Raw genomic sequence first — 284,823 nt, forward strand, 5'->3', positions numbered from 1 at the left:
CCAACCTGAGAGACCACCTTGTCAGGTCAAAGGTCAAGCCTCGTGAGGTGGACAAGTCTGTCTCTAAGAGCACCTATTTCAGACAGCAAACCTGGGTAAATAACACCCAAACACAAAAGGTTTTCAAGATTCCTCCACGGTAAAGTGTTTCCTCCAAAAATTGTGTTTATGTGATTGTGTGTAAGGTGTGTGGCATGAAATATGTGGGTGAAACAGGGAGAACAATTAATTTGAGGTTTCAGGGCCACAGACAAAACATTACGAAAAAACTTAATACTCACCGTCATGTGGTCCAGCATTTTGTCTCCCACGGCTGGGAATCGGTTCAAGCCTCCGTGCTTGAGTGCAACCCGCACTGGACTGAGACCCAGAGGAGGAGAGCTGAGAGGGACTGGATCAACAAGTTGGGTACAACTCACCCACAGGGCCTCAACGAAAGGATGTTCTTCCGCCCATGATCCAGTCCTTCCACTCTGCTACCTGGAATTAGTGTGTGGTTAATACCCTTCCCATGGTCTTTTCCCCAAACCTAACCTCAGTTATAACCCGGCCCCTACCCCTAAAGGAGTAATTATGGGTGCCCCATGCCATAGGCAGGGCACACATATTACTATTGCTCATACTTATTATTCTTCCGTTTCCGCCCGTTTTTCGGCGCGCTACTCGTCCCGCAGCGAAGGTCCGACTAAAATAAAAAATACATGGCTGCGTGCGCGCCGATCGGGAGAGGTGTGCTTGTATTTTTCTCTCTCATTACTCGACCGGAATAGCGGATAAATGGGAAAAAGCGGGCAAATTGTCAATGGGAAAATGAATGGAGAAGGCCTTAACGAGGCAGTTTTGGGCTCGAAGAGCCCAAAACTGCCTCCCCTTGGAGGCCTCTGAACTCAGCCATACAAGGTCACACACACATCATTCAAAGTTTGTGTGTGACAGGAAAGACTCAGCTTTAACTGGTGTAAAGGGCTTGTTAATAGCTTATACGGCTTTGACACAACGGCAGTTTACGTTTTAGGTGTCCAGAGGAGCAAATTTTGATCCTCTCCACTCTACCTCTCACTCTAAAAATCTTTAAAAAATTATTTTTCAAACAAATGCCTCTCACGTCCAAAATATCTGCCTGATCTGGATAAATTATACATCAAAACGTAGGTATTTTAGTTGTCTTTCACCCAATGTGACTGTCATTGAGCTGGGCCTCACAGATTTCTCACAAATCCCCTCTGAGCACAGAGAGGGAACATTAAATACCATTGTAAAATGGGCGAGGCCTGAAATCAGTCAGAAAAATCATTTTAAAACTGCCATAATAAAGGAGCCACGGGGGTTAGAAGACTAAAAATGACACCGCTGGCTTCCCCCGTCCCTTCTGGCGCTCACGGTGAAAGAATTATTCGGATACGACTTCTACTTTTCGAACAGCGACCGTTTGTTCCAGATTTCCTGCTCAAAATGAAAACCCCATGATTTTAAGGGGACAAAGTGAGGTGCAGATTTGGCAGTGGGCACGTGCAGCTGTTGCCCACAGCAACTAATTAGGAGGCCAGACTCAACGAGCCCCAAACTGTCCTATTTTAGAGGGCAGTAACTCAGCCATACGGTATCACAGAGACATCATTCAAACTTTAAAATGTTCACAAGACATTCGGCTATTATGTGATTATACAGCTTTTTTCAAATATTAAGCCAATTCTGAAATATGACAGTTTAAAAAACATGAACATTTTTGCTCCTTCCTGATTTTGATGAATGAGAAGATTAGAGTGGCAGACTGATCATTTTAACTTTTTCTGATATTCAAACAAATGGCTCTAACTTTCATGCTGTTTAACTCAGACAAACAAATTATACCTTAGAATGTAGGTACACTTGTCCTCTTTCAGCTGATGCAACTACTAAATAGCTCACATTTACAGAATTTCAGCTATGAGCCTTGAAGCGAGAGAAACCTTTCAATTTCTCTCACTAACTCCAATGTAAATTTGGTGGAACGCCAGAGACAGGTTCAACTGTGTTCAACCTGCTGCCGTTTAAATTTTTTTCACTCCATTGAAATAAAAACTACATTGCTGCGTTCCTCCAAGCCTTTTGCTTCTTACGGTCTTCAAATTATTTTCCTCGCTCTTCCGGTTTTCTCACAGGAGGTCATAGTATCCAAAATGCAATTTCTGCAGGTTATACAGGGAGAGAGCTGCAGCTGTTGACAAACATTGCTATCACTGATGACATCACTTTTCCACTCCCTGCTGTATATTACACTGATGCCATTTTAACTATTAATCACTTGATTTCTGATAAATTTCCACTAGATTCAGCTTTTTGAGCATGTTCAACTAATCCCATTCAGCTACTTTTCTTTCTTAAAGCTCCAGCTCCTTTCAAAAAGACATTTCAGGCCTTTTGAAACAACATGGCGGCCCTATTGTAAAAGCTTTATGCCAGCCTGTGTTCACTCATGTTTTCCATTATTCAGAACATATTAACAGGTTCATGGCAGCCCCTGATGAGACAAATGCGCGCGATAGCGCGCACTAACTCATAAATTTCCATTATTCACAACATATTAACAGGTTCATGCCAGCCCCTGATGAGACAAATGCGCGCGATAGCGCGCACTAACTCATAAATTTTCATTAATCTGAACAGATTAACAGGTTCATGGCAGCTGCTGACGAGACAAATACGCGCGACAGCGCGCACTAACTCATAAATTTTCATTAATCTGAACAGATTAACAGGTTCATGGCAGCTGCTGACGAGACAAATGCGCGCGACAGCGCGCACTAACTCATAAATTTTCATTAATCTGAACAGATTAACAGGTTCATGGCAGCTGCTGACGAGACAAATGCGCGCGACAGCGCGCACTAACTCATAAATTTTCATTAATCTGAACAGATTAACAGGTTCATGGCAGCTGCTGACGAGACAAATGCGCGCGACAGCGCGCACTAACTCATAAATTTTCATTAATCTGAACAGATTAACAGGTTCATGGCAGCTGCTGACGAGACAAATGCGCGCGACAGCGCGCACTAACTCATAAATTTTCATTAATCTGAACAGATTAACAGGTTCATGGCAGCTGCTGACGAGACAAATGCGCGCGACAGCGCGCACTAACTCATAAATTTTCATTAATCTGAACAGATTAACAGGTTCATGGCAGCTGCTGACGAGACAAATACGCGCGACAGCGCGCACTAACTCATAAATTTTCATTAATCTGAACAGATTAATAGGTTCATGGCAGCTGCTGACGAGACAAATACGCGCGACAGCGCGCACTAACTCATAAATTTTCATTAATCTGAACAGATTAACAGGTTCATGGCAGCTGCTGACGAGACAAATGCGCGCGACAGCGCGCACTAACTCATAAATTTTCATTAATCTGAACAGATTAACAGGTTCATGGCAGCTGCTGACGAGACAAATGCGCGCGACAGCGCGCACTAACTCATAAATTTTCATTAATCTGAACAGATTAACAGGTTCATGGCAGCTGCTGACGAGACAAATGCGCGCGATAGCGCGCACTAACTCATAAATTTTCATTAATCTGAACAGATTAACAGGTTCATGGCAGCTGCTGACGAGACAAATACGCGCGACAGCGCGCACTAACTCATAAATTTTCATTAATCTGAACAGATTAATAGGTTCATGGCAGCTGCTGACGAGACAAATACGCGCGACAGCGCGCACTAACTCATAAATTTTCATTAATCTGAACAGATTAACAGGTTCATGGCAGCTGCTGACGAGACAAATGCGTGCGATAGCACGCACTAACTCATGTTTCCATTACTTTCAACACATCAGTTGTGATAATAGGTTCATGCCAGCCGCTGACTCATATGTTTTCCATTATTCTGAACAGATCAACCGGGCCTTATGTGTCTAAAGCGGGCAGATTTCACCAGAACAACCCAAAATCTCATTTTTCAGACTGGATTTGAAATATCTGGCAACTAGCAGCTCTCAGCTCTAATCTGTGTGTGTGTGTGGACGGGCAGAAGACGGGCAGCAGCTGGGCACCCATCAAAATTTCTTCAGAAATTTTCTAGTTCTCCTTTTATAACCCTTCCCATGTCCCCTTTCCTAACCCTAACCCCAGTCACTACCCAGCCCTAACCCCTAAAGGACTATTTTTTCTTTTATAACCCTTCCCATGTCCACTTTCCTAACCCTAACCCTAACCCTAAAGGACTATTTGTTTCTTTATAACCCTTCCCATGTCCCTAACCCTAACCCTAACCCCAGTCACTACCCAGCCCTAACCCTAAAGGACTATTTATTTCTTTATAACCCTTCCCATGTCCCTAACCCTAACCCTAACCCCAGTCACTACCCAGCCCTAACCCCTAAAGGACTATTTTTCCTTTTACAACCCTTCCCATGTCCACTTTTCTAACCCTAACCCCAGTCACTACCCAGCCCTAACCCTAACCCTGTGTGTATTAAAGTATAATTATGTATATATGCATGTTTTTGTATGGGGCGGGCACTTGGGGACAGGTGGGTGTGAGGTATGGATGAGGGAGTGTTCTAATAAAAACTAAAATCATAATAAAATATATAAATTCGGACTGGGATACGTGTGGCGGTGCAAGTGGATATGTGGAATGATAGATGTATGTATGGGTGTGTGGGTGTGTGTGGGGGGGGCGGTGCGGGCCTGGGTTTTGGCGGGGGCTGGATGGAGTGTGCATTGACCCCGCTTCCATTTCGGATAGCGGGGTCCAAACATTTCAGTGTTCTAACCCCTAACCCTAACCCTAACCCTAACCCTAACCCTAACCCTAACCCTACCCTAACCCTAGCCCTAACCCTAAAGGACTCTGGACTAATGCCTAACCCTAAAACCCCTAACCCTAACCCTGGACGATTTGCAACCCTAATGGCTCTTTTGCTCTCTTTTCCTCTCACATACACCGATTGGCTATGGGACACACCCCGGGACCTGATCAATCTCGGCGGGGCCTTCCTTGGGTGAGGGTGTCTAGTGATAATGGCCGAAACGCCCTGTGATCCCAAGGTCCACTACTGACGATGTGTACCCCCAAAATCACAGTTCTCCTTTCACTCACCTTTGTTACAGGTCCACATAATATCACGTTTATATTTCACACGTTCACTCTATCTCCTCTCCTCCTTTTCACTTCCCTCCTGTCTTGGAGGGAGTGGAGGTGGCAGAGTGTACAGCCTGGTAAGGCGGGGGAGTGGGATACAGTCCGGTCCGACACCCTCTCCCTGACTCTGTCTCCTCCGGTTCCTGTTTCACATGTGGATTGATGTGCATGTATGACTGTGTACATGGACATTAATGCATATGTTCTTTCACCTTATTGGAGATGTCATGGTACTGGTCATTATAAGGCGACGAGGGCTGCGGATGACGTGCGACGGCCAGTGCCTTACCTTTGGCTCCCCATTTCAACTGGCTTGTCGTTGGATGAGTCAGGGGGGGTCATCGTGATAGAGTCTCTCACCTAACCCCTAACCCTAACCCTAACCCTAACCCTATCACAGCACACCACAATCCAAAAACATAACCCTCTCTCTCTCTCTCTCTCTCTCTTTCCCACCCCCCCCCCCTTCCACATACACAAACCAAAGGCCTCGAGCCTACTGCATACAGTACACACTCAAACACTTGCACCACTCACCTCAAGGGAAATTCAATTTCCTATCGCACCCGCAGCACACCACAATCCAAAAACATAACCCAACCTCTCTTTCTCTCTCTCTCCCCCCCCCCCCCCCCCCCCATCCTAGCAGCACATAACACACACCATAAGGACCCTGAGTCTATCGCACCCACATTGCTACACAACTCAAATTGCACGGAGTTTCCCAGGGTCTCCTGAGTTACTCCAAGACCATGGCACTACACGCAGCAGCTCCCAGCGAGATCACGAGTTGAGCGTGCACCCCCTTGGTTTCTACACCAAACTCCATGGTAACCAGCTGGTTGCGTAGGAGGGAGACCACTGAGTAAAAACTCTTGAGCCTAACCTTTGCCTGATCCTCGGTCGAACTGGGCCTGCTCAGGTATTTTGGCTTAAACCAGAATACTGCAAATGCACACTTATGAAATGCATCCAACGATACCTACACACAAACTACAAAACTCTCTCTCCATCTCCCCTCACTCTCTCTCCATCTCCCCTCACTCTCTCTCCATCTCCCCTCACTCTCTCTCCATCTGCCCTCACTCTCTCTCCATCTGCCCTCTCTTCTCCAGCTCCTCTCCATCTCCCCCCTCTCATCTCCCCCCTCTCTCCATCTCCCCAAAAAGAGACTGGGACACAAGAAAAAGATACAACCAACAAGTGAACTTTACTAGGAACAGAAGATCTCGAACCCCAAAAGCAAAGGAATACTAGTCCTCAGGAATGATCAACAGTCACACCCACCATAAAGATGGAAGGACCAGCAGACACCCAAGAAAAGGAAAACTCAGAAACTAATAGGAAATACAGGGAAACAATAACACCCAAACAAACGGAACAGACCGGACAAACTCAAACGGACCAATCAGCAACCTGACCACACCCACCCGAACAACCGCAAGGGATTGTGGGTAACATGCAAAAAAAAACGGCACCGTCCAACAAACCAACAGTGAGAAACAGCACCACCCCCCGAAAAAAACGGAACACCGCAAGGGATTGTGGGTAACATGCAAAAAAACCGCACCGTCCAGCAAACCAACAGTGAGAAACAGCACCACCCCCCGAAACAAACGGAACACCAACATCATCCTGGACTCACCTCCTGAATGACCAGACGCTTGGAACAGCACACCGCCTCCAATCAAGACCAGAACCCCTGAAAGACGGAACCAACTCTGCAAGACGACACAAGAACGCCAGAAGCAACCAACCACCAGGAAACCCCGGATCTGCAGGCTTCGCAAAGCAAAAAAGGCACTTTTCAGAGCTACCCCCCTTGGGGTTTGGGACAGCCAAGGAGGAGCACACCTGCAAGACCAACCAACTCGGACAAGCTCCAGTAACATCAGGACGCTACTCAATAAAGATTGTACTATATGCTCTCTAAAAAAATAGATGCTGACAAAACCAACTAACCCTCACTGTATAAAACTCTTGCAGCCCCGGATAACCCCGGACTCCTAACACACGGCGGACTAACCCCCAGGAAAGGGCTACTGGACATACTGGGGTAACCTTACGGTGACAACAAACAGTATTGTTCATTCCAGTAACCCTGGTAAGTAAGCAGCCGCCCATGTTCCGACTATAGGACAGCACTGTGGGGCCGGTGACTCAGGGCATCAGAGTCTTAAATGTTGCCCAGTCTTCTATGAGGACTAGCCTCAAAGCACAACAGAACACTTTGCACCACACACGTGGTTACTCCAGTAACCAGAGGCCAAATCAAACTTCCAATTGGATTCCTTCAAATTGCCATCTTCACAGGTTTACATCCGTTGACTTACTTAGAAGTCAATCCGTGGATGCAACGGGACCTAGACACCAGACCTCAAACCGAGTAAACAGACTTTAAATGAGCCTCGAGCAGCTTTAGAACCTCACTCACCCAAGTTTTAACAACAAGCAACCCTCGATCCTAGAAGGAAAACTCAGTAGAACCCCGGGACTATCCCGCCTGCTTTGAACCAACCAACAAGAGACCAATCCACCTCTTCAAACTACAAGTAACAAACCAAGGAGGACGGGACAAAGACAACCCTTTGTCCAGTGATAACAAAACGGCCATTTTGTAACAAAGCCGCCATTTTGAATCCCGGAGACGCACCATTGCGGACACAAACTTCAACAAAGGCAACCCTTTGTTCACCATAAATCAGAAACCCAATAAAATAAAAACCGAAACCAGGGCAAGTTAAAAGATAAAACTTTATCACCCAATCACCAAAACATTGGACACTGGACTAAACCCTGGAATTGATCAACCAGGGGGCCCCCACAAGGGAGAACGTATGGTGATAAACAGCTGAAACGTTCGCTGATCTTGTGGTACACCACTGATGAATTAGTCCTGAAATTGTACAAAAAGAAAATAGCCTAGCTTCCTGATAGTGTGGAAATACAACAGGCATCCCCACACTAACAGCGTTAAAAACACTCAAACCACAGGAAACAAAATAGAAAGCAAAACCAGACAGGGTCAGATCGAATTCCAAAGATAGTTAGAACAAAGAAACAACAATTGAGCCAAACGACGTAGCTATATGGGTTACAACACGGATCCGGAACTGAAACCAGAACACCACCAACAGAAGTCGGAATCAGTCTCAACACCTATGAGCACAATGGAAACAAAATGCAGAACTGGGACCTGCACCCAACCAAACCACACATAATTTGTGGAGACTCAAATCTGAAGAGGTTACCAACAATCCGGAACAGTGAAATCCGGATTGACAGCTACCCTGGCGGAAATCTGACCAGCAAATATTAATTTTATTATTTTTTCTATTTTATAGTTTACCACCTACCCACCATCTTTATGCCCTCCCCTCCCATTTACCTGTACCTTAAAGGTCACAGGACGCTAGCCCTAACCATAAGTCCTTCCCCTGGCCACGCCACGGGAAAATTAATTTTCATAAGCCTAACAATTTTGGCTAAAACTAACAGTCTCCGGCTATCTGACCACCTGATTCCTTGGTCTCAGGCCTTTCCCGGTCATTTATCCTTACCCTAAGGTCACAGGACGCTAGCCCTAACCATAAGTCCTTCCCCTGGCCACGCCACGGGAAAATTAATTTTCATAACAATTTTGGCTAAAACTAACGGTCTCCGGCTATCTGACCACCTGATTCCTTTGTCTCAGGCCTTTCCCGGTCATTTATCCTTACCCTAAAGGTCACAGGACGCTAGCCCTAACCCTAAGTCCTTCCCCTGGCCACGCCACGGGAAAATTAATTTTCATAACAATTTTGGCTAAAACTAACGGTCTCCGGCTATCTGACCACCTGATTCCTTTGTCTCAGGCCTTTCCCGGTCATTTATCCTTACCCTAAAGGTCACAGGACGCTAGCCCTAACCCTAAGTCCTTCCCCTGGCCACGCCACGGGAAAATTAATTTTCATAACAATTTTGGCTAAAACTAACGGTCTCCGGCTATCTGACCACCTGATTCCTTTGTCTCAGGCCTTTCCCGGTCATTTATCCTTACCCTAAAGGTCACAGGACGCTAGCCCTAACCCTAAGTCCTTCCCCTGGCCACGCCACGGGAAAATTAATTTTCATAACAATTTTGGCTAAAACTAACGGTCTCCGGCTATCTGACCACCTGATTCCTTTGTCTCAGGCCTTTCCCGGTCATTTATCCTTACCCTAAAGGTCACAGGACGCTAGCCCTAACCCTAAGTCCTCCCCATCCTCTCTCTCTCTCTCTCTCTCTCTCTCCCTCGCCCCCCCCCCCCCCCCCCCCCCCACATACACAAACCAAAGGCCTCGAGCCTACTGCATACAGTACACACTCAAACACTTGCACCACTCACCTCAAGGGAAATTCAATTTCCTATCGCACCCGCAGCACACCACAATCCAAAAACATAACCCTCTCTCTCTCTCTGTCTCTCTTTCCCAAAACCCCCCCCCACACATACACAAACCAAAGGCCTCGAGCCTACTGCATACAGTACACACTCAAACACTTGCACCACTCACCTCAAGGGAAATTCAACTTCCTACCGCACCCGCAGCACACCACAATCCAAAAACATAACCCATTCTCTCTCTCTCTCTCTACTCCTCCCCCCCCCCATCCTAGCAGCACATAACACACACCATAAGGACCCTGAGTCTATCGCACCCACATTGCTACACAACTCAAATTGCACGGAGTTTCCCAGGGTCTCCTGAGTTACTCCAAGACCATGGCACTACACGCAGCAGCTCCCAGCGAGATCACGAGTTGAGCGTGCACCCCCTTGGTTTCTACACCAAACTCCATGGTAACCAGCTGGTTGCGTAGGAGGGAGACCACTGAGTAAAAACTCTTGAGCCTAACCTTTGCCTGATCCTCGGTCGAACTGGGCCTGCTCAGGTATTTTGGCTTAAACCAGAATACTGCAAATGCACACTTATGAAATGCATCCAACGATACCTACACACAAACTCAAAAAACTCTCTCTCCATCTCCCCTCACTCTCTCTCTCCATCTCCCCTCACTCTCTCTCTCCATCTCCCCTCACTCTCTCTCTCCATCTCCCCTCACTCTCTCTCCATCTGCCCTCTCTTCTCCAGCTCCTCTCCATCTCCCCCCTCTCTCCATCTCCCCAAAAAGAGACTGGGACACAAGAAAAAGATACAACCAACAAGTGAACTTGACTAGGAACAGAAGATCTCGAACCCCAAAAGCAAAGTAATACTAGTCCTCAGGAATGATCAACAGTCACACCCACCATAAAGATGGAAGGACCAGCAGACACCCAAGAAAAGGAAAACTCAGAAACTAATAGGAAATACAGGGAAACAATAACACCCAAACAAACGGAACAGACCGGACAAACTCAAACGGACCAATCAGCAACATGACCACACCCACCCGAACAACCGCAAGGGATTGTGGGTAACATGCAAAAAAAACGGCACCGTCCAACAAACCAACAGTGAGAAACAGCACCACCCCCCGAAAAAAACAGAACACCGCAAGGGATTGTGGGTAACGAAAAAAAACCGCACCGTCCAGCAAACCAACAGTGAGAAACAGCACCACCCCCCGTAACAAACGGAACACCCACATCATCCTGGACTCACCTCCTGAATGACCAGACGCTTGGAACAGCACACCGCCTCCAATCAAGACCAGAACCCCTGAAAGACGGAACCAACTCTGCAAGACGACACAAGAACGCCAGAAGCAACCAACCACCAGAAGCAACAAACTACCAGGAAACCCCGGATCTGCAGGCTTCGCAAAGCAAAAAAGGCACTTTTCAGAGCTACCCCCCTTGGGGTTTGGGACAGCCAAGGAGGAGCACACCTGCAAGACCAACCAACCCGGACAAGCTCCAGAAACATCAGGACGCTACTCAACAAAGATTGTACTATATGCTCTCTAAAAAATAGATGCTGACAAAACCAACTAACCCTCACTGTATAAAACTCTTGCAGCCCCGGATAACCCCGGACTCCTAACACACGGCGGAGCAACCTCCAGGAAAGGGCTACTGGACATACTGGGGTAACCTTACGGTGACAACAAACAGTATTGTTCATTCCAGTAACCCTGGTAAGTAAGCAGCCGCCCATGTTCCGACTATAGGACAGCACTGTGGGGCCGGTGACTCAGGGCATCAGAGTCTTAAATGTTGCCCAGTCTTCTATGAGGACTAGCCTCAAAGCACAACAGAACACTTTGCACCACACACGTGGTTACTCCAGTAACCAGAGGCCAAATCAAACTTCCAATTGGATTCCTTCAAATTGCCACCTTCACAGGTTTACATCCGTTGACTTACTTAGAAGTCAATCCGTGGATGCAACGGGACCTAGACACCAGACCTCAAACCGAGTAAACAGACTTTAAATGAGCCTCGAGCAGCTTTAGAACCTCACTCACCCAAGTTTTAACAACAAGCAACCCTCGATCCTAGAAGGAAAACTCAGTAGAACCCCGGGACTATCCCGCCTGCTTTGAACCAACCAACAAGAGACCAATCCACCTCTTCAAACTACAAGTAACAAACCAAGGAGGACGGGACAAAGACAACCCTTTGTCCAGTGATAACAAAACGGCCATTTTGTAACAAAGCCGCCATTTTGAATCCCGGAGACGCACCATTGCGGACACAAACTTCAACAAAGGCAACCCTTTGTTCACCATAAATCAGAAACCCAATAAAATAAAAACCGAAACCAGGGCAAGTTAAAAGATAAAACTTTATCACCCAATCACCAAAACATTGGACACTGGACTAAACCCTGGAATTGATCAACCAGGGGGCCCCCACAAGGGAGAACGTATGGTGATAAACAGCTGAAACGTTCGCTGATCTTGTGGTACACCACTGATGAATTAGTCCTGAAATTGTACAAAAAGAAAATAGCCTAGCTTCCTGATAGTGTGGAAATACAACAGGCATCCCCACACTAACAGCGTTAAAAACACTCAAACCACAGGAAACAAAATAGAAAGCAAAACCAGACAGGGTCAGATCGAATTCCAAAGATAGTTAGAACAAAGAAACAACAATTGAGCCAAACGACGTAGCTATATGGGTTACAACACGGATCCGGAACTGAAACCAGAACACCACCAACAGAAGTCGGAATCAGTCTCAACACCTATGAGCACAATGGAAACAAAATGCAGAACTGGGACCTGCACCCAACCAAACCACACATAATTTGTGGAGACTCAAATCTGAAGAGGTTACCAACAATCCGGAACAGTGAAATCCGGATTGACAGCTACCCTGGCGGAAATCTGACCAGCAAATATTAATTTTATTATTTTTTCTATTTTATAGTTTACCACCTACCCACCATCTTTATGCCCTCCCCTCCCATTTACCTGTACCTTAAAGGTCACAGGACGCTAGCCCTAACCATAAGTCCTTCCCCTGGCCACGCCACGGGAAAATTAATTTTCATAAGCCTAACAATTTTGGCTAAAACTAACAGTCTCCGGCTATCTGACCACCTGATTCCTTGGTCTCAGGCCTTTCCCGGTCATTTATCCTTACCCTAAGGTCACAGGACGCTAGCCCTAACCATAAGTCCTTCCCCTGGCCACGCCACGGGAAAATTAATTTTCATAACAATTTTGGCTAAAACTAACGGTCTCCGGCTATCTGACCACCTGATTCCTTTGTCTCAGGCCTTTCCCGGTCATTTATCCTTACCCTAAAGGTCACAGGACGCTAGCCCTAACCCTAAGTCCTTCCCCTGGCCACGCCACGGGAAAATTAATTTTCATAACAATTTTGGCTAAAACTAACGGTCTCCGGCTATCTGACCACCTGATTCCTTTGTCTCAGGCCTTTCCCGGTCATTTATCCTTACCCTAAAGGTCACAGGACGCTAGCCCTAACCCTAAGTCCTTCCCCTGGCCACGCCACGGGAAAATTAATTTTCATAACAATTTTGGCTAAAACTAACGGTCTCCGGCTATCTGACCACCTGATTCCTTTGTCTCAGGCCTTTCCCGGTCATTTATCCTTACCCTAAAGGTCACAGGACGCTAGCCCTAACCCTAAGTCCTCCCCATCCTCTCTCTCTCTCTCTCTCTCCCTCGCCCCCCCCCCCCCCACATACACAAACCAAAGGCCTCGAGCCTACTGCATACAGTACACACTCAAACACTTGCACCACTCACCTCAAGGGAAATTCAATTTCCTATCGCACCCGCAGCACACCACAATCCAAAAACATAACCCTCTCTCTCTCTCTGTCTCTCTTTCCCAAACCCCCCCCCCACACATACACAAACCAAAGGCCTCGAGCCTACTGCATACAGTACACACTCAAACACTTGCACCACTCACCTCAAGGGAAATTCAACTTCCTACCGCACCCGCAGCACACCACAATCCAAAAACATAACCCTCTCTCTCTCTCTCTCTCTCTCTCTCTCTTTCTCACCCCCCCCCCCTTCCACATACACAAACCAAAGGCCTCGAGCCTACTGCATACAGTACACACTCAAACACTTGCACCACTCACCTCAAGGGAAATTCAATTTCCCATCGCACCCGCAGCACACCACAATCCAAAAACATAACCCATTCTCTCTCTCTCTCTCTACTCCTCCCCCCCCCCCATCCTAGCAGCACATAACACACACCATAAGGACCCTGAGTCTATCGCACCCACATTGCTACACAACTCAAATTGCACGGAGTTTCCCAGGGTCTCCTGAGTTACTCCAAGACCATGGCACTACACGCAGCAGCTCCCAGCGAGATCACGAGTTGAGCGTGCACCCCCTTGGTTTCTACACCAAACTCCATGGTAACCAGCTGGTTGCGTAGGAGGGAGACCACTGAGTAAAAACTCTTGAGCCTACCCTAACCCTAACCCTAACCCTTACCCTAAAGGTCACAGGACGCTAGCCCTAACCATAAGTCCTTCCCCTGGCCACGCCACGGGAAAAATAATTTTCATAAGCCTAACAATTTTGGCTAAAACTAACGGTCTCCGGCTATCTGACCACCTGATTCCTTGGTCTCAGGCCTTTCCCGGTCATTTATCCTTACCCTAAGGTCACAGGACGCTAGCCCTAACCCTAAGTCCTCCCCATCCTCTCTCTCTCTCTCTCTATCTCTCCCTCGCCCCCCCCCCTCCACATACACAAACCAAAGGCCTCGAGCCTACTGCATACAGTACACACTCAAACACTTGCACCACTCACCTCAAGGGAAATTCAATTTCCTATCGCACCCGCAGCACACCACAATCCAAAAACATAACCCAACCTCTCTTTCTCCCCACCCCCCCCCCCCCCCCCCCATCCTAGCAGCACATAACACACACCATAAGGACCCTGAGTCTATCACACCCACATTGCTACACAACTCAAATTGCACGGAGTTTCCCAGGGTCTCCTGAGTTACTCCAAGACCATGGCACTACACGCAGCAGCTCCCAGCGAGATCACGAGTTGAGCGTGCACCCCCTTGGTTTCTACACCAAACTCCATGGTAACCAGCTGGTTGCGTAGGAGGGAGACCACTGAGTAAAAACTCTTGAGCCTACCCTAACCCTAACCCTAACCCTTACCCTAAAGGTCACAGGACGCTAGCCCTAACCATAAGTCCTTCCCCTGGCCACGCCACGGGAAAATTAATTTTCATAAGCCTAACAATTTTGGCTAAAACTAACGGTCTCCGGCTATCTGACCACCTGATTCCTTGGTCTCAGGCCTTTCCCGGTCATTTATCCTTACCCTAAAGGTCACAGGACGCTAGCCCTAACCATAAGTCCTTCCCCTGGCCACGCCACGGGAAAATGAATTTTCATAAGCCTAACAATTTTGGCTAAAACTAACGGTCTCCGGCTATCTGACCACCTGATTCCTTTGTCTCAGGCCTTTCCCGGTCATTTATCCTTACCCTAAAGGTCACAGGACGCTAGCCCTAACCATAAGTCCTTCCCCTGGCCACGCCACGGGAAAATTAATTTTCATAAGCCTAACAATTTCGGCTAAAACTAACGGTCTCCGGCTATCTGACCACCTGATTCCTTGGTCTCAGGCCTTTCCCGGTCATTTATCCTTACCCTAAGTCCTCCCCATCCTCTCTCTCGCTCTCGCTCCCCCCCCCCCCCCCTCTCCACATACACAAACCAAAGGCCTCGAGCCTACTACATACAATACATACTCAAAACACTTGCACCACCCACCTCAAGGGAAATCCAATTTCCTATCGCACCCGCAGCACACCACAATCCAAAAACATAACCCAACCTCCCTCTTTCTCTCTCTCTCTCTCTACTTCTCTCCCCCCCCCCCCCCCCCCTCTCCACATACACAAACCAAAGGCCTCGAGCCTACTGCATACAGTACACACCCAAACACCTGCACCACTCACCTCAAGGGAAATTCCATTTCCTATCGCACCCGCAGCACACCACAATCCAAAAACATAACCCAACCTCTCTTTCTCTCCCCCCCCCCCCCCCCCCCCCCCCCCCCCATCCTAGCAGCACATAACACACACCATAAGGACCCTGAGTCTATCGCACCCACATTGCTACACAACTCAAATTGCACGGAGTTTCCCAGGGTCTCCTGAGTTACTCCAAGACCATGTCACTACACGCAGCAGCTCCCAGCGTGATCACGAGTTGAGTGTGCACCCCCTTGGTTTCTACACCAAACTCCATGGTAACCAGCTGGTTGCGTAGGAGGGAGACCACTGAGTAAAAACTCTTGAGCCTAACCCCTACTAATGCCTAACCCTATAACCCCTAACCCTAACCCTGGACGATTTGGAACCCTAATGGCTCTTTTGCTCTCTTTTCTCTCTCTCACATACACCGATTGGCTATGGGACACACCCCGGGACCTGATCAATCTCGGCGGGGCCTTCCTTGGGTGAGGGTGTCTAGTGATAATGGCCGAAACGCCCTGTGATCCCAATGGCCACTACTGACGATGTGTACCCCCAAAATCACAGTTCTCATTTCACTCACCTCTGTTACAGGTCCACATAATATCACGTTTATATTTCACACATTCACTCTATCTCCTCTCCTCCTTTTCACTTCCCTCCTGTCTTGGAGGGAGTGGAGGTGGCAGAGTGTACAGCCTGGTAAGGCGGGGGAGTGGGATACAGTCCGGTCCGACACCCTCTCCCTGACTCTGTCTCCTCCGGTTCCTGTTTCACATGTGGATTGATGTGCATGTATGACTGTGTACATGGGCATTAATGCATATGTTCTTTCACCTTATTGGAGATGTCATGGTACTGGTCATTATAAGGCGACGAGGGCTGCGGATGACGTGCGACGGCCAGTGCCTTACCTTTGGCTCCCCATTTCAACTGGCTTGTCGTTGGATGAGTCAGGGGGGGTCATCGTGATAGAGTCTCTCACCTAACCTTGCCAGAGCCTCGGAAGAACGGGCTCTCAAACACTCCAGGTATAATGCCATACCAGCATCTCCAGTTCTCCTTTTACATTTGCTTCGTTACTGTGGATTATTACATGTTTCTACAGATGGAACACAGCTGTGTGGATTCTTTAGGGCATGAGGTTGGAGGAGAAATTACATGAAACGGACAAGAGGTTCAATTCCTACTTTTTGTAATCAACTTTCTGATGGCCTGTGCTGTGTAACACACAGCTGACAGAGTGCCACTTTTTAGTCTGGCTCCTGGCCACAGTTGGTATTGCTCGTGTTCCATGTGCTATTTCTGGTTTCTACGGATTGAACACTGCTGTGTGGATTCTTTAGGGCATGAGGTTGGAGGAGAAATTACATGAAACGGATAAGAGGTTCAATTCCTACTTTTTGTAATCAACTTTCTGATGGCCTGTGCTGTGTAACACAGCCGACAGAGTGCCTCTGGCTCCATCTCCTGGCCACAGTTGGAATTGCTCAAGTTCCAGTCGAGAGTGATGCAGAGAGGAGGGGCTGCGCAGCCCTGCTCTATTACCTGGTGTCAGTCAGTCTGCATCATTTTTTGCGCTTGTTAACGCCGATGTGCGGACTTTTCCACTTCTCCTGGACTTTCTTTCTTCGGGACGACTTCGTGGAGGCTATTTCTGTGGACGAAGGAACTTCTCAGCTGTGGCTGGACTTTCTATGGTATGTTTTCACCCGGTTTTAGACTTCGTCATGGAACTCTTTGAGAGCCGTCTTTTAACAAGTGGGGCTCATTAAGTACACTGTTGTTTGCATAATGGCGTCGCGGCTTCTCCGCTCCCAGCTGACCTGCAGTTAAAGAGCGCAGTTTAAATGCCCATCTTCCGTTGTGCGTCGGACTTCGGTCTTAATTGCGGCCAACTTTGGAAAAGATAAACTGTTTAGCAAAGTTACTTCTCAGGACTACTTCAGCAAAACCTGTTCATAAGTTAATTAAACGGAATGCTTATAATTGCCTCACAGGACCTGTTGTGTGTCCAGCCTGCAACGGAGTCGGGTCGGTTTTCATTTCCTGAGATTCACGTGAGTCATTTTAAATTAAAAGGAATTATTATCCATGCTTTTAAGTCTCTTTGTCCTCAATTTGGGGTTATATATGTCTATGTAGGCATATATTTAATCGTACATATTATGCAATTAAAAGTAACTTAATATGGATAAATTTAGGACTATGGAAAGGTCATTTAATTTGGATTAGTTATATACACATATATATCAACATTTACAATTTCCTGTCAGTTAACCATTTTAGAATACTTACTCTAAATGCAGTAATAACCAGTTCATTACATAACTTACGGCCTAATTTTGGATAAACTTCACAAGGACTACACTGAACTGGCTTAATTTATGTGAATTTTATACTGTATTAGTGGATGTGAGTATTTGACTCTGGATTAATGCCTGAACCTAAGGCTTAGCTTTTTATTTCATTATTCCTTCCTGAATATGTCCTTTACCTGTGTGGACTCAGGATTAATGCCTAAACCTAAGGCTTGGCTTTTATGTGCAAGTCCTTTTAATATAACCCCTGCCCTGCATTCAGCCCTAACCCTAAAGGACTCTGGACTAATGCCTAAACCTAAGGCTTGGCTTTTATGTGCAAGCCCTTTTAATATAACCCCTGCCCTGCATTCAGCCCTAACCCTAAAGGACTCTGGACTAATGCCTAACCCTAAAACCCCTAACCCTAACCCTGGACGATTTGGAACCCTAATGGCTCTTTTGCTCTCTTTTCCTCTCACATACACCGATTGGCTATGGGACACACCCCGGGACCTGATCAATCTCGGCGGGGCCTTCCTTGGGTGAGGGTGTCTAGTGATAATGGCCGAAACGCCCTGTGATCCCAAGGTCCACTACTGACGATGTGTACCCCCAAAATCACAGTTCTCATTTCACTCACCTCTGTTACAGGTCCACATAATATCACGTTTATATTTCACACATTCACTCTATCTCCTCTCCTCCTTTTCACTTCCCTCCTGTCTTGGAGGGAGTGGAGGTGGCAGAGTGTACAGCCTGGTAAGGCGGGGGAGTGGGATACAGTCCGGTCCGACACCCTCTCCCTGACTCTGTCTCCTCCGGTTCCTGTTTCACATGTGGATTGATGTGCATGTATGACTGTGTACATGGGCATTAATGCATATGTTCTTTCACCTTATGCTATGGGTCTCTTACCTAATTGGAGATGTCATGGTACTGGTCATTATAAGGCGACGAGGGCTGCGGATGACGTGCGACGGCCAGTGCCTTCCCTTTGGCTCCCCATTTCAACTGGCTTGTCGTTGGATGAGTCAGGGGGGGTCATCGTGATAGAGTCTCTCACCTAACCTTGCCAGAGCCTCGGAAGAACGGGCTCTCAAACACTCCAGGTATAATGCCATACCAGCATCTCCAGTTCTCCTTTTACACTTGCTTCGGTACTGTGGATTATTACATGTTTCTACAGATGGAACACAGCTGTGTGGATTCTTTAGGGCACGAGGTTGGAGGAGAAATGACATGAAACAGACAAGAGGTTCAATTCCTACTTTTTGTAATCAACTTTCTAATGGCCTGTGCTGTGTAACACACAGCTGACAGAGTGCCACTTTTTAGTCTGGCTCCATCTCCTGGCCACAGTTGGAATTGCTCATGTTCCATGTGCTATTTCAGGTTTCCACGGATTGAACACTGCTGTGTGGATTCTTTAGGGCATGAGGTTGGAGGAGAAATTACATGAAACGGAAAAGAGGTTCAATTCCTACTTTTTGTAATCAACTTTCTGATGGCCTGTGCTGTGTAACACAGCCGACAGAGTGCCTCTTGCTCCATCTCCTGGCCACAGTTGGAATTGCTCAAGTTCCAGTCGAGAGTGATGCAGAGAGGAGGGGCTGCGCAGCCCTGCTCTATTACCTGGTGTCAGTCAGTCTGCATCATTATTTGCGCTTGTTAACGCCGATGTGCGGACTTTTCCACTTCTCCTGGATTTTCTTTCTTCGGGACGACTTCGTGGAGGCTATTTCTGTGGACGAAGGAACTTTTCAGTTGTGGCTGGACTTTCTATGGTATAATTTCGACCAGTTTTCAACTTCGTCATTGAACTGTTGGAGAGCCGTCTTTTAACGAGTGGGGCTCATTAAGTACACTGTTGTTTGCATAATGGCGTCGCGGCTTCTCCGCTCCCAGCTGACCTGTAGTTAAAGAGCGCAGTTTAAATGCCCATTTTCTGTTGTGCGTCGGACTTCGGTCTTTATTGCGGCCAATTTTGGAACAGATAATGGTTTTGCAAAGTTACTTCTCAGGTCTACTTCAGGAAAACCTGTTAATAAGTTAATTAAACGGAATACTCATAATTGCCTCACAGGACCTGTTGTGTGTCCAGCCCGCAACGGAGACGGGTCAGTTTTCATTTCCTGAGATTCACGTGAGTCATTTTAAATTAAAAGGAATTATTATCAATGCCTTTAAGTCTCTTTGTCCTCAATTTGGGGTTATATATGTCTATGTATGCATATATTTAATCGTACATATTATGCAATTAAAAGTAACTTAATATGGATAAATTTAGGACTATGGAAAGGTCATTTAATTTGAATTAGTTATATACACACTCATTCGCTCATTGGCTACGGTAGTCTTTTCAAATGACGACTGTATCTGTCCCATCGAAATTCCTCGTTAGTATAATGGTCAGTTTCTCCGCCTGTCACACGGAAGATTGGGGATCGATTCCCAGACGGGGAGAGCTAGGACTTTTATCACATGCCTCCCACCAAGTATAATCTAATTCACCCACCATCAGCCAAGTTCCCTCTCGCAAACAGTCACCTCCCTTACAAATCACTCAAGACCAGCAGCTCTTACACCAGCCTTCAATACATGCTGTCATCTCATATTCAACTATCTTACACTTGTTTGCTTTTATCAAAGCACTTTGGAAGGCATTTCACTTGGCGCCAAATGTATTGCCACCACGAGAAGCCTGGCCTGCAGGGACTATCTTCCCCCTAACCTCTCCTTCATACCACTCTTCCATAAAGCTCACTTCCAAGTACCTTGTCCAACAACAGAAGACCTGTTGTTTCATTCTTGTCTTGTCCAAAGCCAACAAGGACTTCCCCCTAACCTCTCCTTCATACCACTCTTCCATAAAGCTCACTTCCAAGTACTTTGTCCAACAACAGAAAACCTGTGGTTTCATTCTTGTCTTGTCCAAAGCCAAGAAGGACTTTGCATACCAGGGACGATCTGTCGAGGTCTTTTGTCACGACCAGTGTTTTGTTTTCAGACGATTTTTCCACAAAAATGACTGAAAAACAGGAGGTTTTACGGTGGTGTTGAGTACATGCCAAAATGTTAATATGTAACAATAACTTGAGTTGTGGACAAAGGATTCTCATGCACCAAGCCCCTTCCCTGCGATTCAGAGCGGTCATAAGACTTCAGAGTAACATGACGGCACAAAGAATGTTGCTGTAAACTAGATGATATAGCGCTAGCCAAGCAAGGAGTGAAGTTTGGTTGCCTTGCCAGTGAAAACCATTCTCTCAGAGAAGGTTGTTTTGTCAGAAGTGGGATTTGAACCCACGCCTCCAGGGGAGACTGCGACCTGAACGCAGCGCCTTAGACCGCTCGGCCATCCTGACCGCAAAAAAAAGACTTGCACTTATTGTCGGCGGGCCCAGGGATCATTGGAGTGAATATGTGGGTCTACGTGGTGTTCATGGGTCTTGGCTGTTGTTTAAGTTGTTTACTAACCACAATAATGTCACGTGTACATAAAATCATTTGAAAAATTAAACAGGGGGAAAAAGAGAGCAAAGTGAGGAAAGGTGTGACAGATGAGGTCCCCCAGCAGTCTAAGCCTATAGCAGCTTGGGCAACATGGGATGTTTCAGGATTACCTGAGCCATCCCTAACTATAAGCTTTATCAAAAAGCATTTGGAAGCAAGAACTCTTCAGATGTAAAACGGCCGCAATAATCTTTAAACTAGACGATACAGTGCCAGTTTAGCAATACAACGTAGCATAGCCAAGCGAGGAGTGAACTTGGGTTGCCTTGCCAGTGAAAATCATTCTGTTGGAGAAGTTTGCAATGTCAGAAGTGGAATTTGAACCCCGCCTCCAAGGGAAACTGCGGTCTTAACGCAGCACTTTAAAGGCCAAGCGTCGTTGCCGTGATGGCTCGAGCGAGCGGTGTTGATGACTTCACGCTGTCGTTCCGACCATATATTGTGGCTGGAGTCGATGCGCCAGTCGTTGCAGTCTTTTCAGTCACAGAGGTGTCGCTGCTACGGGAAGGTTACCGCTAACGACTCCACAACGAGGAAAATGGAGAAGAAAACAAGAGCAGGAAGAGTAGCACTGTCATCAATGATCAGCATTCTCACCTCTGCTTACATAATAGCTGATGAGCCTCCAGAATTTGAAATTTCAAGAGGCATGATGATGCCCATCTCACCTCCAAATTCCTAAGCATTCTCACCCATGACTTACATAATAGCTGATCAGCCTCCAGAAGTTGAAATTTCAATAGGCATGATGATGCCCATCTCACCTCCAAATTCCTGAGCATTCTCACCCATTACTTACATAATAGCTGAGACTGCAGAAGTTGAAATTTCAATAGGTGTGTTATCACCATTATAGTCTGATGTGGTACTTAGAATACTGTTTTGATATTCTCACCCATCTTAGGCCTAAATGTGAATAGCCCCCCTTCAAATAGCCTGATATGAATCCAGTCTGCTTCGGTCAAAAGCCCTGTCCTGTTGTCCTATGATACAGTACCGGGGGTTTGAAAAATCTGCATAAGGGTCCAAAGTAGAATCTATTTACAACTTATCAACACTGCAAAGGGGAAAAAAAAAGTCTAGCTTCTTCTGGAGCAAACATTCTACTTTTTATTGTTTTGATGATGCGGAGTGTCCTACATCTACCACAAGGCAGAATTTCTGGGTGTTGCCACCAAGATTCAAGCGTTTATTGTCATATATACAGTGCATGTTAGAAACACATTCCTGTACAATGAGATTCTTGTTGAGCCCTTTTCACCACTTGCATGCTGAAGATCATGCCTAGTTTCTTCTCAATTGCTTTGCGTGATTCAAAACATTCCTTTAAAAGGCACCTCAAATGGGACACAAAACTCTTATTTCGCTCATTGGCTACGGTAGTCTTTTCAAATGACGACTGTATCTGTCCCATCGAAATTCATCGTTAGTATAATGGTCAGTATCTCCACCTGTCACGCGGAAGATCGGGGTTCGATTCCCCGACGGGGAGAGCTAGGACTTTTATCACATGCCTCCCACCAAGTATAATCTAATTCACCCACCATCAGCCAAGTTCCCTCTTGCAAACAGTCACCTCCCTTACAAATCACTCAAGACCAGCAGCTCTTACACCAGCCTTCAATACATGCTGTCATCTCATATTCAACTATCTTACACTTGTTTGCTTTTATCAAAGCACTTTGGAAGGCATTTCACTTGGCACCACATGTATTGCCACCACGAGAAGCCTGGCCTGCAGGGACCTCTATCTTCCCCCTAACCTCTCCTTCATAAGACTCTTCCATAAAGCTCACTTCCAAGTACCTTGTCCAACAACAGAAGACCTGTTGTTTCATTCTTGTCTTGTCCAAAGCCAACAAGGACTACCCCCTAACCTCTCCTTCATACCACTCTTCCATAAAGCTCACTTCTAAGTACTTTGTCCAACAACAGAAAACCTGTGGTTTCATTCTTGTCTTGTCCAAAGCCAAGAAGGACTTTGCATACCAGGGACGATCTGTCGAGGTCTTTTGTCACGACCAGTTTTTTGTTTTGAGACGATTTTTCCACAAAAATGACTGAAAAACAGGAGGTTTTACGGTGGTGTTGAGTACATGCCAAAATGTTAATATGTAACAATAACTTGAGTTGTGGACAAAGGATTCTCATGCACAAAGCCCCTTCCCTGCGATTCAGAGCGGTCATAAGACTTCAGAGTAACATGACGGCACAACGAATGTTGCTGTAAACTAGATGATATAGCGCTAGCCAAGCAAGGAGTGAAGTTGCGTTGCCTTTGCCAGTGAAAACCATTCTCTTGGAGAAGGTTGCTTTGTCAGAAGTGGGATTTGAACCCACGCCTCCAGGGGAGACTGCGACCTGAACGCAGCGCCTTAGACCGCTCGGCCATCCTGACCGCAAAAAAAAGACTTGCACTTATTGTCGGCGGGCCCAGGGATCATTCGAGTGAATATGTGGGTCTATGTGGTGTTCATGTGTCTTGGCTGTTGTTTAAGTTGTTTAATAACCACAATAATGTCACGTGTACATAAAATCATTTGAAAAATTAAACAGGGGGAAAAAGAGAGCAAAGTGAGGAAAGGTGTGACAGATGAGGTCCCCCAGCAGTCTAAGCCTATAGCAGCTTGGGCAACATGAGATGTTTCAGGATTACCTGAGCCATCCCTAACTATAAGCTTTATCAAAAAGCATTTGGAAGCAAGAACTCTTCAGATGTAAAATGGCCGCAATAATCTTTAAACTAGACGATACAGTGCTAGTTTAGCAATACAACGTAGCATAGCCAAGCAAGGAGTGAACTTGGGTTGCCTTGCCAGTAAAAATAATTCTGGTAGAGAAGTTTGCAATGTCAGAAGTGGAATTTGAACCCCGCCTCCAAGGGAAACTGCAGTCTTAACGCAGCACTTTAAAGGCCAAGCGTCGTTGCCGTGATGGCTCGAGCGAGCGTTGTTGATGACTTCACGCTGTCGTTCCGACCATATATTGTGGCTGGAGTCGATGCGCCAGTCGTTGCAGTCTTTTCAGTCACAGAGGTGTCGCTGCTACGGGAAGGTTACCGCTAACGACTCCACAACGAGGAAAATGGAGAAGAAAACAAGAGCAGGAAGAGTAGCACTGTCATCAATGATCAGCATTCTCACCTCTGCTTACATAATAGCTGATGAGCCTCCAGAATTTGAAATTTCAAGAGGCATGATGATGCCCATCTCACCTCCAAATTCCTGAGCATTCTCACCCATTACTTACATAATAGCTGAGACTGCAGAAGTTGAAATTTCAATAGGTGTGTTATCACCATTATAGTCTGATGTGGTACTTAGAATACTGTTTTGATATTCTCACCCATCTTAGGCCTAAATGTGAATAGCCCCCCTTCAAATAGCCTGATATGAATCCAGTTTGCTTCGGTCAAAAGCCCTGTCCTGTTGTCCTATGATACGGTACCGGGGGTTTGAAAAATCTGCATAAGTGTCCAAAGTAGAATCTATTTACAACTTATCAACACTGCAAAGGGAAAAAAAAAAGTCTAGCTTCTTCTGGAGCAAACATTCTACTTTTTATTGTTTTGATGATGCGGAGTGTCCTACATCTACCACAAGGCAGAATTTCTGGGTGTTGCCACCAAGATTCAAGATTCAAGCGTTTATTGTCATATATACAGTGCATGTTAGAAACACATTCCTGTACAATGAGATTCTTGTTGAGCCCTTTTCACCACTTGCATGCTGAAGATCATGCCTAGTTTCTTCTCAATTGCTTTGCGTGATTCAAAACATTCCTTTAAAAGGCACCTCAAATGGGACACAAAACTCTTATTTCGCTCATTGGCTACGGTAGTCTTTTCAAATGACGACTGTATCTGTCCCATCGAAATTCCTCGTTAGTATAATGGTCAGTATCTCCGCCTGTCACGCGGAAGATCGGGGTTCGATTCCCCGACGGGGAGAGCTAGGACATTTATCACATGCCTCCCACCAAGTATAATCTAATTCACCCACCATCAGCCAAGTTCCCTCTTGCAAACAGTCACCTCCCTTACAAATCACTCAAGACCAGCAGCTCTTACACCAGCCTTCAATACATGCTGTCATCTCATATTCAACTATCTTACACTTGTTTGCTTTTATCAAAGCACTTTGGAAGGCATTTCACTTGGCACCACATGTATTGCCACCACGAGAAGCCTGGCCTGCAGGGACCTCTATCTTCCCCCTAACCTCTCCTTCATAAGACTCTTCCATAAAGCTCACTTCCAAGTACCTTGTCCAACAACAGAAGACCTGTGGTTTCATTCTTGTCTTGTCCAAAGCCAACAAGGACTACCCCCTAACCTCTCCTTCATACCACTCTTCCATAAAGCTCACTTCCAAGTACTTTGTCCAACAACAGAAAACCTGTGGTTTCATTCTTGTCTTGTCCAAAGCCAAGAAGGACTTTGCATACCAGGGACGATCTGTCGAGGTCTTTTGTCACGACCAGTGTTTTGTTTTCAGACGATTTTTCCACAAAAATGACTGAAAAACAGGAGGTTTTACGGTGGTGTTGAGTACATGCCAAAATGTTAATATGTAACAATAACTTGAGTTGTGGACAAAGGATTCTCATGCACAAAGCCCCTTCCCTGCGATTCAGAGCGGTCATAAGACTTCAGAGTAACATGACGGCACAAAGAATGTTGCTGTAAACTAGATGTTATAGCGCTAGCCAAGCAAGGTGTGAAGTTGGGTTGCCTTTGAAAACCATTCTCTTGGAGAAGGTTGCTTTGTCAGAAGTGGGATTTGAACCCACGCCTCCAGGGGAGACTGCGACCTGAACGCAGTGCCTTAGACCGCTCGGCCATCCTGACCGCAAAAAAAAGACTTGCACTTATTGTCGGCGGGCCCAGGGATCATTGGAGTGAATATGTGGGTCTACGTGGTGTTCATGGGTCTTGGCTGTTGTTTAAGTTGTTTAATAACCACAATAATGTCACGTGTACATAAAATCATTTGAAAAATTAAACAGGGGGAAAAAGAGAGCAAAGTGAGGAAAGGTGTGACAGATGAGGTCCCCCAGCAGTCTAAGCCTATAGCAGCTTGTGCAACATGGGATGTTTCAGGATTACCTGAGCCATCCCTAACTATAAGCTTTATCAAAAAGCATTTGGAAGCAAGAACTCTTCAGATGTAAAATGGCCGCAATAATCTTTAAACTAGACGATACAGTGCCGGTTTAGCAATACAACGTAGCATAGCCAAGCAAGGAGTGAACTTGGGTTGCCTTGCCAGTAAAAATCATTCTGTTGGAGAAGTTTGCAATGTCAGAAGTGGAATTTGAACCCCGCCTCCAAGGGAAACTGCAGTCTTAACGCAGCACTTTAAAGGCCAAGCGTCGTTGCCGTGATGGCTCGAGCGAGCGTTGTTGATGACTTCACGCTGTCGTTCCGACCATATATTGTGGCTGGAGTCGATGCGCCAGTCGTTGCAGTCTTTTCAGTCACAGAGGTGTCGCTGCTACGGGAAGGTTACCGCTAACGACTCCACAACGAGGAAAATGGAGAAGAAAACAAGAGCAGGAAGAGTAGCACTGTCATCAATGATCAGCATTCTCACCTCTGCTTACATAATAGCTGATGAGCCTCCAGAATTTGAAATTTCAAGAGGCATGATGATGCCCATCTCACCTCCAAATTCCTAAGCATTCTCACCCATTACTTACATAATAGCTGATCAGCCTCCAGAAGTTGAAATTTCAATAGGCATGATGATGCCCATCTCACCTCCAAATTGCTGAGCATTCTCACCCATTACTTACATAATAGCTGAGACTGCAGAAGTTGAAATTTCAATAGGTGTGTTATCACCATTATAGTCTGATGTGGTACTTAGAATACTGTTTTGATATTCTCACCCATCTTAGGCCTAAATGTGAATAGCCCCCCTTCAAATAGCCTGATATGAATCCAGTTTGCTTTGGTCAAAAGCCCTGTCCTGTTGTCCTATGATACGGTACCGGGGGTTTGAAAAATCTGCATAAGTGTCCAAAGTAGAATCTATTTACAACTTATCAACACTGCAAAGGGAAAAAAAAAAGTCTAGCTTCTTCTGGAGCAAACATTCTACTTTTTATTGTTTTGATGATGCGTAGTGTCCTACATCTACCACAAGGCAGAATTTCTGGGTGTTGCCACCAAGATTCAAGATTCAAGCGTTTATTGTCATATATACAGTGCATGTTAGAAACACATTCCTGTACAATGAGATTCTTGTTGAGCCCTTTTCACCACTTGCATGCTGAAGATCATGCCTAGTTTCTTCTCAATTGCTTTGCGTGATTCAAAACATTCCTTTAAAAGGCACCTCAAATGGGACACAAAACTCTTATTTCGCTCATTGGCTACGGTAGTCTTTTCAAATGACGACTGTATCTGTCCCATCGAAATTCCTCGTTAGTATAATGGTCAGTATCTCCGCCTGTCACGCGGAAGATCGGGGTTCGATTCCCCGACGGGGAGAGCTAGGACTTTTATCACATGCCTCCCACCAAGTATAATCTAATTCACCCACCATCAGCCAAGTTCCCTCTTGCAAACAGTCACCTCCCTTACAAATCACTCAAGACCAGCAGCTCTTACACCAGCCTTCAATACATGCTGTCATCTCATATTCAACTATCTTACACTTGTTTGCTTTTATCAAAGCACTTTGGAAGGCATTTCACTTGGCACCACATGTATTGCCACCACGAGAAGCCTGGCCTGCAGGGACCTCTATCTTCCCCCTAACCTCTCCTTCATAAGACTCTTCCATAAAGCTCACTTCCAAGTACCTTGTCCAACAACAGAAGACCTGTTGTTTCATTCTTGTCTTGTCCAAAGCCAACAAGGACTACCCCCTAACCTCTCCTTCATACCACTCTTCCATAAAGCTCACTTTCAAGTACTTTGTCCAACAACAGAAAACCTGTGGTTTCATTCTTGTCTTGTCCAAAGCCAACAAGGACTTTGCATACCAGGGACGATCTGTCGAGGTCTTTTGTCACGACCAGTGTTTTGTTTTCAGACGATTTTTCCACAAAAATGACTGAAAAACAGGAGGTTTTACGGTGGTGTTGAGTACATGCCAAAATGTTAATATGTAACAATAACTTGAGTTGTGGACAAAGGATTCTCATGCACAAAGCCCCTTCCCTGCGATTCAGAGCGGTCATAAGACTTCAGAGTAACATGACGGCACAACGAATGTTGCTGTAAACTAGATGATATAGCGCTAGCCAAGCAAGGAGGGAAGTTGGGTTGCCTTTGCCAGTGAAAACCATTCTCTTGGAGAAGGTTGCTTTGTCAGAAGTGGGATTTGAACCCACGCCTCCAGGGGAGACTGCAACCTGAACGCAGCGCCTTAGACCGCTCGGCCATCCTGACCGCAAAAAAAAGACTTGCACTTATTGTCGGCGGGCCCAGGGATCATTGGAGTGAATATGTGGGTCTACGTGGTGTTCATGGGTCTTGGCTGTTGTTTAAGTTGTTTAATAACCACAATAATGTCACGTGTACATAAAATCATTTGAAAAATTAAACAGGGGGAAAAAGAGAGCAAAGTGAGGAAAGGTGTGACAGATGAGGTCCCCCAGCAGTCTAAGCCTATAGCAGCTTGGGCAACATGGGATGTTTCAGGATTACCTGAGCCATCCCTAACTATAAGCTTTATCAAAAAGCATTTGGAAGCAAGAACTCTTCAGATGTAAAATGGCCGCAATAATCTTTAAACTAGACGATACAGTGCCAGTTTAGCAATACAACGTAGCATAGTCAAGCAAGGAGTGAACTTGGGTTGCCTTGCCAGTAAAAATCATTCTGTTGGAGAAGTTTGCAATGTCAGAAGTGGAATTTGAACCCCGCCTCCAAGGGAAACTGCGGTCTTAACGCAGCACTTTAAAGGCCAAGCGTCGTTGCCGTGATGGCTCGAGCGAGCGTTGTTGATGACTTCACGCTGTCGTTCCGACCATATATTGTGGCTGGAGTCGATGCGCCAGTCGTTGCAGTCTTTTCAGTCACAGAGGTGTCGCTGCTACGGGAAGGTTACCGCTAACGACTCCACAACGAGGAAAATGGAGAAGAAAACAAGAGCAGGAAGAGTAGCACTGTCATCAATGATCAGCATTCTCACCTCTGCTTACATAATAGCTGATGAGCCTCCAGAATTTGAAATTTCAAGAGGCATGATGATGCCCATCTCACCTCCAAATTCCTAAGCATTCTCACCCATTACTTACATAATAGCTGATCAGCCTCCAGAAGTTGAAATTTCAATAGGCATGATGATGCCCATCTCACCTCCAAATTGCTGAGCATTCTCACCCATTACTTACATAATAGCTGAGACTGCAGAAGTTGAAATTTCAATAGGTGTGTTATCACCATTATAGTCTGATGTGGTACTTAGAATACTGTTTTGATATTCTCACCCATCTTAGGCCTAAATGTGAATAGCCCCCCTTCAAATAGCCTGATATGAATCCAGTTTGCTTTGGTCAAAAGCCCTGTCCTGTTGTCCTATGATACGGTACCGGGGGTTTGAAAAATCTGCATAAGTGTCCAAAGTAGAATCTATTTACAACTTATCAACACTGCAAAGGGAAAAAAAAAAGTCTAGCTTCTTCTGGAGCAAACATTCTACTTTTTATTGTTTTGATGATGCGGAGTGTCCTACATCTACCACAAGGCAGAATTTCTGGGTGTTGCCACCAAGATTCAAGATTCAAGCGTTTATTGTCATATATACAGTGCATGTTAGAAACACATTCCTGTACAATGAGATTCTTGTTGAGCCCTTTTCACCACTTGCATGCTGAAGATCATGCCTAGTTTCTTCTCAATTGCTTTGCGTGATTCAAAACATTCCTTTAAAAGGCACCTCAAATGGGACACAAAACTCTTATTTCGCTCATTGGCTACGGTAGTCTTTTCAAATGACGACTGTATCTGTCCCATCGAAATTCCTCGTTAGTATAATGGTCAGTATCTCCGCCTGTCACGCGGAAGATCGGGGTTCGATTCCCCGACGGGGAGAGCTAGGACTTTTATCACATGCCTCCCACCAAGTATAATCTAATTCACCCACCATCAGCCAAGTTCCCTCTTGCAAACAGTCACCTCCCTTACAAATCACTCAAGACCAGCAGCTCTTACACCAGCCTTCAATACATGCTGTCATCTCATATTCAACTATCTTACACTTGTTTGCTTTTATCAAAGCACTTTGGAAGGCATTTCACTTGGCACCACATGTATTGCCACCACGAGAAGCCTGGCCTGCAGGGACCTCTATCTTCCCCCTAACCTCTCCTTCATAAGACTCTTCCATAAAGCTCACTTCCAAGTACCTTGTCCAACAACAGAAGACCTGTTGTTTCATTCTTGTCTTGTCCAAAGCCAACAAGGACTACCCCCTAACCTCTCCTTCATACCACTCTTCCATAAAGCTCACTTTCAAGTACTTTGTCCAACAACAGAAAACCTGTGGTTTCATTCTTGTCTTGTCCAAAGCCAACAAGGACTTTGCATACCAGGGACGATCTGTCGAGGTCTTTTGTCACGACCAGTGTTTTGTTTTCAGACGATTTTTCCACAAAAATGACTGAAAAACAGGAGGTTTTACGGTGGTGTTGAGTACATGCCAAAATGTTAATATGTAACAATAACTTGAGTTGTGGACAAAGGATTCTCATGCACAAAGCCCCTTCCCTGCGATTCAGAGCGGTCATAAGACTTCAGAGTAACATGACGGCACAACGAATGTTGCTGTAAACTAGATGATATAGCGCTAGCCAAGCAAGGAGGGAAGTTGGGTTGCCTTTGCCAGTGAAAACCATTCTCTTGGAGAAGGTTGCTTTGTCAGAAGTGGGATTTGAACCCACGCCTCCAGGGGAGACTGCAACCTGAACGCAGCGCCTTAGACCGCTCGGCCATCCTGACCGCAAAAAAAAGACTTGCACTTATTGTCGGCGGGCCCAGGGATCATTGGAGTGAATATGTGGGTCTACGTGGTGTTCATGGGTCTTGGCTGTTGTTTAAGTTGTTTAATAACCACAATAATGTCACGTGTACATAAAATCATTTGAAAAATTAAACAGGGGGAAAAAGAGAGCAAAGTGAGGAAAGGTGTGACAGATGAGGTCCCCCAGCAGTCTAAGCCTATAGCAGCTTGGGCAACATGAGATGTTTCAGGATTACCTGAGCCATCCCTAACTATAAGCTTTATCAAAAAGCATTTGAAAGCAAGAACTCTTCAGATGTAAAATGGCCGCAATAATCTTTAAACTAGACGATACAGTGCCAGTTTAGCAATACAACGTAGCATAGTCAAGCAAGGAGTGAACTTGGGTTGCCTTGCCAGTAAAAATCATTCTGTTGGAGAAGTTTGCAATGTCAGAAGTGGAATTTGAACCCCGCCTCCAAGGGAAACTGCGGTCTTAACGCAGCACTTTAAAGGCCAAGCGTCGTTGCCGTGATGGCTCGAGCGAGCGTTGTTGATGACTTCACGCTGTCGTTCCGACCATATATTGTGGCTGGAGTCGATGCGCCAGTCGTTGCAGTCTTTTCAGTCACAGAGGTGTCGCTGCTACGGGAAGGTTACCGCTAACGACTCCACAACGAGGAAAATGGAGAAGAAAACAAGAGCAGGAAGAGTAGCACTGTCATCAATGATCAGCATTCTCACCTCTGCTTACATAATAGCTGATGAGCCTCCAGAATTTGAAATTTCAAGAGGCATGATGATGCCCATCTCACCTCCAAATTCCTAAGCATTCTCACCCATTACTTACATAATAGCTGATCAGCCTCCAGAAGTTGAAATTTCAATAGGCATGATGATGCCCATCTCACCTCCAAATTGCTGAGCATTCTCACCCATTACTTACATAATAGCTGAGACTGCAGAAGTTGAAATTTCAATAGGTGTGTTATCACCATTATAGTCTGATGTGGTACTTAGAATACTGTTTTGATATTCTCACCCATCTTAGGCCTAAATGTGAATAGCCCCCCTTCAAATAGCCTGATATGAATCCAGTTTGCTTCGGTCAAAAGCCCTGTCCTGTTGTCCTATGATACGGTACCGGGGGTTTGAAAAATCTGCATAAGTGTCCAAAGTAGAATCTATTTACAACTTATCAACACTGCAAAGGGAAAAAAAAAAGTCTAGCTTCTTCTGGAGCAAACATTCTACTTTTTATTGTTTTGATGATGCGGAGTGTCCTACATCTACCACAAGGCAGAATTTCTTGGTGTTGCCACCAAGATTCAAGATTCAAGCGTTTATTGTCATATATACAGTGCATGTTAGAAACACATTCCTGTACAATGAGATTCTTGTTGAGCCCTTTTCACCACTTGCATGCTGAAGATCATGCCTAGTTTCTTCTCAATTGCTTTGCGTGATTCAAAACATTCCTTTAAAAGGCACCTCAAATGGGACACAAAACTCTTATTTCGCTCATTGGCTACGGTAGTCTTTTCAAATGACGACTGTATCTGTCCCATCGAAATTCCTCGTTAGTATAATGGTCAGTATCTCCGCCTGTCACGCGGAAGATCGGGGTTCGATTCCCCGACGGGGAGAGCTAGGACTTTTATCACATGCCTCCCACCAAGTATAATCTAATTCACCCACCATCAGCCAAGTTCCCTCTTGCAAACAGTCACCTCCCTTACAAATCACTCAAGACCAGCAGCTCTTACACCAGCCTTCAATACATGCTGTCATCTCATATTCAACTATCTTACACTTGTTTGCTTTTATCAAAGCACTTTGGAAGGCATTTCACTTGGCACCACATGTATTGCCACCACGAGAAGCCTGGCCTGCAGGGACCTCTATCTTCCCCCTAACCTCTCCTTCATAAGACTCTTCCATAAAGCTCACTTCCAAGTACCTTGTCCAACAACAGAAGACCTGTTGTTTCATTCTTGTCTTGTCCAAAGCCAACAAGGACTACCCCCTAACCTCTCCTTCATACCACTCTTCCATAAAGCTCACTTCCAAGTACTTTGTCCAACAACAGAAAACCTGTGGTTTCATTCTTGTCTTGTCCAAAGCCAACAAGGACTTTGCATACCAGGGACGATCTGCCGAGGTCTTTTGTCACGACCAGTGTTTTGTTTTCAGACGATTTTTCCACAAAAATGACAGAAAAACAGGAGGTTTTACGGTGGTGTTGAGTACATGCCAAAATGTTAATATGTAACAATAACTTGAGTTGTGGACAAAGGATTCTCATGCACCAAGCCCCTTCCCTGCGATTCAGAGCGGTCATAAGACTTCAGAGTAACATGACGGCACAACGAATGTTGCTGTAAACTAGATGATATAGCGCTAGCCAAGCAAGGAGGGAAGTTGGGTTGCCTTTGCCAGTGAAAACCATTCTCTTGGAGAAGGTTGCTTTGTCAGAAGTGGGATTTGAACCCACGCCTCCAGGGGAGACTGCGACCTGAACGCAGCGCCTTAGACCGCTCGGCCATCCTGACCGCAAAAAAAAGACTTGCACTTATTGTCGGCGGGCCCAGGGATCATTGGAGTGAATATGTGGGTCTATGTGGTGTTCATGTGTCTTGGCTGTTGTTTAAGTTGTTTAATAACCACAATAATGTCACGTGTACATAAAATCATTTGAAAAATTAAACAGGGGGAAAAAGAGAGCAAAGTGAGGAAAGGTGTGACAGATGAGGTCCCCCAGCAGTCTAAGCCTATAGCAGCTTGGGCAACATGAGATGTTTCAGGAAAACCTGAGCCATCCCTAACTATAAGCTTTATCAAAAAGCATTTGGAAGCAAGAACTCTTCAGATGTAAAATGGCCGCAATAATCTTTAAACTAGACGATACAGTGCCAGTTTAGCAATACAACGTAGCATAGTCAAGCAAGGAGTGAACTTGGGTTGCCTTGCCAGTAAAAATCATTCTGTTGGAGAAGTTTGCAATGTCAGAAGTGGAATTTGAACCCCGCCTCCAAGGGAAACTGCGGTCTTAACGCAGCACTTTAAAGGCCAAGCGTCGTTGCCGTGATGGCTCGAGCGAGCGTTGTTGATGACTTCACGCTGTCGTTCCGACCATATATTGTGGCTGGAGTCGATACGCCAGTCGTTGCAGTCTTTTCAGTCACAGAGGTGTCGCTGCTACGGGAAGGTTACCGCTAACGACTCCACAACGAGGAAAATGGAGAAGAAAACAAGAGCAGGAAGAGTAGCACTGTCATCAATGATCAGCATTCTCACCTTCTGCTTACATAATAGCTGATGAGCCTCCAGAATTTGAAATTTCAAGAGGCATGATGATGCCCATCTCACCTCCAAATTGCTGAGCATTCTCACCCATTACTTACATAATAGCTGAGACTGCAGAAGTTGAAATTTCAATAGGTGTGTTATCACCATTATAGTCTGATGTGGTACTTAGAATACTGTTTTGATATTCTCACCCATCTTAGGCCTAAATGTGAATAGCCCCCCTTCAAATAGCCTGATATGAATCCAGTTTGCTTCGGTCAAAAGCCCTGTCCTGTTGTCCTATGATACGGTACCGGGGGTTTGAAAAATCTGCATAAGTGTCCAAAGTAGAATCTATTTACAACTTATCAACACTGCAAAGGGAAAAAAAAAAGTCTAGCTTCTTCTGGAGCAAACATTCTACTTTTTATTGTTTTGATGATGCGGAGTGTCCTACATCTACCACAAGGCAGAATTTCTGGGTGTTGCCACCAAGATTCAAGATTCAAGCGTTTATTGTCATATATACAGTGCATGTTAGAAACACATTCCTGTACAATGAGATTCTTGTTGAGCCCTTTTCACCACTTGCATGCTGAAGATCATGCCTAGTTTCTTCTCAATTGCTTTGCGTGATTCAAAACATTCCTTTAAAAGGCACCTCAAATGGGACACAAAACTCTTATTTCGCTCATTGGCTACGGTAGTCTTTTCAAATGACGACTGTATCTGTCCCATCGAAATTCCTCGTTAGTATAATGGTCAGTATCTCCGCCTGTCACGCGGAAGATCGGGGTTCGATTCCCCGACGGGGAGAGCTAGGACTTTTATCACATGCCTCCCACCAAGTATAATCTAATTCACCCACCATCAGCCAAGTTCCCTCTTGCAAACAGTCACCTCCCTTACAAATCACTCAAGACCAGCAGCTCTTACACCAGCCTTCAATACATGCTGTCATCTCATATTCAACTATCTTACACTTGTTTGCTTTTATCAAAGCACTTTGGAAGGCATTTCACTTGGCACCACATGTATTGCCACCACGAGAAGCCTGGCCTGCAGGGACCTCTATCTTCCCCCTAACCTCTCCTTCATAAGACTCTTCCATAAAGCTCACTTCCAAGTACCTTGTCCAACAACAGAAGACCTGTTGTTTCATTCTTGTCTTGTCCAAAGCCAACAAGGACTTCCCCCTAACCTCTCCTTCATACCACTCTTCCATAAAGCTCACTTCCAAGTACTTTGTCCAACAACAGAAATCCTGTGGTTTCATTCTTGTCTTGTCCAAAGCCAACAATGACTTTGCATACCAGGGACGATCTGTCGAGGTCTTTTGTCACGACCAGTGTTTTGTTTTCAGACGATTTTTCCACAAAAATGACTGAAAAACAGGAGGTTTTACGGTGGTGTTGAGTACATGCCAAAATGTTAATATGTAACAATAACTTGAGTTGTGGACAAAGGATTCTCATGCACAAAGCCCCTTCCCTGCGATTCAGAGCGGTCATAAGACTTCAGAGTAACATGACGGCACAAAGAATGTTGCTGTAAACTAGATGATATAGCGCTAGCCAAGCAAGGAGGGAAGTTGGGTTGCCTTTGCCAGTGAAAACCATTCTCTTGGAGAAGGTTGCTTTGTCAGAAGTGGGATTTGAACGCACGCCTCCAGGGGAGACTGCGACCTGAACGCAGCGCCTTAGACCGCTCGGCCATCCTGACCGCAAAAAAAAGACTTGCACTTATTGTCGGCGGGCCCAGGGATCATTGGAGTGAATATGTGGGTCTATGTGGTGTTCATGTGTCTTGGCTGTTGTTTAAGTTGTTTAATAACCACAATAATGTCACGTGTACATAAAATCATTTGAAAAATTAAACAGGGGGAAAAAGAGAGCAAAGTGAGGAAAGGTGTGACAGATGAGGTCCCCCAGCAGTCTAAGCCTATAGCAGCTTGGGCAACATGAGATGTTTCAGGATTACCTGAGCCATCCCTAACTATAAGCTTTATCAAAAAGCATTTGGAAGCAAGAACTCTTCAGATGTAAAATGGCCGCAATAATCTTTAAACTAGACGATACAGTGCCAGTTTAGCAATACAACGTAGCATAGTCAAGCAAGGAGTGAACTTGGGTTGCCTTGCCAGTAAAAATCATTCTGTTGGAGAAGTTTGCAATGTCAGAAGTGGAATTTGAACCCCGCCTCCAAGGGAAACTGCGGTCTTAACGCAGCACTTTAAAGGCCAAGCGTCGTTGCCGTGATGGCTCGAGCGAGCGTTGTTGATGACTTCACGCTGTCGTTCCGACCATATATTGTGGCTGGAGTCGATGCGCCAGTCGTTGCAGTCTTTTCAGTCACAGAGGTGTCGCTGCTACGGGAAGGTTACCGCTAACGACTCCACAACGAGGAAAATGGAGAAGAAAACAAGAGCAGGAAGAGTAGCACTGTCATCAATGATCAGCATTCTCACCTCTGCTTACATAATAGCTGATGAGCCTCCAGAATTTGAAATTTCAAGAGGCATGATGATGCCCATCTCACCTCCAAATTCCTAAGCATTCTCACCCATTACTTACATAATAGCTGATCAGCCTCCAGAAGTTGAAATTTCAATAGGCATGATGATGCCCATCTCACCTCCAAATTGCTGAGCATTCTCACCCATTACTTACATAATAGCTGAGACTGCAGAAGTTGAAATTTCAATAGGTGTGTTATCACCATTATAGTCTGATGTGGTACTTAGAATACTGTTTTGATATTCTCACCCATCTTAGGCCTAAATGTGAATAGCCCCCCTTCAAATAGCCTGATATGAATCCAGTTTGCTTTGGTCAAAAGCCCTGTCCTGTTGTCCTATGATACGGTACCGGGGGTTTGAAAAATCTGCATAAGTGTCCAAAGTAGAATCTATTTACAACTTATCAACACTGCAAAGGGAAAAAAAAAAGTCTAGCTTCTTCTGGAGCAAACATTCTACTTTTTATTGTTTTGATGATGCGTAGTGTCCTACATCTACCACAAGGCAGAATTTCTGGGTGTTGCCACCAAGATTCAAGATTCAAGCGTTTATTGTCATATATACAGTGCATGTTAGAAACACATTCCTGTACAATGAGATTCTTGTTGAGCCCTTTTCACCACTTGCATGCTGAAGATCATGCCTAGTTTCTTCTCAATTGCTTTGCGTGATTCAAAACATTCCTTTAAAAGGCACCTCAAATGGGACACAAAACTCTTATTTCGCTCATTGGCTACGGTAGTCTTTTCAAATGACGACTGTATCTGTCCCATCGAAATTCCTCGTTAGTATAATGGTCAGTATCTCCGCCTGTCACGCGGAAGATCGGGGTTCGATTCCCCGACGGGGAGAGCTAGGACTTTTATCACATGCCTCCCACCAAGTATAATCTAATTCACCCACCATCAGCCAAGTTCCCTCTTGCAAACAGTCACCTCCCTTACAAATCACTCAAGACCAGCAGCTCTTACACCAGCCTTCAATACATGCTGTCATCTCATATTCAACTATCTTACACTTGTTTGCTTTTATCAAAGCACTTTGGAAGGCATTTCACTTGGCACCACATGTATTGCCACCACGAGAAGCCTGGCCTGCAGGGACCTCTATCTTCCCCCTAACCTCTCCTTCATAAGACTCTTCCATAAAGCTCACTTCCAAGTACCTTGTCCAACAACAGAAGACCTGTTGTTTCATTCTTGTCTTGTCCAAAGCCAACAAGGACTTCCCCCTAACCTCTCCTTCATACCACTCTTCCATAAAGCTCACTTCCAAGTACTTTGTCCAACAACAGAAATCCTGTGGTTTCATTCTTGTCTTGTCCAAAGCCAACAATGACTTTGCATACCAGGGACGATCTGTCGAGGTCTTTTGTCACGACCAGTGTTTTGTTTTCAGACGATTTTTCCACAAAAATGACTGAAAAACAGGAGGTTTTACGGTGGTGTTGAGTACATGCCAAAATGTTAATATGTAACAATAACTTGAGTTGTGGACAAAGGATTCTCATGCACAAAGCCCCTTCCCTGCGATTCAGAGCGGTCATAAGACTTCAGAGTAACATGACGGCACAAAGAATGTTGCTGTAAACTAGATGATATAGCGCTAGCCAAGCAAGGAGTGAAGTTGGGTTGCCTTTGCCAGTGAAAACCATTCTCTTGGAGAAGGTTGCTTTGTCAGAAGTGGGATTTGAATCCACGCCTCCAGGGGAGACTGCGACCTGAACGCAGCGCCTTAGACCGCTCGGCCATCCTGACCGCAAAAAAAAGACTTGCACTTATTGTCGGCGGGCCCAGGGATCATTGGAGTGAATATGTGGGTCTACGTGGTGTTCATGGGTCTTGGCTGTTGTTTAAGTTGTTTAATAACCACAATAATGTCACGTGTACATAAAATCATTTGAAAAATTAAACAGGGGGAAAAAGAGAGCAAAGTGAGGAAAGGTGTGACAGATGAGGTCCCCCAGCAGTCTAAGCCTATAGCAGCTTGGGCAACATGGAATGTTTCAGGATTACCTGAGCCATCCCTAACTATAAGCTTTATCAAAAAGCATTTGGAAGCAAGAACTCTTCAGATGTAAAATGGCCGCAATAATCTTTAAACTAGACGATACAGTGCCAGTTTAGCAATACAACGTAGCATAGCCAAGCAAGGAGTGAACTTGGGATGCCTTGCCAGTAAAAATCATTCTGTTGGAGAAGTTTGCAATGTCAGAAGTGGAATTTGAACCCCGCCTCCAAGGGAAACTGCAGTCTTAACGCAGCACTTTAAAGGCCAAGCGTCGTTGCCGTTATGGCTCGAGCGAGCGTTGTTGATGACTTCACGCTGTCGTTCCGACCATATATTGTGGCTGGAGTCGATGCGCCAGTCGTTGCAGTCTTTTCAGTCACAGAGGTGTCGCTGCTACGGGAAGGTTACCGCTAACGACTCCACAACGAGGAAAATGGAGAAGAAAACAAGAGCAGGAAGAGTAGCACTGTCATCAATGATCAGCATTCTCACCTCTGCTTACATAATAGCTGATGAGCCTCCAGAATTTGAAATTTCAAGAGGCATGATGATGCCGATCTCACCTCCAAATTCCTAAGCATTCTCACCCATTACTTACATAATAGCTGATCAGCCTCCAGAAGTTGAAATTTCAATAGGCATGATGATGCCCATCTCACCTCCAAATTGCTGAGCATTCTCACCCATTACTTACATAATAGCTGAGACTGCAGAAGTTGAAATTTCAATAGGTGTGTTATCACCATTATAGTCTGATGTGGTACTTAGAATACTGTTTTGATATTCTCACCCATCTTTGGCCTAAATGTGAATAGCCCCCCTTCAAATAGCCTGATATGAATCCAGTTTGCTTCGGTCAAAAGCCCTGTCCTGTTGTCCTATGATACGGTACCGGGGGTTTGAAAAATCTGCATAAGTGTCCAAAGTAGAATCTATTTACAACTTATCAACACTGCAAAGGGAAAAAAAAAAGTCTAGCTTCTTCTGGAGCAAACATTCTACTTTTTATTGTTTTGATGATGCGGAGTGTCCTACATCTACCACAAGGCAGAATTTCTGGGTGTTGCCACCAAGATTCAAGATTCAAGCGTTTATTGTCATATATACAGTGCATGTTAGAAACACATTCCTGTACAATGAGATTCTTGTTGAGCCCTTTTCACCACTTGCATGCTGAAGATCATGCCTAGTTTCTTCTCAATTGCTTTGCGTGATTCAAAACATTCCTTTAAAAGGCACCTCAAATGGGACACAAAACTCTTATTTCGCTCATTGGCTACGGTAGTCTTTTCAAATGACGACTGTATCTGTCCCATCAAAATTCCTCGTTAGTATAATGGTCAGTATCTCCGCCTGTCACGCGGAAGATCGGGGTTCGATTCCCCGACGGGGAGAGCTAGGACTTTTATCACATGCCTCCCACCAAGTATAATCTAATTCACCCACCATCAGCCAAGTTCCCTCTTGCAAACAGTCACCTCCCTTACAAATCACTCAAGACCAGCAGCTCTTACACCAGCCTTCAATACATGCTGTCATCTCATATTCAACTATCTTACACTTGTTTGCTTTTATCAAAGCACTTTGGAAGGCATTTCACTTGGCACCACATGTATTGCCACCACGAGAAGCCTGGCCTGCAGGGACCTCTATCTTCCCCCTAACCTCTCCTTCATAAGACTCTTCCATAAAGCTCACTTCCAAGTACCTTGTCCAACAACAGAAGACCTGTTGTTTCATTCTTGTCTTGTCCAAAGCCAACAAGGACTTCCCCCTAACCTCTCCTTCATACCACTCTTCCATAAAGCTCACTTCCAAGTACTTTGTCCAACAACAGAAAACCTGTGGTTTCATTCTTGTCTTGTCCAAAGCCAAGAAGGACTTTGCATACCAGGGACGATCTGTCGAGGTCTTTTGTCACGACCAGTGTTTTGTTTTCAGACGATTTTTCCACAAAAATGACTGAAAAACAGGAGGTTTTACGGTGGTGTTGAGTACATGCCAAAATGTTAATATGTAACAATAACTTGAGTTGTGGACAAAGGATTCTCATGCACAAAGCCCCTTCCCTGCGATTCAGAGCGGTCATAAGACTTCAGAGTAACATGACGGCACAACGAATGTTGCTGTAAACTAGATGATATAGCGCTAGCCAAGCAAGGAGTGAAGTTGCGTTGCCTTTGCCAGTGAAAACCATTCTCTTGGAGAAGGTTGCTTTGTCAGAAGTGGGATTTGAACCCACGCCTCCAGGTGAGACTGCGACCTGAACGCAGCGCCTTAGACCGCTCGGCCATCCTGACCGCAAAAAAAAGACTTGCACTTATTGTCGGCGGGCCCAGGGATCATTGGAGTGAATATGTGGGTCTACGTGGTGTTCATGGGTCTTGGCTGTTGTTTAAGTTGTTTAATAACCACAATAATGTCACGTGTACATAAAATCATTTGAAAAATTAAACAGGGGGAAAAAGAGAGCAAAGTGAGGAAAGGTGTGACAGATGAGGTCCCCCAGCAGTCTAAGCCTATAGCAGCTTGGGCAACATGGGATGTTTCAGGATTACCTGAGCCATCCCTAACTATAAGCTTTATCAAAAAGCATTTGGAAGCAAGAACTCTTCAGATGTAAAATGGCCGCAATAATCTTTAAACTAGACGATACAGTGCCAGTTTAGCAATACAACGTAGCATAGCCAAGCAAGGAGTGAACTTGGGTTGCCTTGCCAGTAAAAATCATTCTGTTGGAGAAGTTTGCAATGTCAGAAGTGGAATTTGAACCCCGCCTCCAAGGGAAACTGCAGTCTTAACGCAGCACTTTAAAGGCCAAGCGTCGTTGCCGTGATGGCTCGAGCGAGCGTTGTTGATGACTTCACGCTGTCGTTCCGACCATATATTGTGGCTGGAGTCGATGCGCCAGTCGTTGCAGTCTTTTCAGTCACAGAGGTGTCGCTGCTACGGGAAGGTTACCGCTAACGACTCCACAACGAGGAAAATGGAGAAGAAAACAAGAGCAGGAAGAGTAGCACTGTCATCAATGATCAGCATTCTCACCTCTGCTTACATAATAGCTGATGAGCCTCCAGAATTTGAAATTTCAAGAGGCATGATGATGCCCATCTCACCTCCAAATTCCTAAGCATTCTCACCCATTACTTACATAATAGCTGATCAGCCTCCAGAAGTTGAAATTTCAATAGGCATGATGATGCCCATCTCACCTCCAAATTGCTGAGCATTCTCACCCATTACTTACATAATAGCTGAGACTGCAGAAGTTGAAATTTCAATAGGTGTGTTATCACCATTATAGTCTGATGTGGTACTTAGAATACTGTTTTGATATTCTCACCCATCTTAGGCCTAAATGTGAATAGCCCCCCTTCAAATAGCCTGATATGAATCCAGTTTGCTTCGGTCAAAAGCCCTGTCCTGTTGTCCTATGATACGGTACCGGGGGTTTGAAAAATCTGCATAAGTGTCCAAAGTAGAATCTATTTACAACTTATCAACACTGCAAAGGGAAAAAAAAAAGTCTAGCTTCTTCTGGAGCAAACATTCTACTTTTTATTGTTTTGATGATGCGGAGTGTCCTACATCTACCACAAGGCAGAATTTCTGGGTGTTGCCACCAAGATTCAAGATTCAAGCGTTTATTGTCATATATACAGTGCATGTTAGAAACACATTCCTGTACAATGAGATTCTTGTTGAGCCCTTTTCACCACTTGCATGCTGAAGATCATGCCTAGTTTCTTCTCAATTGCTTTGCGTGATTCAAAACATTCCTTTAAAAGGCACCTCAAATGGGACACAAAACTCTTATTTCGCTCATTGGCTACGGTAGTCTTTTCAAATGACGACTGTATCTGTCCCATCGAAATTCCTCGTTAGTATAATGGTCAGTATCTCCGCCTGTCACGCGGAAGATCGGGGTTCGATTCCCCGACGGGGAGAGCTAGGACTTTTATCACATGCCTCCCACCAAGTATAATCTAATTCACCCACCATCAGCCAAGTTCCCTCTTGCAAACAGTCACCTCCCTTACAAATCACTCAAGACCAGCAGCTCTTACACCAGCCTTCAATACATGCTGTCATCTCATATTCAACTATCTTACACTTGTTTGCTTTTATCAAAGCACTTTGGAAGGCATTTCACTTGGCACCACATGTATTGCCACCACGAGAAGCCTGGCCTGCAGGGACCTCTATCTTCCCCCTAACCTCTCCTTCATAAGACTCTTCCATAAAGCTCACTTCCAAGTACCTTGTCCAACAACAGAAGACCTGTTGTTTCATTCTTGTCTTGTCCAAAGCCAACAAGGACTTCCCCCTAACCTCTCCTTCATACCACTCTTCCATAAAGCTCACTTCCAAGTACTTTGTCCAACAACAGAAATCCTGTGGTTTCATTCTTGTCTTGTCCAAAGCCAACAATGACTTTGCATACCAGGGACGATCTGTCGAGGTCTTTTGTCACGACCAGTGTTTTGTTTTCAGACGATTTTTCCACAAAAATGACTGAAAAACAGGAGGTTTTACGGTGGTGTTGAGTACATGCCAAAATGTTAATATGTAACAATAACTTGAGTTGTGGACAAAGGATTCTCATGCACAAAGCCCCTTCCCTGCGATTCAGAGCGGTCATAAGACTTCAGAGTAACATGACGGCACAAAGAATGTTGCTGTAAACTAGATGATATAGCGCTAGCCAAGCAAGGAGGGAAGTTGGGTTGCCTTTGCCAGTGAAAACCATTCTCTTGGAGAAGGTTGCTTTGTCAGAAGTGGGATTTGAACGCACGCCTCCAGGGGAGACTGCGACCTGAACGCAGCGCCTTAGACCGCTCGGCCATCCTGACCGCAAAAAAAAGACTTGCACTTATTGTCGGCGGGCCCAGGGATCATTGGAGTGAATATGTGGGTCTACGTGGTGTTCATGGGTCTTGGCTGTTGTTTAAGTTGTTTAATAACCACAATAATGTCACGTGTACATAAAATCATTTGAAAAATTAAACAGGGGGAAAAAGAGAGCAAAGTGAGGAAAGGTGTGACAGATGAGGTCCCCCAGCAGTCTAAGCCTATAGCAGCTTGGGCAACATGGAATGTTTCAGGATTACCTGAGCCATCCCTAACTATAAGCTTTATCAAAAAGCATTTGGAAGCAAGAACTCTTCAGATGTAAAATGGCCGCAATAATCTTTAAACTAGACGATACAGTGCCAGTTTAGCAATACAACGTAGCATAGCCAAGCAAGGAGTGAACTTGGGATGCCTTGCCAGTAAAAATCATTCTGTTGGAGAAGTTTGCAATGTCAGAAGTGGAATTTGAACCCCGCCTCCAAGGGAAACTGCAGTCTTAACGCAGCACTTTAAAGGCCAAGCGTCGTTGCCGTGATGGCTCGAGCGAGCGTTGTTGATGACTTCACGCTGTCGTTCCGACCATATATTGTGGCTGGAGTCGATGCGCCAGTCGTTGCAGTCTTTTCAGTCACAGAGGTGTCGCTGCTACGGGAAGGTTACCGCTAACGACTCCACAACGAGGAAAATGGAGAAGAAAACAAGAGCAGGAAGAGTAGCACTGTCATCAATGATCAGCATTCTCACCTCTGCTTACATAATAGCTGATGAGCCTCCAGAATTTGAAATTTCAAGAGGCATGATGATGCCGATCTCACCTCCAAATTCCTAAGCATTCTCACCCATTACTTACATAATAGCTGATCAGCCTCCAGAAGTTGAAATTTCAATAGGCATGATGATGCCCATCTCACCTCCAAATTGCTGAGCATTCTCACCCATTACTTACATAATAGCTGAGACTGCAGAAGTTGAAATTTCAATAGGTGTGTTATCACCATTATAGTCTGATGTGGTACTTAGAATACTGTTTTGATATTCTCACCCATCTTTGGCCTAAATGTGAATAGCCCCCCTTCAAATAGCCTGATATGAATCCAGTTTGCTTCGGTCAAAAGCCCTGTCCTGTTGTCCTATGATACGGTACCGGGGGTTTGAAAAATCTGCATAAGTGTCCAAAGTAGAATCTATTTACAACTTATCAACACTGCAAAGGGAAAAAAAAAAGTCTAGCTTCTTCTGGAGCAAACATTCTACTTTTTATTGTTTTGATGATGCGGAGTGTCCTACATCTACCACAAGGCAGAATTTCTGGGTGTTGCCACCAAGATTCAAGATTCAAGCGTTTATTGTCATATATACAGTGCATGTTAGAAACACATTCCTGTACAATGAGATTCTTGTTGAGCCCTTTTCACCACTTGCATGCTGAAGATCATGCCTAGTTTCTTCTCAATTGCTTTGCGTGATTCAAAACATTCCTTTAAAAGGCACCTCAAATGGGACACAAAACTCTTATTTCGCTCATTGGCTACGGTAGTCTTTTCAAATGACGACTGTATCTGTCCCATCAAAATTCCTCGTTAGTATAATGGTCAGTATCTCCGCCTGTCACGCGGAAGATCGGGGTTCGATTCCCCGACGGGGAGAGCTAGGACTTTTATCACATGCCTCCCACCAAGTATAATCTAATTCACCCACCATCAGCCAAGTTCCCTCTTGCAAACAGTCACCTCCCTTACAAATCACTCAAGACCAGCAGCTCTTACACCAGCCTTCAATACATGCTGTCATCTCATATTCAACTATCTTACACTTGTTTGCTTTTATCAAAGCACTTTGGAAGGCATTTCACTTGGCACCACATGTATTGCCACCACGAGAAGCCTGGCCTGCAGGGACCTCTATCTTCCCCCTAACCTCTCCTTCATAAGACTCTTCCATAAAGCTCACTTCCAAGTACCTTGTCCAACAACAGAAGACCTGTTGTTTCATTCTTGTCTTGTCCAAAGCCAACAAGGACTTCCCCCTAACCTCTCCTTCATACCACTCTTCCATAAAGCTCACTTCCAAGTACTTTGTCCAACAACAGAAAACCTGTGGTTTCATTCTTGTCTTGTCCAAAGCCAAGAAGGACTTTGCATACCAGGGACGATCTGTCGAGGTCTTTTGTCACGACCAGTGTTTTGTTTTCAGACGATTTTTCCACAAAAATGACTGAAAAACAGGAGGTTTTACGGTGGTGTTGAGTACATGCCAAAATGTTAATATGTAACAATAACTTGAGTTGTGGACAAAGGATTCTCATGCACAAAGCCCCTTCCCTGCGATTCAGAGCGGTCATAAGACTTCAGAGTAACATGACGGCACAACGAATGTTGCTGTAAACTAGATGATATAGCGCTAGCCAAGCAAGGAGTGAAGTTGCGTTGCCTTTGCCAGTGAAAACCATTCTCTTGGAGAAGGTTGCTTTGTCAGAAGTGGGATTTGAACCCACGCCTCCAGGTGAGACTGCGACCTGAACGCAGCGCCTTAGACCGCTCGGCCATCCTGACCGCAAAAAAAAGACTTGCACTTATTGTCGGCGGGCCCAGGGATCATTGGAGTGAATATGTGGGTCTACGTGGTGTTCATGGGTCTTGGCTGTTGTTTAAGTTGTTTAATAACCACAATAATGTCACGTGTACATAAAATCATTTGAAAAATTAAACAGGGGGAAAAAGAGAGCAAAGTGAGGAAAGGTGTGACAGATGAGGTCCCCCAGCAGTCTAAGCCTATAGCAGCTTGGGCAACATGGGATGTTTCAGGATTACCTGAGCCATCCCTAACTATAAGCTTTATCAAAAAGCATTTGGAAGCAAGAACTCTTCAGATGTAAAATGGCCGCAATAATCTTTAAACTAGACGATACAGTGCCAGTTTAGCAATACAACGTAGCATAGCCAAGCAAGGAGTGAACTTGGGTTGCCTTGCCAGTAAAAATCATTCTGTTGGAGAAGTTTGCAATGTCAGAAGTGGAATTTGAACCCCGCCTCCAAGGGAAACTGCAGTCTTAACGCAGCACTTTAAAGGCCAAGCGTCGTTGCCGTGATGGCTCGAGCGAGCGTTGTTGATGACTTCACGCTGTCGTTCCGACCATATATTGTGGCTGGAGTCGATGCGCCAGTCGTTGCAGTCTTTTCAGTCACAGAGGTGTCGCTGCTACGGGAAGGTTACCGCTAACGACTCCACAACGAGGAAAATGGAGAAGAAAACAAGAGCAGGAAGAGTAGCACTGTCATCAATGATCAGCATTCTCACCTCTGCTTACATAATAGCTGATGAGCCTCCAGAATTTGAAATTTCAAGAGGCATGATGATGCCCATCTCACCTCCAAATTCCTAAGCATTCTCACCCATTACTTACATAATAGCTGATCAGCCTCCAGAAGTTGAAATTTCAATAGGCATGATGATGCCCATCTCACCTCCAAATTGCTGAGCATTCTCACCCATTACTTACATAATAGCTGAGACTGCAGAAGTTGAAATTTCAATAGGTGTGTTATCACCATTATAGTCTGATGTGGTACTTAGAATACTGTTTTGATATTCTCACCCATCTTAGGCCTAAATGTGAATAGCCCCCCTTCAAATAGCCTGATATGAATCCAGTTTGCTTCGGTCAAAAGCCCTGTCCTGTTGTCCTATGATACGGTACCGGGGGTTTGAAAAATCTGCATAAGTGTCCAAAGTAGAATCTATTTACAACTTATCAACACTGCAAAGGGAAAAAAAAAAGTCTAGCTTCTTCTGGAGCAAACATTCTACTTTTTATTGTTTTGATGATGCGGAGTGTCCTACATCTACCACAAGGCAGAATTTCTGGGTGTTGCCACCAAGATTCAAGATTCAAGCGTTTATTGTCATATATACAGTGCATGTTAGAAACACATTCCTGTACAATGAGATTCTTGTTGAGCCCTTTTCACCACTTGCATGCTGAAGATCATGCCTAGTTTCTTCTCAATTGCTTTGCGTGATTCAAAACATTCCTTTAAAAGGCACCTCAAATGGGACACAAAACTCTTATTTCGCTCATTGGCTACGGTAGTCTTTTCAAATGACGACTGTATCTGTCCCATCGAAATTCCTCGTTAGTATAATGGTCAGTATCTCCGCCTGTCACGCGGAAGATCGGGGTTCAATTCCCCGACGGGGAAAGCTAGGACTTTTATCACATGCCTCCCACCAAGTATAATCTAATTCACCCACCATCAGCCAAGTTCCCTCTTGCAAACAGTCACCTCCCTTACAAATCACTCAAGACCAGCAGCTCTTACACCAGCCTTCAATACATGCTGTCATCTCATATTCAACTATCTTACACTTGTTTGCTTTTATCAAAGCACTTTGGAAGGCATTTCACTTGGCACCACATGTATTGCCACCACGAGAAGCCTGGCCTGCAGGGACCTCTATCTTCCCCCTAACCTCTCCTTCATAAGACTCTTCCATAAAGCTCACTTCCAAGTACCTTGTCCAACAACAGAAGACCTGTTGTTTCATTCTTGTCTTGTCCAAAGCCAACAAGGACTACCCCCTAACCTCTCCTTCATACCACTCTTCCATAAAGCTCACTTTCAAGTACTTTGTCCAACAACAGAAAACCTGTGGTTTCATTCTTGTCTTGTCCAAAGCCAACAAGGACTTTGCATACCAGGGACGATCTGTCGAGGTCTTTTGTCACGACCAGTGTTTTGTTTTCAGACGATTTTTCCACAAAAATGACTGAAAAACAGGAGGTTTTACGGTGGTGTTGAGTACATGCCAAAATGTTAATATGTAACAATAACTTGAGTTGTGGACAAAGGATTCTCATGCACAAAGCCCCTTCCCTGCGATTCAGAGCGGTCATAAGACTTCAGAGTAACATGACGGCACAACGAATGTTGCTGTAAACTAGATGATATAGCGCTAGCCAAGCAAGGAGGGAAGTTGGGTTGCCTTTGCCAGTGAAAACCATTCTCTTGGAGAAGGTTGCTTTGTCAGAAGTGGGATTTGAACCCACGCCTCCAGGGGAGACTGCAACCTGAACGCAGCGCCTTAGACCGCTCGGCCATCCTGACCGCAAAAAAAAGACTTGCACTTATTGTCGGCGGGCCCAGGGATCATTGGAGTGAATATGTGGGTCTACGTGGTGTTCATGGGTCTTGGCTGTTGTTTAAGTTGTTTAATAACCACAATAATGTCACGTGTACATAAAATCATTTGAAAAATTAAACAGGGGGAAAAAGAGAGCAAAGTGAGGAAAGGTGTGACAGATGAGGTCCCCCAGCAGTCTAAGCCTATAGCAGCTTGGGCAACATGAGATGTTTCAGGATTACCTGAGCCATCCCTAACTATAAGCTTTATCAAAAAGCATTTGAAAGCAAGAACTCTTCAGATGTAAAATGGCCGCAATAATCTTTAAACTAGACGATACAGTGCCAGTTTAGCAATACAACGTAGCATAGTCAAGCAAGGAGTGAACTTGGGTTGCCTTGCCAGTAAAAATCATTCTGTTGGAGAAGTTTGCAATGTCAGAAGTGGAATTTGAACCCCGCCTCCAAGGGAAACTGCGGTCTTAACGCAGCACTTTAAAGGCCAAGCGTCGTTGCCGTGATGGCTCGAGCGAGCGTTGTTGATGACTTCACGCTGTCGTTCCGACCATATATTGTGGCTGGAGTCGATGCGCCAGTCGTTGCAGTCTTTTCAGTCACAGAGGTGTCGCTGCTACGGGAAGGTTACCGCTAACGACTCCACAACGAGGAAAATGGAGAAGAAAACAAGAGCAGGAAGAGTAGCACTGTCATCAATGATCAGCATTCTCACCTCTGCTTACATAATAGCTGATGAGCCTCCAGAATTTGAAATTTCAAGAGGCATGATGATGCCCATCTCACCTCCAAATTCCTAAGCATTCTCACCCATTACTTACATAATAGCTGATCAGCCTCCAGAAGTTGAAATTTCAATAGGCATGATGATGCCCATCTCACCTCCAAATTGCTGAGCATTCTCACCCATTACTTACATAATAGCTGAGACTGCAGAAGTTGAAATTTCAATAGGTGTGTTATCACCATTATAGTCTGATGTGGTACTTAGAATACTGTTTTGATATTCTCACCCATCTTAGGCCTAAATGTGAATAGCCCCCCTTCAAATAGCCTGATATGAATCCAGTTTGCTTCGGTCAAAAGCCCTGTCCTGTTGTCCTATGATACGGTACCGGGGGTTTGAAAAATCTGCATAAGTGTCCAAAGTAGAATCTATTTACAACTTATCAACACTGCAAAGGGAAAAAAAAAAGTCTAGCTTCTTCTGGAGCAAACATTCTACTTTTTATTGTTTTGATGATGCGGAGTGTCCTACATCTACCACAAGGCAGAATTTCTGGGTGTTGCCACCAAGATTCAAGATTCAAGCGTTTATTGTCATATATACAGTGCATGTTAGAAACACATTCCTGTACAATGAGATTCTTGTTAAGCCCTTTTCACCACTTGCATGCTGAAGATCATGCCTAGTTTCTTCTCAATTGCTTTGCGTGATTCAAAACATTCCTTTAAAAGGCACCTCAAATGGGACACAAAACTCTTATTTCGCTCATTGGCTACGGTAGTCTTTTCAAATGACGACTGTATCTGTCCCATCGAAATTCCTCGTTAGTATAATGGTCAGTATCTCCGCCTGTCACGCGGAAGATCGGGGTTCGATTCCCCGACGGGGAGAGCTAGGACTTTTATCACATGCCTCCCACCAAGTATAATCTAATTCACCCACCATCAGCCAAGTTCCCTCTTGCAAACAGTCACCTCCCTTACAAATCACTCAAGACCAGCAGCTCTTACACCAGCCTTCAATACATGCTGTCATCTCATATTCAACTATCTTACACTTGTTTGCTTTTATCAAAGCACTTTGGAAGGCATTTCACTTGGCACCACATGTATTGCCACCACGAGAAGCCTGGCCTGCAGGGACCTCTATCTTCCCCCTAACCTCTCCTTCATAAGACTCTTCCATAAAGCTCACTTCCAAGTACCTTGTCCAACAACAGAAGACCTGTTGTTTCATTCTTGTCTTGTCCAAAGCCAACAAGGACTACCCCCTAACCTCTCCTTCATACCACTCTTCCATAAAGCTCACTTCCAAGTACTTTGTCCAACAACAGAAAACCTGTGGTTTCATTCTTGTCTTGTCCAAAGCCAACAAGGACTTTGCATACCAGGGACGATCTGCCGAGGTCTTTTGTCACGACCAGTGTTTTGTTTTCAGACGATTTTTCCACAAAAATGACAGAAAAACAGGAGGTTTTACGGTGGTGTTGAGTACATGCCAAAATGTTAATATGTAACAATAACTTGAGTTGTGGACAAAGGATTCTCATGCACCAAGCCCCTTCCCTGCGATTCAGAGCGGTCATAAGACTTCAGAGTAACATGACGGCACAACGAATGTTGCTGTAAACTAGATGATATAGCGCTAGCCAAGCAAGGAGGGAAGTTGGGTTGCCTTTGCCAGTGAAAACCATTCTCTTGGAGAAGGTTGCTTTGTCAGAAGTGGGATTTGAACCCACGCCTCCAGGGGAGACTGCGACCTGAACGCAGCGCCTTAGACCGCTCGGCCATCCTGACCGCAAAAAAAAGACTTGCACTTATTGTCGGCGGGCCCAGGGATCATTGGAGTGAATATGTGGGTCTATGTGGTGTTCATGTGTCTTGGCTGTTGTTTAAGTTGTTTAATAACCACAATAATGTCACGTGTACATAAAATCATTTGAAAAATTAAACAGGGGGAAAAAGAGAGCAAAGTGAGGAAAGGTGTGACAGATGAGGTCCCCCAGCAGTCTAAGCCTATAGCAGCTTGGGCAACATGAGATGTTTCAGGAAAACCTGAGCCATCCCTAACTATAAGCTTTATCAAAAAGCATTTGGAAGCAAGAACTCTTCAGATGTAAAATGGCCGCAATAATCTTTAAACTAGACGATACAGTGCCAGTTTAGCAATACAACGTAGCATAGTCAAGCAAGGAGTGAACTTGGGTTGCCTTGCCAGTAAAAATCATTCTGTTGGAGAAGTTTGCAATGTCAGAAGTGGAATTTGAACCCCGCCTCCAAGGGAAACTGCGGTCTTAACGCAGCACTTTAAAGGCCAAGCGTCGTTGCCGTGATGGCTCGAGCGAGCGTTGTTGATGACTTCACGCTGTCGTTCCGACCATATATTGTGGCTGGAGTCGATACGCCAGTCGTTGCAGTCTTTTCAGTCACAGAGGTGTCGCTGCTACGGGAAGGTTACCGCTAACGACTCCACAACGAGGAAAATGGAGAAGAAAACAAGAGCAGGAAGAGTAGCACTGTCATCAATGATCAGCATTCTCACCTTCTGCTTACATAATAGCTGATGAGCCTCCAGAATTTGAAATTTCAAGAGGCATGATGATGCCCATCTCACCTCCAAATTCCTAAGCATTCTCACCCATTACTTACATAATAGCTGATCAGCCTCCAGAAGTTGAAATTTCAATAGGCATGATGATGCCCATCTCACCTCCAAATTGCTGAGCATTCTCACCCATTACTTACATAATAGCTGAGACTGCAGAAGTTGAAATTTCAATAGGTGTGTTATCACCATTATAGTCTGATGTGGTACTTAGAATACTGTTTTGATATTCTCACCCATCTTAGGCCTTAATGTGAATAGCCCCCCTTCAAATAGCCTGATATGAATCCAGTTTGCTTCGGTCAAAAGCCCTGTCCTGTTGTCCTATGATACGGTACCGGGGGTTTGAAAAATCTGCATAAGTGTCCAAAGTAGAATCTATTTACAACTTATCAACACTGCAAAGGGAAAAAAAAAAGTCTAGCTTCTTCTGGAGCAAACATTCTACTTTTTATTGTTTTGATGATGCGGAGTGTCCTACATCTACCACAAGGCAGAATTTCTGGGTGTTGCCACCAAGATTCAAGATTCAAGCGTTTATTGTCATATATACAGTGCATGTTAGAAACACATTCCTGTACAATGAGATTCTTGTTGAGCCCTTTTCACCACTTGCATGCTGAAGATCATGCCTAGTTTCTTCTCAATTGCTTTGCGTGATTCAAAACATTCCTTTAAAAGGCACCTCAAATGGGACACAAAACTCTTATTTCGCTCATTGGCTACGGTAGTCTTTTCAAATGACGACTGTATCTGTCCCATCGAAATTCCTCGTTAGTATAATGGTCAGTATCTCCGCCTGTCACGCGGAAGATCGGGGTTCGATTCCCCGACGGGGAGAGCTAGGACTTTTATCACATGCCTCCCACCAAGTATAATCTAATTCACCCACCATCAGCCAAGTTCCCTCTTGCAAACAGTCACCTCCCTTACAAATCACTCAAGACCAGCAGCTCTTACACCAGCCTTCAATACATGCTGTCATCTCATATTCAACTATCTTACACTTGTTTGCTTTTATCAAAGCACTTTGGAAGGCATTTCACTTGGCACCACATGTATTGCCACCACGAGAAGCCTGGCCTGCAGGGACTATCTTCCCCCTAACCTTTCCTTCATACCACTCTTCCATAAAGCTCACTTCCAAGTACCTTGTCCAACAACAGAAGACCTGTTGTTTCATTCTTGTCTTGTCCAAAGCCAACAAGGACTTCCCCCTAACCTCTCCTTCATACCACTCTTCCATAAAGCTCACTTCCAAGTACTTTGTCCAACAACAGAAATCCTGTGGTTTCATTCTTGTCTTGTCCAAAGCCAACAATGACTTTGCATACCAGGGACGATCTGTCGAGGTCTTTTGTCACGACCAGTGTTTTGTTTTCAGACGATTTTTCCACAAAAATGACTGAAAAACAGGAGGTTTTACGGTGGTGTTGAGTACATGCCAAAATGTTAATATGTAACAATAACTTGAGTTGTGGACAAAGGATTCTCATGCACAAAGCCCCTTCCCTGCGATTCAGAGCGGTCATAAGACTTCAGAGTAACATGACGGCACAAAGAATGTTGCTGTAAACTAGATGATATAGCGCTAGCCAAGCAAGGAGGGAAGTTGGGTTGCCTTTGCCAGTGAAAACCATTCTCTTGGAGAAGGTTGCTTTGTCAGAAGTGGGATTTGAACGCACGCCTCCAGGGGAGACTGCGACCTGAACGCAGCGCCTTAGACCGCTCGGCCATCCTGACCGCAAAAAAAAGACTTGCACTTATTGTCGGCGGGCCCAGGGATCATTGGAGTGAATATGTGGGTCTATGTGGTGTTCATGTGTCTTGGCTGTTGTTTAAGTTGTTTAATAACCACAATAATGTCACGTGTACATAAAATCATTTGAAAAATTAAACAGGGGGAAAAAGAGAGCAAAGTGAGGAAAGGTGTGACAGATGAGGTCCCCCAGCAGTCTAAGCCTATAGCAGCTTGGGCAACATGAGATGTTTCAGGATTACCTGAGCCATCCCTAACTATAAGCTTTATCAAAAAGCATTTGGAAGCAAGAACTCTTCAGATGTAAAATGGCCGCAATAATCTTTAAACTAGACGATACAGTGCCAGTTTAGCAATACAACGTAGCATAGTCAAGCAAGGAGTGAACTTGGGTTGCCTTGCCAGTAAAAATCATTCTGTTGGAGAAGTTTGCAATGTCAGAAGTGGAATTTGAACCCCGCCTCCAAGGGAAACTGCGGTCTTAACGCAGCACTTTAAAGGCCAAGCGTCGTTGCCGTGATGGCTCGAGCGAGCGTTGTTGATGACTTCACGCTGTCGTTCCGACCATATATTGTGGCTGGAGTCGATGCGCCAGTCGTTGCAGTCTTTTCAGTCACAGAGGTGTCGCTGCTACGGGAAGGTTACCGCTAACGACTCCACAACGAGGAAAATGGAGAAGAAAACAAGAGCAGGAAGAGTAGCACTGTCATCAATGATCAGCATTCTCACCTCTGCTTACATAATAGCTGATGAGCCTCCAGAATTTGAAATTTCAAGAGGCATGATGATGCCCATCTCACCTCCAAATTCCTAAGCATTCTCACCCATTACTTACATAATAGCTGATCAGCCTCCAGAAGTTGAAATTTCAATAGGCATGATGATGCCCATCTCACCTCCAAATTGCTGAGCATTCTCACCCATTACTTACATAATAGCTGAGACTGCAGAAGTTGAAATTTCAATAGGTGTGTTATCACCATTATAGTCTGATGTGGTACTTAGAATACTGTTTTGATATTCTCACCCATCTTAGGCCTAAATGTGAATAGCCCCCCTTCAAATAGCCTGATATGAATCCAGTTTGCTTCGGTCAAAAGCCCTGTCCTGTTGTCCTATGATACGGTACCGGGGGTTTGAAAAATCTGCATAATTGTCCAAAGTAGAATCTATTTACAACTTATCAACACTGCAAAGGGAAAAAAAAAGTCTAGCTTCTTCTGGAGCAAACATTCTACTTTTTATTGTTTTGATGATGCGGAGTGTCCTACATCTACCACAAGGCAGAATTTCTGGGTGTTGCCACCAAGATTCAAGATTCAAGCGTTTATTGTCATATATACAGTGCATGTTAGAAACACATTCCTGTACAATGAGATTCTTGTTGAGCCCTTTTCACCACTTGCATGCTGAAGATCATGCCTAGTTTCTTCTCAATTGCTTTGTGTGATTCAAAACATTCCTTTAAAAGGCACCTCAAATGGGACACAAAACTCTTATTTCGCTCATTGGCTACGGTAGTCTTTTCAAATGACGACTGTATCTGTCCCATCGAAATTCATCGTTAGTATAATGGTCAGTATCTCCGCCTGTCACGCGGAAGATCGGGGTTCGATTCCCCGACGGGGAGACCTAGGACTTTTATCACATGCCTCCCACCAAGTATAATCTAATTCACCCACCATCAGCCAAGTTCCCTCTTGCAAACAGTCACCTCCCTTACAAATCACTCAAGACCAGCAGCTCTTACACCAGCCTTCAATACATGCTGTCATCTCATATTCAACTATCTTACACTTGTTTGCTTTTATCAAAGCACTTTGGAAGGCATTTCACTTGGCACCACATGTATTGCCACCACGAGAAGCCTGGCCTGCAGGGACCTCTATCTTCCCCCTAACCTCTCCTTCATAAGACTCTTCCATAAAGCTCACTTCCAAGTACCTTGTCCAACAACAGAAGACCTGTTGTTTCATTCTTGTCTTGTCCAAAGCCAACAAGGACTTCCCCCTAACCTCTCCTTCATACCACTCTTCCATAAAGCTCACTTCCAAGTACTTTGTCCAACAACAGAAATCCTGTGGTTTCATTCTTGTCTTGTCCAAAGCCAACAATGACTTTGCATACCAGGGACGATCTGTCGAGGTCTTTTGTCACGACCAGTGTTTTGTTTTCAGACGATTTTTCCACAAAAATGACTGAAAAACAGGAGGTTTTACGGTGGTGTTGAGTACATGCCAAAATGTTAATATGTAACAATAACTTGAGTTGTGGACAAAGGATTCTCATGCACAAAGCCCCTTCCCTGCGATTCAGAGCGGTCATAAGACTTCAGAGTAACATGACGGCACAAAGAATGTTGCTGTAAACTAGATGATATAGCGCTAGCCAAGCAAGGAGTGAAGTTGGGTTGCCTTTGCCAGTGAAAACCATTCTCTTGGAGAAGGTTGCTTTGTCAGAAGTGGGATTTGAACCCACGCCTCCAGGGGAGACTGCGACCTGAACGCAGCGCCTTAGACCGCTCTGCCATCCTGACCGCAAAAAAAAGACTTGCACTTATTGTCGGCGGGCCCAGGGATCATTGGAGTGAATATGTGGGTCTACGTGGTGTTCATGGGTCTTGGCTGTTGTTTAAGTTGTTTAATAACCACAATAATGTCACGTGTACATAAAATCATTTGAAAAATTAAACAGGGGGAAAAAGAGAGCAAAGTGAGGAAAGGTGTGACAGATGAGGTCCCCCAGCAGTCTAAGCCTATAGCAGCTTGGGCAACATGAGATGTTTCAGGATTACCTGAGCCATCCCTAACTATAAGCTTTATCAAAAAGCATTTGGAAGCAAGAACTCTTCAGATGTAAAATGGCCGCAATAATCTTTAAACTAGACGATACAGTGCCAGTTTAGCAATACAACGTAGCATAGCCAAGCAAGGAGTGAACTTGGGTTGCCTTGCCAGTAAAAATCATTCTGTTGGAGAAGTTTGCAATGTCAGAAGTGGAATTTGAACCCCGCCTCCAAGGGAAACTGCAGTCTTAACGCAGCACTTTAAAGGCCAAGCGTCGTTGCCGTGATGGCTCGAGCGAGCGTTGTTGATGACTTCACGCTGTCGTTCCGACCATATATTGTGGCTGGAGTCGATGCGCCAGTCGTTGCAGTCTTTTCAGTCACAGAGGTGTCGCTGCTACGGGAAGGTTACCGCTAACGACTCCACAACGAGGAAAATGGAGAAGAAAACAAGAGCAGGAAGAGTAGCACTGTCATCAATGATCAGCATTCTCACCTCTGCTTACATAATAGCTGATGAGCCTCCAGAATTTGAAATTTCAAGAGGCATGATGATGCCCATCTCACCTCCAAATTCCTAAGCATTCTCACCCATTACTTACATAATAGCTGATCAGCCTCCAGAAGTTGAAATTTCAATAGGCATGATGATGCCCATCTCACCTCCAAATTGCTGAGCATTCTCACCCATTACTTACATAATAGCTGAGACTGCAGAAGTTGAAATTTCAATAGGTGTGTTATCACCATTATAGTCTGATGTGGTACTTAGAATACTGTTTTGATATTCTCACCCATCTTAGGCCTAAATGTGAATAGCCCCCCTTCAAATAGCCTGATATGAATCCAGTTTGCTTCGGTCAAAAGCCCTGTCCTGTTGTCCTATGATACGGTACCGGGGGTTTGAAAAATCTGCATAAGTGTCCAAAGTAGAATCTATTTACAACTTATCAACACTGCAAAGGGAAAAAAAAAAGTCTAGCTTCTTCTGGAGCAAACATTCTACTTTTTATTGTTTTGATGATGCGGAGTGTCCTACATCTACCACAAGGCAGAATTTCTGGGTGTTGCCACCAAGATTCAAGATTCAAGCGTTTATTGTCATATATACAGTGCATGTTAGAAACACATTCCTGTACAATGAGATTCTTGTTGAGCCCTTTTCACCACTTGCATGCTGAAGATCATGCCTAGTTTCTTCTCAATTGCTTTGCGTGATTCAAAACATTCCTTTAAAAGGCACCTCAAATGGGACACAAAACTCTTATTTCGCTCATTGGCTACGGTAGTCTTTTCAAATGACGACTGTATCTGTCCCATCGAAATTCCTCGTTAGTATAATGATCAGTATCTCCGCCTGTCACGCGGAAGATCGGGGTTCGATTCCCCGACGGGGAGAGCTAGGACTTTTATCACATGCCTCCCACCAAGTATAATCTAATTCACCCACCATCAGCCAAGTTCCCTCTTGCAAACAGTCACCTCCCTTACAAATCACTCAAGACCAGCAGCTCTTACACCAGCCTTCAATACATGCTGTCATCTCATATTCAACTATCTTACACTTGTTTGCTTTTATCAAAGCACTTTGGAAGGCATTTCACTTGGCACCACATGTATTGCCACCACGAGAAGCCTGGCCTGCAGGGACCTCTATCTTCCCCCTAACCTCTCCTTCATAAGACTCTTCCATAAAGCTCACTTCCAAGTACTTTGTCCAACAACAGAAATCCTGTGGTTTCATTCTTGTCTTGTCCAAAGCCAACAATGACTTTGCATACCAGGGACGATCTGTCGAGGTCTTTTGTCACGACCAGTGTTTTGTTTTCAGACGATTTTTCCACAAAAATGACTGAAAAACAGGAGGTTTTACGGTGGTGTTGAGTACATGCCAAAATGTTAATATGTAACAATAACTTGAGTTGTGGACAAAGGATTCTCATGCACAAAGCCCCTTCCCTGCGATTCAGAGCGGTCATAAGACTTCAGAGTAACATGACGGCACAAAGAATGTTGCTGTAAACTAGATGATATAGCGCTAGCCAAGCAAGGAGTGAAGTTGGGTTGCCTTTGCCAGTGAAAACCATTCTCTTGGAGAAGGTTGCTTTGTCAGAAGTGGGATTTGAACCCACGCCTCCAGGGGAGACTGCGACCTGAACGCAGCGCCTTAGACCGCTCGGCCATCCTGACCGCAACAAAGAGACTTGCACTTATTGTCGGCGGGCCCAGGGATCATTCGAGTGACTATGTGGGTCTACGTGGTGTTCATGGGTCTTGGCTGTTGTTTAAGTTGTTTAATAACCACAATAATGTCACGTGTACATAAAATCATTTGAAAAATTAAACAGGGGGAAAAAGAGAGCAAAGTGAGGAAAGGTGTGACAGATGAGGTCCCCCAGCAGTCTAAGCCTATAGCAGCTTGGGCAACATGGGATGTTTCAGGATTACCTGAGCCATCCCTAACTATAAGCTTTATCAAAAAGCATTTGGAAGCAAGAACTCTTCAGATGTAAAATGGCCGCAATAATCTTTAAACTAGACGATACAGTGCCAGTTTAGCAATACAACGTAGCATAGCCAAGCAAGGAGTGAACTTGGGTTGCCTTGCCAGTAAAAATCATTCTGTTGGAGAAGTTTGCAATGTCAGAAGTGGAATTTGAACCCCGCCTCCAAGGGAAACTGCAGTCTTAACGCAGCACTTTAAAGGCCAAGCGTCGTTGCCGTGATGGCTCGAGCGAGCGTTGTTGATGACTTCACGCTGTCGTTCCGACCATATATTGTGGCTGGAGTCGATGCGCCAGTCGTTGCAGTCTTTTCAGTCACAGAGGTGTCGCTGCTACGGGAAGGTTACCGCTAACGACTCCACAACGAGGAAAATGGAGAAGAAAACAAGAGCAGGAAGAGTAGCACTGTCATCAATGATCAGCATTCTCACCTCTGCTTACATAATAGCTGATGAGCCTCCAGAATTTGAAATTTCAAGAGGCATGATGATGCCCATCTCACCTCCAAATTCCTAAGCATTCTCACCCATTACTTACATAATAGCTGATCAGCCTCCAGAAGTTGAAATTTCAATAGGCATGATGATGCCCATCTCACCTCCAAATTGCTGAGCATTCTCACCCATTACTTACATAATAGCTGAGACTGCAGAAGTTGAAATTTCAATAGGTGTGTTATCACCATTATAGTCTGATGTGGTACTTAGAATACTGTTTTGATATTCTCACCCATCTTAGGCCTAAATGTGAATAGCCCCCCTTCAAATAGCCTGATATGAATCCAGTTTGCTTCGGTCAAAAGCCCTGTCCTGTTGTCCTATGATACGGTACCGGGGGTTTGAAAAATCTGCATAAGTGTCCAAAGTAGAATCTATTTACAACTTATCAACACTGCAAAGGGAAAAAAAAAGTCTAGCTTCTTCTGGAGCAAACATTCTACTTTTTATTGTTTTGATGATGCGGAGTGTCCTACATCTACCACAAGGCAGAATTTCTGGGTGTTGCCACCAAGATTCAAGATTCAAGCGTTTATTGTCATATATACAGTGCATGTTAGAAACACATTCCTGTACAATGAGATTCTTGTTGAGCCCTTTTCACCACTTGCATGCTGAAGATCATGCCTAGTTTCTTCTCAATTGCTTTGCGTGATTCAAAACATTCCTTTAAAAGGCACCTCAAATGGGACACAAAACTCTTATTTCGCTCATTGGCTACGGTAGTCTTTTCAAATGACGACTGTATCTGTCCCATCGAAATTCCTCGTTAGTATAATGGTCAGTATCTCCGCCTGTCACGCGGAAGATCGGGGTTCGATTCCCTGACGGGGAGAGCTAGGACATTTATCACATGCCTCCCACCAAGTATAATCTAATTCACCCACCATCAGCCAAGTTCCCTCTTGCAAACAGTCACCTCCCTTACAAATCACTCAAGACCAGCAGCTCTTACACCAGCCTTCAATACATGCTGTCATCTCATATTCAACTATCTTACACTTGTTTGCTTTTATCAAAGCACTTTGGAAGGCATTTCACTTGGCACCACATGTATTGCCACCACGAGAAGCCTGGCCTGCAGGGACCTCTATCTTCCCCCTAACCTCTCCTTCATAAGACTCTTCCATAAAGCTCACTTCCAAGTACCTTGTCCAACAACAGAAGACCTGTTGTTTCATTCTTGTCTTGTCCAAAGCCAACAAGGACTTCCCCCTAACCTCTCCTTCATACCACTCTTCCATAAAGCTCACTTCCAAGTACTTTGTCCAACAAGAGAAATCCTGTGGTTTCATTCTTGTCTTGTCCAAAGCCAACAATGACTTTGCATACCAGGGACGATCTGTCGAGGTCTTTTGTCACAACCAGTGTTTTGTTTTCAGACGATTTTTCCACAAAAATGACTGAAAAACAGGAGGTTTTACGGTGGTGTTGAGTACATGCCAAAATGTTAATATGTAACAATAACTTGAGTTGTGGACAAAGGATTCTCATGCACAAAGGCCCTTCCCTGCGATTCAGAGCGGTCATAAGACTTCAGAGTAACATGACGGCACAAAGAATGTTGCTGTAAACTAGATGATATAGCGCTAGCCAAGCAAGGAGTGAAGTTGGGTTGCCTTTGCCAGTGAAAACCATTCTCTTGGAGAAGGTTGCTTTGTCAGAAGTGGGATTTGAACCCACGCCTCCAGGGGAGACTGCGACCTGAACGCAGCGCCTTAGACCGCTCGGCCATCCTGACCTCAAAAAAAAGACTTGCACTTATTGTCGGCGGGCCCAGGGATCATTGGAGTGAATATGTGGGTCTACGTGGTGTTCATGGGTCTTGGCTGTTGTTTAAGTTGTTTAATAACCACAATAATGTCACGTGTACATAAAATCATTTGAAAAATTAAACAGGGGGAAAAAGAGAGCAAAGTGAGGAAAGGTGTGACAGATGAGGTCCCCCAGCAGTCTAAGCCTATAGCAGCTTGGGCAACATGGGATGTTTCAGGATTACCTGAGCCATCCCTAACTATAAGCTTTATCAAAAAGCATTTGGAAGCAAGAACTCTTCAGATGTAAAATGGCCGCAATAATCTTTAAACTAGACGATACAGTGCCAGTTTAGCAATACAACGTAGCATAGCCAAGCAAGGAGTGAACTTGGGTTGCCTTGCCAGTAAAAATCATTCTGTTGGAGAAGTTTGCAATGTCAGAAGTGGAATTTGAACCCCGCCTCCAAGGGAAACTGCAGTCTTAACGCAGCACTTTAAAGGCCAAGCGTCGTTGCCGTGATGGCTCGAGCGAGCGTTGTTGATGACTTCACGCTGTCGTTCCGACCATATATTGTGGCTGGAGTCGATGCGCCAGTCGTTGCAGTCTTTTCAGTCACAGAGGTGTCGCTGCTACGGGAAGGTTACCGCTAACGACTCCACAACGAGGAAAATGGAGAAGAAAACAAGAGCAGGAAGAGTAGCACTGTCATCAATGATCAGCATTCTCACCTCTGCTTACATAATAGCTGATGAGCCTCCAGAATTTGAAATTTCAAGAGGCATGATGATGCCCATCTCACCTCCAAATTCCTAAGCATTCTCACCCATTACTTACATAATAGCTGATCAGCCTCCAGAAGTTGAAATTTCAATAGGCATGATGATGCCCATCTCACCTCCAAATTGCTGAGCATTCTCACCCATTACTTACATAATAGCTGAGACTGCAGAAGTTGAAATTTCAATAGGTGTGTTATCACCATTATAGTCTGATGTGGTACTTAGAATACTGTTTTGATATTCTCACCCATCTTAGGCCTAAATGTGAATAGCCCCCCTTCAAATAGCCTGATATGAATCCAGTTTGCTTTGGTCAAAAGCCCTGTCCTGTTGTCCTATGATACGGTACCGGGGGTTTGAAAAATCTGCATAAGTGTCCAAAGTAGAATCTATTTACAACTTATCAACACTGCAAAGGGAAAAAAAAAAGTCTAGCTTCTTCTGGAGCAAACATTCTACTTTTTATTGTTTTGATGATGCGGAGTGTCCTACATCTACCACAAGGCAGAATTTCTGGGTGTTGCCACCAAGATTCAAGATTCAAGCGTTTATTGTCATATATACAGTGCATGTTAGAAACACATTCCTGTACAATGAGATTCTTGTTGAGCCCTTTTCACCACTTGCATGCTGAAGATCATGCCTAGTTTCTTCTCAATTGCTTTGCGTGATTCAAAACATTCCTTTAAAAGGCACCTCAAATGGGACACAAAACTCTTATTTCGCTCATTGGCTACGGTAGTCTTTTCAAATGACGACTGTATCTGTCCCATCGAAATTCCTCGTTAGTATAATGGTCAGTATCTCCGCCTGTCACGCGGAAGATCGGGGTTCGATTCCCCGACGGGGAGAGCTAGGACTTTTATCACATGCCTCCCACCAAGTATAATCTAATTCACCCACCATCAGCCAAGTTCCCTCTTGCAAACAGTCACCTCCCTTACAAATCACTCAAGACCAGCAGCTCTTACACCAGCCTTCAATACATGCTGTCATCTCATATTCAACTATCTTACACTTGTTTGCTTTTATCAAAGCACTTTGGAAGGCATTTCACTTGGCACCACATGTATTGCCACCACGAGAAGCCTGGCCTGCAGGGACCTCTATCTTCCCCCTAACCTCTCCTTCATAAGACTCTTCCATAAAGCTCACTTCCAAGTACCTTGTCCAACAACAGAAGACCTGTTGTTTCATTCTTGTCTTGTCCAAAGCCAACAAGGACTTCCCCCTAACCTCTCCTTCATACCACTCTTCCATAAAGCTCACTTCCAAGTACTTTGTCCAACAACAGAAATCCTGTGGTTTCATTCTTGTCTTGTCCAAAGCCAACAATGACTTTGCATACCAGGGACGATCTGTCGAGGTCTTTTGTCACGACCAGTGTTTTGTTTTCAGACGATTTTTCCACAAAAATGACTGAAAAACAGGAGGTTTTACGGTGGTGTTGAGTACATGCCAAAATGTTAATATGTAACAATAACTTGAGTTGTGGACAAAGGATTCTCATGAACAAAGCCCCTTCCCTGCGATTCAGAGCGGTCATAAGACTTCAGAGTAACATGACGGCACAAAGAATGTTGCTGTAAACTAGATGATATAGCGCTAGCCAAGCAAGGAGTGAAGTTGGGTTGCCTTTGCCAGTGAAAACCATTCTCTTGGAGAAGGTTGCTTTGTCAGAAGTGGGATTTGAACCCACGCCTCCAGGGGAGACTGCGACCTGAACGCAGCGCCTTAGACCGCTCGGCCATCCTGACCGCAAAAAAAAGACTTGCACTTATTGTCGGCGGGCCCAGGGATCATTGGAGTGAATATGTGGGTCTACCTGGTGTTCATGGGTCTTGGCTGTTGTTTAAGTTGTTTAATAACCACAATAATGTCACGTGTACATAAAATCATTTGAAAAATTAAACAGGGGGAAAAAGAGAGCAAAGTGAGGAAAGGTGTGACAGATGAGGTCCCCCAGCAGTCTAAGCCTATAGCAGCTTGGGCAACATGGGATGTTTCAGGATTACCTGAGCCATCCCTAACTATAAGCTTTATCAAAAAGCATTTGGAAGCCAGAACTCTTCAGATGTAAAATGGCCGCAATAATCTTTAAACTAGACGATACAGTGCCAGTTTAGCAATACAACGTAGCATAGCCAAGCAAGGAGTGAACTTGGGTTGCCTTGCCAGTAAAAATCATTCTGTTGGAGAAGTTTGCAATGTCAGAAGTGGAATTTGAACCCCGCCTCCAAGGGAAACTGCAGTCTTAACGCAGCACTTTAAAGGCCAAGCGTCGTTGCCGTGATGGCTCGAGCGAGCGTTGTTGATGACTTCACGCTGTCGTTCCGACCATATATTGTGGCTGGAGTCGATGCGCCAGTCGTTGCAGTCTTTTCAGTCACAGAGGTGTCGCTGCTACGGGAAGGTTACCGCTAACGACTCCACAACGAGGAAAATGGAGAAGAAAACAAGAGCAGGAAGAGTAGCACTGTCATCAATGATCAGCATTCTCACCTCTGCTTACATAATAGCTGATGAGCCTCCAGAATTTGAAATTTCAAGAGGCATGATGATGCCCAGCTCACCTCCAAATTCCTAAGCATTCTCACCCATTACTTACATAATAGCTGATCAGCCTCCAGAATTTGAAATTTCAATAGGCATGATGATGCCCATCTCACCTCCAAATTGCTGAGCATTCTCACCCATTACTTACATAATAGCTGAGACTGCAGAAGTTGAAATTTCAATAGGTGTGTTATCACCATTATAGTCTGATGTGGTACTTAGAATACTGTTTTGATATTCTCACCCATCTTAGGTCTAAATGTGAATAGCCCCCCTTCAAATAGCCTGATATGAATCCAGTTTGCTTCGGTCAAAAGCCCTGTCCTGTTGTCCTATGATACGGTACCGGGGGTTTGAAAAATCTGCATAAGTGTCCAAAGTAGAATCTATTTACAACTTATCAACACTGCAAAGGGAAAAAAAAAAGTCTAGCTTCTTCTGGAGCAAACATTCTACTTTTTATTGTTTTGATGATGCGGAGTGTCCTACATCTACCACAAGGCAGAATTTCTGGGTGTTGCCACCAAGATTCAAGATTCAAGCGTTTATTGTCATATATACAGTGCATGTTAGAAACACATTCCTGTACAATGAGATTCTTGTTGAGCCCTTTTCACCACTTGCATGCTGAAGATCATGCCTAGTTTCTTCTCAATTGCTTTGCGTGATTCAAAACATTCCTTTAAAAGGCACCTCAAATGGGACACAAAACTCTTATTTCGCTCATTGGCTACGGTAGTCTTTTCAAATGACGACTGTATCTGTCCCATCAAAATTCCTCGTTAGTATAATGGTCAGTATCTCCGCCTGTCACGCGGAAGATCGGGGTTCGATTCCCCGACGGGGAGAGCTAGGACTTTTATCACATGCCTCCCACCAAGTATAATCTAATTCACCCACCATCAGCCAAGTTCCCTCTTGCAAACAGTCACCTCCCTTACAAATCACTCAAGACCAGCAGCTCTTACACCAGCCTTCAATACATGCTGTCATCTCATATTCAACTATCTTACACTTGTTTGCTTTTATCAAAGCACTTTGGAAGGCATTTCACTTGGCACCACATGTATTGCCACCACGAGAAGCCTGGCCTGCAGGGACCTCTATCTTCCCCCTAACCTCTCCTTCATAAGACTCTTCCATAAAGCTCACTTCCAAGTACCTTGTCCAACAACAGAAGACCTGTTGTTTCATTCTTGTCTTGTCCAAAGCCAACAAGGACTTCCCCCTAACCTCTCCTTCATACCACTCTTCCATAAAGCTCACTTCCAAGTACTTTGTCCAACAACAGAAATCCTGTGGTTTCATTCTTGTCTTGTCCAAAGCCAACAATGACTTTGCATACCAGGGACGATCTGTCGAGGTCTTTTGTCACGACCAGTGTTTTGTTTTCAGACGATTTTTCCACAAAAATGACTGAAAAACAGGAGGTTTTACGGTGGTGTTGAGTACATGCCAAAATGTTAATATGTAACAATAACTTGAGTTGTGGACAAAGGATTCTCATGAACAAAGCCCCTTCCCTGCGATTCAGAGCGGTCATAAGACTTCAGAGTAACATGACGGCACAAAGAATGTTGCTGTAAACTAGATGATATAGCGCTAGCCAAGCAAGGAGTGAAGTTGGGTTGCCTTTGCCAGTGAAAACCATTCTCTTGGAGAAGGTTGCTTTGTCAGAAGTGGGATTTGAACCCACGCCTCCAGGGGAGACTGCGACCTGAACGCAGCGCCTTAGACCGCTCGGCCATCCTGACCGCAAAAAAAAGACTAGCACTTATTGTCGGCGGGCCCAGGGATCATTGGAGTGAATATGTGGGTCTACGTGGTGTTCATGGGTCTTGGCTGTTGTTTAAGTTGTTTAATAACCACAATAATGTCACGTGTACATAAAATCATTTGAAAAATTAAACAGGGGGAAAAAGAGAGCAAAGTGAGGAAAGGTGTGACAGATGAGGTCCCCCAGCAGTCTAAGCCTATAGCAGCTTGGGCAACATGGGATGTTTCAGGATTACCTGAGCCATCCCTAACTATAAGCTTTATCAAAAAGCATTTGGAAGCAAGAACTCTTCAGATGTAAAATGGCCGCAATAATCTTTAAACTAGACGATACAGTGCCAGTTTAGCAATACAACGTAGCATAGCCAAGCAAGGAGTGAACTTGGGTTGCCTTGCCAGTAAAAATCATTCTGTTGGAGAAGTTTGCAATGTCAGAAGTGGAATTTGAACCCCGCCTCCAAGGGAAACTGCAGTCTTAACGCAGCACTTTAAAGGCCAAGCGTCGTTGCCGTGATGGCTCGAGCGAGCGTTGTTGATGACTTCACGCTGTCGTTCCGACCATATATTGTGGCTGGAGTCGATGCGCCAGTCGTTGCAGTCTTTTCAGTCACAGAGGTGTCGCTGCTACGGGAAGGTTACCGCTAACGACTCCACAACGAGGAAAATGGAGAAGAAAACAAGAGCAGGAAGAGTAGCACTGTCATCAATGATCAGCATTCTCACCTCTGCTTACATAATAGCTGATGAGCCTCCAGAATTTGAAATTTCAAGAGGCATGATGATGCCCATCTCACCTCCAAATTCCTAAGCATTCTCACCCATTACTTACATAATAGCTGATCAGCCTCCAGAAGTTGAAATTTCAATAGGCATGATGATGCCCATCTCACCTCCAAATTGCTGAGCATTCTCACCCATTACTTACATAATAGCTGAGACTGCAGAAGTTGAAATTTCAATAGGTGTGTTATCACCATTATAGTCTGATGTGGTACTTAGAATACTGTTTTGATATTCTCACCCATCTTAGGCCTAAATGTGAATAGCCCCCCTTCAAATAGCCTGATATGAATCCAGTTTGCTTTGGTCAAAAGCCCTGTCCTGTTGTCCTATGATACGGTACCGGGGGTTTGAAAAATCTGCATAAGTGTCCAAAGTAGAATCTATTTACAACTTATCAACACTGCAAAGGGAAAAAAAAAGTCTAGCTTCTTCTGGAGCAAACATTCTACTTTTTATTGTTTTGATGATGCGGAGTGTCCTACATCTACCACAAGGCAGAATTTCTGGGTGTTGCCACCAAGATTCAAGATTCAAGCGTTTATTGTCATATATACAGTGCATGTTAGAAACACATTCCTGTACAATGAGATTCTTGTTGAGCCCTTTTCACCACTTGCATGCTGAAGATCATGCCTAGTTTCTTCTCAATTGCTTTGCGTGATTCAAAACATTCCTTTAAAAGGCACCTCAAATGGGACACAAAACTCTTATTTCGCTCATTGGCTACGGTAGTCTTTTCAAATGACGACTGTATCTGTCCCATCGAAATTCCTCGTTAGTATAATGGTCAGTATCTCCGCCTGTCACGCGGAAGATCGGGGTTCGATTCCCCGACGGGGAGAGCTAGGACTTTTATCACATGCCTCCCACCAAGTATAATCTAATTCACCCACCATCAGCCAAGTTCCCTCTTGCAAACAGTCACCTCCCTTACAAATCACTCAAGACCAGCAGCTCTTACACCAGCCTTCAATACATGCTGTCATCTCATATTCAACTATCTTACACTTGTTTGCTTTTATCAAAGCACTTTGGAAGGCATTTCACTTGGCACCACATGTATTGCCACCACGAGAAGCCTGGCCTGCAGGGACCTCTATCTTCCCCCTAACCTCTCCTTCATAAGACTCTTCCATAAAGCTCACTTCCAAGTACCTTGTCCAACAACAGAAGACCTGTTGTTTCATTCTTGTCTTGTCCAAAGCCAACAAGGACTTCCCCCTAACCTCTCCTTCATACCACTCTTCCATAAAGCTCACTTCCAAGTACTTTGTCCAACAACAGAAATCCTGTGGTTTCATTCTTGTCTTGTCCAAAGCCAACAATGACTTTGCATACCAGGGACGATCTGTCGAGGTCTTTTGTCACGACCAGTGTTTTGTTTTCAGACGATTTTTCCACAAAAATGACTGAAAAACAGGAGGTTTTACGGTGGTGTTGAGTACATGCCAAAATGTTAATATGTAACAATAACTTGAGTTGTGGACAAAGGATTCTCATGCACAAAGCCCCTTCCCTGCGATTCAGAGCGGTCATAAGACTTCAGAGTAACATGACGGCACAAAGAATGTTGCTGTAAACTAGATGATATAGCGCTAGCCAAGCAAGGTGTGAAGTTGGGTTGCCTTTGCCAGTGAAAACCATTCTCTTGGAGAAGGTTGCTTTGTCAGAAGTGGGATTTGAACCCACGCCTCCAGGGGAGACTGCGACCTGAACGCAGCGCCTTAGACCGCTCGGCCATCCTGACCGCAAAAAAAAGACTTGCACTTATTGTCGGCGGGCCCAGGGATCATTGGAGTGAATATGTGGGTCTACGTGGTGTTCATGGGTCTTGGCTGTTGTTTAAGTTGTTTAATAACCACAATAATGTCACGTGTACATAAAATCATTTGAAAAATTAAACAGGGGGAAAAAAAGAGCAAAGTGAGGAAAGGTGTGACAGATGAGGTCCCCCAGCAGTCTAAGCCTATAGCAGCTTGGGCAACATGGGATGTTTCAGGATTACCTGAGCCATCCCTAACTATAAGCTTTATCAAAAAGCATTTGGAAGCAAGAACTCTTCAGATGTAAAATGGCCGCAATAATCTTTAAACTAGACGATACAGTGCCAGTTTAGCAATACAACGTAGCATAGCCAAGCAAGGAGTGAACTTGGGTTGCCTTGCCAGTAAAAATCATTCTGTTGGAGAAGTTTGCAATGTCAGAAGTGGAATTTGAACCCCGCCTCCAAGGGAAACTGCAGTCTTAACGCAGCACTTTAAAGGCCAAGCGTCGTTGCCGTGATGGCTCGAGCGAGCGTTGTTGATGACTTCACGCTGTCGTTCCGACCATATATTGTGGCTGGAGTCGATGCGCCAGTCGTTGCAGTCTTTTCAGTCACAGAGGTGTCGCTGCTACGGGAAGGTTACCGCTAACGACTCCACAACGAGGAAAATGGAGAAGAAAACAAGAGCAGGAAGAGTAGCACTGTCATCAATGATCAGCATTCTCACCTCTGCTTACATAATAGCTGATGAGCCTCCAGAATTTGAAATTTCAAGAGGCATGATGATGCCCATCTCACCTCCAAATTCCTAAGCATTCTCACCCATTACTTACATAATAGCTGATCAGCCTCCAGAAGTTGAAATTTCAATAGGCATGATGATGCCCATCTCACCTCCAAATTGCTGAGCATTCTCACCCATTACTTACATAATAGCTGAGACTGCAGAAGTTGAAATTTCAATAGGTGTGTTATCACCATTATAGTCTGATGTGGTACTTAGAATACTGTTTTGATATTCTCACCCATCTTAGGCCTAAATGTGAATAGCCCCCCTTCAAATAGCCTGATATGAATCCAGTTTGCTTTGGTCAAAAGCCCTGTCCTGTTGTCCTATGATACGGTACCGGGGGTTTGAAAAATCTGCATAAGTGTCCAAAGTAGAATCTATTTACAACTTATCAACACTGCAAAGGGAAAAAAAAAAGTCTAGCTTCTTCTGGAGCAAACATTCTACTTTTTATTGTTTTGATGATGCGGAGTGTCCTACATCTACCACAAGGCAGAATTTCTGGGTGTTGCCACCAAGATTCAAGATTCAAGCGTTTATTGTCATATATACAGTGCATGTTAGAAACACATTCCTGTACAATGAGATTCTTGTTGAGCCCTTTTCACCACTTGCATGCTGAAGATCATGCCTAGTTTCTTCTCAATTGCTTTGCGTGATTCAAAACATTCCTTTAAAAGGCACCTCAAATGGGACACAAAACTCTTATTTCGCTCATTGGCTACGGTAGTCTTTTCAAATGACGACTGTATCTGTCCCATCGAAATTCCTCGTTAGTATAATGGTCAGTATCTCCGCCTGTCACGCGGAAGATCGGGGTTCGATTCCCCGACGGGGAGAGCTAGGACTTTTATCACATGCCTCCCACCAAGTATAATCTAATTCACCCACCATCAGCCAAGTTCCCTCTTGCAAACAGTCACCTCCCTTACAAATCACTCAAGACCAGCAGCTCTTACACCAGCCTTCAATACATGCTGTCATCTCATATTCAACTATCTTACACTTGTTTGCTTTTATCAAAGCACTTTGGAAGGCATTTCACTTGGCACCACATGTATTGCCACCACGAGAAGCCTGGCCTGCAGGGACCTCTATCTTCCCCCTAACCTCTCCTTCATAAGACTCTTCCATAAAGCTCACTTCCAAGTACCTTGTCCAACAACAGAAGACCTGTTGTTTCATTCTTGTCTTGTCCAAAGCCAACAAGGACTTCCCCCTAACCTCTCCTTCATACCACTCTTCCATAAAGCTCACTTCCAAGTACTTTGTCCAACAACAGAAATCCTGTGGTTTCATTCTTGTCTTGTCCAAAGCCAACAATGACTTTGCATACCAGGGACGATCTGTCGAGGTCTTTTGTCACGACCAGTGTTTTGTTTTCAGACGATTTTTCCACAAAAATGACTGAAAAACAGGAGGTTTTACGGTGGTGTTGAGTACATGCCAAAATGTTAATATGTAACAATAACTTGAGTTGTGGACAAAGGATTCTCATGCACAAAGCCCCTTCCCTGCGATTCAGAGCGGTCATAAGACTTCAGAGTAACATGACGGCACAAAGAATGTTGCTGTAAACTAGATGATATAGCGCTAGCCAAGCAAGGTGTGAAGTTGGGTTGCCTTTGCCAGTGAAAACCATTCTCTTGGAGAAGGTTGCTTTGTCAGAAGTGGGATTTGAACCCACGCCTCCAGGGGAGACTGCGACCTGAACGCAGCGCCTTAGACCGCTCGGCCATCCTGACCGCAAAAAAAAGACTTGCACTTATTGTCGGCGGGCCCAGGGATCATTGGAGTGAATATGTGGGTCTACGTGGTGTTCATGGGTCTTGGCTGTTGTTTAAGTTGTTTAATAACCACAATAATGTCACGTGTACATAAAATCATTTGAAAAATTAAACAGGGGGAAAAAAAGAGCAAAGTGAGGAAAGGTGTGACAGATGAGGTCCCCCAGCAGTCTAAGCCTATAGCAGCTTGGGCAACATGGGATGTTTCAGGATTACCTGAGCCATCCCTAACTATAAGCTTTATCAAAAAGCATTTGGAAGCAAGAACTCTTCAGATGTAAAATGGCCGCAATAATCTTTAAACTAGACGATACAGTGCCAGTTTAGCAATACAACGTAGCATAGCCAAGCAAGGAGTGAACTTGGGTTGCCTTGCCAGTAAAAATCATTCTGTTGGAGAAGTTTGCAATGTCAGAAGTGGAATTTGAACCCCGCCTCCAAGGGAAACTGCAGTCTTAACGCAGCACTTTAAAGGCCAAGCGTCGTTGCCGTGATGGCTCGAGCGAGCGTTGTTGATGACTTCACGCTGTCGTTCCGACCATATATTGTGGCTGGAGTCGATGCGCCAGTCGTTGCAGTCTTTTCAGTCACAGAGGTGTCGCTGCTACGGGAAGGTTACCGCTAACGACTCCACAACGAGGAAAATGGAGAAGAAAACAAGAGCAGGAAGAGTAGCACTGTCATCAATGATCAGCATTCTCACCTCTGCTTACATAATAGCTGATGAGCCTCCAGAATTTGAAATTTCAAGAGGCATGATGATGCCCATCTCACCTCCAAATTCCTAAGCATTCTCACCCATTACTTACATAATAGCTGATCAGCCTCCAGAAGTTGAAATTTCAATAGGCATGATGATGCCCATCTCACCTCCAAATTGCTGAGCATTCTCACCCATTACTTACATAATAGCTGAGACTGCAGAAGTTGAAATTTCAATAGGTGTGTTATCACCATTATAGTCTGATGTGGTACTTAGAATACTGTTTTGAATATCTCACCCATCTTAGGCCTAAATGTGAATAGCCCCCCTTCAAATAGCCTGATATGAATCCAGTTTGCTTTGGTCAAAAGCCCTGTCCTGTTGTCCTATGATACGGTACCGGGGGTTTGAAAAATCTGCATAAGTGTCCAAAGTAGAATCTATTTACAACTTATCAACACTGCAAAGGGAAAAAAAAAAGTCTAGCTTCTTCTGGAGCAAACATTCTACTTTTTATTGTTTTGATGATGCGGAGTGTCCTACATCTACCACAAGGCAGAATTTCTGGGTGTTGCCACCAAGATTCAAGATTCAAGCGTTTATTGTCATATATACAGTGCATGTTAGAAACACATTCCTGTACAATGAGATTCTTGTTGAGCCCTTTTCACCACTTGCATGCTGAAGATCATGCCTAGTTTCTTCTCAATTGCTTTGCGTGATTCAAAACATTCCTTTAAAAGGCACCTCAAATGGGACACAAAACTCTTATTTCGCTCATTGGCTACGGTAGTCTTTTCAAATGACGACTGTATCTGTCCCATCGAAATTCCTCGTTAGTATAATGGTCAGTATCTCCGCCTGTCACGCGGAAGATCGGGGTTCGATTCCCCGACGGGGAGAGCTAGGACTTTTATCACATGCCTCCCACCAAGTATAATCTAATTCACCCACCATCAGCCAAGTTCCCTCTTGCAAACAGTCACCTCCCTTACAAATCACTCAAGACCAGCAGCTCTTACACCAGCCTTCAATACATGCTGTCATCTCATATTCAACTATCTTACACTTGTTTGCTTTTATCAAAGCACTTTGGAAGGCATTTCACTTGGCACCACATGTATTGCCACCACGAGAAGCCTGGCCTGCAGGGACCTCTATCTTCCCCCTAACCTCTCCTTCATAAGACTCTTCCATAAAGCTCACTTCCAAGTACCTTGTCCAACAACAGAAGACCTGTTGTTTCATTCTTGTCTTGTCCAAAGCCAACAAGGACTTCCCCCTAACCTCTCCTTCATACCACTCTTCCATAAAGCTCACTTCCAAGTACTTTGTCCAACAACAGAAATCCTGTGGTTTCATTCTTGTCTTGTCCAAAGCCAACAATGACTTTGCATACCAGGGACGATCTGTCGAGGTCTTTTGTCACGACCAGTGTTTTGTTTTCAGACGATTTTTCCACAAAAATGACTGAAAAACAGGAGGTTTTACGGTGGTGTTGAGTACATGCCAAAATGTTAATATGTAACAATAACTTGAGTTGTGGACAAAGGATTCTCATGCACAAAGCCCCTTCCCTGCGATTCAGAGCGGTCATAAGACTTCAGAGTAACATGACGGCACAAAGAATGTTGCTGTAAACTAGATGATATAGCGCTAGCCAAGCAAGGTGTGAAGTTGGGTTGCCTTTGCCAGTGAAAACCATTCTCTTGGAGAAGGTTGCTTTGTCAGAAGTGGGATTTGAACCCACACCTCCAGGGGAGACTGCGACCTGAACGCAGCGCCTTAGACCGCTCGGCCATCCTGACCGCAAAAAAAAGACTTGCACTTATTGTCGGCGGGCCCAGGGATCATTGGAGTGAATATGTGGGTCTACGTGGTGTTCATGGGTCTTGGCTGTTGTTTAAGTTGTTTAATAACCACAATAATGTCACGTGTACATAAAATCATTTGAAAAATTAAACAGGGGGAAAAAAAGAGCAAAGTGAGGAAAGGTGTGACAGATGAGGTCCCCCAGCAGTCTAAGCCTATAGCAGCTTGGGCAACATGGGATGTTTCAGGATTACCTGAGCCATCCCTAACTATAAGCTTTATCAAAAAGCATTTGGAAGCAAGAACTCTTCAGATGTAAAATGGCCGCAATAATCTTTAAACTAGACGATACAGTGCCAGTTTAGCAATACAACGTAGCATAGTCAAGCAAGGAGTGAACTTGGGTTGCCTTGCCAGTAAAAATCATTCTGTTGGAGAAGTTTGCAATGTCAGAAGTGGAATTTGAACCCCGCCTCCAAGGGAAACTGCGGTCTTAATGCAGCACTTTAAAGGCCAAGCGTCGTTGCCGTGATGGCTCGAGCGAGCGGTGTTGATGACTTCACGCTGTCGTTCCGACCATATATTGTGGCTGGAGTCGATGCGCCAGTCGTTGCAGTCTTTTCAGTCACAGAGGTGTCGCTGCTACGGGAAGGTTACCGCTAACGACTCCACAACGAGGAAAATGGAGAAGAAAACAAGAGCAGGAAGAGTAGCACTGTCATCAATGATCAGCATTCTCACCTCTGCTTACATAATAGCTGATGAGCCTCCAGAATTTGAAATTTCAAGAGGCATGATGATGCCCATCTCACCTCCAAATTCCTAAGCATTCTCACCCATTACTTACATAATAGCTGATCAGCCTCCAGAAGTTGAAATTTCAAAAGGCATGATGATGCCCATCTCACCTCCAAATTGCTGAGCATTCTCACCCATTACTTACATAATAGCTGAGACTGCAGAAGTTGAAATTTCAATAGGTGTGTTATCACCATTATAGTCTGATGTGGTACTTAGAATACTGTTTTGATATTCTCACCCATCTTAGGCCTAAATGTGAATAGCCCCCCTTCAAATAGCCTGATATGAATCCAGTTTGCTTCGGTCAAAAGCCCTGTCCTGTTGTCCTATGATACGGTACCGGGGGTTTGAAAAATCTGCATAAGTGTCCAAAGTAGAATCTATTTACAACTTATCAACACTGCAAAGGGAAAAAAAAAAGTCTAGCTTCTTCTGGAGCAAACATTCTACTTTTTATTGTTTTGATGATGCGGAGTGTCCTACATCTACCACAAGGCAGAATTTCTGGGTGTTGCCACCAAGATTCAAGATTCAAGCGTTTATTGTCATATATACAGTGCATGTTAGAAACACATTCCTGTACAATGAGATTCTTGTTGAGCCCTTTTCACCACTTGCATGCTGAAGATCATGCCTAGTTTCTTCTCAATTGCTTTGCGTGATTCAAAACATTCCTTTAAAAGGCACCTCAAATGGGACACAAAACTCTTATTTCGCTCATTGGCTACGGTAGTCTTTTCAAATGACGACTGTATCTGTCCCATCAAAATTCCTCGTTAGTATAATGGTCAGTATCTCCGCCTGTCACGCGGAAGATCGGGGTTCGATTCCCCGACGGGGAGAGCTAGGACTTTTATCACATGCCTCCCACCAAGTATAATCTAATTCACCCACCATCAGCCAAGTTCCCTCTTGCAAACAGTCACCTCCCTTACAAATCACTCAAGACCAGCAGCTCTTACACCAGCCTTCAATACATGCTGTCATCTCATATTCAACTATCTTACACTTGTTTGCTTTTATCAAAGCACTTTGGAAGGCATTTCACTTGGCACCACATGTATTGCCACCACGAGAAGCCTGGCCTGCAGGGACCTCTATCTTCCCCCTAACCTCTCCTTCATAAGACTCTTCCATAAAGCTCACTTCCAAGTACCTTGTCCAACAACAGAAGACCTGTTGTTTCATTCTTGTCTTGTCCAAAGCCAACAAGGACTTCCCCCTAACCTCTCCTTCATACCACTCTTCCATAAAGCTCACTTCCAAGTACTTTGTCCAACAACAGAAATCCTGTGGTTTCATTCTTGTCTTGTCCAAAGCCAACAATGACTTTGCATACCAGGGACGATCTGTCGAGGTCTTTTGTCACGACCAGTGTTTTGTTTTCAGACGATTTTTCCACAAAAATGACTGAAAAACAGGAGGTTTTACGGTGGTGTTGAGTACATGCCAAAATGTTAATATGTAACAATAACTTGAGTTGTGGACAAAGGATTCTCATGCACAAAGCCCCTTCCCTGCGATTCAGAGCGGTCATAAGACTTCAGAGTAACATGACGGCACAAAGAATGTTGCTGTAAACTAGATGATATAGCGCTAGCCAAGCAAGGAGTGAAGTTGGGTTGCCTTTGCCAGTGAAAACCATTCTCTTGGAGAAGGTTGCTTTGTCAGAAGTGGGATTTGAATCCACGCCTCCAGGGGAGACTGCGACCTGAACGCAGCGCCTTAGACCGCTCGGCCATCCTGACCGCAAAAAAAAGACTTGCACTTAGTGTCGGCGGGCCCAGGGATCATTGGAGTGAATATGTGGGTCTACGTGGTGTTCATGGGTCTTGGCTGTTGTTTAAGTTGTTTAATAACCACAATAATGTCACGTGTACATAAAATCATTTGAAAAATTAAACAGGGGGAAAAAAAGAGCAAAGTGAGGAAAGGTGTGACAGATGAGGTCCCCCAGCAGTCTAAGCCTATAGCAGCTTGGGCAACATGGGATGTTTCAGGATTACCTGAGCCATCCCTAACTATAAGCTTTATCAAAAAGCATTTGGAAGCAAGAACTCTTCAGATGTAAAATGGCCGCAATAATCTTTAAACTAGACGATACAGTGCCAGTTTAGCAATACAACGTAGCATAGCCAAGCAAGGAGTGAACTTGGGTTGCCTTGCCAGTAAAAATCATTCTGTTGGAGAAGTTTGCAATGTCAGAAGTGGAATTTGAACCCCGCCTCCAAGGGAAACTGCAGTCTTAACGCAGCACTTTAAAGGCCAAGCGTCGTTGCCGTGATGGCTCGAGCGAGCGTTGTTGATGACTTCACGCTGTCGTTCCGACCATATATTGTGGCTGGAGTCGATGCGCCAGTCGTTGCAGTCTTTTCAGTCACAGAGGTGTCGCTGCTACGGGAAGGTTACCGCTAACGACTCCACAACGAGGAAAATGGAGAAGAAAACAAGAGCAGGAAGAGTAGCACTGTCATCAATGATCAGCATTCTCACCTCTGCTTACATAATAGCTGATGAGCCTCCAGAATTTGAAATTTCAAGAGGCATGATGATGCCCATCTCACCTCCAAATTCCTAAGCATTCTCACCCATTACTTACATAATAGCTGATCAGCCTCCAGAAGTTGAAATTTCAATAGGCATGATGATGCCCATCTCACCTCCAAATTGCTGAGCATTCTCACCCATTACTTACATAATAGCTGAGACTGCAGAAGTTGAAATTTCAATAGGTGTGTTATCACCATTATAGTCTGATGTGGTACTTAGAATACTGTTTTGATATTCTCACCCATCTTAGGCCTAAATGTGAATAGCCCCCCTTCAAATAGCCTGATATGAATCCAGTTTGCTTTGGTCAAAAGCCCTGTCCTGTTGTCCTATGATACGGTACCGGGGGTTTGAAAAATCTGCATAAGTGTCCAAAGTAGAATCTATTTACAACTTATCAACACTGCAAAGGGAAAAAAAAAAGTCTAGCTTCTTCTGGAGCAAACATTCTACTTTTTATTGTTTTGATGATGCGGAGTGTCCTACATCTACCACAAGGCAGAATTTCTGGGTGTTGCCACCAAGATTCAAGATTCAAGCGTTTATTGTCATATATACAGTGCATGTTAGAAACACATTCCTGTACAATGAGATTCTTGTTGAGCCCTTTTCACCACTTGCATGCTGAAGATCATGCCTAGTTTCTTCTCAATTGCTTTGCGTGATTCAAAACATTCCTTTAAAAGGCACCTCAAATGGGACACAAAACTCTTATTTCGCTCATTGGCTACGGTAGTCTTTTCAAATGACGACTGTATCTGTCCCATCGAAATTCCTCGTTAGTATAATGGTCAGTATCTCCGCCTGTCACGCGGAAGATCGGGGTTCGATTCCCCGACGGGGAGAGCTAGGACTTTTATCACATGCCTCCCACCAAGTATAATCTAATTCACCCACCATCAGCCAAGTTCCCTCTTGCAAACAGTCACCTCCCTTACAAATCACTCAAGACCAGCAGCTCTTACACCAGCCTTCAATACATGCTGTCATCTCATATTCAACTATCTTACACTTGTTTGCTTTTATCAAAGCACTTTGGAAGGCATTTCACTTGGCACCACATGTATTGCCACCACGAGAAGCCTGGCCTGCAGGGACCTCTATCTTCCCCCTAACCTCTCCTTCATAAGACTCTTCCATAAAGCTCACTTCCAAGTACCTTGTCCAACAACAGAAATCCTGTGGTTTCATTCTTGTCTTGTCCAAAGCCAACAATGACTTTGCATACCAGGGACGATCTGTCGAGGTCTTTTGTCACGACCAGTGTTTTGTTTTCAGACGATTTTTCCACAAAAATGACTGAAAAACAGGAGGTTTTACGGTGGTGTTGAGTACATGCCAAAATGTTAATATGTAACAATAACTTGAGTTGTGGACAAAGGATTCTCATGCACAAAGCCCCTTCCCTGCGATTCAGAGCGGTCATAAGACTTCAGAGTAACATGACGGCACAAAGAATGTTGCTGTAAACTAGATGATATAGCGCTAGCCAAGCAAGGAGTGAAGTTGGGTTGCCTTTGCCAGTGAAAACCATTCTCTTGGAGAAGGTTGCTTTGTCAGAAGTGGGATTTGAACCCACGCCTCCAGGGGAGACTGCGACCTGAACGCAGCGCCTTAGACCGCTCGGCCATCCTGACCGCAAAAAAAAGACTTGCACTTATTGTCGGCGGGCCCAGGGATCATTGGAGTGAATATGTGGGTCTACGTGGTGTTCATGGGTCTTGGCTGTTGTTTAAGTTGTTTAATAACCACAATAATGTCACGTGTACATAAAATCATTTGAAAAATTAAACAGGGGGAAAAAGAGAGCAAAGTGAGGAAAGGTGTGACAGATGAGGTCCCCCAGCAGTCTAAGCCTATAGCAGCTTGGGCAACATGGGATGTTTCAGGATTACCTGAGCCATCCCTAACTATAAGCTTTATCAAAAAGCATTTGGAAGCAAGAACTCTTCAGATGTAAAATGGCCGCAATAATCTTTAAACTAGACGATACAGTGCCAGTTTAGCAATACAACGTAGCATAGCCAAGCAAGGAGTGAACTTGGGTTGCCTTGCCAGTAAAAATCATTCTGTTGGAGAAGTTTGCAATGTCAGAAGTGGAATTTGAACCCCGCCTCCAAGGGAAACTGCAGTCTTAACGCAGCACTTTAAAGGCCAAGCGTCGTTGCCGTGATGGCTCGAGCGAGCGTTGTTGATGACTTCACGCTGTCGTTCCGACCATATATTGTGGCTGGAGTCGATGCGCCAGTCGTTGCAGTCTTTTCAGTCACAGAGGTGTCGCTGCTACGGGAAGGTTACCGCTAACGACTCCACAACGAGGAAAATGGAGAAGAAAACAAGAGCAGGAAGAGTAGCACTGTCATCAATGATCAGCATTCTCACCTCTGCTTACATAATAGCTGATGAGCCTCCAGAATTTGAAATTTCAAGAGGCATGATGATGCCCATCTCACCTCCAAATTCCTAAGCATTCTCACCCATTACTTACATAATAGCTGATCAGCCTCCAGAAGTTGAAATTTCAATAGGCATGATGATGCCCATCTCACCTCCAAATTGCTGAGCATTCTCACCCATTACTTACATAATAGCTGAGACTGCAGAAGTTGAAATTTCAATAGGTGTGTTATCACCATTATAGTCTGATGTGGTACTTAGAATACTGTTTTGATATTCTCACCCATCTTAGGCCTAAATGTGAATAGCCCCCCTTCAAATAGCCTGATATGAATCCAGTTTGCTTTGGTCAAAAGCCCTGTCCTGTTGTCCTATGATACGGTACCGGGGGTTTGAAAAATCTGCATAAGTGTCCAAAGTAGAATCTATTTACAACTTATCAACACTGCAAAGGGAAAAAAAAAAGTCTAGCTTCTTCTGGAGCAAACATTCTACTTTTTATTGTTTTGATGATGCGGAGTGTCCTACATCTACCACAAGGCAGAATTTCTGGGTGTTGCCACCAAGATTCAAGATTCAAGCGTTTATTGTCATATATACAGTGCATGTTAGAAACACATTCCTGTACAATGAGATTCTTGTTGAGCCCTTTTCACCACTTGCATGCTGAAGATCATGCCTAGTTTCTTCTCAATTGCTTTGCGTGATTCAAAACATTCCTTTAAAAGGCACCTCAAATGGGACACAAAACTCTTATTTCGCTCATTGGCTACGGTAGTCTTTTCAAATGACGACTGTATCTGTCCCATCAAAATTCCTCGTTAGTATAATGGTCAGTATCTCCGCCTGTCACGCGGAAGATCGGGGTTCGATTCCCCGACGGGGAGAGCTAGGACTTTTATCACATGCCTCCCACCAAGTATAATCTAATTCACCCACCATCAGCCAAGTTCCCTCTTGCAAACAGTCACCTCCCTTACAAATCACTCAAGACCAGCAGCTCTTACACCAGCCTTCAATACATGCTGTCATCTCATATTCAACTATCTTACACTTGTTTGCTTTTATCAAAGCACTTTGGAAGGCATTTCACTTGGCACCACATGTATTGCCACCACGAGAAGCCTGGCCTGCAGGGACCTCTATCTTCCCCCTAACCTCTCCTTCATAAGACTCTTCCATAAAGCTCACTTCCAAGTACCTTGTCCAACAACAGAAATCCTGTGGTTTCATTCTTGTCTTGTCCAAAGCCAACAATGACTTTGCATACCAGGGACGATCTGTCGAGGTCTTTTGTCACGACCAGTGTTTTGTTTTCAGACGATTTTTCCACAAAAATGACTGAAAAACAGGAGGTTTTACGGTGGTGTTGAGTACATGCCAAAATGTTAATATGTAACAATAACTTGAGTTGTGGACAAAGGATTCTCATGCACAAAGCCCCTTCCCTGCGATTCAGAGCGGTCATAAGACTTCAGAGTAACATGACGGCACAAAGAATGTTGCTGTAAACTAGATGATATAGCGCTAGCCAAGCAAGGAGTGAAGTTGGGTTGCCTTTGCCAGTGAAAACCATTCTCTTGGAGAAGGTTGCTTTGTCAGAAGTGGGATTTGAACCCACGCCTCCAGGGGAGACTGCGACCTGAACGCAGCGCCTTAGACCGCTCGGCCATCCTGACCACAAAAAAAAGACTTGCACTTATTGTCGGCGGGCCCAGGGATCATTGGAGTGAATATGTGGGTCTACGTGGTGTTCATGGGTCTTGGCTGTTGTTTAAGTTGTTTAATAACCACAATAATGTCACGTGTACATAAAATCATTTGAAAAATTAAACAGGGGGAAAAAGAGAGCAAAGTGAGGAAAGGTGTGACAGATGAGGTCCCCCAGCAGTCTAAGCCTATAGCAGCTTGGGCAACATGGGATGTTTCAGGATTACCTGAGCCATCCCTAACTATAAGCTTTATCAAAAAGCATTTGGAAGCAAGAACTCTTCAGATGTAAAATGGCCGCAATAATCTTTAAACTAGACGATACAGTGCCAGTTTAGCAATACAACGTAGCATAGCCAAGCAAGGAGTGAACTTGGGTTGCCTTGCCAGTAAAAATCATTCTGCTGGAGAAGTTTGCAATGTCAGAAGTGGAATTTGAACCCCGCCTCCAAGGGAAACTGCAGTCTTAACGCAGCACTTTAAAGGCCAAGCGTCGTTGCCGTGATGGCTCGAGCGAGCGTTGTTGATGACTTCACGCTGTCGTTCCGACCATATATTGTGGCTGGAGTCGATGCGCCAGTCGTTGCAGTCTTTTCAGTCACAGAGGTGTCGCTGCTACGGGAAGGTTACCGCTAACGACTCCACAACGAGGAAAATGGAGAAGAAAACAAGAGCAGGAAGAGTAGCACTGTCATCAATGATCAGCATTCTCACCTCTGCTTACATAATAGCTGATGAGCCTCCAGAATTTGAAATTTCAAGAGGCATGATGATGCCCATCTCACCTCCAAATTCCTAAGCATTCTCACCCATTACTTACATAATAGCTGATCAGCCTCCAGAAGTTGAAATTTCAATAGGCATGATGATGCCCATCTCACCTCCAAATTGCTGAGCATTCTCACCCATTACTTACATAATAGCTGAGACTGCAGAAGTTGAAATTTCAATAGGTGTGTTATCACCATTATAGTCTGATGTGGTACTTAGAATACTGTTTTGATATTCTCACCCATCTTAGGCCTAAATGTGAATAGCCCCCCTTCAAATAGCCTGATATGAATCCAGTTTGCTTTGGTCAAAAGCCCTGTCCTGTTGTCCTATGATACGGTACCGGGGGTTTGAAAAATCTGCATAAGTGTCCAAAGTAGAATCTATTTACAACTTATCAACACTGCAAAGGGAAAAAAAAAAGTCTAGCTTCTTCTGGAGCAAACATTCTACTTTTTATTGTTTTGATGATGCGGAGTGTCCTACATCTACCACAAGGCAGAATTTCTGGGTGTTGCCACCAAGATTCAAGATTCAAGCGTTTATTGTCATATATACAGTGCATGTTAGAAACACATTCCTGTACAATGAGATTCTTGTTGAGCCCTTTTCACCACTTGCATGCTGAAGATCATGCCTAGTTTCTTCTCAATTGCTTTGCGTGATTCAAAACATTCCTTTAAAAGGCACCTCAAATGGGACACAAAACTCTTATTTCGCTCATTGGCTACGGTAGTCTTTTCAAATGACGACTGTATCTGTCCCATCAAAATTCCTCGTTAGTATAATGGTCAGTATCTCCGCCTGTCACGCGGAAGATCGGGGTTCGATTCCCCGACGGGGAGAGCTAGGACTTTTATCACATGCCTCCCACCAAGTATAATCTAATTCACCCACCATCAGCCAAGTTCCCTCTTGCAAACAGTCACCTCCCTTACAAATCACTCAAGACCAGCAGCTCTTACACCAGCCTTCAATACATGCTGTCATCTCATATTCAACTATCTTACACTTGTTTGCTTTTATCAAAGCACTTTGGAAGGCATTTCACTTGGCACCACATGTATTGCCACCACGAGAAGCCTGGCCTGCAGGGACCTCTATCTTCCCCCTAACCTCTCCTTCATAAGACTCTTCCATAAAGCTCACTTCCAAGTACCTTGTCCAACAACAGAAGACCTGTTGTTTCATTCTTGTCTTGTCCAAAGCCAACAAGGACTTCCCCCTAACCTCTCCTTCATACCACTCTTCCATAAAGCTCACTTCCAAGTACTTTGTCCAACAACAGAAATCCTGTGGTTTCATTCTTGTCTTGTCCAAAGCCAACAATGACTTTGCATACCAGGGACGATCTGTCGAGGTCTTTTGTCACGACCAGTGTTTTGTTTTCAGACGATTTTTCCACAAAAATGACTGAAAAACAGGAGGTTTTACGGTGGTGTTGAGTACATGCCAAAATGTTAATATGTAACAATAACTTGAGTTGTGGACAAAGGATTCTCATGCACAAAGCCCCTTCCCTGCGATTCAGAGCGGTCATAAGACTTCAGAGTAACATGACGGCACAAAGAATGTTGCTGTAAACTAGATGATATAGCGCTAGCCAAGCAAGGAGTGAAGTTGGGTTGCCTTTGCCAGTGAAAACCATTCTCTTGGAGAAGGTTGCTTTGTCAGAAGTGGGATTTGAACCCACGCCTCCAGGGGAGACTGCGACCTGAACGCAGCGCCTTAGACCGCTCGGCCATCCTGACCGCATAAAAAAGACTTGCACTTATTGTCGGCGGGCCCAGGGATCATTGGAGTGAATATGTGGGTCTACGTGGTGTTCATGGGTCTTGGCTGTTGTTTAAGTTGTTTAATAACCACAATAATGTCACGTGTACATAAAATCATTTGAAAAATTAAACAGGGGGAAAAAGAGAGCAAAGTGAGGAAAGGTGTGACAGATGAGGTCCCCCAGCAGTCTAAGCCTATAGCAGCTTGGGCAACATGGGATGTTTCAGGATTACCTGAGCCATCCCTAACTATAAGCTTTATCAAAAAGCATTTGGAAGCAAGAACTCTTCAGATGTAAAATGGCCGCAATAATCTTTAAACTAGACGATACAGTGCCAGTTTAGCAATACAACGTAGCATAGCCAAGCAAGGAGTGAACTTGGGTTGCCTTGCCAGTAAAAATCATTCTGCTGGAGAAGTTTGCAATGTCAGAAGTGGAATTTGAACCCCGCCTCCAAGGGAAACTGCAGTCTTAACGCAGCACTTTAAAGGCCAAGCGTCGTTGCCGTGATGGCTCGAGCGAGCGTTGTTGATGACTTCACGCTGTCGTTCCGACCATATATTGTGGCTGGAGTCGATGCGCCAGTCGTTGCAGTCTTTTCAGTCACAGAGGTGTCGCTGCTACGGGAAGGTTACCGCTAACGACTCCACAACGAGGAAAATGGAGAAGAAAACAAGAGCAGGAAGAGTAGCACTGTCATCAATGATCAGCATTCTCACCTCTGCTTACATAATAGCTGATGAGCCTCCAGAATTTGAAATTTCAAGAGGCATGATGATGCCCATCTCACCTCCAAATTCCTAAGCATTCTCACCCATTACTTACATAATAGCTGATCAGCCTCCAGAAGTTGAAATTTCAATAGGCATGATGATGCCCATCTCACCTCCAAATTGCTGAGCATTCTCACCCATTACTTACATAATAGCTGAGACTGCAGAAGTTGAAATTTCAATAGGTGTGTTATCACCATTATAGTCTGATGTGGTACTTAGAATACTGTTTTGATATTCTCACCCATCTTAGGCCTAAATGTGAATAGCCCCCCTTCAAATAGCCTGATATGAATCCAGTTTGCTTTGGTCAAAAGCCCTGTCCTGTTGTCCTATGATACGGTACCGGGGGTTTGAAAAATCTGCATAAGTGTCCAAAGTAGAATCTATTTACAACTTATCAACACTGCAAAGGGAAAAAAAAAAGTCTAGCTTCTTCTGGAGCAAACATTCTACTTTTTATTGTTTTGATGATGCGGAGTGTCCTACATCTACCACAAGGCAGAATTTCTGGGTGTTGCCACCAAGATTCAAGATTCAAGCGTTTATTGTCATATATACAGTGCATGTTAGAAACACATTCCTGTACAATGAGATTCTTGTTGAGCCCTTTTCACCACTTGCATGCTGAAGATCATGCCTAGTTTCTTCTCAATTGCTTTGCGTGATTCAAAACATTCCTTTAAAAGGCACCTCAAATGGGACACAAAACTCTTATTTCGCTCATTGGCTACGGTAGTCTTTTCAAATGACGACTGTATCTGTCCCATCAAAATTCCTCGTTAGTATAATGGTCAGTATCTCCGCCTGTCACGCGGAAGATCGGGGTTCGATTCCCCGACGGGGAGAGCTAGGACTTTTATCACATGCCTCCCACCAAGTATAATCTAATTCACCCACCATCAGCCAAGTTCCCTCTTGCAAACAGTCACCTCCCTTACAAATCACTCAAGACCAGCAGCTCTTACACCAGCCTTCAATACATGCTGTCATCTCATATTCAACTATCTTACACTTGTTTGCTTTTATCAAAGCACTTTGGAAGGCATTTCACTTGGCACCACATGTATTGCCACCACGAGAAGCCTGGCCTGCAGGGACCTCTATCTTCCCCCTAACCTCTCCTTCATAAGACTCTTCCATAAAGCTCACTTCCAAGTACCTTGTCCAACAACAGAAGACCTGTTGTTTCATTCTTGTCTTGTCCAAAGCCAACAAGGACTTCCCCCTAACCTCTCCTTCATACCACTCTTCCATAAAGCTCACTTCCAAGTACTTTGTCCAACAACAGAAATCCTGTGGTTTCATTCTTGTCTTGTCCAAAGCCAACAATGACTTTGCATACCAGGGACGATCTGTCGAGGTCTTTTGTCACGACCAGTGTTTTGTTTTCAGACGATTTTTCCACAAAAATGACTGAAAAACAGGAGGTTTTACGGTGGTGTTGAGTACATGCCAAAATGTTAATATGTAACAATAACTTGAGTTGTGGACAAAGGATTCTCATGCACAAAGCCCCTTCCCTGCGATTCAGAGCGGTCATAAGACTTCAGAGTAACATGACGGCACAAAGAATGTTGCTGTAAACTAGATGATATAGCGCTAGCCAAGCAAGGAGTGAAGTTGGGTTGCCTTTGCCAGTGAAAACCATTCTCTTGGAGAAGGTTGCTTTGTCAGAAGTGGGATTTGAACCCACGCCTCCAGGGGAGACTGCGACCTGAACGCAGCGCCTTAGACCGCTCGGCCATCCTGACCGCATAAAAAAGACTTGCACTTATTGTCGGCGGGCCCAGGGATCATTGGAGTGAATATGTGGGTCTACGTGGTGTTCATGGGTCTTGGCTGTTGTTTAAGTTGTTTAATAACCACAATAATGTCACGTGTACATAAAATCATTTGAAAAATTAAACAGGGGGAAAAAGAGAGCAAAGTGAGGAAAGGTGTGACAGATGAGGTCCCCCAGCAGTCTAAGCCTATAGCAGCTTGGGCAACATGGGATGTTTCAGGATTACCTGAGCCATCCCTAACTATAAGCTTTATCAAAAAGCATTTGGAAGCAAGAACTCTTCAGATGTAAAATGGCCGCAATAATCTTTAAACTAGACGATACAGTGCCAGTTTAGCAATACAACGTAGCATAGCCAAGCAAGGAGTGAACTTGGGTTGCCTTGCCAGTAAAAATCATTCTGTTGGAGAAGTTTGCAATGTCAGAAGTGGAATTTGAACCCCGCCTCCAAGGGAAACTGCAGTCTTAACGCAGCACTTTAAAGGCCAAGCGTCGTTGCCGTGATGGCTCGAGCGAGCGTTGTTGATGACTTCACGCTGTCGTTCCGACCATATATTGTGGCTGGAGTCGATGCGCCAGTCGTTCCCCCTAACCTCTCCTTCATACCACTCTTCCATAAAGCTCACTTCCAAGTACCTTGTCCAACAACAGAAGACCTGTTGTTTCATTCTTGTCTTGTCCAAAGCCAACAAGGACTTCCCCCTAACCTCTCCTTCATACCACTCTTCCATAAAGCTCACTTCCAAGTACTTTGTCCAACAACAGAAATCCTGTGGTTTCATTCTTGTCTTGTCCAAAGCCAACAATGACTTTGCATACCAGGGACGATCTGTCGAGGTCTTTTGTCACGACCAGTGTTTTGTTTTCAGACGATTTTTCCACAAAAATGACTGAAAAACAGGAGGTTTTACGGTGGTGTTGAGTACATGCCAAAATGTTAATATGTAACAATAACTTGAGTTGTGGACAAAGGATTCTCATGCACAAAGCCCCTTCCCTGCGATTCAGAGCGGTCATAAGACTTCAGAGTAACATGACGGCACAAAGAATGTTGCTGTAAACTAGATGATATAGCGCTAGCCAAGCAAGGAGTGAAGTTGGGTTGCCTTTGCCAGTGAAAACCATTCTCTTGGAGAAGGTTGCTTTGTCAGAAGTGGGATTTGAACCCACGCCTCCAGGGGAGACTGCGACCTGAACGCAGCGCCTTAGACCGCTCGGCCATCCTGACCGCATAAAAAAGACTTGCACTTATTGTCGGCGGGCCCAGGGATCATTGGAGTGAATATGTGGGTCTACGTGGTGTTCATGGGTCTTGGCTGTTGTTTAAGTTGTTTAATAACCACAATAATGTCACGTGTACATAAAATCATTTGAAAAATTAAACAGGGGGAAAAAGAGAGCAAAGTGAGGAAAGGTGTGACAGATGAGGTCCCCCAGCAGTCTAAGCCTATAGCAGCTTGGGCAACATGGGATGTTTCAGGATTACCTGAGCCATCCCTAACTATAAGCTTTATCAAAAAGCATTTGGAAGCAAGAACTCTTCAGATGTAAAATGGCCGCAATAATCTTTAAACTAGACGATACAGTGCCAGTTTAGCAATACAACGTAGCATAGCCAAGCAAGGAGTGAACTTGGGTTGCCTTGCCAGTAAAAATCATTCTGTTGGAGAAGTTTGCAATGTCAGAAGTGGAATTTGAACCCCGCCTCCAAGGGAAACTGCAGTCTTAACGCAGCACTTTAAAGGCCAAGCGTCGTTGCCATGATGGCTCGAGCGAGCGTTGTTGATGACTTCACGCTGTCGTTCCGACCATATATTGTGGCTGGAGTCGATGCGCCAGTCGTTGCAGTCTTTTCAGTCACAGAGGTGTCGCTGCTACGGGAAGGTTACCGCTAACGACTCCACAACGAGGAAAATGGAGAAGAAAACAAGAGCAGGAAGAGTAGCACTGTCATCAATGATCAGCATTCTCACCTCTGCTTACATAATAGCTGATGAGCCTCCAGAATTTGAAATTTCAAGAGGCATGATGATGCCCATCTCACCTCCAAATTCCTAAGCATTCTCACCCATTACTTACATAATAGCTGATCAGCCTCCAGAAGTTGAAATTTCAATAGGCATGATGATGCCCATCTCACCTCCAAATTCCTGAGCATTCTCACCCATTACTTACATAATAGCTGAGACTGCAGAAGTTGAAATTTCAATAGGTGTGTTATCACCATTATAGTCTGATGTGGTACTTAGAATACTGTTTTGATATTCTCACCCATCTTAGGCCTAAATGTGAATAGCCCCCCTTCAAATAGCCTGATATGAATCCAGTTTGCTTTGGTCAAAAGCCCTGTCCTGTTGTCCTATGATACGGTACCGGGGGTTTGAAAAATCTGCATAAGTGTCCAAAGTAGAATCTATTTACAACTTATCAACACTGCAAAGGGAAAAAAAAAGTCTAGCTTCTTCTGGAGCAAACATTCTACTTTTTATTGTTTTGATGATGCGGAGTGTCCTACATCTACCACAAGGCAGAATTTCTGGGTGTTGCCACCAAGATTCAAGATTCAAGCGTTTATTGTCATATATACAGTGCATGTTAGAAACACATTCCTGTACAATGAGATTCTTGTTGAGCCCTTTTCACCACTTGCATGCTGAAGATCATGCCTAGTTTCTTCTCAATTGCTTTGCGTGATTCAAAACATTCCTTTAAAAGGCACCTCAAATGGGACACAAAACTCTTATTTCGCTCATTGGCTACGGTAGTCTTTTCAAATGACGACTGTATCTGTCCCATCGAAATTCCTCGTTAGTATAATGGTCAGTATCTCTGCCTGTCACGCGGAAGATCGGGGTTCGATTCCCCGACGGGGAGAGCTAGGACTTTTATCACATGCCTCCCACCAAGTATAATCTAATTCACCCACCATCAGCCAAGTTCCCTCTTGCAAACAGTCACCTCCCTTACAAATCACTCAAGACCAGCAGCTCTTACACCAGCCTTCAATACATGCTGTCATCTCATATTCAACTATCTTACACTTGTTTGCTTTTATCAAAGCACTTTGGAAGGCATTTCACTTGGCACCACATGTATTGCCACCACGAGAAGCCTGGCCTGCAGGGACCTCTATCTTCCCCCTAACCTCTCCTTCATAAGACTCTTCCATAAAGCTCACTTCCAAGTACCTTGTCCAACAACAGAAGACCTGTTGTTTCATTCTTGTCTTGTCCAAAGCCAACAAGGACTTCCCCCTAACCTCTCCTTCATACCACTCTTCCATAAAGCTCACTTCCAAGTACTTTGTCCAACAACAGAAATCCTGTGGTTTCATTCTTGTCTTGTCCAAAGCCAACAATGACTTTGCATACCAGGGACGATCTGTCGAGGTCTTTTGTCACGACCAGTGTTTTGTTTTCAGACGATTTTTCCACAAAAATGACTGAAAAACAGGAGGTTTTACGGTGGTGTTGAGTACATGCCAAAATGTTAATATGTAACAATAACTTGAGTTGTGGACAAAGGATTCTCATGCACAAAGCCCCTTCCCTGCGATTCAGAGCGGTCATAAGACTTCAGAGTAACATGACGGCACAAAGAATGTTGCTGTAAACTAGATGATATAGCGCTAGCCACGCAAGGAGTGAAGTTGGGTTGCCTTTGCCAGTGAAAACCATTCTCTTGGAGAAGGTTGCTTTGTCAGAAGTGGAATTTGAACCCCGCCTCCAAGGGAAACTGCAGTCTTAACGCAGCACTTTAAAGGCCAAGCGTCGTTGCCGTGATGGCTCGAGCGAGCGTTGTTGATGACTTCACGCTGTCGTTCCGACCATATATTGTGGCTGGAGTCGATGCGCCAGTCGTTGCAGTCTTTTCAGTCACAGAGGGGTCGCTGCTACGGGAAGGTTACCGCTAACGACTCCACAACGAGGAAAATGGAGAAGAAAACAAGAGCAGGAAGAGTAGCACTGTCATCAATGATCAGCATTCTCACCTCTGCTTACATAATAGCTGATGAGCCTCCAGAATTTGAAATTTCAAGAGGCATGATGATGCCCATCTCACCTCCAAATTCCTAAGCATTCTCACCCATTACTTACATAATAGCTGATCAGCCTCCAGAAGTTGAAATTTCAAAAGGCATGATGATGCCCATCTCACCTCCAAATTGCTGAGCATTCTCACCCATTACTTACATAATAGCTGAGACTGCAGAAGTTGAAATTTCAATAGGTGTGTTATCACCATTATAGTCTGATGTGGTACTTAGAATACTGTTTTGATATTCTCACCCATCTTAGGCCTAAATGTGAATAGCCCCCCTTCAAATAGCCTGATATGAATCCAGTTTGCTTCGGTCAAAAGCCCTGTCCTGTTGTCCTATGATACGGTACCGGGGGTTTGAAAAATCTGCATAAGTGTCCAAAGTAGAATCTATTTACAACTTATCAACACTGCAAAGGGAAAAAAAAAGTCTAGCTTCTTCTGGAGCAAACATTCTACTTTTTATTGTTTTGATGATGCGGAGTGTCCTACATCTACCACAAGGCAGAATTTCTGGGTGTTGCCACCAAGATTCAAGATTCAAGCGTTTATTGTCATATATACAGTGCATGTTAGAAACACATTCCTGTACAATGAGATTCTTGTTGAGCCCTTTTCACCACTTGCATGCTGAAGATCATGCCTAGTTTCTTCTCAATTGCTTTGCGTGATTCAAAACATTCCTTTAAAAGGCACCTCAAATGGGACACAAAACTCTTATTTCGCTCATTGGCTACGGTAGTCTTTTCAAATGACGACTGTATCTGTCCCATCAAAATTCCTCGTTAGTATAATGGTCAGTATCTCCGCCTGTCACGCGGAAGATCGGGGTTCGATTCCCCGACGGGGAGAGCTAGGACTTTTATCACATGCCTCCCACCAAGTATAATCTAATTCACCCACCATCAGCCAAGTTCCCTCTTGCAAACAGTCACCTCCCTTACAAATCACTCAAGACCAGCAGCTCTTACACCAGCCTTCAATACATGCTGTCATCTCATATTCAACTATCTTACACTTGTTTGCTTTTATCAAAGCACTTTGGAAGGCATTTCACTTGGCACCACATGTATTGCCACCACGAGAAGCCTGGCCTGCAGGGACCTCTATCTTCCCCCTAACCTCTCCTTCATAAGACTCTTCCATAAAGCTCACTTCCAAGTACCTTGTCCAACAACAGAAGACCTGTTGTTTCATTCTTGTCTTGTCCAAAGCCAACAAGGACTTCCCCCTAACCTCTCCTTCATACCACTCTTCCATAAAGCTCACTTCCAAGTACTTTGTCCAACAACAGAAATCCTGTGGTTTCATTCTTGTCTTGTCCAAAGCCAACAATGACTTTGCATACCAGGGACGATCTGTCGAGGTCTTTTGTCACGACCAGTGTTTTGTTTTCAGACGATTTTTCCACAAAAATGACTGAAAAACAGGAGGTTTTACGGTGGTGTTGAGTACATGCCAAAATGTTAATATGTAACAATAACTTGAGTTGTGGACAAAGGATTCTCATGCACAAAGCCCCTTCCCTGCGATTCAGAGCGGTCATAAGACTTCAGAGTAACATGACGGCACAAAGAATGTTGCTGTAAACTAGATGATATAGCGCTAGCCAAGCAAGGAGTGAAGTTGGGTTGCCTTTGCCAGTGAAAACCATTCTCTTGGAGAAGGTTGCTTTGTCAGAAGTGGGATTTGAACCCACGCCTCCAGGGGAGACTGCGACCTGAACGCAGCGCCTTAGACCGCTCGGCCATCCTGACCGCATAAAAAAGACTTGCACTTATTGTCGGCGGGCCCAGGGATCATTGGAGTGAATATGTGGGTCTACGTGGTGTTCATGGGTCTTGGCTGTTGTTTAAGTTGTTTAATAACCACAATAATGTCACGTGTACATAAAATCATTTGAAAAATTAAACAGGGGGAAAAAGAGAGCAAAGTGAGGAAAGGTGTGACAGATGAGGTCCCCCAGCAGTCTAAGCCTATAGCAGCTTGGGCAACATGGGATGTTTCAGGATTACCTGAGCCATCCCTAACTATAAGCTTTATCAAAAAGCATTTGGAAGCAAGAACTCTTCAGATGTAAAATGGCCGCAATAATCTTTAAACTAGACGATACAGTGCCAGTTTAGCAATACAACATAGCATAGCCAAGCAAGGAGTGAACTTGGGTTGCCTTGCCAGTAAAAATCATTCTGTTGGAGAAGTTTGCAATGTCAGAAGTGGAATTTGAACCCCGCCTCCAAGGGAAACTGCAGTCTTAACGCAGCACTTTAAAGGCCAAGCGTCGTTGCCGTGATGGCTCGAGCGAGCGTTGTTGATGACTTCACGCTGTCGTTCCGACCATATATTGTGGCTGGAGTCGATGCGCCAGTCGTTGCAGTCTTTTCAGTCACAGAGGTGTCGCTGCTACGGGAAGGTTACCGCTAACGACTCCACAACGAGGAAAATGGAGAAGAAAACAAGAGCAGGAAGAGTAGCACTGTCATCAATGATCAGCATTCTCACCTCTGCTTACATAATAGCTGATGAGCCTCCAGAATTTGAAATTTCAAGAGGCATGATGATGCCCATCTCACCTCCAAATTCCTAAGCATTCTCACCCATTACTTACATAATAGCTGATCAGCCTCCAGAAGTTGAAATTTCAATAGGCATGATGATGCCCATCTCACCTCCAAATTCCTGAGCATTCTCACCCATTACTTACATAATAGCTGAGACTGCAGAAGTTGAAATTTCAATAGGTGTGTTATCACCATTATAGTCTGATGTGGTACTTAGAATACTGTTTTGATATTCTCACCCATCTTAGGCCTAAATGTGAATAGCCCCCCTTCAAATAGCCTGATATGAATCCAGTTTGCTTTGGTCAAAAGCCCTGTCCTGTTGTCCTATGATACGGTACCGGGGGTTTGAAAAATCTGCATAAGTGTCCAAAGTAGAATCTATTTACAACTTATCAACACTGCAAAGGGAAAAAAAAAGTCTAGCTTCTTCTGGAGCAAACATTCTACTTTTTATTGTTTTGATGATGCGGAGTGTCCTACATCTACCACAAGGCAGAATTTCTGGGTGTTGCCACCAAGATTCAAGATTCAAGCGTTTATTGTCATATATACAGTGCATGTTAGAAACACATTCCTGTACAATGAGATTCTTGTTGAGCCCTTTTCACCACTTGCATGCTGAAGATCATGCCTAGTTTCTTCTCAATTGCTTTGCGTGATTCAAAACATTCCTTTAAAAGGCACCTCAAATGGGACACAAAACTCTTATTTCGCTCATTGGCTACGGTAGTCTTTTCAAATGACGACTGTATCTGTCCCATCGAAATTCCTCGTTAGTATAATGGTCAGTATCTCTGCCTGTCACGCGGAAGATCGGGGTTCGATTCCCCGACGGGGAGAGCTAGGACTTTTATCACATGCCTCCCACCAAGTATAATCTAATTCACCCACCATCAGCCAAGTTCCCTCTTGCAAACAGTCACCTCCCTTACAAATCACTCAAGACCAGCAGCTCTTACACCAGCCTTCAATACATGCTGTCATCTCATATTCAACTATCTTACACTTGTTTGCTTTTATCAAAGCACTTTGGAAGGCATTTCACTTGGCACCACATGTATTGCCACCACGAGAAGCCTGGCCTGCAGGGACCTCTATCTTCCCCCTAACCTCTCCTTCATAAGACTCTTCCATAAAGCTCACTTCCAAGTACCTTGTCCAACAACAGAAGACCTGTTGTTTCATTCTTGTCTTGTCCAAAGCCAACAAGGACTTCCCCCCTAACCTCTCCTTCATACCACTCTTCCATAAAGCTCACTTCCAAGTACTTTGTCCAACAACAGAAATCCTGTGGTTTAATTCTTGTCTTGTCCAAAGCCAACAATGACTTTGCATACCAGGGACGATCTGTCGAGGTCTTTTGTCACGACCAGTGTTTTGTTTTCAGACGATTTTTCCACAAAAATGACTGAAAAACAGGAGGTTTTACGGTGGTGTTGAGTACATGCCAAAATGTTAATATGTAACAATAACTTGAGTTGTGGACAAAGGATTCTCATGCACAAAGCCCCTTCCCTGCGATTCAGAGCGGTCATAAGACTTCAGAGTAACATGACGGCACAAAGAATGTTGCTGTAAACTAGATGATATAGCGCTAGCCAAGCAAGGAGTGAAGTTGGGTTGCCTTTGCCAGTGAAAACCATTCTCTTGGAGAAGGTTGCTTTGTCAGAAGTGGGATTTGAACCCACGCCTCCAGGGGAGACTGCGACCTGAACGCAGCGCCTTAGACCGCTCGGCCATCCTGACCGCAAAAAAAAGACTTGCACTTAGTGTCGGCGGGCCCAGGGATCATTGGAGTGAATATGTGGGTCTACGTGGTGTTCATGGGTCTTGGCTGTTGTTTAAGTTGTTTAATAACCACAATAATGTCACGTGTACATAAAATCATTTGAAAAATTAAACAGGGGGAAAAAAAGAGCAAAGTGAGGAAAGGTGTGACAGATGAGGTCCCCCAGCAGTCTAAGCCTATAGCAGCTTGGGCAACATGGGATGTTTCAGGATTACCTGAGCCATCCCTAACTATAAGCTTTATCAAAAAGCATTTGGAAGCAAGAACTCTTCAGATGTAAAATGGCCGCAATAATCTTTAAACTAGACGATACAGTGCCAGTTTAGCAATACAACGTAGCATAGCCAAGCAAGGAGTGAACTTGGGTTGCCTTGCCAGTAAAAATCATTCTGTTGGAGAAGTTTGCAATGTCAGAAGTGGAATTTGAACCCCGCCTCCAAGGGAAACTGCAGTCTTAACGCAGCACTTTAAAGGCCAAGCGTCGTTGCCGTGATGGCTCGAGCGAGCGTTGTTGATGACTTCACGCTGTCGTTCCGACCATATATTGTGGCTGGAGTCGATGCGCCAGTCGTTGCAGTCTTTTCAGTCACAGAGGTGTCGCTGCTACGGGAAGGTTACCGCTAACGACTCCACAACGAGGAAAATGGAGAAGAAAACAAGAGCAGGAAGAGTAGCACTGTCATCAATGATCAGCATTCTCACCTCTGCTTACATAATAGCTGATGAGCCTCCAGAATTTGAAATTTCAAGAGGCATGATGATGCCCATCTCACCTCCAAATTCCTAAGCATTCTCACCCATTACTTACATAATAGCTGATCAGCCTCCAGAAGTTGAAATTTCAAAAGGCATGATGATGCCCATCTCACCTCCAAATTGCTGAGCATTCTCACCCATTACTTACATAATAGCTGAGACTGCAGAAGTTGAAATTTCAATAGGTGTGTTATCACCATTATAGTCTGATGTGGTACTTAGAATACTGTTTTGATATTCTCACCCATCTTAGGCCTAAATGTGAATAGCCCCCCTTCAAATAGCCTGATATGAATCCAGTTTGCTTCGGTCAAAAGCCCTGTCCTGTTGTCCTATGATACGGTACCGGGGGTTTGAAAAATCTGCATAAGTGTCCAAAGTAGAATCTATTTACAACTTATCAACACTGCAAAGGGAAAAAAAAAAGTCTAGCTTCTTCTGGAGCAAACATTCTACTTTTTATTGTTTTGATGATGCGGAGTGTCCTACATCTACCACAAGGCAGAATTTCTGGGTGTTGCCACCAAGATTCAAGATTCAAGCGTTTATTGTCATATATACAGTGCATGTTAGAAACACATTCCTGTACAATGAGATTCTTGTTGAGCCCTTTTCACCACTTGCATGCTGAAGATCATGCCTAGTTTCTTCTCAATTGCTTTGCGTGATTCAAAACATTCCTTTAAAAGGCACCTCAAATGGGACACAAAACTCTTATTTCGCTCATTGGCTACGGTAGTCTTTTCAAATGACGACTGTATCTGTCCCATCAAAATTCCTCGTTAGTATAATGGTCAGTATCTCCGCCTGTCACGCGGAAGATCGGGGTTCGATTCCCCGACGGGGAGAGCTAGGACTTTTATCACATGCCTCCCACCAAGTATAATCTAATTCACCCACCATCAGCCAAGTTCCCTCTTGCAAACAGTCACCTCCCTTACAAATCACTCAAGACCAGCAGCTCTTACACCAGCCTTCAATACATGCTGTCATCTCATATTCAACTATCTTACACTTGTTTGCTTTTATCAAAGCACTTTGGAAGGCATTTCACTTGGCACCACATGTATTGCCACCACGAGAAGCCTGGCCTGCAGGGACCTCTATCTTCCCCCTAACCTCTCCTTCATAAGACTCTTCCATAAAGCTCACTTCCAAGTACCTTGTCCAACAACAGAAGACCTGTTGTTTCATTCTTGTCTTGTCCAAAGCCAACAAGGACTTCCCCCCTAACCTCTCCTTCATACCACTCTTCCATAAAGCTCACTTCCAAGTACTTTGTCCAACAACAGAAATCCTGTGGTTTCATTCTTGTCTTGTCCAAAGCCAACAATGACTTTGCATACCAGGGACGATCTGTCGAGGTCTTTTGTCACGACCAGTGTTTTGTTTTCAGACGATTTTTCCACAAAAATGACTGAAAAACAGGAGGTTTTACGGTGGTGTTGAGTACATGCCAAAATGTTAATATGTAACAATAACTTGAGTTGTGGACAAAGGATTCTCATGCACAAAGCCCCTTCCCTGCGATTCAGAGCGGTCCTAAGACATCAGAGTAACATGACGGCACAAAGAATGTTGCTGTAAACTAGATGATATAGCGCTAGCCAAGCAAGGAGTGAAGTTGGGTTGCCTTTGCCAGTGAAAACCATTCTCTTGGAGAAGGTTGCTTTGTCAGAAGTGGGATTTGAACCCACGCCTCCAGGGGAGACTGCGACCTGAACGCAGCGCCTTAGACTGCTCGGCCATCCTGACCGCAAAAAAAAGACTTGCACTTATTGTCGGCGGGCCCAGGGATCATTGGAGTGAATATGTGGGTCTACGTGGTGTTCATGGGTCTTGGCTGTTGTTTAAGTTGTTTAATAACCACAATAATGTCACGTGTACATAAAATCATTTGAAAAATTAAACAGGAGGAAAAAGAGAGCAAAGTGAGGAAAGGTGTGACAGATGAGGTCCCCCAGCAGTCTAAGCCTATAGCAGCTTGGGCAACATGAGATGTTTCAGGATTACCTGAGCCATCCCTAACTATAAGCTTTATCAAAAAGCATTTGGAAGCAAGAACTCTTCAGATGTAAAATGGCCGCAATAATCTTTAAACTAGACGATACAGTGCCAGTTTAGCAATACAACGTAGCATAGCCAAGCAAGGAGTGAACTTGGGTTGCCTTGCCAGTAAAAATAATTCTGGTAGAGAAGTTTGCAATGTCAGAAGTGGAATTTGAACCCCGCCTCCAAGGGAAACTGCAGTCTTAACGCAGCACTTTAAAGGCCAAGCGTCGTTGCCGTGATGGCTCGAGCGAGCGTTGTTGATGACTTCACGCTGTCGTTCCGACCATATATTGTGGCTGGAGTCGATGCGCCAGTCGTTGCAGTCTTTTCAGTCACAGAGGTGTCGCTGCTACGGGAAGGTTACCGCTAACGACTCCACAACGAGGAAAATGGAGAAGAAAACAAGAGCAGGAAGAGTAGCACTGTCATCAATGATCAGCATTCTCACCTCTGCTTACATAATAGCTGATGAGCCTCCAGAATTTGAAATTTCAAGAGGCATGATGATGCCCATCTCACCTCCAAATTCCTAAGCATTCTCACCCATTACTTACATAATAGCTGATCAGCCTCCAGAAGTTGAAATTTCAATAGGCATGATGATGCCCATCTCACCTCCAAATTGCTGAGCATTCTCACCCATTACTTACATAATAGCTGAGACTGCAGAAGTTGAAATTTCAATAGGTGTGTTATCACCATTATAGTCTGATGTGGTACTTAGAATACTGTTTTGATATTCTCACCCATCTTAGGCCTAAATGTGAATAGCCCCCCTTCAAATAGCCTGATATGAATCCAGTTTGCTTCGGTCAAAAGCCCTGTCCTGTTGTCCTATGATACGGTACCGGGGGTTTGAAAAATCTGCATAAGTGTCCAAAGTAGAATCTATTTACAACTTATCAACACTGCAAAGGGAAAAAAAAAAGTCTAGCTTCTTCTGGAGCAAACATTCTACTTTTTATTGTTTTGATGATGCGGAGTGTCCTACATCTACCACAAGGCAGAATTTCTGGGTGTTGCCACCAAGATTCAAGATTCAAGCGTTTATTGTCATATATACAGTGCATGTTAGAAACACATTCCTGTACAATGAGATTCTTGTTGAGCCCTTTTCACCACTTGCATGCTGCAGATCATGCCTAGTTTCTTCTCAATTGCTTTGCGTGATTCAAAACATTCCTTTAAAAGGCACCTCAAATGGGACACAAAACTCTTATTTCGCTCATTGGCTACGGTAGTCTTTTCAAATGACGACTGTATCTGTCCCATCGAAATTCCTCGTTAGTATAATGGTCAGTATCTCCGCCTGTCACGCGGAAGATCGGGGTTTGATTCCCCGACGGGGAGAGCTAGGACTTTTATCACATGCCTCCCACCAAGTATAATCTAATTCACCCACCATCAGCCAAGTTCCCTCTTGCAAACAGTCACCTCCCTTACAAATCACTCAAGACCAGCAGCTCTTACACCAGCCTTCAATACATGCTGTCATCTCATATTCAACTATCTTACACTTGTTTGCTTTTATCAAAGCACTTTGGAAGGCATTTCACTTGGCACCACATGTATTGCCACCACGAGAAGCCTGGCCTGCAGGGACCTCTATCTTCCCCCTAACCTCTCCTTCATAAGACTCTTCCATAAAGCTCACTTCCAAGTACCTTGTCCAACAACAGAAGACCTGTTGTTTCATTCTTGTCTTGTCCAAAGCCAACAAGGACTTCCCCCATAACCTCTCCTTCATACCACTCTTCCATAAAGCTCACTTCCAAGTACTTTGTCCAACAACAGAAATCCTGTGGTTTCATTCTTGTCTTGTCCAAAGCCAACAATGACTTTGCATACCAGGGACGATCTGTCGAGGTCTTTTGTCACGACCAGTGTTTTGTTTTCAGACGATTTTTCCACAAAAATGACTGAAAAACAGGAGGTTTTACGGTGGTGTTGAGTACATGCCAAAATGTTAATATGTAACAATAACTTGAGTTGTGGACAAAGGATTCTCATGCACAAAGCCCCTTCCCTGCGATTCAGAGCGGTCATAAGACTTCAGAGTAACATGACGGCACAAAGAATGTTGCTGTAAACTAGATGATATAGCGCTAGCCAAGCAAGGAGTGAAGTTGGGTTGCCTTTGCCAGTGAAAACCATTCTCTTGGAGAAGGTTGCTTTGTCAGAAGTGGGATTTGAACCCACGCCTCCAGGGGAGACTGCGACCTGAACTCAGCACCTTAGACCGCTCGGCCATCCTGACCGCAAAAAAAAGACTTGCACTTATTGTCGGCGGGCCCAGGGATCATTGGAGTGAAAATGTGGGTCTACGTGGTGTTCATGTGTCTTGGCTGTTGTTTAAGTTGTTTAATAACCACAATAATGTCACGTGTACATAAAATCATTTGAAAAATTAAACAGGGGGAAAAAGAGAGCAAAGTGAGGAAAGGTGTGACAGATGAGGTCCCCCAGCAGTCTAAGCCTATAGCAGCTTGGGCAACATGGGATGTTTCAGGATTACCTGAGCCATCCCTAACTATAAGCTTTATCAAAAAGCATTTGGAAGCAAGAACTCTTCAGATGTAAAATGGCCGCAATAATCTTTAAACTAGACGATACAGTGCCAGTTTAGCAATACAACGTAGCATAGCCAAGCAAGGAGTGAACTTGGGTTGCCTTGCCAGTAAAAATAATTCTGGTAGAGAAGTTTGCAATGTCAGAAGTGGAATTTGAACCCCGCCTCCAAGGGAAACTGCAGTCTTAACGCAGCACTTTAAAGGCCAAGCGTCGTTGCCGTGATGGCTCGAGCGAGCGTTGTTGATGACTTCACGCTGTCGTTCCGACCATATATTGTGGCTGGAGTCGATGCGCCAGTCGTTGCAGTCTTTTCAGTCACAGAGGTGTCGCTGCTACGGGAAGGTTACCGCTAACGACTCCACAACGAGGAAAATGGAGAAGAAAACAAGAGCAGGAAGAGTAGCACTGTCATCAATGATCAGCATTCTCACCTCTGCTTACATAATAGCTGATGAGCCTCCAGAATTTGAAATTTCAAGAGGCATGATGATGCCCATCTCACCTCCAAATTCCTAAGCATTCTCACCCATTACTTACATAATAGCTGATCAGCCTCCAGAAGTTGAAATTTCAATAGGCATGATGATGCCCATCTCACCTCCAAATTGCTGAGCATTCTCACCCATTACTTACATAATAGCTGAGACTGCAGAAGTTGAAATTTCAATAGGTGTGTTATCACCATTATAGTCTGATGTGGTACTTAGAATACTGTTTTGATATTCTCACCCATCTTAGGCCTAAATGTGAATAGCCCCCCTTCAAATAGCCTGATATGAATCCAGTTTGCTTCGGTCAAAAGCCCTGTCCTGTTGTCCTATGATACGGTACCGGGGGTTTGAAAAATCTGCATAAGTGTCCAAAGTAGAATCTATTTACAACTTATCAACACTGCAAAGGGAAAAAAAAAAGTCTAGCTTCTTCTGGAGCAAACATTCTACTTTTTATTGTTTTGATGATGCGGAGTGTCCTACATCTACCACAAGGCAGAATTTCTGGGTGTTGCCACCAAGATTCAAGATTCAAGCGTTTATTGTCATATATACAGTGCATGTTAGAAACACATTCCTGTACAATGAGATTCTTGTTGAGCCCTTTTCACCACTTGCATGCTGCAGATCATGCCTAGTTTCTTCTCAATTGCTTTGCGTGATTCAAAACATTCCTTTAAAAGGCACCTCAAATGGGACACAAAACTCTTATTTCGCTCATTGGCTACGGTAGTCTTTTCAAATGACGACTGTATCTGTCCCATCGAAATTCCTCGTTAGTATAATGGTCAGTATCTCCGCCTGTCACGCGGAAGATCGGGGTTCGACTCCCCGACGGGGAGAGCTAGGACTTTTATCACATGCCTCCCACCAAGTATAATCTAATTCACCCACCATCAGCCAAGTTCCCTCTTGCAAACAGTCACCTCCCTTACAAATCACTCAAGACCAGCAGCTCTTACACCAGCCTTCAATACATGCTGTCATCTCATATTCAACTATCTTACACTTGTTTGCTTTTATCAAAGCACTTTGGAAGGCATTTCACTTGGCACCACATGTATTGCCACCACGAGAAGCCTGGCCTGCAGGGACCTCTATCTTCCCCCTAACCTCTCCTTCATAAGACTCTTCCATAAAGCTCACTTCCAAGTACTTTGTCCAACAACAGAAATCCTGTGGTTTCATTCTTGTCTTGTCCAAAGCCAACAATGACTTTGCATACCAGGGACGATCTGTCGAGGTCTTTTGTCACGACCAGTGTTTTGTTTTCAGACGATTTTTCCACAAAAATGACTGAAAAACAGGAGGTTTTACGGTGGTGTTGAGTACATGCCAAAATGTTAATATGTAACAATAACTTGAGTTGTGGACAAAGGATTCTCATGCACCAAGCCCCTTTCCCTGCGATTCAGAGCGGTCCTAAGACATCAGAGTAACATGACGGCACAAAGAATGTTGCTGTAAACTAGATGATATAGCACTAGCCACGCATGGAGTGAAAACCATTCTCCAGGAGAAGTGTGAAATGTCAGAAGTGGGATTTGAACCCACGCCTCCAGGGGAGACTGCGACCTTAACGCAGCGCCTTAGACCGCTCGGCCATCCTGACCATGAAAGGGATTCTTGCACAATATTGTCGGCGGGCCCAGGGATCATTCGAGTGAATATGTGGATCTGCATGGTGTTCAAGTGTATTGGCTGTTGTTTAAGAGGACTCCTGAGGCAAACAAATAGTAGGCATAGCATTTGGAAGCAAGAACTCTTCAGATGTAAAATGGCTGCCACAATCTTTAAACTAGACGACACAGTGACAGAATAGCAATACAACATCGCATAGCCAAGCAAGGAGTGAAGTTGGGTTGCCTTGCCAGTGAAAACCATTCTCTTGGAGAAGGTTGCTTTGTCAGAAGTGGAATTTGAACCCCGCCTCCAAGGGAAACTGCGGTCTTAACGCAGCACTTTAAAGGCCAAGCGTCGCTGCCGTGATGGCTCGAGCGAGCGGTGTTGATGACTTCACGCGGTCGTCCCGACCATATATTGTGGCTGGAGTCAATGCGACAGTCGTTGCAGTCTTTTCAGTCACAGAGGTGTCGCTGCTACGGGAAGGTTACCGCTAACGACTCCACAACGAGGAAAATGGAGAAGAAAACAAGAGCAGGAAGAGTAGCACTGTCATCAATGATCAGCATTCTCACCTCTGCTTACATAATAGCTGATGAGCCTCCAGAATTTGGAATTTCAAGAGGCATGATGATGCCCATCTCACCTCCAAATTCCTGAGCATTCTCACCCATTACTTACATAATAGCTGAGACTGCTGAAGTTGAAATTTCAATAGGTGTGTTATCACCATTATAGTCTGATGTGGTACTTAGAATACTGTTTTGATATTCTCACCCATCTTAGGCCTAAATGTGAATAGCCCCCCTTCAAATAGCCTGATATGAATCCAGTTTGCTTCGGTCAAAAGCCCTGTCCTGTAATCCTATGATACGGTACCGGGGGTTTGAAAAATCTGCATAAAGGTCCAAAGTAGAATCTATTTACAACCTATCAACACTGCAAAGGGAAAAAAAAGTCTAGCTTCTTCTGGAGCAAACATTCTATTTTTTATTGTTTTGATGATGCGGAGTGTCCTACATCTACCACAAGGCAGAATTTCTGGGTGTTGCCACCAAGATTCAAGCGTTTATTGTCATATATACAGTGCATGTTAGAAACACATTCCTGTACAATGAGATTCTTGTGTAAACGATGACAATAACCTCCAATGATCATGTCAAAGCTTCCTGGAGAAGGCATGAATGGATCACAAGATGCTCAACGAGCTCTTCGATTCGAACACCATCCCCTATGGTTGTAGGGCTCACGATGCAGATATCGCAAAACCCTAAGCCAACTTCAGCTGTACCACCGCAGCTGTTGATGATTTCCTCCACTGCAATGTGAAGCTAAGGAAGGATTCCTGGAGAATGCAGGTATAGATCCCGCTACCTCTCACATGCAAAGCGAGCGCTCTACCACTTGAGCAAATTCCCCTTTTTTTCCTTTTGTGAAGGAAGGGAGAATTGATTTCCTCCTTTCACAGCCCTGCGTTACTAATGATGCTGCAATGTGAGACTGAAATTTTAGCAGCTGTTGTTGAGGACGCGAATTTTTAGCATCAAAACAACAGATGAGGGGACGAGGTGGCCGTACCCGCCGGTTTTTGGACTGCCTCAGAGGTCCTAACACTTCCGAACACATTCTGTCAGGTCCGAACACTTTCCTAACCAGGTCCGAACACTTTCCTAACGACATCAAAGAGTTCCTAACGAGGTCCGAACAAGGTCCGAACAAGGTCCGAACACAGGTCCGAACACAGCCAAAAATGGGGCAAAAGGGACACGTGACCTGACGTCGGAGGGGGCGCGGTTAACGCTTTAGAGTGTCGGCCATATTTTCCTTCGCATACACTTGTGACAAGCACGGGAACAAGGTTTGTAAACTTGATTAATACTCATAAAAGTAACGCCATATATAAGCCGAATGTTAAACCGTGGGACAAACAATATGCAATTTAATCTTCCGTCCTCTCGGCACTTTATCCAAGTTGTATTTCAACTTCCTTGTAACGTAACCATTTTGCCAATGGAAGTTCTGCCTGTAATAGCGTCGCTGTTCATACCGGCATTGTGTGGTGACGGTGGGGATTTTAGTGATACGACAGAATCAGAAGACAAATAGTAACTTATTTTTTTGTTTATTTGCCGTATAAACTCTGCCGATTCCTCTGGGAAAGCCTTAAGATGTGAACTATCTTTTTTGCATTTATTGTCCGTCAGTGCAATAGTAATTCGTCGGCTATCTGTGGCGTTTTCTCCACTCTGGTAACGGAGCCTGGTTATGTGTTTGAGCAGAGCAGACAGATGTGTCCAGATGTATTAACCCTTGTGTTCTGGTCATATTTTTGTTACTCAGGCAATGTTTGTTGGTCTGGTGGACCCGCTGCATTTTTGGGGTTTTTAATTCAACACAATCAAACAATTTTATGTTAAATTACTTTACAGATATGTACTTCATCCCAATTACAATCAATATAAACAACATACATGATTAACATGTAATATGATCACATTTATGTATTAAAGTGCAATTCGTTTTTTTCAATAAAATGTGATTAAAAAAATAAAAAGGATAGAAAACATTCAAGAAATGTGCAAATGAAGCAAGGTTTTTTGGTATAACTATCATGTATTATTCATTTGAACTTTTTTAGAACTTTGAACATTTACAAAACATAAGTAAGATCTCAATCTCAGCTCGGCTGCTGACCACTTGGTCCTGGGGCCTGCTGCTGTCTAGCTGTGGTTCATTCTCATTTAGGAGATAGCTGATGATTAATGTCATCCTCCTCTAAAAGTCACTGTCAGACTTGATCTTCATATTCTGAAACCTCCTCCCCCACATTGTCATCAAAAGTGTCTGTCTTGACCAAAATCAATTTCAAGGCCTTGTGTGCGATGAATCTTTTGGTTGTTGCGGAGAATCGGTTGTATTAGTAGTTATCACTGGGAAAGCTATATTTATTGCCCCCCCCCCCCTCCAAACAAAAAAGAGGAATATGATAACAGGTACAAGTGCGTGAATGTCGGTTTGACACACGCACACGTGTATAATTACAACAAACAGCTTGAAAGTAGTGTTTGTTTTACAGATCACCAAGAAGCTGGCTGGCGCTATTGGGGACAGCGCTGCATGGATGACAAACATCGGCAACGAGTTTGGCCAGGTTCTGAACTCTTTTTTGACGACGGGTGAAGGTGCAGGGTTGGAAGAGTTGTGCCATGGCATCGTCACTCGATATAAGAATGTGGGCCAAGCTGAACCTGAGGTCATCTATGTTGACCGGGACTGCTGCAGCCAGTCAGGTGGGTAAAAATGATAAAATTCTTTATCAAATATACGTTTGAAAAACGCCACGCACACACACTGTTACCACTCCACTTGTGGGAGGAGGGGTACTGGCAATTGGGCAGCGGCTGACTTTGTTTTTCACAGGTGTGTCTTCAGTGGTCAAACTCTTCCACCCATGGAGGTCTGCAGTGCGCTTGGACAGCTTCCATTTCATGCGACGTTTTAACTGCGGCGTTAAGTTTACATTAAGTGTCTGCCTGTCTGTCTGTCTGTTCGCAGATGATTGCTCGTCTGTTACTGTGTGATTATTGTTACAATGTTAATAAAGTTTGATCATTTTACTTGAACCAAGAACAGCCTTCACATTTTTATTTAATTTCCATTTGCAAAACAGGACGACAGTGAGTGTGAGTGACATCCATTTAATGCAATTGTCAAAAGTGAAGCCAGAATTACTTGGAGAATTATTTTACATTTATTAATAAAACCCAACACTCTTTGTCTCAACCAAAGATTTTTTAAAAATACTTTCTTTGCTCAATTTGGAATTTGTTTCATTCACTTGTGTTGCACAAATAGTGATACAGATAGATAGCTAGTGTTAGCCCGGTTTTTTCATTGGAAGCCCAAGAACAAGCTGGAGAAATCGTTTATTAAAAAAGTATTTATCAGTGGTCACATAGTAAAGTATATTGCAGCGCTGGACTCGGAGTGCCAGAGCTCCCGCAGGAAATCCGTCAGGCCGAGCGCCGATATCCGGAAACATGTCATATTTATATTCAGCTTTATCTCACAGAAGTTGTTTTCACACTTGTCAGAGTATAATTGGCCAGTTTTGGGTGACATGCTCAGGCCAGCTGCTGTCCTTGTTGTGTTCTTTGGATGTGAGAAACAATGTGTGTGTATGTGTGAGTGCTGTTTTAGGCGTGGATCTAATGTACCAGACCTATCTACTCTACTAGAGATGTTTTGTCTGACCCAGTTGTTTATGTCCTTCTAAAGTCTTGGACCCTTTTAAGGTCATCGATTGTGCAGTATGAGCAGAGTGGAAAAGTACCAGCTAGGAACAGAGGTTATTTAGGAAAATAAAGAATATGAATTTATAATGTCTAAGATCAAAGCCAATTATAACACTAGTCTCTCAAATAATTGAGTGTACCAAAAAAAGAGGGGAAAAATGATGGGAGACTTATTTACATTTACAGTTATACACATTTTGTGTGCTGCCCCCTACATTAGGCTTTAGTAACGTCCAAAGCACTGTGGTATGTTGGGGTGTTGCCACAATACAGGTTCGAATCCCACAAGAAACATGAAAATTAAACGGATGATAAACCTTGCAATAAGTGCAGAGGTGTGTGTAAACAATGTTGAGAAGATAAGAGAATAGAGAAAAGTGGATATAGTGTACGTTTTTTCTCCTTTTCTTTTTCTCTCTTCCCCCCCCCTCCTTCCTCTTTTTTTCCTTTTCACCCCTTTCGGGCAGTCCCTTTTGCCCCATTTTTGGCCGAATGGTCAGCACTTTGGACTCTGAATCCAGCGATCCGAGTTCAAATCTCGGTGGAACCTGATCTTTGCTTTCAACAACCAATTCTTCCCTTTGTCATGTTTGACGAGAACGCTGAATCTGTCATATATGAATACCTCACTTACAGTTACTCATTTAATACTTGTTTTGATACACAACATCCACTACACTAAATTTTGATGAGACAGAGGAGCATCATCAGCAGCAGGCTGCTGTCTCTGAGCTGCTCCACAAACAGACTCAACAACACTTTTGTCCCCTGGTCATAAGACTGGACAACTCTTCATTGGGTGGCCAGGGATAATCATGATTAAACCCATATTCACATGCATATCAGAACTGTTTGCACATGAGCACATCACACAATTTCATATTCATTTTTTCATACTTATATCCTATTACACTTTACAGTAATGCGCTGCATTATCATGTTATTATGTTGTTACTAGGGCTGTCAAACGATTATTTTTTAATCGCGATTAATCACACTTTTTCCATAGTTAACTCACGATTATTCTCTATTTTGAAAATTTAGTTAGAATCAAATAAACACAAAGAAAAAATGTCTTTTATCTTTATATCTATAAATTATATAGCCTGTATATATCCTGTAAACCTTTCTTTCTTTGCCTCTGTCACAACTTCGCGATTAATCACACTTTTTCCATAGTTAACTCACGATTATTCTCTATTTTGTAAATTTAGTTAGAATCAAATAAACACAAAGAAAAATAGGCTTTTCTCTTTATATCTATACATTATATACCCTGTATATATACCCTGTAAACCTTTCTTTCTTTGCCTCTGTCACAACTTCATTTAAGAGTGCTTCAAACTCATATTATCTAAATGCTTTGACGTAAGTCTTAAGATTAAGAAATAAGACTGAAATAACTCATTTGTGCTTTTCTCTGTTAGATAATGGTTCAAACGAATTAATCAACAATGGTTAATATTTTGTATTAATGGTCATATTCTCCGTTATAATATAAAAAAGGCCCATTTTTTATGTAAATTAGTTCATTTTGGGTTACTGAACCAGTCCAGATTTTTATTTTGAACTATTTACCTGAACATTTCCAAGCTTACGGTGAAGACTTTCTGTTTTATTTTAGAATATTCACATTTGAACTGGAAGAAGGGTTTAAAAGTGAAAGCACTTTTATATTTAGATTCTTCTTTTCCAGGAGTTCAGATGTAACTGGGCAAATCGACTTCATTTGGTCAGACCTTTGGCAAAGTGCATAGAGAGGAAGAATTTTTTTTTTTTTGAAGTTATGATACTGTATGTAGGGTTCCATGGTGTAATGGTCAGCACTTTGGACTCTGAATCCAGCGATCCGAGTTCAAATCTCGGTGGAACCTGATCTTTGCTTTCAACAACCAGTTCTTCCCTTTGTCATGTTTGATGATAACACTGAATCTGTCATATATCAATACCTCACTTACGGTTACTCATTTAATGCTAGTTTTCATACACAGCTGCTGCACAAACAGACTCAACAACACTTTTATCCCCCTGGCCGTAAGACTGTACAACTCTTCTCTGGGTGGCCAGGGATAGTCATGATTTAACCCATATTCACATGCATATCAGAACTGTTTGCACATGAGCACATCACACAATTTCATATTCATTTTTTCATACTTATATCCTATTACACTTTTACAGTAATGCGCTGCATTATTATGTTATTATGTTGTGACTAGGGCTGTCAAACGATTATTTTTTAATCGCGATTAATCACACTTTTTCCATAGTTAACTCACGATTATTCTCTATTTTGAAAATTTAGTTAGAATCAAATAAACAAAGAAAAAATGGCTTTTATCTTTATATCTATAAATTATATAGCCTGTATATACCCTGTAAACCTTTCTTTCTTTGCCTCTGTCACAACTTCGCGATTAATCACACTTTTTCCATAGTTAACTCACGATTATTCTCTATTTTGTAAATTTAGTTAGAATCAAATAAACACAAAGAAAAAATGTCTTTTATCTTTATATCTATAAATTATATAGCCTGTATATATCCTGTAAACCTTTCTTTCTTTGCCTCTGTCACAACTTCGCGATTAATCACACTTTTTCCATAGTTAACTCACGATTATTCTCTATTTTGAAACTTTAGTTAGAATCAAATAAACACAAAGAAAAAATGTATTTTATCTTTATATCTATAAATTATATAGCCTGTATATATCCTGTAAACCTTTCTTTCTTTGCCTCTGTCACAACTTCGCGATTAATCACACTTTTTCCATAGTTAACTCACGATTATTCTCTATTTTGTAAATTTAGTTAGAATCAAATAAACAAAGAAAAATTGGCTTTTCTCTTTATATCTATACATTATATACCCTGTATATATACCCTGTAAACCTTTCTTTCTTTGCCTCTGTCACAACTTCATTTAAGAGTGCTTCAAACTCAAATTATCTAAATGCTTTGAAGTAAGTCTTAAGATTAAGAAATAAGACTGAAATAACTCATTTGTGCTTTTCTCTGTTAGATAATGGTTCAAACGAATTAATCAACAATGGTTGATATTTTGTATTAATGGTCATATTCTCCGTTATAATATACAAAAGGCCCATTTTTTATGTAAATGAGTTCATTTTGGGTTACTGAACCAGTCCAGATTTTTATTTTGAACTATTTACCTGAACATTTCCAAGCTTACGGTGAAGACTTTCTGTTTGATTTTAGAATATTCACATTTGAACTGGAAGAAGGGTTTAAGAGTGAAAGCACTTTTATATTTAGATTCTTCTTTTCCAGGAGTTCAGATGTAACTGGGCAAATCGACTTCATTTGGTCAGACCTTTGGCAAAGTGCATAGAGAGGAAGAATTTTTTTTTTTTTGAAGTTATGATACTGTATGTAGGGTTCCATGGTGTAATGGTCAGCACTTTGGACTCTGAATCCAGCGATCCGAGTTCAAATCTCGGTGGAACCTGATCTTTGCTTTCAACAACCAGTTCTTCCCTTTGTCATGTTTGATGATAACACTGAATCTGTCATATATCAATACCTCACTTACGGTTACTCATTTAATGCTAGTTTTCATACACAGCTGCTGCACAAACAGACTCAACAACACTTTTATCCCCCTGGCCGTAAGACTGTACAACTCTTCTCTGGGTGGCCAGGGATAGTCATGATTTAACCCATATTCACATGCATATCAGAACTGTTTGCACATGAGCACATCACACAATTTCATATTCATTTTTTCATACTTATATCCTATTACACTTTTACAGTAATGCGCTGCATTATTATGTTATTATGTTGTGACTAGGGCTGTCAAACGATTATTTTTTAATCGCGATTAATCACACTTTTTCCATAGTTAACTCACGATTATTCTCTATTTTGAAAATTTAGTTAGAATCAAATAAACAAAGAAAAAATGGCTTTTATCTTTATATCTATAAATTATATAGCCTGTATATACCCTGTAAACCTTTCTTTCTTTGCCTCTGTCACAACTTCGCGATTAATCACACTTTTTCCATAGTTAACTCACGATTATTCTCTATTTTGTAAATTTAGTTAGAATCAAATAAACACAAAGAAAAATAGGCTTTTCTCTTTATATCTATACATTATATACCCTGTATATATACCCTGTAAACCTTTCTTTCTTTGCCTCTGTCACAACTTCATTTAAGAGTGCTTCAAACTCAAATTATCTAAATGCTTTGAAGTAAGTCTTAAGATTAAGAAATAAGACTGAAATAACTCATTTGTGCTTTTCTCTGTTAGATAATGGTTCAAACGAATTAATCAACAATGGTTGATATTTTGTATTAATGGTCATATTCTCCGTTATAATATACAAAAGGCCCATTTTTTATGTAAATTAGTTCATTTTGGGTTACTGAACCAGTCCAGATTTTTATTTTGAACTATTTACCTGAACATTTCCAAGCTTACGGTGAAGACTTTCTGTTTTATTTTAGAATATTCACATTTGAACTGGAAGAAGGGTTTAAAAGTGAAAGCACTTTTATATTTAGATTCTTCTTTTCCAGGAGTTCAGATGTAACTGGGCAAATCGACTTCATTTGGTCAGACCTTTGGCAAAGTGCATAGAGAGGAAGAATTTTTTTTTTTTTGAAGTTATGATACTGTATGTAGGGTTCCATGGTGTAATGGTCAGCACTTTGGACTCTGAATCCAGTGATCCGAGTTCAAATCTCGGTGGAACCTGATCTTTGCTTTCAACAACCAGTTCTTCCCTTTGTCATGTTTGATGATAACACTGAATCTGTCATATATCAATACCTCACTTACGGTTACTCATTTAATGCTAGTTTTCATACACAGCTGCTGCACAAACAGACTCAACAACACTTTTATCCCCCTGGCCGTAAGACTGTACAACTCTTCTCTGGGTGGCCAGGGATAGTCATGATTTAACCCATATTCACATGCATATCAGAACTGTTTGCACATGAGCACATCACACAATTTCATATTCATTTTTTCATACTTATATCCTATTACACTTTTACAGTAATGCGCTGCATTATTATGTTATTATGTTGTGACTAGGGCTGTCAAACGATTATTTTTTAATCGCGATTAATCACACTTTTTCCATAGTTAACTCACGATTATTCTCTATTTTGAAAATTTAGTTAGAATCAAATAAACAAAGAAAAAATGGCTTTTATCTTTATATCTATAAATTATATAGCCTGTATATACCCTGTAAACCTTTCTTTCTTTGCCTCTGTCACAACTTCGCGATTAATCACACTTTTTCCATAGTTAACTCACGATTATTCTCTATTTTGTAAATTTAGTTAGAATCAAATAAACACAAAGAAAAAATGTCTTTTATCTTTATATCTATAAATTATATAGCCTGTATATATCCTGTAAACCTTTCTTTCTTTGCCTCTGTCACAACTTCGCGATTAATCACACTTTTTCCATAGTTAACTCACGATTATTCTCTATTTTGAAACTTTAGTTAGAATCAAATAAACACAAAGAAAAAATGTCTTTTATCTTTATATCTATAAATTATATAGCCTGTATATATCCTGTAAACCTTTCTTTCTTTGCCTCTGTCACAACTTCGCGATTAATCACACTTTTTCCATAGTTAACTCACGATTATTCTCTATTTTGTAAATTTAGTTAGAATCAAATAAACAAAGAAAAATTGGCTTTTCTCTTTATATCTATACATTATATACCCTGTATATATACCCTGTAAACCTTTCTTTCTTTGCCTCTGTCACAACTTCATTTAAGAGTGCTTCAAACTCAAATTATCTAAATGCTTTGAAGTAAGTCTTAAGATTAAGAAATAAGACTGAAATAACTCATTTGTGCTTTTCTCTGTTAGATAATGGTTCAAACGAATTAATCAACAATGGTTGATATTTTGTATTAATGGTCATATTCTCCGTTATAATATACAAAAGGCCCATTTTTTATGTAAATGAGTTCATTTTGGGTTACTGAACCAGTCCAGATTTTTATTTTGAACTATTTACCTGAACATTTCCAAGCTTACGGTGAAGACTTTCTGTTTGATTTTAGAATATTCACATTTGAACTGGAAGAAGGGTTTAAGAGTGAAAGCACTTTTATATTTAGATTCTTCTTTTCCAGGAGTTCAGATGTAACTGGGCAAATCGACTTCATTTGGTCAGACCTTTGGCAAAGTGCATAGAGAGGAAGAATTTTTTTTTATTTGAAGTTATGATACTGTATGTAGGGTTCCATGGTGTAATGGTCAGCACTTTGGACTCTGAATCCAGCGATCCGAGTTCAAATCTCGGTGGAACCTGATCTTTGCTTTCAACAACCAGTTCTTCCCTTTGTCATGTTTGATGATAACACTGAATCTGTCATATATCAATACCTCACTTACGGTTACTCATTTAATGCTAGTTTTCATACACAGCTGCTGCACAAACAGACTCAACAACACTTTTATCCCCCTGGCCGTAAGACTGTACAACTCTTCTCTGGGTGGCCAGGGATAGTCATGATTTAACCCATATTCACATGCATATCAGAACTGTTTGCACATGAGCACATCACACAATTTCATATTCATTTTTTCATACTTATATCCTATTACACTTTTACAGTAATGCGCTGCATTATTATGTTATTATGTTGTGACTAGGGCTGTCAAACGATTATTTTTTAATCGCGATTAATCACACTTTTTCCATAGTTAACTCACGATTATTCTCTATTTTGAAAATTTAGTTAGAATCAAATAAACAAAGAAAAAATGGCTTTTATCTTTATATCTATAAATTATATAGCCTGTATATACCCTGTAAACCTTTCTTTCTTTGCCTCTGTCACAACTTCGCGATTAATCACACTTTTTCCATAGTTAACTCACGATTATTCTCTATTTTGTAAATTTAGTTAGAATCAAATAAACACAAAGAAAAATAGGCTTTTCTCTTTATATCTATACATTATATACCCTGTATATATACCCTGTAAACCTTTCTTTCTTTGCCTCTGTCACAACTTCATTTAAGAGTGCTTCAAACTCAAATTATCTAAATGCTTTGAAGTAAGTCTTAAGATTAAGAAATAAGACTGAAATAACTCATTTGTGCTTTTCTCTGTTAGATAATGGTTCAAACGAATTAATCAACAATGGTTGATATTTTGTATTAATGGTCATATTCTCCGTTATAATATACAAAAGGCCCATTTTTTATGTAAATTAGTTCATTTTGGGTTACTGAACCAGTCCAGATTTTTATTTTGAACTATTTACCTGAACATTTCCAAGCTTACGGTGAAGACTTTCTGTTTGATTTTAGAATATTCACATTTGAACTGGAAGAAGGGTTTAAGAGTGAAAGCACTTTTATATTTAGATTCTTCTTTTCCAGGAGTTCAGATGTAACTGGGCAAATCGACTTCATTTGGTCAGACCTTTGGCAAAGTGCATAGAGAGGAAGAATTTTTTTTTTTTTGAAGTTATGATACTGTATGTAGGGTTCCATGGTGTAATGGTCAGCACTTTGGACTCTGAATCCAGTGATCCGAGTTCAAATCTCGGTGGAACCTGATCTTTGCTTTCAACAACCAGTTCTTCCCTTTGTCATGTTTGATGATAACACTGAATCTGTCATATATCAATACCTCACTTACGGTTACTCATTTAATGCTAGTTTTCATACACAGCTGCTGCACAAACAGACTCAACAACACTTTTATCCCCCTGGCCGTAAGACTGTACAACTCTTCTCTGGGTGGCCAGGGATAGTCATGATTTAACCCATATTCACATGCATATCAGAACTGTTTGCACATGAGCACATCACACAATTTCATATTCATTTTTTCATACTTATATCCTATTACACTTTTACAGTAATGCGCTGCATTATTATGTTATTATGTTGTGACTAGGGCTGTCAAACGATTATTTTTTAATCGCGATTAATCACACTTTTTCCATAGTTAACTCACGATTATTCTCTATTTTGAAAATTTAGTTAGAATCAAATAAACAAAGAAAAAATGGCTTTTATCTTTATATCTATAAATTATATAGCCTGTATATACCCTGTAAACCTTTCTTTCTTTGCCTCTGTCACAACTTCGCGATTAATCACACTTTTTCCATAGTTAACTCACGATTATTCTCTATTTTGTAAATTTAGTTAGAATCAAATAAACACAAAGAAAAATAGGCTTTTCTCTTTATATCTATACATTATATACCCTGTATATATACCCTGTAAACCTTTCTTTCTTTGCCTCTGTCACAACTTCATTTAAGAGTGCTTCAAACTCAAATTATCTAAATGCTTTGAAGTAAGTCTTAAGATTAAGAAATAAGACTGAAATAACTCATTTGTGCTTTTCTCTGTTAGATAATGGTTCAAACGAATTAATCAACAATGGTTGATATTTTGTATTAATGGTCATATTCTCCGTTATAATATACAAAAGGCCCATTTTTTATGTAAATGAGTTCATTTTGGGTTACTGAACCAGTCCAGATTTTTATTTTGAACTATTTACCTGAACATTTCCAAGCTTACGGTGAAGACTTTCTGTTTGATTTTAGAATATTCACATTTGAACTGGAAGAAGGGTTTAAGAGTGAAAGCACTTTTATATTTAGATTCTTCTTTTCCAGGAGTTCAGATGTAACTGGGCAAATCGACTTCATTTGATCAGACCTTTGGCAAAGTGCATAGAGAGGAAGAATTTTTTTTTTTTTGAAGTTATGATACTGTATGTAGGGTTCCATGGTGTAATGGTCAGCACTTTGGACTCTGAATCCAGTGATCCGAGTTCAAATCTCGGTGGAACCTGATCTTTGCTTTCAACAACCAGTTCTTCCCTTTGTCATGTTTGATGATAACACTGAATCTGTCATATATCAATACCTCACTTACGGTTACTCATTTAATGCTAGTTTTCATACACAGCTGCTGCACAAACAGACTCAACAACACTTTTATCCCCCTGGCCGTAAGACTGTACAACTCTTCTCTGGGTGGCCAGGGATAGTCATGATTTAACCCATATTCACATGCATATCAGAACTGTTTGCACATGAGCACATCACACAATTTCATATTCATTTTTTCATACTTATATCCTATTACACTTTTACAGTAATGCGCTGCATTATTATGTTATTATGTTGTGACTAGGGCTGTCAAACGATTATTTTTTAATCGCGATTAATCACACTTTTTCCATAGTTAACTCACGATTATTCTCTATTTTGAAAATTTAGTTAGAATCAAATAAACAAAGAAAAAATGGCTTTTATCTTTATATCTATAAATTATATAGCCTGTATATACCCTGTAAACCTTTCTTTCTTTGCCTCTGTCACAACTTCGCGATTAATCACACTTTTTCCATAGTTAACTCACGATTATTCTCTATTTTGTAAATTTAGTTAGAATCAAATAAACACAAAGAAAAAATGTCTTTTATCTTTATATCTATAAATTATATAGCCTGTATATATCCTGTAAACCTTTCTTTCTTTGCCTCTGTCACAACTTCGCGATTAATCACACTTTTTCCATAGTTAACTCACGATTATTCTCTATTTTGAAACTTTAGTTAGAATCAAATAAACACAAAGAAAAAATGTCTTTTATCTTTATATCTATAAATTATATAGCCTGTATATATCCTGTAAACCTTTCTTTCTTTGCCTCTGTCACAACTTCGCGATTAATCACACTTTTTCCATAGTTAACTCACGATTATTCTCTATTTTGTAAATTTAGTTAGAATCAAATAAACAAAGAAAAATTGGCTTTTCTCTTTATATCTATACATTATATACCCTGTATATATACCCTGTAAACCTTTCTTTCTTTGCCTCTGTCACAACTTCATTTAAGAGTGCTTCAAACTCAAATTATCTAAATGCTTTGAAGTAAGTCTTAAGATTAAGAAATAAGACTGAAATAACTCATTTGTGCTTTTCTCTGTTAGATAATGGTTCAAACGAATTAATCAACAATGGTTGATATTTTGTATTAATGGTCATATTCTCCGTTATAATATACAAAAGGCCCATTTTTTATGTAAATGAGTTCATTTTGGGTTACTGAACCAGTCCAGATTTTTATTTTGAACTATTTACCTGAACATTTCCAAGCTTACGGTGAAGACTTTCTGTTTGATTTTAGAATATTCACATTTGAACTGGAAGAAGGGTTTAAGAGTGAAAGCACTTTTATATTTAGATTCTTCTTTTCCAGGAGTTCAGATGTAACTGGGCAAATCGACTTCATTTGGTCAGACCTTTGGCAAAGTGCATAGAGAGGAAGAATTTTTTATTTTTTGAAGTTATGATACTGTATGTAGGGTTCCATGGTGTAATGGTCAGCACTTTGGACTCTGAATCCAGCGATCCGAGTTCAAATCTCGGTGGAACCTGATCTTTGCTTTCAACAACCAGTTCTTCCCTTTGTCATGTTTGATGATAACACTGAATCTGTCATATATCAATACCTCACTTACGGTTACTCATTTAATGCTAGTTTTCATACACAGCTGCTGCACAAACAGACTCAACAACACTTTTATCCCCCTGGCCGTAAGACTGTACAACTCTTCTCTGGGTGGCCAGGGATAGTCATGATTTAACCCATATTCACATGCATATCAGAACTGTTTGCACATGAGCACATCACACAATTTCATATTCATTTTTTCATACTTATATCCTATTACACTTTTACAGTAATGCGCTGCATTATTATGTTATTATGTTGTGACTAGGGCTGTCAAACGATTATTTTTTAATCGCGATTAATCACACTTTTTCCATAGTTAACTCATGATTATTCTCTATTTTGAAAATTTAGTTAGAATCAAATAAACAAAGAAAAAATGGCTTTTATCTTTATATCTATAAATTATATAGCCTGTATATACCCTGTAAACCTTTCTTTCTTTGCCTCTGTCACAACTTCGCGATTAATCACACTTTTTCCATAGTTAACTCACGATTATTCTCTATTTTGTAAATTTAGTTAGAATCAAATAAACACAAAGAAAAATAGGCTTTTCTCTTTATATCTATACATTATATACCCTGTATATATACCCTGTAAACCTTTCTTTCTTTGCCTCTGTCACAACTTCATTTAAGAGTGCTTCAAACTCAAATTATCTAAATGCTTTGAAGTAAGTCTTAAGATTAAGAAATAAGACTGAAATAACTCATTTGTGCTTTTCTCTGTTAGATAATGGTTCAAACGAATTAATCAACAATGGTTGATATTTTGTATTAATGGTCATATTCTCCGTTATAATATACAAAAGGCCCATTTTTTATGTAAATTAGTTCATTTTGGGTTACTGAACCAGTCCAGATTTTTATTTTGAACTATTTACCTGAACATTTCCAAGCTTACGGTGAAGACTTTCTGTTTGATTTTAGAATATTCACATTTGAACTGGAAGAAGGGTTTAAGAGTGAAAGCACTTTTATATTTAGATTCTTCTTTTCCAGGAGTTCAGATGTAACTGGGCAAATCGACTTCATTTGGTCAGACCTTTGGCAAAGTGCATAGAGAGGAAGAATTTTTTTTTTTTTGAAGTTATGATACTGTATGTAGGGTTCCATGGTGTAATGGTCAGCACTTTGGACTCTGAATCCAGTGATCCGAGTTCAAATCTCGGTGGAACCTGATCTTTGCTTTCAACAACCAGTTCTTCCCTTTGTCATGTTTGATGATAACACTGAATCTGTCATATATCAATACCTCACTTACGGTTACTCATTTAATGCTAGTTTTCATACACAGCTGCTGCACAAACAGACTCAACAACACTTTTATCCCCCTGGCCGTAAGACTGTACAACTCTTCTCTGGGTGGCCAGGGATAGTCATGATTTAACCCATATTCACATGCATATCAGAACTGTTTGCACATGAGCACATCACACAATTTCATATTCATTTTTTCATACTTATATCCTATTACACTTTTACAGTAATGCGCTGCATTATTATGTTATTATGTTGTGACTAGGGCTGTCAAACGATTATTTTTTAATCGCGATTAATCACACTTTTTCCATAGTTAACTCACGATTATTCTCTATTTTGAAAATTTAGTTAGAATCAAATAAACAAAGAAAAAATGGCTTTTATCTTTATATCTATAAATTATATAGCCTGTATATACCCTGTAAACCTTTCTTTCTTTGCCTCTGTCACAACTTCGCGATTAATCACACTTTTTCCATAGTTAACTCACGATTATTCTCTATTTTGTAAATTTAGTTAGAATCAAATAAACACAAAGAAAAATAGGCTTTTCTCTTTATATCTATACATTATATACCCTGTATATATACCCTGTAAACCTTTCTTTCTTTGCCTCTGTCACAACTTCATTTAAGAGTGCTTCAAACTCATATTATCTAAATGCTTTGATGTAAGTCTTAAGATTAAGAAATAAGACTGAAATAACTCATTTGTGCTTTTCTCTGTTAGATAATGGTTCAAACGAATTAATCAACAATGGTTAATATTTTGTATTAATGGTCATATTCTCCGTTATAATATAAAAAAGGCCCATTTTTTATGTAAATTAGTTCATTTTGGGTTACTGAACCAGTCCAGATTTTTATTTTGAAGTATTTACCTGAACATTTCCAAGCTTACGGTGAAGACTTTCTGTTTTATTTTAGAATATTCACATTTGAACTGGAAGAAGGGTTTAAAAGTGAAAGCACTTTTATATTTAGATTCTTCTTTTCCAGGAGTTCAGATGTAACTGGGCAAATCGACTTCATTTGGTCAGACCTTTGGCAAAGTGCATAGAGAGGAAGAATTTTTTTTTTTTTGAAGTTATGATACTGTATGTAGGGTTCCATGGTGTAATGGTCAGCACTTTGGACTCTGAATCCAGCGATCCGAGTTCAAATCTCGGTGGAACCTGATCTTTGCTTTCAACAACCAATTCTTCCCTTTGTCATGTTTGATGAGAACGCTGAATCTGTCATATATGAATACCTCACTTACAGTTACTCATTTAATACTTGTTTTGATACACAAAATCCACTACACTAAATTTTGATGAGACAGAGGAGCATCATCAGCAGCAGGCTGCTGTCTCTGAGCTGCTCCACAAACAGACTCAACAACACTTTTGTCCCCCTGGTCATAAGACTGTACAACTCTTCTCTGGGTGGCCAGGGATAGTCATGATTTAACCCATATTCACATGCATATCAGAACTGTTTGCACATGAGCACATCACACAATTTCATATTCATTTTTTCATACTTATATCCTATTACACTTTTACAGTAATGCGCTGCATTATTATGTTATTATGTTGTGACTAGGGCTGTCAAACGATTATTTTTTAATCGCGATTAATCACACTTTTTCCATAGTTAACTCACGATTATTCTCTATTTTGAAAATTTAGTTAGAATCAAATAAACAAAGAAAAAATGGCTTTTATCTTTATATCTATAAATTATATAGCCTGTATATACCCTGTAAACCTTTCTTTCTTTGCCTCTGTCACAACTTCGCGATTAATCACACTTTTTCCATAGTTAACTCACGATTATTCTCTATTTTGTAAATTTAGTTAGAATCAAATAAACACAAAGAAAAATAGGCTTTTCTCTTTATATCTATACATTATATACCCTGTATATATACCCTGTAAACCTTTCTTTCTTTGCCTCTGTCACAACTTCATTTAAGAGTGCTTCAAACTCATATTATCTAAATGCTTTGACGTAAGTCTTAAGATTAAGAAATAAGACTGAAATAACTCATTTGTGCTTTTCTCTGTTAGATAATGGTTCAAACGAATTAATCAACAATGGTTAATATTTTGTATTAATGGTCATATTCTCCGTTATAATATAAAAAAGGCCCATTTTTTATGTAAATTAGTTCATTTTGGGTTACTGAACCAGTCCAGATTTTTATTTTGAAGTATTTACCTGAACATTTCCAAGCTTACGGTGAAGACTTTCTGTTTTATTTTAGAATATTCACATTTGAACTGGAAGAAGGGTTTAAAAGTGAAAGCACTTTTATATTTAGATTCTTCTTTTCCAGGAGTTCAGATGTAACTGGGCAAATCGACTTCATTTGGTCAGACCTTTGGCAAAGTGCATAGAGAGGAAGAATTCTTTTTTTTTGAAGTTATGATACTGTATGTAGGGTTCCATGGTGTAATGGTCAGCACTTTGGACTCTGAATCCAGTGATCCGAGTTCAAATCTCGGTGGAACCTGATCTTTGCTTTCAACAACCAGTTCTTCCCTTTGTCATGTTTGATGATAACACTGAATCTGTCATATATCAATACCTCACTTACGGTTACTCATTTAATGCTAGTTTTCATACACAGCTGCTGCACAAACAGACTCAACAACACTTTTATCCCCCTGGCCGTAAGACTGTACAACTCTTCTCTGGGTGGCCAGGGATAGTCATGATTTAACCCATATTCACATGCATATCAGAACTGTTTGCACATGAGCACATCACACAATTTCATATTCATTTTTTCATACTTATATCCTATTACACTTTTACAGTAATGCGCTGCATTATTATGTTATTATGTTGTGACTAGGGCTGTCAAACGATTATTTTTTAATCGCGATTAATCACACTTTTTCCATAGTTAACTCACGATTATTCTCTATTTTGAAAATTTAGTTAGAATCAAATAAACAAAGAAAAAATGGCTTTTATCTTTATATCTATAAATTATATAGCCTGTATATACCCTGTAAACCTTTCTTTCTTTGCCTCTGTCACAACTTCGCGATTAATCACACTTTTTCCATAGTTAACTCACGATTATTCTCTATTTTGTAAATTTAGTTAGAATCAAATAAACACAAAGAAAAATAGGCTTTTCTCTTTATATCTATACATTATATACCCTGTATATATACCCTGTAAACCTTTCTTTCTTTGCCTCTGTCACAACTTCATTTAAGAGTGCTTCAAACTCATATTATCTAAATGCTTTGACGTAAGTCTTAAGATTAAGAAATAAGACTGAAATAACTCATTTGTGCTTTTCTCTGTTAGATAATGGTTCAAACGAATTAATCAACAATGGTTAATATTTTGTATTAATGGTCATATTCTCCGTTATAATATAAAAAAGGCCCATTTTTTATGTAAATTAGTTCATTTTGGGTTACTGAACCAGTCCAGATTTTTATTTTGAAGTATTTACCTGAACATTTCCAAGCTTACGGTGAAGACTTTCTGTTTTATTTTAGAATATTCACATTTGAACTGGAAGAAGGGTTTAAAAGTGAAAGCACTTTTATATTTAGATTCTTCTTTTCCAGGAGTTCAGATGTAACTGGGCAAATCGACTTCATTTGGTCAGACCTTTGGCAAAGTGCATAGAGAGGAAGAATTTTTTTTTTTTTGAAGTTATGATACTGTATGTAGGGTTCCATGGTGTAATGGTCAGCACTTTGAACTCTGAATCCAGTGATCCGAGTTCAAATCTCGGTGGAACCTGATCTTTGCTTTCAACAACCAGTTCTTCCCTTTGTCATGTTTGATGATAACACTGAATCTGTCATATATCAATACCTCACTTACGGTTACTCATTTAATGCTAGTTTTCATACACAGCTGCTGCACAAACAGACTCAACAACACTTTTATCCCCCTGGCCGTAAGACTGTACAACTCTTCTCTGGGTGGCCAGGGATAGTCATGATTTAACCCATATTCACATGCATATCAGAACTGTTTGCACATGAGCACATCACACAATTTCATATTCATTTTTTCATACTTATATCCTATTACACTTTTACAGTAATGCGCTGCATTATTATGTTATTATGTTGTGACTAGGGCTGTCAAACGATTATTTTTTAATCGCGATTAATCACACTTTTTCCATAGTTAACTCACGATTATTCTCTATTTTGAAAATTTAGTTAGAATCAAATAAACAAAGAAAAAATGGCTTTTATCTTTATATCTATAAATTATATAGCCTGTATATACCCTGTAAACCTTTCTTTCTTTGCCTCTGTCACAACTTCGCGATTAATCACACTTTTTCCATAGTTAACTCACGATTATTCTCTATTTTGTAAATTTAGTTAGAATCAAATAAACACAAAGAAAAATAGGCTTTTCTCTTTATATCTATACATTATATACCCTGTATATATACCCTGTAAACCTTTCTTTCTTTGCCTCTGTCACAACTTCATTTAAGAGTGCTTCAAACTCAAATTATCTAAATGCTTTGAAGTAAGTCTTAAGATTAAGAAATAAGACTGAAATAACTCATTTGTGCTTTTCTCTGTTAGATAATGGTTCAAACGAATTAATCAACAATGGTTGATATTTTGTATTAATGGTCATATTCTCCGTTATAATATACAAAAGGCCCATTTTTTATGTAAATTAGTTCATTTTGGGTTACTGAACCAGTCCAGATTTTTATTTTGAACTATTTACCTGAACATTTCCAAGCTTACGGTGAAGACTTTCTGTTTGATTTTAGAATATTCACATTTGAACTGGAAGAAGGGTTTAAGAGTGAAAGCACTTTTATATTTAGATTATTCTTTTCCAGGAGTTCAGATGTAACTGGGCAAATCGACTTCATTTGGTCAGACCTTTGGCAAAGTGCATAGAGAGGAAGAATTTTTTTTTTTTTGAAGTTATGATACTGTATGTAGGGTTCCATGGTGTAATGGTCAGCACTTTGGACTCTGAATCCAGTGATCCGAGTTCAAATCTCGGTGGAACCTGATCTTTGCTTTCAACAACCAGTTCTTCCCTTTGTCATGTTTGATGATAACACTGAATCTGTCATATATCAATACCTCACTTACGGTTACTCATTTAATGCTAGTTTTCATACACAGCTGCTGCACAAACAGACTCAACAACACTTTTATCCCCCTGGCCGTAAGACTGTACAACTCTTCTCTGGGTGGCCAGGGATAGTCATGATTTAACCCATATTCACATGCATATCAGAACTGTTTGCACATGAGCACATCACACAATTTCATATTCATTTTTTCATACTTATATCCTATTACACTTTTACAGTAATGCGCTGCATTATTATGTTATTATGTTGTGACTAGGGCTGTCAAACGATTATTTTTTAATCGCGATTAATCACACTTTTTCCATAGTTAACTCACGATTATTCTCTATTTTGAAAATTTAGTTAGAATCAAATAAACAAAGAAAAAATGGCTTTTATCTTTATATCTATAAATTATATAGCCTGTATATACCCTGTAAACCTTTCTTTCTTTGCCTCTGTCACAACTTCGCGATTAATCACACTTTTTCCATAGTTAACTCACGATTATTCTCTATTTTGTAAATTTAGTTAGAATCAAATAAACACAAAGAAAAATAGGCTTTTCTCTTTATATCTATACATTATATACCCTGTATATATACCCTGTAAACCTTTCTTTCTTTGCCTCTGTCACAACTTCATTTAAGAGTGCTTCAAACTCATATTATCTAAATGCTTTGATGTAAGTCTTAAGATTAAGAAATAAGACTGAAATAACTCATTTGTGCTTTTCTCTGTTAGATAATGGTTCAAACGAATTAATCAACAATGGTTAATATTTTGTATTAATGGTCATATTCTCCGTTATAATATAAAAAAGGCCCATTTTTTATGTAAATTAGTTCATTTTGGGTTACTGAACCAGTCCAGATTTTTATTTTGAAGTATTTACCTGAACATTTCCAAGCTTACGGTGAAGACTTTCTGTTTTATTTTAGAATATTCACATTTGAACTGGAAGAAGGGTTTAAAAGTGAAAGCACTTTTATATTTAGATTCTTCTTTTCCAGGAGTTCAGATGTAACTGGGCAAATCGACTTCATTTGGTCAGACCTTTGGCAAAGTGCATAGAGAGGAAGAATTTTTTTTTTTTTGAAGTTATGATACTGTATGTAGGGTTCCATGGTGTAATGGTCAGCACTTTGGACTCTGAATCCAGCGATCCGAGTTCAAATCTCGGTGGAACCTGATCTTTGCTTTCAACAACCAATTCTTCCCTTTGTCATGTTTGATGAGAACGCTGAATCTGTCATATATGAATACCTCACTTACAGTTACTCATTTAATACTTGTTTTGATACACAAAATCCACTACACTAAATTTTGATGAGACAGAGGAGCATCATCAGCAGCAGGCTGCTGTCTCTGAGCTGCTCCACAAACAGACTCAACAACACTTTTGTCCCCCTGGTCATAAGACTGTACAACTCTTCTCTGGGTGGCCAGGGATAGTCATGATTTAACCCATATTCACATGCATATCAGAACTGTTTGCACATGAGCACATCACACAATTTCATATTCATTTTTTCATACTTATATCCTATTACACTTTTACAGTAATGCGCTGCATTATTATGTTATTATGTTGTGACTAGGGCTGTCAAACGATTATTTTTTAATCGCGATTAATCACACTTTTTCCATAGTTAACTCACGATTATTCTCTATTTTGAAAATTTAGTTAGAATCAAATAAACAAAGAAAAAATGGCTTTTATCTTTATATCTATAAATTATATAGCCTGTATATACCCTGTAAACCTTTCTTTCTTTGCCTCTGTCACAACTTCGCGATTAATCACACTTTTTCCATAGTTAACTCACGATTATTCTCTATTTTGTAAATTTAGTTAGAATCAAATAAACACAAAGAAAAATAGGCTTTTCTCTTTATATCTATACATTATATACCCTGTATATATACCCTGTAAACCTTTCTTTCTTTGCCTCTGTCACAACTTCATTTAAGAGTGCTTCAAACTCATATTATCTAAATGCTTTGACGTAAGTCTTAAGATTAAGAAATAAGACTGAAATAACTCATTTGTGCTTTTCTCTGTTAGATAATGGTTCAAACGAATTAATCAACAATGGTTAATATTTTGTATTAATGGTCATATTCTCCGTTATAATATAAAAAAGGCCCATTTTTTATGTAAATTAGTTCATTTTGGGTTACTGAACCAGTCCAGATTTTTATTTTGAAGTATTTACCTGAACATTTCCAAGCTTACGGTGAAGACTTTCTGTTTTATTTTAGAATATTCACATTTGAACTGGAAGAAGGGTTTAAAAGTGAAAGCACTTTTATATTTAGATTCTTCTTTTCCAGGAGTTCAGATGTAACTGGGCAAATCGACTTCATTTGGTCAGACCTTTGGCAAAGTGCATAGAGAGGAAGAATTCTTTTTTTTTGAAGTTATGATACTGTATGTAGGGTTCCATGGTGTAATGGTCAGCACTTTGGACTCTGAATCCAGTGATCCGAGTTCAAATCTCGGTGGAACCTGATCTTTGCTTTCAACAACCAGTTCTTCCCTTTGTCATGTTTGATGATAACACTGAATCTGTCATATATCAATACCTCACTTACGGTTACTCATTTAATGCTAGTTTTCATACACAGCTGCTGCACAAACAGACTCAACAACACTTTTATCCCCCTGGCCGTAAGACTGTACAACTCTTCTCTGGGTGGCCAGGGATAGTCATGATTTAACCCATATTCACATGCATATCAGAACTGTTTGCACATGAGCACATCACACAATTTCATATTCATTTTTTCATACTTATATCCTATTACACTTTTACAGTAATGCGCTGCATTATTATGTTATTATGTTGTGACTAGGGCTGTCAAACGATTATTTTTTAATCGCGATTAATCACACTTTTTCCATAGTTAACTCACGATTATTCTCTATTTTGAAAATTTAGTTAGAATCAAATAAACAAAGAAAAAATGGCTTTTATCTTTATATCTATAAATTATATAGCCTGTATATACCCTGTAAACCTTTCTTTCTTTGCCTCTGTCACAACTTCGCGATTAATCACACTTTTTCCATAGTTAACTCACGATTATTCTCTATTTTGTAAATTTAGTTAGAATCAAATAAACACAAAGAAAAATAGGCTTTTCTCTTTATATCTATACATTATATACCCTGTATATATACCCTGTAAACCTTTCTTTCTTTGCCTCTGTCACAACTTCATTTAAGAGTGCTTCAAACTCATATTATCTAAATGCTTTGACGTAAGTCTTAAGATTAAGAAATAAGACTGAAATAACTCATTTGTGCTTTTCTCTGTTAGATAATGGTTCAAACGAATTAATCAACAATGGTTAATATTTTGTATTAATGGTCATATTCTCCGTTATAATATAAAAAAGGCCCATTTTTTATGTAAATTAGTTCATTTTGGGTTACTGAACCAGTCCAGATTTTTATTTTGAAGTATTTACCTGAACATTTCCAAGCTTACGGTGAAGACTTTCTGTTTTATTTTAGAATATTCACATTTGAACTGGAAGAAGGGTTTAAAAGTGAAAGCACTTTTATATTTAGATTCTTCTTTTCCAGGAGTTCAGATGTAACTGGGCAAATCGACTTCATTTGGTCAGACCTTTGGCAAAGTGCATAGAGAGGAAGAATTTTTTTTTTTTTGAAGTTATGATACTGTATGTAGGGTTCCATGGTGTAATGGTCAGCACTTTGAACTCTGAATCCAGTGATCCGAGTTCAAATCTCGGTGGAACCTGATCTTTGCTTTCAACAACCAGTTCTTCCCTTTGTCATGTTTGATGATAACACTGAATCTGTCATATATCAATACCTCACTTACGGTTACTCATTTAATGCTAGTTTTCATACACAGCTGCTGCACAAACAGACTCAACAACACTTTTATCCCCCTGGCCGTAAGACTGTACAACTCTTCTCTGGGTGGCCAGGGATAGTCATGATTTAACCCATATTCACATGCATATCAGAACTGTTTGCACATGAGCACATCACACAATTTCATATTCATTTTTTCATACTTATATCCTATTACACTTTTACAGTAATGCGCTGCATTATTATGTTATTATGTTGTGACTAGGGCTGTCAAACGATTATTTTTTAATCGCGATTAATCACACTTTTTCCATAGTTAACTCACGATTATTCTCTATTTTGAAAATTTAGTTAGAATCAAATAAACAAAGAAAAAATGGCTTTTATCTTTATATCTATAAATTATATAGCCTGTATATACCCTGTAAACCTTTCTTTCTTTGCCTCTGTCACAACTTCGCGATTAATCACACTTTTTCCATAGTTAACTCACGATTATTCTCTATTTTGTAAATTTAGTTAGAATCAAATAAACACAAAGAAAAATAGGCTTTTCTCTTTATATCTATACATTATATACCCTGTATATATACCCTGTAAACCTTTCTTTCTTTGCCTCTGTCACAACTTCATTTAAGAGTGCTTCAAACTCAAATTATCTAAATGCTTTGAAGTAAGTCTTAAGATTAAGAAATAAGACTGAAATAACTCATTTGTGCTTTTCTCTGTTAGATAATGGTTCAAACGAATTAATCAACAATGGTTGATATTTTGTATTAATGGTCATATTCTCCGTTATAATATACAAAAGGCCCATTTTTTATGTAAATTAGTTCATTTTGGGTTACTGAACCAGTCCAGATTTTTATTTTGAACTATTTACCTGAACATTTCCAAGCTTACGGTGAAGACTTTCTGTTTGATTTTAGAATATTCACATTTGAACTGGAAGAAGGGTTTAAGAGTGAAAGCACTTTTATATTTAGATTATTCTTTTCCAGGAGTTCAGATGTAACTGGGCAAATCGACTTCATTTGGTCAGACCTTTGGCAAAGTGCATAGAGAGGAAGAATTTTTTTTTTTTTGAAGTTATGATACTGTATGTAGGGTTCCATGGTGTAATGGTCAGCACTTTGGACTCTGAATCCAGTGATCCGAGTTCAAATCTCGGTGGAACCTGATCTTTGCTTTCAACAACCAGTTCTTCCCTTTGTCATGTTTGATGATAACACTGAATCTGTCATATATCAATACCTCACTTACGGTTACTCATTTAATGCTAGTTTTCATACACAGCTGCTGCACAAACAGACTCAACAACACTTTTATCCCCCTGGCCGTAAGACTGTACAACTCTTCTCTGGGTGGCCAGGGATAGTCATGATTTAACCCATATTCACATGCATATCAGAACTGTTTGCACATGAGCACATCACACAATTTCATATTCATTTTTTCATACTTATATCCTATTACACTTTTACAGTAATGCGCTGCATTATTATGTTATTATGTTGTGACTAGGGCTGTCAAACGATTATTTTTTAATCGCGATTAATCACACTTTTTCCATAGTTAACTCACGATTATTCTCTATTTTGAAAATTTAGTTAGAATCAAATAAACAAAGAAAAAATGGCTTTTATCTTTATATCTATAAATTATATAGCCTGTATATACCCTGTAAACCTTTCTTTCTTTGCCTCTGTCACAACTTCGCGATTAATCACACTTTTTCCATAGTTAACTCACGATTATTCTCTATTTTGTAAATTTAGTTAGAATCAAATAAACACAAAGAAAAATAGGCTTTTCTCTTTATATCTATACATTATATACCCTGTATATATACCCTGTAAACCTTTCTTTCTTTGCCTCTGTCACAACTTCATTTAAGAGTGCTTCAAACTCAAATTATCTAAATGCTTTGAAGTAAGTCTTAAGATTAAGAAATAAGACTGAAATAACTCATTTGTGCTTTTCTCTGTTAGATAATGGTTCAAACGAATTAATCAACAATGGTTGATATTTTGTATTAATGGTCATATTCTCCGTTATAATATACAAAAGGCCCATTTTTTATGTAAATTAGTTCATTTTGGGTTACTGAACCAGTCCAGATTTTTATTTTGAACTATTTACCTGAACATTTCCAAGCTTACGGTGAAGACTTTCTGTTTGATTTTAGAATATTCACATTTGAACTGGAAGAAGGGTTTAAGAGTGAAAGCACTTTTATATTTAGATTATTCTTTTCCAGGAGTTCAGATGTAACTGGGCAAATCGACTTCATTTGGTCAGACCTTTGGCAAAGTGCATAGAGAGGAAGAATTTTTTTTTTTTTGAAGTTATGATACTGTATGTAGGGTTCCATGGTGTAATGGTCAGCACTTTGGACTCTGAATCCAGTGATCCGAGTTCAAATCTCGGTGGAACCTGATCTTTGCTTTCAACAACCAGTTCTTCCCTTTGTCATGTTTGATGATAACACTGAATCTGTCATATATCAATACCTCACTTACGGTTACTCATTTAATGCTAGTTTTCATACACAGCTGCTGCACAAACAGACTCAACAACACTTTTATCCCCCTGGCCGTAAGACTGTACAACTCTTCTCTGGGTGGCCAGGGATAGTCATGATTTAACCCATATTCACATGCATATCAGAACTGTTTGCACATGAGCACATCACATAATTTCATATTCATTTTTTCATACTTATATCCTATTACACTTTTACAGTAATGCGCTGCATTATTATGTTATTATGTTGTGACTAGGGCTGTCAAACGATTATTTTTTAATCGCGATTAATCACACTTTTTCCATAGTTAACTCACGATTATTCTCTATTTTGAAAATTTAGTTAGAATCAAATAAACAAAGAAAAAATGGCTTTTATCTTTATATCTATAAATTATATAGCCTGTATATACCCTGTAAACCTTTCTTTCTTTGCCTCTGTCACAACTTCGCGATTAATCACACTTTTTCCATAGTTAACTCACGATTATTCTCTATTTTGTAAATTTAGTTAGAATCAAATAAACACAAAGAAAAATAGGCTTTTCTCTTTATATCTATACATTATATACCCTGTATATATACCCTGTAAACCTTTCTTTCTTTGCCTCTGTCACAACTTCATTTAAGAGTGCTTCAAACTCATATTATCTAAATGCTTTGACGTAAGTCTTAAGATTAAGAAATAAGACTGAAATAACTCATTTGTGCTTTTCTCTGTTAGATAATGGTTCAAACGAATTAATCAACAATGGTTAATATTTTGTATTAATGGTCATATTCTCCGTTATAATATAAAAAAGGCCCATTTTTTATGTAAATTAGTTCATTTTGGGTTACTGAACCAGTCCAGATTTTTATTTTGAAGTATTTACCTGAACATTTCCAAGCTTACGGTGAAGACTTTCTGTTTTATTTTAGAATATTCACATTTGAACTGGAAGAAGGGTTTAAAAGTGAAAGCACTTTTATATTTAGATTCTTCTTTTCCAGGAGTTCAGATGTAACTGGGCAAATCGACTTCATTTGTTCAGACCTTTGGCAAAGTGCATAGAGAGGAAGAATTTTTTTTTTTTGAAGTTATGATACTGTATGTAGGGTTCCATGGTGTAATGGTCAGCACTTTGGACTCTGAATCCAGCGATCCGAGTTCAAATCTCGGTGGAACCTGATCTTTGCTTTCAACAACCAATTCTTCCCTTTGTCATGTTTGATGAGAACGCTGAATCTGTCATATATGAATACCTCACTTACAGTTACTCATTTAATACTTGTTTTGATACACAAAATCCACTACACTAAATTTTGATGAGACAGAGGAGCATCATCAGCAGCAGGCTGCTGTCTCTGAGCTGCTCCACAAACAGACTCAACAACACTTTTGTCCCCCTGGTCATAAGACTGTACAACTCTTCTCTGGGTGGCCAGGGATAGTCATGATTTAACCCATATTCACATGCATATCAGAACTGTTTGCACATGAGCACATCACACAATTTCATATTCATTTTTTCATACTTATATCCTATTACACTTTTACAGTAATGCGCTGCATTATTATGTTATTATGTTGTGACTAGGGCTGTCAAACGATTATTTTTTAATCGCGATTAATCACACTTTTTCCATAGTTAACTCACGATTATTCTCTATTTTGTAAATTTAGTTAGAATCAAATAAACAAAGAAAAAATGGCTTTTATCTTTATATCTATAAATTATATAGCCTGTATATACCCTGTAAACCTTTCTTTCTTTGCCTCTGTCACAACTTCACGATTAATCACACTTTTTCCATAGTTAACTCACGATTATTCTCTATTTTGTAAATTTAGTTAGAATCAAATAAACACAAAGAAAAAATGTCTTTTATCTTTATATCTATAAATTATATAGCCTGTATATATCCTGTAAACCTTTCTTTCTTTGCCTCTGTCACAACTTCGCGATTAATCACACTTTTTCCATAGTTAACTCACGATTATTCTCTATTTTGAAACTTTAGTTAGAATCAAATAAACACAAAGAAAAAATGTCTTTTATCTTTATATCTATAAATTATATAGCCTGTATATATCCTGTAAACCTTTCTTTCTTTGCCTCTGTCACAACTTCGCGATTAATCACACTTTTTCCATAGTTAACTCACGATTATTCTCTATTTTGTAAATTTAGTTAGAATCAAATAAACACAAAGAAAAATTGGCTTTTCTCTTTATATCTATACATTATATACCCTGTATATATACCCTGTAAACCTTTCTTTCTTTGCCTCTGTCACAACTTCATTTAAGAGTGCTTCAAACTCATATTATCTAAATGCTTTGACGTAAGTCTTAAGATTAAGAAATAAGACTGAAATAACTCATTTGTGCTTTTCTCTGTTAGATAATGGTTCAAACGAATTAATCAACAATGGTTAATATTTTGTATTAATGGTCATATTCTCCGTTATAATATAAAAAAGGCCCATTTTTTATGTAAATTAGTTCATTTTGGGTTACTGAACCAGTCCAGATTTTTATTTTGAACTATTTACCTGAACATTTCCAAGCTTACGGTGAAGACTTTCTGTTTGATTTTAGAATATTCACATTTGAACTGGAAGAAGGGTTTAAGAGTGAAAGCACTTTTATATTTAGATTATTCTTTTCCAGGAGTTCAGATGTAACTGGGCAAATCGACTTAATTTGGTCAGACCTTTGGCAAAGTGCATAGAGAGGAAGAATTTTTTTTTTTTTGAAGTTATGATACTGTATGTAGGGTTCCATGGTGTAATGGTCAGCACTTTGAACTCTGAATCCAGTGATCCGAGTTCAAATCTCGGTGGAACCTGATCTTTGCTTTCAACAACCAATTCTTCCCTTTGTCATGTTTGATGAGAACGCTGAATCTGTCATATATGAATACCTCACTTACAGTTACTCATTTAATACTTGTTTTGATACACAAAATCCACTACACTAAATTTTGATGAGACAGAGGAGCATCATCAGCAGCAGGCTGCTGTCTCTGAGCTGCTCCACAAACAGACTCAACAACACTTTTGTCCCCCTGGTCATAAGACTGTACAACTCTTCTCTGGGTGGCCAGGGATAGTCATGATTTAACCCATATTCACATGCATATCAGAACTGTTTGCACATGAGCACATCACACAATTTCATATTCATTTTTTCATACTTATATCCTATTACACTTTTACAGTAATGCGCTGCATTATTATGTTATTATGTTGTGACTAGGGCTGTCAAACGATTATTTTTTAATCGCGATTAATCACACTTTTTCCATAGTTAACTCACGATTATTCTCTATTTTGTAAATTTAGTTAGAATCAAATAAACAAAGAAAAAATGGCTTTTATCTTTATATCTATAAATTATATAGCCTGTATATACCCTGTAAACCTTTCTTTCTTTGCCTCTGTCACAACTTCACGATTAATCACACTTTTTCCATAGTTAACTCACGATTATTCTCTATTTTGTAAATTTAGTTAGAATCAAATAAACACAAAGAAAAAATGTCTTTTATCTTTATATCTATAAATTATATAGCCTGTATATATCCTGTAAACCTTTCTTTCTTTGCCTCTGTCACAACTTCGCGATTAATCACACTTTTTCCATAGTTAACTCACGATTATTCTCTATTTTGAAACTTTAGTTAGAATCAAATAAACACAAAGAAAAAATGTCTTTTATCTTTATATCTATAAATTATATAGCCTGTATATATCCTGTAAACCTTTCTTTCTTTGCCTCTGTCACAACTTCGCGATTAATCACACTTTTTCCATAGTTAACTCACGATTATTCTCTATTTTGTAAATTTAGTTAGAATCAAATAAACACAAAGAAAAATTGGCTTTTCTCTTTATATCTATACATTATATACCCTGTATATATACCCTGTAAACCTTTCTTTCTTTGCCTCTGTCACAACTTCATTTAAGAGTGCTTCAAACTCATATTATCTAAATGCTTTGACGTAAGTCTTAAGATTAAGAAATAAGACTGAAATAACTCATTTGTGCTTTTCTCTGTTAGATAATGGTTCAAACGAATTAATCAACAATGGTTAATATTTTGTATTAATGGTCATATTCTCCGTTATAATATAAAAAAGGCCCATTTTTTATGTAAATTAGTTCATTTTGGGTTACTGAACCAGTCCAGATTTTTATTTTGAACTATTTACCTGAACATTTCCAAGCTTACGGTGAAGACTTTCTGTTTGATTTTAGAATATTCACATTTGAACTGGAAGAAGGGTTTAAGAGTGAAAGCACTTTTATATTTAGATTCTTCTTTTCCAGGAGTTCAGATGTAACTGGGCAAATCGACTTCATTTGGTCAGACCTTTGGCAAAGTGCATAGAGAGGAAGAATTTTTTTTTTTTGAAGTTATGATACTGTATGTAGGGTTCCATGGTGTAATGGTCAGCGCTTTGGACTCTGAATCCAGCGATCCGAGTTCAAATCTCGGTGGAACCTGATCTTTGCTTTCAACAACCAGTTCTTCCCTTTGTCATGTTTGATGATAACACTGAATCTGTCATATATCAATACCTCACTTACAGTTACTCATTTAATGCTAGTTTTCATACACAGCTGCTGCACAAACAGACTCAACAACACTTTTATCCCCCTGGCCGTAAGACTGTACAACTCTTCTCTGGGTGGCCAGGGATAGTCATGATTTAACCCATATTCACATGCATATCAGAACTGTTTGCACATGAGCACATCACACAATTTCATATTCATTTTTTCATACTTATATCCTATTACACTTTTACAGTAATGCGCTGCATTATTATGTTATTATGTTGTGACTAGGGCTGTCAAACGATTATTTTTTAATCGCGATTAATCACACTTTTTCCATAGTTAACTCACGATTATTCTCTATTTTGAAAATTTAGTTAGAATCAAATAAACAAAGAAAAAATGGCTTTTATCTTTATATCTATAAATTATATAGCCTGTATATACCCTGTAAACCTTTCTTTCTTTGCCTCTGTCACAACTTCGCGATTAATCACACTTTTTCCATAGTTAACTCACGATTATTCTCTATTTTGTAAATTTAGTTAGAATCAAATAAACACAAAGAAAAATAGGCTTTTCTCTTTATATCTATACATTATATACCCTGTATATATACCCTGTAAACCTTTCTTTCTTTGCCTCTGTCACAACTTCATTTAAGAGTGCTTCAAACTCATATTATCTAAATGCTTTGACGTAAGTCTTAAGATTAAGAAATAAGACTGAAATAACTCATTTGTGCTTTTCTCTGTTAGATAATGGTTCAAACGAATTAATCAACAATGGTTAATATTTTGTATTAATGGTCATATTCTCCGTTATAATATAAAAAAGGCCCATTTTTTATGTAAATTAGTTCATTTTGGGTTACTGAACCAGTCCAGATTTTTATTTTGAAGTATTTACCTGAACATTTCCAAGCTTACGGTGAAGACTTTCTGTTTTATTTTAGAATATTCACATTTGAACTGGAAGAAGGGTTTAAAAGTGAAAGCACTTTTATATTTAGATTCTTCTTTTCCAGGAGTTCAGATGTAACTGGGCAAATCGACTTCATTTGGTCAGACCTTTGGCAAAGTGCATAGAGAGGAAGAATTTTTTTTTTTTTGAAGTTATGATACTGTATGTAGGGTTCCATGGTGTAATGGTCAGCACTTTGGACTCTGAATCCAGTGATCCGAGTTCAAATCTCGGTGGAACCTGATCTTTGCTTTCAACAACCAGTTCTTCCCTTTGTCATGTTTGATGATAACACTGAATCTGTCATATATCAATACCTCACTTACGGTTACTCATTTAATACTTGTTTTTATACACAAAATCCACTACACTAAATTTTGATGAGACAGAGGAGCATCATCAGCAGCAGGCTGCTGTCTCTGAGCTGCTCCACAAACAGACTCAACAACACTTTTGTCCCCCTGGTCATAAAACTGTACAACTCTTCTCTGGGTGGCCAGGGATAGTCATGATTTAACCCATTTTCACATGCATATCAGAACTGTTTGCACATGAGCACATCACACAATTTCATATTCATTTTTTCATACTTATATCCTATTACACTTTACAGTAATGCGCTGCATTATTATGTTATTATGTTGTGACTAGGGCTGTCAAACGATTATTTTTTAATCGCGATTAATCACACTTTTTCCATAGTTAACTCACGATTATTCTCTATTTTGAAAATTTAGTTAGAATCAAATAAACAAAGAAAAAATGGCTTTTATCTTTATATCTATAAATTATATAGCCTGTATATACCCTGTAAACCTTTCTATCTTTGCCTCTGTCACAACTTCGCGATTAATCACACTTTTTCCATAGTTAACTCACGATTATTCTCTATTTTGTAAATTTAGTTAGAATCAAATAAACACAAAGAAAAAATGTCTTTTATCTTTATATCTATAAATTATATAGCCTGTATATATCCTGTAAACCTTTCTTTCTTTGCCTCTGTCACAACTTCGCGATTAATCACACTTTTTCCATAGTTAACTCACGATTATTCTCTATTTTGTAAATTTAGTTAGAATCAAATAAACACAAAGAAAAATTGGCTTTTCTCTTTATATCTATACATTATATACCCTGTATATATACCCTGTAAACCTTGCTTTCTTTGCCTCTGTCACAACTTCATTTAAGAGTGCTTCAAACTCATATTATCTAAATGCTTTGACGTAAGTCTTAAGATTAAGAAATAAGACTGAAATAACTCATTTGTGCTTTTCTCTGTTAGATAATGGTTCAAACGAATTAATCAACAATGGTTAATATTTTGTATTAATGGTCATATTCTCCGTTATAATATAAAAAAGGCCCATTTTTTATGTAAATTAGTTCATTTTGGGTTACTGAACCAGTCCAGATTTTTATTTTGAACTATTTACCTGAACATTTCCAAGCTTACGGTGAGGACTTTCTGTTTTATTTTAGAATATTCACATTTGAACTGGAAGAAGGGTTTAAAAGTGAAAGCACTTTTATATTTAGATTATTCTTTTCCAGGAGTTCAGATGTAACTGGGCAAATCGACTTCATTTGGTCAGACCTTTGGCAAAGTGCATAGAGAGGAAGAATTTTTTTTTTTTTGAAGTTATGATACTGTATGTAGGGTTCCATGGTGTAATGGTCAGCACTTTGGACTCTGAATCCAGCGATCCGAGTTCAAATCTCGGTGGAACCTGATCTTTGCTTTCAACAACCAGCTCTTCCCTTTGTCATGTTTGATGATAACACTGAATCTGTCATATATCAATACCTCACTTACGGTTACTCATTTAATGCTAGTTTTCATACACAGCTGCTGCACAAACAGACTCAACAACACTTTTATCCCCCTGGCCGTAAGACTGTACAACTCTTCTCTGGGTGGCCAGGGATAGTCATGATTTAACCCATATTCACATGCATATCAGAACTGTTTGCACATGAGCACATCACACAATTTCATATTCATTTTTTCATACTTATATCCTATTACACTTTTACAGTAATGCGCTGCATTATTATGTTATTATGTTGTGACTAGGGCTGTCAAACGATTATTTTTTAATCGCGATTAATCACACTTTTTCCATAGTTAACTCACGATTATTCTCTATTTTGAAAATTTTGTTAGAATCAAATAAACAAAGAAAAAATGGCTTTTATCTTTATATCTATAAATTATATAGCCTGTATATACCCTGTAAACCTTTCTTTCTTTGCCTCTGTCACAACTTCGCGATTAATCACACTTTTTCCATAGTTAACTCACGATTATTCTCTATTTTGTAAATTTAGTTAGAATCAAATAAACACAAAGAAAAAATGTCTTTTATCTTTATATCTATAAATTATATAGCCTGTATATATCCTGTAAACCTTTCTTTCTTTGCCTCTGTCACAACTTCGCGATTAATCACACTTTTTCCATAGTTAACTCACGATTATTCTCTATTTTGAAACTTTAGTTAGAATCAAATAAACAAAGAAAAAATGGCTTTTATCTTTATATCTATAAATTATATAGCCTGTATATACCCTGTAAACCTTTCTTTCTTTGCCTCTGTCACAACTTCGCGATTAATCACACTTTTTCCATAGTTAACTCACGATTATTCTCTATTTTGTAAATTTAGTTAGAATCAAATAAACACAAAGAAAAATAGGCTTTTCTCTTTATATCTATACATTATATAGCCTGTATATATACCCTGTAAACCTTTCTTTCTTTGCCTCTGTCACAACTTCATTTAAGAGTGCTTCAAACTCAAATTATCTAAATGCTTTGAAGTAAGTCTTAAGATTAAGAAATAAGACTGAAATAACTAATTTGTGCTTTTCTCTGTTAGATAATGGTTCAAACGAATTAATCAACAATGGTTGATATTTTGTATTAATGGTCATATTCTCCGTTATAATATACAAAAGGCCCATTTTTTATGTAAATTAGTTCATTTTGGGTTACTGAACCAGTCCAGATTTTTATTTTGAACTATTTACCTGAACATTTCCAAGCTTACGGTGAAGACTTTCTGTTTGATTTTAGAATATTCACATTTGAACTGGAAGAAGGGTTTAAGAGTGAAAGCACTTTTATATTTAGATTCTTCTTTTCCAGGAGTTCAGATGTAACTGGGCAAATGGACTTCATTTGGTCAGACCTTTGGCAAAGTGCATAGAGAGGAAGAATTTTTTTTTTTTTTAAGTTATGATACTGTATGTAGGGTTCCATGGTGTAATGGTCAGCACTTTGGACTCTGAATCCAGCGATCCGAGTTCAAATCTCGGTGGAACCTGATCTTTGCTTTCAACAACCAGTTCTTCCCTTTGTCATGTTTGATGATAACACTGAATCTGTCATATATCAATACCTCACTTAGAGTTACTCATTTAATACTTGTTTTGATACACAACATCCACTACACTAAATTCTGATGAGACAGAGGAGCATCATCATCAGCAGGCTGCTGTCTCTGAGCTGCTCCACAAACAGACTCAACAACACTTTTGTCCCCCTTTTCATAAGACTGTACAACTCTTCTCTGGGTGGCCAGGGATAATCATGATTAAACCCATATTCACATGCATATCAGAACTGTTTGCACATGAGCACATCACACAATTTCATATTCATTTTTTCATACTTATACCCTATTACACTTTTACAGTAATGCGCTGCATTATCATGTTATTATGTTGTTACTAGGGCTGTCAAACGATTATTTTTTAATGGCGATTAATCACACTTTTTCCATAGTTAACTCACGATTATTCTATTCTTGATTTTAGAATATTCGCATTTGAACTGGAAGAAGGGTTTAAGAGTGAAAGCACTTTGATATTTAGTTTCTTCTTTTCCAGGAGTTCAGATGTAACTGGGCAAATCGACTTCATTTGGTCAGACCTTTGGCAAAGTGCATATAGAGGAAGAATTATTATTTTTTTAGAGTTATGATACTGTATGTAGGGTTCCATGGCCGTACTCGCCGGTTTTCGGACTGCCTCAGAGGTCCTAACACTTCCGAACACATTCTGTCAGGTCCGAACACTTTCCTAACGACATCAAAGAGTTCCTAACGAGGTCCGAACACAGCCAAAAATGGGGCAAAAGGGACACGTGACGTGACGTCGGAGGGGGCGCGGTTAACGCTTTAGAGTGTCGGCCATATTTTTCTTCGCATACACTTGTGACAAGCACGGGAACAAGGTTTGTAAACTTGATTAATACACATAAAAGTAACGCCATGTATAAGCCGAATGTTAAACCGTGGGACAAACAATATGCAATTTAATCTTCCGTCCTCTCGGCACTTTATCCAAGTTGTATTTCAACTTCCTTGTAACGTAACCATTTTGCCAATGGAAGTTCTGCCTGTAATAGCGTCGCTGTTCATACCAGCATTGTGTGGCGACGATGGGGATGTTAGTGATATGACAGAATCAGAAGACAAATAGTAACTTATTCTTTTGTTTATTTGCCGTATAAACTCTGCCGATTCCTCGGGGAAAGCCTTAAGATGTGAACTATTCTTTTTGCATTTATTGTCCGTCAGTGCAATAGTAATTCGTCGGCTATCTGTGGCGTTTTCTCCACTCTGGTAACGGAGCCTGGTTATGTGTTTGAGCAGAGCAGACAGATGTGTCCAGATGTATTAACCCTTGTGTTCTGGTCATATTTTTGTTACTCAGGCAATGTTTGTTGGTCTGGTGGACCCGCTGCATTTTTGGGGTTTTTCATTCAACACAATCAAACAATTTTATGTTAAAATACTTTACAGATATGTACTTCATCCCAATTACAATCAATATAAACAACATACATAATTAACATGTAATATGATCACATTTATGTATTAAAGTGCTATTAGTTTTTTTCAGTAAAATGTGATTAAAAAATAAAAAGGATGGAAAACATTCAAGAAATGTGCAAATGAAGCAAGGTTTTTTGGTATAACTATTATGTATTATTCATTTGAACTTTTTTAGAACTTTGAACATTTACAAAACATAAGTAAGATCTCAATCTCAGCTTGGCTGCTGACCACTTGGTCCTGGGGCCTGCTGCTGTCTAGCTGTGGTTCATTCTCGTTTAGGAGATAGCTGATGATTAATGTCATCCTCCTCTAAAAGTCACTGTCAGACTTGATCTTCATATTCTGAAACCTCCTCCCCCACATTGTCATCAAAAGTGTCTGTCTTGACCAAAATCAATTTCAAGGCCTTGTGTGCAATGAATCTTTTGGTTGTTGCAGAGAATTGGTTGTATTAGTAGTTATCACTGGGATAGCTATATTTATTGCCCCCCCCCCCCCCCAAAAAAAAGAGGGAAAATGAAAAATGTGCGGGAATATGATAACAGGTGCAGGTGCGTGAATGTCGGTTTGACACACGCACGCGTGCGCTCACACACACACTATCAGCTGGCCAAGAGAGGAGGAGGACAGAGTTTAGGGACACAGGGCCTACAAGTTCCACACATTTATTAGACCTGGGTCCGATATAATATAAAAAAATAATTGTCATCACTGTGATCACAATTGTCATCACACGTTTTGATTTTTTTATCACAAGAAAGACGTTTTCTTGTGATTAAAAAAATCAAAACGGGTCCCACAGACCTAAACCACACACAATTAAACATGCTTAATTGTGCCAAGTTTAAGTTTTACATCTGTCTGTGTAATAATAGTTATGATGATAATAATAATAACTTTATTCATATATAATATTTTAAAACATACATTTACAAAGTATTTCAGCAATAATAAAACAGTAATGCAAAACATAACTAGATATATATATACATAAATTATGTACCTACCTACATACATACATACCTGTATAATAGCCAAGACAGGAAAACCGGACACATACTGGAAGGACATCTGTACAAAATATGCCCAGGGCCAATACCATTTCTCCACTGGCAAACGACCAGGGGCCAAGAAATGGAAAAAGGCCTTGGAGCAAATAGATGCTTGCCCCCTGCAGAGCCACACAAAGGATCTGTTTGGGAGAAGGCTTCGGTGCTCCTGTGGGTTTCATAAGGTAGGTGAAATTATTTATTAAGTCATGATGATTCACTGTAGCATGTGCATTCATTTATTGAACAATATATATCTACACAATTAGAGAAAACTACTAGTGTTCTTAGTGTGGCCCTCTTTTTGTACCCCCCCCCCCCCCCCCCCCCCCCCCCAGCCAGCAGATCTGTCATCAGGCGCTGGCTCTAGTGAGGCAGGAGCAGTTGAGATGGAGGCAGGGCAAGTCCGAGTCTGCGCGGAGTTAGGCAGAGGAGGCATGGAGACAGGGAAAGGAGACACGGAGGCAGGGAGTATTGGAGACAACACAGAGGCAGGGAGAGGAGACGCAGTGGCAGGACCATCAGTGGCAGGACCATCAGTGGCAGGACAGGGAGTGCAATGTTACAAGTGCAACGAGTTTGTGGAAGGAGAAAAATTCTCTGAACACCTGTCTGACCACCATACAGAGGAGATGTGTGACACCTGTGGGGCCAAGGTGCAGGGTACTGTTGGTCTTTTGAACCATATACAAGCAGCTCACTATTCAGCATTAATCTCACCGCAAAAGCCACCACTATTACCACCTAAGCAAGTGTCATCTCTGCTCCCCCCTTCAAGTAGCTCTGCAACACCACATCACACTGCAACTCCACTGAGACCAACCTTTGTTAATTGGAAAGGTTTTCTTCCTGAACAATTTCGTAAGGTTATCCAGGAAGCAGATCAGGTGTGGATTGCAAAATGCCTATATGAGCCCACAGGCCAGCTGAAAAGGAACATAAAAGCATGTTGGTTTCACCCACCACTGGAGCCCAAACCATCTCCTCCTGAGCCTGGGTGGTACTACCGGCAGAGGATGTTCATCTGGGCTCCAATGAGGATGTGGGGGATGCCACTGAAATGCCCACAATGTTCCCGAAAAATGAACAGCTCTGGGATTTACAGAAAGGTCAGAGAGGTGATTGATGTGGACAGCCGCTACTACCTAGTGGGAGGGGACTATCCACGTTGCAGCAAGTGCTCTCAGCCTGTCTGCCCATGGAGCCAGGATATGCTCTCCCAGCTGGATGTGGCACACAGGAGCCTGTTCCCTGCTGTCCTCACAACACAGCTGGCTCTGGACCGGAAATGCATGACTTTCCTGAAGCCGAGGACCAGTGGTAACAGTTCCTCCTACCTCCAGTCTGCGATAGAGGAAGCGCACAGCGAGGAGTGGGCACGTTAGACCATCCGCTACCTCTCAGACTGTGAGCGCCATACAAAGATGGCTACCTTCGTCCCCTCCGCAGCTGTCCATAGTCCTCCACCACCCTTCAGGCCCCTTCCACTTGCCCGATGGTTTGAGACGGTCCACTCCAACGACATCCTCAGCCATCTGGATGAGATGAAGGGAGTGATCACCTCTACCTATGGTAGAATTCTTAAGATGGATTCAACAAAGAAGGTTAGGGTTTCAACAGTAAAAAAATATGGAAAATGGAACGTGTATAATTACAACAAACAGTTTGAAAGTAGTGTTTGTTTTACAGATCACCAAGAAGCTGGCTGGCGCTATTGGGGACAGCGCTGCATGGATGACAAACATCGGCAACGAGTTTGGCCAGGTTCTGAACTCTGTTCTGACGACGGGTGAAGGTGCAGGGTTGGAAGAGTTGTGCCATGGCATCGTCACTCGATATAAGAATGCGGGCCAAGCTGAACCTGAGGTCATCTATGTTGACCGGGACTGCTGCAGCCAGTCAGGTGGGTAAAAATGATAAAATTCTTTATCAAATATACGTTTGAAAAACTGTGTGCCACACACACACACACACTGTTACCACTCCACTTGTGGGAGGAGGGGTACTGGCAATTGGGCAGCGGCTGACTTTGTTTTTCACAGGTGTGTCTTCAGTGGTGAAACTCTTCCACCCATGGAAGTCTGCAGTGCGCTTGGACAGCTTCCATTTTATGCGACGTTTTAACTGCGGCCTCACTACAGAACACCACCCTCTGTATGGCATCTTTTGCACCAAGCTTTCCTCCTGTCTCTTCGAATGGGACCAGGAGGATGTGCATCGCCTGAAGGAGGCCAAGAGAGCAGAGTGGAAGAGCAGCCACAGTGGACATGCTCCCACCGAGGAACAGCTCATGGCCACCATCAGCCCAGGGGAACTGAAGAGGCACTGCAGGAGAAGGACGCGTGGAGTGGAAGAAATGAGGAGCATGATTTCAGGGCTGCTGGAATCAGTGTGGGAGCTGACAGACACCACAGGGCTGCATCTGGTGAACCATGAAAGCATGCGCCACGTTTGGGAGGTGCAGCAGAAGCACCTGGAGTGCCTCCAAGACCCTGCAGGTGTTGCTCTGTACACAAAGGTGGGGACTATCCAGAAGGGCGGCAAAGAGCTGGACATCCTTAGGTGTGGTAGAGGATCCTCCTCCCTGGAGAGTTTTCACCGACACCAGTGTGCTTTCATTCCAGGTACATTCACATCTGTATTGTGCCTTTTTTTTATGTTCTTTTCTATTTATGACAGAGAATGTGTTGTAATTATTCGAAATGACACAATTATCACTGTCGGGTATTCATGTGTCTTCACTTTACAATAATGGTTGAGTATTTTGTTTCTTAGGCTGGCGGTGCAATGCAGTGCACATGCAGATGTACATGCTGGAGGGCGCATCAAGGTGGAACATGGGCCGGGCCAAGGAGGCAGTAGCTGTGGAGGGGGCCTCAACCCTCCGAACCTTTGATGTCCGGTTGATGTCTCACCTCAACAACATGAGCCAGCGGGTCCATGGTTGTGCTCTGGTTCCCGAGTTCACCCCACCCGGGAAACCTACTGGTAAGAAAGATCTCAGAGCAACACTGGTAGACCAAATTATTACATCCTCTCCTGTTTTTCTTAAGATTGTGCTATACATGTAGGAGATAGATGTGTGTATGTAGGTCCGTTCTTGATCTTTGTATTTATACTGGTTACAGGGGAGCGCATTGCTGTGGAGTATCTATTGGCCCAGACCAACAGAGGTGACCTGCTTGCTCCACAGCACATGCCTGAAATCCCCTCCCAGGTGCTTGAGGAGGACGAGGATGAGCCAGATGCCACAGTAAACATGCCAGGTGATCTTGGGTCTGGTGATCCCTGGGATGAGGGTGAGCCTGACGCTGCTCTCTGCCAGTCAGCTGAGCTTGGGGCTGGTGATCCCAATCCTTCAAGTCCTGTGGAAGACCAGGTGTTGTCGGAGGGTGACACTGAACCCGGACCCCTCAACACAGAGGTCAATAACACTTTCTGTAACACCTTACTCAAAAACACAATATTTAACCGAAGAAAATCTGGTTAGATTTTAATAAGATAAATTAATTTAAAATCAACATTGCTGACATAATTAGAAACAAGAGTGTACATTTATTTGCTTGTTTTTTTTCTTTTTATCACTTTTCAGACCAGCCAATGTGACTCCAGAGGTGTTGTGGGATGGGAGGCAGTTGATGCACTGGCAGCCTACCTAGTTGGTTTGAACCGGACAATCACTGCCTTGTCAGCCAAGGAGGAGGCAGACATAGTGCACCTGTACACTGCTCTCCATGCCATGGACAAGGCGCCTTCAAGGTACAAATAGTAATTATTTTGTACACCATGATGGAATGAATAAAGCATATGGAGGTCTCTTTCACCGTTTAGGTACACGCAGAAGGCTAAAAAGAAAGGATGCGCATCAGGAGGACCATGGAGAGCATCCAGGAAGCCGAGTGGCTCTGCTCCTGGACAGCAGGCGGCAGAGAGGTGTTTGAGCACAATTTGCTCTCATTTTGGTTCAATACAAGTCATTGAATTAGACAGCACTCATCATTGTGACAAGTATTTATTAAGTGTAAATTATTTTATTGCAGTCCCTGTTCTTTATGACTTTACATCCTTGTTCACAGTCCAGTTCATATCATCTTTCTCTCCCACAGACTATACATGACTCATGGCCAAGCAGCCCAGGACCCTGAAGCACACAGGGTCAGTGAGTGTGTTTGCCTCAGACTCTTTAAAGAATTTGAGCAAGCACGCAACCGGCCACGGGACGCAAAGGGGAAAACAATGCCCATCCCTCAGTCCATTGTTAGTGCCTACAGCCATGTCAAACAGCTGCTGGAGGACAGCAGGGTTGTCCTGGGTCAGAGCAACTTGGTTTTGGTGCCAGTTAATAACACCACTGTCTCTCTATGGTGTGTGCTATTTCGTTTACCTTTCCCATACAATCAAGATAAACAGTATATAAAGATTTCACCTCAAGAAAAACCGCCAACTGCATGCTTGTATATGGTATAACCTTAGGGGGATATGCTCACATGTTTAAAATAATGAATGTTTGTCTTGTAGGCTGCTTAGGAGGGATAAAAGGAAGGACAGGGACATGCTGCTGCAAGGCACTTCACTTCCTAAACATGTGCACCTGGCCAAGGAGTCTCTCCCTCCAGCAAATGCACTTCCGGCTGCCCCTGTGCCCCAGCATGAAGTGATAACTTTTGCAGAGCCTGAAAACCACGAGGGGGAAGCTTTCCCCCGCAAGCGCACTCTGACAGCAAACAGGCCTGTGTTTTATCCACCATTTCCTCCTCCCCCATTCCCTCCACAATTTGGGCCATTCCACCAAGCTCCTCCATTCCACCAAGCTCCTCCATTCCACCAAGCTTCTCCATTCCACCAAGCTTCTCCTTACCAGCAAGCTCCTCCATTCCACCAAGCTCCTCCATTCCACCAAGCTTCTCCATTCCACCAAGCTTCTCCTTACCAGCAAGCTCCTCCATTCCACCAAGCTTCTCCATTCCACCAAGCTCCTCCGTTCCTGCAAGGTCCTCCTCACCAGCAACCTCCTGCTCACCAGCAAGCTCCTGCTCACCAGCAAGCTCCTGCTCACCAGCAAGCTCCTGCTCACCAGCAAACGTGCCTTCCATCTGAGCCAAGGCAACGTGCCTGGAGACTACATAAAGCTGCCCAGGAAGATGAGGAGCTAGCGACGAGGGGGGAGCCACCACGGAAACGGCTGGCAAAGGAAAAGTATCATTACACCTGCAAGGAGTGTGGCCTGGAAAAAAATAAAGGGACTGGACACACCCAGCTGAAGGGGCGGTGGTACTGTCCAGCCTCAGGACTGACCCTGGATCAGTGGAAGGACAGTTTACGTTAAGTGTCTGTCTGTCTGCCTGTCTGTCTGTCTGTTCACAGATGATTGCTCGTCTGTTACTGTGTTATTGTTGTTAGTAATAAAGTTTGATAATTTTACTTGAATCAAGAACAGCCTTCACATTTTTATTTAATTTCCCTTTGCAAAACAGGGCGACAGTGAGTGTGAGTGACATCCATTTAATGCAATTGTCAAAAGTGAAGCCGGAATTACTTGGAGAATTATTTTACATTTATTAATAAAACCCAACACTCTTTGTCTCAACCAAAGATTTTTTTAAAATACTTTCTTTGCTCAATTTGAAATTTGTTTCATTCACTTGTGTTGCACAAATAGTGATACAGATAGATAGCTAGTCTCTCAAATAATTGAGTGTACCAAAAAAAGAGGGGAAAAATTATGGGAGACTTATTTACATTTACAGTTATACACATTTTGTGTGCTGCCCCCTACAGTAGGCTTTAGTAACGTCCAAAGCACTGTGGTATGTTGGGGTGTTGCCACAATACAGGTTCGAATCCCTTACAAATCACTCAAGACCAGCAGCTCTTACACCAGCCTTCAATACATGCTGTCATCTCATATTCAACTATCTTACACTTGTTTGCTTTTATCAAAGCACTTTGGAAGGCATTTCACTTGGCACCAAATGTATTGCCACCACGAGAAGCCTGGCCTGCAGGGACCTCTATCTTCCCCCTAACCTCTCCTTCATACCACTCTTCCATAAAGCTCACTTCCAAGTACTTTGTCCAACAACAGAAAACCTGTGGTTTCATTCTTGTCTTGTCCAAAGCCAACAAGGACTTTGCATACCAGGGACGATCTGTCGAGGTCTTTTGTCACAACCAGTGTTTTGTTTTCAGACGATTTTTCCACAAAAATGACAGAAAAACAGGAGGTTTTACGGTGGTGTTGAGTACATGCCAAAATGTTAATATGTAACAATAACTTGAGTTGTGGACAAAGGATTCTCATGCACCAAGCCCCTTCCCTGCGATTCAGAGCGGTCCTAAGACATCAGAGTAACATGACGGCACAAAGAATGTTGCTGTAAACTAGATGATATAGCGCTAGCCAAGCAAGGAGTGAAGTTGGGTTGCCTTTCCAGTGAAAACCATTCTCTTGGAGAAGGTTGCTTTGTCAGAAGTGGGATTTGAACCCACGCCTCCAGGTGAAGGAGGAGTGTTGGCGGGCCCAGGGATCATTCGAGTGAATATGTGGGTCTACGTGCTGTTCATGTGTCTTGGCTGTTGTTTAAGTTGTTTAATAACCACAATAATGTCACGTGTACATAAAATCATTTAAGAAATTAAAAAGGGGGAAAAGGAGAGCAAAGTGAGGAAAGGTGTGACAGATGAGGTCCCCCAGCAGTCTAAGCCTATAGCAGCTTGGGCAACATGGGATGTTTCAGGATTACCTGAGCCATCCCTAACTATAAGCTTTATCAAAAATCATTTGGAAGCAAGAACTCTTCAGATGTAAAACGGCCGCAATAATCTTTAAACTAGACGATACAGTGCCAGTTTAGCAATACAACGTAGCATAGCCAAGCAAGGAGTGAACTTGGGTTGCCTTGCCAGTAAAAATAATTCTGGTAGAGAAGTTTGCATTGTCAGAAGTGGAATTTGAACCCCGCCTCCAAGGGAAACTGCGGTCTTAACGCAGCACTTTAAAGGCCAAGCGTCGTTGCCGTGATGGCTCGAGCGAGCGGTGTTGATGACTTCACGCTGTCGTTCCGATCATATATTGTGGCTGGAGTCGATGCGCCAGTCGTTGCAGTCTTTTCAGTCACAGAGGTGTCGCTGCTACGGGAAGGTTACCGCTAACGACTCCACAACGAGGAAAATGGAGAAGAAAACAATGCCCCCGTCAAGAGCAGGAAGAGTAGCACTGTCATCAATGATCAGCATTCTCACCTCTGCTTACATAATAGCTGATGAGCCTCCAGAAGTTGAAATTTCAAGAGGCATGATGATGCCCATCTCACCTCCAAATTCCTGAGCATTCTCACCTATTACTTACATAATAGCTGATCAGCCTCCAGAAGTTGAAATTTCAAGAGGCATGATGATGCCCATCTCACCTCCAAATTGCTGAGCATTCTCACCTATTACTTACATAATAGCTGAGACTGCAGAAGTTGAAATTTCAATAGGTGTGTTATCACCATTATAGTCTGATGTGGTACTTAGAATACTGTTTTGATATTCTCACCCATCTTAGGCCTAAATGTGAATAGCCCCCCTTCAAATAGCCTCATATGAATCCAGTTTGCTTCGGTCAAAAGCCCTGTCCTGTAATCCTATGATACGGTACCGGGGGTTTGAAAAATCTGCATAAGGGTCCAAAGTAGAATCTATTTACAACTTATCAACACTGCAAAGGGAAAAAAAAAGTCTAGCTTCTTCTGGAGCAAACATTCTACTTTTTATTGTTTTGATGATGCGGAGTGTCCTACATCTACCACAAGGCAGAATTTCTGGGTGTTGCCACCAAGATTCAAGCGTTTATTGTCATATATACAGTGCATGTTAGAAACACATTCCTGTACAATGAGATTCTTGTTGAGCCCTTTTCACCACTTGCATGCTGCAGATCATGCCTAGTTTCTTCTCAATTGCTTTGCGTGATTCAAAACATTCCTTTAAAAGGCACCTCAAATGGGACACAAAACTCTTATTTCGCTCCTTGGCTACTGTAGTCTTTTCAAATGACGACTGTATCTGTGCTATCGAAATTCCTCGTTAGTATAATGGTCAGTATCTCCGCCTGTCACGCGGAAGATCGGGGTTCGATTCCCCGACGGGGAGAGCTAGGACTTTTATCACATGCCTCCCACCAAGTATAATCTAATTCACCCACCATCAGCCAAGTTCCCTCTTGCAAACAGTCACCTCCCTTACAAATCACTCAAGACCAGCAGCTCTTACACCAGCCTTCAATACATGCTGTCATCTCATATTCAACTATCTTACACTTGTTTGCTTTTATCAAAGCACTTTGGAAGGCATTTCACTTGGCACCAAATGTATTGCCACCACGAGAAGCCTGGCCTGCAGGGACTATCTTCCCCCTAACCTCTCCTTCATACCACTTTTCCATAAAGCTCACTTCCAAGTACTTTGTCCAACAACAGAAATCCTGTGGTTTCATTCTTGTCTTGTCCAAAGCCAAGAAGGACTTTGCATACCAGGGACGATCTATCGAGGTCTTTTGTCACGACCAGTGTTTTGTTTTCAGACGATTTTTCCACAACAATGACAGAAAAACAGGAGGTTTTACGGATTAGGTTTTTCCTACCTCATTTCTTTCCAACCCCCCCCCCACACACACACACACACACACACACAAACCTAACCTCTAACCCTTCAAAAGAACACACAGACCATCTTCATCAGTGGGACAAATGTATGTATTAAGTGTAAGCACAGTTTTGAAATGTACATATTGTATTCTTATTATTCATTAATGTAAATCACAAAATAAAAATGTACAAGACTCTTCATCCTGATAAAGTGTGTGTTGTGCAGACTTCACACACAAAGATACTTCTTCAAAGAGGGTCTGCTGCAAAATTTTGACCGATCTAATTTAAATGTCAGTTCAATTCACAAAGTACTGCTTTTCTTTCAAAGGATACCTTAATTCAACAATAGATCATAGAGGACTACATCAATTAAAGTAAGTTCAATAAAGCATGAAAAGTCAAAATTACAGATTAGTTCATAGTCCATCATAAACCATGTCATGCACTATTATTCAGTGCAAGCTTCCTCATTCTTACTGAGAATTAATGACCTGGAAAATAAATAAAGTTTCCTGTGTTCAGAACAGACTCAGATAGTTAAAACATGATTGTTTAAAGATATTTGACTCAGAAATGAGATTTTTTTTAGCTACAAAAATTACATTAAATCAAAACAGCAGAGCTTTTTGTCAAGGTTTAGAAAGTGAGTGTGAGACGGCACGGTTGGCTATGTGATGGACTGATGACCCATACGGGGTGAACCCTACATCTCACCTGCTGACAGCTAGGATCGACTACAGCCCACTCATGACCCTGATTTGGAACAAAGTGGGTATAGAAAATGGATGTATATATAAATATATATATATATTTACAAATATGTGAAATAAATTAGAATTTTGTATGGAACCTTATTTCAGGGTTAAATTTAACCGCAGTCAACTCTTGTGGTTTTCCATCAGGCTGGATCATGATGCAAAAAGTAATATCAGAAATGGACATTAGGTTATTTAAATGTTTTATTTTTATAAGTACTTTATATCATCATGGCAGTAGGCCCACAATAATCATTTTTACCTGCCTCCAGTAACATAAATCTGTTTATCGATGGTTAATTGATGAGGAAAGTGTTGTTCCTAAAATATCTTTATGACTTGGTCATGAAGTCTAACTCGACTGTTTCTGTTGAGCCTGAATCTATGTCGGTGGCTGTCGCTGTCATTTCTGTGAAACCAAACTTGATTTTCAGTTTGATTTCACGTTTTGTTCCACGTGTCGTGTCAGGTGAGTTAACGACAAAAGAGCTGATTTTTTCAACTTCTCCCTCATCCACATACTGTGGAGCTTTACTCTCTGTGTGATAAAAACTAAATGTTAACGCTGTCTGATCTGCTTCTAATGGATATAAGATGTGTTCTCTGTGTTCATTCCACCCTACATCTTCATCAATTTCCGCCAGTTTCATGAAAATATCCTGACACCAGTCTCCCTCTTTGTTAGTGTATTTCTTGTCTGCTCTGTGCTTTGATGCATCAAATCTCTCAGTGATACCAACCCCGTATGTAAAGGCACTTTTACGAGATGCGACCACTGCTGGGTTTCTTCCAAACTCTACAGCTCCCTTAAGGATGGCTTCCTGAGGCCTAAAAGGACACAGAACTTTATATATTTTACCAAACTGTTCAGTAATGTGTTGACGCAGTATTTGGCTTCCAGCATAGCCTCCCACCAACAGAATGTACTCGATTCTAAGATCTTTTTTAAAGATTTCTTTGAGGCTCTTAGTGATGCCCTGCAGACTCTCAGCAAAGAAAGACCTAATTTTTTCTCTTGAGATTTTGATTGAACCCTCATCCCAGGTTGCACCACGCACTGGCTCAAAGAACGTTTCTATAGCTTTCTTTTTCTGAGCCAGCTGTCCCAGGTTATATGGGCAGCTGAACTCAACATCATCATCATTTCTTTTGAAAATTGTAAAATCATACATAATTTTCTGGACCTCACTTGGATGGTTCTTTTCATATTCATCCCAGACACCATCACAGAATATTTCTTTGAGAAACTCTTTGAATTTCCTGTCGACATTTTGTCCACCCTGATCATTTCCAGAGGCCTTATCCAGCTCCTTCAGGGCTCCTCCTTCCTGGACTTCATGCACTGTGATGTCAATAGTTCCACCTGCAACAGACAGATGAAGTGATTTCAACTGACTGATGACAGCAAGGCCACTAAACATAAATTAATGACAAGCATTCTCCTTCCAGACTGGTCTCATCTGTAGTTCCATGACGGTGAATCCAGCTACCAAAAACCCTCAGAACAGGGGCGTCCATCTCTGCCTTCAAGAACCTCTGAAGAATCATCTCTTCAAAGAGCAACTCCTCATCAAACACAGCTAACACCCTAACACACCTAACTTACACTGACACTGGACCTCTGGACCGGTTCTGAATGGATTCTGTCCTTCAAATGGATTCAAACTGATTTAGTCTTCAGTTCTTCCAGTAGAGTTTGTTTTTGTGCTGAAACTCTAACATGCGTGGAAGTTGCTAAATGACTAAATGTAAAATATGAACGCTCGTGGGTTCAATAGTATACTTGAAAATCTTACAGTTAATTAAACGTACCTCCACAGTCAACAACAATGTACTGTGTTCCAGGAGACTGATCCAGTTTGTCTCCTCCCTGATTTTCTGCTATAAAGCCATCAGCTGGAAGCTTCTTACACCAGATTGAGGCTGCCTCTGGTTCCAGTGCAATGATCAGTTTGTCTTCATTTCCTTTGGTCACGATACCTGCCTGGAAGCAAAGAGAAATTATTTTCACTATTTCTGATAATAACAAAGTCAATACATTGCAGATGTATTATTTCTAAGTATCTGTAGTTTTACCTCAGTTGCAGCCTCTCTCATGAACTGCTTTGATGAAGGATCCCAGATGGCAGGTACAGTCAGCACCCAGGTGAAGTCTGAGGCAAGGAACTTCCTACCTGCTGTGTTGTCACTGATGGTTTTCAGCGCATCGTCCTTCAGGAATCTCAGAGCTTCTATAAATACTTTCAGGGCTGTCATTGACTTCCCATTGGCAGCTTTAATCGTCATATTATTGTTGAGTTTCTGGATATTAATGACAAATATAATATTTCAATCATGTTCGACAATAAGGATTTTTAACGTCATGTGAAAGAAGTCTTGGAATGAAAAAGTTAATGTTGGAGACAACTATGTTTCTCTTAATGTTAGTTTTCCTCAGTCAGAACTTTGTTCAATCGTGTATTTAAAGCTGAACAGTTTGTTGTATCATGAATATATGAAATAGTTTTAACAAAAACACGTTTAATAATCCACATTTTTACTCACTTTTCCATAGAGGGACATCTTGAAGCTTTCAAAGAAGAACTTTTTTCTTGCTTCGTCACCCCTCATTTTAACATAATCTGTTTTGGCTTCATAACCAAAGCTGATAAATTCTTCATGTTCATCAAACAGAATGCAGGTTGGAGTTTTTGGGGTCTCCAGTCCAACCTCTTCGCCCCAGATCTTCAAATGGGGGGCAATTTCTTCTTCTCTGGATGTCAAATTGAAGGCGTATCCACTGTAAGCTGTGCCAAAGTCTATTGCTATGATGTAAGAGTCACCCATTGTGGGAACAGGACCGGCTTGTTGACTTGAGGAAAAGAATGAAGACACTAAACGTTGGAGCATATTTATCACCTGGGGAGGCATGGCTCACTGAAAGTCCACCCCCTGCTGAAGAGACGGTTGCATAAGTGATAGTATAACACTGCTGAACAATTTCAGTTTGGATAAGAGCAACAACGGAGAGAGACAACACACACTGAGCTGCAGGTAAATACGTTACATCCTTAAAAAAAATAACTTTGATCTATCAGTACTCCCACAGTACAGCTTATTATCATACATTATTATTTCAGTTCAGACAAGGAAGCACTTTCATGATTTAGATTATATGTGAAAAAAAATACTAATATTTCTACAGCAAAAAAGTGATTTTGTCTGGAGATTTTAAGGATTATGAACGACACAGAGTTTATAAATCAACCTTCCAATAAGTCCAAACTTTGAACAGAATCAGTGTTTTTAAGAATGAATGTTTGATCTGATATGACTTATTCAGACTGATGTTTCTCTGTTTATGTCAAAAGAATCGGAGCAATGGCAACCTCTCAAAAACAGCAACATGATAATATGAGGTAAACACCTGTTTTATTTGAACTTTTTATCCAGATATCAGAGTTTTTAAAGTGTTGGTCCAACAATATCTGGATAATATAATGTAATCTTAAAGTTCTGTGGTAAATTAAACAGGAATAATCCAGGTGACCCACTGTCTGATCTGACTGAGCTCAGTGTTTGTTCAGTCAATATGTCTTATTCATGTTCCTTATTTTACTTCACAGATATGATCTGGGACTAAATGAAGATCTCCTGAAATCACTAAGAGAAAGGTACAGAACATTCACTGAGCTGAAATATTATATTTAATTGTTTTAATGTACAGATTGAGACAGAGCTCTGTGTTTCTATACATCAAAAAGGCCCTTTAAACTCATCCATATACTTTAAATATTTCCGTTTTCAGAATATCATCTGTTTGATTATGGACTACACAAATTTAGAAATCAACCTTCCAATAAGTCCAAACTTTGAACAGAATCAGTGTTTTTAATAATGAATGTTTGATCTGATATGACTTATTAAGACTGATGTTTCTCTGTTTATGTCAAAAGAATCAGAGCAATGGAAACCTTTTTACAACAGCATCATCCTGATATGAGGTAAACACCTGTTTTATTTGAACTTTTTAACCAGATATCAGAGTTTTAAAGTGTTGGTCCAACAATATCTGGATAATATAATGTAATCTTAAAGTTCTGTGGTAAATTAAACAGGAATAATCCAGGTGATCCACTGTCTGATCTGACTGAGCTCAGTGTTTGTTCAGTCAATATGTCTTATTCATGTTCCTTATTTTACTTCACAGATATGCTCTGGGACTAAATGAAGATCTCCTGAAATCCCTGACAGAAGGGTACAGAACATACAATGAGCTGAATTATTACATTTAATTGTTTTAATATACAGATTCAGACAGAGCTCTCTGTTTCCATACATCAAAGAAGGACCTTTAAACTCATCCTTATATTTTTCAGTTATCAGAATATCATCTGTTTGATTATGAACCACAGAGTTTAGAAATCAACCTTCAAATAAGTCCAAACTTTGAACAGAATCAGTGTTTTTAAGAATGAATGTTTGATCTGATATGACTTATTCAGACTGATGTTTCTCTGTTTATGTCAAAAGAATCAGAGCAATGGAAACCTTTCAACAAAGGCATCATCCTGATATGAGGTAAACACCTGTTTTATTTGAACTTTTTAATCAAATATCAGAGTTTTAAAGTGTTGGTCCAACAATACCTGGATAATATAATGTAATCTTAAAGTTCTGTGGTAAATTAAACAGGAATAATCCAGGTGATCCACTGTCTGATCTGACTGAGCTCAGTGTTTGTTCAGTCAATATGTCTTATTCATGTTCCTTATTTTACTTCACAGATATGCTCTGGGACAAGAAAAACAGGAATTATTAAATCTAAGGTACAGAACATACAATGAGCTGAAATACTAAAGTTGTATTTACAGTCAGAAAGACTTAAGGGTTCCTTAAATAAAAGACAAAGCTGTTAAACCATCCCATAATTTATTCCTCTGAATAATCACATTAGCAGTGTTTATCAATCTTTTAAATAACTCACACTTTTCTGTAGTTGAGAAAGAAATAAAATTATCTATTGTCAGCACATTAAACTAAACCCGTTATTTTTCCTAACAACTGAAAGATTAAGAGCTGAACAGAATATTTAGACATCAACCATCCGACATGTTCAAAAGTTCTACCAAATCACTGGTTGAAGATAGAATGTGTGATCCAATGTGATTCATCCTGAACTAACATTTCTTTTGTGATTTGATAAAGATTTCAACAGAAAGAATCTGGTCACCAACAGCAATTCAGTTGAATGACATAAACACCTGTTTGATTTGAACTATTTAACAGATATCCGAGTTTTAAAGTGTTGGTCCAACAATACCTGGATAATATAATGTAATCTTAAAGTTCTGTGGTAAATTAAACAGGAATAATCCAAGTGATCCACTGTCTGATCTGACTGAGCTCAGTGTTTGTTCAGTCAATATGTCTTATTCATGTTCCTTATTTTACTTCACAGATATGCTCTGGAACAAAAGGAAGAACACTTGGTATCACTGATAGAAAGGTACAGAACATTCACTGAGCTGAAATATTACATTTAATTGTTTTAATCTACATATTGAGACAGATCTCTGTTTCTATACATCTAAGAAGGACCTTTAAACTCATCCTTATATTTTTCAGTTATCAGAATATCATCTGTTTGGTTATGAACCCCACAAATTTAGAAATGAGCCTTCCACTAAGTCCAACCTTTGAACAGAATCAGTGTTTTTAAGAATGAATGTTTGATCTGATATGACTTATTCAGACTGATGTTTCTCTGTTTATGTCAAAAGAATCATAAGAATGGAAACCTTTCAACAACAGCATCATCGTGATATGAGGTAAACACCTGTTTGATTTGAACTTTTTTCCAGATATCAGAGTTTTAAAGTGTTGGTCCAACAATACCTGGATAATATAATGTAATCTTAAAGTTCTGTGGTAAATTAAACAGGAATAATCCAGGTGACCCACTGTCTGATCTGACTGAGCTCAGTGTTTGTTCAGTCAATGTCTTATTCATGTTCCTTATTTTACTTCACAGATATGATCTGGGACTAAATGAAGATCTCCTGAAATCCCTGACAGAAGGGTACAGAATATACAATGAGCTGAAATATTACATTTAATTGTTTTAATATACAGATTAAGACAGATCTCTGTGTTTCCAGACATCTAAGAAGGCCCTTTAAACTCATCCTTGTATTTTTCAGTTATCAGAATATCATCTGTTTGATTATGAACCACAGAGTTTAGAAATCAACCTTCCAATAAGTCCAAACTTTGAACAGAATCAGTGTTTTTGATAATGAATGTTTGATCTGATATGACTTATTCAGACTGATGTTTCTCTGTTTATGTCAAAAGAATCAGAGCAATGGAAACCTTTCAACAGCATCATCGTGATATGAGGTAAACACCTGTTTGATTTTAACTTTTTAACAGATATCAGAGTTTTAAAATGTTGGTCCAACAATATCTGGATAATATAATGTAAACTTAAAGTTATGTGGTAAATTAAACAGGAATAATCCAGGTGACCCACTGTCTGATCTGACTGAGCTCAGTGTTTGTTCAGTCAATGTGTCTTATTCATGTTCCTTATTTTACTTCACAGATATGTTCTGGGACTAAAGGAAGATCTCCTGAAATCACTGAAAGAAGGGTACAGAACATTCACTGAGCTGAAATATTATATTTAATTGTTTTAATCTACATATTGAGACAGATCTCTGTTTCTTTACATCAAAGAAGGCCCTTTAAACTCATCCTTATATTTTTCAGTTATCATAATATCATTTGTTTGATTATGAACCACAGAGTTTATAAATCAACCTTCCAATAAGTCCAACATTTTAACAGAATCAGTGTTTTTAAGAATGAATGTTTGATCTGATATAATTTATTCAGACTGATGTTTCTCTGTTTATGTCAAAAGAATCAGAGCAATGGAAACCTTTCAACAAAGGCATCATCCTGATATGAGGTAAACACCTGTTTGATTTGAACTTTTTAACAGATATCAGAGTTTTTAAAGTGTTGGTCCAACAATATCTGGATAATATAATGTAAACTTAAAGTTATGTGATAAATTACACAGGAATAATCCAGGTGATCCACTGTCTGATCTGACTGAGCTCAGTGTTTGTTCAGTCAATATGTCTTATTCATGTTCCTTATTTTACTTCACAGATATGATCTGGGACTAAATGAAGAACTCCTGAAATCACTGAAAGAAGGGTACAGAATATACAATGAGCTGAAATATTATATTTAATTGTTTTAATCTACATATTGAGACAGATCTCTGTTTCTTTACATCTAAGAAGGACCTTTAAACTCATCCTTGTATTTTTCAGTTATCAGAATATCATCTGTTTGATTATGAACCACAGAGTTTAGAAATGAGCCTTCAAATAAGTCCAAACTTTGAACAGAATCAGTGTTTTTAAGAATGAATGTTTGATCTGATATGACTTATTCAGACTGACGTTTCTCTGTTTATGTCAAAAGAATCAGAGCAATGGAAACCTTTCAACAAAGGCATCATCCTGATATGAGGTAAACACCTGTTTGATTTGAACTTTTTTCCAGATATCAGAGTTTTTAAAGTGTTGGTCCAACAATACCTGGATAATATAATGTAATCTTAAAGTTCTGTGGTAAATTAAACTGGAATAATCCAGGTGATCCACTGTCTGATCTGACTGAGCTCAGTGTTTGTTCAGTCAATGTCTTATTCATGTTCCTTATTTTACTTCACAGATATGCTCTGGGACAAGAAAAGGAAGATCTCCTGAAATCACTGAGGGAAAGGTACAGAACATACAATGAGCTGAAATATTACATTTAATTGTTTTAATATACAGATTAAGACAGAGCTCTGTGTTTCCATACATCTAAGAAAGACCTTTAAACTCATCCTTATATTTTTCAGTTATCAGAATATCATCTGTTTGATTATGAACCACAGAGTTTAGAAATCAACCTTCCAATAAGTCCAAACTTTGAACAGAATCAGTGTTTTTGATAATGAATGTTTGATCTGATATGACTTATTCAGACTGACGTTTCTCTGTTTATGTCAAAAGAATCAAAGCAATGGAAACCTCTCAAAAACAGCAACATGATAATATGAGGTAAACACCTGTTTGATTTGAACTTTTTTCCAGATATCAGAGTTTTTAAAGTGTTGGTTCAACAATACCTGGATAATATAATGTAATCTTAAAGTTCTGTGGTAAATTAAACTGGAATAATCCAGGTGATCCACTGTCTGATCTGACTGAGCTCAGTGTTTGTTCAGTCAATATGTCTTATTCATGTTCCTTATTTTACTTCACAGATATGATATGACACAAAAGGAAGATCTCCTGAAATCACTGAAAGAAGGGTACAGAACATTCACTGAGCTGAAATATTATATTTAATTGTTTTAATCTACATATTGAGACAGATCTCTGTTTCTTTACATCAAAGAAGGCCCTTTAAACTCATCCTTATATTTTTCAGTTATCAGCATATCATCTGTTTGATTATGAACCACAGAGTTTATAAATCAACCTTCCAATAAGTCCAACCTTTGAACAGAATCAGTGTTTTTAAGAATGAATGTTTGATCTGATATGACTTATTCAGACTGATGTTTCTCTGTTTATGTCAAAAGAATCAGAGCAATGGAAACCTTTCAACAGCAGCATCATCCTGATATGAGGTAAACACCTGTTTGATTTGAACTTTTTAATCAAATATCAGAGTTTTTAAAGTGTTGGTCCAACAATACCTGGATAATATAATGTAATCTTAAAGTTCTGTGGTAAATTAAACTGGAATAATCCAGGTGACCCACTGTCTGATCTGACTGAGCTCAGTGTTTGTTCAGTCAATGTCTTATTCATGTTCCTTATTTTACTTCACAGATATGCTCTGGGACTAAATGAGGAACTCCTGAAATCCCTGACAGAAGGGTACAGAATATACAATGAGCTGAATTATTACATTTAATTGTTTTAATCTACAGATTCAGACAGATCTCTGTTTCCATACATCAAAGAAGGACCTTTAAACTCATCCTTATACTTTTCATTTTTCAGTTATCAGAATATCATCTGTTTGATTATGAACCACTCAGAGTTTAGAAATGAGCCTTCCTCTCACGGCTTGAGCACATGCCATCAAGTATTCGGACTCAAATGCAGAAAGAATATGATCAAATGTAAAAGGTTTAGTAATTGTGATGATATGGCTTAGTCGGAGTTGGATCCAGGTACTAGAGGATTCTGCAGGGGAACGAAGAGGGTTAGAACGATCATCCGCAACGGTAGATGAATAATCCAAAAAGGAGTAAATAATCCTTACTTATGTGAGGGAGGAAGTCCGTAAATGAGAGGAGAGCACTGGCTGTGTCAGCTTTGGATACGGGTCAGCAGTGAGGCGAGCAGGCAAGTTGTTGAGAATGGACAGCTGATATCCAGGGTACGGGGAGGCAAGTACTTGGAAACCAGGACGAGGGAAGAGCAGATGAGGCAGGTAGGTACTAGAAGAACAGGCAATAGTCAGAGACACTTGGAGAACTATATGAGGAATCCTATGAACAGCTGATTTAACACTAAAGATAGTGTGACAATCTGGTGAAGAGCGGTTGCTCTTGCACCTCCTTTAATTACGTCTTAATGAGTTCCTATGAGGAACAGGTGGGGCTGCATGGTGGCGTGGTGGAACGCACCATCACCTTACAGCAAGAGGGTCCCAGGTTCAACTCTCAGCTGGGGCCTTTCTGTGTGGAGTTTGCATGTTCTCCCCATGTATGCTTGGGTTCCCTCCAGTTACTCCAGCTTCCTCCACCATCCAAAAACATGCATGTTAGGTTAATTGGTGACTCTAAATTGACCTAAGAAGTGAGTGTGAGCATGTGGCTGTTTGTCACATTTGTCTCCGTGTGGTACTGTGATAGACTGGCGACCGTGTCCAGGTTGTACCTGCCTCTCACCCGATAACCGCTGGGATAGGCTCCAGTTGGCTCCAGTTGAAAAATGGCAATCCAGGCTCCGCCCAAGGTTCTCAGGAAAACATTCTCAGCCCACCCAAGACTCAGATCCCAAACACAACAACAGCCAAGCATGATTGTGATATGACTTATGCAGACTGATGTTTCTCTGTTTATGTCAAAAGAATCATAAGAATGGAAACCTTTCAACAGCAGCATCATCGTGATATGAGGTAAACACCTGTTTTATTTGAACTTTTTAACCAGATATCAGAGTTTTAAAGTGTTGGTCCAACAATACCTGGATAATATAATGTAATCTTAAAGTTCTGTGGTAAATTAAACAGGAATAATCCAAGTGATCCACTGTCTGATCTGACTGAGCTCAGTGTTTGTTCAGTCAATATGTCTTATTCATGTTCCTTATTTTACTTCACAGATATGCTCTGGAACAAAAGGAAGAACACTTGGTATCACTGATAGAAAGGTACAGAACATTCACTGAGCTGAAATATTACATTTAATTGTTTTAATATACAGATTCAGACAGATCTCTGTGTTTCCATACATCTAAGAAGGACCTTTAAACTAATCGTTAGATTTTTCTTTTTTCAGTTACCATAATATCATTTGTTTGATTATGAACCACACAGTTTATAAATCAACCTTCCAATAAGTCCAAACTTTGAACAGAATCAGTGTTTTTAATAATGAATGTTTGATCTGATATGACTTATTCAGACTGATGTTTCTCTGTTTATGTCAAAAGAATCAGAGCAATGGAAACCTTTCAACAAAGGCATCATCCTGATATGAGGTAAACACCTGTTTTATTTGAACTTTTTAACAGATATCAGAGTTTTTAAAGTGTTGGTCCAACAATACTCCAATGTTGGTCCAACAATACTCCTACAATGATCCACTGTCTGATCTGACTGAGCTCACTGGTCAATGTTTTTAATAATGAATGTTTGACCTGATATGACTTAATCAGACTGATGTTTCTCTGTTTACGTTGCACTTCTTTTTTAAAACCATGCTTTCTATGATTTATTGCAAGCTAAATGTATGTTTCTGAAATTTGTAAATGATTGTATTTTTTTTGGTCACACCTTATAGAATATCCCCTTTTTTCAATTATTGGTTAAATATCTATATTTTGAGCACGGAAGTTGCCGGTCAGACCATAGGAAAAGTTTCATGATAAACAGTGTGATCCTTCTTCATTCAGAGCACTATGAAAGCACTGCAGACTCCTTTAGCCCTTCAGGTGTCCACTCTCACCTTCAGGAGTCACAGGAGCATCAAGCACCAACCAATTTACAGCTGCAGTTCTGTACAGCTACATCAGCAAAAACCCAGAGTACAGACCATTTGAAGACAATGGACCTCATGCAAGAACATTTTTGTATTCTTATTCTAAATTTGTATTCTAAATCGGAAGGTCTCATATGAACACGCTTCATTAGATTCAACAAACACTCTTAACTTCGGGAAAGGTGTGTAAACGACCTGCGTAAATGATGAATGCCACCCGTGCGTATTTTAGTGCACGTGCACGGGGATAGTAAATTTGCATATATATAATACAATATAAGGCTACGCTTCCTCTCTCCTGTGCCAGGAATGGAAGCCTTGCTGCCCCTACAGCCTCATGGAATGGGCTCTCATCTCCATTTTCCACTCTAATTGGTATGATCTATTAGAGACCTGTATATGAGTCACTAAGAAATTGCTATTTTCATACTCCATGAATCATCATCTTACACTTATCTGAAGTCTAGTCAAATGTCTTTGGGAAACCCAAACATCCCTCTCCCCAGCAACACTCTCCAGCTCCTCCTGGGGGATGCCGAGGCGTTCCCAGGTCAGATGGGACATATAATCCCTGCAGTGAGTTCTGGTTCTTCCCGGGTTCTGCTCCCATGAGGCATCCTTACCAGATGAACAATCTCAGCTGACTTCTTTCTATTTGGAGGAGCAGCAGCTCTACAAGCCCCCCGGGGGTATGGTGGAGCTCCTCCCCCTATCTCTAAGGCTGAGCCTAATCCCCCTCTGAAGGAAACTCATTTCATCAACGTGTATCCACGACTTCATTTTTTGGGTCACTACCCAGATCTGTGACGATAGGTGAGGGTTGGAACAAAGATGGAGCAGTAAACTGAAAGCTTCTACTTCCGGCTCAGCTCCCTCTTCACCACAACAGGCCAGAGCGGTGCCCTCATTACTGCTGGCAAAGCCCCAATCCGTCTTTCCATCTCTAACTCCAACTCACCATCACTGAGAACAAGATCCAGAGATACACCTAAGGCAGAGACTACCTTAAGGAAGATAACTTATTAGTCTATTTCCAGTACAGTAAATTAATTTAGCCAGTTGTCTCTAACAATGCGGCCTTAAGTATCTGACAGAGTTTAGAAATCATGTTTCAATAATCATTGGTTTGATATATGAATTTGTGGTCTGATGTGATTTATCCATTCCTGTGATCTATTTAAACAGAATGACAGAGGTGAATGAGAAACTTCAAAAGACATGGTAAATATTTTTTTTCATTAATTTAATTCAATATTTTATTACAGACTTGAGATCCAATGTAAAAAATTGGATGTTACATGACCTAAAGAACAAATTTAATGACCTATGCTCAGTGCCAGGAAAAGTCCATGTGGAGTTCGGCACAAACTTCATAATTGGCGCACCATAAATTAAAAACTGATATTAAAGTATACAGTACTGATAAACTGCAGAAAAGACTATCACCAAGAAACTGATAGCACAAGCTATTTATATGAAATCTCTAAAAGGAAGTGAAAGAAGAGAACATTTAAAATGATGATACACCTTATGATCTTAGTCATAGTGTAAAAAATGGAAAAACTTTATACCATTAGAATATAGAATTATGTATTTAGGTGGCACATTTCATTTCACGTCAATGAATTTATACTCAAGTTCTAAATGAAAGAGGAGTTTGCTGCCTCTTCATCATCTATACATCCATCCATTATCGGAATAGTGTTCAGGAACATCCCTGCCGAGTGTGGGTTAAAAGTCCATCAATCATCTGCCGCTTCTCCAGTGATCGGGTCGCAGGGGCAGCAGCTTCAGCAGAGAAGCCCACATGTCCCTGTCCCCGGCCACTTCCTCCAGCTCTTCCAGGGGGACCCCGAGGCATTCCCAGGCCAGCCAAGAGATATAGTCTCTCCAACGTGTCCTGGGTCTTCCCCCAGGTCTCCTCCCAGTGTGATGTGCCCAGAACACCTCACCAGTGAGGCATCCAAGGAGGCATCCTAACCAGATGCCCTAGCCACCTCATCTGATTCCTTTTGATGCGGAGGAGCAGCGGATCAACTCCAAGCCCCTCCTGGATGACTGAGCTTCTCACCCTATCTCTAAGGGAGGGCCCAGACACCCTGCAGAGGAAGCCCATTTCGGCCGCTTGTATTCATGATCTTGTTCTTTTGGTCACTACCCACAAATTGTGACCATAGGTGAGGGTAGGAACGTAGATTGACCGGTCAATCGAAAGCTTCGCCTTCTGGCTCAGCTCCTTCTTCACCACGACGGGCCGGTAAAGAGCCCGCATTATTGCGGACACGGTACCGATCCGCCTGTCAATCTCATGCTCCATTCGTCCCTCACTCCTGAACAAGACCTCAAGATACTTGACCTCCTCCATTTGGGGGAGGATTTCATTCCCAACCAGGAGAGGGCATTCCACCCTTTTCCGGCTGAGGACCATAGTCTCGGATTTGGAGGTGTGGATTCTCATCCCAGCACTTCACACTCGGCTGCGAACCTCTCCAGTGAGAGCTGAAGGTCACGGCCTCATGACGCTAACAGAACTACATCATCCGCAAATAGCAGAGACCCGAATCTGAGGTCGCCAAATCGGACCCCTCAATGCCCTGGCTGCACCTAGAAATTCTGTCCATAAAAATTATGAAAAGAATCGTTGACAAAGGGCAGCCCTATCAAGGGGTCCCTGCACCTCCTGAATCCGAGATTCGACTATCCGATGGATCCTCCTCTTCAGTACCCCCGACTAGACCTTACCATGGAGGCTGAGGAGTGTGATCCCCCTGTAGTTGGAACACACCCTCATGTCTGCCTTTTCAAAGAGGGGGACTACCACCCTGATCTGCCAGTCCAAAGGCACTGTCCCTGATGTCCATGCGATGTTGCAGAGGCGTGTCAACCAAGACAACCCTACAACATCCAGAGCCTTGAGGAACTCTGGACGGACCTCATCTACCCCTAGGCAACCTCAGCCCCAGAAATGGGAGGCTCCATCTCCGAGCTGTCTGACTCTGCTTCCTCATCTGAAGGCATGTCGGTAGGATTGAGGAGGTCCTCGAAAGTATACTCCCCACCGACTAACAACGTCCCTAGTTGAGGTCAGCAGAGCCTCGTCCCCACCATACACGGTGTTGACGGTGCACCACAACCCCTCCCCCCGAGCCGTCGAATGGTGGACCAGAATCTCTTTGAGGCTGTCCAGAAGTCGCTCTCCATGGCCTCACCGAACTCCTCCCAAACCCAAATTTTTGCCTCAGCAAACGCAGAGGCTGCACTCCGCACTCTGCATTCCGATAGGACTCCTTCTTCAGCTTGACGTCTTCACTCACGGGGGTTCGGGGTTTGCCGCCACGACAGGCACCAACCATCTTACGGCCACAGCTCTGGCCAGCCGCCTCAACAATGGAGGCACAGAACATGGCCCATTCTGACTCAATGTCCCCCACCTCCCCCGGAACATGGTTGAAGCTCTGCTGGAGGTGGGACTTTAAGCTCCTTCTAACAGGGGATTCCGCCAGACGTTCCCAGCAGCCCCTCACAATATGTTTGGGCCTGCCAGGTCTGATCGGCATCCTCCCCCACCAGCGGAGCCAACTCACCACCAGGTCGTTATCAGTTGAGAGAAGTCCAACAACAGAACAGCACTCTGATTTAGATTGAGGGGGGCCGTTCCTGGGATAAACCCCAATGTACAGGCACACAGCCAGGAGGCAATGAGTATGCCCACACCTGCTCTGCGCCTCTCACCACAACCAACTCCAGAGTGAAAGAGAGTCCAACCCCTCTCAAGGAGATTGATTCCATAGCCTAATTTGTGCATCGAGCTGAGTCCGACTATACCTAGCCAGAACCGCTCAACTAGCTCAGGCTCCTTCCCCAACAATGAGATGACGTTCCACATCCTAAGAGTCAGCTTCAGCAGCCGAGGATCAGCTCAGGATCAGGATCAGGTCTCCGCCTTCAGCTGCTCAGAGTCAAAGTGGAAGATACCTCCAAAGGCGATGGAGAATAAAAGAGCTAAGATCCTATGGGACTTTCAGATCCAGACTGATAAACAGGCTATATTTAATCAGCAGTAGTACCAGTGGTAGGGTTAGGGAAAAGTCGAGGCTTAACCTGAAATTGAGTGTATAAAAGTTGTATAATGCTCTCTATCTATCTCTGTTGCAGCCTTTAATTGAATTTCAGTTATGTGTGCAAAAAATGCACAGCCATATAATACCTAATATGTAACTGTAGAACATTAAAGCTGTCTTGTGTGGTTAATTCAGCTGTCTGAGGTTGTATAACTGCAGTGATATTTTATTTATTTAGTTTACAAAATTTACAAAAACTTCCTACATTGGTGTCGTGTTTGGATCTAGCATAAAATTAACCATTTAACATTTCTTTTATTTTTATCCTCTCAAATGATAAAGTTGGTAGCTAATAGTACAATGGATAGAATACGTTATTCAAATGTGTCATGTTTTACTTCACAGCCTCGCTCTACAAGACAAAGAAGAAGAACTGAGATCATTCAAAGACAGGTACTGTACAGAAACTTCAGATAGTACTGCTTCAGATAATTGATCAGTTTTGTAATGACTTATAGATCACTTAACCTCTAATTATTCTATTATATATTATTTATAATTAGCACCGTCACCTCACAGCAGAGGGTTCCATGTTCTACTCCCAGCTGGTTCTTTCTGTGGCGGTTGCATGTTCTCCCCTTGTATGCCTGGGTTCTCTCTGGGTACTCCGGCTTCCTCCCACCATCCAAAAACATCCATGTTAGGTTGATTGGTGTCTCTAAATTATCCCTAGGAGCGTGTGTGTGGTTGTTTGTCTTGTTTGTCTCTGAGTGACTCTGTGATGGACTGGCGACGTGTCCAGGGTGTACCGACCTCTGGCCCAATGACCGCTGCCCAGCTGACCAGCCCGCCAGGACCTGACAGTTGAATTAAGCGGTTATGGGAAATGGATGTATGGATGGATAATTTATAATATTATTTATGATATTCTTTTTCTTTTTTACAGAATGGCAAAGGACGTCACGCTTTCATTACAAACAGGAAAAATTATGAACATGAACAACCCCGTTAGTAAAGCCAGACTACAAGAAATGTATGATGAGCTGCGAACTTCCTGGCCAAAGATTAAACAAGTTCTGAAATCAAATAATGAAAACCCAGAGTATTTCAAAATGATGATTCAGGTACAATACTTTCTGATGAGGCCTAGATAGTTTTGTAGTTCATACTTATCTCATATTCAAACTCTGATTAAACCTTTGTTGCTTTTCCCTTTTTGTTTTTGGCTAAATTTTAAACTCATAATTCCAGACAGAATTTGAAAATGCAACAGATGACATGGAGAAGAAGAAGCAGCAGCTGGATAAAGTGTTTGAAATGAAACATGGTGACAGTGAAACAGCACCTCAGAAGGTACTGGATTTAAAAATTGGAATAAAGTTGGATCATTTAGGTTTCTTATGATCATCTGAAAGTGTTTTTATAAATCTTTTTCTTAGGTGAATGAATACATACAGTCAACAACTCACAATCTTCAGATGACTCTTTACACCAGGAAATATGCTGGTTCAAAGGTTAGTTTGAAATTTCAAGACAACTCAATATATATAATATATTCTGGAAGTAGATTGTTAACTTTTAATTGGAATGACTCATTATCCCACTTTGAATGAATAATTAAACTAAGAGGATACATTAACTCTGACGTTATTCAACAGCACAGTATGAAACAATGATATATCATGTTCTGCGTTAGTAGCTTCATTTGATTTTTTTTCCAATTTTACTGCAGACTGTGACACATAAAAAAGCATCAGGACAGAGAATCTTTTCCCACTTTTTCTTTTCCCATGTTTCCTTCTCCCAACACTTAAAGACGTTCTGACACTGAGGATACCAAGTGATGAAGAGTTTTAGCTGTTATTTTGTCCCATTTTTCCTGCAAACAGATTTCAGATTCTTTGAATGCTTTAATGATATTCTGCACTGTAGAGGCCGAAATATGCAAATCCCTTCCAATCTTTCTTTGATGAACATTGTTTTAAACACATTTGTGGACAGACTGGAGATCCTCTGAACATCTTTGCTCCTCACAAACTCAGCCTGTCATGGAGGCTGCTTTAGGACCAGATCATGGTTATAGTCACATGTTTGAAATAACATCAGTATAATTTTTTCAACCTCATTAATAGTTATTAAATTAATATTTTCTTTTTTTATGTGTTGCAGATCTAAAATATAAATTAATGTAAATTAACAAATCAAATTAAACTGACAAGACAAAACATGAAACATCTTGACTTTTAACTGTCTGTCATACACCATCCCAATTTTTTCTGATAAAGCGTTTTTATTTCTAATCCATAGAACCCTTTCTCTGGACACAAAGATGTGAAACCTGAGGATATGAAGCGTTATTTGAGCTCTGAATGCTACAGTTTGGGGTGCCTTATGGCCTTGAACAGCCCTCCTCTTCAGCCTGACTGGGAGAATCACCCTTCTTCTATGGATAAATGGGACATTCTCCCTCATAAAATCAAAGCTGCTGCTTTTAAAAAAGACTCGGCAATAAATTAGTCTTTCTCTGATTGCCTTAGATATTCTTACAGATCACATAATATTGTCTGTGTTAATTTAGAATTAGATTTTCTTCTTTAATTTCTATAAGAAAAGTTGTGTGTAAAATGTTTATAAATCATTATAGCAGAATATAATTGAAGTTAGACATTGAAGCTCCAAACCAGTTACTTTATGTGAACATGTTTTCTTAATATGATATTAGGGTGACACCCTCCTCTCCCCGACTACACCTCTTGATCCTGTCCCTGAAAACCAAACAGGATCAGTAACGGGGGACAGCCCTGGTGGAGTCCAACACGCACCGTAAACGACTTTGTAACAACAATGTGGGCACAGCTCTAACTCTGGTTATAGAAGGACTGAAAACCCTGTTCTCCCTCAGCACCCCCACAAAATCCCTCAAAGGAATATGGTTGTCAGCCTTCTCCAAGTTTTATTTGTAACATTTTATTTGTATTGCACTTTATATTTAATCCCAAAGTGTTATATAAAAGATATTTTAACAGTAAGCTTTATTGAAAAGTTTTTAGGTCACGTTTAACAGCCTCTGCAATCTGTGGGGCCCTCAGACGGTCGGGGTGTTCCACAACCTTGGAGCTGCAGAGGAAATCCAGTAACTCTGTGAGGGTAAAGATCTGGTCCTCTGTTCCACGAGCTGGGAGTAAACCACTCTGCTCCTCCTGAATCTGAGGGTCGATAATCAGTTGGCACCACCTCTCCAACACCCTGGAATAAACTTTCCCGGGGAGGCTGAGTAGTGTGAATATTGATAATCCAATGATTCTTTACAAAAAAATTGCAGAATCTGATCAGTTTTAAGGTCTCTGACATCTTACGTCACCTGAACTCTTCTTGCTGTTTAGACATCCTGCCAACAGGTTTTTTCAAAGGGGTCTCAAAGACTTTGGAGTCAAACCTGTTACTGATTGTGAACTTGTCCTTAACTTCAGGTGTGTTTCCAGAGCCACTAAAAACAGCTGTAATTAAACCTCTGCTGAAAAAGAACAATCTTGACAAGACGCAAATGAACAACTACAGGCCCATCTCAAATCTCCCATTTTTAAGTAAGATCATTGAAAAAGCGGTTTTTCAACAGCTTAATTTTTAACCTTCCAGTCAGGCTTTAGACAGCACCACAGCACTGAGACTGCTCTGACCAAAGTGTTTAATGACATATGTCTGAATACAGACAGTGGAAAAATGTCAGTCTTACTTTTACTGGATCTCAGTGCTGCCTTTGATACAGTTGACCACAATGTTTTACTCAAACGACTGGAGAACTGGGCGGGTCTTTCCGGAACTGTACTAAACTGGTTCAAAACATACTTAGAGAACAGGAAGTACTTTGTGTCAATAGGTAACTTTACATCTGATCAGACAAGAATCCCATGTGGAGTTCCCCAAGGTTCCATTCTGGGACCTCTTCTGTTTAACATCTACATGCTCCCACTGGCACGGATTATAAAAAACAACAAAATAAACTACCATAGCTATGCAGATGACACACAGATATATATAACAATGTCACCAGGAGACCGAGGGCCTGTACAGGCCCTTGGAAAATGCATTGAGGAGATTAATGACTGGCTGTGCCACAACTTCCTCCAGCTAAACAAAAAGAAAACTGAGGTAATTGTCTTTGGAGCCAAAAATAAACGATTGAAAGTCACCACAGAGCTTCAATCTATGAATCTAAAAGCTACCAACCAGACCAGAAATCTGGGTGTAGTGATGGACTCAGACCTAAATTTGGACAAACACATTAAGGCAATAACAAAGTCAGCCTACTATCACCTTAAGAATATATCAAGGCTAAAAGATCTGATGTCTCAGCAGGACCTGGAAAAACTAGTCCATGCATTCATCTTTAGTAGGCTTGATTATTGTAACAGCATCTTTACAGGTCTGCCTAAAAAGTCAGTCAGACACCTGCAGCTCATCCAGAACTCAGCTGCTCGAGTCCTCACTAAGACCAAAAAAGTGGAGCACATCAGTCCAGCTCTGAAGTCTTTACACTGGCTGCCGGTCCATCAGAGGATAGACTTTAAAGTTCTGATGCCGGTCCATCAGAGGATAGACTTTAAAGTTCTGATGCCGGTCCATCAGAGGATAGACTTTAAAGTTCTGATGCCGGTCCATCAGAGGATAGACTTTAAAGTTCTGATGCTGGTCTATAAAGCTCTGAATGGACCAAAATACATCAGTGACCTCCTGACCCACTATGAACCTCCCAGACCCCTCAGGTCATCTGGATCCGGTTTCTTATCAGTTCCCAGAGTCAGAACCAGACCTGGAGAAGCTGCATTCAGCTTCTATGCTCCACATGTCTGGAACAAACTCCCAGAAAGCCTCAGATCAGCTGAAACACTCAGTATTTAAGTCCAGGTTGAAGACACATCTATTTTCAGCTGCATTTGAATAAGCTTGAGTTTCAAAACGGAATCATATTTCAACTATTGATTTCATCTTTCATATATATAATTTTTTCTGATTTTATCTATTGTTCTTATTTCTTTCTTTTGTTTAAATTTTAAATCATGCTTTTTATTTCTTCTGTTTTAATGTCTCTGTAAAGCACTTTGAATCACCTTGTTGTTGAATTGTGCTGTACAAATAAACTTGCCTTGCCTTGCCTTTGCAGAGCTTTAAATGTAGATCTGTGATATCTACTGAAGTCATCATCTGAACCTTCATCTCATTCAATAATACATGGTCAACCCATTACCCCTTTTCTTGCTTTTGTTTTGCTTTTAATGACTTTGTTGTTTAATTGACTTAATATACTGTGTTTATATAATATGCTGTTCTTTATTGTATTTTGACACTATACAAATGTAGCACTGTCTCTTTTTTCTATTTGATAAAATTCAATAAAGGCCAAGTAAATGATAGTGTATGTTCAGGCAAAACTGAGTTCACTCTTTCCAGGGTCACAGCAACTAATGAAATAATTATCATGTAGTACTTTACTCCATGTTGCTCTTGGAGGTGTTGTTAGCACCATGAAAATCTCATCCTGTCACAATTCATGAGAGGAGAACCCATACAAAGGTCCACTAGGGGAAGGAGGCGAGGACAGGTGATAAAGATGAACAATGTTTTAAAAAATAAACAAAATCCACTGCTGAGGCAGGATGGAAAACCAACAACAGGAAGTCCCTCCATCCATTTTCCATACACACTTAATCAAGCTCAGGTTCGACGGGGGGCTGAAAACTACAATCATACTCAGTTAAAGTTAGGGGTCAGCTGGTTAAGCTGGTGCCCCATGTACAGAGGCTGTAGTTCCTCAGTGCAGCTGGCCTGTGGTCGAGCCCCAACCTGGGACCCTTTGCTGCATGACTTCCCTCACTTTCTCTGACACTTTTCCTGTCTATCAACTTTTGACTAAAAAATGGGAATTATTCAACAATACATTAGACAATAACTGGAATGCAGTCCAAAAAAATTTATGATTGACCTGGGCTAATCCTCGAATACTGAAGGACTGAACTGTGTCTGGAAAACCTTAAAAACATAAAACATCTGAATCAGTGAAGACCAGAACGATAACAGATTTACCCCTGTGTGATTGCACAAGATGGAAATATCTGAATCAGATAGTTGTTGGCACTGCAAGCAAGAACACTTTTTATCATATGGTATGGTCACGCAGTAAGATAAAGATATCTTGGGGAAGCATTTTACAATTCTAGGGCACAATTACTGGATATATATGGCATTGAGCCTTTGGAACTGTAGTGTTCTGTCCAAGGTTCATGAGACATGTTTAATAAGTGATATATGACAGCTAAAGGACCGATAGCAATGAACTGGCAGGATGTAGATCAACTAAAAGAGGGACTGTGGCTTCAGACATTCTGAGGAAGGGGCCGCACTCTATCCATCCACCCATCTATTTTTTTATAACCACTTACTCCAAATCAGGGTTGTGGGGAGGCTTTAGGTCATCCCAGCTGCAATTGGGTGAGAGGTGGGTAAATCATGGACACCACAGGGCCATTCAGAGACAAATGAGACAAACAAAAACAGTAACCGATATATATATATATATATAGGGAGCTTTAAATGTAGATCTGTGATATCTGCTGAAGTCATCATCTGAACCTTCATCTCATTCAGTAATACATGGTCAACCCATTACCCCTTTTCTTGCTTTTGTTTTGCTTTTAATTACTTTGTTGTTTAATTGACTTAATATACTGTGCATTGTGTTTATATAATATGCTGTTCTTTATTGTATTTTGACACTATACAAATGTAGCACTGTGTCTCTTTTTTATATTTGATAAAATTCAATAAAGCAACTAATGAAATCTTCTCACATATAACCCTAACCCTAACTAACAGGAGATATCATGTTTCTCCAGGTTTAGCTTCTCTTCATTGGCTCCCTGTTAAATTCAGAATAGAATTTAAGATTCTTCTCCTCACATATAACAGAGCACTTTACTCCCAAACTGCAGGTTTACTTTTTGTTCCCAGAGTTTCTAAAAGTAGAATGGGAGGCAGAGCCTTCAGTTATCAGGCCCCTAAAAGCAGAATGGGAGGCAGAGCCTTCAGTTATCAGGCCCCTAAAAGCAGAATGGGAGGCAGAGCCTTCAGTTATCAGGCCCCTAAAAGCAGAATGGGAGGCAGAGCCTTCAGTTATCAGGCCCCTAAAAGCAGAATGGGAGGCAGAGCCTTCAGTTATCAGGCCCCTCTCTTGTGAAATAAGCTGCCAGTAAATGTCCGGGAAGCAGACACCCTTTCCACTTTTAAGATTAGGCTTAAAACTTTCCTTTTTGATAAAGCTTATAGTTAGGGATGGCTCAGGTAATCCTGAAACATCCCATAGTTAAGCTGCTATAGGCTTAGACTGCTGGGGGACCTCATCTGTCACACCTTTCCTCACTTTGCTCTCTTTTTCCCCTGTTTAATTTCTCAAATGATTTTATGTCCATGTGACATTATTGTGGTTATTAACGTATGTTTCCCTGTTCCAACAGATATCCTTTGAATGGTGTTATGGTGTTTTTTCCCCCTATTTTCTGTCTTCTCAAACCCCAGCTGGTCGAGGCGGATGACCACCCTTCCTGAGTCTGGTTCTGCCAGAGGTTTCTTCCTGGTTCTGGTTCTGCCAGAGGTTTCTTCCTGGTTCTGGTTCTGCCAGAGGTTTCTTCCTGTTAAAGGGAGTCGTTCCTTTCCACAGTCCCTCAGGCTCAGGACGGGAGATTGGACTGAAGACAAGTTTCGGTGCAATCTGTTGGTTTCCTTAGCTAGGATATTATTTTTGAATTGGCTCCATATGAATTAATTGGATTATGATTACAATGAATTGAATTCCAATTGGCTTGAATTGGGCTATATTACTTAAGTGCCTTGAGATGACATTTGTTGTAATCTGGCGCTATATAAATAAAATTGAATTGAATTGAATTGAAATAATTATCATGTAGTACTTTACTCCATGTTGCTCTTGGAGGTGTTGTTAGCACCATGAAAATCTCATCCTGTCACAATTCATGAGAGAAGAACCCATACAAAGGTCCACTAGGGGAAGGAGGCGAGGACAGGTGATAAAGATGAACAATGTTTTAAAAAATAAACAAAAGTCACTGCTGAGAAAGGATGGAAAACCAACAACAGGAAGTCACTCCATCCATTTTCTATACCTACTTAATCCAGCTGAGGGTCGCGGGGGGGCTGGAGCCTATCCCAGCTGTCATTGGGCGAGAGGTTGTCATGTTTGTTCATTTTCTTAGTTTAAGTTTCTGGTTAGTCTTTAGTTTTACCATGTTTTTTTTCCCTCTGTCACTCTTGCCTTGGTCATCAGCTTCACCTACATCACCTGTGTTCTGTCTCAGCTTCACTCACTCATCAATCACCTCCCCTCAGTATTTTGTCTCCAGGTTTTTCCATGTTGATTGTCAGATCCTGACCGTCATCCATGCTCTGTTTCAGGTTTGTTATTCTCTAATATCAGTTTTTTTCAGGTTCGGTTTATTTATTCATTTATTTTTTGGGTATACCGGCTCAGCAGCGCCTTTTTGGTTCATTGTTTGGAATAAATTAAGTCTTTGTTTTTGAATATCGGCATCCGGGTCCTAACTTCCACCACGCATCGCACACCACCCTACGTGACAGAGGCAAGGTACACCTGAATGGGTCGTCAGTCCATCACAGGACCACACAGAGACAGACGAGACACACAACCATGTACACTCACACTCCTTCCTATGAACAATTTAGAGTGACCAGTTGACCTGACATGTATGTTTTTGAATGGTAGGAGGAAGCTGGAGTACCCGGAGAGAACCCACGCATACATGGGGAGAATATGCAAACTCCACACAGAAAGAACCAGCTGGGATTAGAACCTGGAACCATCTGCTGTGAGGGTGCTGACCACTACACCAGTGTGCAGCCCATGAAAGTAAAATAACTAATTAACAGAACAAAGAGGACTGACTGTTTGGATGAAAGGAACAACAGTTACCAACAGAAGACAACAAACTGGCAGCAAGCAAAGGAAAACAATGACATCGCAAACTGAGGGTTAATTAGGAAAATGATCAGGTGAGAGCAATCACTGAGAATCAGGTTTGAACATGAAGTAAAATAAATGGAAACTCTTAAAAGTAAAAGAGGATACAGGACACTAAAGAGCAAGAATAAAAGAGATAGTAAACAAAGAAAAACCAACAAGCAAAGAAAACAAAGTGGGAATAAAACCACAAAAATCTTTATGTTATGACACATGCAGCAATGTGGTGTGTTGGTAGCAACTCATGTACGTCAGACAACAATAAAAGACTAAAAGGGAAAACCTTTGCTCTCCGACAGATTCTTTTCCCTAAATATAACGGTGAACAACGTCAGAACGTTAAGGACAATCTCTCTGCTGATTCCTACTGGTTTGGTTGATTGGTGGTTCAAATATGTCAATGCATTTAAACGACGAGTGAACATATTTCATAGGTTTTATTACTGCTGTATCTGTCTAAGCTTCTTCTCTGGCTGTCTGTTAATCTCTGTCATGGCCACACTGAACTATTAGCCTCACTTTCCTGTCCTGTGTAAGGAAAAAAAACAGCCAAAGTCATGTTGCGTGTTATTACAGTACATAAAGTGTACTGTGCCAAGAACTTAATAAGTTTGATCTGCAGACGTCAGTGTTATGCATTCTGCTGCTTACTTTCATCTGAAAGGTTAACAGGCTGCCAGCAGGTCTTATCTGTGTATCTATCAATGATTGGACCCATATCATGATGGTGGAAAGTTTGTTTTGTTTTATGGATCACTTATTGTTCCATCAAAATGTGTTTCAGTCAACACGACCTCACTAGCAAAGTCCAAGTCTGACGAGCACCAAGATAATAAAGAAATAAATTTTTTTAAAACTCACAGTATCCATTCATCACTCTTGATATTGCTGTTTGACTATCAGTCAGTTAAAAGTTGAGGTTAATCAGAGTCTTTTATGGGAAGAAAATCTGTGGCTTTATTGAGCAACAGTCTTGATTATGGGTGAGAAACAAGTAAAACAAATAAAATAAAAAAGTTCTGTTGAAGATACATAAGCATGTTTTTCACCAACAGCAGTTTAATATCAGTCCTTACAAGCTGCTGGTCTTATCAGTTGTAGTTATAATGAGCAATTATCTGAATTTGGTGTAAAAAAAAATCTGTTAAAGAATTTTGATTTTGATCAGTGACCTTCAGCAAATATTAAATGACATTAATTCTGCAAGAGGTCAGATTTTCAAAGAGAATGGTTTCAAAACATGGCTATAACTGATAAGTGTGTCGACTGCAGTTCTGTGATCTGGATGAAAGAAAACTGTTTGAGTTGGTTTTTAACTGCAGAGGAATAGATAATATGTGGACTGATAGTAAACCTGAAGCTCACAGGATATGGCTGTTTTACTGCCCAGTATAATCATTATTATTCTTTTATTTTAGTTCTTTGTGGTTTTTTGTTGGTTCTCTTCAGATGTTTGGGTTTCGGCATTTTAACATCTGTTGACTCAACAAGTCATTCAAGGAGAAAAATTAGGTCCAGCGTCAGATATACTTCTGTTCATGTTTGTTATTGCTATGAATTAAACTGAAATAAGATTAATAATGTGAAATCATTCAATAACCCTCATTTTTTTCAAATGTATTCAATAGGATTGAAAATACAGTTAATTTATTCAGTGGAAGCCCTCAATGTTTCCACAGTGCTGTTCTGTCCCTTTTGGACTCTCAGAATTATTTTTAAAAAAACTATTCAATATGAATATATTTACTCTATAACAACAATATAATAACATAGATAACAAAGAAGTATAGACAGTTATCAGAGCTTATGGTTAAGAAAAAATAAAATAATTTCATTTAAACAAAGTTAACACATCACACAGTGATTTTGATACCAAAGTATCTATTCTTAATTATTGGTGCATTTAGTGCTGCAACAAGCAGTTATTTAATCATTATCTAATCGTCAGTAATTTACTAGAATTACTTCTTTGTAAATACAAAAGTGAAAAGTGTACTTTGCTTCAATTTTTGTTCACACTTGATTAGTCATGAATATAATGATCAGATAAATCAGTGCACAAACAAACATTTTAGTAGTACTGCATCATTTACAGACAATGTCTGTGTAATTTTTGGCTTCTTCATTTCGTCAAAGATTATATGCTCAGTTTCTAAAAATGTGCCACATTTGGACAATTCAAAGATGATATTCAACAAAACATGTTAACAGGAAACATGATTCACATTCCCTATTTGGAATTATTTTCATATAAACAAACAGTCATGCTAGTTACACTATATTGCGAAAAGTATTCACTCATCTGCCTTTACACACATATGAATTTAAGTTCATCCCATTTTTAATCCATAGGGTTTAATATGACGTCGGCCCACCCTTTGCAGCTATAACAGCTTCAGCTCTTCTGTGAAAGCTTTCCACAAGGTTTAGGAGTGTGTTTATTGGAATTTTTGACTATTCTTTCAGAAGCGCATTTGTGAGGTCAGACACTGATGTTGGACAGAAGGCTCTCAGTCTCTGCTCTAATTCATCCCAAAGCTGTTCTATCGGGTTGAGATCAGGACTCTGTGCAGGCCAGTGAGGTTCTTCCACACCAAATTGGCTCATCCATGTTTTTAATGGACCTTGTGCACATTGGTGCGCAGTCATGTTTCTACAGAGTTGGGAGCATGAAATGGTCCAAAATCTCTTGGTGAAGCATTCAGAGTTCCTTTCACTGGAACTAAGGGGCCATGCTCAGCTCCTGAAAACCAACCCCACACCATAATCCCCCCTCCACCAAACTTTACACTTGGCACAATGCAGTCAGACAATTACCATTCTACTGGCAACCTCCAAACCCAGGGTTGTCCATAAGATTGCCAGATGGAGACGCGTGATTCGTCACTCCAGAGAACGCGTCTCCACTACTCCAGAGTCCAGTGGCGGCGTGCTTTACACCACTGCATACAACGCTTTACATTGCACTTGGTCATGTATGTTTTGGATGCAGCTGCTCGGCTATGGAAACCCATTCCATGAGGCTCTCTACGCACTGTTCTTGAGCTGATCTGAAGGCCACAGGAAGTTTTGAGGTCTGTAGCGATTGACGACTCTAAAGAAAGTTGGTGACCACTGCGCTCTGTGCACCTCAAGGCAAGGCAAGGCAATTTTATTTGTATAGCGCAATTCATACACAAGTGCAACTCAATGTGCTTTACATAGCAGGAATATAAATAACAGAATAAAAGGATGAAAGAAGAATTAAGACATATAAAACAAAGCAAGACAATAAAACCTTATGTAAAATCTACTCAGCCGGAACCAGAAGTATTGCAGGATAAAATTAATAAAATGCTTTGATAAAAAAGGATAAGACAAGTAAAAAGGAGATAATAAACACTCAAGAGTATCTGTAATTCTAACCATTGGCACCCATCATCACATTTCATAGGCCTGACAAAACAAGAAAGTTTTGAGCCTTGATTTAAAAGTAGCAACATTTGGGGCACATCTATGTGTTTCAGGGAGTTTGTACCAGAAATAAGCAGCACAATATCTGAATGATGCTTTACCATGTTTTGTTTTAGGATTATAAACCGTTAGCAGTCCCTTTCCAGATGACCTAAGGGTTCTTGATGGTTGATAGGGAATAAGAAGATTTAGCAGGTATTTTGGGCCCAAACCATTTAGGGATTTGTAGATCAGCAAATTAATTTAAATTCAACTCTCTCACACAGAGGAAGCCAGTGCAAAGATCTGAGAACTGGTGTGATGTGGTCGTATTTTTTGGTTTTTGTGAGTACCTGTGCAGCTGCATTTTGAACACGCTGCAATTTTTGGATGGTTTTCTTTGGAAGGCCGGTATAAAGCCCATTGCAGTAGTCTAGTCTACTCGAGATAAAAGCACAGACAAGTTTTAGATAGAAGGCCTCTAATCCTTGCTATATTTTTTAGGTGGTAAAATGTCGACTTGGTTAGTGAATTAATCTGGTTTTCAAAGTATAAACCAGCATCTATTATAACACCCAAGTTTCTGACATGGTTTGTAGTCTGTAGTGATAGGTTTTTCAGATAAGCAATGACCTTGATTCTCTCATTTTTGTTAGGACCAACAACAATAACTTCTGTTTTGTTCTTGTTTAGCTGCAGGAAATTGAGGAATATCCAGTCATTTATCAGTGAGATACAGTGATAAAGGGAATCAATTGGGCTGTAGTCATCAGGAGAGAGGGCAATGTAAATTAGTAGTTGGTAGTTGACATTGTTGTCTCGCAAATGTTTTCCTAAGGGAAGCATGTAAAGGTTAAATAAGTCCTCTCTTATTTAACCTTTACATGCTTCCCTTAGGAAAACAAGGACTGAACCTTGAGGAACTCCACACCTCATGTCAACCTTCTGGGAGACAAAGTTGCCAATGGAAACAAAATAGTCTCTGTCTTGTAGGCATTATCTAAACCAGTAAGGACTGTATTAGACAGTCCAACCCATTTTTCTAGTCTTTCTAATAGTATAGAATGGTCTACGGTCAATGCAGCCCTAAGATCCAGTAAAACCAAAACTGACATATTACCAATGTCAGAGTTTAGGCAAATGCCATTTACCACCTTAATTAGCGCTATCTAAGTACTGTGGTTTGGGCGAAATCCAGATTGAAAGATATCAAATAGATCATTACTATTCAGGAAGCTACTAAGTTGCTGATAGACAACCTTCTCAATGACCATACCTATAAATGGTAGGTTTGATATTGGTCTGAAATTATTTAGTACAGTCGGATCTAGAGTGCTCTTTTTTAGTAGGGGTTTAATAACAGCAGTTTTTAGGCCCTGTGGGAAAATATCAGATGAGATTGAGCAGTTGACAATCTGTAGCAAGTATTTGGACAGATGATTAAGGCACTGTTTGAGAAAATTGGTAGGCAAATGATCTAAACACCAGGTGGATATGTTTAATCGTGAGACAATCTTTTCAAGGGTAAGTAGGTCAATGGTTTTAAATTCAGACATTATTACTACAATAACTTCAATGGGATAGGAAGGTAATATGTTTTGTGCAGGCTGATTTATAGAACTGATTGTTTCGATTTTGTCTCTAAAAAACTCAGCAAACTCATTGCATTTACTGGAGGATAAATGTTCAGGGGGAGCTGACACTGGGAGCTTAATCATCCTATCTACAACTGTAAATAAAGCACAGGCTTTGTTAGAATTATTTTTTATCATATCAGAGAAGTGAGATTGTCTTTCGTTTTTTAATGCTAGGTTGTAATTGCGCAAGGATTCTTTATAGATATCATGGTGGATGTGGAGGCCTGATTTTCGCCATTTGCGGTCTGCTTTCCTACATTCACTTTTTTGGGCTCTTACAGGAGCTGCATTTCTCCATGGTGCTGCCGGCTTGGGGGACATCAGCTTTTCCTTGACTGGAGCAATTTTATTAATGATATCCATGATGTTTGGGTTAAAGTCATTTAAAAGTTGGTCCACACAGGTTGACATAGAGGAAGGGCTCAGCGAGACAGCCTTAATAAACATTTCAGTAGACTTTTCATCAAAGTGCCGTTTTTTATATTGCACCATTAGCAGGAGTCTGAGGAGCAGTCGAGATATGAAAGAACACAGAGAAATTATCAGAAAGTGCAGCATCAACTACAGATACACTAGAAATATCAACACCCTTTGCGATAACTAAGTCTAGAGTATGACCTGGATTGTGAGTTGGTCCCTGCACATGCTGAGACAGCCCAAAAAGTTTCCAGTAAAACAAGTTATTTTGCATATTTGTCCAGTGTGTCATCAATGTGGACATTAAAGTCATATTCAGTCGAAGTGAGAGGCAGTAGAACAGTGAAATCATCTATGAAACTGCTGCAGTATTTTGGTGGCCTGTAAACTGTTATAAATAAAATTTATTGAGAATGCTTTAAGGTGACAGCTCCCCCCTGAGTTGTCACCTTATCGTGGTGGGGGAGTTTGCGTGCCCCAATGAGTCTGGGAGCTATGTTGCCCGGGGCTTCAAGCCCCTGGTAGGGTCACCCAAGGCAAACAGATCATAGATGAGGGACCAGACAAAGAACAGCTCAAAAGACTCCTTATGATGAAAAAGAAATTTGGACCGCGTCATCCCTTGCCTGGATATGGGACACCGAGGCACAAACAACAGTCAGGACCCGTCCCCCCACCCGAAGGCGGAGGGAGGCTACCCTCTCGTTCACTGGGGTAAACCCCAATGTATAGGCACACAGCCGGGGGGGTAATAAGTATGCCCACACCTGCTCTGCGCCTCTCACCAGGGGCAACTCCAGAGTGGAAGAGAGTCCAAGCCCTCTCAAGAGGACTGGTTCCAGAGCCCAAGCCGGCACCAGCTCTGGCTCCTTCCCCAACAGAGAGGTGACATTCCACGTCCCAAGAGCTAGCTTCAGTAGCCCAGGATCAGACCGCCAAGGCCTCCGCCTTCGACTGCTACCCATCTCACAGACCCCCTTGGCCCCTCCCACGGGTGGTGAGCCCGTCGGAAGGGGGACCAACGTCATGTTTTCGGGCTATGCCCGATCGACCCCATGGGCACAGGCCCGGCCACCAGGTGCTCGCTGCCGGGCCCACATCCAGGCAAGGGATGACGTCATCCAAATTTATTTTTCATCATAAGGGGTCTTTTGAGCTGTTCTTTGTCTGGTCCCTCATCTATGATCTGTTTGCCTTGGGTGACCCTACCAGGGGCTTGAAGCCCCGGGCAACATAGCTCCAAGACTCATTGGGGCATGCAAACTCCCCCACCACGATAAGGTGACAGCTCATGGGAGAGAATCTGTCCAATTATATAAAATCTTTATTTTTTACCTTTACTGGTAGAGTCTGGAATAAATACAGTAACCTTCAGAGAACATTTGATTAATTTTTAGCCTGATAATAGACCAAAGTCCTCAAGTGTTGATATGAGTGCTGGAAGAGACTCAGTGGGTTGTGTTAAGTACATTAATACATCATCCGTGAATAAGGCTATCTTCTGTTTATCCCCCTCTATGTCTATATCTTTAATATATACATTTTGTTTTGGCTCAGAGGTTCCAAATAAGTTGCAAAGAGGAGATGGCTAATTTAGCATCCTTGACGACATCCACGTTCTATTATGAAAGAGTTTGAAAGATTTCCATTGATCTTGATCCTAGATGTGGGGTTATCATACAGAGATTGTATAGTTTTGACAAATATTTCATGAAAACCAAATCGTTCCAGCACCATATACAAAAAATCCCATCTGACAAAGTCAAATGCCTTTTCTGCATCTAATCCCACTATTATTACTTTTAATCTTTTTTTGGTGATGTTTTGCATTACATGCAATGTGCGCCGGATATTGTTCTGTGTCTGTCTATGTTTTATAAATCCAGTCTGGTATTTAAGAATTATATCTGGCAGAATTGTTCCTAAACGTCTGGCTAGGATGGCATTAAAAACCCTGTAGTCTTTAGTCTGTAGTTAAGAATACTCCCTGGTCTATAGTTAGAACATTCCAATTAGTCTTTTCCTTCTTTTGGAATAACCAAAATGAAAGGTTCCCTCCAGGAGTTTGGGATTTCTCCCTTTTTTAGCACCCAATTAAAAGCATTTTTTAGCAGGTGGATCAGTGGTTCCCGAAGCACTTTGTAAAACTCAGACATGTACCCATCTGTGCCCGGTACCTTATTTGCCTTCAGCTTTGAAATTGCTGAGTTGATTTCTTCAGTCGAGATTTCCTTGGTCAGAGCTGAGTTATGATCATCAGTTGCCCTTGGCAAATTTAAAGAATCTAACAAAGAGAGTATCTGATTCTTATAATCTATGTCTGGTTGAGAATAGAGATTTTTGTAATACAATGGTGGTGGTGTGGTGGTTAGCACAATCACCTTACAGTGAGAGGGTTCGCAGTTCAATCCCCACCTGGGGCTTTTCAGTGTAGAGTTTACATGTTCTCCCCATGTATGCGTAGATTCTCTCTGTGTACTTTGGCTTCCTCCCACTGTCCAAAAACATGCATGTTAGGTTAATTGGTGACTCTAAAATTGTCCTGAGGAGTGTCCTGTTTGTCTCATTTGTCTCTGTGTGGCCCTGTGATGCACTGGCGACCTGCCTCTCGCCTGATGACCGCTGGGATATGCTCCAGCCCCCTTGCGACCTGACTGACAGATAAAGCAGTATAGAAAATGGATGGAATCCCTAATATTATTAATTGCCATTTGCTTTTTTAACCTATAGGCCAGAAGCTTTGTAGATTTACTTCCTGCTTGATAATACCTCTGTTTGAAGTACATCAGCTTTTTTTGAATCTCCTGTATGTCATTGGCTAGTATGTCATTTATCTCTGTTTTAACCCTTTTGATTTCTTGGCTTAATTTCTTATCCGCTTCATTTTTTGTTGTTCTTCTAGTTTCTCAAGCTCTGATTCTAGTTTATTAAGCCTATCCTGTTTTCGCCTTTTCAAATACACTGATTTAGCTATTAGTTGCCCTCTAATTACCGCTTTACACGCATTCCACAGCACAGATGGAGACACTTCTCCATTATCATTCTCCCTTACATACGTCTGAATTTCTTTAACATACTCCTCCTTCATTTATCCTTTCAAAACATTTATGCTCAGTGTTATAATTGGCTTTATTCTTAGACATTATAAATCCATATTATGTATTTTCCTAAATAACCTATGTTCCTAGCTGGTACTTTTCCACTCTGCTCATACTGCACAACAGATGACCTTAAATGGTCCAAGACCTTAGAAGGACATAAACAACTGGGTCAGACAAAACATCTCTATTAGGGCAGATAGGTCTGGTACATTAGATCCACGCCTAAAACAGCACTCACACACACACACATTGTTTATCACATCCAAAGAACACAACAAGGACAGCAGCTGGCCTGAGCATGGCACCCAAAACTGGCCAATTATACTCTGACAAGTGTGAAAACAACTTCTGTGAGATAAAGCTGAATATAAATATGACATGTTTCCGGATATCGGGGCTCGGCCTGACGGATTTCCTGCGGGAGCTCTGGCACTCCGAGTCCAGCGCTGCAATATACTTTACATGTGACCACTAATAAATACTTTTTTAATAAACGATTTCTCCAGTTTATTCTTGGGCTTCCAATGAAAAAACCGGGCTAACAATTGGTGCCGTGACTCGGATTGGCTGACTCTGAGACCGTGTCTGACCGAGGACTTCCGGAGCTGGTTGCAGGGGACCCTTCTTCAGACAATTCAAGGCGCCTAAAACACACGGTGAGCAGAAAACCTCTTGTATCAGGATATGTGAAATTTCTGCACATTGGTCATTCTAAACTAAATTGTCTGAATTAGGATGTCCTCCGATCACTAAATCAAAAGCACAAAATTTGTGTCTGCAGGTTTACTGGGTGGTCACATGTAAAGTATAAACACATAGTCTCACATAGGGAGAGTCATATGTGTCCTAGTTTAGTACAATTTGGCCAAATAAAAGACATAAATTAAGATAACATAAATTCATCCTGTCTTCTAAATTGAATAGGAATTAGATGCCAATGGACGGGGGTCTATTAGTCCGCTATCGCGGTGTGAGTAATCTCGGTATTACTGCATGACCGGATGTGAGTAATTTTTGCGCACAAGGGCGCTTGGACCTTTATCTGCAATCGGCGGTGGGTCTGTATTACTTCACGTTTGGTGGTTGGACTGTAAAATCCGCAATTGGCGGTGTGTCTGTTTTTATTTTTTTTCTCTCCGCAATCGGCGGTGGTTCTGCAGTTGTTGTGCATAGATGATATACTAAGGGTTTATCTCTGCATAAGGACACAGGGCTAAGTTTTATTATTTTTCATGAAAATGTGGGGTGGTTTGCTACTTGGTTGATATTTTACTGTGTTAGTGGAAGTGTATCGAGCAGTCGAGACTGATCGAGAATTCCTACACTGACACAGATCTCAAGTGGATCTGTAAAAGGGGGGCATTGGACTAGAAAATAAAGGGGAATTTAGTTAGTGTGTTACAGAGATTGGTGAATTAAAACGAGTGAAGAGACTGGGAGAACCCCCAGCGATCAAGCGCACAGAGTAAAAGATTCTGTGTAGAAGCTTCTTGGTCGGGTCCAACACTCGGGCATTGCGCCATTCACCCATTCTGATTAACACGTGTAAAATATTTAAACTTGTCACAAATCATAGTTGAGAAGTGGAAAACAGGTAAACCCGGCTCATTGGGGTCGGTATTGTTTAACACCTTGACTAGATGGATAAAAAGGTTCCAAGAGAAGATGAAAAAGGAGGGACTGAGAGATTTGTGAACTGGACGAGAGAAATGCAAGAGAGAGGAATGTTTGGGGGGTGTGAAAGTGCTCCACCGCTACTGAGTGAATTCTCCATGTTTTTAAAACAAGCTACAGGCAGTGGGAATCAAGCAACAGCAAAACTAAAGGAGGCAGGTTTATTCCAGAAACCAAGGGCAGATAAAGACGAAAAAAAAAGAACATTTCTTGCAGACTGTCAGCATTTTTAGGAGAAGTTAAATTCTCTATTCAGACGCAGTCCTCTGCACCTCTACCACAGCATGTGCCAGACACAACGTTATCTTTTCCAGGGACACATCCTACTACACTAGAAGATAAGACACATCTTCCTAGCATCATGCTCAATGACAGAAGCATGCCATTTAGCAGAAGAAAAAACTGACCATTTATACAGATTCAGCATAAACAGCTTAGGCTGTACATGTGGACATGTGTAATTGGAAAAGACAAGGTTAGATATCCTTAGCTTTGTCATAAATGCTCTCACCCTAAGATTATCTCATCCCAACCCTGCTTCCTTCTTCCCCCATAGTGTAGCTTTTGTTTCTCTTGACGTAGCTAAAGTCATATATACTGGGCTATGATCTGATAGGTCCCTTATTCCAAATTCACATTTTTCAATCCTGTATCCTGATTATTTTTTTATGTATAAGAAGGGCAGCCTTTCTATCCTTGAAAATGTTAAATGAGGTGGTGAGAAAAATGTGTAATCTCTTCCTTTAGGGTTTAATTCTATCCATACATCAGTTACTCCCAACTCTGAAAATATCCCTCTGAACCTCTTGCCAATCATGGACTTCTGTATCCCCCTTTCTGAACAGTCGAGTTGTGGGTTTAGTCTAAGATTTAGGTCTCCTCCCCAAATCAAAATACCTTCCCCCTCTAATATAATCAAGTGAAACATTTGTCTGTAAAACTTCCAGTCTGCCCCCGGGAGTGCATATACATTTAGAATAGTGACTAATTCTCCCTCTAACCTCGCCTTAACTCATATATACCTTCCTTGTTTATCCAATATTTTTTTTAAGTTTTTCAAAAATAATTTTCCCTGATATTGCAATAGCCACTCCTCTCCTATGACCTGTTCTATAAGATAAATAAAATACCTGATTAAACCCATTTCTTTTAAGCTTTTTATGTTCCCTCTCTGACAGGTGGGTCTCCTGCAGGAGAGCCACCCCCACAACCCCCTTTCTTCATTTTACCTAGTATCTTGTACCTTTTAATTGGGTTGAGTATCCCATTTACATTATATGATGCTGTCTTTATGTCACGATTTACGGTCAATTTCATGTCATGTCTTGTCTCGTCATTTCCTGTTTTATTTTGAAATCACTAACTCCCTCTCCTTTCAGGTACCTTGCCCTTCCTCCTGTGTCAAGCGTGGGATTGTCTTCCCTGATTCCCAAGTGTTTCCACCTGTTCCCCTTGGTCCCTCATGTGCTCAAATAGTCTGCGTCTCCCTTGTCTTGTGCCAATATGTTGCGTTCTGTTTCAACTTGCATTACTCGCCTCACAATCCACAGTCATAGTCTTACCTCGAGCCTGCAGTCGAGTCCTGCAGAGCATATTTATTTGTAAATTATTCATAGTCATAGTTTATGTATTTATTAAATCCACGGTAAGTGTTTCATAGCTTTGTTTTGTTCCTCCGTTTTTGGAGAGTTTGATTTGTAACTTTCATAGTCATCTCCGATTAGCGGAGCTTTTGCCTTTGTTGAAATTAATGTTTAATAGTGCCTCAGTTTTTTTAGAGAGCATCCTTTGTTTAAATCCACCTCAATAGGAGAGCGTGAGAGTTTATTTTGTAATCATTCATAGCCCTTTGTTTTCCTCCCAGCATGGAGAGTTTTTCTGTTTGTTAAATCTCATAGCTGCACTCATCCTCAGCCATAGTTACTGAGGAGAGCGCTTTGGATTTTCACAGCCTGATCTTTTGCTCTGTGAGGAGATCCTCATCTTGCCTTGTGTGCTGTGTTAAATAATAAACACCTTTGAATCTGAACTGACCCTGCACCTGTGTCCCGTGACACTGGAATGTTTTTTTTCGGGTTGCCATATTTGTTGATTTTTCTGGCTCCTCCCTCCTATACTTCCCTCTTATGCTGGCAAAACTGCCCTAAACATTAAAGATCCAAACACAAAAACAATCACAGATGAACTAGTGATAAACAAGAAAACTTCCTTGCGTGGGGTCTGTGTTTTGACCCTAGCTGAGTCTTGATGGTAAGTCTGCTCTGAGGGATATGCCCTTCCTCCTAGGGAAGTGGGCCCTCGATGCTGTAGTCAACATTGTCCATGTGTCCAACAGCTCAATGAAAAAACACATAAAAAGAGAGAAAACAAACTAAAGAACTATAGAAAAACAAAAGCCTTCCTGACTTTTTTTTTTATAAGACATGTAGAGGAAGTCACCCTTTTTTAAACTAGCATACTTAAGTATTCTAATACAAATAATAAAGAAAGGAGAGGGTAAAAAAAAAAGTATTTCTCACCTTGATCATGTGCAAAACACAATCCAAGTACACAAGACTATTCAAACCCTGTCCTTTAATCCAAAGTCCATCTGATTTCGTCCTTGTTCCTCCTAATGTTTTTTTTTTGCCCGGCTGGCCTGCCAAGTTAGGCGCTTGATCCTCTCTAGTCCGTTCTTCGTAGGTTTCACCACCGTCACCTGTAGCTCTCTCCTCACCATGTCCTCAGTTGCCTCCGCCGTCGTATTATACACGCAGACTTCTCCCTCATAGAACACCCATAATTTCACCGGGAATGGTGTTTGGAAGCGTATTTTCTTCTCTCTCAAAACTTTCTTTGCCTCTGTGTATTCCTTCCGCTTTCTCACTACCTCCGGAACGTAGTCATGATCCAGAAACACCTTTTTCCCCTCGTGCACAAAGCCTTTCTTCTGCCATGCTATCTTTATTATTTCTTCTTTGTTTCTGAAACTCATGAATCTTACTACGATGGATCTCGGTGGAGAATCCAGAGGGGGGCAAGATACTAGCGCCAGGTGTGCTCTCTGGATCTGGAGGTGAAAAGACGGAGGCAGCTCCAACTTTTCTCTCAAAAGATTAACACTAATATCAATCATCGAACCGGCGTTGTCCTCCGCTCCCTCCTTCACACCGTGAAACCTGATGTTTTCTCTCCACTCTGTTCTCCAGCCGTTGCTATAGTTCCAGTAGTTCAAGTGTAGCATTTTCAACAGACTGCAGATGCTCCTCTGCTTCCATTGTCCTCTCCTCAGCATCATCTATCCTGTTATTTGTCACTCTGATGTCCTCCTTAATTTAGTTTAGAGTGTCTGAATTTTCACGACAAAAATCTCACAGTTCACGAATTATTGTCTCCAGGCTTCCCATGCTTTGAGTGGCCCAGGCTTTTTCCCTCTCGTTCGGAGTCATGCTCGGTGACTCTGGTACCTCACTCGGATCTATTAGCTCTGATGCTAACGTATCTTGAGCGTCGCTTCCACTGGGACTAAACCCGGGTTTTTGAGACTTTCTTCCTGTTCTTCCTCTCGGCACACTCCTCACCCTTTCTGACTTGTATTTAACCTGTATGTCAGTTGCTTATGGACATCTGAAAAGGGCGTTCAAAAGTTTAAGTCGGGGAGCTCACTTTTATTCTGCTGCCATGATGGAGGCGCACCGGAAGTCCCTAGTCTCAGTTTCTGTCTGAGTTTTTATCCCAGTCAGTGCAGAGTACAGATACAGTCATTGTAGTGGGTGACTTTAATATTCATGTAGATGTTGAAAATGACAGCTTAAATATTTACTTTAATTTAATTCTATATTAGACTCTATTGAATCCTCTCAAAGTGTTTACAGACCTACTCACTGCCTTAACCCTTTAGGCGCCAGAGGTTTTTTTCTAAAATCCTTGATTTTCACAAACAAATTTCAAAAGGCTATATTTTAAAACTGATAAGAGATAGAGACTTTCTGTAAATTAGAGAAATGTTACAGATGACCCAAAGTTTATTTAGTTAGCAAATTTAAACACCTAATTTGCATATTATGACATAATGGGGCGGTGGCCATCTTAGATTATAGAATTTTTATGAAATGTTCATGTTTCAATGTTGAAATGCAGCCTTTTTCCCAAATATGCCCCTATTAATTTCTGTGCTATATTCTATATTCAATGTGCTATACAATGCAAAATGTTTAGGGAAATAGCAGCGTAAACCAACACTGTAAATTATTTCTAATAAATGGCCGAAAAATTATCCAATATCTTTATCCAATTTTGGTACCCCACCTCATCAGTCAAATACTCAAAGCCTGCATTTCCATAACCTGGCTTAGTGAGACGCACCAAGTGCACTAACACGCACTCCGGTCGAGTGAACAGATGCAGCATGGCTGCGGCTACGCTACATAAACTGCACTGCTCCGTTTATGGATAGTGTAGTTGTATGATTGCCACCTTTCGTGTGGGAGATCTGGGTTCAAATCCCCTGCATGAAAGGTACTGTCTCCAGTAGGGGTCCTTAGGCAAGACCCCCTTACCCTATCTGTAAGTTGCTTTGGATAAAAGCATCTGCTAAATGCATAAACATAAAAATACGTTTTTCCCCCAGCTCTCCCACTGACACATCGACCATGTCTGACATGTCCATCGAGATTTGTCAAGCTACTGGCTGCGCGATCGCGGACACTTTGTGAAGGCACCGTGACAGAAAGCACAGCGTTCACTTGGCGAGCTCGATAAAAAGACAGAACACCCACATTACTGCCATCGTTGTTCCCTCAAGTACTACCACGCCTGCTAAGTCCTCGATGCAAACTTCGACCCCGTGAAACATTTTCCTCACCACCTACATTGCTGGGCAAAGGATCTGAAGTTGGTGTTTGGTGTAGGGAAACGACTTCTGGTGAGGCAGGGACGCGAGGCGGAAACGCGTCGCCACTAGCGGGCGGGACTAGCGGACAGCGGACCATCATCTTCCGAAGGTAGATTTTCCCCTTTAGAATCAGGATCAGCGAATAGAAGACCCAGGGTTTCTTTGCAGGTAAACTTTTTAGTGGACATTGTGCGATTATTTGAAAGAAATACTCGCTAATGCTGACTATATTGCTCTGCAGCTGTTGCTCAATGGTGTACTCGCTCGATGAAGAACTAGTACTGAGTAAACTTGCTGTTGTGCGAAAATTGTACATAGACAGATGACGTTTTTTGCGTCAGAGGTGAAGTCTGACCTTTCAGCCAACCAGAGATGGAGAGTATGAACAAAATATGACGTTATTTTTGCCACAATGGGCCATTTTATTCAGGACACCATCTTGTCGACTTAAGTCGACCATGGTGCTTACAGGGTTAATCATACCCTTGACCTTGTGCTGACTTATGGCATTGAGAGTGAACCGTTAACAGTGTTCCCTCATAACCCTGTCTTGTCTGACCATTTTACGATAACTTTTGAATTTACATTACTTGACTATATGGCTTCTAAGAATTTTACATATAGAAGGTGTCTATCAGAGAATGCTGTAACCAGATTTAAAGAGTTGATTTCATCATCCTTTTCTTCACTGCCTTGTGCAGACATGACAGAGGACGGCTACCTACATTTTACTCCAGTAGAACTTGACTCTCTTGTTGACAGCACTATAGCTTCAATGCGTACAACACTGGACAATGTTGCCCCTCTGAAAAGGAAGGTAATCAGTCAGAAGAGGTTGGCTCCTTGGTATAATTCACAGCTGCTTTAAAGCAGACTGCAAGAAAGCTGGAGAGACAGTGGCGTTCCTCTAATTTAGAAGAGTCTCAATTAGTCTGGAAAGATAGTTTAATAACGTATAAGAAAGCCCTTCATAAAGCTAGAACTGCTTATTATTCATCATTGATAGAAGAGTATAAGAACAATCCCAGGTTTCTCTTCAGCACTGTTGCCAGGCTGACAAAGAGTCCGAGCTCTGTTGAGCCATGTATTCCTTTAACTCTCAGCAGTGATGATTTCATGAGATTCTTCATCAATAAAATTGTTTCTATCAGAGAGAAGATTAATGGAATCCTTCCCACTATTATCACTGATGTATCATCAAGTAGAGCAGCTTTAGAAGTATCTTTCGAACCTGATTTGTATTTAGACAGCTTCTGTCCAGTTGATCTTTCTGAGCTAACAACAGCAATAGTCTCTTCTAAACCATCAACTTGTATTTTAAACCCGATCTCAACCAGACTGTTCAAGGTTTTCCCCTTAATTGACACTTCCATTTTGGATTTGATCAATCGGTCTTTGTTGATAGGATATGTTCCTCAGACTTTTGAGGTTGCTGTAATTAAAATCAATTCATAAGAGAACTCTCTCCTTCAGTAACGACTCTTAGTTGAGAAATTTTGATACGTTCCTCCCAACGTGAATGGGTGGAAATGGGTTTGAAACTCAGCATATAAGTGAGCCCACCCACAGCAGAGGGCACACTCTTGATGTGTTCATTTGAAAGGGTTATCTCAAATGTGGAGGTCGTCGTTATCTGATCATTTTTGTGTTTTCTTCGACCTGTCTGTTACACCCAAACCAGCAGTAGGGTCTGCGGTTGTTTGGGGAAGACTCATAAATGACAGAACAGGGACACAGTTTATGAAAATGATTAGGTTTGAGAACAACCTGTGTTCTAATGTTGATGATTTGTTGAATTCTTACACATCAAGTCTCTTAAATGTTTTGGATACCATCGCTCCTGTCAAGGTTAGAATGGTTAAAAGTAAACAAAGGGCGCCATGGAGAAAAGAAGAGTCAGTCAGGGCACAGAAAAGGGAGTGCCGGAGCGCTGAATGGAAATGGCGCAAGTCAAAACTGCCGATTCATTATGAGGTTTACAAATAAAAGCTATGTGTGTTCAACCAGACTTTGCGTTGAACAAGGGAGAGTTATTTTTCTGAAATCATCAGAAACTGCTGTAATAACCCTCGTGTCCTGTTTGCTACAGGAAACAGGTTAACAAACCCTCCAGTTTCACTGCCTTTGGTACTCATTTATACATCTAAGTGTAATGAGTTTGCAATATTATTTAATGACAAAGTTCAAGGCATTAAAAATGCAATAATTTCCACAACACAAACAACTACTCTGCAGCCAGCTAGACAGCATTCACACTTGTTATTGACAAAACAGTCGAAGAGATCATCTGCAGTCTGAGTTCATCGACATGCTCACTTGATGAGTTGACCATTAGATTTCTAAAGTCTGTGCTGAGCAGTTTGTTACCACAACTCGCTCATCTAGTAAACATCTCACTTCAGACTGGAACATTTTCAAAGGCCTTAAAAACTGCTGTCATTAAGCCTCTTCTGAAGAAGAGCAATCTTGATACCACAGTACTGAACAACTACCAGCCCATATCAAACCTGCCATTCTAAGGCAAAGTCTTAGAAAAAGTTGTATATCAACAGCTTACTGACTAACGATGGTCTAACCAATAGCTAACCCTAACCCTCTGATCAAGGTGACAAACGATATCTGCCTGAACACAGACACTTAGTTCTTAGTCTTAGTTCTGCTGGACCTGAGTGCCTTTGACACAGTTGACCATGTAATCTTATTACAGAGGTTAGAAGACTGGGTGAGAATCTATAGTAGTGCTTTAAACTGATTCAGGTCGATTCAATCTCGAGGACAGGAAGTATTTTGTCGAAATTAGTAACTGTGTCTCAGACCAAATAGCTATGACCCGTGGGGTTCCCCAGGGGTCTATCCTGGGACCCCTATTGTTCAATCTATACAAGCTCCCATTAGGCCAGCTAATAAGCAGCTAAAATGTGTCTTACCACAACTACGCAGATGACACTCAGATCAGGGGCGGCTGTAGCTCAGGAGGAAGAGCAGTCACCCACCAATCGGTGGTTCGACTCTGGCTTCCCCAGGCTACATGTCGAAGCGTCCTTGGGCAACACACTGAACCCCACGTTGCCCCCCCCCCAGTGTATCATTGGGGGTATGAATGTGTGTATGAATGATTAGAAAGCACGTAGTTATGAATCTTAAGACGTGCTGTATGAATGTGTGTGAGTGGGGTGAATGCGGCATGTAGTGAAGCGCTTTGAGTGGTCTAGACTAGAAAAGCGCTATACATGTTAGCCTACTCCCGTCTACATGAATGCTCTTGCAAAGGCTTATGTCACAACTCGGTCCCTCCGTTGGTCCCAGGATTGTCGTCTAGCAGCTCCTACACCACGCCTAAGACAATCCAAACTCTTTTCATGTGTCGTCCCACGATGGTGGAATGACCTACCGAGCACTACCAGAACAGCGGCGTCCCTGTCTATCTTCAAGAAGCTCTTGAAAACCTAGCTCTTCAGAGAGCATCTCCTATCCTACCACTTACCTTGTACTTCCATACCCCCTCTATCTCTGCACTTTATCTTTCTGCACATCCCTCTATGCACTCTATCTCTACTCTGTCACCTCTGACAGAGTCGGACTAGTGGGTTCCTTCTATAGTTTATTGTTAGCTTTTTATGTAGCTTGCTATATCTTCATTTGTAAGTCACTTTGGACAAAAGCATCTGCTAAATTCATAAACATAAACATAAACATCTATATGTCATTGACGGCAGAAGAACACGGCCTGTAGATACATTGTGACTGTAGATACACTGCATCGAACAGATCAGTGTGTGGATGTAAAACAATTATCTCCAGCTAAACTCAGACAAAACTGAAATCATTGTCTGTGGCCCACAGAAACAAAGAGAAAGTGTTATCAGTCACCTTGTGACTCTCTTTCTAAAACCTAATAATCAAGTTAGAAATCTGGAGGTAATATTGGACTCAGACCTGAACTTTAACAGCCAGATTCAATCAATAACATCAGCAGCTTTTTACCATCTAAAAAACACTGCCAGAATCAAAGTAATAGTATCTAAACCAGACTTAGAAAGACAAATTCATGCGTTTGTCTCTAGTAGGTCAGACTACTGTAATGGTCTTCCAGAAGATGTGAGACAGACCTCCACTCAATGTTTAAATCCAGGCTGAAAACAGTTCTGTTTAGCTGTGCATATGACAACTGAAAGTATTTTATCTGCACTCTTCACTTTTAATTAATTGATCATTTTTTATATATATGTAAAGCACTTTGAAATGCCTTTGTGTACGAATTGTGCTCTACAAATAAACTTGCCTTGTCTAGTAAAAACTTAATCTTAAACTCTAAAAAAGAGATTTATTTTTGTTGTTGTTTTGTTTTTATACATCAAGTCAAACAAGTCTACAAGCATGTATTTCTTTAGGACCATGACACATAATTTAATGCACATTACGGAAGCAGAAATGAGTTTCTACTGGATAAGTAAGACGTAAACCACTCCAATGGATGCAAACATATTTTACTTAGATGTGACAGGAGGTCTGCATGGTACACCGTCTCAAAGGCTGCTTTGACATCAAGCAGCACTAAGACAACAGGGCACTTGACCTCCACAAACAGAGCAATATCGTTGTGCACCTTTAAAAATGAAGACTCTATGCTATGATGAGACCTAAACCCAGATTGGAACTTCTCAAGAACAGAGATATCCTCAAGAAAGGACTGTAATTGTGTAAAAAAATAAAACTTAGAAAGAAAGGACCGATTGGAAACAGGTCTAAAATTTAATAACACAGAGGGGTCCAGATTAGGCTTTTTAAGAAAGGGCATGACCACAGCATGTTTAAAGCCAGTTGGGACAGTTCCTAATTTAAAGCAGGAGTTAATAAAAATAGGAGACTGGGCCCCACAGTATTAAAAAACATTTCCAACACTTTGACAGGGATCAAATCCAGTTGGCAATTTGTAGGTTTCAGAGATTTCACTACGTCCCAGAGAGAACAGAAGCTCAAACTGATCCAACACAGCAGAATGAGCTGGGTCAACAGGCAGATTCTTTGAGCTTGAACAGAGCTTTTTGAGACCTACCTTTTGTCACCGGCTAGGTGCCTTGCCAACTTGCAAAAAGGATCCAAATACACAGAATACTGGGTGATTTAGAGTTAGAACAGAGTTTATTTAGGATTGAGTGGTGTTTGAAGCCAAAAGGAGGATCTGGGTAATTGTGGAACTCTGAAAGAGGAGGGAGATGGTTAGTGAGGATCCGATCTTTTTTTCAATCTCCAAGATCTTTCAATTTCCAAGATGATGGCACATGTGCACACTGTGGCTTCTCTCTCTCCCGACAATACAACGTTTTGTCAAGTCGCAGTGTTTTTGTACATCTTTGTCGTGTTGATCCCAAGCTGTGCTCGGCACCTCTGCATGTTTTTGTTGTTTTTGTCAATATTTGTTTATCCTTCTTATAGCTATTACAGCAAATAGTATAGTTAAGTGATGCGCTCCTCAGTCTGGGGAGGCAGTACTGGCAACAGACTACCACCGAAATGCCGGATCTCAACATCCCATAGGAGATCCTACATCCAAGTAGCCCTCGGAGGCACCTTCCTAATCCCACATCTGATGCGTCGCAGGAGTGATTGACACCAGAAGGGGGCCAAGAGAAGCATCCTGCTGACTAGGAAAAGAGCTAACCCACACCAACCAGCGGTGCAGAGCAATAACTCTTTCTGTCCAACTGCCAGCCACTCGTCAACAAGAGCGATGAAATAAGACTGAGGATTTTCTCTGACAAGACCCACAGCAGCGTGACGGGAGGCTTGGCTGGATAACAACATACCTGACAAGGCTATTGGTCTAGCTGGTTGCGCTGTCCGACAGGACTGCATGCTCCGGTAATAGCAGAGGTGGAGGCGTGTTTGTCTACATAAACAACGTCTGGTGAATGAGCTGTGGACATCATTGCAACTCACTGCTCTCCAGAACTGGAGTTTCTGGCAGTGAAATGCGGACTTTTCTACCTGCCGAGGGAGTTTGTTTACATCCCACCATATGCTAACTCTTGAATAGCCCTGGAGGTGCTGCACAGCTCCGTGAACAGCCAGCTGAATGCTCATCCAGATGGAGTACTGATCATCACGGGGGACTTTAACCACACTGAACTCAAAACAGTGCTGCCCAAGCTCCATACATTCATCAACTTTCCCACAAGACACAATAACATTTTGGACCAGGTGTACACAAACATAAGGGGAGCCTACAAAGCTGCACCAGCTCCACACCTGGGCCTATCAGACCACATCTCATTGCTAATGATGCCATCTTACAGACCAGTAGTGTGCAGAAGCAGACCCACCACAAAGACTGTGCAGGTATGGAGTGAGGAGGATATTACATCTTTCCAGCACTGTTTTGACATCACAGATTGGGATGTCCTCTCGGAGGGGTCCGACCTGGAGGGTTATATCACTGCTGTCTTGGACTACATAAACTTCTGCACCCAGACTGTACTGCCCACCAAAACCATCAGGGTGTTTCCAAACCAAAAACCTTGGCTTACTGGAAATGTATGGTCGCTGCTCAAAGACAGAGACGCTACCGATAGGTCAGGGGATCAGCTGGCCTACAGAGCTGCATGGAAGAACTTGGCAAAGGGCATCAGGGTCGCCAAGAGCAGATACAAGCAGCAAATAGAGCACACTCCAGCACCAGGTGAGATCCACCCTGAGGAAGATCAACACCACCAAGGCAGCCGGACCGGATGGAGTGGCAGGCCGCCTCCTGAAGACCTGCACTGATCAGCTGGCTGTCGTGTTCACGGACATTTTCAACCTCTCCTTACAACAAGCTGCAGTATAACCTGCCTTAAAACTATGACCATCGTTCCTGTGCCCAAAAAGTCTGCTGTCACAACCCTCAATGACTATCGCTCAGTCGCCCTCACCCCTGTCATTATGAAGTGCTTTGAGAGGATGGTGCTAACACACATCAAGACCAGCATCCCTGCAGACCTGAATATTGTATTAGGGGCCATCAGTTTACGTACCAGGCGAACAGATCGACAGAGGATGCAGTCTCGATGCATTTCACACAGCCCTGGAGCACCGAGAGCAGCCGAACGCTTACATCAGGATGCTCTTGTGAACTTCAGCAGCACATTCAACACTGTAGTCCCCCACAAACTGGTCCACAAACTCATAAACCTCAGACAATCCAGCTCACTCTGTTCATGGATTATGGATTATGGATGGTCCCACCAGAGGGCGGAGATGGATGAGCACCAGCCATTCCAGTGTCTCCATCAGGCCATGGGCCTGTAGCTGTTGAGGTCCTTTAGGTGCGGCGTCTTTGGCATTGGACACATGTATGAGGTTTTCCACAGTTGTGGAACTCTCCCCAGCTTTAGGCTCAGGTTGAAGACATGCTCCACAATCCCACAGAGTTGGTCCAAGCAGGATCTCAGGAGCATGGAACTGATGCCATCTGGACATGCAGCCTTTTTCACCTTAATCTTCTTGAGCTCTTTCCTCACCTAGTTGGCAGAGAGAGAGCGATTGGGTTTCAGGGGCAGGGGGTTTGGGGTTGTGAGAGGAGATAAGACCATCAGTGGAGGGGGGCAATAGAGGTGGAGGCAGTGGCGGATGGCTGCGATTTGAGTGCTATGTAAGTCAGGGTGGGGGAGGTGGAGGGAGGAACTACGGGGTGTGTTGATGAGGGGGCCTGCAGCAGGGAAGACTGGCCTGGGGGAGGGTTAGGTATCTGATTGAACCTTTTGAAGAATAGGTTCAGATCGTTCACCCAATTCTGATCACACCCAACATCCCCTTCTGGCCATCAACGGTGCTGCTCTGGAGAGGGTGAGCTGCACTAAATTCCTGGGTGTGCACATCTTAGGGGAACTCTCCTGGACCACTAACACCTCATCACTGACCAAGAAGGCTCACCAATGCCTCCACTTCCTCCACAAACTAAAAAGGAGAGTCTTTGGGCCAGGACCAGCCAACTGAGGGACATTTTCTTCCATCAGGCTGTCAGAGCACTAAACTAAACCAGTTTTATAAGCTGACAATGATTTATGTTTATGTTTATGCATTTGGCAGATGCTTTTATCCAAAGTGACTTACAGGTAGGGTAAGGGGGTCTTGCCTAAGGACCCCTACTGGAGATAGTAACTTTCACACAATGATCGGAACACATAGAGACTTGTACATGGCAGTTTAAACGAAAATTCCCAATAACAACAGCTTGTGACATCCTCTTATATTTCCTCATATTATTCTGTGTTTGAGCAGCATGAAGGCCCTGCTCTCTTTCACATATCCCTCTTGAAATCACTTATCAGTGATTTGGTAAGTAAACAACCTAATCTAAAAACCTTAACTATCGCCACACATGATTAACAGAAACTCATCAAAATAAAAAAAAATTGAAAAAAACAAATTCACCCAGAAATAGAAAAATATATATATATATATATGAACGATGAATCAAAGAAATCACAAAAATAATAAAATGAAGACAAAAAACTATCGCTACAATATGAAAAACGATAATCTCAATAAATAAAGCCGTACCATCACTAACCCTAACGCATAAAAATAATAACGAAGAAATAAATTCTTTAAATATTGAAACTCAAACATTGCTTAAGACATTTAACATCCACTGTTTGCAGCACATAGGAGCGAAAAACCTTCTGTCTGCTACATTCGTAAGTCATGTTCGTTTTTTGTTTTTTTTCTTCCAATATCAAATTTTGGTACCAACGTCTGAAAAGAAACAATTTTTTTGATATATGCAATTTAATCTTGCAATTTTTCTTGTGTATAAGTGCAAGTGATGGTGAGTGTGTCCTTCACCAGCCCTCTGTGAGCATCTAATCTAACAAGCTTTAATGATTAAAAAAACCTTGATTTAGTCAGAGAGGATCACCGACAGTGGAACACAAGAGGACAGGACAGATAAAGACAATAGACAGAAGTCAGACAATGACAGGTGTGCGTGTAAGGTGTACTGGGATGTGTATAGATGAATGTGTAGAAGTTTGTGTTGTGGGCGGTACGTAACCTCCGTACCCGCCAGAAATAAAGCCGTGCAGCAGTCAGACATAAAACTGTTGTTGATCTTCAATACTTACTCATCATCAACCAGTGACCACAGCCAGTGACAGGCTGAATCATAGCTGGTGCTAGTGTGTTGGGCCAGTGCCATTCACTTCCACCATTCACTTCCACCAGTGATTTGGATTGCGCCCCAGTCCCAGCAGGACCCATGCAGCCCAGCCTAGACCCTACCTGCATCACAACCCCGACGAGGGCCTTATTTCAAAAGGGCCTATCCCAGAAAGACACAGGACCGCCCCCCAAAAAGGAGAATAGTAAATCGTTATTTACCCGACCGACAGATTAAGCAGGTATAGAAAATGGATAGATGGATGGAGGATTGATAGCCTGGAGGAAACTTTGATGCCTAAGTAAGTGATGAGACCTGTGCTTAGAAGGATGACAGATAGTTGAGGTGCCTCATCCCATTTCGTTTGGTGCAATGGAAGTATGGATGACTTATTTTAATTTATTGAGTAATTAGCACTTATAGTATAAAATTATCATAAAAAGTATAAATTAATCAGTTTAACTATTTCTTGAAGGGATGTTGTTGTTCTTTAGTTTTTTTTTAAATAATAGAATGTCATCAGCATATAGGCTTTGGTTGGTGGGGTAGGACAACCAAAACACCATCGGTGTCCACAGCTGTTATTTCCAGCAGCGTCAATGCTGTTGTCTAGGACACTAAGGGCACAGAAATGACAACAACAGCCACCAACATAGATTCAGGCTCAACAGAAACAATCCATTGGACTTCATGACCAAGTCATAAAGATGTTTCAGAAACAACACTTTCTTTAATAATAGTAAAAATGCATTTTATTTATAATGGACTCTTCATCAGCGTGAAAAGGTAAAAGCAACAAATTAAAATAAAAAAATTAAATTAGATACACAGATCATAGTCATGTCAGCAGTCAAAGGCCTTTTGAATATAAAGGTTTTTAGGCCAGCTTTAGAGTCCAGACTCTGTGCAGCCCTCAGCTGGATCAGGAGACTGTTCCATAGGTGAGGTGGTGCTGAGCAGAAGCCTCTCAGGTCTCCGGTGGACAACTTGGTGCTGGGAGCTCGGAGGAGGAGGCTGCCTGCAGATCTCAGGGTGCGGCCAGAGGATTGTGGAGTGATGCCTTTATCCATCAACACGATAAACACAGATTTATGTCAGAGTTACTGCAAGCAGGTAAACATGAATATTAATGATCATTGTGGGCCTACTGCTATGATGATAAATACTTAATTAACAGAAACATGTTTAAATGTTAACTTGTGATAAAACATTTGTGTCATAATCCCGATAGATGGAGGATCTAAATAAAAGCTGTAGAAAATACATGTTTTTAATTAGTAAAATAAACTAAAACCTTAATTGGATTTCAGTCAATTCTTGAATCTTTAATTAATGAAGGTTAGATTTATTGTGATTTGCTAAGTTTTTAAAGGATGTTTGGTTCAGAATTATTCAGAATTATTCTCATTATTCTCTAACAGCACTGAGTAATCATTGTTTTATGAGTCTGCCACAAAACTGATTGTTTTATTTAACGACTTCACTGTATGAAGGAGGAAGATTTTACAGCAACACTGTAAGAAATTACCAATTTGACCCGTCAATAAAAAATAAATTTATCTCTAGTTTTCTATGTAAAGTACATTTAGTACACTTAATTAGTACCCTTTGTTACAGATCTCTCTGTACATCATTTCTAATGTTGTATTTTTGGTCGACTGGTCTGTTTAAAGACAAAGAAAGTACTTTACATTGAACTGAAGACATATAAATTTAAAGTGACTTAAATCTACAGCTGTGCTTCTGTACAGGAATAATTATTACAGTCCTCAACAGGGGAATCATAATGAATGATTATGTAAATGTGACGTTCTTTTCTCATTTGTCCTGTATAACCGAACTGTTGATGCTATGTGTTGGACATGACGGCCTTCATTCTTCTGAAGCCATTATTTGGCAAAGCGTTAAAAGTGTCTATCTTGTTTGAATTTGACAAACAACCTCAAACAAGTTTCACCTGGCCACAAAAACAGTTTAATTAAAAAAAGACAACATGAATAACTGTTTGAAGTGAATTCCATTCATTCAGAAAAATTACACCTTTTCATGATTTTTGTTTAACCTTTTTCACTGTCTGTTGTTTATCAAACTGAAACCACTCGTTCTCAAATAACCCTATATGATGCATTTTATTTCATGAATATATATAGAAGTCAGAGTTGATTCTCTTATTGTCGATCTTTACATTATCACTGTCAGATCCATTCAAATGTAATTGGTGGATTCTGATTCAAAATCTGTGGTTAAAAAAGGAAAAGATAAGAAGCAAATATCTAAATAAACAAGTTTTTAAATTATTTTTTGTTACGAAAGGCCTTATTCTGTGTGGTGATGTGACCCCTCAGTAAATGATTTCCAGTGGCGGCACCCACACAGATGTAGTAAAAACTAAGTTATAAATCCCTGACAAACTGCAGCTCTTTGGGCTGACTGCTTCACTGAGACAAGCTGAGGTCAGACCCTACCTCCACCCGCATGCTCGGTCAGTCTGGTCTCAGAAGAAGGGACACTGCATTTATATTTCCTTATTCTCATCTTCTTGTTGTTATCATCTCACTTTACCTGAACATTTTTACTACTTTTATCACAAACCTGTATTTGTTGTATTTATTGTTACTTTGATGTAGGTTTTATCTGACGTACAGATTCATGTAGAACAGCTGTCTGCTACTGCTGCCTAACACTAAACTGCCCCGAGTGGGATAATAAAGATTACCTGCAACCTTGAACCTTGATCCTTTAGATGCTGATGAGGAACAACGTCTCTGCCAAATTGCTGAAGTCTTTTATTACTGCCTGGCAGAAAGCATTTGATTTATTGCATTACAGCGTGGTATAAAAACAGTTCAGGGTGGCTCTTCAGGATGGTTAAAACAACAGAATCATTGTAGAAACATTCAGTTGAATAAAACACTGAGATTACGTCTACTTGTCTTTTTCATTTTCATTTTTTAACATCCAGCTAATTATGAGATATTAGTTCATATGAGATAAGGAACATAGTCAAATAGATAAACTCACTGATATGACAGAGCACTGTGATCATTTCACCCTGTTTGTTACAGAAATCAAACTAATTATGCAAAATATGTGATGAAAGATTATTCAAGAAAACCCCCGAATCAGGTTCTCATGCACAGGAGGCTGTTAATGTAATCTCACACCAGCTGTATATCTGCATCTGCGCTGGACAAGAATAACTCGATAAGCTGGCTTTTGTTGCCCCCTATACTAAAAGATTTATTTACCTTCAGTTGAACAGTGTAAAGAACATTTCAGGAACCTTGTTACATCCTCATAATCCTCATAACTTACTCAACATTTATTTAGCTATATTCAATGTGATCTTCATTGCAATTTGTTATTAATCAAGATAATCACACACAGCCAAAGACAAACAACAAGTTTTCAGGACTGCAGACAGTTTCCTGTCAATCTCCTTGGGTTGTTTCGAGTTGATATTAAAAATTATTTAGGTAAAACAAACAAACCAAAAAATATATATAAAACACTCCTGACAACATGCAAAGGAATAATCTACTGTCATTAGAAGTGTCAAGACACAGATGTTTCTTTGTGATAAGATGATTAAATTAAAGTCAGCATTCAATAAACTTCAGAATTGTTTCCACTGCTGTAAAATGATCACCATCACCTGCATGGATTAGCAGTTTAGTTACAGAGGGACCATGTATGTTCTCATGAGAACAGGGTTAGGGTAGGGTATAAATTTAGAGATGATAAGATGAGATAAACCAGGGTACACCCAAGGGATTTGGCAACTACAGGCTTAGAAAAACTTATTTGGAGATAATGGTAAGTCACTTTTTCAGCAGGGTCAGGTTCTAAGCTGTCACCCTGAGAACTACAAATGTTTGATTCCATCTTTCATTCTGAGATCTCATGAATTTCCAGTTAAACACAGTTACACATTAGACATGTGTAACAGATAGTTAGATGTACAAGTCATATCCTGTATTTGCTGTTACTGGCGAGCTGTTAACTGAAATGTGGAGTAAATTTTCTTACTTCAGAGCATACACAGAAATGTAGTCAAGTTATCTTTCCACAAAGCCTTTTAGGGCTGCAATGCAATCGTCCAACCAAGAACTGTAGAAAATAAGCCAACTTTCTGATGAATTACTCTGAAGCGGTGCCAGTGTAAAGTATTTTACCAGTGTAATGCTGCACTGTACAAACATGTTTAGTGTGATAAGTCAAAGGTGAAAGTGGATAACATTAGACTCTCTAATTAGACTCCCTGCTCTTCAAAGCTTCAATAAGCCAGTTCACACATATTCCTGATAAAATAAAATAATGTTAATATTGCAAAATATTGGACCTGAATCCGACTTAATGTCTGATTATAGTTAAACTGTTAACCAGCAAACAAGGCCTGAGTTTAAGAAGTGGCTTTCCAAAAGAAGTTTATTCAGCCTTAAAGACTTCAGACTCTGTTCAATCCATCCTTCCTTAGAAATCAAAACACAATAACCTTGACTGAGGTGACTTTGTGGTAAGATTCAAACATGACTATGTTTCATTTTATGAGTAGACACTGTGGAACGAAAAGGTGAACATGCAAAGAAAACACTGAGGACTCAGGATTAAATATAATAAAGATGATCAAAGTCTAATCTTTCTCGAATTAAGAGAGGAGATACACCTCTCCTCTCTCTGCTCTCTTTGCTCTCCATGTACATTTGACATAATTGTTGTCAATAACTTGTGTTTCTCTTTCTCAGCAGGTGTCCCTGGCCTGGTGTTATGATACTTGTTGTCCCCTCTTTCCTGTCCTCTCCACCACCAGCTGGTCGAGGCAGATGGCCACCCTTCATGTTAAAAGGACGTTTTTTCTCTCCACAGTCGCCTTGTGCACGCTCAGAACAGGGGATTGGATCAAAGAGAAGTTTCAGTTCAATCTGCTGGTTTCCTTAGCTAGGTTACGTTTTTAAACTCTGAATGAATTGGACTATTTTGATTTATGATTTTTGACTGGACTATGAAGTGCCTTGAGAATATATTTGTTGTAATGTTTCTTTAATGATTCTGAGTGTCCAGCAGAGGGCAGCGCAGCACCGTGGAAACACTGATCACTGTCCAATCAATAAGCTGACAGGTTGAAACAGTGAAAACCTCTTCATGATTTTATATCTTATGCATGAAGATAAAATGTGTTTCTGCATTAACTCTCTGCTCTGATCTCTTAGATGTGGCTCTCAGAAACCACAGCTGGTGCTTCAGACCAGAACCAGCCAAGACGGGTCATTCCTCCAGGTCAGGGTCCGGATTCCTCTGAGCCCACAGAACGGTGAGGCTTCAGCGATCTTCACATTTAGACTTTGTTGTCTTTGTTTATTGTCGAGAGAAAACAATTCAGTTTTTGTTGAACTTAAAAGATTTTAATTGATTTTTTAACCAAACTCAGAAACTAAATTATCTTTTGGATGCTGGCGTATACAGTCTGGCCTTAGTCTTCTGTCAGAAAAACTGCGGTGTTTCTTTTACCCTTCTTTATTGCTTTTGCGAACCTTGGAGCCAGGCCAGGGGGGGCGGGGCCCGGCAGCGAGCGCCTGGTGGCTGGGCCTATACCCATTGGGCCCAAAGAAATGATGTGGGTCCCCTTTCCGACGGCCTCACCACCTGTGGGAGAAGCCAAGGGGGTTGGGTGCAATGTGAGTTGGGAAGTAGCCAAAGGCGGAGACCTTGGCGGTCTGATCCTTGGCTACTGAAGCTGGCTCTTGGGATGTGGAATGTCACCTCTCTGTTGGGGAAGGAGCCTGAGCTGGCGCGAGAGGCTCAGAGGTTCTGGCTAGATAGAGTCAGATTCACCTCAACACAGGGCTTGGGCTCCGGAACTAGTCTCCTAGAGAGGGTTGGACTCTCTTTCACTCTGGAGTTGGCCGTAGTGAGAGGCGCAGAGCAGGTGTGGGCATACTCATTGCCTCCCGGCTGTGTGCCTGTACATTGGGGTTTACCCCGGTGGACGAGAGGGTAGCCTCCCTCCGCCTTCGGGTGGGGGTGACGGGTTCTAAATGTTATTTGTGCTTATGCACCAAACAGCAGCTTAGAGTACCCACCCTTTTTGGAGTCCCTGGAGGAGGCACTGGAGAGTGCTCCTGCAGGAGATAGTGAGACCTGGAGGGGCGTGATTGGGAGGAAAGGCTCCCCAATCTGAATTAGAGTGGTATTTTATTTTTGGACTTCTGTGCTCGTAATGGAATGTACATAATGAACACCATGTTCAGGTTGTTCAATTCAGTTCAATTAACTACTTTGTGGTTGTATCGTCGGACTTATGGATGTCTTGGACACTCAGGTTAAGAGAGGGGCGGAGCTGTCAACTGATTATACCCTGGTGGTCGTTTGGCCCCGCTGGTGGGGGAGCATGCCGATCAGAAGGCCCAAACGTATTGTGAGGGTCTGCTGGGAATGTCTGGCAGAATCCCCTATCAGAAAGAGCTTTAAGTCCCACCTCCGACAGAGCGTCAATTATAACCCGGGGGAGGTGGGGGACATTGAGTCCAAGATTCTGGTCCACTGGTCCAGCAGCTCAGTGCACTGTCTACACTGTGCTGACCTCAACTAAGGATGTTGTGAGTTAGTGGGGGGAATACTTCGAGGACCTCCTCAATCCTACCGACACGTCTTCAGATGAGAAAGCAGAGTCGGAGAACTCGGAGGTGGTCATAAAACTCCTCGGTGGCAAGGCCCCAGGGGTGGGTGAGGTCCGTCCAGAATTCCTCAAGGCTGTCACGTTTTGAGTTTTGTTTTGTTTTAAGGTCCCTGGTTAATTTCTGTCATGTTTTTTCCTCTGTCACGTTAAGTCTCACTCAAGTCACCTGTTTTCTGTTTCACAGCTGCACCTCATCACCAATCACCTCCCCACAACATTTAGTTTCCAGGTTCAGTCACAGTCTTTGCAAAATCCTCACCTTACCATTCATGCCACGGTTTGTCACAGTTTTGTCAGGTCAGGTTTTGCCTCAAAGTCACAGTCTTGTTTAATCATTGTCTTGTTTCATAGTCGTTTTGTTTTGTTCTCACAGTTTAAGAAGTTTTGATGTCCAGCCATGTCTTTTGTTCAGCCTTGTGCCTTTTTGTCATAAATCTACTTTTTTTTTTGAGAAGTCTGCATTTGGGTCCTCCCTTCTTGCACCACGTACTGACAAAGGCTCTAAATGTTGTAGAGCTGTCACGCCTCTGCAACATCATGTGGACATCGGGTACAGTGTCTCTAGTCTGGCAGATCGGGGTGGTGGTCTCCCTCTTTAAAAAGGGGGACCGGAGGGTGTGTTCCAACTACAGGGGGATCACACTCCTCAGCCTCCCTGGTAAGGTCTATTCTGGGGTACTGGAGAGGAGGATCCATCGGATAGTTGAATCTTGGATACAGGAGGTGCATTGTGGTTTTCGTCTTGGCCATGGAACAGTGGACCAGCTCTACACCCTCAGCAGGGTCCTGGAGGGTGCAATGGGAGTTCGCCCAGCCGGTCTTCATGGGCACCTCTCTGGTGAGGTGTTCCGGGCACGCCCCATTGGGAAGAGACCCGGGGAAGACCCAGGACATGTTGAAGGGACTATGTCTCTCGGTTGGCCTGGGAACGCCTCAGGGTCTCCCCAGAAGAGCTGGAGGAAGTGGCCGAGGACATTCGTCTGGGTTTCTCTGCTTAAGCTGCTACTCCCGCGACCAGATCCCCAGAGAAGTGGCAGATGATGCATGGATGGATAAAAACGTTGTCTTACCTCTGGATGTTGATGAGATGAGCCGACACACGATGCTAAATGACCCCTCAGATTCATTAAAACATTCAAGTGTCAGCAGGGAGGGTTAGGGTTAGGGTTAGGGTTAGGGTTACAGTTACACCAGACTTCCCCAAGGTTTTAAACATAGCCCTCATGTGTTTAACCAGGTCCTTGGACAAGGCCTCGCATTGAAAGGTACACTACTACGCTACTACCAACTCTAGAGGATTGCCACCAAGATTCCATAAAAATCCTCGAGAGGCTGGCAGAGGGAAGATACAAAGTTTCAAAATCTAAACTTCAGTATTGTCAACCTAAGGTAGAGTACCTAGGGAGAGTCATTTCACAGGGAACTATTGCTATTTCTCCGGCCCACTTGGAGGGAGCAAGTAAAGCACCTTGTCCAAAAACAATTGAGGATATGATGATCTTTTTGGGGATGACAAGATTCAGCGCAGATTGGATAGAAGATTATGAAATCAAGTGTGCTCCTCTGAGAGAAATTGTGAAACAACCCAAAGACCAAAGGTTGAAAGCACCACTGAAATGGACATACGAGGCCAAATTAGCCTTTGAAAGTTTGAAACAAGATTTGCAGAAAGCACCAACACTGGCAACACCAGACTATGAGAAACCATTTTTCTTGTACATCTCCAATAGACACAACATGTATGCTTCTGCAGTACTGATGCAGGAAACGTGTAGTGGTCGTAGAAAACAAGCTATTCCTTACTACAGTACAAAATTGTATAATGTTGTACAAGGCTGGCCACCATGTTATCAAGGGTTAGCAGCAGTGCAGTATGCTTATGAGAAAGTATCCACAATAACAAAGGGATACTCAGTCATCATCTTAACTCACCATAAGATCTCAGACCTAATAAATCAGGGAAAGTATGTTGTGACTCAGGCTAGATGTTTGCAGTTTATGCATCTTTTGACATATCCAGATGTGAGAATACAGAAGTGTACTACATCAAACCCTGCAGATGTCATTCCACTTGAGTTTGAAGGAGAACCACATGAGTGTGTAGCAGAAACCATTAGGTACACTAAACTAAGACCTGACTTAGAAGCAACTCCACTTGTGCAGGCCGATGTTACCTATTTTGTGGATGGATCATGTTTCAGAGATCATTTGGGTAATCATGCACATTATGCTGTTGTGAAACTAGAAGGCTGAGACTTTGTGACGGTGAAAGCTGAGAAGTATGAACAGCCATGTTCGGTGCAGTTGGCTGAACTGAAGGCATTAACGGAAGCATGTATACTGGCAAAACGTAAGGTTGCAAATGTGTATACAGATTCTGCTTATGCTCATGGTATCTGCTATTTGTTTGGAGCAGTTTGGAAGCAGAGAGGGTTCAAAAGGGCAGATGGAAGTCCAGTGCGACATAAGGACCAAATGAAGGAGTTGATTGCAGCCATGATGCTCACCTCGAAACTGGCAGTGATAAAGTGTCAAGCTCATCATAAAGGTAACGAGATGGTCATTCAAGGTAACAACACTGCTGATGAAGCGGCAAAAGTAGCATCAAGATTCCAGCTGGCTGTTCTGGTGTCCCTGGAGCCAGCAGTCACTCCAGAAGACATAATTTTAATGCAACAGGAAGCAAGTGTGAGAGAGCACAGTGTCTGGACGCGGAGAGGTGCCACAAAGAGGCTCTGTAAAGGCTCTGTTGACAATTCTGATTCTGATTCCGATGCATCACCATGACTGGATAGTGCAGTGGTATGATTGCCACCTTCCATGTGGGAGACCTGAGTTCAAATCCCCTGCATGAAAGGCAAGAACCCCTTACCCTACATGCCTACCTGTTGCTTTGGATAAAATCATCTGCTAAATGCATAAACATAACACTGAAAAAGGTAAAACAACAAGGGTGTGAAGACACATTCCACATTCTGGCACATTCCAGTGCCAGAAGGACCCTTTAATTCATTGGTCATAGACTATGTAGACATGATTAAAAGGTAGCTGAGACAGTGGTAAAGTTTTTGGTAAGGGAAGAGATTCCCCGGTTTGGCATTCCATCAGAGATTAGCTCAGATAATGGCTCAGCGTTTGTGCAGAAAGTTGCAAAGGGCATTTTGCAGCAGCTGCGGATCAAGCAACGCTGTGGGGCCATGTATCATCCACAGAGTCAGGGGATGGTTGAGAGAATCAATGGAACCTGAATAAAATCTGTGCTTCAACTAAACTAAACTGGGTAGATGCTTTGCCACTTGCACTAATGAGGTATCGTATGCAGACCCATAGGGTCACGCACCTAACACCGCATGAAATGCTAATGGATCGACCCATGCCAGCACCTCAGTTGAGGGGTCTCTTTAAAGGGCCCTACTTGAGCAGTTGCAAACAGAGTTGAAACCTTATATGAAACAACTAACTGCTATCCATAGAACAATCTATCTACAGGAGAAGGCCAAAGACTTGGACCTCGAACAGCTGGTTGAGAAACCAGTGGTACCAGGCAACCAGGTGTACATCAAAGTGTTCTGAAGGAAGTGGCATGAGCCAAGACGAGAAGGACCGTACACAGTGGTGCAAGCAACGCCAACGGCAGTTCAAGTGGAAGGTAGCAACACATGGTACCACTTAAATCACTGTACTAAGGTTCGGGCTAAAGACACAGACAAGGTTAAGTCCGAGGCAAAGGATGAACAAAATTAACGTGTTAAGATCTCTGACACTGATGAGCACCCAGGTGTGGGTGTTGGCAAACAGCATCTGTCCAAGAGAGCAGAGTCTGGAGATGATGGACAGGATCCCACAAACAGGAGGGTCTGGAAGTGGTCCCGTAATGAAGCCACTCCGGAGGAGAAGTAGCCAGACTGGGTCAGATGAGTATGATGCAACAATACACACCCACTCAGACAGGTAGAGTGGTCTGGATGGGATTTTGGGGACTTGGGGAGCGAGGGCATTTGAGATGGGAGTGAGTGTATTGGTAATACTGATAATGATCTCCCTATTGGTGTGTTGCATTATACCCATTCTGAGAAGGTGGTTGCTACAATTGATGTTCAGACAGAGAGTGGAAGCAGCCAGACTACAGCTGACCTTGCGAGACGTGGTTTGAGGACCACTGCAGGGAAGAACTGGTCAGCGAACAGGTTGCCAACTGTTCACAAAATTCTTTCCTTATGTGTAGAACCAAAGATAGCCTGACAGGGAGAGGAGGTGGTAAAGACCTCTTTAAAGGAGAACTCCTTTTTTTTCAAACCTAGACCTTATTTCTGGCATGAAATACGTTTGTCTACTCACCGAGAACAGTTTGGCGAAAGTCTGCGTCCTTCGGAAGATATTTAGATCACTCGCGATCTGCGATCCATGTATAACCATATAATGGGAAAGAGCAGGGCATAGAAAATACAATATATCTAGAACAATATCTAAATTAGGCATTATCTGTCTTTATTTCACCAATACTTTAAGCCGAATGAATTAAGTATTTGTACTACAGCTCTGTTAGCTCATAGATGCTGTTATGTGGCTACTTGCGGCTATAGGAGAGCTACTCTCTACTCAGTCACCTCTGACAGAGTTGGAGTAGTGGGTTCCTTCTATGTAGTTTATTGTTAGCTTTTTATATAGCTTGTTATATCTTCATTTGTAAGTCGCTTTGGATAAAAGCGTCTGCTAAATACAGAAACATAAACAGCTAATGGAGAGATTTTAACACAGACACTCTGCTGGGACCACACGCCCCCCTGGAGTGCAGCTTATTTACTCCGTGCTCTGTGACAGTCGGCTAACTTCACACAGAGTTTGCTGCTGCTACTTTTGTGCAACATGGCAGGATATTTATCAGATTTTAACAATGTGAATGACAACTTCTCAGCCCTCTGTGTGGTCAGCCCCCAAGGGTGCCTTTTTCCTTGCCTTAGGTCTGGGTGCCCGACTGTGTCTCTGTCCGATGGGTGCAGTGGGTCTGAGCTTGTGTGTTTGTGTGTGCGTGTGTGTGGGTGTGTGTGCATGTGTGTGTCTGTATGTCTCTGTGTCTCTGGGTATTTATGGGGGTGGGAGGGTTGGTATGTTTTATCATTGTTATTTTTAGCCTCTGTGAGGCACTTTGTGTTGCTTTTAAAGTATGAAAGGTGCCAAATAAATCAATTTGATTTGATTTGATTTGATTTGATTTGATTTGATTTGATTTGACTTTGAGTGAGATGGACGTTCTTACCGGAGTGAATGAGCTGTGCTGCAGCCATGCGTGTCGATCAAGTCATCCCAGTAGAGGTGTGTGTAGAATTCCCTCCGTTAGCTCTCCTGTAGCCACATAACAGTACCTATGTGCTAACAGAACAATAGCACGCGTTCGTTCATTCATTCGGCTTAAAGTTTTGGTGAAATAAAGACACAATCCCTTATTTAGAGGCTGTATTGTCTATGCCCTGCTTTCTCCCGTTATATGGATATACGCAGATCTTGAGTGATATGTACATATGGGGGCTGAACGGTGGTGTGATGGTTCAAGGTTCCAGGTTCCACTCCTGGCTGTGGTCTTTCTGTGTGGAGTTTGCATGTTCTCCCCGTGTATGTGTGGGTTCTCTCCGGGTACTCTGGCTTCCTCCACCATCCAAAAACATGCATGTTAGGTTCATTGGTGTCTGTCACGAGTTTTGATTCATGTCTTGTGTCGTCATTTCCTGTTTTATTTTGAAATCACTAACTTCCTCTTGTTTCAAGTGTCTCATTGTCTTCCCTGATTTCAAAGTGTTTCCACCTGTTCCCCTTGGTTCCTCATGTGGTCAAATAGTCTGCATCTCCCTTGTCTTGTGCCAGTGTGTTGTCTCTGTCATGAGCTTCATTACTCGCGTCTTGATCAACAGTGGTCACAGCCATAGTTTCCTCGAGCCTGAAGTCGAGCGATCCTCCTTAAGAGCTATCTTTGTTGTAAGTTCTCCATAGCCATAGTTAATTTATCACCATAGCCTGTTTTGTTCCTCCCTTTTGGAGTGATTTTGATATGTTAATGTTTCATAGAAACCTCCATTAGTGGAGCGATTTGCGTTTTGTTCTTTAAGATCTGTCACGTTTCAAGTCAAGTTTATAGTTAAAGTTTCATAGTGCCTCGGTTGTTAAGACAACGTTCTTTGTTTAAAATCGCCTCAATAGGAGAGCATGAGTTTGTTTGTTATTGTTATTGCCTTTATGTTTTCCTCCAGTGAGGAGAGAGTTATTTTGATCATTTTTCATAGCGGCAACCATATCCATTTCCCAACCATAACCATTTCCCCAACCATAGTTATTGTGGAGAGCGCTTTAGGAGTTTCACAGCCTTTTCCTTTGCTCTGACTGGAGATCCTCCTGCTGATTGTTAAAAATAAAACCTTGATTCTGAACTGACCCTGTGTGTGTGTGTGTGTGTGTGTCTGTGTGTGTGTGTGTGTTGTACACTTTCATTTTATGTTATTTACATTCATGAATAACAAGTATATCCTTTGGCCCATCTAATTTAAATGTCAGTTTGATTCAAAACGCATTGTTTGTCTTTCAAAGGATAAGTTCAACAATAGAACATGCAGCAATACATCAATTAAAGTACGTTCAATAACGGGTGAAAAGTCAAAATTACAGATTAATTCATGAGTTTGTCAATTTGACCAGTTATTCAGTGTAAGCTTCCTAAATAATCTTGAGGTCCTTACAAGACCAAGTTTGTAACCTTGGAGTGTTGATAGACTCAGATCTGACTTTCAGCAGCCACATCAAAGCTGTCACCAAGGCAGCTTTTTACCAACTCAGAAACATCAACAGAATTAAAGGTTTTCTCTCCCAAAAAGACCAGGAGAAACTCATCCATGCATTCATCTCCCGTAGACACGATTACTGTAATGGTCTTTTAACTGGACATCCCAAGAAGAGCATTAAATAAATATTAAATAAAGCCTACTGATGGTTTACAAATCTCAGAACGGTTTAGGCCCAAAATACATTTATGATGTGTTCAGAGAATATAAACCCAGCAGAGCTCTTAGATCCAAGGACTCAGGTCAGCTGGTCCAGTCCAGAGTCCAGACTAAACCTGGAGAAGCAGCATTTAGCTGCTATGCTGCAAACAAGTGGAACAAACTGCCAGAGGAGATTAAACTGTCACCAAATGTAGATTGACATATGCTTCTTCAACTCCCTGCTGGAATACTTTTATTTAATGTAAAGCACTTTGAATTGTTTTGAACATGAAATGTGCTACAAATAAACTTGACTTCACTATTTCAGGGTTTTAATTTATCGAGAGGGGTCTGGCTACAGACCTCCAGTCTCAGGCTGCCTCCAGTGTCAGGACTGGAAATAACAAACTTTTTGTGCGTCTCTTCAAAGAGTTCGGCGTATAACCACATTGCGCGTAAAAAAGAAAAGGAGAAGAACATTTATTGCCGCCAATTGATTTCCGTTTGGACAACAGTAAGTAACAAAATCTGTACATATAGATATAGACATAGGCTCCAGCAGACCCCGTGACCCTGCAAAGGATAAAGCAGGTATAGAGAATGGATGGATGGATATAGACATAAACACGCACCATATGTTTGCCGTTTTACTAGCCGCCTTACGCAGGCTAATTACCGAATGCTACTAACATGGATGGGTTGTAATATTTTACGATAACGGTTGACTGACGCTCAGGTTATTTGTTGTCTAAATTATAACTATATGGACAGGATATTAAGTTTTTATATCCTTCATTCCACTCGTTTTATACTTTTACCAATTGAAATACATATATTTTAACTGCACTTTTTCTGTATTATGTAGACGCATCCTTCAATCTATGAGGAGGGTAGAGGGTTTAAGGTGGAACGCTGCACAGCTTGTTGTAAGCTGTTCCACTGCCCCCTTTGCCCCAAATACAAACCCAGCCAACGAGCCAAGCTTCAGCAGCACCTCGATGTTCACACAAAAAATGCTATTATATTCAAAGGTATGGATTTGTGTATGTCTGTTTCTTTGTGTACTCTCATGTATTGTTGGCTAATTTAAACTTTTCTTTACTTGCTCTTAGATAAAAAGATCTGCAAGTGCAATGTGAACTGCAGAACTACAGGGCACTTTCATTGCCCTATATGCAGCAAATCAATTATAAGAAGAACTGACATGGAAAGACACCTGGAGGCTTGCCAGGGTGCTACTGAAGCTGCTGGCCCATCAAAACAAAATGCAGACTTACCTGCCACACCCTCCCCCCGTCTTTCACCATCCACCGTTCCACCTGTCTCCCCCATTTTAATTGTTCCTCCTCCCCAACCAGATATAAAGGTGCATGCTGTTACATCTACCTCCACACCTTCTGCCAACCCTTCCTCTGGAGAGACACATGTATGTACTGCCCAGGAGACAACACAGCTATTTCTCCAGAAGAAGGTGCAATGTCCTCATTGCAAACTGGTCTGCCATAAAAATAATTTGGCTAAACATATACAAAGGAAGCACAGTAAGAAGAGGGATATAACAGTGAGCACATTGAAGAGTGTTTGTTTGGATGCCACACATGGGATATCTGCAGTCCAAAAAGCAAGGCATGGCTTTTCTGTTCCTATTCTTGTCCAAAAAAAGCTGGGGCCACCAGCATAAGGTGCAGTGTGAAGACTGCAGACAATGTCATTTAATGCCATTAAGAAGTGGGAAGCCAGTGTGAACACATCTGTTCACTTGAACATTGCACAGAAATTGCAACAGAAGAATGGCTCAAGGAAGAAGTGCTGTCCAAGATGGTCGAGTTGAAATTTTTTGGTGATGCTAAGAAGGCAACGTGCATAAAAAGACAAAAAATTTGCCCTGAACGCCCATGTCCCTCTCTGTGTGGAAGTGTCATTTGAAAAGGACCCTAAGAAATCTTGCTTTTCAGTCTATGAGCCGACTTTGCATCATTACAGTCGCCTTGGGAGGGTGATGGTAACATACAACTCACCAGCTAACATACGGTACTGTCCTTGTGCTAAACCTAGATTGTCCTATGTCCACAAGGACATTAGCAAGTGGTATCTATTTCAGACAAACCTGGATGTGTTCAGAACAGAGATTGCCCAAATTACACCCCAACAGCAACAAGGCACTGTGTATCCACCAGCTGCTGAGAACTTGAAGCAGCTTGTTCACTACATCTACAGGCATAAAAAGCTTCCAGCCAGCCTCCCAGGTGACCTTGTAAAACCAAGGGCAAGTTACAGTATGGAGTTGCACCCAACAGTGACCACTTGCACCATCTGCCTGGGGTCAGTACAACTTGATGAGTCAAAAATCATCTCCAAAAATGCCAGGATAATCACCATCAATGGTGTAGTTGAACGTAAGTTATTAATATCTCTCCTCATTTTATGAAAGATTTCTGAATGCAGCATTGTTCATTAATCAAAATCTTGTCACATCAGAAGTTTACACCAAATACTAAAACATTTTGATTGAAAAAGCAAGATCTTTAAAAATGTTTCTATTTCAATTGTTTTATGAGATGTATCTGTAGAAAGTCAGCAGAGTGGGTGGAAACAAACCAACATTTGTTTTCATCCAAGGTGGAGTTGCCCAGTTCACTAACAATGGGAGAGGAGGAAATGGCAGAAGCTGTAACGCAGTATGCCAGACTTTGGTCTGAGGAAGAATGTTCCAAGACTGATGAACTGGAGGAAGATGACATCCGGGAACCATTCAAGTTCACCTTCTCCACAATCGAGGACATGTGGCTGTTTTGTGCTGAAATTTGTGATAAACGGGGATACTTGGCATATTGTGAATGTGAAAAGGAATAGTTGCAGTCAATAAAGCTTAGCTGCAACCACTACTTTTTACATTCACAGGACTGATTAAGAACATATTGTTTATAGTGTATATTTTTATTTTCATTATTTGTAAATAAACCTCTGTTGAAAACATGCAAACCGGTGTCTCGGGTTTAATCTGTGGCTTGGGAGTGAAGAAGGTATCCACTCGTTCATGTCATTCCTTAGGTTCGTCTAGCCGGGGCATAACAGTTGAGATTACTTTAGTATAACCCTCTGAGCAGACATAAAATACATTTGTCATCAAGCTCAATGTTTTTACATGGACTAATGTCATTAAACTATAGGCTATAAATGGAGTTTATTTTTGACAATTGATGTAGGCTAATGCAATAATAATGCTGGTAGACTTATAATGCAACGTATAAATTCATGTTTCTCGTGTTAGTGTTGCTTATTTTAAAATTAATTCAACAATAATACATCAACAACAACATGAATAAATCAACAACAAAGCGGCTTCTTCCAAAAGTGTGTATACAGTTTTATTATGAAGTTTCTTGTGCATAAGAGATCGTCAGATAACCTGATCATCAGTCAACCGTTAGCATAACTTATGTATTACAAACCATCCACATTTGGTATTAATATTCAGCAATTTGCAAACATAACCCATGTCCTGACACTGGAGGCGGCCTGAGAGTGGAGCTTGCACCGGAGCCTGCACCGGAAGCAGCCTCACACTGGAGGTCTGCATAAAAAGTTTTTTATTTTGGAGGTCTGCCCAAAAAGCATTTTATTTTAGAGGTTTGCTTTTGTAGTGTCTGATGTTTACCACCTGTGCAAAGTTGCCTTGGGAAAATGATAAGAAGTCTGGTAATTGCCATCTGTGTAAGGGAGTTATGGATATAAATCAGGACATTTTGAGAATAACATACTCCCCAGTCAGTTTGTCCAAGAATAGGCTCAAAATTACGCACACACCATGTCCGGGCTTTGTGCTTAGTGATGGGAACATGCAACATCTTCAAGGTCACTAGGAACAGGCAGATGCTAACGAAGACCGCACCCTCAGTAAGGAGAGATTTTGGGGAATCCGGGCTTGACACATCTCTCCAGACTTGATGCATCATTCTGTAAATCTGATACGGACCTGGTTGACAATAAAGGTTTCTGTGTTCGACCAAGTCGGTGTCAGCAGAGTTCTTCCTGCATCATCTACACACAGGCTGTTTGAAGGCGACCATCCCCAATACACCACACTTTGTTATTACCTGTCCTGACACTGGAGGCGGCCTGAGAGTGGAGCCTGCACCGGAAGCAGCCTGACACTGGAGGTCTGCAGCAAGAGACTCTCTGATTGATGAGGAAAGTGTTGTTCCTAAAATATCTTTATGACTTGGTCATGAAGTCTAACTCGACTGTTTCTGTTGAGCCTGAATCTATGTCGGTGGCTGTCGCTGTCATTTCTGTGAAACCAAACTTGATTGTCAGTTTGATTTCACGTTTTGTTCCACGTGTCGTGTCAGGTGAGTTAACGACAAAAGAGCTGATTTTTTCAACTTCTCCCTCATCCACATACTGTGGACTTTTTCTCTCTGTGTGATAAAAACTAAATGTTAACGCTGTCTGATCTGCTTCTAATGGATATAAGATGTGTTCTCTGTGTTCATTCCACCCTACATCTTCATCAATTTCCGTCAGTTTCATGAAAATATCCTGACACCAGTCTCCCTCTTTGTTAGTGTATTTCTTGTCTGCTCTGTGCTTTGATGCATCAAATCTCTCAGTGATACCAACCCCGTATGTAAAGGCACTTTTACGAGATGCGACCACTGCTGGGTTTCTTCCAAACTCTACAGCTCCCTTAAGGATGGCTTCCTGAGGCCTAAAAGGACACAGAACTTCACAATGATCAATAAACTCATCAGTAATGTGTTGACGCAGTATCTGGCTTCCAGCATAGCCTCCCACCAACAGAATGTACTCAATTCTAAGATCTTTTTTAAAGATTTCTTCAAGGCTCTCGGTGATGCCCTGCAGACTCTCAGCAAAGAAAGACCTCAGTTTCTGTTTTAAGATTGTGATTGAACCGTCATTCCAGGTTGCACCTTGCACTGGCTCAAAGAACTTTTCTATAGCTTTCTTTTTCTGAGCCAGCTGTCCCAGGTTATATGGGCAGCTGAACTCAACATCATCATCATTTCTTTTGAAAATTGTAAAATCATACATAATTTTCTGGACCTCACTTGGATGGTTCTTTTCATATTCATCCCAGACACCATCACAGAATATTTCTTTGAGAAACTCTTTGAATTTCCTATCGACATTTTGTCCACCCTGATCATTTCCAGAGGCCTTATCCAGCTCCTTCAGGGCTCCTCCTTCCTGGACTTCATGCACTGTGATGTCAATAGTTCCACCTGCAACAGACAGATGAAGTGATTTCAACTGACTGATGACAGCAAGGCCACTAAACATAAATTAATGACAAGCATTCTCCGTCCAGACTGGTCTCATCTGTAGTTCCATGATGGTGAATCCAGCTACCAAAAACCCTCAGAACAGGGGCGTCCATCTCTGCCTTCAAGAACCTCTGAAGAATCATCTCTTCAAAGAGCAACTCCTCATCAAACACAGCTAACACCCTAACACACCTAACTTACACTGACACTGGACCTCTGGACCGGTTCTGAATGGATTCTGTCCTTCAAATGGATTCAAACTGATTTAGTCTTCAGTTCTTCCAGTAGAGTTTGTTGTTTTTGTGCTGAAACTCTAACATGCGTGGAAGTTGCTAAATGACTAAATGTAAAATATGAACGCTCGTGGGTTCAATAGTATACTTGAAAATCTTACAGTTAATTAAACGTACCTCCACAGTCAACAACAATGTACTGTGTTCCAGGAGACTGATCCAGTTTGTCTCCTCCCTGATTTTCTGCTATAAAGCCATCAGCTGGAAGCTTCTTACACCAGATTGAGGCTGCCTCTGGTTCCAGTGCAATGATCAGTTTGTCTTCATTTCCTTTGGTCACGATACCTGCCTGGAAGCAAAGAGATGTTATTATGGGTGCCCAATGCCAAAGGCAGGGCACACATATTTCTATTGTGAATACTTATTGTGAGAATGCATTAAGGCATTCTCATTATTGTTTTCCTGTTTCTCTTTTTTGGCACTTAACTACTCCTGCAATCTTTCACCGATTTCAACAATTTTGGTATCAAAACGTTCATCTCCTTCGGGAGATTTATGCTATGACTTTTGGTGTTGATATTTTTTAAACTTTTTAAACTATTTAACTTTTAATTCAAATTTTCCCGTCATTCAAATGAATGGAAATTTCTTTCAACTCTTCAAAAACTTCCTCCTCTTTCCAACCTAACTAGTTCAACATACATTCAGCTGGAGACACCATTCAGACTTTAAAATGTTCACAAGACATTCAGCTATTACCAAATGATTCAGCTTTTTCAAATATTAAGCCACTTTTGAAATATGACAGTTTAAAAAACATGAAAATTTTTGCTCCTTCTTGATTTTTATGAATGAGAAGATTAGAGTGGCACACCGATCATTTTAACTTTTTCTTATATTCAAACAAATTCCTCTAACTTTAATACTGTTTAACTCAGATAAACAAATTATACCTTAAAATGTAGGTACACTTGTCCTCTTTCAGCTGATGTAACTACTAAAGAGCTCACATTTACAGAATTTCAGCTCTGAGCCTTGAAGCGAGAGAAACCTTTCAATTTCTCTCACTAACTCCAATGGAAATTTGGTGGAACGCCAGAGACAGGTTCAACTGTGTTCAACTCGCTGCTGTTTAAATTTTTTTCACTCCATTGAAATAAAAAATACATTGCCGCGTTCCTCCAAGCCTTCTGCTTCTTACGGTCTTCAAATTATTTTCCTCGCTCTTCCAGTTTTCTCACAGGAGGTCATAGTATCCAAAAATGCAATTTCTGCAGGTTACACAGGGAGAGAGCTCGTTAAGATGCAGCTGTTGACAAACATTGCTATCACTGATGACATCACTCTTCCACTCCCTGCTGTATATTACACTGAAGCCATTTTAACTATTAATCACTTGATTTCTGATAAATTTCCACTAGATTCAGCTTTTTGAGCATGTTCAACTAATCCCATTCAGCTACTTTTCTGCCTTCTTAAAGCTCCCGCTCCTTTCAAAAAGACATTTCAGGCCTTTTGAAACTGCAGCAAATTGCTTTTTACTAATATTTCAACTGCACATTTTTCCTCAAAAATTTTTAACCTTTCAACTTCTTCAACTAACACTTCTGCAGTTTTTTCCAAAAGGTTTAAATGATTCCACTATTTTATTTTCATCTTCACTGCTTCAACCAGGATTTCAGCAACTTGCTTTCTGCTAAACTTTCACTATTTTTAGTTTTAGAAATGTCACACTTTAGAAATGTCAAGACTTTTCACTTATTACCTGCTTGAAATCCTTTTGTTGTTTTTAACCCTTCAGCTTTTCTTTGCTGACAGTTACTCCAGCCAACATGGCGGCGCTATTGTAAAAGCTTTATAACAGCCTGTGTTCACTCATGTTTTCCATGATTCAAAACAGATTAACAGGTTCATGCCAGCCCCTGATTAGACAAATGCGCGCGATGGTGCGCACTAAGTCATGTTTTCCATTAATCTGAACAGATTCATAGGTTCATGCCAGCCCCTGATGAGACAAATGCGCGCAATAGCGCGCACTAACTCATAAATTTTCATTAATCTGAACAGATTAACAGGTTCATGGCAGCTGCTGACGAGACAAATCCGTGCGATAGCGCGCACTAACTCATAAATTTCCATTATTCAGAACAGATTCATAGGTTCATGCCAGCCCCTGATGAGACAAATGCTCGCGATAGCGCGCACTAACTCATGTTTTCCATTATTCAGAACAGATTAACAGGTTCATGCCAGCCCCTGATGAGACAAATGCGCGCACGAACTCATAAATTTCCATTATTCAGAACAGATTCATAGGTTCATGCCAGCCCCTGATGAGACAAATGCTCGCGATGGTGCGCACTAAGTCATGTTTTCCATTAATCTGAACAGATTAATAGGTTCATGCCAGCCCCTGATGAGACAAATGCGCGCACGAACTCATAAATTTCCATTATTCAGAACAGATTAACAGGTTCATGCCAGCTGCTGACGAGACAAATCCGTGCGATAGCGCGCACTAACTCATAAATTTCCATTATTCAGAACAGATTCATAGGTTCATGCCAGCCCCTGATGAGACAAATGCTCGCGATAGCGCGCACTAACTCATGTTTTCCATTATTCAGAACAGATTAACAGGTTCATGCCAGCCCCTGATGAGACAAATGCGCGCACGAACTCATAAATTTCCATTATTCAGAACAGATTCATAGGTTCATGCCAGCCCCTGATGAGACAAATGCTCGCGATGGTGCGCACTAAGTCATGTTTTCCATTAATCTGAACAGATTAATAGGTTCATGCCAGCCCCTGATGAGACAAATGCGCGCACGAACTCATAAATTTCCATTATTCAGAACAGATTAACACGTTCATGCCAGCCCCTGATTAGACAAATGCGCACGATAGCGCGCGCTAACTCATAAATTTCCATTATTCAGAACAGATTAACAGATTCATGCCAGCCCCTGATGAGACAAATGCTCGCGATAGCGCGCACTAACTCATAAATTTCCATTATTCAGAACAGATTAACAGGTTCATGCCAGCCCCTGATTAGACAAATGCGCACACTAACTCATAAATTTCCATTATTCAGAACAGATTAACAGGTTCATGCCAGCTGCTGACGAGACAAATGCGCGCGATGGCGCGCACTAACTCATAAATTTCCATTATTCAGAACAGATTAAAAGGTTCATACCAGCCCCTGATTAGACAAATGCGCGCACTAACTCATAAATTTCCATTATTCAGAACAGATTAACAGGTTCATGCCAGCCCCTGATTAGACAAATGCGCGCGATAGCGCGCACTAACTCATAAATTTCCATTATTCAGAACAGATTAAAAGGTTCATGCCAGCCCCTGATGAGACAAATGCTCGCGATAGCGCGCACTAACTCATGTTTTCCATTATTCAGAACAGATTAACAGGTTCATGCCAGCCCCTGATTAGACAAATGCGCACACTAACTCATAAATTTCCATTATTCAGAACAGATTAACAGGTTCATGCCAGCCCCTGATGAGACAAATGCTCGCGATAGCGCGCACTAACTCATGTTTTCCATTATTCAGAACAGATTAACAGGTTCATGCCAGCCCCTGATTAGACAAATGCGCACACTAACTCATAAATTTCCATTATTCAGAACAGATTAACAGGTTCATGCCAGCTGCTGACGAGACAAATGCGCGCGATGGCGCGCACTAACTCATAAATTTCCATTATTCAGAACAGATTAAAAGGTTCATACCAGCCCCTGATTAGACAAATGCGCGCACTAACTCATAAATTTCCATTATTCAGAACAGATTAACAGGTTCATGCCAGCCCCTGATGAGACAAATGCTCGCGATAGCGCGCACTAACTCATGTTTTCCATTATTCAGAACAGATTAACAGGTTCATGCCAGCCCCTGATTAGACAAATGCGCGCGATAGCGCGCACTAACTCATAAATTTCCATTATTCAGAACAGATTAAAAGGTTCATGCCAGCCCCTGATGAGACAAATGCTCGCGATAGCGCGCACTAACTCATGTTTTCCATTATTCAGAACAGATTAACAGGTTCATGCCAGCTGCTGACGAGACAAATGCGCGCGATGGCGCGCACTAACTCATAAATTTCCATTATTCAGAACAGATTAAAAGGTTCATACCAGCCCCTGATTAGACAAATGCGCGCACTAACTCATAAATTTCCATTATTCAGAACAGATTAACAGGTTCATGCCAGCCCCTGATTAGACAAATGCGCGCACTAACTCATACATTTCCATTATTCAGAACAGATTAACAGGTTCATGCCAGCCCCTGATTAGACAAATGCGCGCACTAACTCATAAATTTCCATTATTCAGAACAGATTAACAGATTCATGCCAGCCCCTGATTAGACAAATGCACGCGATAGCGCGCACTAACTCATAAATTTCCATTATTCAGAACAGATTAACAGATTCATGCCAGCCCCTGATGAGACAAATGCACGCACTAACTCATAAATTTCCATTATTCAGAACAGATTAACAGGTTCATGCCAGCCCCTGATTAGACAAATGCTCGCGATAGCGCGCACTAACTCATGTTTTCCATTATTCAGAACAGATTAACAGGTTCATGCCAGCCCCTGATTAGACAAATGCGCGCACTAACTCATACATTTCCATTATTCAGAACAGATTAACAGGTTCATGCCAGCCCCTGATTAGACAAATGCTCGCGATAGCGCGCACTAACTCATAAATTTCCATTATTCAGAACAGATTAAAAGGTTCATGCCAGCCCCTGATGAGACAAATGCTCGCGATAGCGCGCACTAACTCATGTTTTCCATTATTCAGAACAGATTAACAGGTTCATGCCAGCTGCTGACGAGACAAATGCGCGCGATGGCGCGCACTAACTCATAAATTTCCATTATTCAGAACAGATTAACAGGTTCATGCCAGCCCCTGATTAGACAAATGCGCGCACTAACTCATACATTTCCATTATTCAGAACAGATTAACAGGTTCATGCCAGCCCCTGATTAGACAAATGCGCGCACTAACTCATAAATTTCTATTATTCAGAACAGATTAACAGATTCATGCCAGCCCCTGATTAGACAAATGCACGCGATAGCGCGCACTAACTCATAAATTTCCATTATTCAGAACAGATTAACAGATTCATGCCAGCCCCTGATGAGACAAATGCACGCACTAACTCATAAATTTCCATTATTTAGAACAGATTAACAGGTTCATGCCAGCCCCTGATTAGACAAATGCGCACACTAACTCATAAATTTCCATTATTCAGAACAGATTAACAGGTTCATGCCAGCTGCTGACGAGACAAATGCGCGCGATAGCGCGCACTAACTCATGTTTTCCATTATTCAGAACAGATTAACAGGTTCATGCCAGCCCCTGATTAGACAAATGCGCGCACTAACTCATACATTTCCATTATTCAGAACAGATTAACAGGTTCATGCCAGCCCCTGATTAGACAAATGCGCGCGATAGCGCGCACTAACTCATAAATTTCCATTATTCAGAACAGATTAAAAGGTTCATGCCAGCCCCTGATGAGACAAATGCTCGCGATAGCGCGCACTAACTCATGTTTTCCATTATTCAGAACAGATTAACAGGTTCATGCCAGCTGCTGACGAGACAAATGCGCGCGATGGCGCGCACTAACTCATAAATTTCCATTATTCAGAACAGATTAAAAGGTTCATACCAGCCCCTGATTAGACAAATGCGCGCACTAACTCATAAATTTCCATTATTCAGAACAGATTAACAGATTCATGCCAGCCCCTGATTAGACAAATGCACGCGATAGCGCGCACTAACTCATAAATTTCCATTATTCAGAACAGATTAACAGATTCATGCCAGCCCCTGATGAGACAAATGCACGCACTAACTCATAAATTTCCATTATTCAGAACAGATTAACAGGTTCATGCCAGCCCCTGATTAGACAAATGCGCACACTAACTCATAAATTTCCATTATTCAGAACAGATTAACAGGTTCATGCCAGCCCCTGATTAGACAAATGCGCACACTAACTCATAAATTTCCATTATTCAGAACAGATTAAAAGGTTCATACCAGCCCCTGATTAGACAAATGCGCGCACTAACTCATAAATTTCCATTATTCAGAACAGATTAACAGGTTCATGCCAGCCCCTGATGAGACAAATGCTCGCGATAGCGCGCACTAACTCATGTTTTCCATTATTCAGAACAGATTAACAGGTTCATGCCAGCCCCTGATTAGACAAATGCGCGCACTAACTCATACATTTCCATTATTCAGAACAGATTAACAGGTTCATGCCAGCCCCTGATTAGACAAATGCGCGCACTAACTCATACATTTCCATTATTCAGAACAGATTAACAGGTTCATGCCAGCCCCTGATGAGACAAATGCGCGCGATGGTGCGCACTAAGTCATGTTTTCCATTAATCTGAACAGATTAATAGGTTCATGCCAGCCCCTGATGAGACAAATGCGCGCGATAGCGCGCACTAAGTCATGTTTTCCATTAATCTGAACAGATTAATAGGTTCATGCCAGCCCCTGATGAGACAAATGCGCGCGATAGCGCGCACGAACTCATAAATTTCCATTATTCAGAACAGAATAACAGGTTCATGCCAGCCCCTGATTAGACAAATGCGCGCGATAGCGCGCACTAACTCATAAATTTCCATTATTCAGAACAGATTAACAGGTTCATGCCAGCCCCTGATTAGACAAATGCGCACACTAACTCATAAATTTTCATTAATCTGAACAGATTAACAGGTTCATGGCAGCTGCTGACGAGACAAATGCGTGCGATAGCGCGCACTAACTCATATGTTATCCATTAATTCTGAACAGATTAACAGGTTCATGGCAGCTGCTGACGAGACAAATGCGCGCGGTAGCGCGCACTAACTCATAAATTTCCATTATTCAGAACAGATTAACAGGTTCATGCCAGCCCCTGATTAGACAAATGCGCGCACTAACTCATAAATTTCCATTATTCAGAACAGATTAACAGATTCATGCCAGCCCCTGATTAGACAAATGCGCGCGACAACGCGCACTAACTCATAAATTTCCATTATTCAGAACAGATTAACAGATTCATGCCAGCCCCTGCTTAGACAAATGCACGCGATAGCGCGCACTAACTCATAAATTTCCATTATTCAGAACAGATTAACAGGTTCATGCCAGCCCCTGATGAGACAAATGCGTGCGACAACGCGCACTAACTCATAAATTTTCATTAATCTGAACAGATTAACAGGTTCATGGCAGCTGCTGACGAGACAAATGCGCGCACTAACTCATAAATTTCCATTATTCAGAACAGATTAACAGGTTCATGCCAGCTGCTGACGAGACAAATGCGCGCGATGGCGCGCACTAACTCATAAATTTCCATTATTCAGAACAGATTAAAAGGTTCATACCAGCCCCTGATTAGACAAATGCGCGCACTAACTCATAAATTTCCATTATTCAGAACAGATTAACAGGTTCATGCCAGCCCCTGATTAGACAAATGCGCACACTAACTCATAAATTTCCATTATTCAGAACAGATTAACAGGTTCATGCCAGCCCCTGATGAGACAAATGCTCGCGATAGCGCGCACTAACTCATGTTTTCCATTATTCAGAACAGATTAACAGGTTCATGCCAGCCCCTGATTAGACAAATGCGCGCGATAGCGCGCACTAACTCATAAATTTCCATTATTCAGAACAGATTAAAAGGTTCATGCCAGCCCCTGATTAGACAAATGCGCGCAATAGCGCGCACTAACTCATAAATTTCCATTATTCAGAACAGATTAACAGGTTCATGCCAGCCCCTGATTAGACAAATGCGCGCGATAGCGCGCACTAACTCATAAATTTCCATTATTCAGAACAGATTAAAAGGTTCATGCCAGCCCCTGATTAGACAAATGCGCGCAATAGCGCGCACTAACTCATAAATTTTCATTAATCTGAACAGATTAACAGGTTCATGGCAGCTGCTGACGAGACAAATCCGTGCGATAGCGCGCACTAACTCATAAATTTCCATTAGTCAGAACAGATTCATAGGTTCATGCCAGCCCCTGATGAGACAAATGCTCGCGATAGCGCGCACTAACTCATGTTTTCCATTATTCAGAACAGATTAACAGGTTCATGCCACTCCCTGATTAGACAAATGCGCGCACTAACTCATAAATTTCCATTATTCAGAACAGATTAACAGGTTCATGCCAGCCCCTGATGAGACAAATGCTCGCGATAGCGCGCACTAACTCATGTTTTCCATTATTCAGAACAGATTAACAGGTTCATGCCAGCCCCTGATGAGACAAATGCGCGCACGAACTCATAAATTTCCATTATTCAGAACAGATTAACAGGTTCATGCCAGCCCCTGATTAGACAAATGCGCGCGATAGCGCGCACTAACTCATAAATTTTCATTAATCTGAACAGATTAACAGGTTCATGGCAGCTGCTGATGAGACAAATGCGTGCGATAGCGCGCACTAACTCATATGTTTTCCATTAATCTGAACAGATTAACAGGTTCATGCCAGCCCCTGATTAGACAAATGCGCACGATAGCGCGCGCTACCTCATAAATTTCCATTATTCAGAACAGATTAACAGGTTCATGCCAGCCCCTGATGAGACAAATGCGCGCGATAGCGCGCGCTAACTCATATGTTATCCATTAATTCTGAACAGATTAACAGGTTCATGGCAGCTGCTGACGAGACAAATGCGCGCGGTAGCGCGCACTAACTCATAAATTTCCATTATTCAGAACAGATTAACAGGTTCATGCCAGCCCCTGATTAGACAAATGCGCGCGATGGTGCGCACTAAGTCATGTTTTCCATAAATCTGAACAGATTCATAGGTTCATGCCAGCCCCTGATTAGACAAATGCGCGCGATAGCGCGCACTAACTCATAAATTTCCATTATTCAGAACAGATTAACAGGTTCATGCCAGCCCCTGATTAGACAAATGCGCGCGATAGCGCGCACTAACTCATAAATTTTCATTAATCTGAACAGATTAACAGGTTCATGGCAGCTGCTGACGAGACAAATGCGTGCGATAGCGCGCACTAACTCATATGTTTTCCATTAATCTGAACAGATTAACAGGTTCATGCCAGCCCCTGATTAGACAAATGCGCACGATAGCGCGCGCTAACTCATAAATTTCCATTATTCAGAACAGATTAGCAGGTTCATGCCAGCCCCTGATTAGACAAATGCGCGCGATAGCGCGCACTAACTCATAAATTTTCATTAATCTGAACAGATTAACAGGTTCATGCCAGCCCCTGATGAGACAAATGCGCACGATAGCGCGCGCTAACTCATAAATTTCCATTATTCAGAACAGATTAACAGGTTCATGCCAGCCCCTGATTAGACAAATGCGCGCGATAGCGCGCACTAACTCATAAATTTTCATTAATCTGAACAGATTAACAGGTTCATGCCAGCCCCTGATGAGACAAATGCGTGCGATAGCGCGCACTAACTCATAAATTTCCATTATTCAGAACAGATTAACAGGTTCATGCCAGCCCCTGATTAGACAAATGCGCGCGATGGTGCGCACTAAGTCATGTTTTCCATAAATCTGAACAGATTCATAGGTTCATGCCAGCCCCTGATTAGACAAATGCGCGCGATAGCGCGCACTAACTCATAAATTTCCATTATTCAGAACAGATTAACAGGTTCATGCTAGCCCCTGATTAGACAAATGCGCGCGATAGCGCGCACTAACTCATAAATTTTCATTAATCTGAACAGATTAACAGGTTCATGGCAGCTGCTGACGAGACAAATGCGTGCGATAGCGCGCACTAACTCATATGTTTTCCATTAATCTGAACAGATTAACAGGTTCATGCCAGCCCCTGATTAGACAAATGCGCACGATAGCGCGCGCTAACTCATAAATTTCCATTATTCAGAACAGATTAACAGGTTCATGGCAGCTGCTGACGAGACAAATGCGTGCGATAGCGCGCACTAACTCATATGTTTTCCATTAATCTGAACAGATTAACAGGTTCATGCCAGCCCCTGATGAGACAAATGCGCACGATAGCGCGCGCTAACTCATAAATTTCCATTATTCAGAACAGATTAACAGGTTCATGCCAGCCCCTGATTAGACAAATGCGCGCGATAGCGCGCACTAACTCATAAATTTTCATTAATCTGAACAGATTAACAGGTTCATGCCAGCCCCTGATGAGACAAATGCGTGCGATAGCGCGCACTAACTCATATGTTTTCCATTAATCTGAACAGATTAACAGGTTCATGCCAGCCCCTGATTAGACAAATGCGCACGATAGCGCGCGCTAACTCATAAATTTCCATTATTCAGAACAGATTAACAGGTTCATGCCAGCCCCTGATTAGACAAATGCGCGCGATAGCGCGCACTAACTCATAAATTTTCATTAATCTGAACAGATTAACAGGTTCATGCCAGCCCCTGATGAGACAAATGCGCGCGATAGCGCGCGCTAACTCATATGTTATCCATTAATTCTGAACAGATTAACAGGTTCATGGCAGCTGCTGACGAGACAAATGCGCGCACTAACTCATAAATTTCCATTATTCAGAACAGATTAACAGGTTCATGCCAGCCCCTGATTAGACAAATGCGCGCGATGGTGCGCACTAAGTCATGTTTTCCAGAAATCTGAACAGATTCATAGGTTCATGCCAGCCCCTGATTAGACAAATGCGCGCGATAGCGCGCGCTAACTCATATGTTATCCATTAATTCTGAACAGATTAACAGGTTCATGGCAGCTGGTGACGAGACAAATGCGTGCGATAGCACGCACTAACTCATGTTTCCATTACTTTCAACACATCAGTTGTGATAATAGGTTCATGCCAGCCGCTGACTCATATGTTTTCCATTATTCTGAACAGATCAACTGGGCCTTATGTGTCGAAAGCAGGCTGATTTCACCAGAACAATATCAACCAATAACAACCACAATATCATATTTAAGACTGGATTTGAAGTATCTGGCAACTAGCAGCTCTCTCAGTCTCTCTGTGTCTGTGTGTGGACGGGCAGAAGACGGGCAGCAGCTTGGCACCCATCAAAATTTCTTCAGAAATTTTCTAGTTTTCATTATTTCTGATAATCAAAGTCATTACATTGCAGATGTATTATTTATGAGCATCATCAGGTCATCCAGAACGCTGCTGCTAGTTTTAACCAGGACTAAGAGATCTGAACACATCACACCAGTTTTAAAGTCTTTACTCTGGCTTCCAGTCAGTCACAGAATAGATTTTAAAGACTGCTGATGGTTTACAAATCCCAGAATCGGTGATATGTTCAGAGAATATAAACCCAGCAGAGCTCTTAGATCCAAGGACTCGGGTCACCAAATGTAGACATTTTTAAATCCAGGTTAAAAACAGTTCTTTTCTCATGTGTCTAAGCATGAAATCTGCACGGTATCTTTTAACTTATCCAGACTGTTGCTTGTTTTTATTCATTCTAATTATTTTATTTCTTTCTATTTATATTCTTTTACATAGTTCTAATGCTTTCCCGCTCCCCGCTGCAATGCTTTACTTTTATGTAAAGCACTTTGAATTGTTTTGTACATGAAAAATGCTACAGATAAATTTGACTTTTGACTTTATCTGTAGTTTTACCTCAGTTGCAGCCTCTCTCATGAACTGCTTTGCTGAAGGATCCCAGATGGCAGGTACAGTCAGCACCCAGGTGAAGTCTGAGGTGAGGAACTTCTTCTTTACTTTGGCACTGATGGTTTTCAGCGCATCGTCCTTCAGGAATCTCAGAGCTTCTATAAATACTTTCAGGGCTGTCATTGACTTCCCATTGGCAGCTTTAATCGTCATATTATTGTTGAGTTTCTGGATATTAATGACAAATATAATATTGTTAGACAATAAGGATTTTTAACGTCATGTGAAAGAAGTCTTGGAATGAAAAAGTTAATGTTGGAGACAACTATGTTTCTCTTAATGTTAGTTTTCCTCAGTCAGAACTTTGTTCAATCGTGTATTTAAAGCTGAACAGTTTGTTGTATCATGAATATATGAAATAGTTTTAACAAAAACACGTTTAATAATCCACATTTTTACTCACTTTTCCATAGAGGGACATCTTGAAGCTTTCAAAGAAGAACTTTTTTCTTGCTTCGTCATCCTTCATTTTAACATAATCTGTTTTGGCTTCATAACCAAAGCTGATAAATTCTTCATGTTCATCAAACAGAATGCAGGTTGGAGTTTTTGGGGTCTCCAGTCCAACCTCTTCGCCCCAGATCTTCAAATGGGGGGCAATTTCTTCTTCTCTGGATGTCAAATTGAAGGCGTATCCACTGTAAGCTGTGCCAAAGTCTATTGCTATGATGTAAGAATCACCCATTGTGGGAACAGGACCGGCTTGTTGACTTGAGGAAAAGAATGAAGACACTAAACGTTGGAGCATATTTATCACCTGGGGAGGCATGGCTCACTGAAAGTCCACCCCCTGCTGAAGAGACGGTTGCATAAGTGATAGTATAACACTGCTGAACAATTTCAGTTTGGATAAGAGCAACAACGGAGAGAGACAACACACACTGAGCTGCAGGTAAATACGTTACATCCCTAAAAAAAATAACTTTGATCTATCAGTACTCCCACAGTACAGCTTATTATCATACATTATTATTTCAGTTCAGACAAGGAAGCACTTTCATGATTTAGATTATCTGTGAAACCCAAATAAAAAACTCCACACACCACGATTTGAACTTTTTAACAGATATCAGTTTTTAAAGTGTTGGTCCAACAATACCTGGATAATATAATGTAATCTTAAAGTTCTGTGGTAAATTAAACAGGAGATCCACTGCCACTGATCTGACTGAGCTCAGTGTTTGTTCAGTCAATATGTCTTATTTATGTTTATGTATTTAGCAGACACTTTTATCCAAAGCGACTTACAAATGAAGATATAACAAGATATATAAAAAGCTAACAATAAACTACATAGAAGGAAACTATTTTCCTTATTTTACTTCACAGATATGTTAGTTGTATAGTTATACTATGAGAAAAGCTGCAAGAATAAGAGTTTCTGTGATGGGGGGAGGCCTCCTCCTGTCCTTTGGTTCTCATAACACTGTGTAGCAAGCAAAATTGTTTTTGACTGTCTAAGTCGTTTTCCCACAACACTGAATGGCTTGTCCCATAACATTGTGTGACCAGCAAACATAAACAATATAAATAGTAATAGCACCATTTTGTTAGTCAGACAACTCTGAGCCAACTTCCTGACAGGTTGTGCGGACTTGTCTCTTTCTTGCAAGAAATAAATGTTTTGTGTTAATCGTATCCAGCGACTCTGAGCCTAATTTTGAGAGAAATTTTCTGACACGCTAAGGCATCTGTCGCGACGGGGTAAGCTGTGATGTGGCTTGGTAAGAGTTAGGACCCGGATGCAGATATTTATAAAGCAAAACTTGATTTATTTTTAAACACAAACAAAAAGCACGGCTTAGCTGGAATTCCAAAACACAAGACCTGACATAAACTATGAAAAAATGTGACTATGACTATGATAACAATGACTATGATTACAAAATTAACAATGACTCGACATGACCAACCTGACAACATGAATGGTAGTAAATGGTAGTGAACAGTGGTAAGGTGGTAAGGATCTGGCAATGACATGAGGAAACCTGGAAACTAAATACTGTGGGGAGATGATTGGTGATGGAGGGCAGCTGTGAACAAAAACAGGTGACAAGGATGAACCTAATGATGTGCAAGACTGACTGGGGAAAACATGGAGAGAACTAAATACTAAACAGAAACCTGAAAAGTGAAAAACCTTAAGTCATAACAGAGAAATCACACACAAAAAACCCACAGATGTGATAGCATCCAAATGTAGAAAGTCAGCCACTGATTACACATCCCATTGACCTTGTAACATCCAGAGTCCAATTAACCTTCAAGTGCATAATTTAACAGAATACTGTCAGCATAATTATGGGGTATAATGTATATATTTATTTCTGATATCTTCAAATTAAATATATAATCCATTAGTCAGGCGAACTTGATTCGAATAACAGCGGACTATTTTACACTCCTACGACAGGTCTGGATCATTTGTAAATTCTATTCGTACCTGAAAGAAAACCTATATTACCAAAAAATTGTTGAATGTGTAAGTTCTCTTCAATCACTTGTACGCATGACTTAAGAACAAATCTGTTTGTACGAGTGGTTCTTGCATGAGGTCCAATGTCGCCTGCCTTCTTCAGATTGTTGTTGTACTCAGCTAGAGACGAGACATTGAGATCTCCAGAGCTAGGGCTTCTGCCAAATGTTACCAGCACATCCTCGCAAGAAGCTCAGGTGCATTGAGCCTCTCTGGCATCCTCCCCCACCATCAGGAATGAATGAATATGCAGGGTAGCCACCCTCTTGTCCACTGTGGAAAAGTCAAGAATTTAATAAGTCCCAATCTCTCTCCAGTAGAATGGTTAAATAACTCCAGCTTTGGTTAACGGTGAGTCTAACTGGGTCCCCTGAGGTAAGAAAAAAAGTTCAGCCTGTGAGGTCACAATAATGAAAGCCTTGCTGCCCCTACAGCCTCATGGAATGGGCTCTCACCTCAATTTTCCAGTCAAATTGGTATGATCTATTAGAGACCTGTATATGAGTCACTTGGAAACTGCTATTTTCATACTCCATACATGAATCATTATCTTACGCTCATCTGAGTTCTAGTCAAATGTCTTTGGGAAACCCAAACATCCGTCTCCCCAGCCCCCTTCTCCAGCTCCTCCTGGGGGATCCCGAGGCATTCCCAGGCCAAATGGGATATATAATCCCATGGTTCTGCCCCGGGGCTTCCTCCAAGGAGGCATCCTAACCAGATGAACCACCTCAACTGAGTTCTTTCTATGTGGAGGAGCAGTAGCTCTACTCCGAGCTCCCTCCGGATGATGGAGCTCCTCCCCCTATCTCTAGGGCTGAGCCCTGCCCCCCTCTGAAGGAAACTCATTTCAGCCACTTGTATCCATGACCTCATTCTTTGGATCACTACCCAGATCTGTGACTATAGTTGAGGGTTGGAACAAAAAACTGAAAGCTTCTCCTTCCGGCTCAGCTCCCTTGACTGCCACAGTTCATCTCTGCCTCACCACTCTGCACCTGCCTGCTCCAATCAGCCAATCAGACACACCCCTCTCATCAAGCCAGCTCCACTCACCTGTGCTCTCTGCTCTGCTCTGGCAGTATTTAAGCCCCAGCTCCACACTCACTCATTGCCAGATTGTTCTCGATGCTTGCACCAGACTCTCCAGCGTTTCTCTGCCTGATCTTGCGGTTTCGACCTTGCTTGCCTCTGACTACCCTGCCTCACAGATCTCCTGGAAATAACCTCAGCTTTCCGTTCCCGACCACGATCCTTGTCTGTCCCTTTCTGGATTCTGCCTGTCTGCTCCCTTGGCTATCTGGTGATTACCTGATTCAGCTCTACAGAGTGAGTGTTACTCCTGTCTCCTCTGTGGCTTCCTGCAGTTCAGTGACTCTGATTATTTCATCACTGAGTGAGTACAAGACAGAGTTTCACAGACATTACTCACCAGTGTCCTGGTCTGGGTCGGCTGGGCCTGACCTCCAATCCTCATTAGAGACTGTTAAAGGCCAGCGGCCAGAAGACAGACTGTTTTGCCTGCTGCCATTGTTTCCTGGACGTGTGCTAATAAGGTTTGTTACCAACTATACCTGCCTGTCTTTGTGTTGCTATTGGGTCCAAACCAAACCCATTACGTTGACCAAAACTGACGGGAGCAGTGCCCTCATTACTGCTGACGAAGCCCCAATCCATCTGTCCATCTCTAAGTTCAACTCACCATCACTGAGAACAAGACCCAGAGATGCTGAAACTCCTCCACCTGAGGCAGACTTCCTTTAGAAAGATAACTAATTAGTCTATTTCCATCCATCCAACCATTTTTATAGCCACTTAATCGGTCGGTCGGGTCGCGGGGGGCTGGAGCCTATCCCAGCGGTCATTGTGCAAGGGGCGGGGTACACCCTGGACAAGTCGCCAGTCCATAACAGGACCACACTGAGACAAACATGACAAACAGCCACAGACTAACTCCTTAGGACAATTTAGAGTCACCAATTAGGCTTAAACTGCTGGGGGAGCTCATCTGTCACACCTTTCCTCACTTTGCTCTCTTTTTCCCCCTGTTTAATTTCTCAATTGATTTTATGTACATGTGACATTATTGTGGTTATTAACTTGTGTTTCCCTGTTCCAGCAGGTATCCTTTGAATGGTGTTATGGTGTTTTTCCCCCCTCTTTTCCCTCTTTTCTGTCTTCTCAAACCCCAGCTGGTCGAGGCGGATGGCCACCCTTCCTGGTTCTGGTTCTGCCAGAGGTTTCTTCCTGGTTCTGGTTCTGCCAGAGGTTTCTTCCTGTTAAAGGGAGTCGTTCCTTTCCACAGTCCCTCAGGCTCAGGACGGGAGATTGGACTGAAGACAAGTTTCGGTCCAATCTGTTGGTTTCCTTAGCTAGGATATTATTTTTTGAATGGGCTCTATATGAATGAATTGGATTATTTTGAAATTAATTAATTGGATTTCATTGGATTATGATTAAAATTAATTGAATTCCAATTGGCTTGAATTGGACTATATTACTTAAGTGCCTTGAGATGACAGTTGTTGTAATTTGGCGCTTTATAAATAAAACTGAATTGAATTGAATTAACCCAACATGCATGTTTTTGGACGGTGGGAGGAAGCCGGAGTACCCGGAGAGAACCCACACAGGGAGAACATGCAAACTCCACACAGAAAGGCCCCAGCTGGGAGTTGAACCTGGAACCTTGAACCACCACACCACCTATCTGCAAATCCATTCCAATTTTTCTTTGAGGAACATTGTTTTAAACACATTTGTGGACAGACTGGAGATCCTCTGAACATCTTTGCTCCTCACAGACTCAGCCTGTCATGGAGGCTGCTTTAGGACCAGATCATGGTTATAGTCACATGTTTGAAATAACATCAGTATAATTTTTTCAACCTCATTAATAGTTATTAAATTAATATTTTCTTTTTTTATGTGTTGCAGATCTAAAATATAAATGAATGTAAATTAACAAATCAAATTAAACTGACAACACAAAACATGAAACATCTTGACTTTTAACTGTCTGTCATACACCATCCCAACTTTTTCTGATAAAGCGTTTTTATTTCTAATCCATAGAACCCTTTCTCTGGACACAAAGACGTGAAACCTGAGGATATGAAGCGTTATTTGAGCTCTGAATGCTACAGTTTGGGGTGCCTTATGGCCTTGAACAGCCCTCCTCTTCAGCCTGACTGGGAGAATCACCCTTCTTCTATGGATAAATGGGACATTATGCCTTCAGAGAAAGTTCAGCAATAAGAATTTGTCTTTCTCTGATTAGAAAGCCTTAGATATTCTTACAGATCACAGAATACTGTATGTGTTTATTTAGAATTTCATTTAATTTCTGTCAGAAAAGTCATGTGTAAAATGTTTATAAATCTTTATATCAGAATATAATTGAAGTTAAACATTGAGGCTCCAAACCAGTTACTTTATGTGAACATGTTTTCTTAATATGATATTATGGTGACACCCTCCTCTCCCCGACTACACCTCTTGATCCTGTCCCTGAAAACCAAACAGGATCAGTAACGGGGGACAGCCCTGGTGGAGTCCAACACGCACCGTAAACGACTTTGTAACAACAATGTGGGCACAGCTCTAACTCTGGTTATAGAAGGACTGAAAACCCTGTTCTCCCTCAGCACCCCCACAAAATCCCTCAAAGGAATATGGTCGTCAGCCTTCTCCAAGTTTTATTTGTAACATTTTATTTGTATTGCACTTTATATTTAATCCCAAAGTGTTATATAAAAGATATTTTAACAGTAAGCTTTATTGAAAAGTTTTTAGGTCACGTTTAAAAGCCTCTGCAATCTGTGGGGCCCTCAGACGGTCGGGGTGTTCCACAACCTTGGAGCTGCAGAGGAAATCCAGTAACTCTGTGAGGGTAAAGATCTGGTCCTCTGTTCCACGACCCGGGAGTAAACCACTCTGCTCCTCCTGAATCTGAGGGTCGATAATCAGTTGGCACCACTTCTCCAACACACTGGAATAAACTTTCCCGGGGAGGCTGAGTAGTGTGAATATTGATAATCCAATGATTCTTTACAAAAATATTGCAGAATCTGATCAGTTTTAAGGTCTCTGACACCAGTGGAATAATTCCACATTTTTACTTAATGGAAGACTTAGCAATGATGCCAGGAAGTCCATCGGCTTTATCACCTTGGATGAAATTAAAAATCCACAATGGGAAATTCAGAAAATTCTCCCAGTTTAAAGCCGTGTACAGCATTAAAGACAAAGACTTTTCAAGATATGTATCTCGACTGAGCAATTAGGTAAAACTACAATCATACTCAGTTAAAGTTAGGGGTCAGCTGGTTAAGCTGGTGCCCCATGTACAGAGGCTGTAGTTCCTCAGTGCAGCTGGCCTGTGGTCGAGCCCCAACCTGGGACCCTTTGCTGCATGACTTCCCTCACTTTCTCTGACACTTTTCCTGTCTATCAACTTTTGAATAAAAAATGTGAATTATTCAACAATACATTAGACAATAACTGGAATGCAGTCCAAAGAAATTTATGATCGACCTGGGCTAATCCTCGAATACTGAAGGACTGAACTGTGTCTGGAAAACCTTAAAAACATAAAACATCTGAATCAGTGAAGACCAGAACAATAACAGATTTACCCCTGTGTGATTGCACAAGATGGAAATATCTGAATCAGATAGTTGTTGGCACTGCAAGCAAGAACACTTTTTATCATATGGTATGGTCACGCAGTAAGATAAAGATATCTTGGGGAAGCATTTTACAATTCTAGAGCACAATTACTGGATATATATGGCATTGAGCCTTTGGAACTGTAGTGTTCTGTCCAAGGTTCATGAGACATGTTTAATAAGTGATATATGACAGCTAAAGGACCGATAGCAATGAACTGGCAGGATGTAGATCAACTAAAAGAGGGACTGTGGCTTCAGACATTCTGAGGAAGGGGCCGCACTCTATCCATCCACCCATCTATTTTTTTATAACCACTTACTCCAAATCAGGGTTGTGGGGAGGCTTTAGGCCATCCCAGCTGCAATTGGGTGAGAGGTGGGTAAATCATGGACACCACAGGGCCATTCAGAGACAAATGAGACAAACAAAAACAGTAACCGATATATATATATATATACATATACAGTTTTCTTTTGTTTTGATTTCAGTTACTTTGTTGTTTAATTGATTGAATATACTGTGCATTGTGTTTATATAATATGCTGTTCTTTATTGTATTTTGACACTATACAAATGTAGCACTGTGTCTCTTTTTTCTATTTGATAAAATTCAATAAAGGCCAAGTAAAAAAAAAGTGGTTTTGAGTTTTATGATAGTGTATGTTCAGGCAAAACTGAGTTCACTCTTTCCAGGGTCACAGCAGCTAATGAAATAATTATCATGTAGTACTTTACTCCATGTTGCTCTTGGAGGTGTTGTTAGCACCATGAAAATCTCATACTTTCACAATTCATGAGAGAAGAACCCATACAAAGGTCCACTAGGGGAAGGAGGCGAGGACAGGTGATAAAGATGAACAATGTTTTAAAAAATAAACAAAAGTCACTGCTGAGGCAGGATGGAAAACCAACAACAGGAAGTCCCTCCATCCATTTTCTATACCTACTTAATCCAACTCAAAACCACAAAAATCTATACATCATGCCACATGCAGCAATGTGGTGTGTTGGTAGCAACTCATGTACGTCAGACAACAAAAGAAGACTAAAGGAGAAAACCTTTGCTCTCCGACAGATTCTTTTCCCTAAATATAACGGTGAACAACGTCAGAACGTTAAGGACAATCTCTCTGCTGATTCCTACTGGTTTGGTTGATTGGTGGTTCAAATATGTCAATGCATTTAAACGACGAGTGAACATATTTCATAGGTTTTATTACTGCTGTATCTGTCTAAGCTTCTTCTCTGGCTGTCTGTTAATCTCTGTCATGGCCACACTGAACCATTAGCTGACATCCACTTATAAGTGAAATAGAAATAGAACACTTTATTCATCCCCCAGTGGAGGAAATTCAAATTAGTCAAGTAGCTCAAAAAATTAGAAATATTTACAATATTTTTAATCTTTTGTTTTTTCACTTTCCCATCCAGTGTCAGGTAAAAATCAGCCAAAGTCTTGTTGCGTGTTATTACAGTACATAAAGTGTACTGTGCCAAGAACTTAACCAATGAATTTGATCTGCAGATGTCAGTGTTATGCATTCTGCTGCTTACTTTCATCTGAAAGGTTAACAGGCTGCCAGTAGGTCTTACCTGTGTATCTATCAATGATTGGACACAAATCATGATGGTGGAAATTTTCTGTTTTGTTTTATGGATCATTTATTGTCCCATCAAAAAGTGCTTCAGTCAATGCGACCTCAGACAATTCATAGCAAAGTCCAAGTCTGACAAGCACCAAGATCAGAAATGAAGAAATAAAGTTAAAAACCCACACAGTATCCATTCTTCATTCTTCATGTTGCTGTTTGACCCGAACCTGTGTGAGAAAAAATCTGTGGCTACATTAGATTAGATTGAACTTTATTGTCATTCTGCTGAGTATAGGTACAGAGCCATTGAAATGCAGTTAGAATCTAACCTAGGTGCGTTGAAGCAGGGAAACATCTAAAACCTGCAGGACAGAGGCCCTTAAGGACTGGAGTTTGACATCCCTGATCTAACCAGAAGTGAGCTAATACAGAATTTGTTACATAAAGGGCAGTGGAAATCTAATAGGAATAAATATCTATTGTAAAAATGTGTACATTGTTTAGAGATAAGCATATATATCAGGTATCCTGCGCATACAGTGAGGGGAGAATGCAGATTACAGAATAATATGCACATAGGCACGAGTAAGACAAAGAAGCAGTGCAGAAGATGCAAGGATGCAGTAAAGTGACAGTACGATAGTATAAGTTAAAGTGACGGTGCAGAATTCAGTAGGCTCACAGCCTCAGGAAAAAAAAAAAGCTCTTCCTGAGTCTGCTAGAGCGGGAGCAGAGGCTCCTGTAACAGCTGCCAGATGGGATCGGGGTGAAAAGATTATGAGGATGAAAAACGTCCTTGATGACGTTTCTGTTGTAAATGTCTTGGATGGTGGGTAGCTGGCCTCCTGTAATGCGTTGGGCAGTCTTTACTACCTGCAGGAGTGCTTTGCAGTCAGCTGCAGGTGAACTGATGCGGGTCCAGTGTAGCATGTAGGCAGGATTTCAAGTGAGAAAGCATGAGTATTTCAAAGCCCTTGGAGATGATTGGGGTGAGTGTGATGGGGCGAAAGTCGTTGAAAATCAATGCAGTCAAATGCTTTGGCAATGGCACAATGGTGGCAGTCTTGAAGATGGTAGGGACAGCCATCTGGGCCAGTGACAGATTGAAAATATGTGTAAACACACCACAGAGCTGCTTAGCGCAAGCTCTTAGCACCCGGCCAGGTACTCCATCAGGGCCAGCTACTTTGTGTGCATTCACCCTGCTCAGCGTACAACAGACGTTTGTGGTGGAGAGTGTGAGTGAATGGTCATGGGGTAGAGGATCTGTTTTTGACGGGACCAGCTTGTTTTCCCCGAACAAAGTGAGCATAGAAGTGGTTTAGCTCATCAGGGAATGAAACACTGCTTGTCGATGGCACAGTGCTTGGTGGTTTAAAGTTTGAATGCCTTGCCACATGCGCCGGGGGTCAGAGGAGCTGAGATGTTCCTCAATCTGCTGTTTCTAGCAGTGCTTGGTCATAGCGATCCCTTTTCTCAGGTTGGTTCTGGCAGAGCTGTAAGCATCCCTGTCTCCCGACCTGAAGGCAGCATCTCTGGCTTTGAGCAGGAGGCAAACCTCTCTATTCATCCAGGGCTTCTGATTATGGAAAGTTACTTTTGTTTTGTGTGTCGTCACTCTGTCCACACAGCTGTTGATGCATTCCAGGACAGAGTTGGTGTAGATGTCGATGTTGGTGTGTGAGTCTGTGGTGGCTCGGCCAGTAGTGATGGGTCCAGCAATGTCGATGCGTTGGTGCATGTGTCAAGCTCATAGAGTGAACCCCTGTGTCGGTGGACGTATCGCTTTAAGAAAAAGTCACATGACCGATACAGCTGCTGCTTCGCCTGTGACTGAGGCGCCAAACTCTATGTATAAGGAACCACATCTGCCAACAGGAGCAGTCAATGGTGTGCGTCTGTGCCAAAATAATAACAGATCTCAAGTCAATAACAGATCCCTTCAATTTTTATGCACACCAGCCTCATCGGTGCCATGTCTTTTCAAAAGCTGGAGAAGTTGCATCCAAAGGATGTAATTGCTTGAATGCAAACACACTGGACAAACTTTTTTTCTTTTTTATTATAATTTTTTTTTAAAAAGCCCTTCCTGCCTCAAAGAGAAGTACAAAAGCATCATCACTTTTTCACATGTTATACACATGTTCACATTATTTATTGACAGTATATTTTAAATATCCATTCATTTTCTATACCCGCTCAATCCAACTGTTGGGTCGCAGGGGGACTTGAGCCTAACCCTATGGTCATCGGGCGAGAGGTCATATTTTAAATATATCAAAGATATTTTAAAATTAGATTAAGATATAAAATAATAAAATATTTAACACAATAACTTAAATAATATTATTGTATACTCACTGAATCAGTGTGTCAGGTGAGTCTCTCAACTGGCTTTTCTGCAATGATGTTTAAGATCCAGCAGGTGTCAGTACTGACCAACAAAGTGACTCAGTCCCGCTACAGTATCAATACAGTTTGGGTAGGAGGCCTCATCTACCCATCACTACCGGCCAGCATACTTACTCCAGTCAGTGTGCTACTTGTGCTGAAGAGAGGACTCCCATCCATCCAAATCTTAACAGACCTGTTTGTTGGTTTAACATGCCTGGAGTGTATTTGGGCAACAGGAACTGTCAAGTGGCTCTCTCTTTTGTGAGGTTCAAACTGCAGCTCCCCCACTTGAAAAGGCAGCTTGCTCATAAGATTAGACTGGAATACACTCAATGACCAAGATTCAGACTTCTTTCTTTTCTTTTGAAAATTGTCCAGGTCAAACCCAGGTGAAAAACCTTGAAATACAAACACAAATAGATGGTCAAAGAAACATAACCCGAGAAACCATAATCAACTCACATAACCCAAAATCACATACTTAATTTTTAATCTACTGGAAATTAACTCTAACCCAAAATAAGTAGAAAATACCCATATTTAAAGTATCCCAAAATAAATTAAATACGTTTTTAAAGCACTATTTAATGATCATTTTAACCTTGTAAATTTTAGCAGCTTTTAACTTCTGTGAATACACACAAATCATATTTATCCAATTACTTTTAGCTTGAATACTTTTTAAAACACCCCACATTTTAACTGTACTTTCACCCACATAATATTAAATATGTAACATTTTATCTTGCATTTTAATCACGATTAACCACAGTACATTTTAACTTATATTTGATCCCATAATTAGTCCACCACTCAACCCCAATGTGAGCTGCAAAGACACACAACCACCCAAAAGCTCCTTCATTAGTCTTTGAAAGCTTTAGTCCTGCCACAGACTCTCCAACCATTCACTGTCCTGTGAGTGAGTGCCTCCAAACTACCCTGATCTCCAGATCATCTCCACCTGGTGCATTCAATCCTCTGCCTCCAGCCTGCCAGACACACCCAAACCTGATGCTCTCAGCCAGAGAGGGGCTCGGCCTACAGCTCAACTCAACAAGAACAGAGAGCGATGATAAGACTGACCCAGGAGCAGGAGGGCAGTGGCTTTGTATGCGTCAGCCATGCTGGTGATCCGCACTGAATGGTGCCTTCCAGTTCCACCACTGTTTAAACACGTTTGGGGAAAAACATGAGATTGCAGTTCATTAGCCTTTTCTGTGTGAGGATCCAGATCTTTAATTCATCCAGCTTTCCTGGCAACAAGCAAACTTTGGCGAGAAAGATGCTAGGTAGTGTGGGTTTAGCGTCGCACAACAGGGAAGCTTAAGATTGGACTTTGGCTGACATGGGAGTTGTTTGCCATGCGTTTGGGAAAAAAGTGTTTCAAATTCATACCTGGGAAGTGCTCATAACTTCTGATGGCTGATCCCAGCCAAAGTGATAATCAGCCAGAGGCAGTGAGTGGAAAGTTAAAGAGTTGTGCCACATTTCTCTTTACATAACTATTACCATTTTTCTCATTTAGTCTTAACAACAATAGCAGTTAATGGTGTTTCACTATGTTATTGCTCATTCTATCCCAGAGAAAGTACTCTGATTATATTAAAGGTTGCTCATATATTCATAAACATGGAAATGTGTAATGGTTTGTTTTATATGTGGCTTAAAATTTTGAAAAGTTTCTTTAGTTCAGTCTGTGTTCTAAATATTACATATAACTGTATTAATATGCTATTTGTTTACTTTGCTTATTCATTTGATATTTTGGTTCATATATGTTAGTAATTCCACCTAAGCAGTCCATTGCCATCAGCCTGAATTGACTGTTCATAGCATTGATCTCAGTATTCAGAGGTCAGTCGCCACTTTGTGGCCATAAGAACTATTTTTCCCGCTAATACAGTTGTGATTTACGAGCACATCATTAGCTCCTATATGCACCAAACCATTGAGTGTTGTTCCATTTATTAAGTAAGTTGTAATGCCGTTTCAGGTTTTTTTCCAATGTTTCATTTATTGATTATTCTCTGCAAAGTTGAATTTGTTCAGGTGTTTTTTGCAATTGAATATTTAATTGGAGTTTTTAAATATCTAATTTATTCAGTATTTTCCTTTTTTAATGATGATTTGTGTACTTAATATGTATGGAGGTAATTAATAACGATCAGTTTATTCAGTTTCTCTGATTTTAAGGTGGTAGCAAAGCTGTGTCTCGTCATTGCTCAACGCCACAAGGTCTCTGCCCGGAAAGGTCTGGATGTTCTGCTGAGGGTGTTTTTTAGCCACATATATTTAGGTTATCGAGTCTGAAAATCTCTCATCTTCGGTAATCCTTGCATGTTGCTGTGTTGACCTGCATCTCTGCAGAATGCATTAGTAAAATTTGCCCGAGAGGCTGCAAAGTCAAGCCCGACTACTCAAGTAGTGCCACACAAAAGTATAAAAATAAGAAAATAAGTGAGGAAACAAACAGAAAGAAATGATTAAATGTGGTAATGTAAAGACAAATGACTCAATATGAAGGGAACAGCTCAAGGGCATCATCCCTGAAGTGTAATAAATAAACTGATAACAGGGAAAACTTAACATTGCTGGTTATATTCAAATATGAAGTCAGTTTACAGAATCCAAGCACATTCCTTCCCAAGCTTTGACTTTGACTAATAAACATGTTGAAGCATCAGCCTGAACAAGCAACAAAGGGAGAATCCATAAGTCAAAGCTGGATAACATGAGGATATGTTACAGCCACAACAGGAAAGGGTGCTTACATCAGCAGAGTTCACAGTTAAACAGCGAGGATTAAGCTCTCTGGGGGTTATCCTGAAGAGTGCATCAAAGGCTGTGGGGACGTCAGCTCTGGTCTCATGAACGAGCATCAGGGAGCAACAAAGGGTTTTTCTGAGCTTACAGAGCAGCTGATATCTGACTGACAAGCATCTGCACGACTGCAGTTTTTAGTTGTTCACACCTTTGTTTAAAAAAGCCTTAAATCAGGGTTTTCATAAACCTGTAATATGAGATTTAAACTACTTGAGAGGTTAAACATCTTACTTTTATAGTAAATTGAATCTTTCTCATCATTTGTTAAGAAGACAAAGAATTGTATCTCAGCAGGTTTACACTAAATCAGCTCTGAATGGTTTAAAAAACAAATGATAAAAAGTGAAAGGTTCTCTCCAGACGATGTCGACATGCAGGCCAACAGACCCAACCGAGACGCTGAGGAACGGTCAGAAACTACAGGAATCTTAAAGCAAACTCAAGCCAAGCCCAGGCTGTGGGTTGCTGTGGTTTTGTTGCCTTCTGTGCTCCTCCACCACGGCCCGACAGCATGGTGTTTGCAGAAGAAGCACTGGAACACTTGTCTTTCAGATTTCAGCTCAGATGCGTGCAGCCAGAAGCTCTAAGAGCACCCTGAACAGGAGTTAGTACATAGCCAACACTGATCAGAAATCAGCCTCACATTTTTCCTTCTACCTGAAGCTGCTGCTCCACTCATTTCCACTAAAATACATCTTGATGTCAGATTATGGCACAGCATCAAGTGCTGTGAATTTGAAGCATTTGTAATTAACAGTCTGCTTTGCTGTTGGATGGAAGATGCTGGAGGATGCATTCGTCTCTCGTCAGGTTCAACTCTTAGTGGGGTGCCATGAACACTGCCCTGCTGCCTGAGGTCTGACTTTTAGCAGCAGAAGCAGCAGTGATTGGTGCAGGGGGCGTGGCAGAGACTGAGGCTGACCACACCTGCAGGTGGCGTTCAGAGATCCAGACTCGTCATCAAGGCTTTTCAGGCAAACTTCTTCTTGGTGGCCGTGAAACGCTCCATATACTGAGGAAGGGACAACAGAAGTCATTACAGAGCAGCTGAGACCATAACAGTGAGAAACCCTCGGAGGGTGGGGCTGACCTGCTCATATCCATCCAGGTCTCGGAGCCTCTTCACCTCAAACAGGTTTCCTTCCACAGAGAACAGAGACACCTGAGACTCAGTCAGGATGGACTGGGGGATGGAGGTCAGTTCCAGGCAGTTCTCCTCCAGACGGAGAACCTTTAGACGGGGACACCGAGAGACTTCCTCCGACAGCACTGAGATCTGGACAGAGTAGGTGGAAACTACGTTACTGATGTGCACGTTAGCAGTTTGCATGCATGAGCACCGCAGATGTTCAGGAGAGTGTGCAGACAGTTTGTTCTTCACAGCTGGAGATGTGCTGGAGGGGCTGAGCCCAGACAAACAACAAGCAAAAAGTACAGCTTTTGTTCTTATTGGTTGAAAATATCAGGTGTGGCTCTCAGAACTAAATATATCTGAACCGTGTGGGGAATTAGCAACAGCTACAACACTGTGTGAGATGCATATGTGGAGCCACTTCCACAAAGAGGACTTCTGGAAGGCGTCTATCAGTCATAAAACCAGAGCGTGCACGTGAAAATGTGTGCGCAAATGTGGCCCGCGAGCACGCAGCATTGACAAGTGTGCGCTGGACTCTCTGAAAGCACGCTCAGCTGCTCGCTCAGCTGTGGCTCTGATTGGTCAGTTTCCCGCCTCTCTCGCCTTGTGTTGGCGAGTCACATGACAGATGTTGGTAAAGTAAGAAGTAACTTTCTCTAAAGTGTCATTAACACATGTGAATCATGGAAAAAATTATTCTAGCAGAAAAACGAGGCTCGGTGCTTTCAGAGGGTCGAGCGCACTCCAACATGTAGCCAGGGTCACGCCTGCTGCTACATTCCTCGCCGGCTCAGAATCGTATCGACGGCAGACCAGCAGATCCGTCTGTCACATGCACAACAAAGGTGTCTCAGTCCTGGCTTGAAACACGTGAAAAAGCCTTTTAGATGAAAAATCAAACCATTTCAAGAGCCAAGAAAACGCATCCAGTTGCCTTGTGCTTAAGGCCTTAGGCTTTAATATGACCGTGAGTCCCGACCTGGGTGAATAAGAATCTACAAATAGGGGCAGACCTGGTTCTGGTTAAGGTTGATCTCGATGACCTGCAGTTTTGACACCTCTGCAGGGACGCTCTGAATCCTGTTTCGTGACAGATCCAGAAGGTCCAGGTGCCGCAGCGTTCCAAGTCCAACTGGAAACTCTGAGAACTGGTTCCCTGACAGGCTGAGGGTCCGCAGAGCTTTGAGCTGGCCCAGAGACGGGGGCAACTGCTGAATCTGATTCCCATTCAGAATCAAGGTCTCCAGCTTCTTTAGCTTCCCAATGTCACTGGGCAGCCCAGCTGTGGAGACAAACAGAAGCAACGTGAAAAGAAGCTAAAAGATTGGGAGCTAAATCGCTGACAGAGCATCCATTACTCACTCAGTCTGTTGGAATTTAGCGTCAGACTTCTCAGTTGCTGGAAGTTTCCGATGGAAGAAGGAAGAACCTGAATCCTGTTTTCTGACAGATCTACAGTTCTGAGGTTAGAGGTGAGCCTCTGCAGATCCTCTGGAAACTGAAACCAGACAGACAGCAGGACATGTCACCAACTGACCTCCACAAGGAGAAAGACGGCTTCATTTCAACACGTTCTTTTGTCCCTTTCTACTCCAGAACTGAGTCCAGCATGAAGCAGAGAATCTCCAGACTGCACAGCTCCACTCCTGTTCCATTGCTGCCACGTTTACAGCATAGTTTGCTCCATGTTTCCACTCTTAGGTGCGATTCCTGCAGTGTTTGTAAGACATGATCACTTTTACACTCGATCAAACGACAACCACTGCTTCATAAGCTTATTTACATGATCCAGAGAACACATAGCAGCAGCTATTTGATTAGCAGTTCAATCATTTGAAGTAGAGAACTCTGCTTTTCTTATATAAAGTGATTATTTGTGAAAAAAAAATCAATCAGTGATGATAAATAACCCAAACCCTGGAGCTATGTGAGGTCACAGACTCATTTCTTTCCCATTAGTGAGGAGGTGTTTCAGCCTTAGTTACAGCCAGGCAACTCCCTTCTCTGCAGATTATCCAGTTCATCAACAGTTTATGGACGTAAACACATCATTCACAAAGTGTCTGCAATCATTCGCTGAATGCAGAATCATTGGAACTATTTATAATCACAGTGGAGTAGTTCAGAGTTTAACATCAAACACACCACCTGTTCTCACCTCCTGCAGCCCTTTTCCCGTCAGCTGAAACACTCCCGTCTTCTGGGAGGTTTCCAGGTGAGACTTCAGCGCACTGTTCCCCATCTGGACCTGCAGCGATGTTCCAGCCCTCTACCTGTCCACCTGATCTCAGTCTACAGCAGCAGGGCTTACTTCATACCCAGAGGAGCAACGAAGGATCAGCTGACAGCTTTCAGAGCCCCTCTCCTCCTCCTCCTCCTCTTCACTGCATGTAAATAAGATCAGATGGTTAAATCCCTGCAGGAAACAGTCCACACAGAGGCCCAATCTCAGGCCCTGTTTACACCCTCTACTAAGATGCCTCTTTGTTGCATAAGCAGCAGCGTTTCCTCTCTCATTGGGAGTCCAGCACATGCAGCAAGTATCTAAACACACGGGAGGAAGCCTACGGGAGGAAGCCTACGGGAGGAAGGCTACGGGAGGAAGGCTACGGGAGGAAGGCTACGGGATGAAGGCTACGGGAGGAAGGCTACGGGATGAAGGCTACGGGATGAAGGCTACGGGAGGAAGCCTACGGGAGGAAGCCTACGGGAGGAAGCCTACGGGCTGAAGCCTACCGGAGGAAGCCTACGGGAGGAAGCCTACGGGCTGAAGCCTACCGGAGGAAGCCTACGGGAGGAAGCCTACGGGAGGAAGCCTACGGGCTGAAGCCTACGGGAGGAAGCCTACGGGAGGAAGCCTACGGGAGGAAGCCTACGGGAGGAAGCCTACGGGATGAAGGCTACGGGAGGAAGCCTACGGGAGGAAGGCTACGGGATGAAGGCTACGGGATGAAGCCTACGGGAGGAAGGCTACGGGATGAAGGCTACGGGATGAAGCCTACGGGATGAAGCCTACGGGAGGAAGCCTACGGGAGGAAGCCTACTGGAGGAAGCCTACGGGCTGAAGGCTACGGGAGGAAGCCTACGGGAGGAAGGCTACGGGATGAAGGCTACGGGAGGAAGCCTACGGGAGGAAGGCTACGGGATGAAGGCTACGGGATGAAGCCTACGGGAGGAAGCCTACGGGAGGAAGCCTACTGGAGGAAGCCTACGGGCTGAAGCCTACGGGAGGAAGCCTACGGGAGGAAGCCTACGGGCTGAAGCCTACGGGAGGAAGCCTACGGGAGGAAGCCTACGGGCTGAAGCCTACGGGAGGAAGCCTACGGGAGGAAGGCTACGGGAGGAAGCCTACGGGAGGAAGCCTACGGGAGGAAGCCTACGGGAGGAAGCCTACGGGATGAAGGCTACGGGAGGAAGCCTACGGGAGGAAGGCTACGGGATGAAGGCTACGGGATGAAGGCTACGGGATAAAGGCTACGGGAGGAAGCCTACGGGAGGAAGTCTACGGGAGGAAGCCTACGGGAGGAAGCACACAGGAGGAAGCCTACAGGAGGAAGCCTACAGGAGGACTGTGTTTAGGCCGTTATGATCCTCAGGTCACATCAACAGAAATGGTCTGCACTTAATTCAGACTTTTTAAACAATGTAGCTTCACGTGGTGTTCGGCTCAGCTCAGCTCTACCAGCTGACTAACAGCTTCTCAGACATTAGCAGATTTATGAGTGATACTCTGTAGGAGGCAGGCTACACCTTTAAGAGCACAGAGGTGGCATCCAATCAGAAGTGGTTTACAGCAGGTGTAAACAGGGCCTGAGTCACAGCTTTCATTGTTCTATAGATGACAATCAGCCAAAGCTTTGCTGGCGTTAAGCTTTAAGTGTGTGTACCCAGACACAGTCTGACAGGATTCCTTATCTTTGTTCCAGAACAGCAAAGCTGAACAAACAGAGACAACTGCAAACATGGTAAATATTGAAAAAGGATTCATTGTCCTTGTGCCACCAATAAGTGCAATTACAGATGTGGTCCCTTGATGCTACTCTAAAAAACAGAAGTTGTAAAAGAAAGCTCAGGAGTTTAGCTTTCTAATGTCTTCTCAGTGGATTCTAAGTTTGTGTAAATATGAGAAGCACCAATGACCAACAGCAGATAAAAACTCCCATGTCAGTGTGAGCCTTTAGATTTTTATGCTGGAGACTTGAATTTCCCTGAAGGAGTCACCCCAAGGTCTAAGTCTAAGTCTAACCAAAGGAAACACTCCCTGATATACATGACAGGGTGTCCATATACAGAATATGACAATGTATTTAAACTGAATCTATAGTAAATATTACTTTTATAAGACAATAATCCTGCTACATTTGAGGAAACAATGGTCCAAACCATCTGATGAGTGAATTCAATCTCTGTCATTATCAATCAACCTGATTACTTTCATGCTGTTTTTCATTCATTTCAATGTACAGCAATTTGACAATAATCAGTGGAAAAAGCGGGTTTGTCCTTTTCCACAAAGCCAGAATAATGTAAATGTTTCATTGTGAAGAACCAACAAAAGCCCGAGTATTCCCAGTATTCCCCCGCGCCACAAAGAAATCCAGAAACAACTCTGCTTTGTGCTGCTGCCTCTCTGTCTCATCAGAGATCTGTGCAGGATTGTGCAAACCGGTCTAATTTAAGCAAACCTCTGGGGAGATCAGGGAAACTGAATAAGATAAATGTATAAACCAAAACAGAGAATGGAAATTAGGAAGGGTTGGGTAAATATTTTCATTTCATTTTCTTGTTTCTTGTTTCTTTGTGCATTTTATCCTATTCTAAGAATTCAAAATCTCCTTTACAGCAAGAAAAGTCAAAGTCCTCGCAAAGTCCTTACAGGCTGAAAGTGAAAAAAAGGTTCTGTGCAACAATGAATGTTTACAGCATTTTATGGGATGCTGGTGCGATTTCCCCCCAAGCACACACCCACCTGACAGCATGTGAGGCTACACCAGTGGTGATGCTTTCATTTCACAAGTGAGCGGACAAAGGATTCATATGAAAACCCATCTATTTGGATGGCTGACGGAGTTTATCACTGCCAGCCAGCGCTGTGATCGTCACCATCCTGATTCTGAACCACTTCACAGGGTGCAAAAGGACAAGTTTCAATTGCACTGAAAGGACATCACTTAAATGTCATGTTTCTTGTTGGTTAATACAGAAAGAAAGCCGATACAGGCAGAGAGAGGGTCAGGTATACTTATTTTAAAAACCTTTATCTCGTGTTACAGGAACAAATGTTAAGTAGAGTGTGAAGTAATGTCTCTCACAACAAGTGTGAAGTAAAGGAAAAGGTGATCCCTAATGTGGACAGGCCGCTGTGATGAACTGAACCAGACAGATATCTAACAGCCGTCTTCAGAGGCAGCAGCTGATCAGAGCTGGGGATGGGTGTTGCTGACTCAGGGGCCACACTCCTCAGCTGTGCTCGGTCCTGACTGCTCTCACAGTCTCAGGCCTTTCTTTACTACAGGCCTGACTTCGACGCACTTTCTGATAATGCAACCAGAGGTGAGCACCCTGAGGCCAACCTTCAGGTGACATGTTTGTGCAGCAGTTCAGCCCGCCAGTGACCGGCACAGCAACGACTTCAGTGGTTTTATCCAAACTCACAGAGAAAGTTACAGGGCAATCTGGAGCTGCGTTAGCTAGGCTAGCTTAGCTTCAGGAGCTAAGCCGACCGATAGTGGGTCTGTTAAGTTTTACTTACGTCAGAACGGACACACGTTGACCCTCGGAGCCAGACCTTTAACAATGAACTCTGGTGAGGAAAGTCTAGTCAAATTTATTAAATGAAATTGAAATGACTTGAAGCTGCAGAGGGCGCCGCTGATACTCTGGTTGAGCCTTGCTTACGTCACGGTGACGTCATGGAACTCTCACGAGATGATGCTCTGCAGGCTGCAGCTGTTCGCCTGTCCAGCGGCAGGTGGAGACAAAAGCTTCTCACTTCCAGTTAGAGCTGAGTCAATTTAAGAAAACATATTTAGCCCTTACACCAGTTTTATCACATTATATTTGGCACTCACATAAAGCTTGCCAGAAGTTTTTGTGTGAGCAGAATACAGCTTTGAAATCAGGTAAAAAAATAAATCAAACAAACTTTCAAGTTTCCATAAAACGCCATATTGTTGAGCCGACATCTGAACCAATTAGGTGTTAGATCCACTTACAGCCAGATGTCCACTGTTCACTGTTAAGAGCGCTAACTTAGACCGTAATCTACAAGAGTGAAAATGTTCAGGGGATCATCAGCCCTACAGTAACCTTTTTAAATTCATATTACTTTTTAAAATCTATATTACTGTTGTATCGCTGTTTTAAATATTGATAAGTGAAGACATACCGAGCACTAAGATAGACATTTCGAGCTCGAAAAGTGACCGATACAACTTTGACTGCATAACTTAAACTAAAAATGTATTTTTCATTAGTAGCCAACATAACAACACAATGAAGACCATTTAATATCCTTTTACTACGATGGCTAAAATACTTTGCCTATTTTAGTTACTACTTTTCATCTCCCTCCACAGCTGATTGTTGGCCATGATTTTTCAGGCAAGACTTTACCAAACAGAACGATTTCCTGCCTCTCTACAAACACTCTATATCCCAGACTGTTTGGTAGAGACTTCCTATAGTCTCACCCAACCTGCTCTTAAAACACTGCATCAGTTTTTAAGATTTCCTAAACTACCAAAAGCTTCCTTTTAAAGTATTTATTGATCCTTCAAGAGAATTTCTTTGACAGATTCAGTATAAATCATAATTACTGTGTTTAGTGATGGACACATGGACTACGGAATATCTATTCTTCTTCTGTCTTTATAGCAGTCTCTTTTGGTGTGATTTGCACTACTGGATCAATACAAAAATCAGTCTTTTCTCTCAATTTGATAGAAGTTGAATTATATTGGAGTCACAATGGATGACAGAAAATATTTTCTATTAAATATCTTTATTATTCTGTTATTTTTTTAAATATCATACATGTAAATGAATTCAAACAAAACCCACATGGTCTTTTTTTAAAGAGAACTTTTACTGAAATAGCAAAACATAAATAAAATATTACTAATGTCCTTGGGTTAGTTGAAGTGGCCTCTTTATTCCTGTAATATCTTGTCATGGCTTTGTCTTTGTACACGGTTCTCCCTAAAAGCAACCAAATTATGCTTTATTGCCAAATATTTGTGTATTATTTGTATTTCATTTTTAAAAAAGAGTGGCCAATTGCAGTTGTAGTAGAGTGGCGTAAAAAAAAACAGATTAGGACGCTGTGTTTGCGGAAAAGGAAGTGACGTTTATTGGCGGGAAAAGATGCGGAAATTGTAGTTTGTTTACTGTGATACCGGGGCGGAACTGAATGTATTCTGGATAAGGACCGTGGATGGTAAGAGTATCTTCCTGATGTTTATCTTTTGTTTTCGGCACCCACCGGGTGAAAACAGTGGGAAAAATATTGTTTGGCCACGAGTCAAAAATGCGTAGAAAAAGTTTTGACCAAACTATAGATAGACCAATATCAGATAAACAACAACTTAACCAATGTCGGCATTTTGTTTACCTTTCAAATGAGGAGGTATTGAAAGTTATCTCTGATAAAAGACACCCAATGGGTTGTAGCTTACTATGTCCTTTATCCCAAGATTAAAGTGAAATTTAGACCAAATGAAATGGTTTAATGCTCTGTACGTGATAAAATGATGTAGTATACGACAGACTGCATTTTGTGGCCACGGTGTATTTGTGTCGTACCAAAGTCATGGACTTTCGTAATAATAATAATAATAATTATACTAGAGCAGGTGAGAACATGTCAGACATGTTGTATGTTGGGACGGGAGCGCCAACATCGTTTTCTCTGATAATTTTCAGTATGACAGCCCTTCACTAATGAATATCTTGATTTCACAGACAGGCATGGCTCATCAAGGTGTGTGTAGTATAATTCAAGCATACAAAGACGCAACAGAAAATGAAACGATAAAGAACCAAAATCGAACGAAAATGAAGCGCTTTAGAGTGATTAAATAACTGCATCGATCTATCGAGAAATGAACTTGTTTTCCTATCAGTGACACTTTCAATTGGTCATCCAGAGCAGTCCTCAGCACAGAGCCAGCCTTCTTTAACAGAAGTCTCTGGCTCTGATGCTGCTGCCCCAACAGAGGCTGCAATTATTGCTCTTTTCACCACAGACTTGTAGAAGACATGAAACGTCTTGGTGCAGACATTAAAGGACCTGAGCTGCTGTAAGATGTACAGTCTGTTCTGTCCCTTTTTGTGAACCGCCTCAGTGTTGCAGTCCAATCTGCTGTCCAAGTGAAGTTTGTAATCTTCAACCAACTCTTTCAAGGATAAAGACAGTGTTTGGCTTATTCTCGGTCCTCCTAAAAACCATAATAGTCTAGTTTTATTTGTGTTCAACATGAGGGGATTGTTCCCACACAATGCCACAAAGTGATTGACCAGTTCCCTGTACTCAGCCTCTTGATCATCACTGATACACACAACAGCTGCAGAGTCATCTTAGTATTTCTGGAGATGACAGGACTCTGAGTCGTCCTGGAAGTCTGAGGTGTACAGAGTGAATAGAAACAGTGAGAGTACAGCCTCCTGTGCTGCTGATCACCTTCTCAGACACACAACCCTTCAGTCTCACAAACTGTTTGTCAGGGAGTCAGTAATCCAGGTGGTTGTGGAGGCCTCCACCTGTTTTTCATGGAGCTTCTTACAGAACAGTACAGGCTGAACTGTATCAAAAATCTGTTGATCTGTAGTCACTGAGGGCAGGTGGATACGATTTTTTAGGTACTGGACAGGGCAGGATGTCTTCCACAGCACTGAAACTACTTCCTGACTCAGGCTAAGGTTGAAGAGGTTCTGGAGAATCCCACACAGCTGATGTGACAGGGAGGATGTGGGTACATGTAGGGTGTGAAGTCTGTGTTACCGGAGGCAGGGGGGGGCACGCTGAGTGTTGATCTGAGCTGAATATATATATATATATAGACGTTCCAGATAACGGTAAACATATTCATATGTACGGGGACAAGAGAACCATGGGGCTGTGAGTAGATCATCACTGATTGCAGCAATATGTTTTCTGTTTGTAACCAAACTATATGTAACACATTAAGGCATGTTATCAGTTATCATCTCTTCTTGTGATGTAAATGCTCCATTTTTCCCAGAGGGCATCACCTTTGTCCCTTTGTGATCTAAGACTAACAGTCAGTAGTTGGATGTCCTTACTTATGGCTTCCCCCTGATTAACCGTGGGTATTTACAGTGAGGATGATGCTGTTCATTTATGTATTTGTTTTTCTTTTTGATTGTTGAGTTGTTTCACCAGGCCCAACCAGACTTTAATCCACTGGTTCTGGATATTATATTGTTTAGCTGCCACTGAGTTTCCTTCTACACTTTGTGTAGGCCTGTCTGGCAGTGATAACTCCACATCTTTTCATCTACATCCAACCTTTTATTTTCTCTGGTGGAACAGTTGACAAACTAAAAATCATCAGATCCATGGATTATCTTGATCAGTAAGGTATTTGTTTAATGATGGATCATTAAAATAAATGGAGTCCTCTTCCCATTGTGTGTTCAATATTTTTCCATCTGGCCTTGGAGTTAGGAGTACAGCAGCCTATTAAAGGCCTAAGTCGGGCTGCCTTGTAAAGTCTTTTAGAATAGGAAGAGCTAGTCCTCCTTTTTCTTTTGATAGCTGGAGTATTTTATATTGTATCCTAGGTTTTTTTCCCAGCCCATATGTATCTAGAAATGAATTTGTCCCAATCTTGAAATAGTTTTTCTGGAGATTCTGAAAAAGGCATAAAACCTTTGGCAGGATGTTCATCTTGATGGATTCAATATGTGAACTGAGGCTTAGATATGGTATCAGGCTCCATCTGTGAATATCTTCCTTAATTTCCTTCATCACAGGTTTATAATTAATTTCTGCTATTTTTGACAGATCTTTAGGTATATGAATTCCTAAATTCCTAAAACAAGTTTCGGTGCAATCTGTTGGTTTCCTTAGCTCGGATATTATTATTTTTGAATTGGCTCTATATGAATTAATTGGATTATGATTACAATGAATTGAATTCCAATTGGCTTGAATTGGACGATATTATTTAAGTGCCTTGAGGTGACAATTGTTGTAATCTGGCGCTTTATAAATAAAACTGAATTGAATGAAATATTTTATGGATTTTTCATCCCAGTTTAGCTGGTATTCCAATAGGAGGATTGTAGTCAAAACTAAGAATCTGTGTTTTGAACATTTAATTTATTCATTTATTCATTGAGTCATATTCATTTAAACATGTTGGATTACTTGGATATTAAAACGTCGTTTCTGATGATCTCCCATTTTTATCCCCTGATTGCTTCATTTAGTCTTATTCCTTGAGCTAAAGGCTCAATAAAAATAGCTAAAATCTCATAATTGAGGACCCTATTTAAAACTGCACTATTGTTGGATATAAGAAAAAAAAAGTTCTTGATAAACTCCATGATGCTGGTATTAATGCCAAAATGTTTTGTTGTTGATATACTTTCCCATCAAAAGATAAATTCCAGTCCGACTTTACCCAATTTTCTCTGAAACAAATTCCATTGGAAGTTACAAGCTTGGGCTTTGGTTCAGGCTCCTATAACATAAGGAAAAAGTATATTTTCCAGTAAGTACATTAACCAAAGTTAAGTGACACCATAGAAACACCAAACTGCGTAAATATACTTGGAAACAATGCAAGTTTTCTCCCCCTCTAATGAAATAAAACTGAAAGTAAAACCAAAATCAAATAATGAGACTTTTCTGTTTGACTGAATCACTTTTTCATGTGTTACTTTTTCTGCTGATTAAAATGAATAGTTGTGTTTCCTCTTTCAACGTTCACTAACCAAAGACAGCGTTTGCTTGTTGGATTCATCTGTTCTTCATAATCTAACCCTAACCCTTCTGAATTCAGACCACTTCCATATTACTCACATAGTGGGACCTTTTTGACAGTTAGGGAAGAAAATGTGAGTTCAGTTTAGGGCTGGACCATAAAACGATCTGTGATCAGCTTGAGACTTTTTCAGCTGATCCATGCACAGAGCCTGCTTTATGGACACTCCAGTCCTCTTGTTGGTGATAACGTGCCTCGAAGCTGGTTGCTAACTGCTAAAACAACCCAAAAGAGAAAAAATATAGTGAGCTACCAGCAGACTGACGAAGGAAACTGAGCAGAAACAGTAAGAATGTAGCCGAAAAGATCCACGAAAGCAGGATGGAGACTGAACTCGCAGTTTCTCCCTGAACCTGGGTTTCTTTAGCTTAGTTTGGTCAGATGCAAAGGAAAGATTCCCTAATATAACCAAGCTCACAGCATTTTATGCATTCATTATATATCACACATTTTTCTGTGTTACAGATGCATCAGTGGGATTTGTCTCTGTTCTCCGTGACTCCAGCCGCCAAGTTGCTATCAAGATGTGTATCTGTGGGAGCTGCATGTCAGGTAGAGAGATCCCCTTAAACCTTTACTGCTACATGTTTGCTACTGATGGATTTCACTGGATTCAGGATCATAAGAGGTTCCCACCTGTAGAGGTTATCAGTAAATGTTGTAAATTTGCCAAATCCATAGATAATAGCTGTCCAAAGTTTGGGAGAGTGTGTGTGTACACTGAGTTTTAGGGTTGATGAAGCCAGCTGACACAAAGAAGTTCTGCCTGTGTTGAACTCTAATGATGGCGCACTCCTCTGAACATAAATTTCTGTTTTTTCCCCTTTCTTTAGGGAGAAATAGACGCTGCTCTCTCTGATCTAAACCCCCCCTTTTCTTCTCACCTCGAGGAAGCTGTAGAGAAAAATAACCTGCAGAAACAACTGGATGAGGTATGCTTTGCTGTGATCCCACTTTCTGTTTATCTTGACCAGGCTAACTGCAGCAAAATCAGCTGGTAAAACACAGCACAGATTCTACAGTATAAGGGGATGTCCTAACACCAGTGAAGCATGAGGTTGGTGAGTGCTGTGCTCTATGGAAGCAAACAGAAATCAGCCTTTATGGGGAGAGCAGAGAGAAAGGATGCGCTGCAGGGGATGCTGGAACTTATGTCCTCTGCTCTCAGACTGCAGGTGCTCCAAATCTGCAGTTAATCGATCACATCAAGTCGCACACAAATGACTGTAAAAACAATCTTATTAATATCTGATTGGAGCAAAATGCTGCAAAAATGTCAAAGGGTTTCATCTCAGATATAAAAACACAACAGCTGTTGTCAGTTTGTTCCAGTTTTGAATGAAGCACAGTTTCTTTATTCTGGTTTAGGAAACAAAAACCAGGGCTTCTTTTCTTTTCATAATAAATGTGTTGTTTATATTAAGTTTTCTGGTTGGAACATGTATGAACAGTCAGTGTTTCTTTTGTCCATTCACTGTGCGTCGCTGATTAATGAATTATATATGAAGAGGTGAATGTTTTCTGTCATTGATTCAGTTTCAGCTGCAGTTGGAGCTTTTGAAGGTTGATGAGCAGAGTGCTGACATTGGCCACGTTTTCCACCTTGGTGAGTTTGAATTTCAACCCACAAAGAAACTGATACATGATCAGTGCTGCACAGTGATACGTAGAACTGTCTCCTCACAGCTAGAGGGTTCCTGGTTCTGATCTCTTTCTGTATGAGTATAGATGTTGTCCCAATCCAAAACCATGCGTCTAAGGTTAAATGGTTCTAAATTGACCGTGTTCCCTGCCTCTCGTTACATTCCTGTCCTGTGTGACCCTGAATATGATCAGGTGGGTATGGAAACTGAATGACTGAATAAATAAGATACATTATAAGATGGGGTCAGGGGCAGGTGGGGGGCAAGGCCCCTTTTTCCACCAAGGAAGCTCCAGTGCTGCTTTTAGCGAGTACTTTATATCAAACCAGCCAAAGAACCAGCTCTCAGGGAGCACAACATGTTTCATAGTAGAAGTAGTGGTGATGGGGTTAGATAGCAGTGAAGCAGATGGACCTCCTTAGATCAGCTTAAAAACACACATGTGAAAAGCAAACGCTGTAAAACACAGAATGCATCTATTTGATACAGGCCTGTAAAATGGTATCGAGGAGTTTAAAAGCTTGAGTTAACAAACATAAACTGCTGAACACACAGTGGATGATAGAAAACATGATGCCTCAATAGTTTCACAGCTCAGAATAACTAAGAAGTGGCTTCAGTGGCATCAGCAGCAACTTATCCTGAACACTAATTTAGGACTGTCTAACAGAGACAGAGGCAGGGGTACAGGCATGGTCTTAGATCAGCTTCTGCAGCTGTGCATGTGAACTCAGAGCCTGGGAACATGGAGCACATACAGCTGGTACGGCTCAGCTTATGCTCGCTCCAATCTCTGACCTTTGACACTCTGAAGGCAGGGACAGTGAGTGACTTATTCTCTTGATTGGTGGTTGCTATGATAGCAACAGCATGGTGGGGGTGGGGGGACACTGACTGTGGTGACCTACAGGAATAAGTTATCTACAGAGGATCCAAAAAGCAACAGGGTATGTTGTCACTGTCAGAAACTACTGTCTTTATCTTTCAAAATAATCCCAGAGCTGCACCAAGACACTGAACATCATGACCTTCATAAAGTTAGCATCTACAGCAAGACTGTTACACCTGATGGGTGTAAACATGGAATATGACCAACTATTGTGGATGTTTACTTTGTCTGCTCGGTTTTCACATGCTATTAGTTATTCTGAATGTTCTGAGCTGTGAAACTATTGAAGCATTCATAATGTTTGACTCATTCCTTGTGAGTTTGGCAATTTGAGGTAGTTGTTGCTGTTGGCGGTGAAGACGTCAACAGGAAGTGGCTCTATTAGCGATAGCTGAAATGGGGACAGCGCCACCTATGGTACCGGGGTATGACAGGCTTTGTGCCAGTGATTCCATTCATTCACCGCCATATATCCAAGGATAATTACCCTCAGATAAGGAGCAGAACCCAACTATAGCTGTAATCCAGCTGATCTCACCACTGAGTGTCAAGATGACCTGCCTGCCTGCCTGCCTCTACAGCAGGAGGCCACCTACTCCCAAAGTGACAGCTGGTCACAGGGAACTGCCTTACAAACTGTTTAGTTGGACCCAGAAATGCCGACTGCACATAGGCATCAAGTCTGCAACAAACAAAGGTTGTCTTTGAAGAACTTTTCAGGTCCTTGTTTAACCCGACTCTTACCTCCCTTTTCTCTTTTTTATCTCTTATATTTTTTAAATCCAAATGGTTTTATGTTTAGAATGCCCTTTATGTTGTTTTTTGCCTTGTTTTCACTCTTTGTGGCGCAGGATGACTCTGCGGGAGCACCTTCAGTTTTGTTGTACCTCCACTTTGCAACGACAATAGAGGTGATTCTAGTCTATTCTATATTTGGGAGATGCCTCAGCTCATAGGTCCTTGCAACGCTGTAGAGCACCATGACAACCCTTCACAACACTTTCTTGGATGGCTGACAGACATCGTTTTTTGTTTTTTTTTGGTGGGGGGGCAAGTTAGTTCCAGAAAATGACTGTGTACTTCTGCACCAGCATTGTTTTCAGAGAACTCCTGTTAGGAACCTGAAAGGTAAAGTTTCTTCACAGTATTTGTTGGAGTCCGATAAGGAGACGTTTATTTCACACAAAGACTGGAAATTGTTCATAGGTGTGTAAAAGTGTCCTGTGGTGAACTTTTCAGGCTACTCCTCTTATTTCCAGAGAAAACCTCCTGCATGATTCAACTGTATTTTGTTGAAATGAACACATAATATTTCATAAATCAACCTTATAGCACATATTTTTGCACGATTGATTTCCACACACACTCACAGGGGCGATTTAGAGACACCAGTTAACCTGACATGCATGTTTTTGGCTGCAGAGAACCCACGCATGCACGTGGAGAACATGCTGGAATTTGAACCAGGAACCCTCCTGCTGTGAGGCAGCAGTACTAACCACCACACCATGGTGGAGCCCTCCCTTTAAAAACACTTTTATTTCCATCAAACCTGCAGCTCAGAAGAATGAGAAGCTCCAGATGCTTGGAGGTCACCTCATGGGCCTCCTGAGGGAGCAGAAAAGTCTGAGGTTGAGACTGATGAGGCCGCTGGCTCACACCAACTTGCCTGTCCTGGCTCACATGCACAGGTAGCCACCATCTCTGTGGCAGCCCTGAATGTCTGAGTCTGTGCTGACCTGTAATGATCTGTACTGTTTTTCAGATTTGTGGTGAACGCCATCAGGCTGATGATGGACTTCATTGAGAGCCTGGAGGAGAAGCTGAGATCTGCCCATAACCAGAGCAGCACCACAGATGGCCTTGTTCTGCTGGTCAGTCACATTACCTCAGTACCATTCACTTTGCTGCGGGTCAGACATTTTGTATGGCTGCCCGACACATTAATGTGTATTTATAAAGTTCTGCTGGTGTCTGATATGCATCAGCCCCACACATTAATGCATCAGTGACACATTAATGCATCAGTGACACATTAATGCATCAGTGACACATTAATGCATCAGTGACACATTAATGCATCAGTGACACATTAATGCATCAGCCCCACACATTAATGCATCAGTGACACAGAACACACTGCAGTGGGTGATTTAGTGGAACACAGCACAGCTGACTGATCCCTCTCTTGCTGTCAGGATACCTCACACGTCCTGTTGCTGAGTCTGGCAGCAGAGGGGGAGACTTTGTCCAATAAGATTCTGCAGTGGAGGACAGTCGGCAGCAGCCAGGTGACCTCTGAGCCACACCCTCCTCCTCCTCCTGCTGGACTGGCAGTCTGTGGTCTCCAGATGGACTAAGGGTTTGTTTGAGGACCGTCGTCACTTCACAGATAGACTTTATTTGTAAGAACTGCAATAAAATGAGATTTTGTCACAGTGATTTCCTGAGATAGTGTTTAGTTTTTTTACCTCAGGTCAAATCCGAGGCTCCTTCCTTCATTTCCATTAATCTGACACACTCATGCCTGATGGTGTTCCCTGCTTCTTTCCTGGATCATTCTGCAATGGCCGTGTAAATAGTAACTGATGTCACCAAAGTTTGAATTCATCGTCCCATTAAAACAGGGACGTGTCGTATGTTGTGTTGTTACCAGACAGCCGTGTTCTTCCAGTGAACATCACAGATGTGACGTCGGTACGGTGCAGCAGGCTGTTTGCTTTGGATCGAGTGATTTTATTTAACTACTCCAAAGACACACAGTGGAAAAAACTGAATAAAAGCAGCAGGATGTGTCATATTAATGGACATTTCTGGAGCTCTTCATCAGAAGACGTGTTGTATTCAATAAAAAATATCACAACGACCTGCGTCTGATACTGGGAGCATGCTACCTAATACTGTTCTGTAAACTATTAGTAAGTTTAACGTTCTAGAAATATGTTAGAAGCTTGTTGTGTATTAAATTGGCTGCTATTATGTCATTTTGTTTGCAAATTTGGAAATAAATCGAGACATAACTTACTCCAAGTTAAAATATCTGGTAGTCTAATAATTCAGTGAGCAGTGAGCAGACACAATTATGTGGTGAATTCATTCCTGTGTCATGTTAGATGTTGAAAATGGGCTTCCCCATACTCAGCAAAGATGGACATTAGTTGTTTCACTTGTAGATATTTCCCTTATTTTTGTTTGACATTAAAACGATGACTTTATACCTTAAATTTCCATCTACACACAGGTCTCTTATTGTTTGTGCCATGTGAATGCATCTGTTTTCCATTTGTGCAACACAAAGAGCTGAGGGGAAAAGCACAGGTGAAGTGAGTGAAGCTGATGACCAAGAGTGACTGAGGGGAAAAACTAAAGACTAAACAGAAAACTAAAAAGATTTAAATGAATTAATTCAACTATAATCATGACACCAAGGTGATGCATATTTCTAGACATGACAAGTATACATCTGATATGTATCCACAGCATATCAACATCTTACCTGTACCTGACACGCAAGGTGCATGCATTTCTAAAAGTTGCATTAAGATTTAACATGAATAAAGCAGCTGGTAACAGTTGCACAGTTCCATCAGAACAGGCACAAAGAAAACTTCTTACTTTATATTCTTTAAAATGTCAAACCTGCTAAATGTTATACATGTTCATTGTGGTGTGGTCAAACACAACTGCAGGTGAGAGGGTCTCTGTGTGAGTTGGTGATGACTTGGACTCTGTGACTGGTCAGTTTCTGGAGGTCAGAGGTCAGTTTCAGCAGATGAGGACTTGGCTCATATACAACCCTTGGGTGATTTGGGTCAGGGCAGTAAAATGCATCCAGAACTTCCAGCGTGTTGAGGTGCTGAAGATGCTGCAGACAGAGAAAGTCTTCGTCTGACACCCGTTGATGTCTGAGACCAAAGAGAACACAGCAAGCGGTTACTATGGAAACGGAAAATGTACTATCAGGAGGTGTTGCGGTTCTACAACTTAGTGAGGTTTAAACTAAACTAACTGTCGGACACACTTAAAAAATACCAAAATTAACCATTTTACCGTAAAAAATTTGAGTAGTTTAATTAGTTTAAACTTCAGTGTAAATATTTCAAATGTATTTCTAACCTCAAGAACCTCAAGAGTAGTGCACTGCAAGATAAATGCTTCCTTCGTGAGATTGTAGGTCATGTAAATAACAACAGGAGCCTGAAGGGAAATTGGTAGAATTACAAAATGTTTTTTTCAGGACTCAAGAACTCCAGGACTGTTACCAAAACATGAACATGGTCATCAAAACGGAACATTTTATAGTCAAGTCCACCATCTTTTTGCCTTGCAACCTTTGTGCATTACCTAACAACTAAAGAACTTAACTGAATGAAGATCGAGTGTGAACAGGAAGCTGCAGAGCAGCTGTGGTGCTGATTCTCCAATGTGGGAAAGCAGCCGTAGCTCGTTATCCCTGTTTACAAATGTCAGTCAACTACCTTTAAAGACTATGATGTGGTGGGTTTAGCGATTTGAAATGCATTAAAATCTTATTTCTAAAATCAATAAAAATATTTGTTATGACTGCGTCAAACTGCTCGTCAACCTAATCCTAAAATAATGCAGAAAAACAAGCATTATGTTGCTGCTACTCAAGACTGATGTTGTGTTGTTCTTGTGTGATAAAATGAAACTGTTTAGTTGACCGAGTCTGTGTCCTGCCAATGGTTCTTGTAATAATGGAAAGGGCTTGACTGAATTTGTTAGCAGGTGAATTTTAATTTTACCTGATCTGAAACTGGAAGTGAGGTCAGAGGCAGAGGAAAACCTTTGGCTACATATTAAAACAGGTTAATAAATATGGTTTAAAGGTAGTAAACTTCTCGTCTTTTCACCACTGAACCTATTAGAGGGTTTTATTTACATTGCTCAGAAATTTGTACTTTTTAACTTGAAACATCTCAATAACATGTTCAGGTGCCAAAGTGAAATAAGTTATTTAATTTACGTTTTACAGTATACTGTATTTTCATGGTTCTTGAGAAGTATTATGAGCATTTCAAGTGTGAGAGACAGAGCCAAAGTCACTGCAACATTGAATTGTGTTATTGACGAGTACTTCGAGTCTGAAATACCATCTAAGTGCAAAACATCAGTTGATACTAGCAGATCATTCAACGAAACAGGTGGAGCGAGGCTTCAGCAGACTACGTTAGATGCAACGTGTGGGAGGAGTACAGATAAACGAAGGCCACGAGGTAAAAAACTGAAGGCGCAGAAGAACCGGTTATCAAAATGACTTTAACTGTGGAAAAAACAATAAACAAAACAAGACTATGAGGCAAGAACCAGACTTATCAAGACTTAACTTTGCCATGAAGGGTACGTAAGGATTCTGCAATGGACATGAGTGAACCTAACGTAACAGGGGAAAAGCATGACAAGAACCTGAAAACCTAACAAAGAAACTGAAAACATAAACGTCAAAACATGAACCGTGACAGTTGGACACATAGGATGGTATTAGTTCAACTTTTAAACACCTTTATAGGGACATTTCTTTATTATAGGCTTTACCCTCGACCCACCAACAGGGTCATGGAGGAGGAGGGATAACTTCAAGTCAAAGCTCCAGGTTCATTATGAGATTTACAAAGAAAAGTTCAACCAGACTTTGCGTAGAACAAAGGAGAGTTATTTTTCTGAAATCATTAGAATTGCAGTAACAACTCGTGTCCTGTTTTCTACAGTAAACAGGTTAACAAACCCTCCAGTTTCACTGCCTTTGGAACTCATTTCTACATCTAAGTGTAATGAGTTTGCAATATTCTTTAATGACAAAGTTCAAGGCATTAAAAATGCAGCCAGCTGGACCCCTGGAGCTGACACATTTCACACCTGTTACAGTCGAAGAGATCATCTGCAGTCTGAGTCCATCGACATGCTGCCTTGATGAACTGTCCACTAGATTTCTAAAGTCTGTGCTGAGCAGTTTGTTTCCACAACTCGCTCATCTAGTTAACATCTCACATCAGACTGGAACATTTTCAAAGGCCTTAAAAACTGCTGTAATTAAGCCTCTTCTAAAGAAGAGCAGTCTTGATGCCACAGCACTGAACAACTACCAGCCCATATCAAACCTGCCATTCTTAGGCAAAGTCTTAGAAAAAGTAGTATACCAACATTACTGACTAACAATGGTCGAACAATGTGAGACAGGTACAGTACATCCAGAACGCTGCTGCTCGAGTCCTGACGAGAACCAGGAAGTTCGGGCAGGCAACTTGCCTAATAGGAGCACACATAACACTGGCTGGCATAAAGCTGTTATAATACGGCAGCCACCTTGGCTCTGCCCTCATAATTAGTTGCTACGGGAGACAGCTGTGTGTGTAAGAGGATAGGTGCCATCACTTTGTGCCTCAAATGACAGCCTTGGTGTTTAATACTGATTTGTATTTCAATTCAAAATATGGAACTATAAACTATATACCATATTTTCTGCACCTAAAAGCCTTAAATTTTCACAAAAATCGTCTGTGCGCCATATAATCCGGTGCACCTCATGTGTGCATCAGATTCCAAAATCTTTCAAGGATACCGCCATTTTGAACTTACCACGAGGAGCGCTGAGCATTCATCGGGGCATTAAGCTCCCTCCGCATCACTCACCGCTCATCCTTCGCTCCACTGACCACCGCGTTCACTTTTGCCGCGCCTCTTCGCTCTCGTACATTGGAAATTAATGTCATCTGGCCACTTCCGTCGTTCGCTTTGCGTTCGGTGTGAATCCAGGCTTAGACGGATCTATATGTTTTAGAATCCTTATAATCAGGTGAGCCTCATGGTGCGGAAAATACTGTAGTTAACTATAACTATAAACTATAAGTCATATCTGAAAAATTCTTGAACAGTGAGCGGCAGAAGCCCCCAGTGCAATTTTTACTGCTCAAATGTACGTTTTTAAAAAAATGTTATGGCAGTTTTAAAAAAATATCCGTCTCATTGATTTGGGTTAGGTTAAACAGGTATATCAGCAGAATCCAATGTGCTGATAAAAAGCTGCTGGCAGTCGATAAGCAGATGCCTTTTAAGGTTGTCTCTAAACGGTATGCATGTCTACAGAAATGCAATGGTCATACTTCATCAAACTGAAATAGGAAGAATAATTAGAGACTGTACTTTCAGAGTGTGATTGGCATTTATTGAGAAAAGTAGAACATAAATCTACAAACTCCAGACACTGGAGAGAATTTGGATGGAAAAATTTAACACAACTATTCATCACCTCAAATTAAAAGTAGACAGACTGGAATACAACAACAATGTTGGAGACTGTGTGGTCACGTTAATGCCAACCACATGTTTTCTGGTCATGTGTCAAACTTCAACCTTACTGGAACGACATTATCAGACTTCTGGAGGGCATCTTAAATTATAAGGAACCCAAGGATCCCCGGACTTTGTATCTGGGATTAACTTTAAAAGAAGACAGATAACTCTACAGAATAAGGAGATTTTTGCCATAACCAGGAACTGGTTAAAAAGTAATGCTCCAAAATCAAAGCAATGGAAAAAACTTACTTTTCATCTGCTAGTTAAAGCAGGTGATTTTGAAGAAAACTGGAGGAAATGGACCTCATTCAAAGACATGGATAGTTTTCACTCAGATGCATAAGAATATCTGCTCCTTTTTCTTTGTTTTTTTTTTCTGGTTTTGGTGTTTCTACCATATATTAATAAACAAAACAAAATAAAACAAAAACAAGTGGGAGATTCACAAGCAGACAGTGGTGGTGGGGGGGTACTATCAGGTTTCATAGCCATTTTGATAGCCTTCTTTTGGAGGGATTTTTTTTTTGGTGCATTTTTTTTTTGTTTGTTTCATACAGTTTGTTGAGCCTCAAATTTTCAGGAGTGCATTTAGTTTGTTTTGTTTCTAGTACTGAGTTGGTTTTCCTCCGTAGGGAGAGATTTTGACTTCAGAGTGAGTTTCTGTTGTTTTTTCCTTTCTTTTACGGTTATTTCCTCCTTTATTCGGAGAGGTTTTTGTTTATTAGATTATTTCTTTCTGATTATATTTCTTTATGAAGTTTTATAGATTTCATAGAAACCATGTCATAGCTTGTTATTTTATCACTCAGTGTTGGAGGTTGGAGATATTAAAATAAAGTCTGCTTTAACGGCCATCCTTCTACATCGGAGTCCTTTTTAAAGTCCAGATCTGACAGAGAGAGCCGAACCGAGTCAGGATGATTAAAGGTCCAACCCTCACCTTTGGTCGTAGGCTTTGGGTAGTGACCAAAAGAATTAGATTGCAACAAGTGGCAGAAATGAGCTTCCTCTGAAGGATGGCTGGGCTCACCCTGAGGTATAGGGTGTCATCTAGGAGGAACTAAGACTAGAGTTGCTGCTCCTCCTTAAATTAGCTATTTAGGGTGCCTTTCTCCAGAAGTGTTTTGGACAGACACTGTGAGGAGGCCTCAAGTTGGACCCAGGACCCGCTAGAGAGAGTATGTTTGTCAGCTGGCTTGGGAAGGACATGGTATCCTCCCAGAGCTGGAGCAAGTGGTTCGGGAGAGGAAGGTGTCGGGATGTCAGCTCAGACTGTTGCTCCATGACTCAGTCAAGCAGAGGAAAATAAATAGATCGATATGAATAAATATATATATTTTGAAAAAGGTTTTTTTTTAAATCAGTGTATCAAATACATATATAAATAATATATTTTCCTTTATTTTTTATTATGGCGGTTCTAGTCTTCCATACTAGCCACCCACGATCTTAAACAAGATATACAAAATGGATAGATCAGTATTTTAAAAACAGTTATAAAAGGGGCACAGATGTGATTGGCTTACCTAATCCTCAGCGTTCTCAGTTGAGGAAACAGCTGTGGTAGAAGTCTGACGAGGTTGGAGGAGGAGCTCCAGGGGTCCAGGTGCAGGTGTTGCAGGTGAGGAATTCTGAATGAGACCACCTGCAGGTCTTCTGGCTGAAGATCCACACAGAGAGTCAGGCTAAGGAGGGAAGACGGCAGGAAGTCTGCATATGCTGCCAGAGGATGGCCTCCTGGAGCACAGAAAGTGAGGTTACATGATATCCCTGCGCTCTATAGATATACAGTAGATATACAATAGTCTTGCCTGAACTGGACTAAACTAACAGAAGAAATGTGTGCCAGAAATCAACATTTGGTGCAACTGAAAGACTTGGAAGTCTAAGTGTTTAGGAATGGGAAAATGCTGAAGGTATTTTCACATTCAGGTGACGTCTAAAGAATGCTGGTTGAAACAGCGGATTGGCAGGTGAAACATGGTGAGAGTTAAGGAAAGCTAAAAGCAGCTGAACTGGGAAAGAGTTAGAAAATGAAGGCAGAAAGAAAGAGCTTTGTACCATCAGGAGGCCTGCACAAAGTGTTGAACCTCTTGCAGAAACAGACATTGCTTGTATAAACAAAAAATTTGCGAAATAGCTTATCAAATAAAGTTTATTAATTGATATTATTACAGTACTGTTTCTGGTAATGAAGAGTCATACTGAGACATTACAGAGTCATGTTTGTTCACTTGAAAGAATATTTAAGATTTTAAAAATATGTTTTGAAATAGAAAGATCAATTTTGAACTTTTAACAACTAATTTTAAAAACAAAAAAAATGTATTTAAAATAAAAAGAAGTGCAGCAAAAGTTATTTTAGGTTGAATTTAAGTTTCATTCAAATTTTCACCTTTATAAATGTTTTAAATTTTTTTTGTCCCGTTTCAGATTTTACATTTTCAGACTCATATTTTGTTTTCAGTTCAAAACCTTTTTTCAGTTTCAGATTTATTTTTTCTCAACCTCAGATCCTTTTGTAAAATTATTTTAGATTCCTTTGTTTCAGTTTCTAACTTTTGTCAATGGTCTAGAGGGTCGTGGCTTCAGATGACACACGGACTCACGTTGCCTTCAGTATGCATTATTTTCTGGATACTTGTATTTTTGCATACTTGCAAAATGGCTTCAGTTTCTGCTAAAACACTGTTCCAAATAAAACTACACATCAGGACTAGAACACTCCAAATATCTGGATGTGGATCCTCCTAACTACCTATATGGAGAACGCTCGTTGGCTGTGGTGACTAAAGACCTTCTGATCAGTCATGATAAATTCAAACTGAAATTAAATCTGTCTGCTCTTCTATTTACTCCAGAAGAGAATAAGAATAATCCCAGGTTCCTCTTCAGCACTGTAGCCAGAATGACAAAGAGTCCGAGCTCTGTTGAGCCATGTATTCCTTTAACTCTCTAGACCCTATCTCTACTCTGTCACCTCTGACAGATTCGGACTATTGGGTTTCTTCTATGTAGTTTATTGTTAGCTTTTTGTATCTTGCTATATCTTGATTTGTAAGTCGCTTTGGATAAAAGCGTCTGCTAAATACAGAACATAAACATAAACATAAACAACTCTCAGCAGTGATGATTTCATGAGATTCTTCATCAATAAAATTAAGATTAATGATTAATGGAATCCTTCCCACTATTATCACTGATGTATCATCAAGTAGAGCAGCTTTAGAAGTATCTTTAGAACCTGATTTGTATTTAGACAGCTTCTGTCCAGTTGATCTTTCTGAGCTAACAACAGCAATAGTCTCTTCTAAACCATCAACTTGTATGTTAGACCCAATCCCAACCAGACTGTTCAAGGAGGTTTTCCCCTTAATCAATACTTCCATATTGGATTTGATCAATCTGTCTTTGTTGACAGGATATGTACCTCAGACTTTTAAGGTTCCTGTAATTAACTTTACTTTACTTAAAAAAAAACTACTCTTGGACCGGCGCTGTGGGAACGAGGTAGATGTAGGATGTATTTCACACAGACTCCGCTGGAATGTGACTTTTTTTTACAATTTTATAACACTTTTTATTTGTTTTGCTGTTGTTAAGCTTTGTCATTGCAGCCTTTCTTTCGTTATTTAAACTTTTTTTCACTTGCAGGCACTCTATGATGGTAAACAATGGGAGAGGCGACGCTACTAAAGCGGCAAGTCTCGGCTATCACCTGGGCAACAATCCCCAGATCAGCCAGATTTCTAATGCCACCTTGTTGTTGAACATGAGAGAGATGATGGGTGAAATGTGCTCGGACATCCTCAGTAAGTTTGAAACCACCATCTCGGCAGCAGTTAAAACAGAGATTGTGGCAGCTTTGGAGCCCTTTGAGAAAAAACTCGCTTCATATGGTGAAGTGATTGCGGATCTCGAGCACTCGGTGAATGCTAACGACATGAAGCTATCCGACCTCCGAGCTAATGTTAGCAAGCTAACCACCACTGTTGACTCCCTGTCAAAGAAATAGGAGGACCTGGAGAGTCGTTCAAGGTGGAATAATGTTCCCCTCGTGGGCCTGCCAGAGGGCACTGAGGGTCCTCGTCCCACCGAGTTCACGACCCAGCACCTACAACATATATTCGGACTTCACGACAAACCTATGCTGGACAGGGCTCATCGCACTCTACGCGCCAAGAAGTCTAAAGCTAGATTTATAGTCTTCCAGAATGTCGACGATGCTTGTGTTGTTCTTCTGGTCACAGTTAACAACAGTAAACAATGGCAACAATTGAAAATGTTGATGCACAGGTGACAGAGGAGACATTTGTGGGGGTGGTCTGTACGACCGGCCAAGGCTGGTGTGAATTTACAACCTGGATGAACAAATGCACTTTAGATCATTTTGAATGTCAACGAGCTTCTGCGCCGTGTTCAGCCATTAAGACCGCAAAAGGCAACTGTTCTGAGCGGACCAATCACAGCCCTTACGCGACGTGTAGTTGCGTTTTAAGTTTTAACTGCAAAGGGCTCAATAATCCTATAAAATGAAGTAAGGTACTCCACCATCTTCATCGTCTTGGGGCCCATGTAATTTTTTTCACTCTAAACTGAGGAGGGGATGGGTAGGTCCGGCTTATCATTCCTCATTTCAAGGCAAATCTCGGGGTGCAGCTATCTTGTTACATAAATCCATTCCCTTTGTGCAGTCAAGTACTATCTCTGACCCTAACAAGATTTGTAGTAGTTGCTGGCCAGATTCATAACACCCGGGTGGTCTTGGCTAATATTTATGCTCCCAATTTTGACGATGATGCTTTCTATAAGCGCCTTTTTCTAACTCTCCCTGATTTGTCATTGCACCACTTAATACTAGGTGGAGACTTTAATTGCTGGCTTGACCCTCAGTTGGACTGTTCTTCCCCCAGAGTTTACGCTCCATCGAAATCAGATCTGTATATTGATAATGTTTTTGTGTCTTTTCAGCAACTTTTAGATAAATTCTCACTTCTTAAGCAGCACTTCTCTAGATATTTACAAGTCTGCAGTTTTGTTCAGGACACATTCCCTAACTTTTCTAATTTACCCTCGGACTCTGCTTTAGATGGCTTCCTGACACCAATTCCTACCTTTAAAAGGCTCTATCTCATATATTTATAATCAAATTAATCTGTTATGTTCAGAGCCTCTGGGAGGAGGACCTGGGTGTGGAAATATCAGAGGAAGTCTGGACAGAGATTTTGAGACGGGTACATAAATCTTCTATTTGCACTAGACTTATTCAGTCTTATTCAGTGTAAAATTGTTCACCGTACCTATTACACTAAGGCTCGACTGGATAAAATTTATGATGGTGTCAGTCCAACTTGTGATACGTGTCAACAATATCCTGCAAACCTTATACATATGTTCTGACATTTCTCTACATAATTATTGGGCTGAGATTTTAAATACCCTGTCTGAGGTAGTTGGGGAAAAATTAAAGCTAAATTCTCTGAGTGCACTGTTTGGGGTTGCCCCCCTTCTCCTTCCCTTTCTAAGTCCAAAAAGGATGTTCTTGCTTTCGCTACCTTGCTAGCCAGATGATTAATTGTACTTAACTGGAAATCTACGACTCACCCCCAGTCACACCCGCTGGACAAGAGATGCACTTTATTTTCTTAAGTTGGAGAAAATTAGACTGGCTGCTCCAGTAAATTTGGGAAGTTGTGGGGCCCATTCTTTCAACTCGTTAAGAGAAAGGATCTTCCACTCACCCCTGACTGACTGACTGACAAGACTAAGGCACCTAAGGGAGGTGCCATTACATAGACTAGGGATATCTGTTGCTATGTCTATTGCTGTTTATTGTTACCCAACTGATACGCCTGTTTATTCATTTATTTATTTTTTCCATGTATTCCTTTCAATTGTCTGGTTCTGTCCTAGTCCGAAAAAGAATCTAGTATTTCTAAAAATGTATTTATTTTTATTAATATTACTTATTTGTTTTTATTTTTATTATTATTTTATAAGCTGTTCGGGTGTGCAATATTTCAATGACCACTTTTTTTTTTGTTGTTGGCTAAAAAAAAGATGTTTACTTAACTCTTTGTAAATGTTTTAATACAATTGTATACATCTGCAAAACCCAATAAACAAAGTTTAAAAAAAAATAAAAAATACTCTTGATTCAGAAGTGTTGGCTAATTATCGACCTATATCCAATCTCCCTTTTTTGTCCAAAGTTCTTGAAAAAATTGTTGCAGTTCAACTTTGTGATCATTTATATAGAAATAATCTGTTTGAAGAGTTTCAGTCAGGATTCAGAGTGCATCATAGCACAGAAAGAGCACTGGTGAAAGTTACCAATGATCTCCTGTTAGCCTCTGATAGCGGACTTGTTTCTGTGCTTGTCCTGTTGGAGCTCAGTGCTGCATTTGATACGATCGATCACAGCATTCTGTTACAGAGACTTGAACATGTTATTGGGATTAAAGGAACTGCATCAGGCTGGTTTAAGTCATATTTATCTGATAGATTCCAGTTTGTTCTTGTAAATTCCTCACACACCAAAGTAAGTGATGAAGTTCCTCAGGGTTCTGTGCTTGGACCGATTCTTTTTACTTTATACATGCTTCCATTAGGTAACATTATCAGACAGCATGGCATAAATTTCCATTGTTATGCTGATGATACTCAACTGCATCTATGAAACCAGATGAAAAACAAAAGGTTGATCAGACTAATCAGAATCAGAATCAGAATACTTTATTGATCCCCAGGGGAAAATGATTTTGTTACAGCTGCACCCGTTTAAAGAGCATGACAAAGGAATAGAATATAACAATAATAAATCTAACAAAGCATACGGAAAGAGAAATATATAGCAAATATTGTGAATCTCAGTAGAGTATCCACAGATTATTTAAATCTTTTTTAAAAACCAATGATTTACAAAGAATTGCACATAGAAGCCACTAGCCACCATAGAAGATGTCAGTCATTGAGGGAGCCCATAAGCCCATCTTTACGCAGCTTCCTGAGGAAGTAGAGACGCTGGTGGGCCTTCCTGACCAGGCAGGAAGTGTTGGCACTCCAGGTGAGGTCATTGGATATATGCACACCCAGGTACCTGAAGCTGGAGACCACTTCCACAGCTTCTCCTCCGATGTGCAGGGGAGGGAGGGGGCTTCTTCCTGTAATCCTCCTTAGCCAGCCTGACTTTTACCTTCAGTTTCCCCTGAATTGTTTTCACCTCCTCCCGGTTACCAGCTTTGAAGGCCCTCTTCTCATCATAGAGGATGGCTTTGATGTCTTTTGTCACCCATGGCTTGTTGTTTGGGTAACAATACACAGTTCTGGTTGGGACAATGGAGTCCAAACAGAAGGAGATGTGGTCTGTTATGCATTCTGTGAGCCCATCAATGTCTTCTCCATGCAGCTCACGGAGACTGGCCTGCCAATCGGTCACCTCAAAGCAGACCTGCAGTGTCTCATAACTCTCCTCTGAACATCTCCTCACTGCCTTTGTGGTCACAGTCTGACTCTACCAGAGGTAGGTAACAGGGACTGAGGAGCACCAGGTTGTGGTCTGACCTGGCCAGAGGGGTAGCAGCTGTATGCCTCATTAACACTAGCATACAGTTTTATTTTCTCTGGTAGGACAGTCCACATACTGTTTGAAGTTGGGGAGTGATTTGTCCAAAGTGATGTGAATAAAGTCGCCCGAGATGGCTATGAATGCACTCGGGTGTTGAGCCTGGAGACGGGCAATGGCGGAGTGAATGACGTCACACACTGCTGTCGAGTTGGCAGAGGGGGGAACGTATACAGCCACCACGATAACATGAGAGAACTCCCTCAGCAGATAAGAGGGCCTGATACCAACAGCCAGCAGTTCAGCGTCCGGGCAACAGATACTTTCCTTGATGGTAATATAACCAGGATTGCACCAACGGTTGTTAGCTAACACGGCAAGTCCCCCTTCTTTGCGCTTCACTCTTGAAGTGAAATCCAGGTCAGCCCGAACCTTCTGAAAGCCAGTGATGGAGACGTTCTCATCTGAAATGTCCTGGTGCAGCCATGTTTCCGTAAAGCACATCAGACTACACTCCTGGTACTCCCTCTGACTCCTGGCAAGCACTGTCAGCTCGTCAGTCTTATTAGCCAGCGCCCTTACATTGCCCATGATGAGAGAGTGCAGACATGCCTTATATACACGGCTTATATACAGTTAAATACACGGCTACAAGCATGTCTTCAAGACATAAAGACCTGGATGACTCAGAACTGCCTGCTTCTACAATTCAGACAAAACTGAAGTTGTTCTCTTTGGACTTGAGCGCTTCAGGGAGAAATTGTCAAACTATATAGTTACTCTAGATCAGGGTGTCACTGGTTTATTTAGAAATTTTATTTTAGATTATATTAGCATGGAAACAATGTCTGCCTCCACTTGTTTTCAGTATAACAGCTAAATGCTGCTTCTCCATGTTTAGTCTGGACTCTGGGCTGGACCAGCTGACCTGAGGCCTTGGATCTAAGAGCTCTGTGTTTCCTAGCTACATGTCTGACACTGTTTTTCCGTGGCCAGTGTGTCAATGTTTGGTTTTGTTTAGATTCATTACTGAAAATACCTGTTCGCACAGATAGGTGCTCCCAAACCAAGCCAGAACACGGGCAGCATGAATTCAAAGCTGTGGCATCAAACCAGGGGGCAGTAGACGGTAAAAGTCCTGGATTGCAGCATCCTGGAACTTTGCCCTCAGACCACTATCGCTTTGAAGGTCTATTCACTCCATTTGAAGGTGTTGGGGTGCAGACATCGGTGGTGAAAGGATTGGTAAAGATAGCCCGAGAAGCGCAGATTGAACTAATTCATTAACAGTTTTTCTCTGGGTTAACTGGTGACTCTAAATTGACCCTAGGAGTGAGTGTGAGCATGGATGGTTGTTTGTCTCTGTGTGACCCTGTGATGGACTGGCGACCGGTCCAGGGTGTACCCCGCCTCTCATCCAATGAGAGCTTTCCAGCCTCCTTGCAACTCTTAGTTGTATTAAGAGAGTATAGAAAATGGAAAGATGGATTATGATTGTATTACAATTAATTGGATTCTAACTGGTAATTTGGTAAATTGTGGTAATTTGGCACGATATAAATAAAATCTTATTGAAATGTATTCCTCAAATCATACTTTTAGTTTCAAAACATATTTTTTCAAATGAACAAACATAACCCTGAAAAAGCTCCATAGAGTCAAATTACATAGTAGCATAACAGAATTACCATGCACGCTAAGGCTGGAGAGTTGTGGCAGTGATGTCAGCCATGTTCGCAGGTGACAGATGGGTCCAGGTACAGAGTAAAGGTGAAATATTGACAGGCTGCCAAGATGGGACAGAGGCTGCAGAACCTCCTGAGTTACCACAGCATCATAATCAAGAAGCTGCAGGTCAGACAGCTGCAGGGCAGCATCCCCATCTGCTGGAAACAAATAAATGATGTGATGCAAATAGAACCAGTGATTCTATAATTTGGATGCCAAATTCACTCTCCTGGCATGTAATAGTTTAGTCCGTTTACACTTTTGTCTAGTTTGTCAGTATTTTCTTTCAACATCAGAAATCGGTTACAGGACACACTAAAAATAGTGAAGTTAATATAGTTAAAAGGGAGTCGTTTCTCGCCTCATGCACGCTAAAGATGGGAGATTGGACTGAAGAGAAGTTTTGTTAGCTAGGAAATTGTTTTTGAATTGGCTCTGTATGTATGAATTGGATTCATTTTGAATTTAATCAATTGGATTTGATTATGATTACAATGAACTGGACTCTAATTGGCTTGACTTGACTATGATCGAAGTGCCTTGAGATTGGTGCTATACAAATAAAACTGAATTGAAATTAATTAACTTCATAACCGCAGAGCACATAAGCATAAAATTGGACAGAAATGTAACCTCTACTGGTCTCACTACTGGTTCATTACATCGAACTCATAGCAAACAAGCCTCATGTAAAATAACAGAGGATCAGGCAAATACATATTAGTGGTAGACAAAAGTTGATTAAAAGGCATCAATGAATGTTAACCCCCACCTTACATATGTGGTAATCATGCTCTGGTGATAAGCACAAACCACTTTAATGCCACATTAAAATATGTTCTTGACAAAAGAAATTATCTCCAAAACAGTCTAAATAACTCTCTGTTGATCTGAGATCATTAGGCTACTAAATTGGCTGAATCCAATTTTTTCGCTCATATGTGACCCCTATTTTGACAGTGTGAGCACCTCCTGGAGATCGCCTCCCTGGGGTATTTTAATATACTCAGGCATGAGGACCTGGTGCACAGCTTTGCAGAAGTCATGCACAATAGCACAAATGGAGGACTTTGTGATGCCAAACAGGTTGGTCAAGGTGCCGTAACCCGCCCCCGTTGCTACCCAATATAACCCCACTCCCACTCGGAGATGGATCTCCTGAACGATGTGTCTCCTCTTGAAAGTCTCGGGGAGAGGCGCTGAGAAATGTGATGAAAGGTATTCCTAAAGTTCTGGAAGAATTCCTGCTCCGTGCAACCAGCCACATCCTGATCCCACCACTTCTGGCTCCGGCGCCTTTCATTACTTAGATTATTATTTGTGTTGTTGTTAGTGTTGCTCTGCTCAGACGTGCTTGTTTTCTGCTCTTTCCATAGGGATAGTGGTGTATAATTTATATTATACTTTTTTTTCAGCGTGAGAAATACCATGCATGGCATGTGAGAACTTGTTGAAATGCGTGTCTCACGCTCAGTGTGTGAGACTTGAGAGCCCTGGGCCCTCATTAACATCTGAATTTTCTTCCTCCTCTTCCTCCTTCGTGATGTCACCCGCTCACAGATTTGATATTTTTCGCATTAAGTCATACAGTCCTGCAGTACCGGTTGCCGTTGCCATAACACCATCGTGGCGTGGTCTATGGGCGTGATGTCATCAGTGATCAACTGCGCATGTGGATCACTTCAGGAGTGTGAGCTGTTCACACAGCAATCCGTAGACAGACCACATTTAAAGACGTAATGTGAACAGCCAAAAAAAAAAATCGGATTTGAGCAGTAAATCAGACTTGTGCATTAAGACCTGCAGTGTGAACGTAGCCTTAGTCTGTTATTATGCTCTAGTCAAAATGTCATAATACATTTTTCTTTTTCTTAAACACATTGCATGGATAAATGTTTATTAATTAAGTTACCATACAAAAAGTTACTGTCTTTTTTGCCACATTTCTCTCAAAAACTAACATTTGGGGGATACTTTCGAGAGCTCCTGCTAAACCCGCAACATTTACATAAAAAATAGCATCAACCAAGCTAAAGCCAGGCTAAAAACTGAAGAGAACAACATGGTGACATAAACAACTGGACAACTCACACAAAACGAACTTGAATTAGCGGAAAAACATGAAAAGTACAATTATGGTGGCCATGCTAATACTGCACGACCGGCTAGGAGCATGAGACAGCGTGCGACAGGCGACACGGACTCATCCAAGCCCACCGTGACTGAAGGCTCGAACATTAGCAATGAAGAAATGAAAGTAGAGATTTTGTCCTCACTGAGAGGAGAAATTGTTAAAGTGATAAGAGACGAACTCAAAAGGCACACTAGCAGATTTTCATGCTCTTAGATCTGAGCTGCCGTGGGTGCGCTCCGAAATAGCTAGCAGTGCAAAGTTTATACGAGTCGAAGTCGATACTATAAAAGTGGACATTTTAGACGTAAAAGGCTGTCTATCATCGTGGTCAGACGAGGTTACTTCACTACAGTCTACAGCCTGCAAAAAATATCAACGTTGAGTGTTGATATCTACCAATGTGAAGACATGGAGGGGAAAATGAGAAGGTCCAATATTCGCATCGCGGGCATTGAAGAGCACCCGGGCTCCAGCTCACCGCAAGCTGTTGCAAAAGTCATCAGAAATTCAGATAGACCGAGACATAAAAGTGGAACGCTCACATTGCAAATTCACCGTGAGAGGACCTGGGGACTGGGAGACACCACCAGTCATCATCGCTAAATTACATCATGATGGGGACGTGTCAGAGATTCTGAGGAGAGCCCGTAATGGAGTCCCGCTGTAGACATAGAGATATTACCAATTACTATTTCTGACCATGTCCCCGTTTTATTAAAATGGGACATAGGACACAGACCAACAACCAAACCATGGAGGCTTAATACAACCCTGCTCAATGACAAAGCATTTATCACATTTGTTATATAAGAGCTAAAGACATATTTGGAAACTAATATATCTGCAACACCTCTGATAATGTGAGATTGTGCCAAGGCACTTCTTCGGGGCCGCATTATTTCTCTCACATCTGCAAAGAAAAAAAAAGAGAGGAATGCTAAACAACGAGAACTGGAAGACACAATTAAAGAATTACAAATTTAAAGATAAATAAGGGCCTCAGCCAACATCATGAAGGACCTAAACGCAACCCGCAGACAACTGAACAGGCCGCTATCAGATAAAGTAGAGGGCAACCTGAGATTAAGATTACAATCATTAAGGTGAGGTTCACTAACCAAAAATATGATCCATAAGGCCAGTAGATTATTAGCATTTAGACTGAGAAAACAGCAATACTCTAACATGGTACATAAAATATAATCTCAAGAGACTATTGTTACAAAACCTGACAAAATAGAGGAGTCCTTTGCAGAATTTTATAAATCATCATACAAGAACACTTGCAGTGATGACCAAGAACTCAGAGTTTTTAGACAACATAAAATTGAGCCAATTGATGGAAGCAGTGGCTTTAAAGTTAGACTGACCGATTGAGGAGTGGGAGGTGAGGCACATAAATAAATCACTGAAGAACACTAAAAGCCCAGGCCCAGATGGACATGTCAACAAATTTATACAACTTTTAAGGACCTTTTGGCCCCCCTTTTGGCCCCCTCTGTCTTGGACAGAGGCTACCATAGTAGTAATCCATAAAGAGGGTAAGGACCCAACGATTGTCAGTTCTATAAAACTATATCACTGCTGAACACAGATCTGCGAATACTCACAGCAATCCAAGCAAGAGACTTAACAAAATGATCACTCCAATCAGACGGCATTTATTGCTGGGAGACATTATGATGATAATCTAAGAAGTTTACTGAACATAAAAACCTTCCAAAAAGAAAGAAAGATTGAGTCAACAGTTATATCTTGAGATGCCCAAAAGGCATAATAATAATAATAGTAATAATAATACATTTTATTTGTAGTGTCCTTTACATCGCAAGATCTCAAAGGGCTACAGTTTAAAAAGAAGAAAATAAAAACAAGACATCTAAGAGGGGGGGACATTATGTTTTGCTAAAAATAAATGTCTTTAGGCCCCTTTTAAAAGAGTCAATGGGTTGTGGTGCCCTCGGAGTGTCAGGTGGGGCACTCCACAGGTATGGGGCAGCAGTACAGAATGTCTCATCTCTCATGGTCCTGAGTTTGGTTCTGGGTGTGTGGAGGAAGTTTAAGAGAGTGGAGCGGGAGAAACGGGTTGTTTTTTGTAGATGGAGGAGTTCTTTGAGGTAGGGGGGGGCATGTCCATGGAGGCATTGGTGTGCGAGGAGGGAAACCTTGTACCCAATCCTGGTGGAGAAAGGAAGCCGGTGTAAGTGGAGGATGGGGGTGATGTGCTCATGTTTGCGCACTCTCATCAGGATCCCAGCTGCAGAGTTTTGGATGTGTTGGAGCCTCTGAAGGCTCCTGCTAGGGATCCCGATGAGAAGTGCATTACAATACTTCAGTCTGGAGATAAAGGCATGGACAAGCTTTTCAGCATCTGAGAGGGAGAGAATGGGACGGAGTTTGGAGATGTTTCGGGGGTGATAAAAGGAGGTCTTGCAGAGATGGTTGATATGGGATTTAAAGGTGAGTTGGGGGTCCATTTTTACAACAAGATTTGTGAGTGATGATGAGAGAAGGATATTGGAGCCAGAAAAAATTATGCTGGTTATTGGTGATGATTCTGTTTGGTGAGGAGTGCCGACCAGGATGGCTTCGGTTTTAGAGCTATTGAGTTGGAGGAAGTTGTACCCCATATCCATGCCTTGAGTTGAGAGTATGGGACCAAGAATCGACCCTTGAGGAACACCGCAGGTGACTGTGTGGGGGTTTGAAGTGGAGTGGCCCATGGAGATGTATTCTGTCCGGTTTGTGAGATATGAATGGAACCAGCTGAGGGCAGTGTCAGTGAGCCCAGTGGTGAGGTGGAGCCGGTTTAATAAGATGGTCGACAGTTTCAAATGCAGCAGATAGGTCCAGGAGAATGAGGAGTGAGGGGGAGCCGGAGTCTGATGACATCAGGGGGTCATTTGTGACTTTTACAAGAGCAGTCTCTGTGCTGTAGGCGGGGCGGAAACCAGACTGGAATTTTTCATAGATGTTATTGAGTTTTAGATGGTTCTGAAGATGGGACCGGACTTGATAACGTTAGCATCACCTTAACTATCCACAAAAAGGTCGACTGGTCTGCGGCACAGGTAGTAAAAAGGTTACTTTTTAAAGATTGCTTATTATAAAGCGCGATGCTTATTTATAAACTCGCGGTTGTATTGGCTCGGCTGGAGAAGCGGCGAACAGGCAGCGCCAGCGTCCTCTCCCTCTGGACAATCTCAGTTTTCTTTGACAAAGTATCCTGGAAATATCTATTTCATACGCTGAAGCCCTTTGGATTTGGCCCACACTTTGTCGATTGGGTACAAACAGTCATCTCCACAGGCAGCAGTCAACGGCTACAGGTCCAAGAGATTTCTGTTAGAACGGGGCGCAGACAGGGTTGCTTACTCTGTCCTGGAGAGACAAACTGAGCATGCGCTGCACCTGTACTTCAGACACCTGATGGATGAGTCCCGTGTCCTCTGGAGGGGCTTCAGAGAAATAAGGCCACACTCCTTATTTCTCTGATAGGCTGTGTTGAAAGTATTCATACGAATGTCCTTCCAAGACTCCCAAACTCACCTTCAACCATGCTGATTATTATATAGTCCATACAAAATTCCATTCTTAAAAGAGCTCATCTCAGTATGGATTTTACTCAGGCTATAAGGTTAATATAAAAAAAAAACAGAGGCTATGGATGTGAATTGCACAGTTTCAGATACCACAAAATTACAGAGCGGATTTAAGTGGCCCAAGGATGGTATCAGATGTTGGTATTCATATACCCCATCTTTACATAACCTCTATGAGGCAAACTATAGCAAATTACTCATTAAAAATTAGTAAAAAATGAGTGGGCCACTCTGATGGGCTGTGTTGAAAGTATTCATATGAATGTTCTTCCAAGACTCCCAAACTCACCTTCAATAACTTTTAAATTTATTTGGCAAAAAAAGCTCCCTTGAATAAGATGAAAAACCTTGCAGTTATCTAAACCCAATGGGGGCCTTAAACTCCCAAATTTAAAATATTATTACTTTGTCGCACAACTTAAACCCTTATTGGTATGGATACAGAATGATGCAGACACTCGATGGCTCGAGATAGAGAAAAGATTTTAATACCAAATAAGCTAGACATAGGGTTTAGAAACTGGTCAAATTATGGACTAAAGAATTTCGTCTCCCTAAGACAGAATTCTACAGATATTTAAAACTTGGACGACACAGAAGACTAGCCTAAACTACATGAGCCTACACCTACAGAAGGTTTCTTAGTGAACATATTAAGGGGAAAGGGAAACTGTGGAATAACTAATAAACTATATTATGCCTGGGACAATAACAAATTTTGGTGGACGGTATATTGTCCCACAAATTATTGCTGATAAACTACATTATTGTCAACATGATAATATATCATAATAATGCACACCCTTTCAAATACAATAAACTTTTATTTCTCAGTGTTTTATACCGTTGTACTTTCAAGAACGTTTAAATATCCTGAAAAAATAAAACTAACAAAAGATAAAAGGGACTCTCAGGCCTAAACTATATGATTTATTTCTCTCTATGAATACACATGACTCCATAAACATGAAACAGAAATTAAGGAGGCGATAGCAGGGAGAACATATGCACTGGGGCACACTTAGTCACAAACTCTAATATATAGAGAGAATTCAAATGGAAAGGGTTTTTTTCCATTTTTTCAGAAAGCCAGCAATAACTGGTAAGATGGATCCAACACACCGTACCTCATGCAGGAGAAATTGTGGAATATAGACTGCCAACCATACTCATATCTTCTGGATGTGTCCTAAACTAAGTGTATTCTGGGAGGAGATAGTCGACGCCCCTTAAGGTCATTTTCAGAAGTGGCAGTGTTAGGAGAAATACCTGAAGGAATGGACAGGAAGTCTGACTTCTAAACATATTGCTCACAGCAGCATTGAAATGCATAACCACTAGATGGCTAAAACCAGAGCCTCCCACATATGGATCCAAAAAGTATGGGACATTTACTTGATTACATACTCTTTAAGGCTTCAAATGCCATTTTTTAATATACAGTGGAACCCAGTTATGCCCTTGATACAGTGAAGTACTTATGAGTAATGCCCTTTTGCTCTTACCGTACAAAAAATACCAATAATAGGAATAATAGGAATGTCTGGACTTTCATACATCAGAGGGGATTTTATCATTCTTTTTTCCCCCTTCACTGTTGTCAACAAAAAAAACTCAACATTTAAATGTATTGCATGCAGAGGAACAAACAACTGCCAGCAGTCATTTAGAAAAGCCTTTTTTCTACACTGGGAATTTAAATGAAGCACATAAATGTTACAGAAAGGCTTTTGAATTTTGTTTTCCGGCATCACTTAGATTATTTGCAACTGGCTCAGTCTATAAATGGAGAAAGTAGAAAAGGGTTAGTGCTACTCATTGGGCTGTTCAGCCTCCAGCTGATCCAAAATGCTGCAGCCAGAGTTGCAACGGTCACCTCGTGCACATCAGGGTTAGGGTTAGGGGTAACCCTGTCCACTCAGGACAGGGAGGGTAAATGTTGCTTTCCTTAGGTGGGCAACTTTTTATTTATTTATTTATTTATTTAATTGGCTTTGTCTGAATTTCACCAATTTGAAAAGGGATTCGATTATATTACGATGAATTGAATTGTAATTGGCTTGATCTCGGCTCTTTGAAGTGCCATAAGATGATATCTGTTGCGATTTGGTTTGATATAAATAAAACTGTTTTTACTGTATTTTGCTAATTGCTGTTTCCGTGGAAAACAGTGTGATAAAGTCAGTATTTCATTAACATGAAGTCCTACCATTTGGACAGTATTTAAACTAACCTGTGCAGAGGATGATGGATCAAACCCATTGCAACAGCTCATTGCACATGCACTGTTTGAAGTCAGCATTCTCTAACAAAGTCTTCAAAAGGAATATAAGGGATGACAACGTGTCGAATCCCCGCCTCCTGACCCATCAGCTCTCAGAAAATCTCCATGTTAGGGTAAGTTAAGCCAGATAACTACACAATGTTGAACCTCCTTTATAGATCAGTCATGTGACATAGCACTTTGTGTGCTTACCTGGAATGTGGGCTGGACTGAAGAAGTCCAGTGCCAGAGTTCTGTAGGTGATCATGGTCCAGGACAGGTGTTTGAGCTCGGTCAGGGAAGTCAGGACACCACTGAGGCTTGGGATTCTCAGGCTGCCATCATGATGCAGCAACAGAGAGGTGAGACAAGTCAGCTGCGTGACACAGGCCAGCAGGTGAGACACTGAACAGCTGAGCTGCGCATTACATATGCTGAGCTGTGTCAGCTGGCGACTCAAAGGTGACAGGAAGTCCAGGTTCATCAGCGGCTTGGAACAGGAAGTAACCGAGAAACGCTTCAGCTGGCTAAACTGTTTCAGCTCTTTGATGCTGTCTTCTCTCCAGTTGTTCAGTCTTAGTGCATGAAGTGGAGCAAGCCAGGTGGACAGCTGTTTCAAATCTTT

At 41.6% G+C, this 284,823-nt stretch overlaps 6 protein-coding genes and 71 non-coding genes across 82 annotated transcripts in view; 49 read left to right on the plus strand and 28 right to left on the minus strand.

The window, feature by feature from the left end:
• Window positions 1-21,144: 21,144 nt before the first annotated feature.
• trnal-cag (transfer RNA leucine (anticodon CAG)) lies at window positions 21,145-21,227 on the minus strand. Its single transcript has one exon. It is a non-coding gene; the product is annotated as a tRNA-Leu (tRNA).
• A 2,463-nt stretch (window positions 21,228-23,690) lies between these two features.
• trnal-cag (transfer RNA leucine (anticodon CAG)) lies at window positions 23,691-23,773 on the minus strand. Its single transcript has one exon. It is a non-coding gene; the product is annotated as a tRNA-Leu (tRNA).
• A 1,479-nt stretch (window positions 23,774-25,252) lies between these two features.
• trnad-guc (transfer RNA aspartic acid (anticodon GUC)) lies at window positions 25,253-25,324 on the plus strand. Its single transcript has one exon. It is a non-coding gene; the product is annotated as a tRNA-Asp (tRNA).
• Window positions 25,325-26,141: 817 nt separating this feature from the next.
• Window positions 26,142-26,224, minus strand: trnal-cag (transfer RNA leucine (anticodon CAG)). The gene has a single exon. It is a non-coding gene; the product is annotated as a tRNA-Leu (tRNA).
• A 1,575-nt stretch (window positions 26,225-27,799) lies between these two features.
• On the plus strand, window positions 27,800-27,871 carry trnad-guc (transfer RNA aspartic acid (anticodon GUC)). Its single transcript has one exon. It is a non-coding gene; the product is annotated as a tRNA-Asp (tRNA).
• An 823-nt stretch (window positions 27,872-28,694) lies between these two features.
• On the minus strand, window positions 28,695-28,777 carry trnal-cag (transfer RNA leucine (anticodon CAG)). The gene has a single exon. It is a non-coding gene; the product is annotated as a tRNA-Leu (tRNA).
• Window positions 28,778-30,352: 1,575 nt separating this feature from the next.
• trnad-guc (transfer RNA aspartic acid (anticodon GUC)) lies at window positions 30,353-30,424 on the plus strand. Its single transcript has one exon. It is a non-coding gene; the product is annotated as a tRNA-Asp (tRNA).
• An 823-nt stretch (window positions 30,425-31,247) lies between these two features.
• trnal-cag (transfer RNA leucine (anticodon CAG)) lies at window positions 31,248-31,330 on the minus strand. The gene has a single exon. It is a non-coding gene; the product is annotated as a tRNA-Leu (tRNA).
• A 1,575-nt stretch (window positions 31,331-32,905) lies between these two features.
• Window positions 32,906-32,977, plus strand: trnad-guc (transfer RNA aspartic acid (anticodon GUC)). Its single transcript has one exon. It is a non-coding gene; the product is annotated as a tRNA-Asp (tRNA).
• Window positions 32,978-33,800: 823 nt separating this feature from the next.
• Window positions 33,801-33,883, minus strand: trnal-cag (transfer RNA leucine (anticodon CAG)). Its single transcript has one exon. It is a non-coding gene; the product is annotated as a tRNA-Leu (tRNA).
• A 1,480-nt stretch (window positions 33,884-35,363) lies between these two features.
• On the plus strand, window positions 35,364-35,435 carry trnad-guc (transfer RNA aspartic acid (anticodon GUC)). Its single transcript has one exon. It is a non-coding gene; the product is annotated as a tRNA-Asp (tRNA).
• A 2,481-nt stretch (window positions 35,436-37,916) lies between these two features.
• Window positions 37,917-37,988, plus strand: trnad-guc (transfer RNA aspartic acid (anticodon GUC)). The gene has a single exon. It is a non-coding gene; the product is annotated as a tRNA-Asp (tRNA).
• A 2,481-nt stretch (window positions 37,989-40,469) lies between these two features.
• trnad-guc (transfer RNA aspartic acid (anticodon GUC)) lies at window positions 40,470-40,541 on the plus strand. Its single transcript has one exon. It is a non-coding gene; the product is annotated as a tRNA-Asp (tRNA).
• Window positions 40,542-43,022: 2,481 nt separating this feature from the next.
• trnad-guc (transfer RNA aspartic acid (anticodon GUC)) lies at window positions 43,023-43,094 on the plus strand. The gene has a single exon. It is a non-coding gene; the product is annotated as a tRNA-Asp (tRNA).
• A 2,481-nt stretch (window positions 43,095-45,575) lies between these two features.
• Window positions 45,576-45,647, plus strand: trnad-guc (transfer RNA aspartic acid (anticodon GUC)). The gene has a single exon. It is a non-coding gene; the product is annotated as a tRNA-Asp (tRNA).
• Window positions 45,648-48,128: 2,481 nt separating this feature from the next.
• Window positions 48,129-48,200, plus strand: trnad-guc (transfer RNA aspartic acid (anticodon GUC)). Its single transcript has one exon. It is a non-coding gene; the product is annotated as a tRNA-Asp (tRNA).
• An 823-nt stretch (window positions 48,201-49,023) lies between these two features.
• trnal-cag (transfer RNA leucine (anticodon CAG)) lies at window positions 49,024-49,106 on the minus strand. Its single transcript has one exon. It is a non-coding gene; the product is annotated as a tRNA-Leu (tRNA).
• Window positions 49,107-50,681: 1,575 nt separating this feature from the next.
• On the plus strand, window positions 50,682-50,753 carry trnad-guc (transfer RNA aspartic acid (anticodon GUC)). The gene has a single exon. It is a non-coding gene; the product is annotated as a tRNA-Asp (tRNA).
• An 823-nt stretch (window positions 50,754-51,576) lies between these two features.
• Window positions 51,577-51,659, minus strand: trnal-cag (transfer RNA leucine (anticodon CAG)). Its single transcript has one exon. It is a non-coding gene; the product is annotated as a tRNA-Leu (tRNA).
• Window positions 51,660-53,235: 1,576 nt separating this feature from the next.
• On the plus strand, window positions 53,236-53,307 carry trnad-guc (transfer RNA aspartic acid (anticodon GUC)). Its single transcript has one exon. It is a non-coding gene; the product is annotated as a tRNA-Asp (tRNA).
• Window positions 53,308-59,118: 5,811 nt separating this feature from the next.
• trnal-cag (transfer RNA leucine (anticodon CAG)) lies at window positions 59,119-59,201 on the minus strand. Its single transcript has one exon. It is a non-coding gene; the product is annotated as a tRNA-Leu (tRNA).
• Window positions 59,202-61,670: 2,469 nt separating this feature from the next.
• On the minus strand, window positions 61,671-61,753 carry trnal-cag (transfer RNA leucine (anticodon CAG)). Its single transcript has one exon. It is a non-coding gene; the product is annotated as a tRNA-Leu (tRNA).
• A 1,575-nt stretch (window positions 61,754-63,328) lies between these two features.
• Window positions 63,329-63,400, plus strand: trnad-guc (transfer RNA aspartic acid (anticodon GUC)). Its single transcript has one exon. It is a non-coding gene; the product is annotated as a tRNA-Asp (tRNA).
• Window positions 63,401-64,223: 823 nt separating this feature from the next.
• trnal-cag (transfer RNA leucine (anticodon CAG)) lies at window positions 64,224-64,306 on the minus strand. The gene has a single exon. It is a non-coding gene; the product is annotated as a tRNA-Leu (tRNA).
• Window positions 64,307-65,881: 1,575 nt separating this feature from the next.
• On the plus strand, window positions 65,882-65,953 carry trnad-guc (transfer RNA aspartic acid (anticodon GUC)). The gene has a single exon. It is a non-coding gene; the product is annotated as a tRNA-Asp (tRNA).
• Window positions 65,954-66,776: 823 nt separating this feature from the next.
• On the minus strand, window positions 66,777-66,859 carry trnal-cag (transfer RNA leucine (anticodon CAG)). Its single transcript has one exon. It is a non-coding gene; the product is annotated as a tRNA-Leu (tRNA).
• Window positions 66,860-68,433: 1,574 nt separating this feature from the next.
• On the plus strand, window positions 68,434-68,505 carry trnad-guc (transfer RNA aspartic acid (anticodon GUC)). The gene has a single exon. It is a non-coding gene; the product is annotated as a tRNA-Asp (tRNA).
• Window positions 68,506-69,328: 823 nt separating this feature from the next.
• trnal-cag (transfer RNA leucine (anticodon CAG)) lies at window positions 69,329-69,411 on the minus strand. Its single transcript has one exon. It is a non-coding gene; the product is annotated as a tRNA-Leu (tRNA).
• A 1,575-nt stretch (window positions 69,412-70,986) lies between these two features.
• On the plus strand, window positions 70,987-71,058 carry trnad-guc (transfer RNA aspartic acid (anticodon GUC)). The gene has a single exon. It is a non-coding gene; the product is annotated as a tRNA-Asp (tRNA).
• Window positions 71,059-71,881: 823 nt separating this feature from the next.
• trnal-cag (transfer RNA leucine (anticodon CAG)) lies at window positions 71,882-71,964 on the minus strand. Its single transcript has one exon. It is a non-coding gene; the product is annotated as a tRNA-Leu (tRNA).
• A 1,575-nt stretch (window positions 71,965-73,539) lies between these two features.
• trnad-guc (transfer RNA aspartic acid (anticodon GUC)) lies at window positions 73,540-73,611 on the plus strand. The gene has a single exon. It is a non-coding gene; the product is annotated as a tRNA-Asp (tRNA).
• An 823-nt stretch (window positions 73,612-74,434) lies between these two features.
• Window positions 74,435-74,517, minus strand: trnal-cag (transfer RNA leucine (anticodon CAG)). Its single transcript has one exon. It is a non-coding gene; the product is annotated as a tRNA-Leu (tRNA).
• A 1,575-nt stretch (window positions 74,518-76,092) lies between these two features.
• trnad-guc (transfer RNA aspartic acid (anticodon GUC)) lies at window positions 76,093-76,164 on the plus strand. Its single transcript has one exon. It is a non-coding gene; the product is annotated as a tRNA-Asp (tRNA).
• A 2,481-nt stretch (window positions 76,165-78,645) lies between these two features.
• Window positions 78,646-78,717, plus strand: trnad-guc (transfer RNA aspartic acid (anticodon GUC)). The gene has a single exon. It is a non-coding gene; the product is annotated as a tRNA-Asp (tRNA).
• A 709-nt stretch (window positions 78,718-79,426) lies between these two features.
• Window positions 79,427-79,509, minus strand: trnal-cag (transfer RNA leucine (anticodon CAG)). The gene has a single exon. It is a non-coding gene; the product is annotated as a tRNA-Leu (tRNA).
• Window positions 79,510-81,084: 1,575 nt separating this feature from the next.
• trnad-guc (transfer RNA aspartic acid (anticodon GUC)) lies at window positions 81,085-81,156 on the plus strand. Its single transcript has one exon. It is a non-coding gene; the product is annotated as a tRNA-Asp (tRNA).
• Window positions 81,157-81,865: 709 nt separating this feature from the next.
• Window positions 81,866-81,948, minus strand: trnal-cag (transfer RNA leucine (anticodon CAG)). Its single transcript has one exon. It is a non-coding gene; the product is annotated as a tRNA-Leu (tRNA).
• Window positions 81,949-83,523: 1,575 nt separating this feature from the next.
• On the plus strand, window positions 83,524-83,595 carry trnad-guc (transfer RNA aspartic acid (anticodon GUC)). Its single transcript has one exon. It is a non-coding gene; the product is annotated as a tRNA-Asp (tRNA).
• An 823-nt stretch (window positions 83,596-84,418) lies between these two features.
• On the minus strand, window positions 84,419-84,501 carry trnal-cag (transfer RNA leucine (anticodon CAG)). The gene has a single exon. It is a non-coding gene; the product is annotated as a tRNA-Leu (tRNA).
• Window positions 84,502-86,076: 1,575 nt separating this feature from the next.
• On the plus strand, window positions 86,077-86,148 carry trnad-guc (transfer RNA aspartic acid (anticodon GUC)). The gene has a single exon. It is a non-coding gene; the product is annotated as a tRNA-Asp (tRNA).
• An 823-nt stretch (window positions 86,149-86,971) lies between these two features.
• trnal-cag (transfer RNA leucine (anticodon CAG)) lies at window positions 86,972-87,054 on the minus strand. Its single transcript has one exon. It is a non-coding gene; the product is annotated as a tRNA-Leu (tRNA).
• Window positions 87,055-88,231: 1,177 nt separating this feature from the next.
• Window positions 88,232-88,314, minus strand: trnal-cag (transfer RNA leucine (anticodon CAG)). Its single transcript has one exon. It is a non-coding gene; the product is annotated as a tRNA-Leu (tRNA).
• Window positions 88,315-91,906: 3,592 nt separating this feature from the next.
• Window positions 91,907-91,978, plus strand: trnad-guc (transfer RNA aspartic acid (anticodon GUC)). Its single transcript has one exon. It is a non-coding gene; the product is annotated as a tRNA-Asp (tRNA).
• An 823-nt stretch (window positions 91,979-92,801) lies between these two features.
• On the minus strand, window positions 92,802-92,884 carry trnal-cag (transfer RNA leucine (anticodon CAG)). The gene has a single exon. It is a non-coding gene; the product is annotated as a tRNA-Leu (tRNA).
• Window positions 92,885-95,354: 2,470 nt separating this feature from the next.
• Window positions 95,355-95,437, minus strand: trnal-cag (transfer RNA leucine (anticodon CAG)). The gene has a single exon. It is a non-coding gene; the product is annotated as a tRNA-Leu (tRNA).
• Window positions 95,438-97,012: 1,575 nt separating this feature from the next.
• trnad-guc (transfer RNA aspartic acid (anticodon GUC)) lies at window positions 97,013-97,084 on the plus strand. Its single transcript has one exon. It is a non-coding gene; the product is annotated as a tRNA-Asp (tRNA).
• A 5,795-nt stretch (window positions 97,085-102,879) lies between these two features.
• Window positions 102,880-102,962, minus strand: trnal-aag (transfer RNA leucine (anticodon AAG)). Its single transcript has one exon. It is a non-coding gene; the product is annotated as a tRNA-Leu (tRNA).
• Window positions 102,963-109,070: 6,108 nt separating this feature from the next.
• Window positions 109,071-109,142, plus strand: trnaq-cug (transfer RNA glutamine (anticodon CUG)). The gene has a single exon. It is a non-coding gene; the product is annotated as a tRNA-Gln (tRNA).
• A 1,525-nt stretch (window positions 109,143-110,667) lies between these two features.
• On the plus strand, window positions 110,668-110,739 carry trnaq-cug (transfer RNA glutamine (anticodon CUG)). The gene has a single exon. It is a non-coding gene; the product is annotated as a tRNA-Gln (tRNA).
• A 1,187-nt stretch (window positions 110,740-111,926) lies between these two features.
• trnaq-cug (transfer RNA glutamine (anticodon CUG)) lies at window positions 111,927-111,998 on the plus strand. The gene has a single exon. It is a non-coding gene; the product is annotated as a tRNA-Gln (tRNA).
• Window positions 111,999-113,523: 1,525 nt separating this feature from the next.
• trnaq-cug (transfer RNA glutamine (anticodon CUG)) lies at window positions 113,524-113,595 on the plus strand. Its single transcript has one exon. It is a non-coding gene; the product is annotated as a tRNA-Gln (tRNA).
• A 1,187-nt stretch (window positions 113,596-114,782) lies between these two features.
• trnaq-cug (transfer RNA glutamine (anticodon CUG)) lies at window positions 114,783-114,854 on the plus strand. The gene has a single exon. It is a non-coding gene; the product is annotated as a tRNA-Gln (tRNA).
• A 1,187-nt stretch (window positions 114,855-116,041) lies between these two features.
• Window positions 116,042-116,113, plus strand: trnaq-cug (transfer RNA glutamine (anticodon CUG)). The gene has a single exon. It is a non-coding gene; the product is annotated as a tRNA-Gln (tRNA).
• Window positions 116,114-117,638: 1,525 nt separating this feature from the next.
• trnaq-cug (transfer RNA glutamine (anticodon CUG)) lies at window positions 117,639-117,710 on the plus strand. Its single transcript has one exon. It is a non-coding gene; the product is annotated as a tRNA-Gln (tRNA).
• A 1,187-nt stretch (window positions 117,711-118,897) lies between these two features.
• On the plus strand, window positions 118,898-118,969 carry trnaq-cug (transfer RNA glutamine (anticodon CUG)). The gene has a single exon. It is a non-coding gene; the product is annotated as a tRNA-Gln (tRNA).
• Window positions 118,970-120,156: 1,187 nt separating this feature from the next.
• trnaq-cug (transfer RNA glutamine (anticodon CUG)) lies at window positions 120,157-120,228 on the plus strand. The gene has a single exon. It is a non-coding gene; the product is annotated as a tRNA-Gln (tRNA).
• A 1,251-nt stretch (window positions 120,229-121,479) lies between these two features.
• On the plus strand, window positions 121,480-121,551 carry trnaq-cug (transfer RNA glutamine (anticodon CUG)). The gene has a single exon. It is a non-coding gene; the product is annotated as a tRNA-Gln (tRNA).
• Window positions 121,552-122,738: 1,187 nt separating this feature from the next.
• Window positions 122,739-122,810, plus strand: trnaq-cug (transfer RNA glutamine (anticodon CUG)). Its single transcript has one exon. It is a non-coding gene; the product is annotated as a tRNA-Gln (tRNA).
• A 1,187-nt stretch (window positions 122,811-123,997) lies between these two features.
• On the plus strand, window positions 123,998-124,069 carry trnaq-cug (transfer RNA glutamine (anticodon CUG)). The gene has a single exon. It is a non-coding gene; the product is annotated as a tRNA-Gln (tRNA).
• A 1,187-nt stretch (window positions 124,070-125,256) lies between these two features.
• On the plus strand, window positions 125,257-125,328 carry trnaq-cug (transfer RNA glutamine (anticodon CUG)). The gene has a single exon. It is a non-coding gene; the product is annotated as a tRNA-Gln (tRNA).
• A 1,251-nt stretch (window positions 125,329-126,579) lies between these two features.
• Window positions 126,580-126,651, plus strand: trnaq-cug (transfer RNA glutamine (anticodon CUG)). Its single transcript has one exon. It is a non-coding gene; the product is annotated as a tRNA-Gln (tRNA).
• Window positions 126,652-127,838: 1,187 nt separating this feature from the next.
• On the plus strand, window positions 127,839-127,910 carry trnaq-cug (transfer RNA glutamine (anticodon CUG)). Its single transcript has one exon. It is a non-coding gene; the product is annotated as a tRNA-Gln (tRNA).
• Window positions 127,911-129,097: 1,187 nt separating this feature from the next.
• trnaq-cug (transfer RNA glutamine (anticodon CUG)) lies at window positions 129,098-129,169 on the plus strand. The gene has a single exon. It is a non-coding gene; the product is annotated as a tRNA-Gln (tRNA).
• Window positions 129,170-130,356: 1,187 nt separating this feature from the next.
• Window positions 130,357-130,428, plus strand: trnaq-cug (transfer RNA glutamine (anticodon CUG)). Its single transcript has one exon. It is a non-coding gene; the product is annotated as a tRNA-Gln (tRNA).
• A 1,186-nt stretch (window positions 130,429-131,614) lies between these two features.
• Window positions 131,615-131,686, plus strand: trnaq-cug (transfer RNA glutamine (anticodon CUG)). Its single transcript has one exon. It is a non-coding gene; the product is annotated as a tRNA-Gln (tRNA).
• Window positions 131,687-133,278: 1,592 nt separating this feature from the next.
• trnaq-cug (transfer RNA glutamine (anticodon CUG)) lies at window positions 133,279-133,350 on the plus strand. Its single transcript has one exon. It is a non-coding gene; the product is annotated as a tRNA-Gln (tRNA).
• A 1,591-nt stretch (window positions 133,351-134,941) lies between these two features.
• Window positions 134,942-135,013, plus strand: trnaq-cug (transfer RNA glutamine (anticodon CUG)). Its single transcript has one exon. It is a non-coding gene; the product is annotated as a tRNA-Gln (tRNA).
• Window positions 135,014-136,200: 1,187 nt separating this feature from the next.
• Window positions 136,201-136,272, plus strand: trnaq-cug (transfer RNA glutamine (anticodon CUG)). The gene has a single exon. It is a non-coding gene; the product is annotated as a tRNA-Gln (tRNA).
• Window positions 136,273-137,693: 1,421 nt separating this feature from the next.
• On the plus strand, window positions 137,694-137,765 carry trnaq-cug (transfer RNA glutamine (anticodon CUG)). Its single transcript has one exon. It is a non-coding gene; the product is annotated as a tRNA-Gln (tRNA).
• Window positions 137,766-139,290: 1,525 nt separating this feature from the next.
• trnaq-cug (transfer RNA glutamine (anticodon CUG)) lies at window positions 139,291-139,362 on the plus strand. Its single transcript has one exon. It is a non-coding gene; the product is annotated as a tRNA-Gln (tRNA).
• A 10,631-nt stretch (window positions 139,363-149,993) lies between these two features.
• Window positions 149,994-150,065, plus strand: trnad-guc (transfer RNA aspartic acid (anticodon GUC)). The gene has a single exon. It is a non-coding gene; the product is annotated as a tRNA-Asp (tRNA).
• Window positions 150,066-151,596: 1,531 nt separating this feature from the next.
• Window positions 151,597-154,169, minus strand: LOC140270142 (heat shock 70 kDa protein 12A-like). Its single transcript, XM_072365238.1, has 4 exons — window positions 153,862-154,169; window positions 153,394-153,618; window positions 153,130-153,301; window positions 151,597-152,680 (listed from the first exon to the last, which is right to left on the minus strand). The coding sequence occupies exons 1-4, from the start codon at window positions 154,141-154,143 to the stop codon at window positions 151,650-151,652; spliced, it is 1,710 nt and encodes a 569-aa protein (XP_072221339.1). The 5' UTR covers window positions 154,144-154,169; the 3' UTR covers window positions 151,597-151,649.
• Window positions 154,170-187,933: 33,764 nt separating this feature from the next.
• clec14a (C-type lectin domain containing 14A) overlaps window positions 187,934-284,823 on the minus strand; it is a 483,122-nt gene continuing 386,232 nt past the window's right edge. The window contains exon 3 of the mRNA XM_072365306.1: window positions 187,934-187,945. The gene's annotated coding sequence lies outside the window, so the exon portion shown is untranslated. The remainder of the gene's footprint in view (window positions 187,946-284,823) is intronic.
• On the minus strand, window positions 217,800-231,658 carry LOC140270150 (heat shock 70 kDa protein 12A-like). The gene is made up of 4 exons (XM_072365247.1): window positions 231,356-231,658; window positions 230,899-231,120; window positions 219,312-219,483; window positions 217,800-218,859 (listed from the first exon to the last, which is right to left on the minus strand). The coding sequence occupies exons 1-4, from the start codon at window positions 231,635-231,637 to the stop codon at window positions 217,829-217,831; spliced, it is 1,707 nt and encodes a 568-aa protein (XP_072221348.1). The 5' UTR covers window positions 231,638-231,658; the 3' UTR covers window positions 217,800-217,828.
• Window positions 244,676-251,945, minus strand: lrrc57 (leucine rich repeat containing 57). 2 transcript variants are annotated; one of them, XM_072365567.1, is made up of 6 exons: window positions 251,802-251,945; window positions 248,208-248,465; window positions 247,412-247,547; window positions 247,063-247,331; window positions 246,005-246,190; window positions 244,676-245,926 (listed from the first exon to the last, which is right to left on the minus strand). In XM_072365567.1, exons 2-6 carry the CDS (start codon window positions 248,289-248,291, stop codon window positions 245,885-245,887), a joined length of 717 nt encoding a protein of 238 aa, XP_072221668.1. In that variant the 5' UTR covers window positions 248,292-248,465; window positions 251,802-251,945; the 3' UTR covers window positions 244,676-245,884. The 2 variants fall into 2 exon arrangements, with proteins under 2 accessions (XP_072221668.1, XP_072221669.1); XM_072365568.1 differs by having other exon boundaries at window positions 248,208-248,426; window positions 251,798-251,945.
• haus2 (HAUS augmin like complex subunit 2) lies at window positions 253,405-262,563 on the plus strand. Of its 3 annotated transcripts, XM_072365154.1 has the most exons (8): window positions 253,405-253,487; window positions 257,527-257,613; window positions 257,895-257,993; window positions 258,598-258,667; window positions 261,152-261,284; window positions 261,359-261,467; window positions 261,792-261,955; window positions 262,070-262,563. In XM_072365154.1, the coding sequence occupies exons 1-7, from the start codon at window positions 253,485-253,487 to the stop codon at window positions 261,951-261,953; spliced, it is 663 nt and encodes a 220-aa protein (XP_072221255.1). In that variant the 5' UTR covers window positions 253,405-253,484; the 3' UTR covers window positions 261,954-261,955; window positions 262,070-262,563. The 3 variants fall into 3 exon arrangements, with proteins under 3 accessions (XP_072221255.1, XP_072221254.1, XP_072221256.1); XM_072365153.1 differs by lacking the exon at window positions 262,070-262,563 and having other exon boundaries at window positions 261,792-262,035; XM_072365155.1 differs by lacking the exons at window positions 257,895-257,993; window positions 262,070-262,563 and having other exon boundaries at window positions 261,792-262,035.
• LOC140270681 (uncharacterized) overlaps window positions 262,667-284,823 on the minus strand; it is a 22,625-nt gene continuing 468 nt past the window's right edge. Inside the window, exons 1-4 of one of the 3 annotated variants that reach the window (XM_072365880.1) lie at window positions 284,412-284,823; window positions 276,160-276,354; window positions 268,434-268,644; window positions 262,667-263,498 (exon numbers count right to left, since the gene is read on the minus strand). The exon at window positions 284,412-284,823 is cut by the window's right edge and continues 467 nt beyond it. In XM_072365880.1, coding sequence (XP_072221981.1) covers window positions 263,267-263,498; window positions 268,434-268,644; window positions 276,160-276,354; window positions 284,412-284,823 — 1,050 coding nt within the window. In that variant the 3' untranslated portion in view covers window positions 262,667-263,266. Of the gene's footprint in view, window positions 263,499-268,433; window positions 268,645-276,159; window positions 276,358-284,411 lie in introns of all 3 variants that reach the window. The other 2 variants (XM_072365879.1, XM_072365881.1) reach the window with 2 other exon arrangements.

Source organism: Leuresthes tenuis, unplaced genomic scaffold, assembly GCF_036924035.1.
Source record: "Leuresthes tenuis unplaced genomic scaffold, fLeuTen1.0.hap1 SCAF_15, whole genome shotgun sequence".
NCBI classification, from domain to species: domain Eukaryota; kingdom Metazoa; phylum Chordata; class Actinopteri; order Atheriniformes; family Atherinopsidae; genus Leuresthes; species Leuresthes tenuis.

Bases quoted from the DNA above. Each gene is read 5' to 3' on its own strand.
- LOC140270142 (XM_072365238.1), bottom strand. From the start codon at position 154,143: ATGGGTGACTCTTACATCATAGCAATAGACTTTGGCACAGCTTACAGT. The intron at 153,302-153,393 runs GTAAAACTACAG...CTTTGCTTCCAG, and splicing joins TGAGAGAGGCTGCAACTGAG to GCAGGTATCGTGACCAAAGG. The intron at 152,681-153,129 runs GTACGTTTAATT...TGTCTGTTGCAG, and splicing joins CATTGTTGTTGACTGTGGAG to GTGGAACTATTGACATCACA.
- LOC140270150 (XM_072365247.1), bottom strand. From the start codon at position 231,637: ATGGGTGATTCTTACATCATAGCAATAGACTTTGGCACAGCTTACAGT. The intron at 231,121-231,355 runs GTGAGTAAAAAT...ATTAATATCCAG, and splicing joins AGATGTCCCTCTATGGAAAA to AAACTCAACAATAATATGAC. The intron at 218,860-219,311 runs GTACGTTTAATT...TGTCTGTTGCAG, and splicing joins CATTGTTGTTGACTGTGGAG to GTGGAACTATTGACATCACA.
- lrrc57 (XM_072365567.1), bottom strand. From the start codon at position 248,291: ATGGGGAACAGTGCGCTGAAGTCTCACCTGGAAACCTCCCAGAAGACG. The intron at 246,191-247,062 runs GTCTGCCCCTAT...TACTCTGTCCAG, and splicing joins TCAACCTTAACCAGAACCAG to ATCTCAGTGCTGTCGGAGGA. The intron at 245,927-246,004 runs GTCAGCCCCACC...TCCCTTCCTCAG, and splicing joins ACCTGGATGGATATGAGCAG to TATATGGAGCGTTTCACGGC.
- haus2 (XM_072365154.1), top strand. The intron at 257,994-258,597 runs GTATGCTTTGCT...TCATTGATTCAG, and splicing joins TGCAGAAACAACTGGATGAG to TTTCAGCTGCAGTTGGAGCT. The intron at 261,468-261,791 runs GTCAGTCACATT...TCTTGCTGTCAG, and splicing joins CAGATGGCCTTGTTCTGCTG to GATACCTCACACGTCCTGTT.